Genomic DNA, 268,351 nt, shown 5'->3' on the forward strand with positions numbered 1-268,351 from the left:
TCCCACCGAGTCATTTGTCACCTGTGAGCTGCAGGGTCCCCATTGAACTGCCCCCAATCCTTGTTCATCCCACTTCCAATCCCGCAAGCCCCATGTCCCCGTTGTCTCTGCCCAGAGGGGTCCAGCTGCTTGCAAGGGGTGGAAAGCCTGGGCCAGTGCTGCTGAAGGATGCTCAGTGCCAGCGCAACATCAGGAGCAGGATCAGGCCTGCAATACCTTCGTCTTCCCTCCTCTCAGCACCAAAGTTTTCTCTTGACTTCCACACCGCTCAGCTCTCTTACCAGCCACCTCTCTTATCCCTTAATTTTAGCCATGAGTCTCCTATTCCCATTTGTAAAATACTCTCAGGGAGGTATCTGCCATGAGAGCAGCTCTCACCCCAAGCGCCCCCCAACCCCCCGCATGCCAGGGATGCAGACAGCCCGGACTCCATGGCATTTCAGCATCAGATTTATTATTAATTATTGGTGTCATTATTACACTGCACCTATGAGCCCTGGCCATCTAGCAAAGCTCCACGCAGAATATTAAAATGCTAATTTCCCTCTGAGATGAGAACTTGCTGGTGTCTCTCTGCTCATTTGTTTGCAAATGTCGTTTTCCTGTCGAGGCTGTATTCCCAGCAGGCACGGCAAGGAAACGCTTGCATAAACAGCCCCTGTTTAAGAAACCATGTATCTCACACATTCATGCATTATAGCCCTAACTGGGATTACTGTGACACTATAAGAAAACAATTTCGTTTTGTCTGATGCATTTTTAAGGTCTTATTGTGCCTTCAGAACACCTCGATGCAGCGACAGCTTTAGGATATATGGTGGAGGACGTCATTTTCTTCTGCAAAGCGTGGCTTAGCTGGCTGTAATAAGTTATATTAAGGCGCAGCTCATTTTTGTGCCCCTGTGTATGTCTCCAAATGGCGGGCTGGTGCGTGACTGCTGCAGCTGCCCCGGGTTTTGCCCTGGTATCGGGTTCTCGCTTGGAGAGCAGGCGGCAGCGCGGCTCTTGGCAACAACGGCTGTCCTGGGCCGGGAGCCAGCACCCGCCGGAGTTGATGGGAGCCCTCGCACCGCCACCAAAGGGCTCAGGGGCTGCGCTCCCGGGCAGAGACACCCTCTCTATTTGCACAGGACAGAAAACCCCCTATTTTTAATGACGGCGATTAATAGGGTATGGTTTTTAATGCTAACAACAGGTAGGTGGAGAGGTGGCTCAGGGAAAGCAGAGTAAAAGGCTGCAGCTCTGCAAGCGAAGCAAAGAAGTGCTGTTACTTCTTTCCCCCCCCGCACTGAGTTTCCTTGGAGAGCTGCATGTGAGGTGCCAACCCCCTGAGCATCACCTTCCCTTTTCACTGCCGAAGTACCATCTCTTGAAAACCTCTGAATTCTCTTCTCCTCAGCTGCGTCATTTCCAGCAGTTGATGAAGCATGGGAATTGTTTCAGGCTGCATTTTAAACCAGCATCCAGTGATGTGGCAGAGGGAGCAAAAGAATTTGGTACCAGCAAATGCAAATACGGCAGTTCAGCTTAAAACAAACAAGCAAATGAAACCAGGATCTCCCCCCGCAGGTACTTTTTGTAAGAGCGTGCCATTATTATCCCTCTGTCATTGAGCAAGACTGGCAGCTTTATCTCAAGTTGTGCAATACCCCTAATGCTTAGAACTATTTCAACAGCTCCGAATCGTGGGGGATGCAGAAACACAGCCAGAAAGTAGCTTGGAGAGACAATGGACAGTTTTTACAGCTTTACAGCAAATGTCGCACGCATACGTATTACAGGCCGACTCATGCAAACAGGATCTTCCTTCTTTTTACAGTCGCAGTCCCCATCCCACTTACAAATAGCTGCCTTACATTAAGGCCACGTGTCTGCCTCCAGTTGCTGTTACAAAGCAATTGCAGTGGGGTTTGCCGCTGCCAGATAGCAGCTCTACATGACTGGTAATAATCTCCTCCTCAGGTTAGGGATGCAATCGTGTTTGCAAGTGTTTAAAAGTTAAAAAGAGGCATAGCTAGCACACCTGAGTGAGATGAGAGTCAAACAGACTGGGACAATCTGTGGATAAAAAAATCAAAGTTAAGATGTAGCAAAAAGCATCACCGGTACCTGCTCCTGTAACTCACAGGGCTAAAGAAGTCACTGACGCAGCAGCCAGAGTTGATACCTGGGGACACCTGTCTCCCGGTACCAGAACTACTTCTGGCTTCATTTCTGAGCTGCCCACACATAGCCAGAGCAGGCACACTGCCTGGTTTTGCATGGATGGATGTGCTGGAATGCCACAAACTTCCAGAAAAACTCACCAAAATCTCTGTCCCTCACAAGTGCCACTGCTCACAACCAGGGTCCAGCACTACTCCAGACTGCCCAGCCACAAAACTCAGCCCAATCCAGTCCTAGTGGGGAAAAAAAGGAAAGGAACAGAGAAATAAAAATCAGAACCATGGCCATGGTGGGCAGTGCTGAGGGGTTTATTCTAGCCCAGCTTTTCACAGAGGGGAAAGAAATCCCGAGCAGAGAGAAGCAAGACTGAGCCAACAGCACGACCAGCAGTGCCTGCTGGGGCAGGGGCTGCTTCTTGCTCTCCTGCTGAAGTCCCCCCCATGCTGCCTGGGGGCTGCCCAGTGTCCTCGCTGCCGGCATGATGTTCTGATGAGCTTCCACAGCAAAGGAGGTGAGCATGGCTGCTGCAGGAGGGAAGCCCCAGCAACCAGTGGGGAGCACAGAGCGTCCCAGCTTGGCCACGCCAGTTCCATGGCATGTGGGCAAATCTGCTGCGCCTGCTGATGGTGCTAATGGTGCTTGACCCAGCAGGCTGGGCTCTCGGGGTGCCTTTGCTCTGCACATTAACTTAGTCTCCAACGTTATCTGACAACTCAGATGTGAAGAAGACAAAATACGTGCCCAGTAATCTGGAAAACAGGTTCCCTGTGCAAGCAACAAGGCTCAGGCAAAACACTGCTTGCCTCGGCGGCAGAGATACGGGAGAGGGAGGCACTTGCTGTAAATCACAGCGTTGTTCTTCCTGCACCGGGAACACGTACAGATTCTCTTTGCCTGGTTGCCCGGGCCCCAGACCACAAGAGCACTCTGGTATGTAAATAGATTCAGGCACTGCTGCCCAGAGGCACAAAACTCCCAGCCGGCCAGCCTGAACTCACTGATGTCTGCGACGAAGCGCCCAGCTGCCTGCTCCCCCCTCACCCAGACAGACCTCGCTGCTCTGTCTGCCCCAGCTGGGCAGCTCGGCAGCTTCTTCCCAGCCTGTGGGAGTTCGGACTCGGCTCTGGCGTTGGTCCCAGCATGGGCAAGTGAGGGGATCAACCCCAAAGGCTGCTTCCCTTTGTGGCCTTGCCCCATTGGCCCCACAGCCAACACTTCGCTGTGGGATCATCCTCATCTCGTCCTCCTCCAGCCCCAGGGGAAAGGCACCTGCTTTGGCAAGAAAGTGCCATAGCCTTGAATCCAGCAGAGATTGGGGCTACGAAACTCTGCAGAGGACAGGCTGACCCTGGGGTGGTGGTCACTGCAGGCCCTGTTGGAAGCGGGGAAATGTTGGACACAGAGGCGAGATGTCGGTGTCAGGAGGGACGTGGATGCCAGGCAATGGCAGGTCAGGCATTTCAGGGCTTGGCTTTGCCAGGGCCACATCCCTCTGCAGCCTGGCCAGAGCAATGGAGTTATGGAAACAGGTTGGACGGTAACACAGCCTTCAGCCTCGCCACCTGGAAGCATCATTCTGATGGGCCCCTGGCCCTACCAGAAACACATGGTATCGTCTCTGGCCAGAGCGATACCACCAAGCCACAACAGCTTTCCTTTTCCAGCTCCCTCCTGGGCTCCATCCGTCCCATGGGATTTGCCAGCAGATGGCAGGCAACCCCTGGCAGAGGTCCTGGCCAGCCACACTTGGCTACTGAGCTCCTCGGTTCCATCCAAACAGCAGAAAGGTCTCTTCCCAGTTCTCCTGCCCCTTCCCTGGTCATCCCCACACCTGCGCCCGCGCCAGGTGCAGCACTGAGCCAAACCACCCGGACGCACGGGTGCAGTAACACTCTGTGGGAGTTTGCAGCCCTCAAGAGGTGGACAAAGAAGAGCCGGTGTTCAGCTAAGGCTGCGTGGAGGTGTTTGGTTCCAATACCAGTGGTATGGAGAAGAGAGCCGCGCTCAGCTATCTGATGGTCATTTAGCCCAGAGAAACACTTTTACATTAAAATTCAGAAGAAAGAAAGAGCAGGCCAGATACCACATTCATTGCCTCTGACCCCATGCAGGGTTATCTGTTTGGCTCAATCTTTGATATTAAATTCTCTTTTTGTATTTAAGGGAAAAAAAAGGCCCATTATCAAAGACACAGCATCAACACCAAGGAGCAAACAGACACTGCACTGCAGGCTTCAGATTCGGGGTCCCTGTACCTACTCACCCTGGCTGGGCATTGCTCTCTGCCCAGAACACAGGCAAACAAAAACCACATTTACAAACCCTGTCATAACACCATGGAGGCTGCTGGCAGACAGACTTGCCAAGTACAAAATGGCAACAGCTAGGGACAGACATTTCATTTTCAAGCCTCAAGAAGCTGTTTGCAAAAGCAAAGCGGGATTGCAACAGTTTTGCTCTGAAGCCTCCCAGTGAAACCAGTGACAAGTCTGCTTCGAAAGGCTCTAGGAAAAAAATTGGCTCAGACCTGCACTCAAATTTTTTGCGGATTATGTGACAGAGAACATTTAGCCAAACTCCTGTCGAGAAACGTGAATTTTAACATTTGTATGTAGCTGTCTATTAAGAGGGGAAAACCCACAAAACAAAACCCCTAACTGATAAACAGCACCAGCTTCCTAAAGACCAACTCTCCTGCTGGCAGGGCTGCAAACCCCGGCTTTTCCAGGCTCATCAGGAGCCACGGCCGGTACCGGTGGGACAGTGCTGGCTCCATGGCCATTTCGGCTCAGTTGAGCAGCCCTGGCTCTGCAGGCTGCTGGGCTGGGCACCAGGGCTTCATGGCTCTTCCCCCTCCTCCAGTTTGCAGATACCTTTGCCAGCTGCCAAAGGGCATTGTACGCAGCCCATAAGTTATTCACGCTCTGTAACCTGGGATGTGCAGGGCCTGGGCACTCACAGCCCGAGGTGTTTTCTCACTGCGGTTCTCCCCTTGCAGAAGAACACATAGCAGCTCAGGGGAGTTAAACATCTCTCCCAGGCTTTGGTTAACTAGCACAACCAGTGGGTTTTGCCCTCCCATTGGCACTGCCCGGGGCTGGCTGGCACGTAGGGGGACTGCTGACCACAGCATCCAGCAGCCCGGCCACCTCCGCTCTGTCCGCACATACACAACATGCAGGCTGGCGCGCTCCTGGCACAGCTGGAGGACTGCCCTCCTCTCCAAGCATGGCGGGAGCTACGGCACCACTCTCGAGGGGCCAGCTCTGCCTGCGCAGGCTGTGTGCTACCCCATACCTCTCATCTTCTACACGTTCCCCCAGGGGCTGCACCAGCTCCTCCGAGCCAGGACAGCCGTCACCCCTGCAGCAGTGCCCACTGGGCACTCCTCCTCCAAGCGGAGCTGGGGTTTGGGACATCTACTCTCCTGATGCCTAAACTTGCTGCAGCCCAGCCCTGGGCAGCCCTACACCTTGTCTCCGTGGGATGGTCCTACCCCTTCAGGCTAGCAGTGGCTCAGAAAGATTTCAGGCCCTTTGCTCCCAGGCTCAGGTTGCTTCTGGAGCTTTCAACAACCCTCCTGAGAGGGGGGTTGCACTTTGCGACGAGCAGCTTCACAGAGCAGCTTCTGGTGAACACTGTCATATTGCTGCTGTGAGCCATACCACGAACGTACCTCTTGGCCTGGGTGTGCCCCCAACTGAGGTTGCTGCCTTGGAGTTGTGCTCCCCTAAACACAGCGGTTTGAGATGATAATCCTGTCTTCCGACTCCAAATCCTACTCCCGAGATGCTGCTGCCCGACACAGCCCTGCTCATGTGTAGCTAGATTTAGTTAGACTTTTTGTATTAAACAGGTCAGAACTGACTTATCCCTTTACACTTCATAAAACAACAGGCAAGAAAATTTTAGTCAACGTGTCTCTGGACAGTGTGTGGGAACCATGGGTCTGTGATGACCCCACCACCACTGTGGTCCAACAGCAGTGACTGCTGCAGGCTCACGCTGCCCAGCTATGCAGCAAGGAGAACAAGCACGCTGGTGTTCCAAGAGCCCAGTGGAGGAGTCAAAAAGGGGCTCCTGACCCAGTGCTGGAAAACCTCATGTAAAAAACAGAAGCTGGGAGAAACTCCTGCAGAACGGCACTTGCTCACAGTTCTGTCATAGAATCATTTAGGTTGGAGAAGACCTTTAAGATCGAGTCCAACCGTGAACCTAACACTGCCAAGTCCACCAAGCTGAGACAAAGTCAGCCTAGCCTGTTCCCACCAGGCTCGCTGGGCCTCACATGCACACACACATGCACATGTGGCTGTTAAAGCATGTTCTGGTGACAGAGAAATGTGGGGTGATTCAAAAGAAAATAATGGAGCCACTCCCACCCGCCCGTGTGAATGTGAATCATGTGGGCTCAAACCCCAGTCAGATGCAAATCAATAGATCATAAATGAAATATAAAAGAGCACCCCTTGAGGCCTGGCAGCCTCCCCCACCTCTCTCCCCCTCCCAGGACGTCAGTCCTTTAATGGGCTCTATGGAGGATGTGAACAAACCCTGCCGAATAACCCTGTGCTCATTCCCTGCTAGCACCTGCAAAGGGAAGCAAAAGTGTTCATTTTCAAGGGCTTTCCCAGAATGGTCCAGCTCTTACCCTCTTCTTCTAGAGTGGAAAAGACATTTGGGTCAGTGTAGGTCTTTTGCTGGTAGTCTTCCCCCAAAGCAGTCCCCACCTGGGACTTCAGGGCAGGCAGGTAGGGCTGCAGAGGGAGGAGGCCAAGAAGATGATGCCGGTGGGGTGGTAAGGGTCCCTCCCTGCAGAGCACAAGGGGCAGCCAGGCCCCTCCTTGCTGTTTGAGGCAGCAAGTCATCCTGCAGCCCTACAACACGGTGCCAGAGACTCCCTACTTGCTTCAGCCCCTCTGCTGCCTCTCTTCCCTCAGCGGGACGAGGCTGCTGGCCCAGCGGATGATTTACGGAGGCAGCAGCTTCCTGCTGGCGGAGGGCTTGCACAAACCATGCCTCGCCTAATCTGGAAGGGCCGGCGGGAGCCCTGCACAAGCACGGCATTTGCAGACTTTCTTTTGCCTGCCATGACCAAGGAATCCAAGTTTCTATCATCCCTTTCTGTTTGACTTGTAGGTCAATGAGATGCATTTCCTCATCAAGACTCAAGCAGAAGATCCAGCTTCATGGCAGAACTGGCTGGCTCTCTCCCATGTAGGATTTTTCTTATCTTTCTAGCTTCCTCAGTAGTCTCCCACGAGGCACATGATGCTGCCATCCACAGTGGTATAATACGTAAGAAAATTTGAAGACAATAATCCTGAGAGGGCTCAGGCCACGCTCTGAAATATGTGCTGTAACATTAGATGTCCTGATGGATGAACACCAGAGCTGTCAGCTCCCCAGGATAGCCAGGACCCAGGCAGCATTGGCAGCAGAATATCCTACCCGGCAGTAAAAGCAAAGTGAAACAAACTACCCAAGGGCTCTCTGAATATACTCTTTTTTTTTTTTGATGCATCTACCATTAGCCATAAAATGGTATCCTCAGGTGCAGGCTGCCAGGTGTCTGGAGAAGAGAGTGTTTGTGTAGGACTGGGCAACGCTGAGCCACAGCATGAAGAGGGGCATTTTAGCCAAACCTTACAGCAGCCCTAGCAGGTGAGAACAGAGCGGGGAAGAAAAGATTGGAGAGGAACAGACCTCCCCCAAATCCATCCAAATCCAGTGAACTGCCAGTTACTGTGTGACCCTCCTGTGGGACAGACCTTGAACACAGCAAAACAAGGTCTGGATCTGGGACACTGCGGAGAAGCAGGAGGACACGCTTCAAAAAACTTCCAAAAGTCCTACCCTCACCCATGCACAGGACTCATCAGACCCTCCAAGCAACGTCAGGGCCTAAAACCTGTTGGAAGATGGGTACCACAGACCCACTCCATGGAGGCACACAACCACGGAGCTGTGGCAACTCAGTGCGTCACCTTTTCACAGTCAGGAGTGAGCTGGTCCTCACATGGCACTTTCCACCTCTGCCCCTCCCACCCGGAGGCCCTCAGGAGCGGCGTGCGTGGGGAGGAGAGGCGGCGTGCAACATGCCCGTTGCTGCGCTGGCTGGCACCTCGCTTCTGGCTCCAGTCTTTTTCACGCTTTCAGCTGCTTGTGCTCTAATTTTCAATTGCGATTGGGCTCCCGGGGGTCCAGAGAGTTTTTCTGAAGCACCACAGTGTTTGTAAAGCATCCGAGAAAGCAGACCCCACCGCCAGAGCCTCTCTGTCCCAGATAGGAGAGCAGCACAGCAGCAGCGCTACTCCCTCCCAGCTCGCCCCAGGCACTTCTGGCACTTTCCCGAGACGCCCACTGCCTGCGACGTGTGCTGACAGCTCGCGTAAGGTGGGCCTGTTGCTCCTGGGGGCTGGATAATCTCCCCTCCCATCTCTGCACACGGGCCTCACGGTTGGAGCCACCCCGTGATGGTGTGTTGCATTCACCACCCCTTGCATTCACCACCACAGCTGCAACCCAAGAGGGGACCTCTGCACCAACCCTACAGCTTCCAGACCCTCTCAGAGGACCGACTCACTCAATAGTTTGCAAACATCCACAGTAGCAAACCTCCACATCAGACGGGTGCCATGATCCGTGCAGGGGCTGACAGATCTACCCATGGCACAGATCACCTCCTCTTAGCAGGAGGGATGGTTCTGGCTGGGAGGAGGTGGGTCTGGGTCAGGTAATTGCATTCCTGCCAGCAGCTGTGGGGCTGGGAGCTGGTCCTGCACCCAGCTGAAGGAAGTGGTCATGTTACACAGTAGGGACATTTGGCCCCGAACATCCTAAGCTGCGGTACGTGGTGTAAGCCTGAAACCTGCTCTGTGAATGCTCAGCACTATGCATTTAGTATGCATAGCTATTCTGGCTACACAAGGTATCCTGTTTTCTCACTGCATTTTTGGGAAACGAATTATTCCTTGGCTCCACATTTGGATATGTGCGTGAGAGGAGCAAGACATAGGAAACTTGGTTAGTCTTTTTTTTTTTTTATTATTATTATTATTATTTAGATTTAAGAGGTGACAGATGACTGTCAATGTCAACATGGTTTTATTAGCCATGCTGGCGTAAACAAACTTAGGACGTATCCTAATAATTTAAATGAGCATACTGCTCGAGTTCACCTGTCTGGCAAGATCCTGAAATCCAAAAGCAAAAGCGTGTTTTGTTTTGACATCCACATGTAGCACATCCAGAGACCATCCCTGATCCCACAGAAGTAGGGATCCTTTCCCACTCTCTTCCCCCGTCCCCTCCACAAGTATGCCATGTCGCATGCACTGGAATCTCAGTCCACATGAGGGCAAGACTGAATACTGCTACGGTGCTCTTTTGATTTCATTTTCAAGGTAGTGTATAGACTACCCAGATTCACAGATCAGGGGAATTGCTGGTCTCCCCACAGTCACACGCACAACATCACGAAGGAGCTAGGTAGAATACAAATGGATTACCTCAGCTCTGATACATGAGAAGCTGCAGCGGTAACACGGCCTTGGAATAGCACAACCACTGTATATTAATAAAAGCATGATGCACTACGACTGATATATGAGTTTGGCACGTTAGGTGGGAAAGAACATGCCTGCTTCTGATCTAGCTGGCAGGTCGTTTCTTATGTCCTCCAGCACACACGATCCACTGACAAGTATTTTATAAGATTTACATTAACAAGCCACAGTTGAGCATTTCTCCGCAATGTATGTAAATGTTATCGTGCGAGATTGAGTTCTTAGAGATGAAAGCGTACGGCCACTGTGCAAATATGATACACGTCACAATCTCAGATGACTCAAATACACTTAAACAGCTCTAATATCGCTCTGGATGATAACAGAAGTTACTTCATTCCTGCTTCCCAGAACTGACTGTCTCAAAGTCACAGGAAACTTCCAGCTTTCATCCAGCAGCAGCATGATGTAGAAGCAACTCCTGATAATCCCCATTGGGACATACCCACCAGGGCGTGTTAGTAGATGTCCCCATTGTTTCTTAAATGGGTAGGGATTTCTTTCTATGCTTGTGGGATACTGCAAGCTACAAGAAACTTTCAAACACTTAAACAAAAGCTCCATTATTACCAGGGGGAGTATTTTGAAACCATAAACTATGCAGATTTTCATGCATTTATGGGTGGGTAAGACCAAAGTCTATAAACTTCTTGACATGATTGAGTCAGTCTGATTGCTACATGCAGGGAATTTTGTAAAGGTGACTCACTCCTGTCAGCTTCACTAGGTATACCTTCTACAGTTGGGATGCTATGCTTATGAGATAAACATTTCTCTTTCAAACTCACATGTCTCCCAAGAACTGGTTACTACGCAGTGATATGATCTGCCTGCTTGAATCTCCTCTGCTGCAGCGAAAGGAGGACACCAGCAAGGGAGAAGCCTGATCTCCTTTGGTTCCTCTTTGTTAGCAAGTTAACAGTCTTGAGTTTTACTGCCAAAACCAAACTATTGGAAACTGTCCTTCTTTCTTCTGTACCGCTGCAAGAATGAGTCATACAATTAAAATAGGTTGAAAACAGAAAATCATAACTATAATTTTGCAAACTACTCATTCTACATCATATTAGATAACGGCAAGACCAACAACAGATGTTTTTGAACTGTACAGCCTAGCAATAATAATACGACCTGATGATTTACAATCATCTCATAGCACTATGTCAAACTGGAGGACTACAGGAGCCTTTTGTGGTAAGACTTTAAGCCTTTAATTTTGCAGTTCTCTGGCTCACCTTTCAGCCAAGGAAGTATGTTTTCTTTAAAAGCCGATTGCTTTTCCATAGACCTGTGCGACCTAAGCTTACAGGTTAAAGTTCAGTATCCACTTGTGTAAATTGTCTGCAAGACTCCGAATTGACAACCGTGTCCCTGACCAGGTCAAGCATGCAGAGTTAGAGGTCATCTTTCCAGAGCAGGGCTGTGCCACCTTGCCCAGATAAGGGTAGAAAGTATTTTTAACAATGTAAATGTTAAAAATACACATTTAAATGTATTTAAAAGTTCATCATGTTCTGGAGAACTTCAGACACCTAAACTTGATAGCAGTAAAACTTTGTTACAAAATCAAAAGGCTGCACACTTCCACTCTTTTTTTTTCCTAACATCCCAAGGAATTCCTATTTGTGGATGTAGGGAAGAATCTTACCAATGTAGGCTCAAATGCAGGCCGTAGAAAGGACGTCTGAGCCATACATCATTCAGCAGGACCTGGTCCATAATCAAAACTTTGTCTGCTGATGACAGGTATGAAGAATTCCTTTCTTCAGTGCTTCACATATTGGGGTTTTTATTACTTAAGACACATGATTAGTCTTGTGGGATGGAGAATGCATGCAATGCATTATTGCTGGCTACCATGTCACATCCAAGACTCAGTAACAAACACCTGATTTTTTTTGTTCCTTATTTTAAAAAGTCATATTTAAAAAATAATGCAGATACTCCTTTACTAATTTATTTATAACATTTACTGCTAGTGTAAGCAAAGCAGAACTCCATTCTGACAACGGACTAGGGCAAAGGTAGCCTTTCTGCAATGACTTCAAACACCAGTTGGAGGTTTCACAACTTCCTACTAAACATCATCAAAAGACATTTTAGCCAAAGGAATGTATTGCAGAATATTTCATTCAGCCATGCGTTCAACGTACGCGATGTACACGTAAAAGTTACACACTCTAAGTTCTCTGCCCTCTTCAAGATACTTGGAAGAACACACTACAAAATAATCACAGAAATGGCCTGTTATGATCCATGCAATACACCTGCCAATATGCCGGTATACAAAGCTGGAAAAACTGATGTTATAGCAGTATTCCAAGGCAAGCACATTATATAAAAATTATTAGGTAGGTTGGCATTACTTTCAGACTTCAAATAATAATAATCATTATTTTTTTTAAACACCTACTCTGGATTATCTTGGATATCTGTTATATAACAACTGCGGTACTCCCACAGCAATTTCAGCAGCTCAGCTGTGACTGTACACACATCTTTCATAACCTTCTTAGTGGTTTTAATCTACGTCAAACAATTATTGTTCTAATAAATACTTCTTGCAAATGAAAAAATCATTGTGGTAATCATGCAATAATATTTTTCTACATTACTATAAAAATACCAAAACAAACCAAAGCTGCTGGTTTTTCCGCAATCTTAAACAAGGTCATGAAGTCCTCTGGAACATAAAAAAGCAGTACCTACCTGTTAAAAAAACATTACAGGTAAGCCATCGTTAACCTTTGCTGGCTATTTGAACAACGCTTGCTCAAGTTCCATGTTTAGCCAGATCAAATTGATACTTGGCACCAATATGATGCTTTTTGTGTTCAAACAGCACATGGAAATTACTCTTCACACTACTACTGCATATTGTCCAGTAGTAAAAAACCATGATATTACAGTGATTATTATTTGCATTACAGAGTGCCTGCAAGCACCACTCATCAAGCTACTGTATCAGGACAGAACGATCGTTCCTGTCTCAGGGAGCTTACAACGGGTGTACAGGGAGGTGACAGATGGATGCAGATAGACTGGAAGGTGTAAACACTGGGACACTTTTCATTAGCACAATAGGTACGACTCATAGCACACCAGTAGCTTAAAATATTAAACTCCGTAGACATCAAAGCCAAAGGGTTTTAATGAGGGATGCAGAGGACACCTAGGAGGGAATTTTTCAGAAATTGATGCAACCAGTCTTCAGGAACAATGGGCAAGTGGAAACAAAGCATAAAGAATGTTTATTTGGAAATCTAAAATGGGGAGCGTAGAGGTTGACCTGGTGGGACAATCAGACCAGGAGGTAACTTAGATAACTTCCCATTTGAGTGAGAGGGATGGGGTAACAGCAGGCTTTGGCAGCGATGTGCAAGTGAAGAGAGCAGCTTTACATCTAATGCAACAGCGATGGCAGAGCCAGGGCAGTTAACGCAAAGCAGGAAGCAACAAGTCAAAGCAAGAGACTAATGAACAACCTACCTACTCTGCAACTTTCTGAATGGCTATGAAATGTAAGTTGTCTAGCTGTCAAGGACAGAAAAAGAGATGACACCACAATTCAGATCAGTATGATGAGCCTGGATTAGACTGTAAATTGCATGGCCAGGTAGGAAAAGCAGTGAGAGATGCTGTAGAAGAACGAAGATTGGGACAGAGCCAACATAGGAGGTTTCAAGAAGGACATCCAAGTCAAAGCGGCTGACTAAGCACAATCTTACCGACAAACAGGACAGCAGAAGCAGAAAGGAAACTATGAGGGCTATAGAGCCGGGGATGCTCAGTTGCGTTGAGGCTGAACCAACAGCTCTTTATCCATGAGGTGTCAGATATGCAGACTAAGCTTTTTGGCAAAAGGCTACTTCTATTCTCACCCTTGTGCAAAAGGCAAATCAGAAACCGAAGCCTGTTTCTTAACGTGATTGGTAGTGCAAATAAATCCCAACCATTCTTACCCATGCAACTGTTACAGAGAAGACAGGTGGGATTTTGGAAGAAGTTAACTATCCATCTGTGAAACAACGGTTAGACTGAACAGAAACACACAGGCTAGCAAAGCACACAAAACCCCACTTTGAAAACCCACCAATATGCTCTACCTCGTGCTTTCAATGTTGTCACCTGAAATACTTGAAATCCTCCAAGGTCCGGCAGGAGGAAAAAGTAAGAGGGCATTTAGCTTTAGAATGCAGTAAACCAGCTTTTTTTCAGAAGACACGTCTATAGGATTGTCACGCAAGTAATAATGAATCTCAACAAGCAGCATCGGCGTGGCATGCCAGAATACTTTTAAGCAGAGGGCAAAACCTAAGAGAACCACTCCATCGATTCTGTTTTCCATAAGGCTTCATTCTATTTTGATAGACACACACCCGTGAATATCCTCGTGGGCATTTTAAAAGCTGTAATTTCAACTCTGAGGTTTTGCAAGCTTTGTTTTGTGTGGTGTATGATATCATAAACATCCTGAATATAATTACAACTGCAATTTTGTGGGCTATATTTTCCCTCTTGGTAGCCCAAAGCCAATGCTTACAAAAACTTTTCAGCATGCTTATTTGATTTGAACTTTTTATTATTATTACAAATGTATATTATTTTATTAAAAAATTCACACTGAAGCAAAGTCAATTCCATTTCATTACAACCAAGAATATAAAAGAAATGCAATGAACTCATAGTTTAGTTTTAACAGTCATTTCAAGAGTGACATCAGGACAACTTAAAGGCAGTAAACCCCCAACTCTAGAATGAGAAACAAGTATTTTGCTTTGTGGTTTTGCTAGCCCATTGGCACGGGCACTGCCGAATGTGGCCACCACAGATCTAGAGCGGCAAAGTTTTGTGGCAGCATGAGGCGCATACACAATAATTTCTAATGAAAACTACAAAAATGAAAGATGCGTGCATGAAATTATGAGAAAAAACTGAATAGAGACAGGCACACTTCCACAAATAGTAAACATGGGAAAATACAACTAGAACAATTTGAAAAGTTACTACCTTACATATATAAAAAGTTCTTTAAATTGCTGTTAAAAAGGACATGTTCTGTCCAGATTTTGTGTAATACTTTTTAGTGTCTACACAAGACAAATTTTTAAAAAAATTAAATAGTATTAATTTACTACTAAATATTTAGGAGATAACAGTGCATTAAGGACTTTTTTTCATATAGTAATACACATCGCTCCTGTCTGGCGACATTTTTAGAAGATTACGTATGGCCTTATGTACAATACATTTATTTAATCCTAAAACAATTCTTTGCTTAATGGTGTTAAAGTACCATTCCTGAAGATTATGAAGGGGAACTAAGCTTATTATGTTTATATAAAATATTATACATATTTGAACACTTCTAGCTTCCCGCCACACCTCCCGCTACGAATGCTCTTCCCTCCCCCTCCCCAGATACAGTGTCACAGATACAGTGCAGGACTCACAGCTTTCCCTATATTTTTCCTTCATTGTGCAGTTTGTGCTACATAAACCTCACAAATGCGGACCAGGCTGCTCATCCTATTCATTCCCCACGCGTTTGTTTCCTCTGAGCCACAATGGGAACAGCTGTACTCAGCAGCCCGCTCTCCCACCAGGCGACCAGGATGGAGAAGACAGCTCTGCCGGTGTCACCTGCCACTCTCGGTACCGGTGTGAACCACTTCGGTGAGGGTGTAAAGGTTATGGGCAGAGACAGAGCTGCGAGTACTAATGAAACTGCACAGGCAAAAAATAACATAAAAATGACGTGGTCCTGGCTTCCCACGACACACTGCACAATTCACTTCTGAAAGCGGAGCGTTTTCACCTCATGGGATGACCCCCTGGAAAGCAAGGCTTCTTCCACTATGACTGCCACCCACCCCGGCAACGCGCGTCAAGCTCCCAAGAAAAGGCGAATTATTTTCACCGCCAGGAATGAAGTAGAAGAGTGTGCACTGCCTACATTTCTCAGCAAACATGCTTTTGCTTTTATTCGCTCTCCTCCCAGTTGTGAGTTTGAAGGCAACGGAGGAGGTCAGCTTGGCTTCACGTGTGCACACAAAAGCTAGAGAGGAGCGGCATGTGGTTGCCTATCAGCCCCAACCAAGGCAGAAACGCCAGTTCAGCTTAGAGAGAGGTCATGGCAGTCGCTCTAGAAGCTGGAAGTTCACTCAATTAAAGCACCTTACATTGCTGTGAAGCTTCACACTCTACATACAGATTAATCTACACCATGATTTTGCCTTATTGGCACAAAAGCCCACCTTAATTAACCGTACGGTGACAAGTCTCCCCGCCACCTGCTGACGTTGTATGAATTTTGACGATCAGCTGCAGGTCATAGTAGGGAGAAGAAATGTTAGGTAACTATAATGGAAAAGACAAAAGGATTTTGTCTTGAGAGAACAGAAGGGTAAAAACAACAGGAGGGGACAAAAATTACTCTGCCAAAGGTTAATTTCCAGAAATGTGACACTCAAGTCACAAAAATATAAAATAAATGTTACTTTATGGCATTGGCCAAATTTCCATTAGCTCAAAGGTCCCTCATCCTAACATCAGTAAGAGGTGAGACATTCCACTTAGGGAAAGAATGTAACCCCAGACTCATTGAAATAAAATAAAGGAACAATTAAAATATGTTTTTTCAAACAGGCTACTAGGGTAGATATAATATGTAGCATTTCAAGGGTTACACATCCAAAGTATCCTTTGGGAGATTATTTTTCCCCAGAAATAATTTTTTCCTTCAAATTCCTTCATTTCATTTTCACCACCTTCTTACCCATTTGATGACAAAAGCAGGTTTTAGTTGCTTTTCCAGAGAAGCTGGGTGGTTGTCAAAACCACATGATGGTAGATATGGCCAAAGCAAGCCAACTGCTCACAAAAGGTATGAAAACAACACGTGTTTGAGGAGGAAGGGGGCACTAAAGGTGATTGGGAGATCAAATCCAGTAGAAACATGTATGTGTCTAGCTGTGATGAAAAGCATTCTTCTCAGAGCAAACAGATTTACTCATCTGGCTAGGTCTGATCACAACTTCAGTGTGAACGCGTATGGGTATATACAATTCTTTTGTACGGACACAGGACAGAAGAGAACATGCTGCGGTATAAAAGCCCGTAACATTAACTGTTTACATATAAACTCTTCTCACTTCACCTCTTCTCTGGACACCAGCTGTAGAAGCTCGCTGATGTTACACTGCTAGTAGCTTTCTAAATGCGTTTTTCCAGGTTTTCTGCAACAACAGCCAGCCTTATTTCTGAAGGATGAAGGAAAAACGAAGCTGTCCCAAATTACATGTTGTGTCTCTCCGAATAACTGTGGTTGCAGAAGTTGGACAATAATCCTCTGATTATGCTTCTGAACTCTTATTTACTGGGGATTTTCTGCCAGCTACCCATCCACTTACAGTCCTTAGGCACAATCAAAACATGTTTGCTCTAGGGAAAAAGAAACATTTTAGTGCAATCAAGCGCATCTGGTGTAACTAATCTGGGTTAATCACAGCAATGTGAGGGACACAGAATATGCATTATAAACATGAAAAAGGAACAATTTTCAACATGCTTTTCAAACTGCACAGTAATTTCTCTTAATTATTAATTCTAACATAAAATGATTAAATGCATTTGTTTTTGCAAGTCTTAGTATTTCTGTCACCTTTATATTTAGAAAACTGACTCAGGAATGTGAAAGAAAGCTAAATTTATAGAACCCTCACATACATTAATCAGCTGCTTAACAGAAAAACAAGCCCATCATCCACATCCCTACTGAGACTTAAGGGCAGTAAATACATTTTCCTGACTATTTTGGTGTCCAGCCTGGGAAGACATTGCATTCTTCTGTTCCAACAGATCCTGAAAGCATCTCCTTTTTATGTGACTGTCCTGGTTTCATTTAAAATAATGCTTAATTTAAAACTAGTCAGAGCATGATCACTGTGATTTCAAGAATTCAGTGGGAATGAGTTAAGAAGTATCAGCAATCTTCTGTTTGGAGTTCAGTCCAGTAGCATGAAGCATATTTGTTGCTGCAGAGACTTGAGTGGGTTTTTTTCTTTTTTCCTTTTTCTTTTTTAATTTTATTTATTTTTAAATTTTTTTATTTTTAAGACCTCGCCTGAAAACTAGACTAATAAAAACAGAATAGTAAAATACTCTGGAACAGTAAAATTTTGCTGTTCTTGACATCCATGAGCAAAACAGTAATATCCTGTGAAAATAACATAGTGCTTTAAAAAGGTGCAATATACCTGTATAGCTAAACTGGTTTGCCTTGTATAAAACTAACTATATACAAGCTTGAAAGCCTGGGAGTTCAAGATTTTAAAACTTTAAAATCCCATCAAAGAGATTGAAAAGACAGATTTATGGCAATCACTACAGCATAAGGAAGGTGCACCAGGAATCCTTCAAAATTCCAAAGGTTAAAGAAGTTAAGTGCTGGGTTCAGATCAGAAGGGTTCATTAGAGTAACCACAATGGAGCACATGCAAGGGCAGGGAGGCAGGAAAACTTCACAGGAATCTCCTTTATGGCAATAAAGAGACGGGAGGCAGGGAAGGGGGGGAAGTCTTCAGTGAGTGAAGTTTTCCTTTTGTCATCGTGAATTTTAATTCTGCATCACAGTTTGTATTTTTGGTTCTTCTCTTCGTTATGAACTTCATATTGCTGGAGTCTTCTGGGTTTTAGTCCGTTCCTTTCTGAGTGCAGTCTGTTAGCCCTCTCAGTACCTGTGAGACTGATGAGACTGGTGATACTGGGAGCTCTGCTGAGACGACGTGGAATAGCCCATTGTACTCTGGGACTGAGAAGATCCCTGAATGTTGCTTTGGTAACTCAGGCGTGAGCTGGAGTGCTGCAGGAAAACAGAGTAGGATCAGGGGAATGAAAACCAGCCTGTTAGGACTATGCAGCTCAGGAAACTTTTAACCTCTCTGAAGCTCATTAAAATGTGACTGTTGGAGAAGCTGAGTAAACAGTGTTACTGTTTAAGGTCCCATAAAACAAGTAATCAACCTGATCTGCAATCAGCCTTAACACAGCACACAAAATACACAAGGTCTTGTGGCAGACACCTAGAAGTACAGCATGCACACATCCATTTTTTTGAAGGAAAAATACACAAGACACAAGAGAGAGCAGACTCCATTTCAAAATTCAACTGTTTCTTAAACTTACATCTATCATTATTGTAAATGCTATTAATGCAAAAACAAACTGCTAAGGCCACAAATACCCTTTTCAAGATAGGTAATACTAAATGTTACAGAGAAACAATTTATTCTGTTCCTGAGAAAAAGTCAACCATGACCTAAGAGTTACTCAATTACTCTAAATGAAAAAATGTCTAGTAGGATAAAATAATATAATTTTAGGTGAGCTTTTCAACTTGCTGCCTTATCTAGTGGAAGCAAGGACAACTGCTTAAAGATGGGCATGTGAATGTGCAATAACCTAACATTCATTTTCCTGAATGTGTGTCGTCCCCCGTCCCCCCCCCAATGTTTGGAAAGTTAGCTCAGTGGACCCCAATCTCAGCAAGCCAAATTCATGGATCATTTACAACCTCCAGCCTGCTGAACTTCACCTTTTATTACCATATCCATTCCATGTCCAGAATTAATAACGCAAGCTGCAAAATAACGCAAGCTGCAAAATCACTTTGCATGAAAAGTACTGCTCAATGGATAGGAGACTCTCTAGCAAGGTAAACCCCACCCCAATCCACAAGAAAGGAGAGTCTACAAAAAAACCCCAAAACTATTTGCAGTCAGCAAACAGTTTTTTTTCCAGCCAAGTTAACATGCAGCGTCAGGCAGCCACTCAATAGAGTTCTGTTCACTGTCTAGTTGATGGTTCTACTTGGCTATATCCAAGAGTCATCAGCAAGACTGTGGCCAACAGCAATCGTCTAGGAAAAGTGTTAAGAACCTACATTCTGATTAAATATCAGGATTATGAGTTACAGAAAGCCTCTGGAAAAGTTTGAGTTCTGAATAGAAATCCCATGGAGACAGCGGGTCTGTAAGAATGCCACATCCTCCACAGACTAAGAATCTGCTCAGTGAAGGCAATACCCCAAGTCAGTGGTCTCATCTAACCATTGGAACCCAACCAGGAGAGCTGTGAAAGCCTCCTGACAACTTTTCAGCTAGATGAAGAGCAGGAACCTAACTTTCAGGCAGCGTAAACCACTTCTGCCCTTTGTTTCTGTACATAGCTTTATACCTTTAATTTTACATAAACCGTAAAACATACTAAACCCTAAAAATATCACATTACTTTTTCTGTGTTCTGTCTAATGTAGGAATATGAAGGTTGCTTTCAAAGGTGAGGCACAGTGAGGCTAAAGAGAGAGAGTTAACAGTCCAATCCTGCAGATCTCTGTATCCCAATATAATATCAATATAACTAATAGTTGTACGGAGTAACTTCACTTGTTTGTAAGGGTCAGTTTGGGAGATAACAGCTCAGCACACTGGCTTTGGAAGAGATGTCTCCCAGCAGCATGTACGCTGTTAATAACCAGATTATGCTTGGCCTGCATGGTTAGATTGTTAACAGAGAGTGTCTGAAACCTGGAATTTGTCTCAAAATTCTGAAAGTTTTTGCAACTTCTAACAGAAAAGAAAAAGAATTGTGATAAATGCTATGACTTTATAGGAACTCATTCTGGACGAAAAGCATCAGCTCACCATGCTAAGCAAAACTCCCAAGGTCACATAAGGAATGCTCAGTAAAATTCAACAAGAAATTCGCACTGTCATTTATGGAAGCAACATATATTGAGGTTGGTGAACTACAAAGAGATTTCAACAGAGACTTTAGATCACAAGCTAAATGAAACTCAAAGAAAATCTTCTTTCTGCTTCTGAATAAGACATAATGGAGTAAAATTAATGCCATAAGACTACAAGAATGCATTAACTTGCCCATGCTTATTTTTGTTCCACAGAAGAGAATTTGTTTTTAACGAAGTCAGACTTGGACAAATTGCAGACATTCCTTTCTGGAACAGAAGACAGTCAGCTAGAATTTAAGGGCAGATAGCCAAACACAAGTGTAAAAATGGATAATCAGACCATACAATTTAGCAAGTGACGTAAAGGAAACATACAGATCACCATTTTGATGCCTGTGCTGTTAAAGTTTAGAAGGAAAGAGTCATAGGGGGTAAAAAAAAAAATCTAGCTATCTGAAAAAAATGATAGACTGCTAGCAACTTGTAATGGGGAAGTTTGCCAACAATTCAGAGAGCTGTATAAGGATTCTATAATGGATATCATCAAATGCAGCAGCACACCAGTCCTCAAAATACAGACCAAAACAGGCCAGCCATAAATACCGTGTAGTCAGACAGCTGTAGTGATCTGTCCAGACCTCAAGCCTGTCTGGAACTTTTCAAAAAAGAAACCTAGTTGTCTTTACCCTTAAATTGCCCTCAATGCCTTCATGATCATTTGTCATTAAAAGAGTAAAACAGAAATGGGAGAAAAAAGTCTGGCACTGAGAAATCAATTGTCTGTGGAGAAGGTCTGGAGGACTAAGTGAAGGCAACTCCAGAGCCGGGTTTTTTAAAAACTACTTATTTTAAGTTCAAAGCAGCCTGAAAAGACCATTCTCCAAGGTGGGATCTTCTCAAAGGCGAGTAGCAGACAGAATCCCTAATATCTTTTAAAAGCTACCTTTAATATCTACCTTTTTCTTATTCTGCTTTCAACTCATTACTGTCTCAGCAGGTATAAATTCACAAGTATTGAAGATCCTGGTAAGTTCAATGTTTTCTATATTTAGTGTAAGTCACTTTTTCAGTGGAAAATGTAATTCTAGTAAGCAAAGACAAGTATGCAAATCCAAAAATAAGAAATCCAAAAGCAGTGATACTGCTTCTGCTTATGAATGCTACTGTACTGGAAAACATGAAATCTATTCAACGTTGGTCATGTTAGAAACAATGCGCGTCTTTGTGCCCTACTTCAGCATGAATCATACTGATGAACCAAAACATCATTCCTGTGCTAACATGCATTTTTTCTTTAACGTTAGAAGTAGACTTAGCAAGATACTAGAATAAACTACAGAACCGCTCCATACACGTGATGGTATGAGGTAAAATGAAGCAGGAATCAAACGAGAGCACCTAGTTCTAACTTTGCTTCTCCTTCTCAGGATCTTCTCAGATCTGCTTCTCACACAGGATTTAATATTGCCAAGAGCCGAGTATCCTGAACTTGATCTAACGCAGCATTTACGTGCATGAAATAGTTCCACTGGCTTCAGTCAGATTACTCTCAAACATAAAGTTAAGCATATATTTAAGTGCTTTCCTGGAGTGGACTAGTCCTTAACACTTTATAGGGTGCTACAGATACAACTCATACTGGTATTCTATTGAAAATTACCAACCACAGAACAAAACCTTTTTACTTTAAAACTTTAAACCCACATTTTTATCTAATATATCATAGCGCCTACTCAGGTTACATGAGAAATTCATTAAAACATGACCTGTTCCTGCAGTGGGGAAGGGGGAAAATGACATTTTGGCCCTACAGTATCAGAAGCAGCAAAAATTCAAGAGGTACCTGATAATCTGAAGGCATGACAGGCCCGCCTGAGTTAGCGCCTGAAGGCCCTATGCGTGGTTTCTTGTTTGGAGGCACCTGGTTGAGGCTGGAGTCCTGGCTGTGCTGGAGTCCTGCGCCCGCACCCCCTCCTCCCGCGCCAGCGCCCCCGGCTGTCCCGTTGGTCTGGGTGCTGTTCTGCTGCTGCGGCTGCGGCTGCTGCGGTGCTGCCTGCGGCTGCTGCTGAGGTGCTGTTTGCTGCTGATGTTGATTCTGCTGCTGTTGATTCTAGGGGAAGAAGCGACACAACACGGTCACTTGCTCTGAAGTAGTTTGAGCTTTACAGAGTTGCCAACCCCAGTGCCACCGTGCCTGTGGAGGAGGCGGCAGGCCCGACTGCTCGATGGGAAAACACAGCAAAGCTGCTTGTCGGGAGAAATGCGTCCTCGGTACACTCTTGCACAGTTTGTGGGGGTATCTCATTTCTGGTGATTTTGGTTTTTTTAACAAAGCAAGCTAGACTAAAACTGGGAAGGACAGTCTAGTGCCTCCTACAGCTAGCCAAGCGGTCAGAGAGGAGGATGGAAGGAACCATTCATAAAGCAGTAATCACCTAATGAACTGAATCAAAACCCCAAAATTTCACTAGTGCTCAGTGGCAGACGTGGTGAACCACAGTAAATTATTCTAAGTGCTTCAACAGCCTTGTTCACTCAGAATCAAAACCACTTTTCAAACTTTCAGAAATGACACGTTACAATAACCCGAAGGAGGTTGGCAGCATTACTGCCAGAAAGGTAAGCAAATTGAGACCAGAGGAATGGTATAATTTCTTCCAGGTTGCGAGGAAATTCTGTGGCAGAACCAGAAACGGGTTTCATTACTGTTTTGCTCTCCTGTGCTTTTAAGTACCTTGTAAAGAGTGGTATACTGGGAATACAGTCCAGCATGGTGCACTAGGTATAGGGTCAGAAAATCTTACTGAAATAGCAGAAAAGTGAAAATCGACCAGAGACAAATAGTTGAAGACAAAAGAGGAGGAAACAGCTGAAGGAAGAATCTGGCAAGGGAAGGAGAAGACTAGCAACGGAAGAGAAGCCAGACAATTAAGATGACACTGGGACCTAGCAGGAAGAGAGACAAAGAGAAAAGTGCCACGAAAGGGAGAAAAAAAAAAGTTAAGAGCAGCAAAAGACATTGTACTCTTCTGGCTTCAGAGGGCTACAGAATAAAAGGGTATTAGGGAACTGGAGGGAAGGTTAGAAAACCAGCAGAGTGCAACTCTGTCCTCCATGATTAGACAGTTACAAGGAAAGACCACCCATTTGTCTGCTTTCAAGCACCAGGGATGGCTCCTCCACCAGAGCACTAAAGCACGTAAGAGAATTGCAAAGAAAAGCAATTTCGCTCCTAATGTGAGATATGTCATTTGCTCATCATGGAAAAAACCTACAGTTGTCATGGCTTGAATTAAAAGCCTTACTAGCCTCCTCCCCAATATACTGTGTGGAACATTTCAGGATAGTCTTTTTTTCCTAGAATATCTGCTTACATAATTATCAAAGCTTTAGTATGGCAGCCTTTTATGAAAGCCTCACTTCATTAGTTTCTCAGAAATCATGACAACCAGTTGCCACTAGCAGAAAATTCTTGATGCCCCCAATCACCATTGATTGGCATTCATTGACTGATTCATCGGGGGCATTTCGTTACCTCAGATAAATGACATAAAAGATCTGTATCTATGCCATTCATCACAAGGGTCTCCCAAGACACATTCAGATGAAATTTGCAATGATGTATTCATTTAAGTTTACAAAGAAGCCTTGCGTCTTCAAGGACTTAGAGGTGGCTTGCATTGCCATTTCACATTTAGCAAAACCAGTAATGTATCCTCCTGCTTGTAGTCCTCAAATCCCATCTCAGTCAGATTCTGTTTCCTGGGAGATTTAAATTTCAATAATTTTAAAAGTTAATCAAGCTAGCTTGTAAAAAAAAAAGTTAAGAAGCAATTTATCTTTTCATAATGGTTTGAACTTTGGATGCAAGGGAGGTGGTTGCTACTGTGAGAGCTGAAAAACTGCAGTTTTGTTATGTGTAAACAAATATTGCAGGAACTCTCACAATTAAAGACAACAGTTTGTCATAGGCCCCATGTTTCGCACTTTGTGTACTACCACAAAATTTACCTGACTAGTCTGATCTTGCTCTTCTGTGCAGCTACTACTGCTACTGCCTGGATAGAGACTAAGAGCTACTCTGTCAGACTCTGGCTGGGGTCTAGCTGCACCACCTTAGCGTGCAAAAGCAGCTTACGCCAGCAAAAAAATTGTCCTCAGGTCAGTCTAGTTCATGGTGGTTCCTAAATAAACAAACTTGTAAAAGGTCTACAGTTAGCAACATATTACCACGTGTCACCTCTCAGGCACAAATTACCAAAATGAAATTCCGGTCCTACCTAGAAACGAACCCAGCAGAAACGTGCCTAACAGAATTTGAATGAGAAAAGAATCTTTTTCACTTTGTTTTACAAACACTCATTTTAGCTTTGCTGACTAACAGTTAACCATTTTGAAGAATGGATGTTTATGTTAAAGGTTATTCAATTCAGATGCAAGTTCCAAATAAACAAACACAGAGAACTCCTCTAGGTTTCCAAAGGACTATGCAGATATTTATGGTTTTAAAAACAAACTGGAAACTAACGCTATAAAAAAAAAAAATCCTTTCACTTGCAACAACATCGAAGAAACAAAACATGGCACAGATCCAACTTTCAGACTATCTTTTACCTTCACATTTTCTATACTGTGGGAACACATTCAATGAGTAATGCGTGACTTATATTACCTAAATGGTCTGGAAAAAGTTTAATTTGGAGTGTGCATAAATACGTGACTGTCCCCAACAATCTCAAAGACCATTTATACAATGGCTGTTTTGAATACAAACATGCCATTGTTTCCCCCCCCCAACAGTCCCAGGAAAAAGACAGATATTTACTTTTAAATACACTGAATTAACAAAAGCCAGAGTCATTTTAATTCGTAAGGTTTGTTCTTGTTTTTGAAGCTGTGAGAGTTGAAGCAAAGCTAGTAACTAAATTACATCAAATCAGTATCATGACTTTCATTGTATTTTTGCTTAGGTGTCAACTATCTGGATGCAAAAATCCAGGATGTTACCACTTGTTCTCAGCACAGAAGAATCTACAATATCTGTTCCGAAAACAAAATTTGCTGTCTGAAATGTATTGATAGGCATACTTTTAAACTCAGCTAGATTCTCATGTTATGCAGAAAATCTGAAAACAGAAGATGCATGTAGTCAAATGGTTTCTCCAAAAGATTAACAGTCCTTCTCACGTAGTCCTCAGATAATTACAGTTCAAAGCTGTTTTTTTCACATTTTGCTAGCTATACATTACTGTTGGTGTCTCACTATATATTTTTAAGTGAAAATAACAAGCTGTTTCATACACTATAGCACCATTGTCCAGCCTTCACAGCATGGTGGGACAATCACTGCGGTCACATAGCACAGCTGAGCTACACACACAAAGCAGGTCAGATTATGTTGCAAACACACCAAAATTTACTATGCACACAAACAAGTTCTTGCCCATGTCTATGGGGCTATGGGAAAGAGAGTATTGAGAGCAGACTGTTGCCACCAGAACAGTTCATGCTCCTTATTACTCCTTTGTCTGAGGGCCCTTAAAACACGGTCAGGAAACTGTGTGCAGATGGATGAAATGTTCTGATGTAGTGCCAGAAGCAGGCTGCCACTATTTATTTGAGACCCTGACAGCCATCTACTTTCAAATGGCTGGATGTATGCCAGTCATACAATGGAAATGCCATTCTTTTCACGTGATCACAATGTATTTTCATCATGCAATGCAGGAGGAGGTAGCAAGGTTCTCTTGGAATGATGGCAGCCAAAAGTAGGCTACCGCTGACAGAACAACCCATCCAGCTCATTCTCCACAGGTCAGGGCAAACTGTGCTGGTGATACCACCTGAGACACCCCCAAGTCATCTGATACTTTTAATCTGTCTGGGAAGCAGTTTTAAGAGAGCCTTGCCTGGAAAACACATTTTTGGTTAACTCTTCACGTTTCATTGGTTTTCATTTGGTAGCACCATGACTCTTTCTTATTGCATACTTAAAAGGGGGAGAAAAAAGGGGGGAAAAAAAAAAAAAAAGAGGAGTTTATTATACCTTATCCCCTTTCTCTTCAGGTTCATCTTCATTAAGGAATTCTCTTTTAGGATATGGAATCTGACAGCCAGCAAATACACTGAAACACAGTAAACAGTCAACACTCCACAAAGATGCACATATGACATACATTTATTTACTGCTATATTAAAAACAAGTGAATATAACACAATTTAATTTCCTGTATTTCATGAGTCCTGTTTCCATAAGTGAGCGGCACTGTGAGCATTCAAGATAGAAGTCTGCTTCTGCCAGCAGCTAGGTGCTGATCATAATGTCAGATCTCTTTGCTGTTGGCATGAGGCCATCATTTAGAAATCAGGGCATGGTTGAGCATGCCTGAATGCCAGAACGACCACTTGTTGATCCTGATGGCAAAATGAACAAACAGTGTCAGAGGTTCCACAACACCTAGTTGGAACATGCATGGCTCACTGAATAAAGGGCCTGATCCAAAGGGTGTTAATGTCTTATGAGCCCGCCTTGGCTTACAGCAGGCTTAAATATATTTGCCAATCACAACTGCAGAGTTACTTTCAATTAGCTTCTCAGGTCTTGTTTAGAGAAAAAAAAGATAGCTTTTAAATTCAACTGGCTAATGGGATTTGGAACATTCCTTAATGTTTATGGCAGAGACTTTATCATAATGTTATCCTGTAATCCATGGAGAGCTATAGCTCTACATAGGATAGTATCAGATAAATACTAAATAGAAAATTACTGGTAGATCTTGACCAGTATCAGTTTCTTAGATTTCTGTGCCAGCATTCAGAATACAAACGACGTGACATGATTTTTTAAGTGTGTAAACAGTTCCTAATCTAGCTGCTATGTAGTGTTTGGCTTATCCAAACAGACAAAGAAAAAGAAAGAAAAAAAAACCCCAACTAGTCTCAACTAGACTCCTTTTGCACTCCAGTGGCTGTTCCCTCCTTTTAGTGTTGCCTGCTAGCTGAGGAAGCAGTGAAAGCAAAGGTGGAAGTCTCCCTGCATCCAGCTCCTATGGATCATAATGCTACGAACCACCAGGCTTCTAAAAACTGGGAAGAGAAACTGGAAGAGCAAAGCCTGCCAGTAGGAATTGAAAATATTATTTGGAATTGAATATATAATTTGAATTTTTCATTACCATAAAATATATATAGATATAAAATCTGTACTCTCAAGCCTTCTGAACAAGGGACTTGTGGGATTTTAGGCAGTCATTGATCTCTTCACTTTTCTCTCCTTATACTGTTACCCTGTGCAAGAGGGCATGGGAAGGGGCTATAGGTCAGAGAACTGTCCTAGTCCTAGGCAGAGGCATACTGAAACCAGGCAAAGGAGAACAGGGCTCTGTGAGGCTGCGTAAGGCAGAACAGAACAGGGCGCAGATTAATTCTCTAAATACTGCAATAATATTGTCACACTTGCTTTGGTAGTACGTTCAGAATTACAAAACTAGTGCAGTACCGGGTTATTGTCCACGACCACTCGGTTCTGGCACCAGTAGATACAGACACTTCAGTACTATAAGTTTCTACTGAGCATACCTGAGCTACTACTTCTTGTGGATATAGGTAGATATCCATGAATTTTTCAGCTGTCATGTCATTTCAGGGATTAGCATTTAGCAGAAAGAAGACAGCCCTGAAGAGCACAGAAGAGGGAATACATACTCTGATGTAGGCAGAGGATCCTCTTGAAAGTAGGGGTCCTGCAAAGCCTGCTCTGAGGTAATTCTCTTTGTAGGGTCCATAGTAAGAAGCTTCTGAAGCTGCAAAGCATAACATTAAAAATAGCAAAAAGCTTATCAAACAATCATTTTTCAAACTACGATTTATATGTCTTGGATTGTGGATTGTTAAATTATTTGTGGCTTGTCCAGACAAGCCTAAGTTAGCATTGCTTGTTCAGTAAAGTTCCCAAGAACTAGAATGCACATCCATCAAAGCACTGCAATTGTGAAGCACTTCTCACGGAAGAAATACAGTTAAGTGTATCAGGCAATATTAATTGCTAAGGCTGAACCACTGTGCTAAAGCGACACTAAATTCAGTTATTACAGGTTCATAAAGCATCATTTCTAAATAATGGTGTTTTGTTGTGGCACATGTACAGCTTTTATACTGTTCTGTCCTGCTGACACAACAGGAAAAAAGTGTCAGAAGAGACTGAACATGACCAGGACTCTCCATATCACTTTAGGGACGGAAACAATAAATCTTCATCTCTCGTACTGGTGACATTTCACAGTCAGAACACTCTGCCACTCATGCAGCTCCCAATCCCACTCTATTGGTATTGAAATGAGAAAGAGGAGGAGCAGGCCCTTCCTAGTAACCTTTCTTCCTTGCTAGGAGGAAAGCAGTAATAAATTTATTAGCTAGAATGCGGTTGACTGCAGCAGGCTATAAAAGAGGATTACAATATATTAGTAGTATAAAACAGGAATTATAGGGATACCATACCATTTCTAGTTATTTATCACATTCTGATAAACTCACAGTAGGAAATTTGGGTGCTCAAATTACATCATACAGTATCCTGCTCTCACACAATACTCTCTTAATTCAAGCCAACAGTGAAAATTAATTCCTTCTGCAAAGCACATCTTAGCTCAAACTCTATCTTCCAGGCCTCCAATAAAGTTCCCTGGATATTCAGCAAAAGAATGTGATTTTGGGTGTTTGGGGCTTTTTCTTCCAATAAATCAAAAATCTGTTGCACAATTCTGTATTCTATATATATGGTACAGTAAACAGACTCAGTAAAAGCACTCGTCCTGATCAAGAAAGATGATTCCCTGTATTTCCTTTCTCAATAGTTGTAGTTAACCCTACTTTGTAGATGAGGTCTTATAAAATTCTTTGTACTTTTGCCACTTCCTTTCCACCTCTCCCTATTCCTATACTTTCTGTGCCATGGACCCCAACAGACTGACAACACAACAAAGAGCCATTTGGGCTGTCTCTCCACCTATCAGTTCACTTGCAACCAGCTCCTGAACTGATTCCTGCTGCTTGTCCAGAAATACACCTCAAGATGGTCCTGCATTGCACACACCTGGAGAGTTTGCATGGCACATTTATTTACTGTGTTTTGTGTTGTCAGATAACCCTTAACACCCTATGTTTCCTGCGTATCTTAACAAATCCAACCTCTAATGTGCTGTTGGCTCTCTACACAGTGACCTCACACAATACAACGAATACAGACAACAGTTTTGGTATTCAGCATCTTTATTTCACATCACCACCTCTCCCTATGTGTAAAATTTTTGTTAGTTTTAGTGGCTTGTGACACCATTACAGGTGATGCAAATTTCTTCTCCCCAGTTTCTCCACAGTGACCACTGGGACAAAATATTCATATTCTGTATAAGGCGACTCCTGGTCTTTGGTATCAGATGCGGTCATTGACAGATGAGTACAGGACATCAGCTTCTGCCCCACGGACTCCTTCCTCAGAACTGGTTGCTGCAGTACTACTCAAGAGAAAGCTCCTCCAGCTTTCTGCCATATAGCACCCTCATCACAAGCTGCCTCCAAACATGACCTGTATTCTTTGTCATTCAAAGATAAGGCCAAAGCAGAAGTTCTAAAGATATCTTGGACCTTTTAATGATCTGCTCATTCCCTTAGTAATCCCCCTGCACCTCAAAGAATATAATCAGTTTGCCCATTTCACACACAATATCACTCCAAGTGAGATATCCTGCCTATCAGTGATGCTACAGTGAACCAACTTTCTCTGACAAAGTCTGGTTTTCTGTAGCTTCTGTTGCTCCTAGGAAAGTGAATAAAAAATGGCTGGACACAATTTGCTTTCAGGGTAGCAGCTGCTAACACACTACAGAAAGCCTGTGAGACTGGACTTCATCAACAGTGTCATACTTCTCAGCAACTCTCAAGATTGCTCGCTGTCAGGCTCTACTGGCCTGACACAACAGCTATAAATATTACGCTTGTAAGTTTTCCAGGACAGCAAGAACAGATGCCTCTTCCTGGATGGAAAACATTCTGCTCTTCATGTAGATATTAATATTCAGTGTCAATCAGCAGAGTGGCACAATATCCTCCTCTTTGTCAAGAGTCACTTGCTATCCTGCACTGCTCTACTCGATGCCGTATTTTCTCTATGCACCACACTTTCTGTACTCATAGCACAAAGTCTTGACCAATGAAGGTTACAAAGTAGATGTCTTCAGAGGTCACCTTGCAAGATGGAGGTTACCTCAAAAAAATAACATAACTACCTTGGATATGAACAAAGAGTTTTAGGGAGTCTGCTTCAGAATACATGTACCTCCAAGCTCGTTAGCAGACATATTTCTAATCTCTTGATTTGGGAGAGCAATGCACACCTTTCCTTCAAGATCTGCTGGGTTTTAGGATCTTTCACAAGATAAGGCAGGTACTGAGCCTCTTTGCTGTAGCAGGGCCGTGGCAATTTGGGTATACGGACTTCCTCAGTGCAGCAATGAGGTATCAAGAAGGTTGCCCATCTTCCTGGGCATTCTTATGCAGAGTTCTGGGAGACTGACCTATTTGAGACCAGCCTCCATCTCTGTGGTTGATCACTAAACCACCCTTATTCATCCCTGATTACAAACAGTGAGAAAAATTTCACTAAAAGAACCTACCTTGCTAAGTGAACTGTCTCCTTCACAATGTTCAGAAAGAGCCCTTAGATTTTTGGATATCTCAGTTCTCATTCTCACAATTATATAGGGGAAGACATAGATAGACACCTATCTATTTGTTCAGTCACCTTGTAATAACCTTGTCTCACTACTTCTCCATCATGAAAAGTTCCTTTGTTTTTATATATATATATACACACACACACACATATACATCTATAATACGCCATAGGGTGACAAAATATGTATATACGTTTTGTCACCCTATGGTTAGTTGTGTGTTCTTTAGAGATCTGCTTAATATTTCCCCCTGGAAAAGCAGCCTACCCACCCAAGATGACTCTCAACTTAGTGTTCATAGCTTTGATGAATTAACCATATAAGCTGACAGCAACCCATTTGCTTCTTTGCCTTTCCACCAGGCTTTCTGGTGGCTTCCACCTTTAGTAGGAAAACAGGAAAATTCAGGTACTAACGAAGTCTCTTAAATTGTCATCTTTTCAGTTAGACTCTTCCTCCAGATCATTCCAATGTGTGCCCAGTAAGTTGAGTTTAAGAAATTTTATTTATTTTTTCTTGAAGTCTCACGTTTCTTATGTGAATGCTTCCCTTCCACCCACTTGGGACCAACCCATTCTGTTTCCACAGCTATTTGTGTCATCATCCAACAGCTACTAACAAGTCAAAGAGCAAATCTTTGCCAGGACCTAGAGAGAACACTGCTATGCTGAACCTGTAACTAGTGATGAAAACAAACCACTAGAACTCAAGCTGCACTAACAGCCTCATTACAGAGACTCCCTGTTCACAGCACTAGCAAAGTCACTTTGAACTTTATTCCTAAATTTAGACAGCACTAAGTCATCACAGAGGCATCCAGAAATGATGCCGTATTAGACAGAGCAAGCCTGTATTCACCTACAATGAATGACTCAACTAGGTAACCAGCAAATACATGTTTAGGGATATTGTTTGGAATCACCCAGAGAGCAGAGGTGGACTATTATCAGAAGGAAGAAAAAGAAAAAACAAAAAGAAAATTACTACAGGAAATAATTAAATTTCTCCTTTCCTCTTCCCTTTCTTCACAAAACTCTTTAGCTCTTGAGAGCTCTTTAGCTCTCTGAAACAACACGGAATCAAGGGATATATAATACTCACTATCCTATTTGCGCAGCAGACCTAAGGGTAAGGCTGGGTATACAAGTGCCTTGCAGATCTTAATTAGGTAAGACCTTCAGATCTTCAATACCAGCAGTTTAAGCACACCCTCAGCATGAATGTATATGCTCAAAAATGGCCAGTGAGTGATAAATAGCTTTCTTTAACGTCGGTGTTCATTAGAATGAGATAGAAGAACAGATATTACAGATATTACCATTAGAAATGCATTTCATTCCTATCATCACAATGATTTTCAAGTTATACCTACCAAAAGAAAAACTTTGCTGTCAGGCTTGACTTTGTGTTTCTCCATGTATTTTATGAGGCTACTATTGGCATATCTGAAAAATACAGTTAAACAAAGACACTTCTGAAATAATACAGTATTAAGAATATGGAACTGTACCAAGTGATCACAAAAACATTTACCAGCCCTTAATAAGTAAGCTGTAAAACAGAACTGCTACCAGAAAACGTCAGATATTTATCTAGCAGTTGCACACATAAAGCGTGCTTTTCACTAACAGGAGTAGTATCAACTGTGTACAGATTATTTCCATGGAACATGCAACTTTTATAGTGTATGAATAAGCCGTTTACATGGGCATATGACAGAGAAACTCAACTTGAAGTTTATACTCTAGTTTTCTAAAGCAACTCTGCCACAGAAAGTGTACAGCAGTTCGTAACAGCGCAACAGCTAAGCTATTGTTTCCAGTTGCAATTTGGCAGAACAGTTAGTTTACCATTCTGTCTCCCTCACCCCAACCTGCAGCAAACCATACAGCCCTTACAGTTCCCAAGTTCAAAAATGCCCCAAATATGTATCACCTGTGCCTTGCCTTTAATCTACAAATCCAGAGGTTATCTATAGCCATTTTCAAAAGAAAGAAGCTTTGTGCACAGATAAGCTTCATATCTTGTCTAAAGCCAGCGTAATGAATCCATGGCAGAGCTGGAAACAGAATCCAAAACTCCTGAATCCATGTCCTCTGCCTTACAACAGAGTCTGTGCTGCTCCTTACATGCTCTGATCTATCACCACCACTTGACTAATTTAGCCAAAGCACCAGGAAACACTAAAAGTGGAATATTCTCACATCCCAGATAGGCTTTGCATCACAACCTATTGAACACGTTACCTTCCATAGAAATTTCTGTCCTCTACTTTACTGTCTCCACATATCTGCTGGTCAAAAGGACCAGGGAGGTGCTTCCGTAGCCTTTCTCACACAAAATGAATGAGGTTACCTTGAACAGCTAACACAAGTGGTTTAAGCAAGCTCATTCATCTGTGCCTGCCATAGATTAAATGGCAGTTATAACGACCCCTTCTAGAGAAACGAGGAGACCACTCAGTTGATGCTTTTAACAAGCAGCTGAGGGAGGGAACACCATTCAAGCAAAACAGCTAATTCAAACAGGACAGCTGTCACAGCGTTAGAACCCAAACAGTCCAAAATTGCCTCCCCAAAAAGTCAGAGGAAAGGAGCCAATTTCTGCCTGTTACATTCACTGAACTGTTGTTGCGTTATCATCACTTACGTTGTTCTCCTAAAATCCTTCTGAAGAGTTGGATATTCTGGCATCTTCCTTATGTCTTCCCAATCTTTATCTTTGGTCGGGGGGGGGAAAAGGAGAAGCATTTACAATTCTGAAAGTGTAGGTTAAGTAATACACGAGAAGAAATAACTACAGCAGGTGTTTGACTTTCTGTTTGTTGGCCAATGCTATTGTTCCATAATTGTCAGCATTTCCAAATCCATCAAACTGACAGCTTCTTTGTACCTATACAAACAACTAGTCATTTCCTTTGGGGGGGGGGGGGAAATCAACTCAGTAGCATTACATCTGACGCTTTAATGAAAATAAATTACCTGCAGGGAATCCCATTACACTGAAAATGCGGTCTAGCTGATCGTGATGAAAAGGATTACTTGTTTTGATGTCCTCCTGACGACAGTGAAATATAGGTTCCGAAGTCAATAGTTCAGCAAATATGCAGCCAATTGCCCAAATATCTAAGAAAGAAGGAGGATAATTCATGCAAATTTACTGTATTTCATCACTGTTTTTTGTTTCTGCATAATTTCTCAACAACCTGTATAATCACAGTAAGACAAAATGCCTCACAGTGTAATTACATACAGCACTTTAAAAATAATGCATTAATATAATACATTAAAAAGGGTAAAATCTGGAGATACAGGTTTTTTTCAATCAAAATTAGAGTCTCCAAATTCTGTTTCAAGTTGTACACTGGCAGTCCAGCACTGAACGTATTCACAGTTATGGCAGAAACCTACACAATATTTGCTGACAACATAGCTTAAAGGGCATTCAACTGACCATCAAAACCAAACCATAAATCCCCAATAAAGACACATTGAAATAAAAGTTCTATCACATATTTCAGAACGATTCCAAACAGATAATTGATAACCGAATAAACACTATGAAGGAAAAGAATAATGACTCATATGTTTAGCCAAATAGTGAAAGGTAGTTAAAATGGAGAAACAAGATCCTAATTTTAATCAAGAGTAGAAGAGTGATTACCAAACTTTAAAAAAAAAAAATCCTACTTGACAGCTGACTCCCACTGGAACAATACTGGAACTGTCTCATCTACATCTCATGTACATACAGAAAACAACAGCGTGATATACTGGAGTTTTAATGAAAGAAAATTACAACCTTTATTTCATAAATTTCTCATTAATATGCTTTTCAAAATTAAATCTATTGTGGACAAGAACATTAGTTTCATTTACAGGAGAAGAAATTTCTAGATTACATGTATTCATTCTAGTTACTACTATCACCACCCATCTTAGTGTTCTGTATGACCTGAATGCTTTACTATGCATCTTAAAATGAAAGTGTGAATTTGTCAGTGAGAAGAAGGTTACTAGCAGAAAAGAAATGGATTTGCTACATTGACAAATACGTGTCTGGGATATAACTCTGGAAAAAGATGTTGAGATCAGATGAATAATGAGCATATATTGCTGAATACAAGAGTGTGGAGACTTGCTTAGTAGTTGAGGTTAAACTAGATGGCCCTGGGAAACCTTTTGGATTTTATCAAATTTAATAGCATAAATATAGAAAACAATTTACCCTTAATTTATAGGTCTAAGAAATAAAAAAATTACCTAACTGGAGTTTGGTTTATTAGATTCAGACTAAAGAGAACACCAAGAGAAGTCTTGTTTGTGGCAACTAATCTGAGACTCAAAACCCCACCTGCTGCCAATGGTGCTGTTTGGCCCTGCTGCCTGTGAGACACACGGTCTCTTGAGGAAAGAAAAAAGCACTGCTCTCTTTATGTAGGGAATGAAAAAAGAGCCATCACGCTCTCTTTGCCTAAACAGGTCAGTTCCGTTTCCATCACATTACAGGTATGGAGCTTGGGGTGTCCCAATTTATAAGCCTTTCTCTCTACTTCCTTTACAGGAAAGACTGATAACATTTCATTCAGACTTTACAGTTTCGTCAGGGTATAACTTGCTCTGTGCATTACATCACTTTCTCAGGGTTTTATCTTCCTTTGATTTTCTTCTTAGCCTTATCTGCACGAAAACAAGATCTTTAGCGCTTGAGATTTTACCTGCTCAAGCAGCTAATGCAGCATATTAATCACAACTCCTGCCTGGGTAGCAGGCATAAATTATCTACTCCAGAATGGAAATTACTTACTGTTTGAAGAATAGCATCTTCATTTAACAGTATCTGTTCACTCATTTTTATACTAGATAGCAAATCCTTCTGGAGATGGTTTATCTAGAGGCCAAAGGAGTTGCAACCCTCTTGGTTTTCATGGCTTTCTGCAGTGCTCGCTGTCCATCACATAGTGAGGGAGAGGCTGGGCCACTGCTCATTATTCTATTCATTATTGCTCTATCCAGACTGAGCTTTTCCTTTTAAAGAAAAAAAAAATCTAGTATTCTTGTTGACAGCAAAGCTGAACTGGGAAATCTCCCTGATGTGACACAGCAAACTTCAAAACTCCGTTCTTCCTTCATCAGCTGAACAGTGTGAGAGCAGAGCCACTGTGGCAATGCATTCCCACTTCCTGACTCCGTGATTAATGCAGAGAGCACATTTTAAACCCTTTGAGAATTCAGAAAGACAGATGTTGTACCAACTGGAAGTTACATCTGAATAAACACTGGTAACTCCCAAGCTGGTGTTGTATTTTCTATGGGATGGCATTACTGGACAAGTCAAGCATGAGAATAATTTAGCTCTGATCAGTCATTATAGTCTCTAGTAGTTCATAGTGCTGGGTTTCAACCCTTTAGGTCTCTTGCCAGATACTCTTCAGCTTCAAAGAACTAATGTAAAGTAACCCAAAATACTTAGTACAGAAAACCTGAAGCTTTAATTTCCGTAAGTGAAGATTAAACAGCTGGAAAAGGCCTTATAGCCAAGCAGCTCAAGCAGGTCAGGGTCTTCCTTTCGTGAATCTAACTTTTATGTAACCTGATCTCGAACACATCCTTGGCACATATTGAAACCATTCTCACAGTTCTGCCAAGTTTGGCTAGTCCTTTTTTTTTTTAATAACATTCATAATTTACAGTAATTATTTACCATGCGGCATCTTTCTAGCAGGAACTCCTTGTTAAATTCTGGCAAGTTTAAAAGCTTCATCAATACAAGCAGTCCTAATAGGTGTCTCCTACATTGTTCATATTAGTCAACCAAATACAAACTTCAGCTCTAACTATGGAAAAATGTGTCAATAATTAGCAATTTCCCTATCCAGTGCCATTTCATATGTTTTCAGTTTGTGGTCCCTAAAAAAGATTAATGATTATTACATCCATTCCAAATCAATTCCAAATAAGAAGTACTACCCCTCAGAAGTGGGTGTTTACAGGGGCAAAGCTTAACACACATAAGCAGTATTTTTCAACTACAGCACATTATTAATCTAGTGCACATCTGCCTCTAGCACAAGAGAAACTTCTTGTTATGTTGTATAACAATTTCATTATAAACAAAATTTCTGTTTAAAAGCCACCACCAAAAATAAGAGGCAAACTACAGACAGTTTCCATTTCAACTTGTTATGTACCAGAACCACTGAAAACAGGGCCATATAGGTCCTACAAGGTTGCATCAAATACTAAATGTTTTCCCATCTGATGTCCCAGGAGGATCCTAATAAATATACCAGAGTAATACAACCATTCCTACAAGGACGGTTCTGTTTCCTACACCTTCTTCTACTATCATTAGGTTTCAGGAATGATCTGTGGTAAAAGGGTTTTACTGTTTGTTTTCCTGTTGGTGGGGTGGGTTTTTTGGGGGTTGGTTGGGGTTTTTTTTGCCCTTTGCCCTCTGAGACTTCCACACTCCCCACTTTCCCCAAGTTTACACTGAACCTGAATGCAAGCCAGTTTTGCTCCCTGACTCTGGAAAGTGAATGCCTTGTAGCATACTCCTTTCCCTAGACTCCTCACCGAACAGCTTGCTAAGGTCCCATTCAAACCTATTCACAGTGAAATATCCTTCCACTGTAACAATATTACTCAAGTACTATACAATAATTTTGTAAAAGGAAAAAATAGCCTTTTAAAGATGGTCACTTGTGGTTGGTAAACAGACCCATATATATGCCTGGGTGCACAGATTATTAGAATATTTGTATGGCTGCCCATGCCCCAGTTTTAAAACCTGTGACTAATAGCTTTATAGGTCAGCTACTAAAGCTGAGAAAACCCTGCACGTCCCACTCTAGTGCTGTACCCAAGGAGCACGTACAAAAGGATGCTGACATAGCTGTTTTATTGATAGGGCTGATTAAGCAGACAAATGCTCATATATTCTTTCCTTTCTATGGCACAATAATCTAATTTCTGTATTTGTTCCAATATTTTGGAAACATTCTTTAAGAATATTATGACAATTTAAGACAATAAGACAATTTATTGAGCAATAGCCCCGATTCTCAAAATAAAACATCTTTTCCCATGCATATTAACTACAATGTTTCATCGAAGACAGGACAGAGTCCAAGATGAAATACTTTACGCTTCTTAACTATATCCAAGAAAAGAAATACATAAACAAGCTCTTAGCCTCATATAATTCTTTAATAAAATTCTGTTAAAGTAATTTAAGAATGGGAAAACACCTATTTAGCTGCAACCAGTCTGTGGAATTCATCATTAGTGAGTTTGGTCTAGCAGCTTCAACCAACCTGCGTTTTTTTGTTTTGGTTTGAACACGAAGTCTAGACTCTAGGACACATCTGAATGCTGGTAAAGGAAGCAAACAGTGGATGGACGCCAGAATACTACTTCTCTACATCCACCAAGGGCTAATGCAACAACCAGGGTAACCAAAAGCTAGTTAGCACGGCCTTAGCCCAAACAAGGCAATCCAGGTCACCTATGAAGAGCTACAATGTTTATGTAAGATTCACCAAATCTTTTAAATCATAGAATCATAGGATCATTTCGGTTGGAAGAGACCTTTAAAACCATCGAGTCCAACTGTTAACCTAGCACTGCCAAGTCCACCACTAAACCATGTCCCTAAGTGCCACATCTACACGTCTTTTGAATACCTCCAGGGATGGGGACTCCACCACTTCCCTGGGCAGCCTGCTCCAATGCTTGACAACCCTTTCGGTGAAGAAATTTTTCCTAATATCCAATCTAAACCTCCCCTGGTGCAAATCAAGGCAAGGACAATAAATACACCAACATACTCGAAACCCGAAAGGTGGCCGCACAAGCAAACACGTCTATTTTTTTTCAAATAAATATCAATTGGTCTAATGAAAAGGTAAAATCTCTTTATAAGAAAATCTTGCCTCTCTTATGCACAGCAGCAGATTATAAGCTTATCTGGAATCTTTACACCCAGTGACCTAGGAGCATAGAGACACTATAGAAAAAGAGTTTATTAATTTTTACATTGGATTTAAACACCCAGAAGTTAGATTTAAAATAATAATACACCTTTAAAGGGGAATTTCTCATTTCTTTGTCCCGATAAGGTGACTAGAACATTCCTATGTCTGCTATCACAAACAGACACAAGGGAAAGGTCTTCCCTTTCGTACCTTAAGGTCTCAATTTCTACACGCTTCATGAAACTTTAGTCAGCAAAACAGAAGGTCAAGGAAGAAGTGGTTACTAGCCTTTTAAATTTGACACTTTCTATGAAGAACTGAGAATGGGGTCAAACATTTACATGTGACAGTCTTTTCAAGGGGAAGCAAAAAATCGTGTCAGTGGGCTAAGGGTCAGAAATTTCCTATCACTCATTGGTAAGTTAGGTCTTTAACAAACAGCATCTCAACAGAACTTGACTGAAGAACAGAAGTTTATACTGTAAAGCCACAAAGATGAATGTTCTGCAGACAGAAAAAATACCTCTCAGTAATCTGAAGGACGCTCACAGCCAGCCAAACATGCCTCTGAGAGCAATGTTTTATTTCAAGAGCGTGTAATCTCCTGTGCCATGACGTAGAGTCAAGATAATTCAAAACTTTTAAAGGCAAAACCATATTAATTCCAATCAGTCATGAAATCTGTTATCCTCACACTTTTTTTTTTACCTGTATGCCTCCACCCTAGCCTTTTAAACTAAGCTGTCCTTTTCTCATGTTTGTACTAAGAATTTAATTAATTTCAATTACTACACCTTAAAAATTTTGAAGCATCTTGATTGAAATTCTGAGTTCACTGAAATCAACTGCAATTTTCTACAGGGCTTTAGTAGGCCAGGAATTCTCATTCTCTCTAAACAGAGTTATTTTAGCTTGTCAAAATATTTATTTTTCCACTTAAATTTCTATTCCTCAGTATATCAGCATTAAATGAAGATCCTGAATCATATGATTTCAGCCTTCTGCTGTGCATTAGACACATAATCTAGCTTGCAACATTATACTTAAATTACTGTGGTAAGCTTGACAACACAGGTACAATAGATTTAATACGGGGAGTGGCAATAGGACCAGAGGCCTTAAGTAGTCCTCCCATACAGCAAAAATATGATTCCAAACAAAGACATCCTGTTAAAGAACTTAAATCTTTAATTTACAAAACTTCACATGCAAAAATTTGGAAATTCCAGGTTTATGGTTCTATATGCAACCTTGTATTTTCCTTGTGCAGCCTATGTACTGAAGAACACAGGAATCCTCAAGGCAGGGAAAATGCAGTCTTAACAATTGTACCATAGAGCACGAGAATTAAACTTTTACCAACATTATACCGCTTTTGTAAGAATTTTCAGTGCCTGTCTTCCCAAATACTCTCCACACCCCACACCCCCAAATCCTATATACCACATTTTCATCAGCAATTCTTTAACTCTTCAGTTGTGTCTCCAAGACTACTACTGTGCAAACTACAGAGTAACTACATTAGCTAGCAGTAGAGCAGGCTAACATCCTTGAGAGACAGAATAGAGTAATGGTTTCATGAATGCAGAATAGAGTGATGGTTCCATCTTCTTTCTTCTCTTCTCTCAGTTCTTCCAGAAACTGGGGTGTGCTCCAGCCTCAGGTGATGTCGCTTCAGGGCAGCGAATTAGGTCACTGGGACAAGCGCTGAGTCCTGGCAAGGAAAGTGTGTTACAGCCTTCTTTTCTCTCTAATCCTGAGCCTTCATATGTGTCAAGAGACGGCAGAGGGCTATTATTTTTATGCCAACTCCAGTAACCCCAAGATGTCGTAAAGAACGTACTGCTACTTTTGTTCCAGCAACAGTATTGCTTATACCTCAGAGGGTCCAAGAGGTACTCTGGCAGGCTGCCAAAGCTTTTCACGGAAACAAAAGTAAAAAGAAAAATGTTCTTTCAGTGACAACTCATCAAAAGCACAAGGAATGTAATGGGTGACACAAAAGGCAGCTTTGTAGCCTCAGGGATACTTCCCCCTACCAAATATCAAACAACTGCAGCAAGTAAAGGAAGTATGAAAGCTTCTCACTGCAAAGGCCACAAGTCCCTTTTATATTGCAAAGTATTAGGCAAGTCTAATACAGAAATCGTTACCATTTCTTCCTGTAATGATGAAAGAATTAAGAACAGGCAAGATATGCTGCTGTTTGGTAAAATAGTATTTACAAAGCTTTTCAGGGAACATACACAGCTTTGCATTTTCACTTTAACATATGAAAAAAGTGATAGACAGTATGATCTGATCATAGGACCGGAAAGCCAGGAACTCCTGATTATTAATTATGGTGCTTTATCATTAATTTCCTCCCTCCTCCTCCATTTTTTCCCCCATCTCATTCCATCACTGCAGGTAAGTGTCCAATATACAATCTATATTGTACAAATACCACAGCATATTAGAGAATTGTTGCTATTTTCTGTGCTCTTCTGAACTGTAGCAAATGAGAAGTGAGCAGTACATATTCTCTGAAAGGGAAATACAATTTTTTTTTTTCCAAATTAAATGCAGAATCTTTCAACAAAACAGCTTTTCTGTACACAACGGAGCTCTTTGGAGGTTAACTCCATGCTAAATGAAGAGGGACAGCGAGTTTATAATCTGTTGTGTGCCTCACTTGGCTTGTGTCATTAACTATTACAAGTTTTTACTAGGTCCAACACGTCAACACCTTCAGAGCTAACATAAGGTGAGCAAAAGGCATGCTATCTGGTAGATTAAGTTATAACAAGGAACATGTGTGAAGAATACTTTCCTGGCCTGTTCCAATTCACAAGCCATGACAGTCTTTTCTGGGAGTTATTAAAGCTTTTGATGCCTACTTTATTTCAGTCAACAGAGAGGAATGCACACGAAGAAATCTTGCCTCTTAGCACAGAGGGGTTTATTTGTCCTTCTAAACAGAGTACTTTACAATATCTTAACATTTCTGTTACTAAGGGGTTCAGCCTTACAGCTATTTCTAATAAGGCACTGAGAATATCTCCTACATAATTATAAGCAAATCTCTTGGATAGGCAACGAAATAAACTGCTGTGAAATGTAATTCTGCTGTCAGTCACAGCTATTGCCAAGAAGTCTACTTGTGAAACAACCCCACCTGTCTTGAGAACAAGTCATTCTACTGAATCAGTGCTTTAGTGCTGAAAGCTTTAGTTGATATTGCTGAAATAATTGTGCCTGAAGATCAGACTGATGGATTAGCTAAAAAAAATTCCTCTGCACCAGAAGTATGCACCTTATTATGATAGTAGGTACTTGGGTTTTCAACCAAAACCAACTTTTGTGAGTGAACATTTTAGATATAGTAGTAAATAGAGCACACTAAAAGCCTTCATTACTGCACTAGTTAGCTAGGGTAAAGCGTTTATGGAACCAGGTTTTATAATGGATCACCTTTGGGGTCTTTAAATGGCAACCTCATGTTTCATTTAAGAAAATGAAATCAGCCTTTAGTCCACTGCTTTGTAAAGGAAGCCTTAAAAAATAAAGCCAAATCAAACATCTCTACGATGCAAGTTCAACCATTCACCTGCTCATATATAAAATGAACAATGTATTTGCAGTATATCCCAAAGAATCACAATATATCCCAACTAACACATACAGAATGGAATTAACTATGACAAGAAAGTGGGCAAAATGCATCTCCTAACCTTCTCCAAATGCTGAGTCTTGCTTTCTCATGTCATCATTCGTGTTCCATTTCCATATTAGGATCCATTGTTTGCTCTGGGCTATGACAGACATTGCAAGAAGTCCTCCTGCCTTACTTCACTAAATCTTTTTTTTAACTGAGCTCACAGCGTAGGTTGCTCAGGGAGGTTAGAGAATCAATCCTGCTGCTGCAAAGCTCATCTGCCTGGTAAAGGGCAAAGTCAGTGAGATATTAGGGAAGGAAAAGCTTGCTCATGTAAGAGGCCCTATAGCTATTAACAGTTGGGAAGGACACGAAACTGGTGCTCGCAGGGAAAAACAATCAGAAGGAAAAAGACATGGAACTGAGACTATTACCGTCACGGAGGGTTTTCTGGCCTGCTGACGATTTTTGATGTACATGGGGCTAAGCATAGATGGATTTTTGAAGGCACCTCGTTCGAAGTGGTTTTTAATCACAAAGCTATTACTATAGAGGATATTCTGCCTTCTGAGTATTTTTATGTTATTTTTCCTGCTCTACTATAATCCATGTACAGTTAAATCATAGTAATCATCACGCAATAGCAAATCTGCCAAAATGTTGAATAAAGAGGCAAACACCTGGTTCTTCCCTTCATATGTTTTGCAAGAGGAGAGAATCATGAACATATGAAGAAGTATTGGGTGACCATAAGTGGAAGTTTACAGGTTAATTTACAGAGCAGTCTAAATCAGGACAATCAGCAGATTCTAATTGTGATTGAAGATTCAGTGGTTTTGTTTTCCTTTTCTTTTTTAATGTCCGGAATGTGTATATTTCTCAAGCTAACTGCAGATGCTAAGTGACATCCCAGGTTCTCAGACAAATTAATCCATTCACTGAGTTAATGAAAATAATTCATAACACACTTGTACTGGAGCTCCCTATTATCATTAACTGATTTTATCTTCAGGACAATACCATTAAGTAGCATCCCTACCTTATAGCGTTTCATTATGAAACACCACACAGGATGGATTAAGTGACATGCTGTAAGCTACATACAACACTTGGGACTGAATCATTATTTAAATCCAAGTCTCCTGAGACCCAGTTTACTATTCTAAGAGATCAAACTTTACTGTCTGCCCCACATTAGAGTACCTCCATTGGTTTTACAACAGCAGAGGCAGGTCTGACCCACTGCACTGTTCTCATTCTCCTGAGTATTAAGCTAGTACACGCTCCAACATGCTTCTCAGACTCTTCAGAGTTGACAATGGCTGTCAGCTTTACTAGGTAATTTCCAGACATCAACATATTTGAGAACCAAGAGCAACAGAGCAGTTAGAAGAAGGCAGGAACTAGTATGCTAGATCTCAAAACAGTTAATGTTTTAAAGTGTATAAAAATCCTGTGGACGATACTCCTTGAGCTGCTGTCAGCATCTCAAGTTTCCCAAAATACTAATAAATGTAGTTTTAAAATGTTCTATTTAAGTGACCTAACAATCCTTTTTAAAACCTTAATTTTCTTAGGTGATTGCAGTGATAAGATTGTGGAGTGTAGTAAATGCTTTTTCTTTTTTTTTTTAAAGAAGAAACATGTATAGTATTGTAGAGATCACTGTCAAGCAAGAGGAAAAAACAGCAGTAAATCATCCAGTACCTGCAGTAACTAGATAAGAGAGCAACAATTAATCTTTGGTATTAAAATACTTTGCCTCTCAGTAAAAGCATGAGAACAACTGTGATAATCAAAATGAAGAAAGTTTACCACATGCCAAAATAAGTTTACCACAAAATATCATCTGAATCCAATTACTTCCCATGTCATATAACATTGCCCAGGGCATGAACAAGGCTCCCCTCCTGGTGCAGCCCGAGTTTTTCTTTTCAGGGTGCATAAATGAATATTTTCCAAACTTCTCTACTTTTCTTTTCTAGTTTTCCACAACCCCTTCCCCTCAAAATCTCTAACAAAGAGGAATGTGGATCCCTATGCAGCAAACAGAAGCTGACTGACTATAGATTTGCTTTTTCTTAACTATCTCTCATGGGTATTTAAAAGCAGTCCCCATACTCCCATGGCTCCACAGACCACAGGTGGGGAACCTCCCCTGTGCATTTTTCTTAAGGACTTTTTTCAAAGTCTTCTGCTTGGCCCCATTTGTAACGTCTGGTTTACCGGATTTTCCAGATAGGTCTTATTTTTCCTCCTTCCCCGCAACCCTCCCAGAACAAGAGACCAGAAGAGCTTTAGGCATCAGTCCAAGATTTCCAGAGGCCCCACAGCCTGGCCAGCGTGCCAACAATCTGTGCGCACACAGTAAGGACATCTGATGCACTCGGAACGTGTGGGACTTGCTGCATAGGCAATATGGAACACATATGCACATATTTCCATCCTAAATCCTACATAATACGCCCCAGATACTTCCCTCTCCTTTTTTCCTGCATAAAGTAGAACGGAGTTGTTGAAACTCTAACAGATCCCAGCATTCGTTATAAATTCATTCCCTTTGATACACCTAATATTTTCCTGTGACATTTGCTTTCAAAGGCATTTTGATATCTGCTTATACCTTTCACACATTTCCAGCTTCCATAACCATATGTTAGTCTGGAAATAGAATGAGGTGACTGTGCACTGCCTAAGCTTTAAATTACAGTTTCTCTATACCTAAATCTTGTTCGGGCTGGTAAATGCAGTTGCCACATGGCCATTTCTGACATTCCTGCTGACTTATAATCTAGACAAATGAGGAAACCTAACTGAGCAATAGAGATTTCTCGGGTTCTCAGATTTTTTTTTCCCCCAATAAATAATCCCATCCCTTTTCAGTGCAGGACAGTGTTTTAGCCTTGCTTACGGGGTGGTTGAATGATCACTCTAAAGAACTCTTTTGCCAACAAAATCCAAACCATCTAAAATACTATAAACCATCTGATGCCATTTATCAAATATACTATTTCTTTAATTAAGGCAAGTGGTAAAGAGAGGTAAGATAACATGTTCTTGTTTGATAGCACTGCTAACTGTACAAGCTGCAACTTGATAAAAACAAGTCTTAATTATGCTATTTCCTTGACGTTATGCCACAAGATAGCCCAGAATGAATCACAGTAGACTGCCACATGCTTCCTTAAAAACCTATGATGAAAAAGAGTTCTTACTACTTACTTTACTTACTAAAACTTTCTTTTCTATTTTGATGTTCCCAGAGTGAAAAAAAAAAAAAAAAATCTGATTAATGTCTCCTTTCAAGCTGAAAGCCAGCTTACCTTTTCCTTCATTTTGCCACAGTCATTTCCTTTACTTTCCTTAAAATTATGGGCAGTCTTTGCCCATCAATGAAAGGAGCACTGTACCTTGCCACTTCACTTCAACCTTGTTTCTTTGGTATTTGGAGTATAAAGGCATTTTCTGTTGTGCTGGAGACTTTCCAAAAGTTCAGTAGTTTTATTAACGTTTCCATGATTGCAAGCATTTTACATTTTCACAGTTACTTGGTTTCACCTGAAGCTTGTTCAAGTTACTTTTATTTGCATATTTTACTTCTTTGCTAGAGTATCAGGATCTGATGAACACATGGGAACAGATTCTGCTTTTAAATAATGGTGCTGGAAATGAAGACCAGCTTCCACAGGCTACAATAAATTTAGTACGGAATTATATTGTGGTAACAGAACAGAAAGTGACCTTTGGCTTCTACAGCACCATTTTCCTAATTTGTATTCATCTGGTAAATTAGTTACTTGTAACTATGGTAGCAGATTATATAGGAAACTTTATTAACAAGTAGGGCTTAGATTATAAATGTTCACAGTTCAGGAAACTAAATATTATTCCCCATGAAACCCTAACATGGGCTTTTTACTATCCTTTTAACATACAGAAAGCAAAAGGTATTTCTGTTTTTCAGCAGCAGTATTTTCCTGACTCCTGTATCTCCTTAAAACATGATGTTACATACGTGATGAACAACTACTTGTTCTGCAAGCAAATAAATGAAAAGTAGAATATTTCATTACTACGAAGGAACAAATTAAATAAAGGGGAAAATGTCACTGAAAGACTACCTCTAAAATAATGAAATATGCTTCTATATTGTTTTGTGTAATACATAGTTCTTTCTAAACAGACTGTATTTAGTCCAATTTTTCCCCCAAAGTTAAACCCACAAAATGTAACTAAGATCAGGTCCAGAAAACAAAGACAAAAATCCTGAGTGAGACAAAAGTCAAATTCTAATTTCATTCTTTGATCATGTATGAGAATTATTTACATGCAAGCAAGCATACCTAAAGGCTTTATAACAAGAACAAAAACAAATTGGACACTATAGTAGACAGTGTCCAGGATATTATAAAAACACTGCTAATTAACATTATATGTGAAGCTAAGATAAGAGAGTATTAGATACAGAATACAGAAAATATATTTAGAATAAAATCAAGACTAAGCCAGTAAAATCCTAAGCAATCATCTGAACTATGTAGCAACTATTGGACAATGTTCAGTCTGTTGCAGTAGAGAACTGATGACAATGCATTCCTAGTAAATTCAAACAAAAATATTTCTCACAATGATAAAATTGGAAGAGAATAGACCAAAGCTGGCATGACATTGCTTTTAGCCTGATTTTACTGATATTTACTAATTATACAAAATTATATATTATATAAAAGGCGTAAGAAAATAGCTACAGAAAATAAGCAGCTATACCAAATAGCCTGTCATTTCCTTTTTCATAAATTGCTATATCTAATCACCTTTCTTCTAAATTATTATTTCCAACTGAAGAGCAGTTAAATGAGAATCTTATATAATTTATGAGTTATTACTAAGAGTGATACATTAGGGCTCCTGAGAATTATGTAATATTAAGAGATGTTAAAATTGTATTTCTTGCACAGAGATTCAAGAGAGAGCTTTAAGAGTTGTGTCCTTTGCCAAAAACATTAGCATTCAAGTTAAACTCTCACTAGCATGCTTGGCTCATTAAGATTGCCTTTTTTTAAGTGCACATAATGCTAGAAGCAAAATACAAGTGCGGACTCATAAACTGCATGAACATCGCTGTCATTTTGTAACCCACTTCTTCCCTTTGCCTTAAAGCTGCACACAGTTCACCTCCAGTACCTTTATTCTTTTCTCTTCTCTTCAGTCACATGCTCCTCTAATCCTTCAGTCAGCCGACAAATCTCACCTTGCAACTTTCCTTGTTTTCATTTCCGTATTTTTTACTTTGCTGCCCAAACTGCTTTGAGTGCTCTCAGCACTCACGCTGCACACCAGGTACTACATGACCCATTCACACCCCTCCTGGGGATTCACTGGTGTGGATCTGATACAAGAAATAAAAGCCTCAGAAATAATAAACTACTAGCAAAACCGGATCTTTCTGAAGCATCATCATCCTCTAAAGTTTCAACAGGGACTCCTTGTCTGTGTTTTAGTACAGACTACAGATCCCTCAGGGCAAGAACCAAGTAATTTATGACATAATTAAAAAAACAACGGCATTATACTAATTCATCCTTCAAAGAGATGTCCTGAGATAATGGTACATATCACTCACCTAAATCTGCAAACAATATGCTATCTATCAAAAATAGGTAACTGTCAGTTAAGGTAACTTCCCAGTACCATGCACGCAGGTCACTCAGTAATCTGGTCTACTCACATCTGTGTTTCACAAAATCAACATAGTCAGGGCAGTTTAAGCATCTAATTTACAGGCGGTTAAGGTAATCCTGTTGGTATTTTCTTTAAACACTTCTAGTAACTGTTTTCACCCACAACAGGATGCAGTAAACAGAGACTTTAGAAGTTAGCATCCCAGTTTGCATGGAGGCAGATGCAAAGCAGGCCCTAAGAGTCTGCTTCAGACAACATGGCATTGTGCCACAACCGGGGGGGGGGGGGGGGGGGGGGGGGGGGGGGCACTACAAGGCTCCATCCCCAGCACCCACTGGAGAAGATACCCTGGGAAATCAGAGGCCTCAACCAAGACAGAGCTCCAGAGGGAGGGTGCTGCCACCCAGGACTCAGGCTGCAGGGTGACACTGGCCTCACAGTGGGAGATACAGTCTGGTTGGGGCACTGAGTCACCAACGAAAGGAGCTGTGGGAGGAGGTGAACAGACTCCGCAGCATCACAGAGAATAAACAGGACACGAACAGGGTCACCTCAGGGACCTTGCAAAGGTTTCTGGAGGATGTTGGGGTAAGTTCCTTCATACAGATACTACATGTGTCACCTTTCAGATCTGCTACTCGGAAGAAGGAAGAACTGGTTGGGGATATGATAATCAATGACAACCATAAAACAGTGGAATAGTGAAGGCAAGTAACAGAACACAGGCCCTGGGCTTCAGGAAAAACTGGCTGGATCATCAAGGTCTGAGGATGGTGGTTAATGGTTTATACTCTAACCTGGAGGCTGATTACAAGTGAAGTACCACAGAGGCCTATGAGACCTATCCAACTTAGTATCTTTACCAATGCCAAGGAGGAGGAGCTGGAACACCCCCCCAACAAGTTGTAGATGAAGGAAAACTGGGGAAACAGTTGATACACTTGAGGATAGAGCTGCCATTCAGGGGGAACTAGACAGGCAGGAGGAATGGGCCACAGGAAACTCGTGATATACAACAAGGACAAATACAAAGTCCAGCACTCATGATGGACTAACCCCCTGTGATGGTTCAGGTGGGGGACTGACTGGCTGGAGAACATCTCTGCAGAAAAGGATGTGGGGGTTCCAGTGGACATCAGGCGAAACATGAGCCAGCAGTGTACCCTGGTAAGCGATGAAGACTAACAGCATCAATAGGATGTATTTAGGATGTATTGGCTGTATCAACAGGAGCACAGCCAGTAGATTGAGAGAAGTGATTACTACCCTTTACTTAGCACTTGTTGGACCACATTTGGGCCACTCTGGGGACCTGAATATGAGACAGACTTTGATAACCTGGAGCAAGCTCAGTGGAGAGCCACCAGGATGGTCAGAGGCTGGAGAACCTGCTCTGGGAGAGGAGGCTGAGGGACACAGGCTTGTCCAGATTGAAAAGGAACCTATGAGCAGCCTCCCCAGTACCTACAGAGAGGTGACTGAGACAATGGAGCCAGGCTCTTTACAGTGGTATATGACAGGAGAATGAGAGATTACAGACATAAAATGAAACAGGAAGTTCTGACTAGGTATAAGGAAAAGAATTCTTCACTATGAGGATGATTTAGCACTGGAACAGGTCATTCAGAGAGGGTGTGGAATCTTTGTTCTAAGTGGTTTTCAAGACCTGGCTGGACAAATCCCTCAGCAGCCCGGTCTGAATTCAGAGTGGACTCTGCTTTGAACAGGAGGATGGACGAGAGACCGCCTAAGGTCCCTTTCAACCTGATTGAATCTATCTGCAATTAGTATTTTACTTTGGAGCAGGATTTTGCTTTTGAAATGGATCAGATTGTCCACACCTATGACACTTCAGCCTGCACTGCAGAGTTCTCTCAGAGTACACAAAATAAATTCCTTTGGGATGAAATTAAACCAAAATGTGTGCATCAGCCGCTAATGAGCGGTAGTCCATTGGACCAGGCCAGAGAATGCCCAAAGCACTCCCCTTTCTCCAAAACACGTATAATGTGGATGCTAGATACTCAGTACCATTTTGTTTTACAGATGCACTTCTATTGTGCCACGCTACTTGCTAATGTAGACATTGTCATCTGAAGAGTTATATTTTTCTATTTCAGCAGATGAAAAGGAATGCTAGCATATAAACCCTGACTTTTTGGCTTTTTGATGTTGACAAACTTTTTCCAAGGATAGAAATGCATGTTACCTGCCTGCAAGACTGAATGTATATATCTTCACTAGAGCTGTGCAGAAGTCTTTTTGCCCTTCTTAACAGTTCCTGCGCATACAAAGCAAGATCAACAAAGCAGAGTTTTGCCCAACTCAGGTTCTCCTGCACTGGAGGATTCCAAATGGGAGAGAAGAGCAATAAAGAAATGTGAAGTGCAAGTCCACATCAAAGTCAGGTGACAGTTTATTCATTTTTTAAACTTTTTGCTGTATACGATAGTTTGATAAACAGGAGTTATTTGAAAAAGCCAGACTGTGAGACTTAATTAAAAGTGTTGGTCCACCCAACTGAACATTCAACAGAGATGCTAGTATAACACCATGCTTTGTAACTCTCTGAACAAAGGCCCACATAGCATCTCCAAAAACTTCTGTAACAGGAAAATGCCTGCAACTCCCAAGAAAGCCACCTCTGTACAAATAGGAACGATTTAACCCTGTTAACAGAGGGACACCGTTTCCTTTGCAGTTCTCTTCAACATACAACCTAATCACGCAGACAGGATACCTTCGGTGCATCTCAGTGTTTTTATTCTCTAAACAGCTAGGCACCAAGGCTGATTGTGCTTATTGAACTTAATAAGCGGGAAGGAAGACAAGAGCCTGGCCACCAGCATTTCCTGAACATAGAGCTTCGTAAGTCATCGGGAGTGAATGATCTACAGATTGCACACAGCGCAGGAGACTACACTTCTCCTTATCAAGCCACACACTTCATAGAAGCATCTGGACATGAAGCACCCTAGAGGAACGCCACTTTAACAGTCATAGTTCTTTCCCTTTTGAAGGTTTACAAGATTACAAGATTTCTGAGCCCATATCAGAAAACGGTATAAACCAATGCAAAAAATATTTTTATTTTAAAAACAAACAAAAACAAACAACACATTTAAAATGTCTAACATTAACCTTAACTCATATCGAAAAATAAAAGCACAGTCCTCAAAGTTTCAATCTGGATTAATCTTTTATGGATTGGATCATACTCCATCTGCTGCTACTTCAGGAAAAAAACTAGCTGGTCAGTTGATCATCATATCTACTATAAAGCTACCCTCCTTTACAAAACTTAGAGGTAAACCTCTTTCTTACACAGAACTTACCAATGGCCTTTGTGTAATGTCTGGCTCCAAGTAACAGCTCTGGAGCTCTGTACCAGAACGTCACCACAACTGGATCCAAGTCTGCCAATGGCTTCAAAGGCGAGTTGAACAATCTTGCAAAACCCATATCAGCTGGGGGGGGGGGGTGGGAGGGAAGAAAAGAACATTTAAAATTTTAATACAAATAAATCAGAATTTAACAGTATTGCCAAAAATCAATTATAACAAAAGCTCAAAAACATTAAAACTTACAAATCAAAGTTTCTAAGAAAGCAACAAGTTACTCATAACAATACTGGGCCAAATTTATATAAGGCTAAATTCCATTTACTTCATTTATAAGACTATGAAGGATGACATTTGACTTTTGAGTGTTTTCATCATGGTATTGTAAAACTTTACATAACACAGATGCCTGTTTATTTAAATAGAACTGTAACAGAAACCTGGTTAACTAAAGCCAATAGTAGTAGGTCTCTAATGTATATTTTTTATTTTTATATGTTTACAAAACTGTGATCCCTTGTGACTGCTATATATTTACCCTAAGTGCAAAACCAAAATGACTGCAGTGTAGTTTGTTTTGCACTATTTCTCAAAATATGCCTCCTACTTGATTTGGAAGAACAAACTCCAGAATCAGGAAAAAGTTTTTAACTGGGAATTAATGAAATCAGTGAGTTTACACTGTTACAAAGGTGTATTTTAAATATAAACATTCATTTTATATAATTCAAAAATCCTCTCTAGAAACAACCTTGTAAGTAACATTACTTACAAGTTAAGTTAACATTCACTGGTGATGCCGCACCTCGAATACTGCGTTCAGTTTTGGGCCCCTCACTACAAGAAGGACATTGAGGTACTGGAGCGTGTCCAGAGAAGGGCAACAAGGCTGGTGAGGGGTCTGGAGAACAAGTCTTATGAGGAGCGGCTGAGGGAACTGGGGGTGTTCAGCCTGGAGAAGAGGAGGCTGAGGGGAGACCTCATCGCTCTCTACAACTACCTGAAAGGAGGTTGTAGCGAGGTGGGTGTCGGTCTCTTCTCCCAAGTAACAAGCGATAGGACGAGAGGAAATGGCCTCAAGTTGCGCCAGGGGAGGTTTAGATTGGACATGAGGAAAAATGTCTTTACTGAAAGAGTGGTTAAACATTGGAAGAGGCTGCCCAGGGAAGTGGTTGAGTCACCATCCCTGGAGGTATTTAAAAGACGTGTAGATGCAGCGCTTAGGGACACGGTTTAGTGGGCCTGGTGGTGTTGGGTTGACAGTTGGACTCAATGATCTTAGAGGTCTTTTCTAACCTTAATGATTCTATGATTAAGAAATGCTAGAAGGGAAAGTACAAAATTTAGGTGTATATTCAAAACGACACATTTTAATCCAAGTCTGAAACTTATCTTTTACACAACTTCACCTAAATCTTTCTGCTTTCAGTTATGAAATGCCAAGTATAATTTTCTTGCAGATACCCATACTAATACAAGCCTATGAATCATAGAATCATTAAGGTTGGAAAAGACCTCTAAGATCATCGAGTCCAACCGTCAACCCAACACCACCAGGCCCACTAAACCATGTCCCTAAGTGCCTCATCTACTCGTCTTTTAAATACGTCCAGGGATGGAGACTCAACCACTTCCCTGGGCAGCCTCTTCCAATGTTTAACCACTCTTTCAGTAAAGACATTTTTCCTCATGTCCAATCTAAACCTCCCCTGGTGCAACCTGAGGCCATTTCCTCTCGTCCTATCGCTAGTTACTTGGGAGAAGAGACCGACACCCACCTCGCTACAACCTCCTTTCAGGTAGTTGTAGAGAGCGATGAGGTCTCCCCTCAGCCTCCTCTTCTCCAGGCTAAACAACCCCAGTTCCCTCAGCCGCTCCTCATAAGACTTGTTCTCCAGACCCCTCACCAGCCTCGTTGCCCTTCTCTGGACACACTCCAGCACCTCGACGTCCTTCTTGTAGTGAGGGGCCCAAAACTGAACACAGTATTCGAGGTGCGGCCTCACCAGGGCCGAGGACAGGGGCACAATCACTTCCCTACTCCTGCTGGCCACACTAGTTCTGATACAGGCCAGGATGCCATTGGCCTTCTTGGCCACCTGGGCACGCTGCCGGCTCATGTTCAGCCGGCTGTCAACCAACACCCCCAGGTCCTTTTCCAACAGGCAGCTTTCCAGCCACTCTTCCCCAAGCCTGTAGCGCTGCATGGGGTTGTTGTGGCCGAAGTGCAGGACCTGGCACTTGGCCTTGTTGAATCTCATACAGTTGGCCTTGGCCCATTGATCCAGCCTGTCCAGGTCCCTCTGCAGAGCCTTCCTACCCTCGAGCAGATCAACACTCCCGCCCAACTTGGTGTCGTCTGCAAACTTACTGAGGTTGCACTCGATCCCCTCATCCAGATCATTGATAAAGATATTGAACAAGACAGGCCCCAGTACTGAGCCCTGGGGAACACCGCTCGTGACCGGCAAATCAAAAATGAATCAAAAATGGTTAGCTCAACATTTTCAAATAAAACAAAAGTCAATGAATAGAAAAGAGGTTCCAGTATATTACTATTCTTGACGATTGCCACATGCTTTATTAAAAAAAAAGTTTATATCCACATGACAGGCTTATGATCTGCACAGGTAATTAGATTTTGGATAAAGACCATCACAGTTACACGTTTCCCACCTTGACACCGAATAGCCTTCTGCATAGCAAACCTTTCGACCTCTACAAACATGTGCATTGATGTTATTTATATAAAAACAATTAAGAACAAATACAATTTATAAGTAACAATGTTATACTAACTAATCATAGTAGAAGTCAAAAGAACCCTGGCCATAGCCATTGTTTTATGTGCTTATTACTTTCTTGTCTCTTACAGATGCTTTTATCTCACCAGATGTCCTTGGCAAGCTTTATAAATGTCTAATAATATGTTTGGAATCTCTTAAGCTTGTAAACTCAGTGAATGAGATTTAAAATGAGGGCCTGTGTGAACCTCATGAAGTTTAACAAGGCCAAGTGCAAGGTCCTGCACCTGGGTTGGGGCAACCCCCAGTATCAAGACAGGCTGGGGGATGAAGGGACTGAGAGCAGCCCTGCCGAGAAGGACTTGGGGGTGCTGGTGGGTGAAAAGCTGGACATGAGCCAGCAACGTGCGCTCGCAGCCCAGAAGGCCAATCAGACCCTGGGCTGCATCAAAAGAAGCGTGGCCAGCAGGTCGAGGGAGGGGATTCTGCCCCTCTACTCTGCTCTGGTGAGACCCCACCTGGAGTACTGCGTCCAGCTCTGGAGCCCTCAGCATAAGAAAGACACGGACCTGTTGGAGCAGGTCCAGAGGAGGGCCACAAAAATGATCAGGGGGATGGAACACCTCTCCTCTGAAGAAAGGCTGAGAGAGTTGGGGTTGTTCAGCCTAGAGAAGAGAAGGCTTCGGGGAGACCTCATTGCAGCCTATCAGGACTTAAAGGGGGCTTATAAAAAAGATGGCGGCAAACTTTTTAGCAGGGCCTGTTGCGACAGGACAAGGGGGAATGGCTTTAAACTAAAGGGGGGTAGATTTAGACTAGATATAAGGAAGAAATTCTTTATGCTGAGGGTGGTAAAACACTGGCACAGGTTGCCCAGAGAGGTGGTGGCTGCCCCATCCCTGGAAACATTCCAGGTCAGGTTGGACGGGGCTCTGAGCAACCTGATCTAGTTGAAGATGTCCCTGCCCACGGCAGGGGGTTGGACTAGATGACCTTTAGAGGTCCCTTCCAACCCAAACTATTTTATGATTCTATGAAAATTGAACTAGATGTTGTGCATACATACACTCAAAGAATAATGAAGATTTGTTTCTATCTTAAAAAATTGCATCTTCAGTGTAAGTAGTTCCTTTGCTGTGCAATTAAATTTTCTCAAAATGTTTACCTATTTTGACTCTTCCTCTTTCGGGACCTTCACCCATTACCAGAATGTTTGCTGGTTTCTGGAAAACAAAAAGCAGACTATTTAGTTGACCAGCCTTTGATGATTATCTTCAAGGATAATAAAAATACGTACATTCATTCTATAATGAAAACATTTCTATAAATAAGCTTACAAGTCTAAAATTACCATACCTTTATGTTTTGCTGACATTTACTTTTTATCCCTAGTTACCAACTTCACAATTAGAAAAACAGTAAAGCACTTTGACATTTCACACTAAGAAATGCAATCTTTAATTAAATTTGCATTTCCATTTTTACCAGAATGATCACATTCATTGGCGAGATTTTCTTCTACAGGAAAATTTTATACCAGGCTAACATTTATGCTACACATCAATAATTTGGCAAGAACTACTTTTGCTAGTACAACTTATTGAAAACGATGCCAAATCTTGGTATGCAAATGCACAGATGAGAGTTGCTTTTGTTTTCATCGTATATAACTACATTTGTAGAGCTGTGCTTGTTTTTAGTGTATGAATGATAAAAATCACACTGGCAAAAGCATTTTTTTCCACAAAGTAAGTTGATTTCATGCTATGAGAATTCACTCAAAACGGGAGTATACACAGACATCCACAAGCTTTTGACAGTGTAGACAGCAGCTTTACAAGTAGAACAAAAACTTTATAGGCATTTTATGCCATCTGCAGCTGTTGTAACCAGCCGCTTGTGAACACCATATAAAATCTGCACATGACATCATGGCAATTGTTCTGCAATTAGGATCTAGGTTCCCTCAGACATCAATAGTCATTCCTTGGAAGCCTCTCCCTATTGTGTTAACAGCTGTAAAGAAGTAAACAAGATGGAAAACATTAAGTGATTTGAATGAAGAGATGCATAACAAAGTTTCAAAGCAGAATTTTTGGAAGGTTTATCCGAACATTAATTATATTTAAAATCACTAATGCCTGAAGAGGTCTGCTCAAGCAGGATTTGCTCAAGAATCTGAGAGATGTCCAGAAAGCCAACATCAGAATCTCACTTAATTTCTCAGTTCCTAACACTTGCTACTATTCACCTGAAATGAGACACTCAAACTAGGGTTACTAATTTGGCTCAAAATTGCAAATCCTTAGCTTTTTTGAAAAACCAAACTGGAAAAAAAAAAGCACTACTTCATCTATTCTTTCTCCTTCCCCCCAGGAAGCTGTTCTCCCTTCCCACCTCACCCCCAGTGCTAGACATTGCTTCTTCCCTGGCTCCAGCCACAGCCTCTCTTTCAACCCATCTCCAGATGCCATTGCCTCTTTTACTCCTCCTTTTTTAATCTCAGGATAATTCTCAACACCATCCCTGACTTCTCATTCCCCAATGCATTTTTGGAACCCTTCAAGAGGGAATATGCACTCCCTTCTTGGAGAATGCAATAGCTATTTTAATTGATCTTGAGTAAACACTCACCAGCAAATCTAGAAAAGATAAAGATTAGCTAATATTTAATGATAATGAAATCAACACTTCAAGGCAACTGGTCAAACTCTGGTTTTACATTTATGTATTATCCTGAATTGAATATTCTGGAGAACAGAACAATCCCATTCTGCATATTCAGAAACCAGGCAGCAAGGGAAGCATGCAAGTTCACACTACACTTTACCTCTGTTAGAAATCACATAGCTAAAATTGTCCCAACCTAGACAGCAAAATTCCAGCTTCCTTGTTGGAATTCCTCCCTAAAATCCTGCCTAGCAACCTTGATTGAGAGTTGAGTATGAATCAAAAACACTTCAACAGACCTTTACATTCAGGACTGTATTTTATGCACTATAAAATGCATTTATTTGTCCCGTGAACAGAGATGATAAAAATGCAGTTACTGCACTGATTTCTAGGTTACGTTTTCTTTCTATAGAATTATGTTGTGAGAGATAAACTGTGTAACACCAGGAGATGTACTAAGATAAAATTTAAAATCTAAGCAGATACAACAGGATTATTAAAACATCTCGTATTCATATTTTACCTGTAATATTACAAGACTCTTCAAGCAGCAATTACTTCATAGAAAAAAGTACTATTTCATCTGCTGACATAAACCACAATATTCACAGAATAGTTCAGGTTGGAAAGGACCTCTGGAGATCATCAAGTCCAACTCCCCTGCTCAAAGCAGAGTCAACTACAGCAGATTGCTCAGGCCTGAGTCCAGTTGGGTTTTAAATATCTCCAGGGATGGAGACTCCATGGCCTCTCTGTGAAACCTCTTCCAGCGTTTGACCACCCTCACAGTAGAAAAAGGCTTCTTCGCACAGGGGAGAGAGAGAAGGAAAACAGAGAAGGAATAAAGTGTGAAACAGTTGAAAACTTAGTGTTATTTCCAAAAGAGTAAGTGCTTCTCCTGAGGCACCACCACCAACATGGAGACGACAGGCATTTCATGGATGGCATCGTGATGCCTGCAGGATCCCCACTGATCTGCAGACTGCTGCCTCAGTAACAGCTCGCATTGTGGCAGCTTCCTGCTAGGTGAGAAGTCTTCATTCAAACCTGTTCCTTAAGTCAGAAGGAGAACACACCTGAACTTGCTTCTTATTTCCCACATGAGCAAGTTACTGCTTGGTTATCAGCTACGCAAAAGATAAGAACTTTCCGAGTTCCTCTTGCTAATCAGAGCTGTTCTGGTTAGGAAAGCATTTTCAACTGTATGTACACTGAACCAGTCAAACAGTAACACTAACCTGATAGGACCCATCTTTCTGAGATGAGACAAATGATATCCAGCTCCTGTGTCCATGAATTTTTATTTAATAAAAATAAACAGCTTCAGAGGAGCTTAAAACATAGGTCATGTGTTTTGTGGTTGTTTTATATAATAATGGCTTAAACCCTACAAAGTAAAACTCCTCACCTCCCCAGTCTTCACGATACACAAGTCACACTGAGAGCAACCCAACCCTCATGGAGCAGGGGTGCTTCCTCAGGGCCTTGGCTAAACAAGCAGCACCAGGGCAGGGCAGCAGAACTTCAGGTGCTCAGGTATGGAGGAAAGACTGGGTTATTTCAGAGGGATTAATTTGGCATCAGAGATCCTCAGGAAAGTAGGAAAGGAACGTTTCCATCATGAGGTAAGTGAGAGGACTGCTAAAGGGAATGCAAACAGCTTCTGCTTTTTGGAGAAGGGAGAATGTGTTAGTCTAATCTCTGGATATGTAGGATTTTAAGTATCAAAACATTTACTCTGAGATAGTAACTTAATAGTCTACTATACAATTACAGTCTAGTATAATACAGTTACTGGACAGCTGCAAAAATCAGATTAAAAAGTGGGAATCCGAGAAATTAAAAAGCCCCGTACCTCATATATGCTCGGACTACATGCAAGTTATAAGCACCAGTCTAGTTCCTGAAACAAAACACGAAGGCCCAAGCAGCCTAGAGACCAAAACCTGACACATACTTAGAGTAAATCACGTCTCTTTCAGAGAGGACGGAATTTTATTCAAGGAAGTCCGAGAAGCCCTGCTTAAAATTATTAACTAACTCCTTAGTAAAGGGTGAGGTAACTCAACAACGACTACACTTCTGAGCCAGTTACATCCCAATTAATACCCTCTCTATTTTCCTCAAACTCTCCCCTTGCTGAGAACACAAAACACCAGCTGGGAAGCAAAGCGATGCTGCTGCGTCTCCACCTATCTAGTTGCTATAGAAACAACAGAAACAGTAGGAGTTAGGAGTCTCACATTTAAGATCAGCTGTAAAAATGAACAGAGAAATCCCTGCTGAGAAATGCAGTTGAGTTTTGACTGTCTAAAGAATATTTGCAGAAGAGCAAGGTCAACAGCAACAAACAATTGGAGCAAAAACCTGAAATATCTGCAAAAAGGGATGTAGATGGCAATAATTTAATGGGCTCTTATACAAGTAGTAAGCATGGATAATGTATTTAGTTTTCTACATCAGTGGGAGAATGGGAATAAAGCAATTAACAGATCCTGGTGGGAGAGAAATGAAAATGTTGAGCTAACAAGTATGTTTTCATAAATAATAGAAGTATCATGAATGGGACTCATAAGGACATCCATGTTATCTTAATCAATATGCTTCCTATTTAAATATTTAGACAGTAGATTAGAATAAAGGTTGAAGGAAAAGAAACCATCTATGGTTTTGAAAGACCATAATGGGTCAAAACAGGAACAACAGCCTAACAATAGATGTCAATACTTTAGTTTTAATGGTTATTGTTGTTATCTCCTCAAGTACAGCGGTGACACAATTCTTAAGAGATTTGGTGCAGAATTACATTCCTGTGAGAAAACGTCCATAGGGACATACCACTTTCCATACACCATTCTTTATTGTTTATATCCAAACAAATGTGTTTCCCTTTTGGAATGTATCACTGGACAAAGAATAATCTGAAATTAAGAGGCTTCTATTGTAAAAGATATTGCAAGTCTCTTAGATAAAAGCTCTGCCCATAATTAAAAAAACTGGCTTGTGATGAGGTCTTTTCAAGTCTCAATTATTTAAAAAAGCAATTGTAAACAGCACAGTGTTGATACATAGATGTGCTTCTAATTCACAAACCAAAAAACAAGAGTAGCAGTGATTTCGTCTTCGCTTTTAGCACACTGCTCTACAAACGGCAAAGGTCTTAAATGAGATGACAGCGTTCAACTGCGTGGGCACTGCTCAAAACACCACTGAGCCTTTAAGTCCCAGATTAAGGGGGAGCTGCAGATTGTTCACAGAAGTTTGCAGACAAAGCTTTTGCTCTTCTCATCCATAAGGAAATGTAGGTGCTTTCCTGCCTTAAGTCAATGCTATTCAAACCCAGACGTTGCTTTCAGATCAATATACTGGCATACTGGTACTAACAGTTTTGGTAACAATTGATCTAATTAATGCAGGATTTAAAAAAGAAATGGTTCTAAAAAGATTTTATTATGCACTGCAAACCTCCAAATCATTATCACTTCCTTTCACATTAATTCCATATATTGAAAACCATATAGAAAATTTGTTATCATCACTTCCCTCTCCTTTTTTAGAAAACGGTTTGGTCAACATTTTTCTGATACTGAAGCACTAGACAAAAGTAATACCATATAGAGTAAAATATCTTCACATCTGCTTCTCTTTACAAGCCTTACATACTGTGAACTCATATTAGAGTCAGTGCTCTGATTACACAGCATCACTTTCAACTTGGGATTTTTCAGCTGTTATCCTTAATTTAAAAAAAACCCCAAACCCTATTTTCATTACATTTTTTGCCTAGATTTGTAGATCCATACAATTTTCTTCTACTGTTTCTCTACTTTGTTAAAATGATCGACCTTGCAAAGCAGTATCATTAACAAATCTCATCAATATATTTATCATTTAGTTCAAATCAATAATGTTTCTACAGATATTATCAAATTGACCAAGGCCAAAAATAAAGCTGATTACTACAGCACATGATCTAAAAAGGCAGTAAAATCACAAGGAATGCAAAATGCTTTGAAATAGTACATCATTCAACTGAAATAAAAACTTGTTTAAATCTAGAAAGAAGGGAAAAAAAGCACAGGCAGACACATTAAGTAAATATATGGCAACACAGGAAGCAAAGAGTACCGCAGAAGGCTTTTACAGCTAAATTAAAAAAAAACAAAAATCAGTCCAAAAGGTTTTGCAATAAAAAAAAATCAAAATACAAACAAATGTGGACACGTAAAATTTTACAGTTAAGTGTCACCAGATTGTTATCTTTAAATTCAAAAATGTACTTGATTATCAGAGGAATATCAGTGACAGCAAAAACATTTTCAAATGTATTCATAGCATGTAGGAAACTAAATTTAATGCATATAAACATATTTATTAATATGATAATAATACATGCTTGGTAACAATTATTTTTATCTCCACTCTTGCTTCTTATAAAAATAATTTTAAAATGAAACTTATACAGAACTGATAAAGATATGGAAGTGTGTGCCACTGTGTCCTGGTTTCGGCAGGGAAAGAGTTAATTTTCTTCCTAGTAGCTGGTACAGTGCTGTGTTTTGGATTTAGGATGAGAATAATGTTGATAACACACCGATGTTTTAGTTGTTGCTAGGTAGTGTTTACACTAGTCAAGGACTTTTCAGCTTCCCATGCTCTACCGACTGAGAAGGCTGGAGGTGCACAAGAAGCTGGGAGGGGGCACAGCCAGGACAGCTGACCCAAACTGGCCCAAGGGACATTCCATACCATGTGATGTCATGCTCAGTACCTAAACTGGGGGGACTTAGCTGGGGCAGGGGGGGGAGGGTGACCACTGCTCAGGAACTGGCTGGGCATCGGTCAGTGGGTGGTGAGCAATTGCATTGTGCATCACTTATTTTGTATATTCTTTTATCATCATTATTATTACTATTATTATTTTCCCCTCCTTTTCTGTCCTATTAAACTGTCTTTATCTCAACCCATGAATTTTACTCCCCCCCCCCCCCCCCAATTGTCTCCCCCATCCCACTGGGGGGTGGGGAGTGAGCGAACGGCTGTGTGGTGTTTAGCTGCCTGCCGGGTTAAACCACAACACACTGTTTGAGAGGAAAAAATCTTTTGCATAATTCTGAGATGGAAACTGGATATTCCATCATAAACCACGGTGTCAGATTATGTTAGGGACTTATGTATTTCATAGCTGCTGAACTGATACGGTCAAAATAATCATTAATTCCAGATACCAGAAATTCTAATAGAGAAGTGTAGAATTTACCTCAAGCTCTGGAACTGATGGTAAGTAGCTAGAAGTAGGAACAAACTGTACAGAAGATATCTGAAATATTTCTTTGGAATGCCTTAGATAAAGATTTTGGTTAAACACATTCCTTGCCTGTATCCACTATGTGTTGAGAGGGGAAACGTACTGTTTTCGTATCGAAGCTAGCTATCAAAGAAATCTTTTCATGTTTATACATTCTTATAAAACTCTACGCACAGAAAGCAAAAGAAAGCAGAAATACTAAAACTATGCCTACAGTGCAACCATAGATCTGCACATATTAAAAAAAAAAGTCCCTGAAATAAACTTAAGATTATCTAGCCTACAACAGCAGCAATGATGTGACTACGCAGGCTTCCTTACAGACTCGTTTAAACCAGCCCATGACTCTGGATACTCTACGGAGAACCAGTCAAAATCATACAATGCTTTGGGCTGGACGAGACCTCTGGAGGTCATCTGGTGCTCAAAACAGGGAGGTCACCCTGCTCAAAACAGTGCTAACTTCCAAGATAGAACCAACTCTGAAGCCGCATCAGGTTTCTGAGTGTCATAACCAAGGGAGCTGCAATTCTCCAAGGACGGAGGTTCCTCAGCCTTTCTGGTGGGCAAACCCTTGCACTGCCTGACCACTCTCATGATGAAAAATTGTTTCTCATCCCCTAATCAAAATGTCTCTTGGGGAAATGTGTGTCTGTGACCCTTCCTCCTTCCTCTGCATACCTCTTAAAATGGCTTCATCTTCTGTACAACCTCCCATCAGGCAGTTAAAGTCCATACTGAAAATGCTGCATGCTGCTGAGTGCAGTGGCAGTAAAGGTGATGCATGCAAAGCTATCTCCATCACCCTATTATACTCCCATTACACCTTTGGCTGAACAGTTACATAGCTACACGTTTAACACTGGAAACACATATTTGAGATGACAGAGTCAGCCTAGAAGTCCAGACTCTGGAACATACTCACTACAAATGCATTTTACCATGGGAAAGACTGACCTTCCCCCCCCCCCGCCCCTTCATTTTAACCAAATCACATATAGGCAAACTACCTAGTACATTCTATTCAAGTTGCCATGCCTCCAGTTACTCTCGTATATAACCATCCTTATGATAATGAAATCAGTGGTCAGATAAAGTATTCATTTCTCTGTTTTACTTCATTTTTCACAGGTTGGATGTTCTCTTGAGAGGTAACTAAGCATATACCTCAACTGACATTAATTCTTTAAATTCACCCTGCTCAGCCCTATCCAGGCACTCCCCAAAATGGCCTAAACATCCATGTTCCTTGTAAGAATGCTCTGTTTCAAAATCAATTTGAAACAATTGTTTCTTAGGCAATTGCTAGGAAAGACATTTAATTTATAAACTCAAGGTGTTTGATTGTTGTTGAAACAGGAAAAGACTATTCACCAAACTCTTTTCCCTGGTTAATCAATGGATAATATAGTTGCAGTTATGTCACTGGAAAATGGACTGCAAACACAGGGAATATGAAATAAGAGTAATCACAAGAGGAGAATATAATTCTGGGCTACATAAAAGTTCAGAAATGAAACAATCTTCCTTTCACACACCATTTCTTTCAGGTTTCTTATGGCTGACAGAGCATTAAATTACTGCAAGACAAAAATGAAAACTCCAGACAACTTTGGATGCCGGGCATTGCTTCTATTATAACAATCTTCACAATGTACTAGTGTACCAGTGGTTTCACCCCAATCAATGACAATGCAGTTCAAGTGAGAAAGAAAAGAATGAAAAAACCCTCACATTAGGAGAATGCCAAAACATTTGACACAAATTAAATTTTATGTTGCTATGCAACATTATCCAAAGCATTCTGCTAGTGCTGCAACAGCATATTTGAACTTAAAACGTTACATGCAACCTTGAGAAGGACAAAGAAGGGGGAAGATGGAAACAAAGAGAAAAATATGATCATAAATTATCAATGAAAAATAAAATGTCATAAAGCAAACATTTAAATAATACACTGAATTCACATTGTTCCTGGGATTTTCAACACATTACAGTACATACTCCAGAACAATTCCCACGAAGCTACTCAGCAATCATCTAGGGCCTTGTCTTTAGACCTTGCCTGGGCTCTTTGGGAGCGCCAAGGAGAGCGTGGGACAAGACAGATTGCTTAACCTCTGCTACCCCATTTCTGAGCAGTGCAGATGTGCAGGCCCATCGTGCATGGGAACAGAAGAAAGACTCACCTCAGAAATAATTTGGAAGAATGTTCTGCTTTTTAATATATTACAAAGAGGAAATGGAGAAATAAATTTCCCTCCACAAAAGCACAGTCAAACTCTTCCTCTGTTGGGGCTTCAGGAGACATCCTGAATGCCCCAAGATACTGCCGTCAAGCCAAGTCTATGCATCTCTGCCATCAAGTCCTTATTAGATATTCTTCACACATGATCTTTACTCAGAATAACTACCCAAAGGCAAATAAACTGAGAAGATATTTGCACGTGTGAAACATTACCGACACTACCACTTTCTTCACCTTTTTAAAGGCAAAAGCTAAGAGACAGCAAGTCTGACAGAACACTAACATGAGAAAGCCTATGACTGTACTAACCTTGGGACTAGAATTTGAGAGGAGGGGGAAACAAGATGAGATTCTCACCTGTTCCTGCTGTTGTAACTCTTTGCTTATTTGCATCACTTAGTTTCTGTTACAGCAACGTGAAAATTAGATACCATAATTGCTATATCTGGTAATTCTTTCAGTTGCAGCACTAAATTCCACCATTGCCAAATCCTGGTATTTGTTTTATATGATATTCTGACTACTCTTCCCGGTTTAGTAGGGTTATTAAGACAGGAGGATGAAGCCTCTAGCCAATCAAAGGACAAATTACTGAAAGTGAGACTGCTGACACTGTCATAAAACATTTTGTTAATTGCCTTTCACAAAGTATCTTTGGCAGTAAAACTCCAATACCTCCATTCCCCTGAGAGTCTGGTAGAGTCAAAGTATTAACAAAGCTTTTCTGACTGCAATAAATAATATAGTACCAAATGAATAGATATAAATGTAACCCATTTTCATTACAAACCAGCTTCTGCTTGGATAGCTTAGATTTAATACTTCAACTTAATTCAGTCAAAGTCCTTTAATGGAAATTTCAAAAGAGGAAAAGAATAAGAAAAAGGTAGCGTGGTTATCTAGAGAGGTTACTTCCATGTTGAGTGGGTCTTAAGAGTCCCTTTTTGTCTGCACACGGACATGGGAATATAGCTTAAGGGACTCAGAACTATGGAATACATTTCTTTTATTATTATTTTAGGGTATAAACTTTTGGTAAGATTTAGAAAAGCAATAAAGACATTAACTTTTACAGGATTTTAACAATCAAAGGTTTATGTCTAATACTATTTCATATTGTTTAATTAGCTCTTGTCAGTTTATTACATACATTATTTTGCAGCATTAAGCCACATTATTTATCCACTTTTCATATATGTTCTTTTCCTATGCTTATAATCTCAAGGGAAAAAAAGATGAGGACCCATCTCTCCTCCCCACTTCTTTCATGCTGAGTCTAAAGACTAGAAAATCTAATCCTTATATGATCAATTTAAATGTCTGTTATACTACAGCACCAACTTCTCTTTTGTGTGGAAATAATTTACAATGTAACCCCAATCTTTATATAGTCCTTCTCAGAGTATCTTCTTGAAGCAAGCTCTTGGCTTCAAATATTTGCAGGGGTAAGTTACATGTCACTTTCTCACCATGGTTTGTCCAGCACATCAGTGTTCAGGCTTCAGGAAGAAATTTTATCACCCTAATACAAGCCTTGATGCCTACAGCAATACTAATTGGGATTTAACAGTCCAGTGGACCATAAGGTCTCAGATTCACCATCCAGTTACCACATTCTAGACGACTTACTAACGTACCAGTTGAGGCAGCACAACCTCACATGCAGTGGAAAAAAAGCAACTATGGACTGCAAAGTGCGCAGATGCACAAAGTACCACTGCTCAGCTGACACATTCATTACAAACGAAGTTAAGCAAAGCATACCCTTTAAAATCCATCCTAACAGAAACTCCTTCCCTAGTTTATCACCATCACTCTGTTCGCCCCAGGCCCCAGATAAAATCTCTCTCCATCTCTCAGTCAGTTCACGCTGAAGCTATTCCCTCACTCCTCAGTTTCCTGACTTTGGGGGATCCTCAGGGACCGTTCAGGCTCTGATTTTTAAGAAGCCAAGCACCAGCAGCCAGGTTCTTTAGCAACAGTTATATCTCAAACCCAGTCTTGTATCATAAAGTTAGAGAAAATTGCTTCTTCTAGTTTCCCCTTGGAGGTTGTCCCAAGGTGTCTTCATCTGAACAAGCAGCTATGGAGTTTTAAAAGTATCCAGTAAATGTGGTCTGCCTAGGGCATGCTACAACTGTGGTAACAAATGCTCGATTTAATCTCCACTGTTATTCAGAAGCACAATTGTTTCACAACATTAACCAGAGTTTATAGGAGAGCAGAATCCCCACATCATCTCAAGAGCTGTCCTGCATCACGCAGCCCGCAGCTGCACAACCGTGCCCCTTAAAGCAGGGCTCCCGGGTAGCTGGTGCGCTCTGCCCCTGTGCTGACAGCCTGCTCTTGTGCTCGAGCTGCTCCGTCGTGGCTGGGGCTGCACTGATTCCTTTGGATCCAAAGCCATTAATGAGATTTTACAAGGCAGTGAACCTCACAGGAGACACAGCAAAACATTTTTGGATACACTGCCATACCAGTATGCAATACCAGTATTCAATACTAGACTTCAATATTACGAAGTTAGTAAAAGATCAACACGATATGATGATCCTCTTAAGCCTTTTTAGGTTATTTTCACGTAGAAGAAAAAGTTAGGCAGAGGTAACAGAGGATATATTTAGAGATAGACTCATAAGCTATAATATTTCTACTTGTTTTCTGAAGCCTGAAAGAGATTTACTCATTACCTGCCAGTTTTAGATACTCCCACACACAAATGAGATTAAGAGATATTAAGTAGCACATCTGCATGTGTTTATGTTAATGATAAACTTTATAATGTTTCTCAATACTTGGTATTTTTAATGTATGCACCCTCTGTAAAATTTAGAATAATACTGCATTCCCTTTCTGCTCATTTCATCAGTAAATGCTATGGAACGGAATGTTCAGCCGGCATTCAAATTTTTATGGTATTCCTTCTGTAGTATAAGCTCCAATTTTCACTGCAGCATAAGCCCGGTCTGACAATAAAGGTCTATACAGTCTAGATCTGACTGACGAATTGAAGATCTAATGCTTAAATCAACACTAATTCAGAATGATCAGCATCTCAAAACAATTTTAAACCTTCTCATCAAGACAATTCTTTAGATAAATTAAAGGTCATATGTGCTTAAGCAGATTTTCCAGCAATTCAAAATCATTTTCTAACAGGCCAGGCAGGAACAAGCATAGACCATTTGAATCCAGAAGGTATTTTCATTAACAACCATAAACAACTGAAAGTTACAGATCTAGAATACTGCTATTCCAAACATAGAATCATAGAATCATTAAGGTTGGAAAAGACCTCTAAGATCATCGAGTCCAACCGTCAACCCAACACCACCAGGCCCACTAAACCATGTCCCTAAGCGCCTCATCTACACGTCTTTTAAATACTTCCAGGGATGGGGACTCAACCACTTCCCTGGGCAGCCTCTTCCAATGTTTAACCACTTTTTCGGTAAAGACATTTTTCCTCACGTCCAATCTAAACCTCCCCTGGTGCAACCTGAGGCCATTTCCTCTCGTCCTATCGCTTGTTACTTGGGAGAAGAGACCGACACCCACCTCGCTACAACCTCCTTTCAGGTAGTTGTAGAGAGCGATGAGGTCTCCCCTCAGCCTCCTCTTCTCCAGGCTAAACAACCCCAGTTCCCTCAGCCGCTCCTCAGAAGACTCGTTCTCCAGACCCTTCACCAGCCTCGTTGCCCTTCTCTGGACACGCTCCAGCACCTCGACGTCCTTCCTGTAGTGAGGGGCCCAAAACTGAACACAGTATTCGAGGTGCAGCCTCACCAGCGCCGAGCACAGGGGCACGATCACTTCCCTACTCCTGCTGGCCACACTATTTCTGATACAGGCCAGGATGCCATTGGCCTTCTTGGCCGCCTGGGCACGCTGCCGGCTCATGTTCAGCCGGCTGTCAACCAACACCCCCAGGTCCTTTTCCAACAGGCAGCTTTCCAGCCACTCTTCCCCAAGCCTGTAGCGCTGCATGGGGTTGTTGTGGCCGAAGTGCAGGACCTGGCACTTGGCCTTGTTGAACCTCATACAGTTGGCCTGGGCCCATCGATCCAGCCTGTCCAGGTCCCTCTGCAGAGCCTTCCTACCCTCGAGCAGATCGACACTCCCGCCCAACTTGGTGTCATCTGCAAACTTACTGAGGGTGCACTCGATCCCCTCATCCAGGTCATTAATAAAGATATTGAACAAGACAGGCCCCAGTACTGAGCCCTGGGGAACACCGCTCGTGACCAGCTGCCAACTGGATGTAACTCCATTCACCACAACTCTCCGGGCCCGGCCATCCAGCCAGTTTTTTACCCAGCACAGAGTACACCTGTCTAAGCCGTGAGCCGCCAGCTTCTCTAGGAGAATGCTGTGGGAGACGGTGTCAAAGGCCTTGCTGAAGTCCAGGTAGACCACAGCCACAGCCTTTCCCTCATCCACTAGGCGGGTCACCTGGTCATAGAAGGAGATCAGGTTGGTCAAGCAGGACCTGCCTCTCATGAACCTGTGCTGGCTGGGCCGGATCCCCTGGTTGTCCCGCTCATGCCTTGTGAGCACCCTCAAGATGAACCGCTCCATCATCTTCCCCGGCACCGAGGTCAGGCTGACAGGCCTGTAGTTCCCCAGATCCTCCTTCCGGCCCTTCTTGTAGATGGGCGACACATTGGCAAGCCTCCAGTCGTCCGGGACCTCCCCTGTTAACCAGGATTGCTGATAAATGATGGAGAGTGGCTTGGCGAGCACCTCTGCCAGCTCCCTCAGCACTCTCGGGTGGATCCCATCCGGCCCCATAGACTTGTGAGCGTCCAGGTGGCGTAGCAGGTCATTGAACATGAGTGAACACTGCCCACACAACCACCCAATTCAAGTATTTTGTTGTTTATTTATGTAACCCTTCTCGTACACAAAGGGCAGAATGGGTGAAGTACTGAACAAATGGCTCTTGCTTTGGAAAGCTCAAGTCAGAGAGGCCAGTACAGTAACAGGGCATAGGAGCGAACGCAGAGCAGTGCACGTTGTGTAGGGAAGAAACAGCAACTGCACAGACACAGCTCAGGGGGTTGGTGTCAAGGAGGGAGAGAACTTGGAGAATGGTAACCAGAGAGGTTCTTTCAAGCAAAGACCGACCCATAAAACAGAGAGAGCAGGAGCAAGGGACAGAGACGAGGGAAAGTGTCTGCAGCCACAGGCATAGCTGGTAGAGGCTGGGAAAAGTATATGAGCAATGGGGAAAAAAATCGGCTCAGAATACAGAGACTGAAAACCTGAACTTCGTTCAAGAAAAGAAAAACTATTTAAAGTTAAGATTTAATACGCCAATTAAAAAGTTATGGAGACCACAAATTATCTTTTAAGAGTCTCAAGCATTTATCCCAGTTACTTAACTATCTTGGACTATACATACAGCAGCTAAGTTTTCTTGTCTTGGAAAAGAGAAAAATTTCCGTTTCTCAGATACCATAGTATTTACACAGCTTAATAAATATTGATTTTTCAATAATTTTTTTTAACATAAAGCAGTTTCACTTTGTAGAATAGCATTTGTAATTCGTGTTTTAGTATCAACAGTCACAGCCTAAGACGAGCTGGAAGCAAAGGCTCTAAGTACTGTTACATACCCTGCCATCTTGGGCACAAGAAGTATTTTTCCCTACCCATAACCGCTTCTACAGTTTCCAGGTTTTCACTCAGAAAAACATCACTTCCTTATCCAGAAGAGTCTTTCTTTTTGCAGAATACTTCGCAGCCGTTCATTTCAAACCAGCACCTCCAAAATTTCAAAATAAAGATTCTGCAGATACTGAGGCACAGTATGCTGGACACAACTAAGGAAGATTCGTAACTCCACGACGCTATCGCTTTAGAGCTGTGAACACTGCTCCCTCCTTTCCCTCCATGAATCTTTTACTAGCAACAAGAGAGTGTTTGAGGGTAAAAACTTCACAAGAGTTTAGGCATCCTATTCTTGAACCTAAAAACCCTGGCCACAGAGGTCACAGGGCATTTCGGTGCTAGTGGGAAATGCATGGATCCCTCATACACTTGCTTGAACAACCAAATGCAGTAGGCTTAGTGCTTCTCAACAGCATAAACAAGGTGTGAGATCCCACTTAAAAAATGGTTTATATATACATCCGTTAAACAGTCATGGTTACATTCTTAGTATTTTCTACATGCATTTTCACGTGCAGAGTAACACATCTGGAATAGCCTTAGAAATTCATGCAGCTAGATGAACAAATTAATTGCGCTAAGTGAAAGTGTGAGTTGTCAGCACCTCCGCTAACATGCGGGTAACTGCCACGGGCACACTCTTTATCATGTGGTATCTTGCAGTAAGCACTAAGCAGCTTGCTCCTTTTCATGAAGGAATAAAGGTATCTCTTATTTACCGCAGGATACCGCTGGTAAAAGTGTGCCCACAGGCAGGCAGAGCAGCTAAAGGGTTTTGAGTTCATATTCTCACCTGCACGCACAATAAAGTTGTCTCCATCAAGAAAACATGCTTATACTCTGACCTGCAAGTCTCAGATGAAGAGGTTCCTCAGTTTAGAGACTACGTGTATGGTAACTGAGCTGTAGCAGAGCAGTAGAGAAATCTGTCTAGATATGAGTTTAGCTGTCTGCCCTGATTTCTTACTGTGTTTACAAAGTCAACACAAGATTGAGGCAATGACATTTTGTCAAATTCGTGATTATTCCATTAAGGCTTCCATAATATTTATGGCAGCTTTCCAGCCCTTAACTTCAAAATAAGCCAGGTAAGATAAAGAAGAGAGTTTGTATTGAGCGTATTTGATATAGTGACTTGAAGTGTTCAGAGAAGTTACTACAGTTTATTAAAAGCTGCACAGTAGCTAGTAAAATGTTAATGTTCTGTCCTAAAACTGTATTGATTTTGTGCATGTAAAGAGAAAAAGGTGTTGGAACAAGCAATGAAGGCAACCAGGCCAGAATAATTTATACAAGAAGCAAGTAACTTCTCCATTTCCTTTCTTCAAAAGTGTACAAGAATTCTTTTGGGCAATAAGTACATTATATATATTTATTTTACAATATTTATTGTAACGTACTGCTACAACATGGCATTTCAGATTCTAAAAGTTTGTTTCTGTAGTATATTGCTAGCGTCTTGATTTTTATTTTGCTACCTAATAAAAATGCATCAAAAGACAATTATGTTAACAGATGCTTTCATGAACAAATACATTAGGTATTAGTATTACTTGTTCTCATTAATGCAAACCAAAAAGCAGTTCTTGGCAGGATATAAACAGGTGGTGCTTAAATATTTTAGGCAGCCAACTTAAGACAAGGTGTGGGAGTCTGATTGTTAACCACTTTTGAAGATTAGGCTCTTTCCAAATGACACATGCAGCGCAAAACCAAAAAAATCATTAAGTCATCCTAGAAAAATTTAACCTAACATGTTATCAATTATTTATTAACTTGTTCATGTCTCTGGAGTTATTTGCAATACTTTTATAATAGTTCTATAGTAAGCATCAATACCCCTCTTACCCATTGAATTGAAGTTGCTGCACTGTATCTAATACCATGTGGAAGAGCTAATTAGTTATTGACTTGGAATGCCTACAGCCAGTTTTCAGCACCAACTATTAAAAGGTTTTTCAATCGATCACCAATCAAGGCTGATTCTGGACTGAAGTCTGCGGTTGAAGATTTTCAGACACACACACAAATCCACCGTGCAAAATAACTGCAAGTTAATTAATCATGATATGGGATCAGCTTGACACCTCCAAAAACCCCACAGTCAGTAATACATATACTTCCAATAATATAAATAACACAAACATTTCTGGAAAGTTAATTTTTGGGTTTTCTGGTGTTTTGTTTTTTTAAAGTGTAAGGACAAAAATTTATCTGCTGTTAAAAAAAAAAAAGCCTGCCAAACCTAAAATGGATAAAACCCCTTTTTTATTTTGTAAAGGATTTTCCCAATAATCTCCAAATGCTTTACAAGAATTAGATATAAACTAAGACATGTCAGAACTATAGACTGTAGTAGCTTAAACATACATGACCATGATCACACTATTCATTCTTAAAGCTACTAACCGAAGTTAAAAGCTAGAAGGCATAGGAAAAGAAGATTTGGCACATATAATTTTGAGTGGGGAAACATGGAAAAGCTGTTTTGGGAGACAAAAGCCTTAAGAAAGCCAGTCTCAACATCTTTTCTGAGGCAGAACTACCACAGTAGGGACCATTGTCAACTTCAGAATCTAGAGACCCTTGGGTTTAATGAGTCTATCAAGTTTTTTTAATGAGTATGGTACTTTTAACACGAACTTAAAATAAAGGAGGGTCACTCCACCTGGAATGAGTGAGCTTTTCCCCCGTGTCAGTCAAGGTATGAAACGTAGCGTTCTACCTGTACCAGCCACTGCAGAGCTCAAAGTTGTGAAGGCCAAAGGGAGGAGAAATAATTAAGGTTGTGAAGACAAAGAAAGAGAAGTATTTCAGTAAAGTCAAAGCTGAGTCAAGGTTATATGAGTAATGTTAAAGAAGTGGCAAAAAGCAGATCAACAGATACGGGAATGCGGGCAGAGGAGCAGGAAGTTGGAAGCAAATGAAAGATTTGCGTGAAGAAAGAAAACAGAGAAGAAGAGTTGTGAAGAAGGCTCTACGTGCCGAAAACAAAATCTGAAATAGTTCAGAACTAATTATAATATTTTTCCATTCAACAGTTATGCCCTTTTTAAAAATGAAAGACAACCTGCATAGACATGCAGTGGCTGTGAGATACCGCCAACTCCTGAGAAATGTTGTGATTCATGCCAAAAACATGAACATGTTTAAATGTGGCAGGTCAAGCTGTCCTAATTTTTGTTTGTTTGTTTTAAATTAAACAACTCCAAACACATAGTACACTTTCAAAGAAAGACATGATTGTCCTCGCTACAGCAAATTTGCCCCAGTTTACTAGGAAAAATGTCTATGTTTTTAGTGCTCGAGGTTTATGATTTACCTCACTGTTGATGTTGCCAATAAGTCCTTGGACATTCTCACAAAACATCAAGTGCTTAAAATGCAAATAAACTCCCTGTGGGAAATTTTATTTTCTTTTTTCAAACTGCATAAATAGGCTAGGCGCTCAACTCCTGTTCCTCAAAGCCAGATTATGACTTTTGAAAAGCCTACTGTGCAACAAAATACCTTTGAGAAAACCCCTAGCTTTCAGAACATACCATCAGAGCACTTTCTACTCCCTGTTACTCTGTCCCATGTTTTGTATATGCTAGGCCCATCAGTTGAAATTCTTCTCTGTAGTTACAACATCCATTTTGAAAATAGTCATGTTACAAACTTTGGACCAGGGTGAAAGTCTAGGGAAGATTTATTAGTGGCAATAATAGCTTTAATACAGATTTAATGGCTGTAATGTCCCTCCTATTGAAAATCCAAAAGCTATCAACTCATTCGACAACTTGAAATCTGATATTAATAAGATGAAAAGGGATACTGACACGCACACACCCCCAATTCTGAACACAATTTTTTTGTAAGACTGAAGTGGTTCTTGCATACTAAGGACTAAACTAGAGATGCACTGTAGGAGGACTGTACCCAAAAGGTTGAATTGTTTTATAAGCTCAAGATATGGGTACCAGTCAGAAAAAAAAAACCACCATAAAGTCATTATCATAGTGACATTTTAGTTACCAGCATTCTAATGAAATCATCCTCAGAAACAATGTAAGGCACTTGGAAATTAATGCAGTAGCTGTCCAGTTTGAATGATGGTATGTTAGGCAATTTTATCTCACTGTCATTAAGGAGTGAGATATCAAAGGACTATGCATTTTCTGTAGGATAAAAACATGCAGGTGAGCAGTTACTACAGGGCAACTAATGCAGAGTAAATCCACACCCTAGACTGCCTTGCTGTAACTTGTTCATGTAGCCATACCCTCCACTTTAGTTTAAGTTTTTCAACTAAATTAAATTAAAGCTACCTAAATACTGAAGAAAGGTTCCAAGTCGTGTGCACCAAGAAAAACAGCTGTACAGTTTCAAACATTACTGCCTCTAGCAGTCCACACTGTCTCTCCACTGGAGATAATCACCCAGACAGCAGACAGCTGCAGTGAACGGGCTCCTCTGCCACTGCCCTCCAGCCCACTTTAGCACCTCAGCAGGAATATATATACACCTTTGCCAAGGGCAAAAATTAGTGCCAAGACCGCAGGCTGGGACAGCCGCAGCGGAAAAGCACACTCGCATCACTGGCTGCATGGTACCCAGCATCGCCTCCAGCGCAGCGGAGGGCTGGGAGGTCTGAGACAGCACCACCTCGCACTGGCACAGCTGAATTGAGCACAAATCAGTTTTCAGACCACTCAGAATAGCCACAAAGAATTTTAACACAATTTAGTTAATTTAAAATTTAGTTAATGCAGACATTCCTGAGTGTTCCCATGTACACCACCCCAGAGAGAGAGAAAGAGAGAGATCAGCATATAGTATTTTTCCAATGAAGCAAAAAGAAAAGTTGTAAGTGAGCAGAACTATGGGGATCAGCACTTCAGTAAACTACCGGTTATAAAGTGATATATATCCCTATAGACAGGGATAAAATAAGCATCAAAACTTCCACATTGCAGGAGGAGAAATAGCTTGCAAGTGAGATAAACTAAAAAACAGCTCGATTTGTTTAACATTTTTTCAAACTTAAACACACCACTTGCAATATGCACTCAGGTATTTTTATGTAACATAGAAAAGATGACTTCTAGGTCCCCTAAAAGGTTTGCTGCCACTGCAAGCCCTTCCCATCCCACTACAAAAGCTGGCAAATAAGAACAGCAGCTCTCCACCAGAGCAAGGAGACACGCACAGAGAAATAAGCTTCCAAGTAAATCCTGTGTCCTAACAAACAGCAGCAGTCAGCCAGCCATAGCATATGTATTTGCTGACAGTAAAATTAGTAAGAAGCTACTGCAAAATTAGTATACTATCCAGATAACCAGAATTTCAAGCATACACATTACCCAAAACCTAAATGGGTCTGCAATTCTCTTGGTTTTAACTATCAAGAATTCAAATTAATATTTACTTGATAAGCAATCAGTTTTAGGGCTGAGATTGGAATTCACATCCTGAATTTCAAGAAGCAAAAACAACTTTAACATCCCATTTAAGAGACTCAATTTCAGCTGAGCTGGCAAACAGCTAATCATATTCGCAGTTCAACAGCCACAAAAATAATTTTCATAGCATTAGAAGTCAATATCAGCTCATTAAAATATAACTTACTGGAGTTTGCACTTAATTCATAATTCTTAACAATCATCATCCACAACTGTTACATCAAAAATAACTATATGAAAGGCAAATCAAAGTCAAAATGTACAAGCATGTTTCATGGATTAAAGAAAAATGTAGAACAGAAGACACATTTGTGAAAAGCCCACTCTTTGGCAACAATTACCGCATAAGACAAAAATGGCTTGAGTAGCTGAAATCCCCCATTCCGAGGGGAATTTCAGGAATGCAAAATATTGTCTACAGAATTTTCTTAGACATTAGTTATATTTGAGAACACCAGCTACATAGAACATTATCATGCTAAGTTTTGGGATTTGGGCTCAATATTTAAGCTAGCCAAATAAGCAAGTGTAAACTCTTAGTACCACCTTACTTCATTTTTATTACTGTTTTGATTTTTTCTTTTTTAGGTAAAACTCTTCAACAACAACAAAAACAAAATAAATAGAAGTGGTTAAATAGAAATAAACTAATATAAAACCAACCAAAATTTATATTCAAAGTTTATTACACCAGTAGGAACCAAAGCATCACAGAGGGGGGCTAGCTTGGGGGTGGGAGGGAGGGGTTGTTTGAGAATGCAAAACCATAATCCCAATATAAAAAACATTTTTCAGATGCCATCAGATTACTTAAATAAGATAAAAGACTTTCCACGCTGGTTTTTACTACTTTACAAAGTAGCACAGGAAAGTTACTGAACTCTTGGGGAAGTGCTTCTACAAGCCACTAAAAGGAAACCAGAAGGTAATAGCAAATTGTGCTCTAACACCTCTGAGGCGCTGAACAGCATGGAATGGGGGTCTGTCAAAATGCCTGTCATATATTCACATAGGATTTAGCTTCCAGAGGGCAGGAAAACAACAGAGAAGAGAAAGAACAGTTAAAATAATCCTGTTAGTACAGAGGTTTGGTATACAGAGAACTGTATGTGTTTAAGACTGACTACTTGCACTATGACAAGCCTTTCTTGACTGGCAATCTTCACGGCTTCACTGTTAATAGGTGAAAGAATATTATAAATACTTTTACCAGTGGTCCAGACATGCTGAAGGTTTGTTCCTGTATTTATTAAAATGGCTTGAAAATTTAATTCCAAGGTGGTTTTACTTGTAATTAAAAAAAACCCACAAGTATAAGACTACCATAATCCTCCCTAAAGATGAATTTGAAGACCTAATGCCCAGGTTCTGAGGACCACTTCACATAGTTGGTCACTTCACAGACTGTATTAAGTATTTCCTTCGTTTTCTTTAACTGACATAACTGTGGTATTTGGTCTTACAGCTACAGTAAGGTAGATGATTTCTGAAACATTAGCCAGAAAGCGGAAAGGATGGAGGTTAGAGAAGACAAAGAGGTCCTGAGACAAGCCATCAGTGAAACACCAGCTGATCAATCATTTTCTGCAGCAGAGCCCGTTTCTTTGACAAGGTTCACACATAAAACTGAGGAATCTTTTGTTAATCACTGCAGCTTCCTGGATTGCTGATCAAAGATGCTTAATTTAAAAGCAAGACAATCTGCAACGTTACTGCAACATCTTAGTAGAGCAGTAATAACTACAGTATGCTTGCAAATGAAGCGAAACGCACAAGCGCAAGATGGCAAGCAACATGAAGAACAAATGCAGTGTTCTCATTTTTTTCTTGAATATCATATGTTGTTACATTAGTTGTCTTCACTGATTTTAATGTACTTCTTTTAAGCTTCATTAATTTCTATTAGTCTAAATACGAACATGTCAACAACGTGGTGCCAACCTTTGTAGCCTTATTCAGAAGGGGCAATGAGTCCAAACAGAAATAACCTGACAGACGGACTTGTAGCCAATCCCATTATCCCAAGGGTACTTTCTCCAACAGAAAAAAAAAAGCAGTGAGTCTTTTACAAAAGAAAAACTTTTAAAAGCTTCTTCTAAACTTTGCATTTTTCATTTAGAACGCAAAACCCAGTTTGCTCACTCCAAATGGTCAGCTGCAACAGTAAGCTAAATACATCAAGTATTTACTAGAAACCTTCATACAGCAGATGGTATCTGAATTGGGGCTATTAGAAAAGATGACATTTCCCTTCTGTTTTCTCTGTATCGGGAAAAAAACAAATTAATTCTAGAATTACTTTAATACTTCTGCTTCCTCCTCGCCCTTTTTTCACCTCAGGAAGAGATATGAAGCTCATAGGAGCCATATGTCATCTGTTGACTTTAGCAGCAAAACGCAGCCAGAAGAACATTAAAGCAGTCCCTTTGTCTCTTCTGACTCATCTGAATTTATATCCAGTCAGGGTTTTATGGGCATAAGCTTGTTTCAGAACCTGAGGTAAAACATTTTTCTTCAATTGTAATTATTTTTATTAGTAAAAATTATTCTACAAGCACCTTCTTAATACTCTTGCCACAAACCAAAAGGTATGCATTAGTCAGTCTCGGAAAAATTGCTGTTTCCATGTACTCAATAGACGTAATACTCTGTGCATGTCTTCTTACACCTTTCTAAATCGTGTGAAGATTGCTTTTTACAACTGAAGGAGAAAAGCAAAGTTCTGAGTAATGAGAAATGCACCGTTTTTTAGTAGGTGCCCCTCAATATATGCCTAATATTTAAACAGAAAAGAAAAAAGAAAAGCATATGCTGATAAAACTCAGTTTGCTATTCAGCACGTAAAATTTCTGGTTCATTTATCTATCTAGAAGCACGTATCTATGTAGATACACGTATAAGGACCCACATACTGTTGTTCCTCAGCAGTAAATAAAAAAGTGTATCCTCTCTCTAACCAGATATAAAAGAAGAAAAATGTGTTAACCTTTCAGCTAATAAATTCAAATCACTTTCTAAAGTCATCATGGAGTCTAATCCCTCGAAGTACAGAGGTTTAGCTTGCATTTCCTTTCTTTTGGGAAATCTGCAAGCTGAGTATGATCATCAGTAAGATTCTCTGACACTGTGGAAAGTCCCCTTCACCCCAAAGAGATCATGCAGATGGAATAATAAAGGATTAAGAGGCCCAAACCCATACACAACTAGGGAAGAACATGAGTCGGGAGCGCGTGTCCGTACACATTTGTGCACCCTTCTCATGCGGATGCACACACACACAATGACACAGAACAGTGGGGATTACAATTACAGTGTTTTTAAAAAGTTTAAAGAAACTGGCAGACAGGTTGACTCGTTATTTATTTATAGGAGGCGTGTGCGCGCCCAAATGGGCGAACAGGGCCAAGAAGCTTTTCAAGCCAGTGCAAAATTACTGGCAGGAGGCAGGACCCAACAGCTCTGCATTCCTGCGCAGCAGCTGCTTGTCAAGAGAGGGATGCATAAACCTACATCTAAATTTACTTTTGATTATCAGCACATAAAAATCCTTTTTTAGACTTGTTGGTAAAAGGGGAGTTTCCCACACTCGTCATTTTACATTTTATCTTTCAAACCCACAGTTCGCTTGCTTAGCAAATTGCAAGTGGGACACTTAAAAACCACTTCAGTTCTGCTGCTTTTTAGGTAACTTTTCTAATTATTTATTGGCCTGGAAAATCTTCTTGGGAGGGCACAGTGAGGAAGAGGAGTGAGTAGTTAAATACTATAAACTAGTAATACGAAGCACTGAGAAAGTTCTCATTTCTCAAAGGTTTTTACACGAAAGCAGAAGTAAAAAGTCAGTATCCACTTCACAATTTTAAGAAATTTTCTGGTGCCTTCATACAACACGCAATTTATTTTAATTCTTAGTCTTTGTTAATACTTCCAGCTCATTAGAAGAAGAGTATCAAACCACAAAAAAAAAGTTAACTACATAAACCACACATATTATACTGCTTTCACTCAAAGATTTCATAGCACATAAAGCAGTAAGCTACGAGTTATACCCATAAATAGCTAACAGATTGGGAAACAGAGGCAAAGAGAGGTCAAGTGAGCTGTGTAATGTGGCAGCAAAGTTCCAGAGCAGAGCCCAGGCAGAGGTCCATGTTAAGAGACTGCAGATTTACATACTGGCTAGGGGAGGATTACTATGAGAAAATAATTACTGTTTTTTTTAATTAAACCCTAAACTAAGAGCCAACCAGAAAACTAAAAATCTGAAAACTGTTGGAGCTTTATTGAATTTATTATAATTGAATTACTGAAAATTTACTAAAATGTTGGTATTCTATACTAACATTGTGACAGATAATTTAAAATTCTCATTCCGAATAAATTAATAATAAATATTTATTTTTAAAATTACAAATTATCAGAGTTAGAGGATGAAACACTACATAGTTTAATCATTTCTGAATAGGCTGTGCCTTTGTGGGAGACGGAAATTGCCAATTCCCGCAAAGTCATCTGCCTGGCCCCTTCAGTTTGGGCTTTCCCTTTCTCTTTTACTTCTGACAGGAGAAAACCCACAGTCTCCAGATGGCTACGGCTTCCAGACAACCCTGAGAGAGAAGAACAACTACTGCATTGTCCACTACACACCGCTCCACAAGAGATGTGGAGCTGGAGCACCGGAGAAGACAGCTTGCCCTGAGTGAAATCATGGCCAGCCAGAGCCAGCACCAGTCACCACATGGGCATCTTGTGGCTCTGCTAAAGATTTACCCTTGGAAAGATACAGGGTTTACTATTATTGCAGTAGCTGGATATTCAGGGATATTAATATCCAGGGATAGCTGGATATTAAGAAGCCTGATTCTGGGAGCTCACATGCCTGATCATCCTAAAGACTGTCTATAGACATTCGCTACATAAACAGACACGCGGAGTCAAAATTGTATCAAACCTCAGCTGTCTGCTGTGTCATTCCAACAAAAATGCCCAGATTAGCACTCCATAAATTCTGCAGGTGGCAGAAGTGCACGGACACTCTATAATCCACTCCGGGAAGAAACACAAACTGATTATCTTAAGCACGCAATGAAAATAGCTTCTGCTAATACAGACAGACATAGCGAAGCAAACTACAGAACACATACATGATCTTCTCCTGCTTTAAGAGACAAGGGTATGGTAATAAAAAAGCTGGAGATGGAAAACCAGTGGCAAAGTCTTCGCCACAGTTGGATTCCTCCTCCCTCCCCCCCTTAGTGAAATTAGAGTGAGAAGGTTGATTTGGAGAGAAAGGGTTACACTGAAAAAAGCACACGTGGACATGGAAGCATCACCAGCTTAGCCCACTCGGCAGCCAAAGTGGCAAGGAAAGGCCAGCTCAAGTAAGATTTGGGCCTGACTGGAATAATGGGGTGGGACATCACAAAAACCCTGAGAAAAGCGAATCTTGGCTATCAGCAAGGAAAAATGATGCACGGTGTTGCAGGGCATGTACACAGAGATGGCTGAGACAGAGCTGCAGGAAGACTTGTTGGCTCTTCTTGCTCTCTCCATTAGCTGTGTTTTCTGAAAAAAAAAATCCGTCTTTGCTTCAGTTTCCCACTGAGATTCCTTTTACTTGTTTTTCTTCCCCATCTCCTACTTCTATCCATTATCTCTTAGTAATATAAGCCACAAACTCAATTACTATCTCCACTCTGTTGATGTACGTATCAGCTTCAAAACTCTAAACATTTGCTGTCTTTCTAAGTGACAAAAACAATCCTTAAGTTTTCACTACAACCACCTTTCTTCACCGATACCACCATAAGAGCTGTCCTGCAGTGTATATAAGGACTCTACATCCAGAATTCGCTTCAGGATTTAGTCACTTGGTTGCAGAAATCTGCCACATTACCACCCATTCTCTTCCACAGCAGAAGTAGGAAAAGTACCCTTTCCTTGCAACCGCTGTTCATATTTGCTTTAAATGCCAAAGAAGGTGTATTTATTCTGACATCGTAGACTAAACTGGAGGACCTGAGAAACAGGCTCACTCTGCTTTCTGCCGCTGGCAAAAATATTATTTCAACAACTGTAATTAGATTCTTCAAAAAACACAACTCAAAACACCAAATCTTAGATTTCTTATGTTGAGAAATTTCAGGTGCTCATTTTATTCTTACTGGCCAAAAGCTAGGCACCAACAAATTTACAGGTACCAAAACAGTTAAGGAGAAGGATTACAGATCATATACTTAACACTGACAGCAGAATAGGACAATGTCACTGAAAATGGAAGTCTACCCTTCCCTTATGTCCCATCCTTGTCCACTTGGCTCCCACACATATATCCATCTTGCCTACATATTCACCCTACATAAGCATTTGTGTAATTGCATACTGAACCAGATCAGGGAATGAACTTGCATACAGATCAACCTCTGCTTTGTGAGTCTAATTTTAACTCATGTTAGTTTTCCAATCCTCAGCTTGAAGGGGGAGGAGGAGCACAGTGGAACAGAGAGGAGTAGAGGCAGCACGGCCGCCTTCTGCATCAACAGTAAGTTACACATCCAAACCTGCCCAGGGAACCACCTCATCTAGAATCTACCCTCTGTCTCACTTATACTTTAGACACCTAAATCTTTTTCTAAACAGAATAATACAAATTACAGTGAAAAGGAATTTATTTGAAATCTCTGCAATGTTGAGATTCATGGACACCTTTTGATCCATCAGAACATGTTAACTCTGCCCTCTGTATGTAAATCAAAATCATGAGTCTGAAGGTGTGTCTAATGTCGAGTCTTTTCACTTATATCACTGTTGTTCCATCTACAAGGCTTTTGCTGTAAACTGATCTCTTCAATTTGTAAAACAAGATATGCAGTCAATTTAGACATTCTAAAGCTGCAGAGGGGCAATACCAGAGAAACTGGGAAATTCATAGTCAACAAGTATTTAAAATCATAATAAAAGCACTTTAGGAACTTGGCTCATTTTACAAAGTTAGTTTATACAACTATTGCAATGAGCAAGTTTCTGGTTTCAGAATGCTGAAAGCAACCATTTAACACAATCCTAGGGGCAGGGGGAAGGGGGTGTGTGGGGGAAAGTCTTCATTTCTCTGGTGAGTTTGATTTCTAACATTCGTTTTTCAACCAGGAGTTTTAATAACGTTAAGCAGAATACTAAGTAAATGCTCAAGGACGCAAGTGGAATCTTAAATTAATTCCTCAACATAGTTTCTGCCCACTTAAAACATCTCATAGATAATACCTCCCTCCAGGAAAATATGTCCTATTACAAATAGAAATTGCTTTTACCAAGTTCTAAAGGAAATGGTCTCTGCCTGCTTTTGTCCTTAAGCAACTAACGTCAGCTACAGAAGGGTTATTAGCACAAGAAAAAGTGCCAAAATCTTTTCTGTTGCTAACATGAACATGCACTGTGAACAGTGTATGGAAGATCTCCATTTTCAGACATCTCTGTAAAGTAAGGCCTTTGCTGAACATTCCTGTAGAATCTAAATAATTCACATTTGGGGGAGGAGGGGACAAAGATATTATAACACTGTACTCCACGTGCTGCATCTTCTAACTTGCTACTGACTCAAGGTATGGAGCACAATTTTAGATCTCCTTCAGGTGGACAGCCCACAGTGTATACAGAGCACTTTAAAAACAAAAGCTTAGTACCAAAAGATTCTTGCTCTAATATTTATCTACATTAACTTCTTGTTTATAATGAAATACCCAGCAGCTAGCAGAGCCAGCAATGCCACCTCCTCCTCTCACATATGGCTTTCAGGAGTGCTGCTATGTTGAAAAGGCAAAATTATCATTGCCCAACAACATGCAACCCAACAACAAAATGCCATTCCAAATGGCTTGATAGAACAAATGTATGGATTTTTATAGCATTATGTCAACTCCAAGGTGTATAAACTGACTCAATGCTATCCAAAGAAATCAAAACTCTAATGCTCCTGTCCCATATTCTGTACTGGTTTGAATATTGCAGTAAAGAAAGTTACTGCTGAATATTTTTTAAACTGACAGAAATTCACAGCTTAGCCAGAAAGTGTACCCAATAAGCCACTTTCAGGATAAGAAAACCAGAAACAAAATAACCCCAATATTACAATAAATTAAAGTATACGCTACAGTAAATTATTTTCGTATTTCTAGAAGTACAAGCGTGAGTGTATTTGGTGTTATAATTTGCCTCAGTTTGGGCACTTTCCTAAATTTGGACATGTGTTGGAAGAGTTTAAGATGACTTAAGTCTTGGATCAGAAAAGATTAAAGGCAAACATAGGCTACACTGATTTAGAACCACAACTGAATTTCACCTTTTAAAAAACACTTACTCTTTCATCTAAGAATTTAAAAAGTGCATTTTAATAATAAAATAATCTGATCTAATGGCAGGTGATGCCAGAACGAACTGTTCAGCTTTCTGCCACCATCTCCATCCTCACGCTGCTTCTGCGCCAGCTCCTGCACACATGTAAGCTCCCAATGAGATCCCTCAGGGAGCTAATCCTGCAGAAAACGAGTTCTGCAGGAGAAGAGCGAATACTTTCTGCGGGTTTAACCACCTGAATGAGCTCACCATGAGTCAGGTGAGTGTCACCTGCCAGGCCATTAAAATGGGAGGCAATGCCTACTGGTAGTGAAGAAGGGAACGAGGCTATCTCCTTGTGGCAGTGACTATCCATTACCTCAGCCAAAGGACAGGACATGTATTCTAAGTCTGCAAGTTCACATTGTTCACCAGTTTTATCACTCTGTCATGCTTTTGCTGGCTACTGCTGATCTTAAAAATAACTTAAGAGTAACAATTTTAAGGTATCTAAAAATACAGATCCATTGAGAACCAGGGGTTTTTTTAAAAGCACATTTGGTATTCTAGCTTCTTTAAAAACTCTTTGATTTAAGACAGTAACAAATTAAGATTTAAACAATGTTCTTCAAATACATCCAAGCAAGTACTCTCACAAATACCTAACCTCCCATGTTTCTGTTTTTTTCACTGCAACATTAGTTAAATAAATTCTAAAGGTCACACAGCTCAGGAGAATTTGGCTAATATTATGATAAATATTCTTGGAGAATCTAATTTTTTTTAAAAATAAAAAAAAAAGCAATGAAATAAGCATAACATGACTTTTATGGATGTGACCATCTTTGGTCTACGTCCAAATGCATGCTAAAAATAGTAAGAACAGAGTTATATTAAACCAGGAAAGTACAAGGTGTCTTGATGCAAAACATTGGTTTACATAAAATAGAAAAATATTTTTCCAGCAGATGCAAATTGAAACAGCTAAGAGAAAAACACCAGACAAACTGCTCCCCATCTTAAAAGGACACTGAAGAGTTGGTATTTACGTATTATGCAAGAAACTGATCCCAGTGGAATCATGCCTGAGGTACCATTCTTAGAAGCAAAAATCACAGGTATGAGCATATGAATAAAAATTAGATATACAAAATTTTTTGTTAACTGAGAATTTAAATTGGTTACTAAATGGTTCCATTAACTCCTAATTTCAAGAGCAGACAGGACACATCCAGAATAACATCTTTTTTTCCTTACTGTGTTCGAGATGCAAAATAACCATTTGAAATACCTGAATTCTTCAGAAATCTGCAATGATTTTTGAAAAGGCAAAAGATTCTGAATACACCTTTAAATCACCAGTGTACCAAAGCAATTTTTTAAGTGGTTTCCTTTCACTCACTGAGCTATCCCAGAAGCCATTAGCTTAAATTTATTTGCATACCAAGAACACATTAAGACTTCAGAAATTTCTGTTCTTCTCCCTTCTCAATTATGCCAACATCAATCAAGCACTATCATTCCAGTGCCATAAAATAGTTGTCTTTTTCGTAACAGCAACCATCACCTCTCAAAGTTCCAAGAGAAAAGACAGAGACATTAGGCACCAGCTTTGCTGCAACACATCAACAACAGATAAGACCTGTAAAGTAGCGGCACTAGTCATGCAAAACACCTGGTGCTGCAGGCTGGAAATAGCAACACCGGCAAGAAAATTCTCTAGGGTATTTGTTGTTATTATTCTAGATACCATCTTGTATTTCCTATCAAGATATCAAGTTCATGTATGGCATTTGAGTGTAAATATATTTAATAGTTCCATAAACACAGATGCTTCCCTTAAACATAGCTGAATATAGACTTTTCAGGTGTTCCTTTTCAAGCTGTATCTAATTACATCTCAGCACTCTGTCAAAGCAACAGCTGTCTCCTTAGGAAAGTAATAATTGTAACATGAAAATCAGGGTTGTACTTGCTTCCTGCTTTTGCTCATGGCTACTATTCCAAAAGTGGAAAAAAACCCCCACACAAATATACTAACATCTGGAATTTAACAGAAAAACTGACAATAAATATCAAGGAACAAGGTAAAAAATGATCCATACCAAAACCTGAAACCCTACTTCTGGCCACTCTTATTAGGTATTATGACAAAAATTAAATAGAATTTATTTCAGAAGATGTCTGTGACATCTATTCCGGGCCTGCCTTACGTTTATTCATATCTTTTAAGAAAACATTTGTTCTACATCCAAAAATTAATCCAAGCCCCTATTTACTATTAAAGACTCAAGAACAATCTATGTCTCACAAAACTTAAGTAGCAATTATAAGTTTCTGGACACGCATCCCTATTTTGACCTACTGGGGCAATTACAAAACATAACCAAATAAAAGCAGCGGCTTTATACAGAGATTACACTACATTTCCCACCATACCTACTACTGATGTTACAATAGCATAACTATTAGAACAGATTTGGCATATTAACCATCATGTTGTTTGTCTCATGCCAAAAATTCTAGTTACAATGCAAGTGGCAGCAAGCACTATACCCATGTTAGTGTTCTTTTTGCAACCCATCGTAGTACTTCACTTAAGTATGAGGAGTGGTGGGAAACTTTGAGGGGAACAGGGTAACTAAGACAAGGCAACTGGCTGCCCTTGTAATCTGCAATCAACTTAAAGAGCCACTTCAGGTCATGAGAAATTTCAAGATGACAACTCTTTCATAGTTCTCTTCCCACGGTCAGAAAAAATACCACATGGAAAAGAAATACTCCATGAAAAAACTACTCCTTCACTAGCTTTTATGGTAACTTGCACGTAAGCCAAACAATGTACAAGGGTATCAATCACTTTCCTACTTAAATATCTTTTCAAAGTTGTGCACAAACTTAAAAGAATGTTCAACCAACATATATCAGCTGGCTCATGTACTGTTTTCGGATATTGATATCTGCAATCCTTCTACCGGATCTAGCATCATTGTCTGAGCTCAGATGACTCAGATAAAAACAATGTGAAAACATAGTTTGTTTTCATGTTTAAAGTCTCCATTGGTCTCCTGCAACAATAACAGGAAGAGCTGTACGGATCGATATGCAAGATTACTAATAGGGACTTTTCTTCTCCTACCCAACAACACGCACGTGAAACTTTCTTAACCAGGTAATACATGCAACACTTACCAGATCTCTGTGAAGCACCCAGTTTGCATGGAGGTAATGGATTCCATCGAGGATCTGGTAGAGTAGGGATTTAACCATAGATCTTGGCAACTGCATGGGCTTTTTATTTGCTTTTGAGGCACGGTGAAACTTGATAATATGCTAGAAATAAAACAAGTAGAAACAAGAAGTATGTTAGATAAGTGGAAAGGTTTTTTGTTGTGTTGGGTTTTTTTAAACTATTAACACTAAATAATGGAATGAAATACAAAGTTTGTTGAACTTTGCAATTAAAAGCAATAGTGATGTGCTCACAATTTGAGTTGTTTTTATTCTCTGAGTTGCTTTAAAAAAAACAGCTGTCAAGCTTTTGTTAGTATCTAAAGACTGGCTACTTACCTCCAGTAAAGCGTCTTAGACATTCTCATCCCTCCCTCCTCCCCATTTGGGATCCTTTTATCCTCAGCTGCTGGAGCAGAAGCTTTCAAACCAACAGTATCTACCAGAAAGAGGACCACACTCTATGCTTTCACACCTTCTCTTCTCCTCTCCAAAAACACCCAGGACAGAGTGCTTGCAACTACTTTACTGCTCCCCCCAAATCAGAATCCCAGGTAGAAAGAGATTAAATAAATACTCAAATAAATAGTTAAGGGCGAGTGAACTCCAAAAACCCCACACCAGAACATTAGGGTCAGATCATGTGCAAACATCTAAAAATGGTTATATTCTCACTTCCCAGTTTTAGCTGCATACTTCATTGATGATGACAAGCTAGTGGTTCTTGGATTACAGAAGTCAGTCAGCCCATCAGAGGACAAATACCACTTGAAAACATGGAAAGCAGAAAGGGACCCCACCAGTAGTCAGTTGAAGGAATGAAAAACAGATCATGAAAAGATTGCTGAGAGATCATGAAATATTCATAAACTAATTAATATTTATCGTAAGATCAATGTGGAGATGATGGGTTAGGTTTGGTTTTGCTACCCCATACAAGAAATAAAGCGGGGTGAGGCCCTTCTACCTTTTCAATCCTCAGACAAGGTGGGGCTATGCAAGGCACAAACCCAATCTTAACATACTGCCATTCAGCAAAAAACTAAATCCATTCATTCGGATTAAAAAAAAAATCTCCTTTTTGAAGGCAATTCAGAGAAGCATCTCAAATAACAAAATAGTTTTCCATTATGTGCTTTTTGAAAGACAGAAATAATAAAGGCAGTTTGCATTTTTACTGAAAGCGATTCAAAATGCTAATCTGTAGAGTGACAAGACTACTAATTACCCAATTCTTTAAATAGGATTTCTCTAGTTCAAGATCATCCCCCTCCCCAGGTTAAAGAGGTAGCCAATGGCTGTGCTTTCATTAGACCTCTACTCCCTCCACCACCACCCCCCGCCAAGTTTGTCACTACTGTTCCCAATGAAAACGGTAACAGGTTAATGTTTCCTCATGGTAAATGCTACCTCTGGCTGTCACCAGTACTTTAGCCACTGTCAAATTGTGCTTAGCAAAGGTGTAGACAATATTGTCTAAAGAGAAATAAAAAAAGCAAAAAATTAATCAGAACAAGAGCCTGCTTACTCCCTATCAACAGCAATGTTCCCACTGATCCTTCTACTACTACACATACAACAGTGATGGCTGTATATTAAAAAGCAGTATAAAAGAAATCTACAAGATTATCAGTTTTTAATACACAAATGACAATTAATAAACAAACCAAGCTCTTAGTACCTGATCCTTTAATTGTGCGATCACTCTGAAAACTATAATGGAAAGCCTTAAGGGATCATTTCCTCAGAAAAGTTTTTTCTTGTCATGTCACAAGAAGATTCTGTGTCAAAACTTCAACTGGGAGTCCCTACCTTCCAATACTGCACAATGCTCACCAGACAGTGACCTTCATGTGTAATTACAGTATGATTTATAAAGCAGTAATGATACCATAAACCCCAAAATTAACATCTTTATTAATACACACTATGAAAAAATATAGGAGCAGAGGTCACAACACAGAGACCCATAAACCCAGCTCAGCCCTTTTTTAAGGTGCACATAATCACTAAAAGGAATTTCTATACCCATTTAAAAATTGACTAGTAACAACAACACAAAACATTATTCCTTATAATAAAGGCATATAGAAAATGAAACTGAAAAAGGGACTCATGGGACAGAATGGGACACAACTAACCACGGATGCGTTGAGGAGAAACGCTCTGCCTCTGGCCCTACCACAGCCTCTCTGGTACCTCTTGAGGAAAGGAACATGATGGCACCAGGCTGGTGCCCTCTGGTTTCTGCCCCTGCCCTCCCCTGTGGCTCCCTGGTTCCTTCCAATGGATTGGGAATCCTGCTGAAGGTTTTGTCCTGTGAGAAACTAAAGGACTGAGCAGATACTTAAAGCAACGGAAGAATCTGTTCAGGAACAGGATACTACTTATTAATCAAGCAGCTACCAGTATGCCAGGGCCACCCACTAGATCAGCAAAGCAATGCTTACACCAGGGTAGAGGAGGGGAAGGTTTCCTGCAGCGACTCAAAGCAGCAGCTTCCCTCTTTCTTCCTCTCGTTCCACAGGAACACCTAGGTGAACTTTTGAGGCAGATAACTTGCCCTTACACTGAGCTTTAGGTATGACAAATTACCTCTAAATCAGAGCTAGCACAACTTAAATCAGCACAACACTAAGCTAAGTTACCCAGCCAGACTTGCCAGCTGAGGCTTACCACCACACTTACCACAGCTGGCTCACGCTCCAGAAGACGACAGAGCTTGTTCTTATCTGCCTCTGAAATACCACTTAGACACATCCTAAATCATCTTGCTCTGATGTTGGTTTGTCCCAGTCAGAAAGGCTAAGAAAGCACACTCCTTTCTTGAAGGAGTTCTTGAATTGCAGAACTAACTTAAAACTGATAGTTTTGCTTTAAGCAAGCAATATCACCATTAGATAAAATTCAATTTCCTACAAAAGCAAATAAAAATTATTGTTGCCAACTTATTCCACAGAAGTTTATATTCATCAAATTGCAAACTTCACCCCATCGCAGTTTAGACTGGAGAACTGAACAAAAATTAAACTAAAAACATACTGCAGGGCCAAACAGTACAGGGAACTGAAAAGCTGAATTTGCCCCACACCACTGGAATGAATCCATAGTGCTTCTGCCCAAGTCCTACTCTCAAGAGTTTTGTAAAAAAAGTAGTTCATCCAATTTCTTGTATGCAACTAGCCATATGAAGAAAGACCAACACATATAACCAACATTAAACAGCCATTTTAATGGCAGCATCCACCTAACAGACAGAAGGGCAAATAGGTGCCATTACTGAACAGCATCTCTTCTACTGGAGGCAGCAGGCCCAAGCTTTTTCTTATTTCTTTATATTTTCAGAAATATATCTATATGGCCCTACCACTGTTGTGGGAAAATATTCCTCAAATTAAAAAACTAAATAAATAAATAAATAGCATCAAAACAGAAATAAATGAATGGTCATAATTTGACAAAAGTTTTGGCGATCAGGCAGATCAGGTGTACAGTAAGCTCCAAAGGAAAGGATGCCATATCAGCACAACTACGCTAAAGGAATTTTTTTAACTGGAGCAATTCTGCTGACTTCAGCTATGGCAGGGAGATGTACTCTTTCTGTGTAAAAACACTTAAAATTTAATAGTTTAAATCCAAAACCTCAGGTGTAGAAATGGCTGCAGGTGCCAGCACAAACTAGAATGTTCTTTATACATAATTGCACTATGCAAGTGGATGAGGCATTCTCTACTAGCTTCACTTCCTGAATAGTCCCAAAGTGCAGCCTCAAGTACAGCATATAACAGCCATAATCTTAGACCTAATAAAGGTATGGAATAATTTACAGGAATTATAGGAATTGTAACCTGCATTTCCCATTCCCCAGATGACTGCCGTAACCGCTAGGCTTCAAAACCACACTCCTCCTTTCTCTCATTCAATAAATCTTTTTGCAGAATAGCACAGCATCAAGACTGTCCCGTGAGTTAGGAGTATAGATTTGAACCCTGACAGGTACGAAGGACATTCTGCTTCTCCCTCTGGGAACCAGAAGGTGTGTTTGGACATTGCAGCTTCTAACCTTTAGGTATGCTCAAGTTCTTTGCTGAGTCTTACCCCTAATGGATAACCATTAAGAACAAAACGTGAGGACTTCCACAATCCAGTCAAGTCAGAAAGGCATGTTTGTAGCAAGAAGACAAGCAGACAGAGGGTCAAACAGCTTCGGCATTCTCCAAGTCTTTTTTCACTGTCAATCCCTAAAGAGAACTTAATTCCCATATTCTGACAGACCACCTGGCTACAAAAGCTGGAAAATACCCAGACACAGTCAGCAAAAGTTTAGGGAAGCCTTAATTGTTGGTGCGCACTGTACCAGTCGCATGCTACAGAACAGAAACCCATCCCCAATGTTATCCAGCCGTAATTTCATTTTAATTAGTTCATTAGAACACTGTAGATGCAAGCTCCCCTTCTGATATATCTAATACACTTCAAAATGAAAGAAAAATGCTTGTCATACAAGGTAAATGAAACTTCAAGCAATATTCAAGTCTATTCAGCACAAGTAGCCAAGTCGCTTTCCCTTTCCGTGCAACTGAATTTTCAGATTCCCAGATCTTAAAAACATGCTGCCACTGATTGGATTTGATAAACATTGTGAGCCAATTAGGTATTCACTTTTGAAAATAAACATAATGTAAAACATTTCTATTGCTTTTACATATTTTGTGTTAAATTTAACCAAGGCATCAACTTTGTGGCAGTGGCTTTAAGTCTGTATTCTAAATTAAATTAATACCCCATTGACCAACGTTAAAGAATAACTTTATTAACATGCTAGAAAAGTAATGAAGCTTCCAGAGGCTTGCTATGATGTTCTGTTTGCAACCTCTGGAATTATTGGTTTTATTTACTAACTGTGTATTCCCAATTTTTTACTTCAAAAAACATAGTAAAATTGAGGGGAAGAACGGATGAACCGGCTTATTTCAACAGGACCATTTTAGCTTTAGCAAAGCCAAGACCATATAGACGATAATAAACAAGTGAAACAGAGCTAAGCATTCCAAAAGAAAATACAGTGATGACTCATGAAACAGTATTCAATCTAATAGTTTGTCTGCCCTCTATGTTACCTAATGTGCTGAAATTGGTTTGAAAATTGGCTGATGAGAAACTATGTACATTTTCTAAATCCTCCACCATAAACAAAGTAAACATAATGCATGGCAACATAGAGCAAACTCATTTAGTTTGTTCCATGAAAACCTCTAGAATTTACCCAGCAGTTAAATAAGCATTCAAAAAGATCCTAATTTTAGCCTGCTTCCAAGGAAATCAAGCTGATGCAAACATACTCTCTCTATGTTTGTGTCATCCCATTCCCAATTCTGAGAATTGCTGTTCAGTGTGACAGAGGTTAAAATAAACAAACAAGTCAGACCTGGAAAGTTTTCATGGAAGTAAGAAGCCAGCTAAAGGAGAGATTTTATGCATGTCTGACTAAATGAAGTTACAGTGTGAGCTCTCACCTTAACTGACATGAGAGGATCCATAGACCTCAAGATACAACCCCCTCGAAAGCCTGACTTTTTGAGTTCTACTGCTTAAGGCAATGCTTGTTTCAAAGTTACATGCATCTCCATCAAACTGAAATGCAATCATGTCAACACAGATGCCTCTCCCTGCTGAAGTAAATTGTCTGTTTGCTCCCACACTTTAGCAAAAACCCTTCTTTCTATCCAATTCCTAATCCAACCTTTGAGAATAAAACAGAATTATGTCAATGGGCCAGTAAAAAGTAAAATTACATTTTCATACTAAAGAGATGGAAGCTTGGATACACATTAAATCTGTGCCAAGGTCAAGAGGAAGATTCAGATTATATGGATTCAAGTCTCATTTTAATCATAAAATGATTTCCACCTTCTCTCTTCAGCAATCAATACCCAAACAAAGGTGACAAATATTCTTGAGTGTTAAATGCAAAGCACTTAAAAGGCTATGGAAGAATAAATCAAAATCTAAAGGTGGTATAAAAACTAAATGTGCATTGTTCGCACAATTCTCAAAACGAGGAAGCAAAGATAGACCCAACTAACCTGAGTAACATGTTTGCTGTTCCAAAAATAAATCAGCTTCATAAGCGTATACTTAGGACTCATTTCAGACACTAACATTTTAGACACTGAAAAAAATTTTGTCAAGGGTATACCACAAGTAAAATAAAATAAAAACAAAAGTGGGTAAAAGTAGTTCTACAGCAATAACTTAAGTTTCCAATTTTGGGACCATTACAGCAATCAACACATAACAGTCCTTCAAAAGGGGGGGGGGGGAATATGCCTCAACAGCCTCCCTCTAAATGACGCCAGTACACTGCCATCATCACATATCTTCTTTAGAATGTCATTAACCAAACTGTCTAATGAAAAAAAAAAAAAACCATTTCCGAGTGACAAGAGGTCAACGTTTTAAGTAACAGTGAAAGGAACTTTAATACACTAACTTTTGCTAAAGGTAACTTGCTTTTAATACCTAAGCTTTGAAGCACAGAGCAAACAGATTCAGTATCATTTTCCCAGGTTCTGCTGGGGTCTGTCTTGTTCTTCTAGATCTTTCAGACCTAAATATGTCAAAATAACTCTATATGATAATAAAAAACATCAGAATTCAACTACCCTTTCAGTATATATCTGACACACCCAGTATTCACGCCACTCTGTTCACGTTAATTCTTCACACACTTTATGCTTTTGCACCCTTGCCTCCGTCTTGGAGGTCTGCTCCTACCTGTTGTCTCCTCCAATTCTCACACTTCATGGCACAGAAAACAAACCCACAAACTACCGTCAAATCCCTACAACTCTGGCAGAAAAAGCAAGTTTTGTGATGTGACAAGTGCATTCTCAGAACAGACAGCTATCAAGAAGGAATGGCGCTGCTCTCTGCAAGAAATCCAACCATCACTTTAGTGTCAAAAAGACACCATCCATTATATTTGGATGGGATAAATCATGCCGTAAAGACTTTCTGTAACAATGGCTGACAATAAAAAATTGTAAATTTAAAAGCAATCAAAACCTATGCCAGCCCACTCCCTTCCGCCCCAACAAATCTTACGTTCTTCTGCCAGCTAGCAGAATGCTGTATTGGTAAATATGCACACAACAGAGAATACTGCACAAAGAATCACCTAGTGGAGCAGGACTGAATTAAAACAAACACACACACTACTACAGAAAATTAAAAGAGAAAAATAGAACTGCTGCACTGAGAAAAGTATTTTCATGTATATAAAAATATTTGTGATCATCAATATTTGATGATTAAGAGCTAAACTGAAGCCTAGTGGAAGAAAGAATTATAACTGATTACACCATATTCGAGGAAGACTTTAAAACTCAGATCTATTAGAAAACATTCGTGTGATTAAACAAACATGCAGGTTTATGGCACAAATCAGTATGCAACACCCTCACAATTTCATTTAGCATATAAAAACATTATTCAAAATGTCATTAGCTGAAACTAAGTATATTTATTTGTATATTGAGAAAGTCAGCTAGTGTTACAAAATTCACATGTAGGAAGAGTATTTTCTCCTTTCCATTATTTGATGATTATTTTTAGGTACACACGACTATGCTTATAATCTCTATCCTACATTTTTAAAAAGAAGAATATATACATAACAAGTATTTCATATAATACAAAGCCAGTCTGTCCATATATTTTTATTATCATCAACAACAATTTCAAGATTAATTTTACTCCAAGTTTCTCAGTGGTATTTGCTGCTAAGCAGTTAGTTGTTAGAGATCACTGGAATCTAATAATAAGAGAGAAACGTTCAACCAAACCTAAATAATACCCAGATCGTGGTTTAACTGGTCTTGGATAGTGAATGTATCATCACATTCAGTATTATCAAATCATAGTTAATAATTTATTTAATCACTTATTAAGAACCAACAATGTTTTTTATGGCTATAAAACACATTCAGCACATTTTACTGTGATAAAAATGTCACTGTTTTTCAGAATGAGATTAAAAAAAATTCAGAAGCTTCTGATTTAAGTTACAACATAGATTTCCAGAAAAGGGGACCTTAAAGCTTTGAAGTTACACACACATATTAAATGAGTCTGAGAATTAACTCTGTACCATAGCTAGAAAAGTAGATACCCTATCAATTTAGAATATTAAAATGTTACAAAAATGTTGCTTAGAATCAAAAATCCTATTGAAAAATATGGAGACTATGGAATTGAAGACATTGAATGCGTGCTTATCTGCAGTACTAAAAACAAAAACGTGTGCTTTAGAAAATATCTCCAGTACTAAAAAGCTGATGCTGTAAAAGTATAGGTGAGTAACCGGGAACAAAAGAAAAGCTCTAAGTATTATAACTTCTGCAATGGCTAAAAGTAACTACACTGACAACAAATAGAATTCACCTCCAGAGCCGATCTCATTTGCATCAAACTTTTCTTAAAGTCCAATTAAGTAATCATCATGCATTTAACGTATTTAATATAAATTTGAATAATGCCTTAAAGCGCATGAGCTTTACATAGGAAGTTCTGGACAGCAGTATACAACTTAAGTAAAATAAGAACATACATGAAAGTTGAATAGGAAAATAAGTTATTCCTTACTGATAAACCGGCAAAAAATTATGCATTTAAAAAAACCTTTTTTCTTTTTTAAGGTCAAAAACGAACATAGCAGAAAAATACACATATCAGTTGGAGGAACTGCACTTTTTCTTGGAAAGATTTCATCCATGCATACTTTGTAAGACTATGAAGTTCTAACTGTGTACTGGAAAAGGTAACTTAAAAATAGTATCAGTTCCACTCACGGACTTAAGATAACTCAGCTACGTGTTAACTGAATTACATTTTTTTTTATTTCAACATAAATTAATCAAGGCAGGAAACCTGGATACAATTTGGATTAAAAGCATCCAAGACCTTAGGAGGAGACATAGAAAAAGGAATGTCCCTCACAAGAGAAGGAACAGGAGATGGTTCTGTGGCTATGAACATCTGAAGCTGAAAGTTTCAGACAATTGCAATATAAAGGTGTGAGACTGAAGCAAGTTACCAGGAGTTAAGAAAGGATGTGGCTTATAATGTGGTATGAGATACTCAATGGCATCTGTGGACATACCCATTTTTAACCTTGCGTCAGATGCTCCTTTTACACTGAGGTACAAGCTAAGGAATCTTGCATTTACTTCGTAGTATGAGCATATATATAAGCAGTGATGACGGTGTAGACAATACACTATAAATTAACATATGTGGCACATCCAACAGCCTAAGAACTTTACCAGTTGACAGAGACTAATAGCCAAGAAAAATGATAAGGAAATCATTTGTGGATTCCACTAAGAATTTTGGTAATTAAAGCAAACAAGAGTTATAAATCAATTGGTCAAAAGAATTGCTGTATTCTTAGACATTTTTTATTGTAATCTCATGAATGGCTTTGCACCGTTTTGTATAACATAACTTCAGAGGTGATGAAGGAAAAATCTTTGATAGGCTTAGTTATTAAACAGGAATATGTTTGTAGGCAAGGACAACATAATAAGCCTTCACCAATACTTGTCAAAAGTAGTTCAAATTAGCATAGCTTTCTTCATCCCTTGGTAATGGCATCAACAGAAGTTACAGCAAATTATAAAGTATTCTGCTATCTATACTCAAATTACAGATTTGACCAGTCTAAATCCTTGGGAATTAAATGCAAAGTAAAAAAAAGTTCTTACTCACCATAAAAGAACTTTTTAATAAGCTTAATTGGCACCATCACTTTTCCTCATTAGAACAGGACAATTTTTTTTCAACATTACAAAATGAACAAAATAAGATAGCATCTAATATAGTTTTATTCATCTCTTGCCAAATGTTTCCCGTACAGAAGCCGAAAATTTAATGATTTTAATTAATCTGATGTTTGTAAGTGATGAGTGTTTACTCTTCTCATTGAAGCCAATAGGAGTTACTAAGGCTGGGCAGCTTTGAACAGAAGGACGATTCCCATACTTACAGACAAATTTCAGTAACTCACTCTAAGCTTCCTACATTTGAAACCATTGGTCTCTGGGAATCTACATCATTCTAGTGACAGCACATCTACAATTCCCAAACTTAAATCCTTCTAAACTGATACCCACAATGAAGAGACTTATTTTGGTTTTACGTAGTGCTGGGGGAGCACATGGTGCTAAGCAATAACAAAATGTGCCAGTCCCCTACTACTATCTCTACCCCAAAGAGCTGAAAGGGCACAAGCTGTAAAGCACAGGAAATGCAAAACACAACACAACACAGACAGAATGACAAGTGGTTGTTATTACTGAAATGCGTTACAAAGTAAGTGGATTTTCAGGAGTTTTTTGAAGGAGGATAGTGAAGGATCTTTACGTACGTTAATTGGGAGACTGTTCCATGTGTAGGAGGCAGCGTGGAAAAAGACACAAAGTTGGGAGTGAGCAAAAGAGACAAAAGGGGAATTAAGAGCGATGCTTGGGAAGTGCTGACGGTAAAGCAAATGAGGAACAAGGTTAAGCCAGAACCAAGAGTGCCTTGAACATGGCTAACTTTATGCAAGGGAGGAAAAAGAATTCCTGGCAAAGGCTTAAGAAGCAAGGAAACATGGGCAATTATACAGGAAAGGAGAAATGATTCGTGTAGCATGTCCCATAGAAAAAAAAAGCGAGAGAGTTAGGAAGTGGGAGACCAGTTCACATCAAATAACTAGTGTAACAAACATTTTGGTCTCAAATAATAGAAAAGAATTAACTTCACTGAGATTATGACCAATACCCAGCCAGATGTCCGGAGTGGTAAGAACATTAGACTGCAGTGATTCTTTATCTAAAGCTGTCAAATCATGTGGAAAATCACCATGTAGTGTAAAAACCACATGCCCAAAATAAATTCAAATGGAAAAGGTTAGAAAAAAGATGTTTTAAACATGCCATTCAATGTAGCAGTAAAATGTGTTTGTTGTGGTTGTTCTACAAAATGAGTAAACTCAATTGATGCACAAATAAATTCTGTCCATACAGGGTTTTAGCTGCTGCATTCCTATTCATCATCACTGTCACCAGTTGAGAGAAATACACGAACTCTCAGTGTACACTGAACTTTGATGAAGAAAACTTTTAAAATACAAAGCTGCTACCCCACAAGAGAAATCAAATTAAATATTTTTTAAGCATATGAAGGGGAATGAATTACCATGACTTTACTTGTTCTGAGCCAGAAATATCTTTTTGTATGGTCTAAGTTTACTTTCCTTCCAGATTATAATTTTGTGTCTTGAGAGCCAAGTTTCATCCCTGGAAACTTTCAAGGTCAGGTTGGACGGGGCTCCCACAGCAGGGGGATTGGACTAAATGACCTTTAGAGGTCCCTTCCAACCCAAACTATTCTATGATTCTATGAAGTACAAAAAAAATTGAGCAAGTTGTCACTAACATTAGTAATAGCAACTTCTATATTACTGAAGCCTTAAAAAGTAATATTGGAATTAATATTACCACTTCCTTTCCTTGCCAGTATTTTCAAAGGAATTACAAACATATTGATTACTCTAAGTGTTTGATATCTTTTGGGTTTAAACACAAATCCAGGTCCAAGCAACTCACATCTTATCAATAGGTGTGGAGCTTGAATACTTGTATCTGAGTTCAACTCATGATGTCATTGATGTCCACCTCTACAATAATTAAATCAAATCATATCATATTTTGCTGGAAACTTAAAAACAGACATCTAAGTCTCTACTCCTCTTCCACATAGTGACAGTCCATCAGTAGGTCCAATTCGCAGTGCTTACTTTTTTTTTCTAATTTTCTTTCCACTCATACTGTTACAAATTCACTGTTTAGAATGAGATGATTGAATGTTGGTCACTTCCACTATATCTCAGTGAGAGGACTCAGTAAAGCAGTCCCTCTCCTTTTTTGGGGGGTGTGTGTGTGTAAAACTGCAGGAAAAAGAAAATAGTAAATACATTTCCAAACTCTATTTTAGAAGGTCTCAATTTCTTTAACTCCAGTTAAAGCTTGTAGGAAAATTCTTTTAGCTTCAAAATGAAATCTGACTTTAAAAAATTCTACATAGCCTTTTGCAGGTTTTAAGGTGTACAAAGAACAGGATGTTAGTTAGACCCTTAATTTAGGGTCAAGAAGGTCAAGAAGGGTTAAGATCAAGAAATTTATGCATCTCTGCACTATATGAAGGCACACCACACACACTTCAGTTTGAACAAGCTCATATTACACTACCTCAAACACTCAGGAAAATCTGTACTTACCCACAAATCGTGTTCAGCATAATCAAACAGCAGCCAAACCTTTCTGTCACTGTGAGAAAGGAAAACCTTCTGCAATGCAATCACGTTAGGGTGCTTCAACTCTCGTAAAAGCTGCAGAGAAACAGAGAAGCTCTTGTTACTTCTGTGCTTGTTAAGAAAAGCAAACACAACAACAAAAAAAACCAAAACAGGTCTTAGCAAATAGCAAACAAGTAACCCTAAAACAGGCGCTAGAAGAAGAGACGCCACTGATTCAACACGTTATCTTCAAAATGCTAAAATCGGGATATACACAGCCTCCGTGGCATGGGATGCTGTTCTGCAAGCACAGCTGACCACCACTAGCTACCTTTCTCTCTGTCCCACACAGCACACAGCTGCCCACCCTACCTATTTATCCCACTCACCTTAAGCTTCTATCTTAAAGGATGTTATCACACACAAACGTAACTGTTCTCTTATCAAAGGTGAACATCAGGATTTAAGGATGCCAGAACGAGGCTTGTGCAGCTGGTCCAATTCTTTGTGTGGACAACACAGTTCTTGATCACCACACAATTATTGCATTACCAATAATCTTCTTTCGCACTGGATTCCTGCCTCACTTGCCTGGAAGTCCACGGGGTTGTTGTTCTCAGAACATAAGGGTGTTTTCAAAGAAAAGTTTATCAAAACCATTTTTCTAATGGTTGTTTCAACAACTATCCTGCAATCCAGAAATAAACCCAAGTTTATTTACTGCTTGCCAGAAAGAAAACTAGGTCTCATGACTAATTAGACAGCACATTAAAGCAGGCACCGCTGCTGAAGTCACCCTTTTGCCAGATTAAATCTGTCCTCAGGAGGAGTTGGGAAGTGGTACTCCCAAAAATATAATTTCCAAGGAATCACTTTTTTTTTTTCCTCCATACTGCAGTCACAAGAATGACTGATCACTTCTGTTTTACCCGAAAATTGCTTGCATCTGCAACACTAGTATATAAATTTCCAAGAATCAATTTATAATGGCAAAATAGTAAATGGAGTAGGTTCCAAGGCACATTTGAGAGAAATGAATCTTCCCTATTTTCACCTTACAGAAAAAGACACGAGATGTTTATTTTAGGGGGAAAAAAGAATAAGGAAAAGGATTTAATTTTAAATTATATTATCCTTTGGCTATACAGATATCTGTATAGACAAGAAATCTTCTAAAGAATATTGCAACTGATCAAATCTACTCCAGTCTTCCAGCAAATGAAATTATTTAAATGCTTTTTCTACCATGCAGGAAGTGTTTTCTTCTTTTTGTTTCTTCCTCTCCCTAACACTAAGCATTTCTAGCTGTAAAAGAAAGAAATTCCTCCCTAATGAACTGATCAATAGTCATGCCCAGGTATCACTTACAAGACACAGTAAAAATCATTTTGTCACTTAACACATAGTTTATAATTCTGCAAGTTGTTACTAACGAAACCCTAGAGATTAAAATAATCTCTTCAACATGCATCAAGAGATGTTGCTGTATACCTTGTCTTTATTAATATTAAAACCTATTTTCCAGTAGGCATCTGATGTGATGCCTCTGCCTTTTTTCTTTTCTTTTTTAATAAAGAGTTCTTTTCATTTTAGGATAATTTTTAAACTAGGGGGAGAAAAAAAACATTATAGTAGGCACAATTTTTTTTAATTGCTATTAGATTTTTCTTAAACATACTGTTGGCAGCAATAGCAATATAAAATAATTCCAAACAAGTTAATAGAAATATTATGTAGAGCATAAGAATAGAAAGAATGCCTGAAGTGTTGTGCCTTAACAGAAAGGTGCTATACGAAAACGAGACAGGAACGTGGATATTCTGCAGCTCTCAAACACCACTGCTCATGCCAGTCCACACAGAGAAACTGTACGTAGCAGTGGTCGCCATCCACCAGAACAGCCTGATTAATAAATGAAACCAGAAACCTCTCCTTTTCACACAAGTCATGAAAAAGGATACTTTTAATATGAAAGAAAGTGGTAAATTTCTTATCCAAAACAACGACATATGCTCATTTACAATAAGTTATTTCTAATGCATTGTTCTCCTCTCTTGAGGCAACTTAGATGACACAACAAGCATCCATATGCAAACCCAGCATTTTTCACAGGACAGAATCACACTATTGCTGGTATAATCTTAAACACTGGTTTTTGTTTAAAAAAAAAAAAAAAGGCAAGAACATGAGGAAGAAACCATTATGTTAGCTTTATACTACACGTGTTGAGTTTCTAACAGAGAATGGCTGTATCTGACCCGAAGCTGAAGAATAGAGCACTCTAAGGCCAACAGTCTCTGCAAAAAATTTCTGAGGCTGTATTTTTCAGCTCCTGGGTGACTGTTACAGTTGCAGCCATAAGCCATGGCAAGAGCTCCCATCAAACTGACAAAGTCTGTTTACGCCGGTTACAGACGCGCTCTCTACCCACCTGCTTCTCAAGTCTGTTCTGCTCGGAAAACCTAGCCATTTTTCTAAACCACGTTGTAAATGAACATGTTAAAAGCAACAAAGTTATTTTTAAAGTTGCAAACTAGACTGAGAACCTGTCAAATTATCTTGTTCCATCCAACAGCGTGTAACAGAAAATACTGGTAAGTTATTATTAAGAATATTTAAATAAGCTTTTGTGTTATCTATTCTGTGCTCCAACAGATGAACACATTTCTTAATTAAGGAGGAAGACAACTCAATTTTTTTGTTATTCTCATTTGTCTATCTTAAGTGAACGCTTTGCAGTTACCATGGATAGTCATTTTACAACTGCTTTTGTAGTTTTAGCAAATAACAGATCTTTATACCTTCTTCTTCTATGGAGCCACAACCCTAACATAGCAGCAGGCCAGAAGGAATTTCATGTAGAATAGAAAGCTTCAAGTGGAAAGAAGTGGCACACATCCAAACCAGCATGGTTTTGAAGGCTTTGTCGCATTCCGGCCATCAAGACTACCGGTGCCGCAGCAGCGGGTGCTTCAGCAGCGGGAGCCAGACCAAGGAAATGTTGGCTCTCAAGTCCAACGCACTGGGTCAAGAACAGGAGCTCTGCTCTAGCTACACTGGGCTTGCAACAGTGCTAGACAACAATTAGACAAGATCAAAAACTATAGCTTAGGGTACAAGTGACTAGCTTGAGTCATGAACAGAAATGTTGGTCAGATTTATGTCTAAAAATAATCCCCTCTAGAGGCGGACTACAGCAGAAGAGTGGGTGACCACAGGGACCAAACCGATGTTTGCTCACAGGTGCAAAAAGAGCAGAGATAAGGAGAATCATTCAAAAAGCACTGGAAAGACGTGATCAGAAAGGAACATAGGGCAGAACCAAATACACAGCTATTGAAATCAAGATACAGCAAATTTCAGACAAGTGTTTCAAAGACAAGTATTGATCTAAGATTTAGCTAAAAAGAAATCAGAGACTTCGGAAACGGTATTTTCATTAAAGCAGACAGGTGGAAGCCAATAATGTGAAAACATGGGAACATATTTAAAGCTACTTGCACCACAGTTATATCAACTACCTACCCTAACAACTTTTATGTTTGACTAGAATCTTGTCAATATTTAACTTCTACACCAACCACCTAACTGTATTGTCATTAATTTTTGTCTAAATGGCTTCAAAATTATGTATTGCTTTAAAGGATGCCAAAGATAGCACCTAGTTCTTCAGCTAACCCTAATCTTGAAAACAAAGACCTAACTCACCTCATGTTAGATTTACCACTTTTGCTTTTCTGCCAGCTTCTGCTGCGAAGGGCTGGGCGTTCCTATTGCCTTTGTGCAGGCTGACTTCAAATTCTTTGAGTAAGGGAGCAGAACAACTCCTTTTTAAATATGTTGTCTAAATAGGAGATATAGGGCAGAAGGGGAAAAAAAAAAGAGAGCGAGTCCTAAGACTACATTTAGGTAAGACTTTAGCCTAGTCTAATGGCTTACCTTGCAGTTTTGCCTTTCCACTACTCACTTTATTAACTGTCACGTGCCACATACGTCTAACAGTTAAGTCATGCACCTTTTTCTGAAATGGCTGTATGTCTGTTCATCACCATAAACACGCTTCACAAATGTGCATTTTAGCCATACCCAGAATCCCAAGGACAACTTCAAAGACACGGTAAATCATTGCCTACAGCTTTTCTTCACCACAGATTGCCATATAAACTTTAAACATACAAAATAGATGAATGAAACATAATACCAATACTATTTTTCTTAGGTCTTGTGCAGAAGTAAATCAGTTTGGAGACTTGGTTAATTCACGTCTAAAGCTAGAAGAAGAAATTAATATATAGTCCTAGTAACTGGAAGATTCCAGTGTACCTGACAACCTTTTATTGCAAGATAACAACCTGAACGTAAAAAGGATCTGCAACTACCAGAAATTATTATTAAGTGAACACAGCATCATATTTTAATAGTACTTTAGCTTATTGTTCCTCTAAAATTTAAGTTCCATCATACCCAACTTGCAGTAAAATGCTAACAAAAACCTGTCTCTCAGATGAGTTACAGTACATTTCTTTCTTGGTAACAGCATACAAAGCAGTTTAGGCAGAAAGTCATTGAAAAGGACATCATTCTGAACTGTCAACATCTGTGCAACTTTGACTCTCCTATACAATGGCTTTCTTGTCTTTCTTGTAAACAGATTTTTTTTAATTCTTCTTCTGGTCAAGAGAATTGTACAAGCATCTTTGCTCATCACAGTTCTTAGCTGATACCACGGTTTCAGATTTTAAAATGCTGCATTTGGATAGCCCAAATAGCATGAAACAGCCTGTAGGATTCCAGGCAGCTCCACAGTATATGCAGAATTGCTAGTAATTTCTTCTGCTGTCTGACGAGTAAGTTCTCTCACGAGGGACACTGAGCATTTCACTCACAAGTGAATGTCTCTTATAGCAGGGGAGGGGTGGAGGTCATGATGGGAAAGTTTCTGATGCCTGAGAAAAAGTTAAGTTGGCAACAGAATTGGTATAGAAGCTTGGAAGCATTGGAAATATAAAGTGTCTGCAGTCAAGCTGAGTTAAGACTTCGCATGGAAAGTCAAAATAAACAGAAAAGATTGTCTAGCCAGAGAAGGAGCACAAGAGAGTGTGCAAGCACAAGAATAAGAAAGTAAAAGTGGGATATCATATAGTTTAAAGACAAAAATATAGATCTAAAATATTTTACCTCAGGTCATGCTATGATACTGACCATGGGCAGAAAGAACACACACATAAAGGAAATGCCTCACATTTAAGAAAGTGAAAATTAGCACAAGTCAGATACAAGCAGAACTCAGAGGCGGCATCATATGATTAGCAAATACAGGACATACCTTTATAAAGGGGACAGGGAAAGGAGATAAGGCATTTGCAGACCTGTTAATCCAAGAACAGTATCATGCAAAGCATGCAAAAAACATTTTGAAACCATGAGTATAAAGAAAAATGTATTAAAAAACTACCCTGATTTTCTTCTCTGAAAACTGATTTTCTACATAAGCAGATGATCTGTGTTCAAATTTCAACTTTATAAGAGCGTTAAGTACTTCATCCGATGGGAAAGATGAGTGGAAGAAGTTTGAGGTGAGCAAGAAACTACCTAAAAAGGCAGCTGCTGATGGAAAGCATTTCAAGGTAAAGTAGTTCTATATATTAACTATTTGGAGAGTTACCAAAGAATAGGTATTGTAATTATTAATAAAACCCATCTTAGCATCAAAATCATGAGTGTGAATGAAATTATCTGATTAAAAAAAGGTGGCGTTCTCAATGAAGAAAAGAAGTGTGATGATACATCACCTTTTATGATACTTATTCTATGACTGAATAAACAAAGGGTAACAGAAGTGGGATGAAATAAACAGCACAAAATCTGAATCCATGAACTTAGAAACTAACCAAGAATTTCTACTACCAACTGAGAAGTGCAAGTGACAAAAAGATAGAACTGGATTACTATAAAACAACAAAGAAAATTAGGAGGGTAAATCTGATACCAGATATACCCAGTTGAGGCATTTACAGGAGCAAAAGGGATGTATTGATATCAATACATAAAAGGCTTCTGTGATATATTTTCAAAATACTATACATGATTTTCTTTACCTGTGCTCAAACGCCTCCCCCTCCACACACACACAGAAAGATTAACTCACCCTGACAGAGGCAAAGGATGATCAAAGGAGCAATCTATCCCTCAACAGGGAAGAAAAAGCTTGCTCAATTACTGTAACTAATCAAATATTGAAAGGAAATAAGATTGAGATCCACTAAAATATAAAGGTGTGAGCACCAAAGATGAGAGACAGAATTATGCTAAATGGCAATCATGGTTCAAAACCAAATAGATAAAACTGATAACAGATATATTTACGCTGCAAGATGGCATCTCGTGAACAGGAAGGTTCAGGAATAGCTTTCAGTAGCAGGGAAAACAGCATCTCTCATCTGCAGCTTGATCATCATTGGAAAAAAAATTACTTGATGAATTTGATATAACAGTCAGCCACTAGATTCAGTGATGTAATGTCTATGTAGTATGTGCTTTTATAGAAGTCTTCATGAAAGGTGAGTTTGGTGAGGTTTTATTGATCATCTCCAACAGATGAAAAAGATCATGTGTACTGATTGATAGCCAGCTCCTACAGTAACTTGGTTTAAACTCTTTGAACTTAGCCTACAAATTGTCTGTCACCATATACTGCAAGTAACTTTTACGTGAAGTAGACTAGCAATGAGGAAGTCTCTTGCTCTTTTGAGGTATAGAAAGTTCTGCCGTTTTCCCCCCAAAGAAAAAGACAACTTCTGTGAGACAGAAGGAGACTTATGCTGTTACTAATGTAAACAACATGATCAATTACGAAGACGTTTAGCACATTTAAAAATAGTCAGACAGTACATTCCTCAAGGAAATAACTCTTGCACAGAAACACTTTTTCACCACAAGATGAATAATGCTTTCTAGCTACCACCTACAAAAGCAGGGCGAGGACAGACACTTTCAACTTGCTGTGAAGGAAACCTAAGAAAAATTAGAGAAAACAGGAAGACAAACACTGCTCTCACTACACACTGATAAATCTTGCAGTAAACATGTATTTCTCTGTCAGCGATGACAAAACCCATAATCATCTTCAGAAATTTATTCTGAGGCCAATCTCATCCTATCTTTCACGTAGTTTACTCCGGTCTTTTGATCTACATAGTTAAACTGATCCGGAACAACCCTGGTAGTTTCTTTGATGGAAATGCACTCTAATGCATTTAACCATTTTCAAGGTTAAATGCATGCAACCAAAACCTTTAACTGGCAGAGATGTGGATCAGAAGAAGTCATAGGAAAGGCCAAAGCACGAGCCTGATTGCTCATAAAAGCAATTGTATGGTGTAGAATTTTAAAGCTGCCTCTTTTGTGATGAATATATTCAAAGCCTCTAGGGTCACTGAAGTTGGTTTTAAATTGAAACCGGGGTTTTCAAAGGAACGTAAAGATCATCATTTTACTCCTTCAGAAGCTCTTTAAAAATTTCAACTTATTTAGATGTTATTAATCAAGACTAAATCCTCTCCTCTGTGTTATTAGTGTTATCCTTTCCACATAGACCGTCTGATGCCTATTATCATATTGAGCTCATGCTGCAGCTTTTCCCTCAGGGAGGTATATATGGGCCTCTCAAAATAGAAAATAAAAAGAGGCAGCTATTAATTTTATTAAACTTGTAAGAACAATCCTTTGCTAACTGTGCTACAGGTCTCAAAGTTATCAGGAAGAAGAAAAGAGAGGGAAACTGAAACAGCATACCACATAAACTACTCAAAATTCATCTTTGTTTAGTGATCCATCTCGAATTTGGGATTTCCCAATTTGGATTCCCTTTTCTAGTTGGAGAAATTCCACTTACAGAGTTACTGCGTAACTGAAGTAAAAAAAAAAAGTCTTTATCTAGTAATAGCTTCAAACTGAGCAGGTATGGAGGGTTCGTTTATCAGTCCTTCCAGCTGTAAACTGTCTGTGGCTGGCACATGTATAAGAGGTCTCAAAAAGATGTAGGCAGCATAAAAATGGACGTGGATACATATGTAGCAAAAAGAAACTGTCCAAAGAACCCAAGAAGAAAGGTAAAAGCTTAAGCTCTGCTTCAGAGAGGATATGTTCTTTGAATACTGGTCTGGTCAAGCCCTGTCCTTGGACAGCCTTTGGCATGCAAAACCAAGTAAGGGAGGCAGGCTGAAATGCCCAAAATTAACAACTGCCGTTCTTGCATGAACTGCCAGAAGCGCTGCCTCAGTCTACAAGGCCCGCTCCAAATTAAAATTAACAAGCTAAAATATTTTAAAGCATGAGTCCAAGCAGACTGTCATCTTCCCTCTAATTATCCTATACAAGCACCCAATTTTCATCAGTTTTATCCCAAGCAGTCCTTCATATTGAAACATCCCTCCAAGTCTGCTCTACACATCCTTCAAACCTTTTCCTTTCTTCACACTTCCATCTCTCTAAAGCATACAGCCCCCAAACTGTAAGGGCTCCAAACTCCCACAAGAGAAAGATAAAGTACGTTTTAAAAAATAAGTAAAAAGACGCTGAACAGAATCTAGCCAGTAAATTGCCAAATGTCAGGACAGGAAGAGGACAAAAACCTGCCCCACCCTCCTCCTATGACAAGGATTAAGAAAGTATTTATTCTATAAATATTTTCATTTCCGGAGCTGAAAATGGTCTGGCATTGCTAAATAACATTATTATTCTGAAACAAAAGCTTGGCAAAAGACTTTTCATAAGTATTACATTTTAACTAAAATAAAGGAATAGAAACTAGGATAACCGCATTTTTAATTCTTGAGGTTCCCAGCAAAAAAAACTTAAGTAACTTCAGCATTTTTCTTGAAGAACATAGGCAGAAATATAAGTGTAATGATTCTTTCCATTTCTTAGTTACCAATATGGTATACCATGGCATAGGCTTTTAAATAGAAAGAAAGAACTATTGTAAAATTACTTCCAAAACAAGAAAATTGTTAAGTTTTAATACAACTATATAAGGAAACATCGACGTTAAGATCATACAATATCAACTTAGCTCCAGTGCACACAGTAAATATATCATTTATTTTCATATCTTTTCTATAAAATACATCTGAATTATTGAATTTCTGCATCTTCCTAAAGGAAACCTTGTTTCCTTTAGGACAATCAAATTCTATGCTCTCTTCTGTTAAGGCAGCTCTGTAGTCAAATTTGGTCAGTCTGACAGATTTAACAATAACTGTTTTCCTCCCAATTGAAAGGTATAGAGAAGTTTAAGCTCTGTCTCTCTCAACAGAGATTTTTCTCCTTATTTGTCCTACAATAAAGTAAAAGAACATTCATCCACTCAGATAACACCAACAACTAAATTTAAAACATCTATAGAAAGTAACCTGCTAAAAAGCAATATGGAATGTTCGTCATTTTTGAAGATTTTAAGATACCCCGAATTCACTTTTCAGTTGACTAGAAAAGGAATTTCTGCTGTTACTGAGAAGATAAAGGAATGTCACTTTCAATTTCCCATCAAACTAACAAAGACTCTTAAACCAAAAGCTATATTAGAACAGTCTTTACAATGGGGCAGGGGACGACAACACACCACTTCGCTAATATATCTTTAAATATATCTTTAAAATTCAGAAGTCACATAATTCCACAAACCTACACATTCAGTCTGGGTTTTTAAACTGCAACTAGTTTTCCCTTGCAATGCTTATTCTAACATTTCTGCACTTTTCTGATTTCCTGGCAACCAGTTACCACCTTGCTCTTCTTGCACTGTATCTCACAGAGAATTAAACAGTGACGGCAACTGATGTTTTCCAAAACCCTTGTAGAAGGGCAATAACAAGACTAGGCATCAATTCTCATCAATCGTCCATTTTTCAAAGTAGGTTTTCCTCTCAAAAAGACTTCAGAAAGATAAATGTTATATGAACCAGAGTAAGAGGAATAGTGTTTTAGCAAAGGAATGGCCAAAAAGTGTGTTTTTCAAACCTCAACATAATTAATTATGGCACCATAGTGATGCATCTCTCAAGAGATAATAAATTTTTAACATGCAAAAGATTGGGCAGTGATTGCAATGCTACCCCCAAAAGAATTCCCATAGAAAATATTTTTACAACCTATTTCTCCCTTTATTCCTAAAGTTTACTTATTATCTCCTCTACCTAACTGACTTCTTGATTAATGTTCTTATTATTAAATCAAATTTTCATTTTTGTGATACTCTTCCATTTTCCACAGTTTATACATTACCAACTACACAACACAAATTATAATACAAGTTATCTGACAGTTACCATGAAAATAAAATCTAGATCTTGCAAAAACTTCCATCCAACAACTTCTTGTACCTTACTAGTGATAATGAGCAGGCTCCCAACTTGGTAAATACATCTACTGCACTCAGAGAAAAGTGCAACTCTGTGCCTCTGCTTTTCATCCTGAAGTTCGCCACCATATGATATGAAAATTTCCTGGGTTTGCTTCTATATAGACCCAGAGCACGTCAAGCATGACAATGCTGAGCTGCTCGACACCCCTCTTGCACCTATGCCCAAGATCCAAAATCTCTGCCAAAACCACCTGTAAAATTCAATCTGTGAGGGGTTCTCTCAGATGATATGTAATATGTAATAGATTCGGGTCTGTAACAAACTGGCTGGGAGACTGCCAGCATCTCCTCTTAACCTGACAGCTCAATAACCAAAGCACTCCCACCAAGTGGCAAATCTGGCTTCAGTCTTCGCTGCTGCTCTGACCTGATGAATGGAAGGGGCACAGTGCCTGAAAGGACACAGCTCAAGCACATAAGACTTCATGACAATATTCCAAGTAAATAGAGGTGACTCCCTGCACCTTAAAGGAAGGTATCCCAGCCCTGGAAAGAACCAAGAAATGTTGCATACATCATGTAACTTAAATCCTACACAGCTTCTCAAGTGTGCGTGCTGAATGTTACAAATCCAACTCCAGAATTTAACTCTACCCCTGCTTTGGAAAGGAGTTGGTATATTATTCAAGGTCGAAGAATACGCTGCTGCTAGTACTGTCACATCCAAGACCTCAACTTGCATACAATTATTTTTCAGATACAAAAATACACAGGAATATAAATCAAGTGTTATAATTAGGCAGCAGTCTAACAATAATTTAGAATCTCCAATAGCATATTAAAAAGGTACTCATCCCATAATATAAAGTATTAATCCAACACTCTCCTGCGATTCAAAACTGTTTGAAAAAAAATCTATGATGGCTTAACTTTGCATCTACTGGTTTCATGATAGATCAGGTATCAGCTATCCTGCAGTCAGCATAAAGCCAATGCTCTGAGAAACCGAAAAGAAATTTGATTTAATGTGCCTATGCCCCAGTCTGTATCAAACACTGATGGCTGATTCACCAACACAACAGCAACCTCCCCTCAGGATACAATTCTGTTAGGTCCTGTTTCCATGATGCTTAATCATAGAAATAGTGGATTTTTCAGGAAGGAATAATATAATCTTGAACATTGCACTAAGTTTTCAGTGACATTAATACGTGGCAGAAATTGTATGTATTCTCGTATTTCAGGATCAAAAGAAAAAGTTACCTTCTTACAGTTAAAGAGCGAGAAAAAGAAGAAAAAAAACCACACTAATGATTATTCTTCATATGTACTCATTCTGCTTACTCCAGACTGGGAGGCAGGAGTTTAGATATATAATTTATAGTTCAAGTCTTCTTTACATGGAAAATTAAATCAAATCAGAGGTGTGAATTCAAAACACATTAAGCACATTAAACCTCTGTTCCTTATGGGAATCAAGTTAAAGCTGCTTTAGTTCTGAATGACAGCATCCATTAAAGTTTGATATACTTCAGCTGATCTGCTTTAATGTCTCACCTCCAGTTAAACAAGCTAATAGGCAATCCTACAGTTGCAAGTATAAATTGAGTCTAATACCAGCTCCAAGTGAAAAACGTGCCTGCAGACTGGAGGAAAGAATGTATTCTTTGGTTCTTAACTTCCTTCCATTAACTTGGGTCTGTTTAAAATAGCAAAAGTTTTGCACATAGTTTTACAATCAGGTTTCTTGTATACTGTTTCAGGATACCCTTTCAGAGCTTTTACCCAAGAATTATAGAGGTAATTAGTCTGTTGACAGTTATTTGCAACAAATTCAGCATTTCACTCTGGAAGCACAAGGCTAGATCATTCTTAGTGTTTATTAACACAATTACCCATTAAATTTGTTCTGCTTTTGCTCATAGGTTTTCACTTTTTACCCAAATTTTCTGCAATCTTTTTAGCCACACGTTAGACAAACCTCATGTGTGAAGCAAGCTAAAACAAGATGTTCATTGGCGGTCTCCCAAGTCATTAAACGCCTACCACGAGATTCCTCTCATACTCTCAGGATCAGACTGCAGCTGGATAAAAAAAAAAGTCAGTTCGTAATCTAAAGCCTGCTATTTCCTCATTCTTCAATTAAATATGAAAAATTCTTCAATGAGGCAATGAATGCAGCAAAACCAGTATTTCCCCCAATAAGGACTGATACAGTTCAGGAAGGCTCAAAAGGTGGCTTAATGTAATTCACAAAATTTAGTGAGCAAAAAGATGCAAATATAAAAAAAGGTATAGTAAATATGCTCTTATGGCAACCCATAAGGATTCAGAACAGCATCAGTTTTGTAAGAGAGGTTTTGAAACAACAGTAGGTAATAAGATGAAGAAACTAGTAACTAGTAGAAACTAGTAACTCATTAATATTTACTACCACGAGAGGTTAGGCATGTGGCGTTCTGCATTTAATCTTCCACTGAATATAATCTTTCTCTAAAGTAACTTTTACTGCAAGCAAATGGGCACTGAACTGACTTTTTGCCCAAGGCAGCAAAAGCCATGTGGCCCTGAAAACAACATACCATGAACACTCACATTAGACTTTCTTCCTGAGAACTGAGTGCAGATACTGTCCCAGATATTATGCAGAAATAAGTAACTGGAAGTCACTCTTAAGACCTACAACAGAACTCTTCCAGACCTGGTATATTTCATTAAGCATGCAATTAGTGGTAGCAAACATTTTTATAATCCTAACCAAAATGACAAAGTTCATTTATGTGCATCTTCCTTCTAGAATAACAACTTCAGACTGCCTGGAGAAAAAGAAATACATCTGTCAGAAGTTAGGAAAGTTTCTTACACAATTATGCCATCACCCACTACTAAGAGTCCCCAAGACTACAGCAAGCCTCCTGCATGTTTGTAGCTCCTAACTTTGCCAAACTAATTGTTTGGGCTGAGATTTTCCAGTTTGGGCACTAATGAACATCCGATTGTTCACATAAACCATTTAGCCATTTACAAGAACACCACTGAGTACAAAACATGTAATACATATATGTTCCTACTCAAAGAAGTAAGAGCTGCTGTACTTGATTCAGACTCAAGAATCATTTTAAGTCTGCTTACTATCCTGCCCCTGATGTAGCTGAGGCAAACGCCAAGGAGAAGAACACGTAAAGCAGCACATAGACAAGCACAAGCCTTTCATGGTATGCGCAGTCTGCTTCCAGCAAGCCACCATATCAGGGACTTGAAAAACAGTTTAAATCAAGGCCCTTCTCTGGTTTTGTGCATTTGCTCGATTAGCCCCCAACCGCATTCCTCCTCCCCAACATAGTCCTATCCCCAGTCTCTACCAGATGAGGAGCTGCGTTTCAAAATTAAGTTGTACTGGGGAGAGACTGGCTATCCTCCTTCAGTTGTCCTAGTTCTTCTGTTCCGATAAACACTGAATAGCAATTCCCTGATTAACTTTTCCAGGTAAGTCTGTGGTTTTAGACCTCCCACATCTTCCTTCAGCTTCCCCCCCTTCCAACCCACAGATTTCCCAGTCTATCTTGTCTCTCTTCATACAGAAGTAGTTTTGTATCACCAACTTTCCTGACTCCTCTTCTCTTTACTTTTTCTAGTGCTACTGTATCCTTTGAGGTGGAAAGGGATCAGGATGGCATATAGACATATATAGACATATAGACACTCAACATCTGAACGCACCATGGATTTATGAGGTTGACCAAGTCTGGTTTGTTCTTAGGTCTTGACTTCAGTAATTCACTTTAAAGTCATTCTAGTGACTTTGAATTTGCCTTTTTGACTGCTCCTTAACTTGGAGCTGTTTCCAGAAGAATAGTGATGAAAATTCAAAGATTCTCCCCCTACCCTCAACCTGCACCAGAGTAAGGCTCAGGAAGACATCGCTGTCTGTAAATAGCTAGGGTTTCTCTCCCATTTCCACTACATTAAAATTCAATGCTGATAGACACAACATAATTTTATCACACAAGCTACACAGTATTATGAGATATTTTGCACTTCTGCACAGGTTAGCAAAGAAACAAAGCCAGCCTAAGCAATTTTGTATCATCAAACTGTCATCTGATGCTTCACTTTGCTTTGGGGAAAAAAAATTTATTTGCACATACTCTGTAGAAATGGACGTACAAGACCTTTAGAGCTGTTAAGTGAGGTGCATTGGAGACAACTCCAGTACCAGAACAAAGGAGAAAGTTTCCCCCATTTTTCTCCTGCTTAATTCAGTCCCTGAGGAGAAGGCTGACTTCTTCTGGGGCAAGGGACATGAAACTCACTCCAGAAAGAGGAGAGGTAGGAAGAAGGTGAAGGAAGAATCAGTCAGGAGAACCACCCCAGGGAGAAGGAAACCAGTGTGGCAGCCAGCAGGAGGAGAGGGACACCAGCATGGCAGTCAGCAGGAGGAGAGGGACACAGGCTGCAGCTTACCAGCTGCTCTGCTCAGCAACACCAGGAGCAGGAAGAACGGCAGAGCTGGAATCAGCAGTGAGGAGACACATGAGACCTTGGAGAAGGACACTAGAAAAAAGAGACTGGACCAGGGGAGAAGATACATGGGTGAAAGAAAGAAGGGATTACATCGGGGGCCCAACTTAAATGCCTCTATGCAAACACACGTAGCATGGGGAACAAACAAGAGGAGTTAGAGACGTGCGCACGCCTGCAGGGCTATGAGCTTATTGGCATCATGGAGATGTGGTGGGATGGCTCCTGTGATCGAAGTGTTGGGATAGAGGGATACAGGCTCTTTAGGAAGGACAGGCAGGGGAGACAAGGAGGGGGTGTCGCCCTCTATGTCAATGACCAGTTGGAGTGCATGGAGCTCCTCCTGGGGGTGGATGGGGAGCTGACCAAGAGCTTGTAGGTCAGGATTAAAGGAAGGGCAGGGACAGGTGACATTACAGTGAGGGTCTGGTACAGGCCACCTGACCAGGAAGACTGAGTGGATGAGGCCCTCTGTAGACAGACAGGAGCAGCCTCACACCCACAAGCCCTGGTCCTCATGGGGGACTTCAACCACCCCAATATCTGTTGGAGGGACAACACGGCAGGGCATAAGCAATCCGAGAGGTTCCTGGAATGCGTCGATGATAACTTCCTTCTCCAAGTGGTAGAGGAGCCAACAAGGAGAGGGGCTATGCTGGACCTTGTTCTCACCAACAAGGAGGGGCTGGTGGGGAATGTGAAGCTCAAGGGCAGCCTGGGCTGCAGTGACCACAAAATGGTGGAGTTCAAGGTCCTTAGGGCACTGAGGAGGGCGCACAGCAAGCTCACTACCCTGGCCTTCAGGAGAGCAGACTTTGGCCTCTTCAGGGATCTGCTTGGTAGAGTGCCATGGGACAAAGCCCTGGAGGGAAGAGGGGCCCAGGAAAGCTGGGTAATATTCAAGGATCACCTCCTCCAAGCTCCGGAGCGATGCATCCCAACAAAGAGGAAGTCAGGCAAAAACACCAGGAGGCCTGCATGGATGAACAAGGAGCTCCTGGACAAACTCAAACACAAAGAGGAAGCCTACAGAGGGTGGAAGCAAGGACAGGTAGCCTGGGAGGAACACAGAGAAGTTGTCCGAGCAGCTAGGGATCAGGTTAGGAAAGCGAAAGCCCTGATAGAATTAAATCTGGCCAGGGACATCAAGGGCAACAAGAAAACCTTCTATAGGTACGTTGGGGATAAAAGGAAGACTAGGGAAAATGTGGACCCTTTCCGGAACAAAATGGGAGATCTGGTTACCTGGGACATGGAGAAAGCGGAGGTACTCAATGACTTTTTTGCCTCGATCTTCACTGGCAAGTGCTCGAGCCTCACTGTCCAAGCCGCAGAAGGCAAAGGTGGGGACTGGGAGAATGAAGAGCCACCCACTGTGGGAGAACATCAGATGCGAGACCATCTAAGGCACCTGAAGGTGCACAGGTCCATGGGACCCAATGAGATCCACCCATGGGTCCTGAAGGAGCTGGCGGATGAAGTTGCTAAGCCACTATCCATCGTATTTGAGAAGTTGTGTCAGTCTGGTGAAGTTCCCACTGACTGGAAAAGGGGAAACATAACCCCCATTTTTAAAACGGGAAAAAAGGAAGACCCAGGGAACTACAGGCCAGTCAGTCTCACGTCTGCGCCTGGGAAGATCATGGAACGGATCCTCCTGGAAGCTATGCTAAGGCACATGGAGGACAGGGAGGTGATTCGAGACAACCAGCATGACTTCACCAAGGGCAAGTCCTGCCTGACTAACCTAGTGGCCTTCTGTGATGGAGTGACTACATCAGTGGACACGGGAAGGGCTACACATGTAGTCTATCTGGATTTCTGTAAGGCCTTTGACACAGTCCCCCACAACATCCTTCTCTCTAAACTGGAGAGGTATGGATTTGATGGGTGGACTGTCCAGTGGGCAAGGAATTGGTTGGATGGTCACATCCAGAGAGTAGTGGTCAATGTCTTAATGTCCAGATGGAGACTGGTGACGAGTGGTGTCCTGCAGGGGTCCATATTGGGACCGGTACTGTTTTATATCTTCATCAATGACACAGACAGTGGGATTGAGTGCACCCTCAGCAAGTTTGCAGATGACACCAAGCTGAGTGGTGCAGTTGACATGCCAGAGGGACAGGATGCCATCCAGAGGGACCTGGACAAGCTTGAGAAGCAGGCCCGTGTGAACCTCATGAGGTTCAACAAGGCCAAGTGCAAGGTCCTGCACCTGGGTTGGGGCAACCCCCAGTATCAAGACAGGCTGGGGGATGTAGAGATTGAGAGCAGCCCTGCCAAGAAGGACTTGGGGGTACTGATGGGTGAAAAGCTGGACATGAGCCAGCAATGTGCGCTTGCAGCCCAGAAGGCCAATCAGACCCTGGGCTGCATCAAAAGAAGCGTGGCCAGCAGGTCGAGGGAGGGGATTCTGTCCCTCTACTCTGCTCTGGTGAGACCCCACCTGGAGTACTGCGTCCAGCTCTGGAGCCCTCAGCACAAGAAAGACACGGACCTGTTGGAGCAGGTCCAGAGGAGGGCCACAAAAATGATCAGGGGGATGGAACCCCTCTCCTCTGAAGAAAGGCTGAGAGAGTTGGGGTTGTTCAGCCTAGAGAAGAGAAGGCTTCGGGGAGACCTCATTGCAGCCTATCAGTACTTAAAGGGGGCTTATAAAAAAGATGGCGGCAAAGTTTTTAGCAGGGCCTGTTGTGACAGGATAAGGGGGAATGGCTTTAAACTAAAGGGGGGTAGATTTAGACTAGATATAAGGAAGAAATTCTTTATGCTGAGGGTGGTGAAACACTGGCACAGGTTGCCCCAAGAGGTGGTGGATGCCCCATCCCTGGAAACATTCCAGGTCAGGTTGGACGGGGCTCTGAGCAACCTGATCTAGTTGAAGATGTCCCTGCCCACGGCAGGGGGGTTGGACTAGATGACCTTTAAAGGTCCCTTCCAACCCAAACTATTTTATGATTCTATGAATAGTAAATCAGTGGTGAAGAATTGGACTGAGTGTGGAAACAGAAGGGAAGGGAAAAAAAAGTAGGTGACACTAGCAAACCTGAAGAGGGAAAAAAATGGCATTGGTGAGGCAAGGAGTGGGAAATGGGACAAAGAGTATGAAAAGGAATAAATTAGGTAGGAAAAAAGACTGAGGCAAAAAGACCAGAGGAAGGGAAAGCAAAGGGCAAATATAGAAAACGTCAAGGGGGGAGACACACACAAAAAAGCATCCAACACAGCAAACGCCACTCCTAACCTTCGCACAAAGTCCTGAGCCCCACCAACCCTCTGGCAAACATGCCCTCCTCCTTTCTTCTTTTAAGCATTAGTTCCCATGAAAGTGAGGTTACTTAAGACGGCAAGCTAATGTCTGTGTTGTGAGCAGAAGGTCAGAAAGAAGAAGAGAAAATGAGGCATAAGAGAATAGAGGCATTGCACTGAAATGAAGGGGCATAAGGAAGAAGCTTCTATTTCCAGGACAGAAAATGGAAAAACATATAGTACCTGTCAAATTTTTTTTCCTTTCAGCACGACCTTCAGGAATAAAGTCAGTTGGATTTGTATGAAAAGGGAATACAGAAAAAAAGGAGAGCTCAAAGAGTATGTCAAGGGTGGTGAAAAGAACCTGGGACTGACGATATGTAATACAATTAAACTGTAAAAACGGAGAAAACACTCGTGAAAGCAGGTGAAAAATCTGCAGAAGTTGATTGTAAGATTTTATTATAAGCACTCTAGTGTACAAAAGAAACAGCACAAGTAGTAAGTATTGCTGCCGACAGACCCTGTGATAGAATAGGAAAACACAAGGAGAATCAAAGATATATCAACAGAAGAAAAGCAAGCAAGAACAAGAGGATATGAGAAGTCAGGAATACTTATACACCAGATATCATAAGGAAGTGTGAGCAACAGAATACGAAGGATACTATACAAAGAAGAAATATGACAAAGAAAAAGGTTTAGAATAGGAATTAGAGACAACAGCATTTGAAAAGGACAATAAGAGAGCAGCTCTGCTGATGAACACAAACATTTAAGTAGTAATGCCCCTGACCGAAGAGGCAAACACAAGCTGATGCATACAGCTAAGCAACCAGATGCATCATCTGCATTAAATTACAGAGGATGAATGCAGAAGAGTTCACAGAAAGAGAGACAGGAGCCAGAGTCAGAATGACAAGCAAAAGATTAGAAGTTACATGCAAGTAGCCTGGTAAAGAGGACTAAAAAAACCTACAAATAATATTTTTTTCCTACTCAGACCACAAATGTTTTACAATGGTTATTGAAATAACTGAATGTAGTAAGACATTTTGTCCCAATCAACATATCACTACTATACAATAGGATAACTCAGCCAAATAATCTAAGAAGTGCAACATGCACTTTGTTTTCATTCATTATGACATTTTCCACAGTTAGATAAAAATCAAAACCACACGTCCTTTATTGGAGCCGATAAAAAGAGTAGGTCAAGGATTCTTCCTTTATCCTATTATTGCCAAGACAGAAAACATGTTTTTGCAATGCCCTACCTAAAAAACATAGAATAGACCTTTCACATTTGGCAAAAAGCATGGAAAAGTTCAGGCAAGAGGCCAGACGTTTTGTTAAAATGCATAATTGTATGGCTTAGCTTTGCAGAGGACCCACAAACAGTGCCTTCTCTTCTTACTTAATACGCAGCATCAGATTTTACCCCCAAAGGTATAAAAACTTATTTACATACACACACACACACACACCCCCCCCCGAGTCTTTTATAAAAAAGACAAGAGCACATCCTATGCTGTAAAGACTACAATAATCTCCCCGGAAGACAAAGCTATATCCATAAGCACAATAAATACTTTAATTCATACATGAAGTTACTTTAGCACAACCTTTCATAAAAGTAAGGCACACTGCTGATGAGTGCTGCAGTGAGAGAACTCGTGCACTCCTTGTTCCACGCTGTCTCTTTCAGCTCTCCTCTTTCTTGCCACTGTCACCACCTGCTCATCCCACCACACATGTGCTGTGTTCCCACCTAAGCAGCACATAGCAGGGTTTCATGTATATACACGTCTATATGGCTTTCCTTTTGCCCCAGCTGTTTATGGCACAGTCCCTATCCCAGTAGCTGTGCCTGGATTTTGCCACAGGAAAAAAAAAAATCTCAGAACAGATTTACATGACTTAGGCCCCTCAGTCTCTTATTCCACTGTGAGCATCCTTTTACCCCACTGCCTTCAGATTTTTAGGTATTTTAAATGAATAAAATAAATTAATGTGATATGACACAGATTCGATGGAGCAACAGAACTCAACGATCATGAAAGAGACATTACAAATACCAAATAAAAAGACTGAATGATATTGAAGAAAATACAATGATAAATGGAAGTGTGAAAAGACACACTGACAAGTGCTATTTTATAAATCACAAATATGTTTCAAAAACCTCATTCAGGAAAAGCCATGCAAGGAAGATTCTTTCCTTTAAATTTTCTTTACTATTCATAGCATATGAATTGGACTGTATGCAGCAACAGAGCAATTAGTTTAAATACTGCCAATATTCTCACTGGTGATAATTGGTCGCTTCTTGCAAGAACATCTGTTCCATCTTTCTTAAGAAATGAAGTACAGACCCTGTTACCTAGACAACAGAATCCTTCTGAGCATCACGCACAATAAAAGGGCAATATCAACCTAAGTCATACTTTTTCTCCCCACCGCTCCCTTATCACTGTTAATGCAACCGAATGCCGTGACTTTTTAACATTAAGCCCGTATTTATCAGATCACATAAACTGAGGCCCACTTCCACATACAGTAAAAGTAACAGCTGTGTTACTGTCCTCTGGCCAAGCAACAGTCACTTCGAGGCTTTGTATCCAGCCAGTTTCCACCACCATGACTGCCAAGTTGTCAAGCTGAAAATGCTGCAGCTTATGAGTACTCTGAGAGCAAGTCCTATCAAATCTAGAAATCTCAGCTCAGTCCCCTTGAATGTGGTCCAGAAAGAGTCACCTTCACCGCCGTGCCCCTGGATTACTGGAGATACTCAAGTGCTACGGGGACTCATCCCATACTGGCACTCACTAGTGCCCTCCAGCCAAATTAAGGAGAGTAGCAGCAGATTAACCTTCAGAAGATGCCTTTTGTTGCCTTGGCAAACTCACCACAGTTTTATAAATGTTGATGAAATATCAACAACAATGAAGTGCACCAGATGACAAATTCCTCCGCATGCTTTAGTTGGATGGATGGATTTTTTTTTTCCTGTGTGCATGTGATGGAGGACCAATGAACACGGAAGCTCAAATGATGTGTGACACGTAAGGATTAAGCACTCAGAAAGCAAGAGAGCTCACTGGCACAGAACAAGCTGCAAAACAATCATCACCACTCAACTATCACCCTAAATTCATCTCACTTCATCTTCCTTCTGACAACACCCTAAACTACTTTCCCTCCTCCTTCACCTTCTTCCCTTCTTCTTGGCTGCAAGAAGAGCAGCGCTGTCTATCATCAAATGCATATGCTGTAGCTGTCCCTGTTGGGGGAGGAAACTTCTGTAGGAGAACCCATGTAGCTTTTATGCATTTGGTTTTGCACATGCAATAGCAATCATGTCCTGGGTATGTACTTAAAGCTTCAAGTTAGTCAGTCAGTACAAGTCAATAGCGCTACAAAATGCCAAGCAGGAAAATGAGAAAAGGCTATTAAATAAAAATATAAGCAATCAGTTCACCACAGACCACACAAGAGAACTGAACACTTTAGGACTTCATTAATACAAACATGATTGGTATTTTCATGGGAATGCTCTGACAAGTTTTATTTCCACATATTTCCACTAGTATGCAGAACAACACAGAAATAGTTATATGAACATCTGATAAGCAAGTAGATGGCATTTTGAGCATTAACTAGAGTAACCAGGAGTATTAAGTTTAACCATAGAAGATAAGCGTGTTTTTTTTGTTTTGCAGATTCTGCATTTTTAGAGGGGACTTCAAGGCCACTTAATTTGATAAGACAGAAATGGAATGGTTTAAAGGAAGGCTTCTATAGCAGCACCTTATACAGCAGTGTTTCATAGGAGAAAGATAACATTTAAAATAATCCCAGTGGGATAGGAATATAGATCTGTTTTTCAGGCCCATCTGTGTTAAAAAAACCCCACGAGTTCTAGAATTACTGAAGACAGAAAATAAGAGCTTGAAAATGGTCTGGATTTGAGATACCCAGAAGAAGGAAAAATGAAATAATCCGTCTGGCCTCAGAATGAAAATCTGAACAATGGAGATAGCTGAAAATTATTAAAACTTAAAATCACAGTAGAATCCCTTATTTAGACTACAAGGCTTCGAGCAAGTTCAGTGAATTTCAGATGTGGAACAGTACAAAAGACATTTTATAGTGGTAAAATATTTTTTAGGCCTCAAGTATAATAAATACTTAGAGTAGAATGTAAAGCTGCAAGGATCACCCATCCTCAGAAAATAAAACAGACTAGATAAAACCTAGGCAAGAACAAAATCACCAATACATAACAAAAATAACATGTCAAAAAAGAAAGAACAATTATTAGTCTGAAGTACAGAGATACTAAGGCAGATGAGGATACTGAACAAACCTTGGAGTTTGGTCAGAGAGAGATCATTAATCACAGTAATAAGAAGCTTTTTTAGAAGCTTAGAGAGGTCAAACCAAAATGGATCCAAGACAGAGCTAGTGGACAGGAAACCACTGTATTGCTTCTAAATATTAAAGGCCTCTGGAGATAAAGGGAGAAGAAAGCAAGGAAAATAGTACAAAAGGCAACTGAGGTAAAAAAGAAACTAGAGTAATCTAATAAGCAAGGAAAAATATGGAAAGACAATGAGAGTTGAGAAACAAACTCTGCAGGGGCCATGGGATGGGATAAGTTCATTAGCACAGAAAGAAAAGGCAGAGGCTTCCTCAAATGTCTTCAAGAACTGGCAGCAGAACTCATACTTCATAATTGTCTATAATCAAAATTATTCTACTGATAGCTTCTTTCAATACGCTGTTCACATATTCAAAAAACTGATGACTTTTTCCAATAGTGTAGCCTGTCAGGACTACCCTAACTTCAGTACCTCAGCTGGCTGCATATGAAAAAGCTCAAGGTCAAGTATACTGAGCATATGCATATACCCACAATTTAGTACATGCACTACATACAGGCAACAGGCAGGTTGAAGGAAGCATCCCAACACTGCTAATGAGATAGAAAGAGCATCATGCTCATCCTTCCTACAAGGCAGGAGCATTTTGCCAGTCAGATGGCCAAATGGAGCAGAGAACAAAACTATGATGCTCACACCTTTCTTTTCAAAATGCAAACTAAGCAAATTCTACATAGTAAACTTCACACTGTAAGCCTGTGGACAAGATGCTTCACAGAATAAAAGACATCCAGGCTACCCATTTAGTGACTATTGTACTGTTAACTACAGTTTGGAAACAGGAAAGCCTCCCTGTTCCTCAAAATCCCCATACAATAATGTATCAAGTCTTCATAAAGACAAGAAAAATCTCAGTAAGTACAATGGAAGCTGTATTTAAACAGAGCTATTTTTCAGCTTACCACAAAAACAGACACAGAGGTTCACAAGAAAACAAACACCCCACTGAAACTTTTAACATAATGAAATTCAATGAAGTGAATAAAGTTTTAGTAGAAGGTATCATGACATCTTGCCTTCAATAACAAAGCTGACTACAATTTACATACAAAAACCTGCAGAGTAAAATACCACTGTAGACTAAAAACACTATCCACTTAGCTATACACAGGGCTGAAACCAATGCCAAACGATGTATTGAAAAAAGCAACTTTTTTAACATTTGATCAAGCCCTAAAGATTTTTCCACTGATGTTCCATTTTCAATCCAGCCATCTCCATTCTGTATTAATTTATCCAGTTTCGGCACTACTAATAACGTTTTATTTCTGCCTCACAGACTCAGTGGGCACACAGAAGCCTCAGACAGCTTGCGGGTCAGGATCAGCAGAGAGACCAGTAAGGATGATATTGTGTTGGAGTACATTACAGTACCATCTGATAAGGATGGGGAATCAGATGAAGTCTTCTCTACAACTCATAGAAGTCTCTGAACCACAAACCCCAGTTCTTACATGAGACCTTAACCTCCCTGACATCCACTGGAAGGGCAACACAGCAGGGCATAAGCAACCCAGGTAATTTCTGGAGGACATCAGGGACAAATTCTTGATACACATACCAGATGGGCCAACAATGGTAGCACACAGCTGTTCTCAAACAATGAAGAAATGGTTGGAGATGTGACAATCAAAGGCAGCTTTGGCTATAGCAACCATCAACTAGTACAGTTCAAGATTCTGAGTGAAGAAGGCAAGTAGCAGAGCGCAGACCTGGAGCTTCAGGAGAACAGACTTCAGCTTATTGAAGGAACTGGTAGGTGGCCATGGGAAGCAGCTCTGAAGAGCAAAGGAGCTCAGGAAAGCTGGCAGGTCTACTCAAAAATACAAGTATCAGGGGACCGGCTCGGCTAAGCAGATTGTCAGAGCTCCAATGCAAGGGCAGCATACAGAGGGGTGCAAACAGGGACAGGCTACATAGGAGGAGTTTAGAAACATTGCCCAGGCATGTAGGGATGCTGTCAGGAAAGCCAAAGCTCACCTAGAATTGACACTTGCAAAGAATGTTGAGGGCAACAAGAAGAGCTTCTGCTACTACGTTAGTTGTGAAAGGCTGAACAAGAAAATCTAAGCCTGTTGCTGAATGAAGTGGGCAATTTAGTAACAGTATCTGAAGATAGATTCTTTTTAAGTTGGGACTTCTATCATCTTAAAACCCATGCCATCACCCCTCAGTCTGAGGCATCAAAAACAGTCACATGTAATGTTAAATTAGAGAAAGGCACATTCTAGAGTTATGTAAAGTCAATATACCATTCAAACGATTTTACAACTCCACACAGAACAAACTGAAAACATGCATAAACTAATTTTACTTGACTACGGGGAAAGTACAAATGGAGGAACATAAGGAAAACACGTAATGAGAAAGAGAGAATGAGAAACAGAAGAGAAAAATAAAGGTTTATGACACAAATTCAGAAAAGAACCCAAAATTTACAAAACATTCCAACTGAAGCTTTAAAGCATATGTTCATGCATGCACACACATACACACCATCTTGCAGGGAGTATTTAAAAATGTCTTTCCTGCTTTATCTGCAACTCTGTTCTTCTTTATCTAAATGATAAAGTAGCTCTTTGCTTTCAGTGCACTGCTGCCTACAGCTTAACCTGAAGAGGCTTGGCTTTGCTTTTTTGTTTATTTCTGTTGAAGACACTGTCAATTGGTTTTGCATGTGTGTGTTCTGAGAACATTCAGGATCTGAAGTGAACAGCAAATTCAAAGTGAAAACAACTGAGCCTGAACAGCACTGAACACCCATTTTCACCAGTCAGCTTTGCTGGGAATTTGGATTATATCCTAACTGATGCTGACTACCAAAATTTTTAGAGAAGCTTCTTCAGCTCACACAGTGTTAGAACAGGGTAGAAGCTTTCTTTTTAACATACATACCATAGATTTGTTGATATTGTTCTCCTGCTTTGAGCACAGAGACACAACTTCAAGAAGAGGAAAGTAACTTCTGTGTGGAAAAAAAAAGTTTCAAATACTGTAGTTAGAAAGTAATGGTGTAATAAAAGCAGTTTCCCTTTTCCCTTCTCCTCTGCGTGCTCTTTTTTTTGTTGTTAATCTGCTGAAGGAGGTGGCTGTAGTTAGACAACGGAGCTGACTAGCTGCTTCAGATGATGTTCTACTTTTGTTACAATTACTTGACAAAAAAATTATACCTCAAGCTGTGAAACTTATTTTCATAAACATTACAGTGCATTTATGGGCCAATAAGAAAAAAGTCAGCTTAATTGATTAAAACAAAAATCTTTTTATTCAACAGATTTACTACCTGTGTATTTTATTATTTAATTGTTCTTTCAGATACAATAAAATTAAAAAAAGACAAAAATAGTCCACAGAACCCTTTTAAAGAATAACCAAAGCAGGAATTTAAGTATTCCTTTACACAAAAAGCATTTAAATTACACAGATTATACAAGATTAGGCCATGTAACGCAGCAAGCTCTTATTCTTCCTATGACATGCAAAACATGAGTTGTCATGTAGCTGAACCAAAAAACTCCTTCCAGCTGATTCATACTTATAAAAATCACGATGCACAGATACTTCTAGCCAACACGTCTTAACTCTCTAATAAAAATCCCTTCAAACTGTTTTTTTTTTTAAACTTATACTTATTTCACTACCTCCAGCTATTGAAAGAGGGAGTGGAGTTTCAAAGTTTCCACAAACACAAATCTAACAGTCTTTTCTAATTAGGTAGTAGAGAATTTATGGGAAGATTTTACATTGCCAAATATTCTACACATTTATATTATCTTGGCAAGGGAAAAGAAGTTCTGACATTCAAAAGGAATCTCCTACAGCAAATGTACTCAGGGACACAGACTTTTTTTTTTTTTTTTAAAGTCGTGTTTTACCTAACCTTGCCTTAAACAAAGCCAGGGACCAAGGTTTAGAAACCTATTTCTCTACATAACAGTAAATACTGCAAGCTGCTGTGATAATCAAGGTCAAGGAAAGGGTCAATATAGCCAAAAGCAAAGGACTTGTACCTATCTTGAAATTCTATGTAACTGTACTTGAAAAGAGTCGATGGCATTACAAATCTTCAAAGTGATTCATTAATACTGAAAAGTTATCATTATTCCTGTACAGCTGATCTTTTCTACATTCTTAAGAGATGCAGAGACAGGTCAAACAGTTTATAAGGCCAGCCTAGTCCACAGTCTCAAATTGAGTAGCTTCACGTTTAGTTCATTTGACTAAGCTGTTTCTAACCAGGGATGTGAGAGCAGCTTGTAAGTGACATGCAGCACCTGACAGAAGTAAAAGCAAGTAAGCTTTACCAGCTCTACCAGCAAGGCATGACATGTCCCCTTGCCATGCTGCCAGCAGCACTGCTGAGAAGCACACGGCAAAGGCACAAAGTGCTTCAAGACGGAGACAGTAAGTCTAGCTGGACCTCCCTGGCTCAGCTTCAGCACCACACCACCACAGACCCCCCAAAGCCAAGAGGAGGGAGACGCAGCCCCAGAAGAGCTGCCTACGTGCAATGGAAGGCCACGAACAGCAGGGATACGGAAAAGAACATAAGTACAGTGAGACACAGCCTTGCTCAAGAGAGCTGACAAACACAAAAAGGTTACAAAAGCCTATCGTTTAACCTGCAAGGCTTCTAAAACCTTGCCCATCCTCAGAAACTGAAGATGCCAAAATATTTATACCCTCTAACACTTTGTAACATACGTTGCATCAATAGGCAAAAGGCCTGAGAATAATTTGTGCATGCTAAATTGTTCGAATGAGCTTTCAGTAACTCATTTAACATTACAGTCTGAATTATTTTAGCCCGTACCCATAAATGCAAGAACGAACACAAAGGCCAACTAATGCTCCCACAAGTGTCCCACAGTGTACTGGCAATGTTTCAAGGTCTCCCAGAAGGAGCAGCCTCCAGCAGCTTCACTAACAACTAGCACACACAGGCACAGGATGTGGCAACTAACATGGTTACGCATCCCAGACCCAACATTCACACAGGGCAAAACTGCAGCAATTCAGGGCACTCTTAAGCAAAGCTAGGAGAGAAATGCTGCTGCTTTGTGGCCCTACTCCTCCCATTTAAATCATCTGTAACAGCCTAGTGTAATTCTTTTTCCCCCATAGAAAAAAAAGCTACTGAGCTATAAAAAAAAAACTGATATAGAAAAATCCAATGAAGTTTAGAATTAAGATCGCTATTTACAGAGAAGATGGCTAGAGTAGGTCATTTAACCTTGGAAGAAGGGAAGCTCTTGGTGTTAGGGGTAGGGAGAAAAGCTGGAAAGGACCAGGAGTTGACAGAAGAGCCTCCTAGGACCTAACTCAAGTCACTGGTTCACATGAAACCTTTAGTAGTAGTCATCTTTGTCTACAGGCTGTGCTTTAGAGGTAAAAAATGATCTCATAAAAAGATATTCTTAAACTGTCCTCTTTTGGGTTAAGAAGAATTTCAGAGCAAGACTGTATTCACTGCAGTACAAGTGACTGTTACAAATACTTTGTTGGTTTCCAGGACATTTTTACTACTATATTTAATATACTTACATGGAACCATCTCAGTAAGAGAACAACCAGAATACACTAAAAACATCAACTGTTTTTCAGAGGAAAACTGACCTTATTTTTCATTTGTCATTGATTTTTTTTTTCTTTTAAATATGTGCAACTCATACCAGGGAACTGTTATAAGTACTAGATTATATGTGTGTTTTGGTGACAAACAGACCCAAAAAATAAATTTGGGAATAAAGCTCAGACCCTTCAAAAATTTTCCAAGAACTTTGCGTAAGATACCTTATTTCAGTGACCAGTCAGGAATCTCGGAAGAGCAACTCAGGATACAAGAGGGACTTGCATCTTTTATTGGAACTTATCAAACTAATGTTTCTTCATTGTATTTCACTGCCAAGTAGTGTATAATCATACTATTTTATTAGCACAAAATGCTTATCTGCTTATTAGAAATAAGTCTGAAAGACATGGTTCTATTTCTACTAAATGGACAGAAATACTAGAAGATTGTTTTACAAAATCACAGAATCTTTCAGGTTGGAAGGGACCTCTTGAGATCTAACGCAACCTTCCTGCTCAAGCAAGGTCAGGTAGAGCAGACTGCCCACAACTGTGTCCAGCAGACTGGACACTTCACAATCTCTCTGGGTAACCTGTTCCAGTGCTCGGTCAACCTCACAGTAAAGAAGTGTCTTTTCATATTCAGATGGCATTTCATGTATTTTAACGTGTGCCCGTTGCCTCGTCTTGTCACTGGGCACCACTGAGAAGAGTCTGGTTCCCACTTCTTCATTCCCTCCCATCAGGTGTTTACATACCTTGATAAGATCCCCCAAGCCTTCTCTTCTCCAGGCTAAACAGTGTCAGCTCTCAACCTTTCCTCGTATGTCAGATGCTCCAGTCCCTTAATCATCTTTATGGCCCTGCACTGGGCTCACTCCAGTTGCTCCACGTCTCTCTTGTACTAGGGAGCCCAGGACTGGACACAGAACTCCAGGTGTGGCCTCAGCAGTGCTGAATTAGAGGGGAAGGATCACCTCACTTGACTTGCTGGCAATGCTCTGCCTAATGCAGCCCAGGATGTTGTTGACTGTCTTTGCCCTGAGGGTACATTCCTGGCCTGTGGTCAGCTTGCTGTCCACCAGGGCCCCCAGGGCCTTCTCTGCAGACTTGTTTCCCAGCCAGTCAGCTCCCAGCATGTACTGGTGCCTGGAGTTATTCCACCCCAGATGCAGGACTTTGCATTTCCCTTTGTTGAACTTCATGAGATTCCTCTCAGCCCATTTTTCCAGCCTGTTGAGGTCCCTCTAAACGGCAGCACAACCATCTGCTGTATCAGCCACTTCTCACAGTTTTGTGCCAGCTGCAAACTTGCTGAGGATGGACTCTGTCCCAGCGTCCAGTTCACTAATGAAGATATTGAACGGTATCAGCCCCAGTATCAACCCCTGGGGTACACCACTAGTGACTTGTCTCCAGCTGGACTTAGCACACTGATCACAATCCTCTGGGCCCAACTGTTCAGCCAGTTTTCAGTCCACCTCACTTTCCACTTACCTAACCTGTACTTTGTTAGCTTGTCTATGAGGGTGTTATGGGAGACAGTATCAAAAGCCTTACTAAAGTCACAATAAACAGCACCCACAGCATTCACCTCATTCACCAAGCCAGTCATCTCATTGTAGAAGGCTATCAGGTTGGTTAAAGACGAATTCCCCTTCATAAATCCATGCTGACTACTACCAATCACCTTCTCGTCCTTCATGTGTTTGGAAATGGTTTCCAGGAGGATTTTCTTCATCACTCTCCCAGGGACTGAGGTGAGGCTGACCAATCTGTAGTTCCCCGATCCTCCTTCTTGGAAACAGGAGTGACATTTGCTATCTTCCATTCCTCAGGAACCTCTCCCAGTCACCATGATCTTTCAAAGATAATTAAGAGTGGTCTCATAATGACATCAGGCAGCTCCCTCAGCATTTGTAGGTGCAACCCATCAGGCACCACAGACTTTTATGTCCAGTTTGTTTAAGTGCTCCCTAACCTGGTCCTCCTCCACCAAAGGTAAGCCTTCCTTGCTCGACTTTCCCTCTGGTCTCAAGCATGAGATTCCTGAAGGCTGGTCTTACCAGTGAAGACTGAGGCAAAAAAGTTAGAGTACCTTGGCCTTTTCCATGTGATTTGTTCCCATTCAGCAGCAGTCTTATGTTTTCCTTAGTCATCCTTTTGCTGTTTAGGTACTTGTAGAATCCTTTCTTGTTGCCCTTCAGGTCCCTTGCCAGACTCAACTCTAGGCCAGCCTTGGCTTTCCTAACCCCTATCGTTGCAAGATCAAACAGCAACTCTATACTCTTCCCGTGTTACCAATCCCTGCTTCTACCTCATATATGCTTCCGTTTTATGTCTGAGTTCAATAAGGAGCTCCTTGTTCATCCACGCAGGCCTCCTGCTGTCCTTGCTTGCTTTGCTACTTGTTGGGATGGAACTTTGTTGGATCCTTGAATATCAATGAGCTCTCCTGGATGCCTCTTTTCTCCAGGGCTCTCTCTCACAGGATTCTTCCAAGCAGATATCTGAAGAGGTTGAAGTCTGCTGTCCTAAAGTCCAGGGTTGTAATCCTGCTTTTTAATCCTCCACTGAGGATCCTAAACTGCACCATCTCAGCTAAATAAGCCAATAACAATAATTATATTGTAGCTCCCAAAGTTGTTCAAGACCAATTTTTCTGAGGATTTCCAGATTAACCTCTACTACCATTCAGCCTTTGGTTTCTGCAATTCCTCATGTGAAAAGCAACAGACAACCACAAATTTTGGAAGTGACTTAGCCACTAAAAAAACTTCCAATGGAGATAGCTACAAACAGTTTGGGGTCCAGCAGCATAAGCCTAATATCCACTGTCCAAATCAGTCACCGAATTAATCTCTTTCTCTGAATAAAAAAAAAATGAAATTGAAGCAAAGAGTTTTCTGCTTTCTCCTACCCTCCTTTTATTAATACTCGCAATGAGACTGTACTTTTCTTACACCGTTAGCAAACCTTATCTATCACAAACAATTGCACTGAAGTTCTTCCACGCTCAGGGACAGGCTACGTATCCAGGCTACGTATCCAGATATTTTGAAAGTAGCCACTGAAGGGCACTGATTAAGAAAAGGCTTACATTTTTCTCTTCTCTGAATTAGTTTTTCCCAAAATCCACAATTAGAATTTTATAGTCTCTTCGCTGTGGAAAGCAAAATACTTGAAGTAACCAGCATAATCCTCTCACAGGAAGTAAAAAGCCTTTTGGACAAGAAATCTCAGATAAAGCTGTATTGAATCAGCACCCTGGTGCTTTTTTTGATAAACAAATACAAAATTCCATTACCATTAGCTGTTTGCAGACTTTTGAAGTTATACCCATTGATTCTTAACAGGTGATGGCCAAGATACTTCACAGGAAAAAAAAACCCTAACAAATAATACCCCTCTGGTCTGTTTCTTCTGTCTCCACCTGTCATTCTAAGAAAGTTACTTAGATAAGGTAACAAGCAAGAAGCAAAACACAAAGGCAGCAGAATTGAATAAAATCTTCCTTTCCCCCCAAAAGTACTTGTTACCTTTTCAGCATAATGAAGAAAAACTTTTCCAAAAACATGCATCAGATTATTTATAAATCCAGTTTATTATCCTTGTCTATCTCCACACTTGATTACGTTCAACTCTTCAGTTTCCTTCTTCCAAATCAAAGGATACAGGAAAGTTCCTCCTGCATCAAGAAATTTATATCCTTGCCCTAATACACAGTAGCATAATCATACGCTCTTCTGCTGCGCAGGCTTCCAACGTTATCTTTAAATTACCCTGCAATGAATATGCGCCGATGTCCCACCTCTGAATGGAAAGGAACAATTTTCTTAAGGCCTTAATGTCTAAAAAAGTATTTTATTTCTCTTCCATCTTCTACAATGCAAACTAAATTAACAAATTCCTAGAACCATTTTGTCTATAAATAGCTCTAAGAATTCAGGAATATTTTTTTTGCCCACATTACAAGAACAATTAGAAATCCCACCCTGATGTTCAAGCAATAATTAAAACATTTCATCCATCACTGGTTCAAAAATAAGCTAATACAAGTCTTGAGCTGTCACATTAGTTAACTAAATAATCACGTAAAAATGAGAACTCTATTTCATTACTCATTCATATTTTCCAGCTCTACTCTTCAAAAATGCTGTTGCTTAATAAGCCCAGCAATAATCTGCCTCGTAACAAGAACACAGAAATAGCTGGCATTTCAGTTATCTTCAGAATAGACTCAAGTTACAGGGCAGAAATTAGCTTTTTCTCCCCCCCCCCAATTCTTTAACATATAAGAATCCCCTCTAGTATTTTCTTATTCAATACAACAGAATTGGCTAAAATACTGATTCCTTCAGCAGGTACCACCCTACAGTTGAAAGAAAGTAATCATCACTTGCCCCAGGAACCACTGCCTATATGATGTTTTCACTGACATAAGCCTTCTTCCATGAAAAGCTCATATTAATAGTGGTAAAAGAGGTTTTATGTTTTTCAAAGCCCTAAGCAAAGACAGACCAACTTGATCTGTAACGTCAGAAGAGAGGAGTAGTCCACCTTTTCTCTCAGGAAAAGTTAGCCACATCTTATTCTGAGTGTCTAGGCAATACTACACACAAAATGGTCTTGAACTGCAAAACTGAATGCCTTTTAGTTCAGCAATATATTTCTTGAGCATCTTCAGGTTACAGAGTTATTAAAATATTCTGAACACACAGAGAACCAAGTACACTGGTGCTTCTTCCGTGTTCTCAGCTTCCACAGAATATGGGTGGAGTTTGGGATTTTGGGGTTGGGGGACATTGGTTGCTTTTTGGTTTGTCTGGGGTTTTTTTAAGACGTCAAAAAGAACTACCCATGATATTTTAACGTGGCCTCTTTCCAGGCTGATAATCTTTATTTAATCAGTGAACATTACCTTCTTTGTTACCTATCTAAGCCTTTAAATACAAGATTAAATATTAATGCATTAATTGTAAGTCTGATTCTCTCTGCGGAAAATGCACTTCATTCTGCTTGTTTCTGTATGACAAAAAGTTCATATTTCTTTTTCAACTATTTCACTTTTACCTTTTCCACATTTCTAATATTTGACTAACCTGAAATTTCACTGAGGCAAACAGTGATTTGCTACATTATCTCAGGTTATAGAGTTTTACAATAAAGTCTAGAGAAGAGTAAAATATAATTCGAGGAAGAATTACAGGAAGAACCATTGAGAGGATTTAAGCAACTTTACACAGTAGCTGTGAAATTTCCCAGGCTGTACTGAGCTTTGCACAAAGCTTCATCAATTAAAAAAAAAAAAAAAAAATCAAGACTGAAATGGTGATGTGTCATCAGTGGGAAAAAAAAAATAATTTGACACACTCTACTTCCTCATGATGTTGTGCCCAGGTATGACAGAATCAGCTCCATACCACAGTGCTATCACGACAACGGGAAAGTCTCCTTTGGACTATTCCACACATCTCCACAGTAGTACAATTTAAACCAAACAAGAATCAAACAAACAAATTCACTGCTGTCAAAACAGACTTTATAGTAACAAGAATATAATCTAGTACTGACATTAAAAGAGGACTTCTTATTTCCTCCAACGGCAGAAATACAAGCAAAAAGGTCACAGGGTAGATTCTGTGTGAAGGGACCGACAGCAGTGCAGCCACCTCTCAAATCCACGAGCGACCTTGACCTTATAGTGACAAGCACTTTAAAAGGATAGTAGTTTTATCTGCTAAGTCTCTTCACGCAGAATTACCACGGGCACTACACTAAACACAATACAGTGGTTTGTTCAGTTCATAAACGTCATGAGTTTCTAATGCTTCACATTGCATTGCACACTTGATTGCTATATTTCAATGCAACACTACTAGATCATACAGAGTTTTAGGCACAAATCCTATCACACATTTCAACAGCCCTCAGCATAGTGACAGCATTCAATCAAGGTAAATATTTAATCAAGCAAGCGCACTACTTCTGCAATGCAAGAAATTCTTGCATTACAGAGTTTTACTCACTATCCAGCACTTTGACAGTAATGCACATTTTCAGTCATAAAACAAACGTTTAAAGATCAAAATCTATCTTCACATACAAACACCTAATTCTTACCAACTTTGAAAGAATGATATGTACACACATATGTATGGGCACTACTGTGCTCAGAAGTGTGCAGTTTCTGAATCCATTTTTTCCTAAGATACAAGTAATAAAAATACAATTAAAGCTGCTTATTTTGCTATGAAATTACTCTGTACTTAGCAAAGCAAATAAAGAACGAGGAGAACAAATTGTTCTCAGGTGCTAAAGAAGAGTAAGCTACCATTCGTCTGAAACAAAATACATTATTAGCAAGTGGACTTACAATGACAGTTGTAATCTTTCAGAACCTTTATCCTCCGAGTCATTTTAAAAACATCCAGTTTTAAAATAAATCTTCATTAAAAGGATTCATGTATATTTCCCTCTCAAAACTTAAAAGCAGATAAAACAAAACTATACTAGAAAGAGGCATTACCATTACCTAGCAAGAACATCTCTTTCCACTCAAAAAAAAAAGTATTATTTAGAAAGCATTTTAAGAAAATCTTATGTTTGAATAACTTTCATGCTTGCATACTTTAAGGAAAACATTTAGATAAACTTTGTGTTACTGAATTAAGAGAAAATAAAATATCTTATCTGTTGAATAATAGTGTCAGTAAAAATACTTTCGTTTATGTACACTTACTGCAATCTCTCTACAGGCCGACATGGATATCCCTGTACCTTCAATCTGCTTCAGTGCATACTCCTTTTCATCTTTTCTGTACACAAAAAAAAAGAGAGGAATATTTTTAGCTCTGACTTATATTACACCAATCAATACAAGTATAATGGTTTATTTTAATTTAGTACGGATTACAAAGCCAAAAAGCCAATCTGTTTTTATGCATAAATTACACTTAGATATTAAAAGTAGGTTTCCTTCTCACACAGACTTAAATTCCAAACCCCCGCGTAAAGAAACTTTGTTAACCTATATCCATTTCTCTCTGAAACCATATAGATAACTGCAAATACATCTACAGAGAATTTTGGAGGACACTTTTCCTGAAATTCCAGGATACTGTCTACTACCGTGAAAAAGCAGTACAGTTGTATTGTACCCCATGCCTGGAAAACTCTCCTGGAAATACCTAGGAACCACAAGGATCTCACTTGATTTTACGAGCCGCTATCAATTCACTTTTACTTCTGAAATACTATTATGTTTTAAACTAATTATACTTATTGAAAGAACATGAATTTCACCAGGCAAGTTTGTGTTTGCCAGAGCACGAGCACAGAACTCTCTTTGAGTGCTGGCTACTGGCAGAACCCTACACGGTATACGAAACTCTGTGCTCTGAAGTACAAAGCCGAAACACAGATTATCCTTTTAAATAATCACAGTTTAAAGTGATTTAGAGGGAAAACCAACAGAACAAGAAAATGAAGTAGCATCTCAAAGCCCTTGCAATACAACACAACCAGCTTACTGCCTATGGTAAGGTTTTACAGGATTCAGCTGTCATCGATAGATGTTGATAAGCACCGATACCCACAGTGCTGATGTACTTCTGCAGACTCACCAGTTACAATTCAACAACCCACTAACCCCCATCTAAATTCCCTATGGCATTTCTAGTAGACTTCAGTTTCCCCTTCATCCAGTCCCAAACCGTTTTGTTTTGCTATGCTGAAAAATCAACTTGCACTAGTTTCAGCCTCTCTTACTTTTAGAGGTCTGCGTCCTGCCCAGCTCCAGCCTCTTTGCCATCCCCATCGCTGAAATTCACGGGATGAGAAGTGGCTGAGTGAAGGAATGTGGGGAGGGGATGAGATTGACCAGAAATTATAACTGCCTACACGTATTAGTAACTACAGGTGATCATTTTTCTCAGTAATTTTCAGTAGCAGTTAAACCCACAATGCATATCTATAGTTAACATTGTGCTTGGCTTCCATTTCACACTAGGTTTTTTGAAGCAAAAATATGACAAGAAAAATTCCAGATGTATTCTGACTACACATGAAAATTCAGTACACTGCAAGTTTTGCAAAAAGTAAATCCACCTTTGAAGTAGGAGTCACTCAGCAGCTGCTCCAACTGCGAAACCTGAGTTCTGGTGCTGCACCTTAGCTCAGAAATGTTTGAGAGAGGAATAACAACTAAGCACTTACGTGAAATCTTTGGAAATATTTGAAAAGATATTCCCTCCAAATTAAAAAACAGATAAATTCAGTTGTAATGGAATTACAATCTGCTTTATTTCAAGCAGGGTGTTTCCGTGTGTTTGGGATTTGGTGCAACACTGATCTCTAAGGAAGCAAGACCAAGCATGTTAGGCTACAGGCTTGAAGGGCCTCTTTCTCCAGATAGATTTGGAGTAACGGAAGATCCTTCTGCAGCTGAAACTAAAGGAATGGGTTACTTTGAGGTGACCTAAACGATTTTGGAACTGCCAAAGAGAGAAATACATTCTTGTTCTGCACAGATTTTCCATAGAGAAATGGGAAGGACAGCGACTTACAACATGCCTTGCAACTACCCCCAAAATATTCACCCATTCAGATACTTACACACAAATCTTAACAACTAACACATATGACAAAGGAACGTAAGATTGGACCCTCCTCTTCTAAAACAAACTTTTATTCCTCTATGGTAATTAAAATGAAATAGCCTCATATCACAGTATTTTAAACATGTAACTAAACATGTAACTTCTGACTCTGGTTTTTTTTTGGGGGGGGGAACACCCAAAACTTTTCAAGGGCAAAAGAAAGCCTAAGAAGTTACCATTACTAAAATTAGACAAAAAACTGCATTAACAGCTCGTAAGAGCTGCTCGCCAAGCACACTTTCACGAGTAACTTCAGAAGTGGACGTGTCTGCTTCCTAAGCAGAAGGATTCACCAGGATCTACTGACATGATAATTCAGATTCCTTCTTTGCTCCCCACTGAGCAGCCCTTTATTTTCCTGAATTAGTCATTTATAAGAACTTGGCTCAAGACACAGATGCAGAACCAAGAAATGTGTAACTTTACAGGTAAATAAGCTTATATCTTACCTTACAAAAATTGCTTTTGATTTCATTAGTTAGTCCAAATTTTAAAGAGTAAATAATAAATGCCCATCCCCTCTCATACACGGTTCTGCTATCTATGCAGAAGATTTAGGTAAACTGCAAAGTATTAACTCCATAACTCAGATCGCTTACTGAGACTGTGAAGGCAAAATTATACTGTCCGCAGAACCAAAACCAACTCCGGACATTTAAAATTGGTCATAGCTTTTAAACTATGGTTGTGTTTAAACTACACAGTACAGAATAATCCCATGCAGACCTATCAGCTTGAATCCAAAACAATGTAGTCACTACAGCACTCTTTTGGCACGTCTCCTTAACCGGGCATAACACTTCACTGATACAGCTACCCTTGAACTAGTTCTACAGATGCAAGCATTCCATTCAGTTACTCAGACCTTCACAGACTCAAGGTCTCTGCAGAGACCGGGCATGCCGTTTGGCACACACCGCCTTCAACAGCATTGCTTAACACCACTGCCACTGTGAGTCTGTCACCACTTAACAGCCAGCCACTCTACGCAGGATTTTAAGATACAAATGAGAAATGATGAAAGGTGTCTAAAAAAAAAAAATAAACGACCCAACAACTTAAGCTATTGTATAGCATGTGGGAAAAGAAGGCAATCTTACTGAGCTGCAAACAACGTAACTTCTAGGACATTGGGTTTTGTGAACATTGAGCAAAAATGGGGATAATGAAATACTTACCTACAATAAATGGGTATCAAGAACTCCAAAGATACCGTATTCTAGATCTCACAAAATGTTTTTTTACCAACAGCTTCAGAATCATCAACATAGCCTCCTTTAAATTCATAAATATCATTTACTTGCTCTGGCAGAAATGCAAGTCTATATGAATACTTTTCCAAAGTTAACTGTTCTTATTATGCAAACATAACAGCTGTTTAAAGCACTTTCCACAAGATCTCCACCAACTGGTATTTTAACTAGCAATATTTCCCATTTAATAGTAACCTCAAGATAATTTGAGAAATAAAAGAAATGTATTTAAAACTTCAATACCAAGTCAGCCAATGCAATCTGATGAAATACACAATTCTGGTTACTCAATAAAATGGTATTAAATGGCCAAAGAAAAAAAAATAGGTACTTTATTAGCTATTTCCCCACTTGTAAGAATTCAATAAATAATGTCAAATGTTGTGTGTGATAGGTAAGAATACTGTTCAACTCCCTAAAGACCTATGCTCTTACAAAACACTTGAGGCAGGGGGAGGTATTGCTACTTCATGTTGAATATACAGAAAAACTCCAGTGAACTTTGAACACATTTCAAGAACTTGTACAGAATTATACAACAGGAAAGTTTTCATAAATCCTTTCCTGACAAATCCTGTATCAGTACATTTTCACTAGAGAGCAGAGCAAGTGTGATTAAGTTTAAAAACCAAACTCGAACAACAACAAACTACACAGCTCTGGTATGAGGCAAAAGGCACCCATGCTAGGGCGGGCCAAGCAGAAGCAAGGTCTTTGCCCATAATCATTTCCATCTGGTCCACAGAAATACCGGCTTGGGAGCAGGCCAACTAAGTTGAAGGTCCTGCTGTGCAGGGGTTTGTCTGACAGCAGGGAGCAAGCGGCATAGACCAAGGTTTAATCAAGCAGGTTCTATTAAACGGCCACCCCAGGCTAACGGTGGCAATGTGCTCACTGAATCTGAGCAAAAAACATAGCAAAACATAACTGAAAAGGAACTCTATTTTTTAAGAGGGTGTGACTCAACAATTCTTATTAAAGCTTTTCAAAATTGATGCAGAAGAATTTGCCTGATAAAACAGGTACGAGGTCACACCTCCATGAGGTTTCTCCACCCTCCAAGTTCCCTTACCCAAAACTCGGGGCAAAGACTAAAACAAACATTGTTTCTACTTCCAGAAGCTTTACAATTCATGCTATTTTTAACAGGGATTAACTTTTTACAGAAATGGAACTGATGAGATACCCCTCAAAACTTCCTGATTTGGTATTTTAGATATCCATAGGCAGCATCCAAACACAAGGCTCCTCACATCTACCAGTAATAATTCAGAACATCTCTCAAAAATCCATACCAGTGTAAGGCCATAACCTGGTCTTTGAGCTTAAGCTTTTCTCCCTCACCAATAAATATCCCATTCTGCAAGTCCTTAAGATTAATGTTAACATTTTAATTTGTACAGTGCAAAGGAAAATTCTGTCTTCTTTCCCCATAAAACCGTACTCAGCTGGCTTATGTCCAGTTACAGTATTCAATGCAGAAAATACATGATTACTACTTCTCTGGGTAACACTTTCAGTTTCCATTTTCCAAATGCTTTGGAAAGAACAAAAAGTACCAAATTTACTTTAGAAGGGTGCAGTTCAGAAGACTTAGAATAATTAAAACATTTCAAAGGAGTTAAACTGTCTTAATTATTGCAATTGTACTTCAGAGTGCTCCCACCATATGAAAAACTACTTTACAAACAAGCCAATGGAAAACTAGAAGCAACTTGCCCAAGATGATAAGAAAAAAAATAGGAGGATTTGAAAATAGTGCATGGTTCAAACTATTGTTTTATCCCTATTAGTCATTTTTTTTACTTTTAATGGTGGTCCTTCTTGAATTCACATAATTTAACATACATCCCAACTTCAGAATTAATTATCCACATCAAGGAACTGGTTTGAAAGACTTCAATCACACTGAAGCTACAACTGTGGCTATCACATCAATTAATACAGATATTAACATTACAGTGTATACTAATAACAACTTTCTTAAATTAAGTGCACAATACAATAAATAAAAATAAAGTGCACATTTTCTTAAACAAATCAAGTGCATCATAAAAACACTCCAAGACCTATCTAGAAAAACCTAATAGAAAACAACAACAATTCACCCTTGTAAGCAACACTAATAGAATGTAAACATTTGTGACTTTGTAGGACAAAGCCTGGGAACACTATGGAGCTCAGTGTCCTTCAAACACAGTACTGCCCAGAACGCGACATTCATACAGATATCTTGCTACGCTCTCATCACTGTTTAATTGCTGCCATACAGCAAAAAGTCAGTCACTCAGCAGGAGATCACCAACAAGAGCGACAAACTTTTTTTTTCCCCCTAAGATAAGGCAAAACCATGACACTGAAGTGCACCTAGAAGTTAACTGAAAAGCCCTCTGTGGTATCTGGAACATGGCAGCAAAGCCACTAAATCGATCACATTCAGCACTGGTTACCTTATGCGAACTGCTCACAGATTTAACTCTATACATAGCACATGTCCATAAGCCTTTACAAAGGTAATAGTACCAGTAAAAGTGTCTATGACTGACCGGAAAAAGGGACCTAATCCTTCCCAAAAAGCGATGAGCTCTTATGCTTTAGTGTTTTTCATGCATATAGAAATAGCCACTAACCCAAAAGAATTACAAGATCAAAAAAATCCATACATGGTGGCACTAGGGTACATGTTCTTCAACAGACTAGGAAAGTAATTCTCTTTTATCATTATCCTCAAACCATATCAAGCCTTATCCAGTCAGCAGCTCAGCCAGCTCCTTTTCATCCACACGGCAACCAGCCACAAGTGACAGAAGCTGGGAATCTACAGGTTGATCTTAATTTACTTCTAGAGAACAGTATACATGCTGAATTTCAATGCATATGTATTAGTTCATTTTGAGAGCTACCTAAGAAAATCAAAATGTGAAACAGTAAGGATAGCAAGCAGAAATTTAAAAGAAATCTATGACCACATCAGTGCTTTAAAAGGTCTTTCTTCACCTTCAAGGGCAGCTGTCTGCTGCTCTGCTAAAAAACTTCACAGCAGCTACAGGTTGTTCCTACAGCCCAGTCCCAGACAAGTTCAATACGACATGGATACCTGAGTTACGTTTGGCTGGTTTTGGCCATGAAAAGAATGGATGAAACCAGCAGACTTTTACCTCATTCTGCTACGGTGAGAAGTTTACCATTTCAGTAATGTCTGCGGACTGTGTAGCTGGCCTGCCTGCTGATGCATCCCTCAGAGGTTTGGTGGGAACCTTCTCCGTGTTGCAAACAGAAGAGCACACGTATGTACAGCACAGGAAAGGACTTCTTATACTGAAAGAGCAGACATGTATGTCACCTCATCTGCTCGAACCTGGGCCTGGACTTTCCTCTTAGTGGCAGGGTGGGAAGCCAACCTCCCCAGCAGGCAATGATTATACAATCTTTAAAAGTTGAGCTTGCATCTTGTCTGGAACAACATCTAAAAGTAAACTTGGCTAGTGGGAGCAAGGCAACAAACATACTCCAAACAGGACAGTCTTTACTATGCAATATAAAAAGAGCTAGAGTGAAAAGAGAATCTCCAAGGCTGATCCAGGTACACACAAGGAAAACACTTGTCAGAATGGAAACAAATGCTACACTTTATACTGCATTTCTGAATCTTTTGTCTCACAAAGTCCTTATAATCTCAATTTTCAAAAAGGGGCCCGAATGCTACACAACTCATTGGTGTCACTGCCTCTCTGCTAGGTCTCCCTCCAAACATCCCAGACGATGCCAGCTACCCCAGCATACACAGACAGTAACACCAGAAGGCAGCACTTCTCTTTATCTCCTGCCACCCCCAAGACTTGAAGTCCATACATGAAGCCCTTCTAGAATCTATGAACACAGCAGAAATAAAAGGCAGAAGTTGTCATTTTAGATGTTACTCTTCTCAAAAATGTAACAATACCAAATTGCTGAACACTACGCATAGTTTATTACTCCATTTTCCGATAATTTTATAGACTTGCCAATGTCAGGTACTTGCATAAATGCATGCCCAAAAGAAGGCTAACTCAGGACTCATAAGATAATCTGTGAATTTTTAACACAGTGATTTTTTTTGTTTGGTTAGTTTAAAAAAAAACTTCCAAAAAAAAGAACTTTTTTATTTTGTTTGTTGAAATCAGCATTCTAAAATGAAGTCTATGTTAAACGTTTATAAATTGGCAGAGACATTCAAATACAGAGCAACTGATTACAACAATTAGCCTTTTTTTAAAATTATCTGACTTTCATTACATACATTATGGGAAACACGCAGAACAGTTACACAGAGCTTAACCTGCTGGAAAATCTGGCACCTTCCAGCCATATAAAAGAGATCATATTAAAAGCACCACTGGCATTAGATTATGAACAGACACTCAGTGTTACCACAGTACCCTATTAGAAATTGAACTATACCCAGATTTTGCTCTATTATCTATAGAATATCCCCAGATGTACCTCTGAAAACCACTGTTGATATGGCTACCCTTCTGTTTGTTTATTCCTGTGTAAACCAGTCTATGAACTCAGGAGGAAATGTGCGTGTTAAAGAACAAGGCGAGTTCTTAAAGTGATGCTAAGCTACTTGCCATTAAACAGAATACCCTTATATTGTGTGCTTCCACAGTGTCTCACAAAAGGTGCTAAATACCTACTAAAAAACCCCCCAATCTTCACATACCGTATGTGATGTGTTCTTTATGTATGAGATGACAGCTGATTAAAAAGACAAACCAGAAAATCTTATCAGTGCTCTGATTCACTATGTTATTAAAAAAAACCCCCTCCTTTACCCAGCTATAATTTCATTAGACTAGGAGTGGGGAGTAGAGGTCTCTTAATATCAACATAAGGAGATTGGAACTATTCCAGCACCATTACACATAGCCTAACCATACCCTCTTCCTTTTTTTCCAGTAGTTTCTAATTCAGAAAATTAAAAGCAAATCTTTGTAGCATAGATAACTTCTAACTGTTAACAACAGTTTCAGACTTTTTCACAGTCACAACCACGGACAGATTTTTAAGATCTCTGTAATAACAGACCGTAGGAAATCTTACTAACTTTAATCTTATTAAAACTTAGCCTTTACACTCTAATAACAAAACTTTGTCTTTGTAAGGAAAGAGAGCACAACTTCAGTCACTGCCACCCTCACTCCAAATCTATTGATGAAGATTCAGAGACCTCAACCAGCTACAGGGTTGTTGCCATTGCTAAAATTAGACCAGCTCCAAAATATCTTGAGTGACTGGGAACTGTGAATTTCATATGAGTAGGTGTATTTTATAACAGATTGGCATAAGCAGACTTGACAGTCTGTTTATAAAGGTAAAAACTGAAGCATTCACATTAAACCTTGAAAGCTGTAAAATTATTCTGCTGCTCCAGGTAATTTCTTCCAGCATTTGTTATATTAAAGCAGGGGACGGAGATTTACCTGATCTTATTTCTTTATAGACAGGCTTGATTACAGATAATGAACAGATTTAGGAAATACCTCCCTTCCAGAAAGGATACTCCATGTGAGGATTTGTTACCTTAAAATAAGGAACAGCAGCAGCAAGGAGAAAAATACTTCTGAAATAAAGAGGAAACAAGCTTTTATTTATCTGTGATTTATTTACCAAGGCCACAGACACAGGGTCCTTTAGACTATGCCAAAAAAGAATCTGCCGTTTGTTTCATAAAATCATTTATAAGAAGAATGTTTGTGACTAACTATAAATGTCAAGAGCATTAGCTGTCTGGTTTTCAGTAATTTTATAAGTATAGGTCCAAAAGCCATAATGTAAAAACATACTATAACTACACAGTCCAGCTTAATGTGCATCACATCTCTTTCTCTGTAGTGCTAAATCTGGCTAAATACTACAAATTTGATAAGTGGAAAATTACTATTAAAAAAACAAATATTAGGAAGCCTGTATTTCTTTTGAGTCTCTTTGGTGAGAACCTCAGTTTGAAACACCAAATGCAGATTTTTTTTCTAAACCATTATAATGCATTACGTTCACCTATAGCAGAAGAAAAAAAAAATATTGACTCAATGTAAGACCTATCAGAAGGACAATGGCCTAAAACCTGCAGTTATTTAGTTTTCCTTTCCTAGCTCATGACACAATCAAATGCTTCCTCTCAAGCATATAGAAAGCCCAGATTTATCAGAGGTATCTGATGCACAACAGAGCACATTTATTATAGTTGAAAAGTCGCCGAGTAGAAAAAGATACCCTCAGGAGAAGGTGTAAGGACCAGAACGAAATTCTACAAAGTCACCATAGGGTCCAATTTCATTTATTCTGAAATGGAAAAAAAAATCGTTATTGCTAATGGAGCATCTACATCTTTCCCCTCACTTCAACATCAGGCAATTCGGATTTCACAAAGTTACAGATGTCTTTATTCCAACCACTAAGAGTCTTGCTACTTCCCAATAGCTACTTCCCAGCACTGGTGAGGCCGCACCTCGAATACTGTGTTCAGTTTTGGGCCCCTCACTACAAGAAGGACGTCGAGGTGCTGGAGCGTGTCCAGAGAAGGGCAACGAGGCTGGTGAGGGGTCTGGAGAACGAGTCTGATGAGGAGCGGCTGAGGGAACTGGGGTTGTTTAGCCTGGAGAAAAGGAGGCTGAGGGGAGACCTCATCGCTCTCTACAACTACCTGAAAGGAGGTTGTAGCGAGGTGGGTGTCGGTCTCTTCTCCCAAGTAACAAGTGATAGGATGAGAGGAAATGGCCTCAAGTTGTGCCAGGGGAAGTTTAGATTGGACGTGAGGAAAAATGTCTTTACCGAAAGAGTGGTGAAACATTGGAAGAGGCTGCCCAGGGAAGTGGTTGAGTCCCCATCCCTGGAAGTATTTAAAAGGCGTGTAGATGAGGCGCTTAGGGACATGGTTTAGTGGGCATGGTGGTGTCGGGTTGACAGTTGGACTCAATGATCTTAGAGGTCTTTTCCAACCTTAATGATTCTATGATTCAATAAGGAACAAGGTCTTTAGTCAGCAATCATCATATCTGTCCCCAGGGAACCCAAGTCACATTCTGCCTCCTTTGAACTTTAACTGCACATCCCATAGTGAAAACAGGCTTCTCTTGCGCTCTTTCTGTAGCTTAAGAGCATCATTTGGATAAAGTTTTACACTGACATTTTTTTCCCACCACTGAACTCATGCTAAAGGTAGAATAAATGGCACTTAACTTGTAACGGTCTTTTGGTTGAACTGAAGGTCAAATTAAATTTGGTAATTTGTCTGCCTCTGTTTCTCATTTGCATGACAGAGCATGACAGAATTGGGCAAAGGAACAACTGGTTATCCTATAGAATGACTAGTTTTCATCAAAAGGTATGAAAATAAAGCTAACTTTGAAGTCTACAACATCCTTGAGAACATGGCAACAACTCATACAGGAACTCTGTTTCAGGAACAGACATATTCAAAGACACAGGCTGAAACCCACTGTCAACTGCACTAACGATAATGAATCAAAGCAATGAATCAAAGCAACGAACATGGCATTTCTGAATAAGCAAGGTGACAAATCTTAGCATGAATCTGTGGTAATCCATGGAAGTATTAATACAGGTGAGAATTTTCTCTAAACACCTTTGAATTCAGAGAAATCATGAGCCATAAGATAAGAAGCATTTCTCTCAAAAGAATCTACCTAGGAGTCAAGCAGATAATCTCATGCTGCTAGAATTTCATGCATGAGTGGCGTTTGTATCATCAGATCTCTTCAGGCACTCAGACCCCACGACATACCAAAGAGGTGGGAGAGTCAAGGACAACTGCAGTCAGAGCAGAGTCCCAACATTACCTATGTGAATGCCTCCAAGTGCTCTAGTGAAGATGGGAAAAGAAAGGAGGGACAGAAGAGACAGAAAACCTTCTGGCCACTTAAAAAGGATTGACTCTTCCTGCAATTAATGCATGAGGAAACCAGATACATTGCTTCAAAATGACAGAAGTGTCCTGCTTTACCTCTAGATGTAGTTTCCATTCCAGAAGATCTAGCTTCTGCCTCCAAGTCCATTGCCTATAACATTTATTTTCACTTGACTGTAAAAAGAAATCAATAGCATCTTCTACTTAAGTCAGCAGGGAATGAACAAAAAAATAATCATACTGCACGTGAGGCTGAGTTTATGGGAACTCACGTTTAAAGCCATACTGTCTGAGACTCTCCCCAGTTCGTATCTGTGCTCCTATTTAGCCCAGAACCCTTATCCTTAAGTGAGCGACCTGACACTCCCAGCACGCACAGGAAGCTATAGCTGTTGCTTTGCCTATTGGAAAACCTGACCTCAGCGTGGTTTTATCTACAAGACGAATGAACCTAAAATTTTTCAGAAAACAGACGACAACTGAGGGAGAAACAAGCAGTTATGCAGTGGACTCATCTGAAAATACTTATTTAAAAACTGCTAATCCCAGAAAAGACAGAAGCAAACATGAATAATGCCCTTCAGAGATCCACTATTCCAGTAATCTCAGCTCCTCCAATCTTTCTCACTACAAGAAAAGGCAGTTCTATTTTCCAATTAAAAAAAAAACAAAACAAAACCCAAAAAACAAACACCCCCCCCCCCCAAAAAAAACAACCGACACTTATAGACACCAATTTTGCAAAGGTCAGTTAACACCATCTCTACAACATTTCTTAGACAGCCTTATCAGACACACTAATATTTCATAAATTCTAAAAAAAAAAAAAATACTGCTAAACCAAAGAATTGTGCTCCCACAGAAAAGTTTAAGAACATATTAATAAGAAATTCAGATACAGAAGTTAAGTATCAGTTGATTTAAAGACTATCACAGGATTTTGTTAATAACAACTAATTTTGATTTAAAAGGTTTCTGTGCTTTTTTTCTTCCCAAATCTGTTGAGATGGCTGAAGTTCACAAGAGGTATAATAATTTCTAATATCATCACGACTAGCATTTTTATCTGTCAGTCATCTAACTTATAGTCAAGTGATCCATGTAAACCAAGTCCCCAGAGCTGGGAGGTCTTTTATAAACCTAAATTATTTACATACATGACACTCATAAGTCAAGTCAAAACAGTAAAGTTTTTGTATTTGCTACACAAGTAGAAATTGTTCTTCATTTCCTAAAGTCACATCCCAAGCTAGCCAATTTATTTTAAAAGCAGTTATCCTGGACCAGTTTCAGCATTCCTTCAGGCAAACACGCTGTTATTGAAACAAATAAATCTTTTTAAGTTCTAATACTTTGTTTCAGTAAGAGAGACTAAAAAAAAAAAAAAAAAAAAAAAAGCAGCCTGCGTCAGTTCTCAAATGCCAGCAAAGCTCAAGAAACAACATATCTTTGGAAGCACAATGTAAGAGCTGCCAATCACTTCCGCTAATGACCCCTTCCTTGATCACACATGTGGACTGTATCATCTCCTGAACCATACGTTAAGCAGCAGTGAGTGCATGCAAATAGTATCTTATTTTACAACATAGAACTCAGCAGTTAAAAATAGAGAAAGACTTGGGTTAGAATGCATCTATGCAAATCATGAGCTTGATTAAGGCCACAGAAGATGCAAACACACCCTTTCAGTAGGTATTTTCAAAAGATACGGGAAAATTTAATGTTACTAATAAATCTCTAGTGAAATTTGGTTAGAACATTCCACAGAAATCCTGGTTACTTGTGCAAATGCATCTGTAGTGTTCTGAATCACGGCAGTTTCTGGGGCTTGGGGTTTTTTGTTGTTGTTTTGTTTTTAAATCATGCACCTTGAAAGTAAATTTTACAACGCTTCTACCTACAATACAACAGATTAGATTGGATGACCCAGAAATACACCAATATATTAAATTTCTGTCAATTAGTTCACATGAGAAGTATTTAGCTTCTGACCTAGCCCCTGTTCTACCTTGCTTTGCACCCTCTTACCAAGCAGGGGGCAGAAAGGACTCTCTTCTTCCCCCCTCAAGCTCTTACTTCTTTTTCCTGCAGCACTATTGGAAAACTCTTAATCCCCTCACTCTGTAACAGGAAACTTCTTATCATCTTCATCTCTTTTAAAAAAACCACCACTAAATCTTGAGAGGTTTGCCTTCACAGCTTATTATGGGCTAATTTACGCACGAGTCTTCCTCTGCAAGCTTGCCAAAAATCTTCATCTGTTTCTCTCTCAAACGTAACCTCTTCTATGTCTCATCACCCGCACTCATGTCCTTTCTTCCTCAAGCTCCTACCACCACCACACCTTTGTGCTTACCATAGTAGCAGACGAAAGACCAGCTGATGCTATTTGCCTTCTGAAAGGCTATGGGCTGTACAGCTCATTTCTGCACTTGTTTTCAGGGAGAGTAACAGAAGAAAGGACAAAACGGCCATGGGAGAGACCATATGCAAGAGCCTGTGGGAAGCGCTAAAAATTACTCATCACCACTTGCACTGTCCTCTTGGGCAGCAAGCAGAGCCACTGCACAGTTGCACTAGCAGCTCTCAGTAAGGCACAGTTATGAAATACTAAAGATCTCTTCCTAGATTGGGGGGTTTTATTAGAATGCCTTGCAGGCAACTAGTTAGACAGGTTTGGTTTAGTTCTGCTGCTCCTTCTCACACGTTAAGAGCACTCAGTGGTAACAAGTTTTTTCAGGATTCACAGGTAAATCTAGTATTTAGGTTTACTTAGCTATTGAGAGATTATAGCAAGGCATGAAGACTTTCAGCCATTCTACCTTCCTCAAGATAATAAGTTTCACCAAGAAAAAAAACCTATGAAAGTGAGGAGCTTTTCAGATACCATCATTGGTAGAGATTTTGCTGCAGAGAATGGTAATTGTTCAGGATCAAATACATTGCTTTCTGACTTGGGTCAATATTTGTGATTTAGCCTGTCACAGGATTACATTAGTAAACAGCAACTACAGCTGAAAACTCAAATTACTTACATTCAAGACGATGTCAAATAGAGGAGATAGAGATGTAAATACACAAATTATTGTAACTATCAAATATCTTACAAGTGCATACTTGCATTGGTACGTAACACTTCAGTTTCACATTCAATAGAGCATAATCCTTGCCACATCAATGAGTTGCCTCTCTCGACAGTAAATGTAACTGCAGTACACATGTACCCATCCCCCTGTGATTTTACTGCCAACACGTTCATTTGTAGCATTTAGTCAACTTGAGTGCAAGTTTCATTTCCTGACACAGACACACTCATGCTATGCGACTTCAGCAATTTAAGTTCTGCAGAATAACAATATGGGGAGAACAGTACACAAAGTATTGTGATGCAAATACTGATTTAAGAGAATAAGCAGGTTACCTTTGCCTCTTCTACACTTAGTTTTCTGCCACCACAGTGGTAGTGGATCTCAGCCATAAGTGTGACCAGATGCAACCTCTGAACAACATAACGATATTAGCAGAAACCCCAACCACAGCCAGCGACCCCAGGAGAAAGCCTGTTTTTCCAATAGAGCCATGCCTCACAGCACGCTATTTTTTTCTCTCTTAATATCTTTCCACTTCTGCTTCAAACAAATAAGATTCATCAAATAGAAAAACATAAAACAAACAAAAGGTTACATGGCCAGGACCACAGCCAGTATTCCTAGGTTAGATCATATACTTGCCTTGGCTACGTGCTTCTCCTTCCTTTCTCTTCCCATGCCCTTCCCCTAACTTTCACTAGACTCTTGTGTGGACTTGAATGCTGTAAGCACATCAGATCCACGTTAAGAACTTTACATTAATGCTTCTGCACACCAATATCAGTCCAAGGAGGAAAACAGACTCCTCTTTAGTTACAAGCTTACAGTACTCAAAAATGGGGGGGGGGAAACAATTTCATTTGTCTCCCCCCTCCTATACCTGTACTTTACAGTGATGTTTTTGGACTTGCATCACTGTTGCCCAATTTCCAAAAGAGAATTCCATATTTGGCAGCGAAGGTGAAGCCTGTTTTATACCAATTCTCTTGTTTGAAAGTTACAGATACATTAACAAGAAGGTAATCTGACAAGTTACAAATAGTCACTTTTTTTTTTTAAAAAAGTGTATTACTATATTAGCATATAAACCTACATGCTTCATTCAGCTGATACATTGTACAGTACAGGGCAGTGCCAAACCTTTTATACTTGCCAAAGGATAACATGGCAGGAGGGTCTGCTAGAGGCAGCGCCTGCTAACGAGCAGGCAGCGAGCCTGGGAGCTGCCCAGGGTACAACTCCTGGCCCTTCTGCTGCCATCATCTTAAAAGCTGATCACTCTGTATTTCTGTCATTCCCTCCATAACAAGATTAAAAAGCACATACCTGCTTTTTAAAAGGTGTTTTGAAACACACAGATTAAAAATATTATCTACATAGTTACTTGGAAAGAAAAAAAAACTGTTTGTAATTTTATTTTAATAACCTGTGTTGCCCAAACCCAGGTAGTGAGTAAAAGAAAAATAACATAGCCATAGCGTGAGAGAAAGCAGCCAGCTCAACTGTTTGTTTAAAGATAAGCAGAAGCAGCAATAACTAGAAAGGTTTTATTCACATGAAGATTTCAGCTTTTGGAAGTGTTACATCTGCTGTCACTGCTAAAGAACGAAGAACAGAGTGGCCTATTTTCTACTTGACTTGTGCATCCCATTATTCCTTGCACGCTCCTGACTAACCAACAGCAGTATCTTTTCAGCTTGCTGACTCGTCCAAACAGCCTCCTGCAGGTGAGCTGACATCCTGGTGAAGGAACAGAATATTTTGTAGTGGCCTGGACTGATAGACTGACCTTTCCCAAGAGAGGGAAATAATTCAGGCATATACAACAAACAAAGAGAATTTCCAACCCTTCATCCTAAAAATTGCCTCCCATGTGATAAGGAGATAGATGAAGTGAAACAACTAAGCACAACACCGTGGCTTAAACTGTGATCAAAGAAGCGGCAAGGAACGTAACAAAGAGAGGTGAGGCATGAAACTAAATGACACTTTCCTAACCGTGACTGGAAAAATTGCATTGTTTAACTGGACAAATTTGAACAAGTGTCCAAAAAAATGTTAGCGAAAGTCAACATGATGTTTTGAGGTAGTACACACACACAAAAATCGTAACAGATTTTCCAGCCAACTGAATTGCAATCATGAGGCTTTTATCACTATTTGCCCTCTCAAAGCCACTGGTCCAGTTTTTGTGTACACAGAAAAAAAACATTAGGCAGCTTATATAAAGACTCCTATTTTCTAGCCCTTCTGGACTACAAAGATATTAATGAAAGTTTTGTAAACCCAGGTGCCTAATTTAGCTAAATGCATAATGCAGGTAATACCGCTAGACCTCATCAGAGCACACAAACACTACTAAAGTAAATGGAAGCTGTAGGTGCTCAGCATCTTTAAAAACATGCTCGTGCAGTACATGCAAATGTCACACCAACATTGTTCAAACCTGACTGCCTATTTAAAAAAAAAAAAGAAAGAAATATCTTTTAGCTTTCACAGAAATCAATCAGCTCACTAGAAACATGCCCAAATGATATTCCACTCTAGGCTGAAAAAGCCAACTAAGCTGTTACTTTGTTGAAAAACTGCTTTTATGCCCAAGCCATTCACGGAGATCTAAGCAATGGAACCACTTTTTTTACAAGCATTTTATCGAAGAGCTTGCCAAGGTCCATGTAAACACATTTTACTATTTCGTAAAGTTTATATGCCAAGTTTTTGAAACATGAAGTGACAGGCTCTCAGTGGAATTTCTGCAGAGCTACAACGTTCTTATTGCCCTCAGCCTCCCGAGGCTATAAATTGACTATAAGAAGCAAGTAGCCAGAATCTTTTGCCTTTATACAGGAATGCCTTGCAAATTTGAAATACTGAAACAGCCTCTATGATCCGCCAAAGAAGAATTCCTTTACACGAGGCTCAAAATCCCCCAGTGATCAGCGCACTATAAATATGCATCACTGCTGGGTTTCTGTTGCCAGCGCTGGAAAAAGTTTCTCTCCATCATTAAGGGCCCCTTAAAGTTAAGAACTAATGCTAAATATCCTCCACCCCGCAGAGATATTTTAGCTAGATATTTTCATAAGGAAATCACCTTATCTTAATGATTTAGGCTGTTTTCTATTTCTTTTTTTCCTAACTTGTTCACATGTTACTTTCACCCACGGTCCTGAAGTTACACAAGAGCAACTGAGAGTGAACTCACCAATGCCATAAAACAGAAAACCAAAAAAAGGGAGAATAACCCAGTTTCCAAGCTTCATGAAGTGAAACCTCTGAGTACATAGTACAGTTGTGTTTGTGCCATATTATATTGCGCTTCAATCCAACTGCCTACTGAAACTTTGCACTTCCTTTTACCAGTTAGTTTTTTTACGGCTCAAGGTCTCCCTTTGATTATTCCCAGCTCTGACACATTAACTATCTTTTTATCATGTTTACTTTTGCTTTACTACCCATTTGCCTTTATATTATTATCATAGGGATTTTGAAGACATGTCCTTTATGGTGCTTTGTAGCATCAATGTAATTCTTGAAATGGCTTTCCACTGCCAATGACGGAAATGAAACAAGTAAGTTAGAAACAGACATCAAATTTCATTTTTTTCATAAAACTGTAAACTCAAAGCTCTGCCTCTTTTATGCTGTTCTTACAAGCAATAGTTTTAGGATTACTATATCAAAGAACCGTAAAAAAACACTTAACCAGCATTTTGGGTCTTTTTACTACTGCTTCCTCTCATATCTATAAAAAATATATAAATAAATAAAAACTTTAAAAACAAACAAAAAAACCCCTACTACTAAACCCACAAATATTAGAAGAGCTCAGTGGCAGCTGTTATACCCAGAAAGGCTTTAACATTTCCTTTTCAAGTTAGCTATGCTCTAGTATTCTTCAGGTTGCAGAGCAAGCTAGTCAGAATCAGAGCTCATTTCCCAGCGTTTAATCCTCCACCTGAATTAGTGTGCTACCTTTCAGTTATTAATCACTTTCATACTAAGCTCTTAACTCAGAGCTTAAATTTTCAAGACACACATGAATGCAATTTACTCCCACAGAAAAATCCCTGGACTTCTCTATTAATCTAAAGCAGCAGTGTTCTATTAACCACTTCCAGAACTTTATTTTTAAAAATTGCCATTTTTCCATATTCAGTCTTTTCTTTTTCAAAGTTTCAGTTACCGATAATGGAAGGCTATTACTCTTTAGCTTTCTGATAGAAAGGCATCGCCTCCGATTTGCAAGTGTATTTTATCAAACTTTACAGTATGCTTCGAACACTTCTACAAATGCAGACCGTGTTTGTGCAGTATTCACACGCCACAGTGAAAAAGTGCTTAATGGCTCTTCTGAAAGAAAAGGGTCGTATTCGGAACCTGCACCTGCATGAGAGCCTTACTCAGGCCTCAGGAGTGCTCCTCTTCAACAACCGCCCGCCAGCCGAGCAATCCCAAATTGCAGTCCGAGGTCCCCATTGCTCTCTTAACCACAGTACAGTGAAAATGGCATCCACGGGACACCTATCCCATGGTGCCAGCTGTCTTTTCCCCAGGGAAAAGAAGGAAGCCCTGCTTAGCCAACATATGCGGGCTTAATGGCTAAATGACCTCTCTGGATCCAGCCAGCAGCCAGCATTTGAGGACAGGGATGGGTATCGTGCTCTCGCATGGGAAACGGGGCCGATGGAGACACACCTCCCACACACCTGTGCGTAGCTACTGACAGAAGCTGCCAGCTCTGCCTGCAAGGAACCTCCCAGAGACGCCGCCAAGCCAAGCCTGCCCGGCTCTGGGTTCAGCAGGGGGGCTGGGGCTCGGGCCAGACCAGGGACCAACACGCTCCCCGGGGGTTTCCCGGGCGGCTCGGGCGCATCGGCCTGAACGGGAGAACCCGGGGCGGGGCGGTCGGTAGCTAGGTGCTCCTCGCATCAAACTTGCTCGTTTTCCAGTCCCCTGCAAGTTCTCGGAGCAGAATGCCAAAGCACGAACGCACTCACACAAAAGATGAAAGCGATGACGTGAAACCCGGTATGAAACCCAAAGGCGATCCCAACGGCACTGCCTGCTGACACAGCCCCCCCCCCGCCCGCTGCGCCGGCGGCGGGGGGGGGGGGGCAGAGCGGGACGCGCCACCGGGACCTCGGCCACCACCGCCGGCGGCGGAGCGCTGCCGCGTCCCACGGACGCCAGGACGAAGGGCACGCGCCGGGGACCGCGACAGCAGGGCGGCGGGCGCAGCCACGGGGCAGGGGCGGGCGGACGGCATCGCCTTCCCCTCACGCGACGCCAGGGCTCGGCGGGCAGCCGGGCACCGACCCGCGGTCGCACACGCACCGCTCCGCAGGGCCGCGGGCCGCCTCCGCCGCAGGGCCGGGGCACCGGGGCCCGCTCCCGGCGCGGGGCGGGGGCTGCCCGGACGGGCTCCGCGCTCCGGCCCCCGCGCGCTGCCAGAAACTTTCCGGGGAGGGGAGGGCGCCGGCGCGGGGGGGGGGAGGGGGGCCCCGCCGGCCGTTGGCGGCGCGGCCCGGCGGCGCGGCGCGGCCCTTACCCGTCCTTGCGGCGGGCCTTGTAGACGTGCCCGTAGGTGCCTCTGCCCACTTTGCAGCCCTCGTACTCGAACAGGTCCTCCACCCGCTCGCGCTCGGCCGCCAGCTTCGACTTGAACTCGTAGTCCATGTCTCGCCCATGGGCGGGGAGGGACGGGCAGGGGACGCGGCGGCCGGATCAGCACCCCCGGCTGGCGGAGCCCCCTCCCGGCGCCGCCATTTCCGGGGCTCGGCGGGGGCGGCGGGCGGATGGGGGGCGGGGGGGCGGTTTGTTTTTGTTTTGGTTTGGGGCTTTTTGGCGGGGGGAGGGGGTGCGCTCCGCCGCCACCCGCTTCAACTGGGCTCCTCGCGGCGCGGCGCGGGGGATGCCGGGAGTCGTAGTGCAGCTGCGGGCGCCGGCCCCGGCGCCGCGGGCGGGACGCAGTGGCGGCAGGACTACAACTCCCGGCATGCCCCGGGCCGCCCCGGCCAGTCGGCGTCGGCGCACTTGGCTCCCCGGAGACACCGAGCGTTTCAGCGGCCGCTGGGAACTTGCTGACTCTTCACATTGCGGGGCAGAGGCGGGAGCGGCGAGCGCAGCTGGGCTCGGCGCCTACTCCCTGGGAGAGCGCACGCCCCGCCTCCGCCCGCCGCCGCGCCTCGCCTCGCAGCGCGCCCCGGGCTGCGGGGCGCTGAATAGTGCGGCAACTTGTTTATCTCTCGAGCTGCCACTCAAGGCCTGGCTCCGCCGCCGCGCTGGATGCCGCCCTCTGATTGGCCGGTGTCGCCCCGCCCCCCGCGGTGGCTCGGCCGCGGGTCCCCGACGCCGGCCCCGGCCGGCTGCGGGCGCGGGTGAGGTTTCGCAGCCGCCCCGCCCGACGCCGGCAGAGGCGCGGGCTGAGCCGGGCCCGGCCCGGCCCGGGGGCTGTTTCGAGGTAGCGGCCCGAGCCCGGTGGGGTTGCGGCATTGGGGAAGAGCCCCTGCTCGCCTGAAGGGCGGGGGCGCGGCCCCGGGAGCGGCGGTTGTCGCCGCTCGGCCCGGTGACAAGCGGGGCGCGGCAGCGGCCGTTGGGCCGCGTCCCGCGCCGGCAGCGCTCGAGCCCCGGGCCCGCCCGAAGCAAAACGGCTCGTCAGCGGAACGGAGGCCCCGGCCCCGGCCCGGTCGCGGGTGTGCCGGTCCGGCGGGGCCGCGGTGCGGGCCCGCGCCCGTTTGGGGCCGAACAGGGAGCAGGCGGAGGAATGGAAGGCTGGAGTAGGCGGAGGGTCCCTGCGCGGCGTCACCTTTGTGTCGCTGCGGTTCGGTGTAGGAAACGCGACTTCTCAGAAAATGGCTAGGTATAGCCAGAGGCTGCTGAATAACCTCATTGTTCACACTAAGGATCACAGGGGCAGATGACAGCGTTTGCATTCAAATACTGACCCGGGCTTACCGCTTTTGATTCGATAAAGCATAGAGGTTTTTAGACAAACACGATGCTAGTTTCAGATTTCATGCTGAGTATTTTGACATAGAAATATTTAGGCCTTTTAAAATTATGTCTCGGTCTCTCTTATTGAGGGATTTCTTTGTGAAAAACATCACTTTCTGCAAGAGTAATTGCATTATGGAAACACCACGCAGAGCTAACCAAATATTAAGGATATATCCTGTCATCCAAGCAGGTAATAATCCCTGCCTTGTGTACTCAACCTTAGTTTATAACAGTCAGCAACAAGTGAACAAAACAGAATTAAATTAGAGAAGGGAAGAGTGAAAACGGAGGCTGTCCATATACGGAAACCATCTCAGTTCATCACCTGCCCAGCCAGCATTAGTTACCGAAATGGAAAGTTTTTCCACTGCCTAACACACACTGGATGGGAGGGATAGACGAGCTGATGAGAAGCTGTCGTTGCTGACAAAGCAAAGGGAGGGGTCAGCTGCACTATAAGGTAAGGTATTATATATGATTAGTAGTGCATAGCTAAGTCATGAAGTGCTAACCAGAAGTTTGTTTCTCAAGCAATGGCAGAAGGAGTGTAACCATTTTGAAGTGATTATTTCTTCCAGAAGGCAGTAGATGATTCAGAATTTCCCTTGTGCCAGGTAGCTAACAACCGAAATCTTCAGAAAACTTCATCGCTCCTTTACCAAAGTAATATTTTCCAGAGAACTACAAGTGCTTTTCTCTGCGGTCGCAGATACGGATCTTTCTGAACAAGGCCCAATCATGAGCTGGCAAATTTCCTAAACACAGGAGAGAGAGGACCATTGATCTTTCAGTGTCAACATTAAAGACATTTGCTAAAATTAGAGCTAACCATTTAAATTTTGCAAAGCGTTCATATCTTTAGTCACCTAGTAATCAAAGCCAACACTGAGAAGAAAGGGACACAGACTTAAAAAGACAAGCATGTAGCTGTAGAAGGTTACGCTACCCAGACGTATTCATCCAATCTTAAAGTCACTAGGAATAAGGACTACCTTGCTGTTGGTAATAAACTCTACAAGTAGTTCCTGTTGCCCTCTTTGACCAAAAAAATAGCTGTTACTGCCCATTTTCATCACTAAAGCTTTTGTTTTCTACTCTTTCAATTCCACCATGTAATGACAAGACTGTCTTTTACTATAGTTCATTGTATGTCTGCAGCCCTGGTGAGAGAGGGCTAACGGCACCCCCTGTTATGGAAGCTCAGCTACATTGGCCACTTGTAAGCCAAGGCAGCTTAATTCCCCTCTGCCCTATGCTGTACCCAGCTCCCTAGTGTTGCAAATGGCCATTTTATTCTTTCTTCCATAAACTGATCGTGCTTCACCAGCAAACGTTTTGGCCCTCGCTGCTGCTACTGGGAGGCTGTCTGAGAGAAACCTCTCTAACAGCTGGAAGCCTTCTTAAAATTTCAGACCTACATTTCCCTGTGACCAGTCGACATCCATCTTTTCTTCCTGTGCAAATACTGTCCTGAAGTAGCCTTTCCCGCTCTCCTGTGTATATCCCCTGCCAAAAGTATTTATAGACGGCAATCTCATCCCCACACAGCCTTTATTTTGCAGGACTAAACAAGCCATGCTCCTTCTCATCCCCCTCGTGAGCCCCTCCACTGGAAGCTGGACTGGTACAAAGCTGATTATGGAAAACGCAGAATGTGATCAGTGCCCCAGTTCCTCCTCTCATGACACAGCCCTGCTTCTAGTTTCTGAATCCTTACGTTGGCCATTAAAAGCAGAGAATCAACTAAGCAGCTCCAAGTGTAGGCCAGCTCAGAGGCTGGTAAGAATGAGGCTGCCTTCTCGTTTGAAGCAAAAGTTTTATCGATTCATGGTTAAAAGATGGAAATGGGCACATTCATCTTTTCTTGAGGTTGGAGATGGCAGGATGGCATGGCAGGATTCCACTTCAAGTTCATAAAGATGGAGAAAATTGTTTATGTGGGCACAGGCTGTCAGGCCTGCTGGAGAACAGCTGCCTGGCATCTTCTCTCCAGGTGGTTCCCGGAGGAGGAGCAGCGGCAGGCAGCCATTTACAGAGCAGAGATGAATCTTTGAGCAGCAGCAAATGGGCCAAGAGAAAGACGCAGAACAGCACCGTGACATTTCCATTGCTCTTCCATGTTAGTAGTATGGTTTTGATACCAGTGATACATATTTAATAGCATTCACATTTTTTAAAAGTGTTTTATTAATTGCATTATTCACTTCTAGTCAGATGAGAAATGACTGTAACATTTTTAATGTGTAATGCCCTATCATTTTTTAATTGTGCTGATGCAGAAAGTCTGAGTAGCCCCACCAAAGAAAATAGAAAATGACAGGCTTGCAGATTGCAAGCATGATTTTTTTCAGCCTGCCAGCCTAACTGAAGATGCCGGGTTGTCGCTCGTTAGAATCACCATTTCTTCCAAATCTCAAGTTGCTGCGGTTAAATAGTGCCCAGACTGTTGGAAAGGAAAGGTATTTCAAGCAAGACTGAAAATTAAGGAATTGAATATTCTCACCAGTTCTCTAAGCAGTTCTCCAAGACAGATAAGACATGAATTTCTAATGTAAAAAGGAAGAATTTGGTCTTTAACCCTTCAACCTCAAGAAAGTGACACACACAGACCATTTTTCTTCTTTGCAGATTGCCTTGTGCGTAAAATACACTGTTTTATTTTCTTTCCAGCTTGTCTTAACTTCATTCCCTGGCTTGGTAAGTTGTATTGTCTGTCATAGGCAATCTCTTACAGTTTTCTCTTCATGTATTAGTGAGACCAAAAAATATGTGGTGGGGTTTTTTTAATTTTTCTAGGCTGCATCTGGAAGTAGTTGCACTTTTTCTTAACTTACTCTCTTTGTAAGCTTTTACTTGTTAATCCAGTGCGAAATTTTGGATTCTTAGGGATCAAGACAGCATTTTTCCAGTAGATCTTGAGTGGGGCATTAATAAACATGTACAAAAAGTGTTTACTTACGTCAATCATATTTAAGCTGATGTTGCTTCACTTAAGAGTGGAAGGATGCATGTCAGAAGTCTGAGGAATAAGAGTAGGGAAAATTCAGAACAAGTAGAGGGCTCACATGAACTGTATTATCGTCTTTACAGAAGCAGAGAAAAACTAATAGTTCTATTCCAAAAAATGTAGAAATATACTTGGGATTTTTAAACATATTAGTGCGAGAGTGTGAAGAGCCTAATGAAAAGTGGGACAGCATGTCAGAGGATTTCTAATAGGGATAGATTAGAAAGTCTTCAACTGGCTGCAAGTTCATACGTTATCATTCGCAGTAAAACTCTGAATTTTGGAATCTTTTATGTCAATTAACTTCTAAACACCTATAATAAAAGTATTAACCTTATTTTATAGGTTATAGAAAATAAAGTACATAACTAAGGGGCTCTATCAAGATTTTACAGTAAATCTAGAGAGTAAATCTAGTAAATGCTAGGAACGGAAGATGGGAGTCCTGACTTCTGCTCTCATGATATAATTATTTGGCTAGCTCTGTTTTTTTTTATTTCATTTTTATAGTACCATAATCCAAATAGTACTAAAATAGAAACCTTGTGCTGCTTTTCTTGAGTATAATCCAAGAACCTCGTCTCAAAATAGGCTGTACTGCTTTTCACCATGTTTTTTTCCTGAGAAAAAGAAAACCCTCACAAAATCACAAAAGCTATTCCCTACCTTCTCTTTACAGACTGGCAAGATTGAACAGTTACCTGACAAAAACAAGGGAATTCAGCGTTCAGCAACTGAAAAACAGTGGGAGAAAGCAAAGTAAAAGTGAAATAATTCTGCATTGCAGTGTGCCACAGTTCATCATTGTGCAACTACGACTCAACCTTGTCGCTGATCAACTAATGTAACCAGGTGTATATCTTTCTTAGCATATCCCTGTGAATTGTGAAGGAAGATGCGTGAGCTTATTTCATTTGGGGTACAGCATGCAGTACAGCAGACTTGCTTCAGTTTGTCAGAAAAAAACCCCAAAAAGCCAGAAGATACTATTAACTAATGCCATTGTGTTCACATTTGAGAATCAGCATGATAGCTGGTTTAGAGGGCCAGCCAATACCTCCAAAGCAGAGATTTAGAGAAAGCCTTGAATTCTAAAAACATAGAAGTTGTCCATAATTATGGAGAAAGCATAAACTCTAATTCTGAATATAGCAGCCCAAAATTTCATACTTTGGAGCTGCACAGGCGGTGTAACTGGGTTTCCTTGGCTTTGTTGGTATACATGGTTTCAGTCTACCTGCATTGTTGGCATCCTCATTCCAGCACCACCATATTCCACCTACTCTGTTTCCTTGCCCGTCATCAAAGTTTTCAGAAGCTAAAATAATTCTAAACTTCCCTGTAGAATCCACTGATCTTTTTCTGTGAACTGGGAAAGACAGTAGCATGAATTGTAACCCAACATGGTGGTGTTGGGTCGACGGTTGGACTCGATGACCTTAGAGGTCTTTTCCAACCTCAATGATTCTATGATTCTATGTAATGAAAAAGGAAAGATGTTTCTTTAATTATCCTTGAAGCTTATAAAGGAGAATACAGCAAAACTGCACTGTCTGATACCTTTCTGAAGTTAAATCCATTCCCACAGAAGAAACAGAACTGTGCTAAACAGATAACAGCAGAACTTGATATGGTTCAGGTTATGTTTTCAACTTTTTCCATTGGATATAATAAGTTTTATACCACTGCACTGGCAGAATCCATCCTAAAGACAAGCTATGGCTATAGAACAGTATTCATGACAAGTCTATAGAACATATGTAATTTATATATATAGAACTATTATACTTTAGTGTTGCTTCTAGCCAAATAGACTGTGATGCCCTATTACAAGCGTTTTCAACAGCAAATGTTCAAAAGGGCTTTAATAAATCGTCTTTGGATAGGAGACATAGGACAAGAAAACTTCAGTTGTACCAAGTGAGATTTATATATAGGAAAACCTTTGAGTGATAAAGACAGTTATATAATGAAATTGTCTGGAGATACTGTGTAATCATTAGACTAAGAATCATAGATATTTTTAAGAAAAGGTTAGATAAACCTCTGTCAGAAATTTTGTAGGTAAGGTAGAATTAACACGATGAGGAGAGTAGCTAGAAATTAGATTCCTTGTTTTTCTTTCCAGCCCTATTTTTCTATGACTCTTATTCTGTATGACATAAGAAGGAGCCTCATTTCATGGACTAACCAGTTAAAAGACAAAAACCAAAAGACAGAAGTAAACCATGACTTGTCGTGACAGAAGGGTTATCCCACAAGGATTCGTACTTAAAGCTGAGCTGTTCACAGTTCATAAGTGAACTGGGAAAAGGAATGAATGATGATGTGACAACATTTGAAGGACATATCTAATAATTCAGATCTAAAGCTGATAGAAAAGTACCGCAAAAGGCTTCCACGACACTGTGTGAGTAGTGGTAGCTGAAAAGGAGTGTTCCGAAGTGCAGTGTAATGCACATGGGGATAAAAACATACAGAGATGATGATGAACTCTAAAAGCTAGTATCAGTCAGGAAAAGTCTTGAAGTCACTGTGAGTAGTCCTCTGAACAAAGGTTCAGTGCTTAGAAGTGGTTAATAGGACAAGAAAGGAGAACTTTTTTAGGAGAAGGATAAGAAAACAAAGCATAAAACACACTTACATAGTACTGCATATAACTATGGTGCACTACTTGCGTATTGCTTTCAGTTCTAGTTACCCCATCTCGAAATCCATATAGTAGGATTACGGTAACGTTCAGGCTTGGATAACCAAAACTCAGAAACATGAAATGGCAAAATGATGGGATACAAATACAGTAGCAACTACTAAACACAAAATATTGCCTCTGTCTTAGCAAGTCTGCAGGACTCAGATTACGGGAAGCTGGGAGGGCATACAAAAGGGATTATTGCTATCTGCTTGCCCTTTTCTTATACTCTTTCATTGTGTACTAGATGAGAAGCTGAGGTCATCTGAAGCATGCAGAATCAAGTGTTAGTTTGTCATGTCACTGTTCGTGCAAAACACTCTTGTAACTCATCTTGTGATCCTATGAGGAGAGGCTAAATACATTTGGATTTGTTAGCTGGGAAAATAAATTATTAGGGGGGTGATAAATGATAAAAAATAAATTGATCCAAAACACATACTTAATTAATACTGTGTCATTTGTGGCTGTTATGTACCATGGTCCAGAGGAAACTTCCAGCTCAGGAATTCACTACAACACAGTTTGTTAGAAGCTGAGAAGATGTACTAACAAAAGAAATGAGCGATCCAAGAGCTGAATCCCTCCTGCCTGTGAATGATTTTGAGCTTTGTGAAACTATGGTGGAATTGTATTTAGGAAAACCTAAGAAGAACTCGTATGCTGAGAGCCTCGATATGTTACTGAAGTTCTGGTTTTCTTATTTCCACTCGAATTTTATTATTTCCTAACTCCATCCGTGCCTCAGTGGCAAAATCCTAAATTATCTAGATTCCAGAACTGTATTTACAGCCAAATAGGAAATGACAGCATCGGCTGCTGGCTCACTACGCTGAAGAAGTTGAGCAACTCTGAATTTTAAAAGAAAGCCAGATGGTCTAATGAGAGCAGGAACCAGGAGTTCCATTGTCCTGCATGGTTCTATTTCTTTTGGGACCAGGTTTTCTATCTGTGATAAAAGGCAGAGTATTTCCCCATCTTTAGGAAAACTTACGGATTAAAGTATTACTAAACCTATCAGTTAGCTTTACTAGCTATGTCCATCGACCAGTAAGGAATTTGCAGTCAGCCAAATTTCGGTCAGCCTGAAAAAAAGAACTGACTAAAATCTTTTTATACTTCAGGCTATGATCTTGCTACTACCACTCAAAAAAAGATTATCCTGAGACAAATACCTATTGTTAATGCTATATACAGGAAAGACTAAGAACTGACTGTTGAAGCAAAAGTACTTTTTAAACCCTTGCCACCAGACCTCAGAAATTTTGTCAATCAAGTCAACGGTGCTTCTGGCTGGATAAAGTATCAAGGAGAAGATGACTATGACTTTGGCCTCACAGAAGATGCAGAAACAAGAGCTGATGCAAGGGAAGTATGGGGATGATGCATCCATAGACAATCACTAGCTGCTCTTACTACAGAACGTGAATGCCCTTGCTGCTGAGTAAGACTTCTTATCACTAGCTTCTGTGTTATCCTCACTCCAATTTTACACATAGACTTTCAGCAAAATGAAGGCAATCACAAGTATTAAATTAATGCACCTAAGCTGAAGTATTTTCAACTGCCGTATTAATCTTTCTTTGAAGGATAAAGTGCCCTTGATTCCCTGGAGCCTCTGATAGTGTAATGTGTCTGGTTGGGATAGGGTTAATTTTCTTCATAGCAGCCCGTGTTTTAGATCTGTGACCAAAACAGTCTTGATAACACACCAGTGTTTGAGTTATTGCTAAGCAGTGCTTGCACAGCATCAAGGCCTTCTCTGTTTCTCACTTTGCCCCCGCAGTGAGTAGGCCGACACGAGCTGACCAAAGAGATACTGCACGCAGTATAACACCATGCTTAGTGATAAAACTAGGGGGGAGTTTTTGCAAAGTTGCCATTGCTTGCAGACTGGCTGGGCATCAGTCTGCTGGTGGGAGGTGGTGAGTGAGTGCCTTTCCATCACTTGTTTCTTTTTCTTTTTTTTTCTTTCCTTGACTTACGAAATTGTCTTTATCTTGACCCATGCATTTTTCTCGCTTTTGCCCTTTCGATTTTCTCCCCCATCCCACTTTCGGGGGAGTAAGTGAGCAGCTGGGTGGGTGTTTAGCTGCTGGCCAGGGTCAACCCACCACCCATAGGAAAGCTCTGAGGAAGGAACGAGAAGGAAGCAGGATGCATCTTACTAGGCTCATTACTTTGCCATGGCTCTCATCTTCTACTCCATACGTGGAAACTACCAAATCCCTATTGTTAGGACTGGGTGGAAAAAGTCACAGTTCATTTTCTCTTTCCCATCTACTGGTGTGAGCAAGAAGGCAGTATGGATCTCAGAAGGATTAACAAACCGGTAACAGTTCCTGTTCTGTGAACCAACCAAACAAAATGTGCTGCTTCTTCCAACCTCTAATGCAGGCATAGGCAACCTATAGCTCTTAAACCACATGAAGCTTGTGTGTGGCTTCTGCAAGAGCTACACCATATGACAGATAGCAGGCAGTGCAAGTGAGGAAGTTCCTGCGCATTCTGTATGCCCAGCTGTCAGAAAAAGCAAACAAACTGAAGCCAAAATTACCCTGTCACCTTGGACCCAGCTCTACAGCAGAATGCTTACCAACAGCCTATAACGTCATTTTACAGAGTTTGCCCTCTCCTTAGCGTGATGAGATGTCACATGAACTTGAGCTTTCATCTCTCATCTTCCTCAATCTGAAACTGTTGTGTTTGATTCTGCACAGCCACAGTCTGATACCATGACAGACAAACCAAAATCTTCCTCTGACTGAAGTTTTCTTACCATTGGGTAAATGTGTGGCAAAACAGGCTCCTCCGCTAACCCTGTGACTTCTGAGGAACTGTAGGAATTTGGATTCTACAGGTCCGTGAGCTTTTCATGACTGTCTGAAAGCAAAAAACATGGAAAGGTTTTTTTGTTTGTTTGTTATCTCAGAGTAAGGAGATTTACATTTTAGGGAGTGAAATTCATACACTCTTTAAATCAAATGGAGCTTCAATAGCAACTTAATGGAGCCATGTTTACCCCAGAGTCTGTTCCAAACCTCATTGTTACCATTGGAAAAGCTTCATCATATGTGTTTCAGTTCTTGTGTCTATAAAGTAGGGACAATAATATTTAGACATCCTTAATAGGACTAGCTCAAATCTAATTGGTAACTTTGGACCCTCTGAGTATTAACCATTATTTTACTGTTATTACTTTATTATTGCAAAATGATAGTTGCTAGTGCAAACAAAACTTTCTTCATATAACCTATTGAGTCCATCACTTGCAATTGATTCTTCGGTATAAGACAAAACACAAGGAGCTGTAACTTGTAGCATGCTTGTTATAGAAGCAAGCATGCTTGAAATAGAAATAATTGTGATATCAATGGTAACAGAAACAATAGCAGTAGACTAGCATCGGGTTACCAAATCATTCTCAGTAGTGAAACCCTGAATACTGTATGTAGTGAACTGGATGCTTATGGCAAAGAAGATAAACCAATATAAAGAAAATTTGTTTAAATGGTGACCGTTGTGCTGGTTATACTAAGAATCCATTTTGGGTGCCGAGCTCACTTTAGCCTGTTTAATTTTGATGTGTTGCTTTTGACTCAAGTCATTCCCAGGTAGAGATCAAGTTGTGCTGTTAAGAAGCAGCAGAAATGAAGCCCTGGCTTCTTTGGATCCATGTCCCATTCTTCGTCCTTTCCCGGAGTCCACAGCTCGGGCTCCCTACCCATCATCAATCTTCCCTTCCCCCAGTGTCCACAGCTCCCTCCTCCTGCCTCCCAGCTACCAGCTGGGTGAGAACCAAGGGGATGTGGCTGCTTTTGAGCTAGGCATGTGCTGGCTGCCAGCAAATTAAACATAATAAATAACCTTTGAGCTTGGGCAACAACCTTTCAGTTACGGTAATAATTTGAAAGAAGTAGCCTTTCCTTTACTGAGCTGTTACGTTTCATGAAACTTGGAGGAATTTCATAGCCTGAAGTTTTCTATTTCTGCGTCAAATGTAACTGAAATGAACTTGTGGGCTCAAAAGTTATTAGAGAGGGTCTGACAAGATTGGTAGGCAAACAGCGTTATCACCTAAGCTCTGTTTCCTGAGGCTTATAGTCACAGAGAAATACCCTTTGATGATATAATAGATACAATTCCCAGTAGTTTATAAATAAGGTTTGAGAAAGTCTGGGCAATATGCAAAATATTGGTCTCAGGAGTTTCCATACCATTTACAACATTCAAGGGAGATCTCCAAAGCCATTTAGTCACATCACAGCAGAAAAACTACAGTTGTTTTCATTTATCAGGATTAATACAGAAATTAGTAGAGACCGGGATTGCATTTCAGGAGTCAGAACATGAGTCTGTTAAATGTCTCTGCTCCAGCAGTTAGGCATCATTTCCCAAACATAAAATTGTAGTTTGTTGTCAGAACCTAGGGGGGTTTATTTGTAAATTAAAAAGAAAAAAGAAAAAAAAGAAAAGAAGTAGTCATAGGTCCATACTATACAAGCCTACTGAATGAAGGATTTTCACTGCCTTTAGGACTTCCTGCATATGAAAGATCTTCTACTTGAACATCCACAGATGAGAATCATATGCTGTGTATGTATGCGTGTATTTTCTGCCTTTATTAAATGCATTCTTTTTTACATTTCCAACATCCTAGACTGTATCCGACTTAAATTCAGATACAAAAAGAAGTGGTTTTGGCACAGTGCAAGTAATATGATACCTGTTCTAAAGTCTGATAAAATTGCATGCTTTCTTTTGTGTGTAATCTCTTTTCCTTGATATCACTTAAGTATTGATACCACATGTCATCCTTATCCCTCCCAGAACACATTAAAAGTTGGGGCAGGGGCGAAGCCAAACATCAAATTCACCTTGATGTGACTTTGATGGAAAGAAGACAAAGACATGAGCTGAACTTAGTGGCATTACGAATCAATTTATTTCTGTCTGTCAATAATTCAGATTTCATTGAAAGTATGTCAAGTCACTGAAATGGTAGAAAAAGCCATCTAGTGTCAAAATGATGTTTAAGAAGAACTTAATGCCTGAAAGCAATCTGGTGGTTATACCCGTCCTGGATGAACTGAAAATAGAGGAGTAAACCTGGTAAATTACTGATGAGCAAACAATATATAGTGATTATAGCTCATATTGGTCAGGTAGCAGGGCACGTAATACACTTTCACAGAGGAAGGAGGTAATAGAGAAGTTCTGCACATCTATATGAGAAACAACATTGAAAATAAAGATAAAAGATGGAGGAAAGCCCCAGAATATGGGGAGTTTGATTTCCCAGCTCAGTCTAGTCATGCATAAAAAGCAGATCTAAGTGCTGTGCCGTGACCACTGCAGAGCTTTCAGCAGGCCAAATCCTGTAAAATCCCCTTCAGGAGCTCTTTCCTACATACAGAAGCTATATGGACTAATTCAAGCGATATTAACTAAACAAGTTCAATTTTTGCGTGCGGTTTCTCTTATATTGACTTAAAACTATTTTTATCTGTTTGTTTTATGACTATACATTTCGACCATAAGCACAAATTAAGTTTGCAAACAGTTGCTCCATTCAGAGTCGTTACTACTCCTCAGCCCTTCATCACTGACCTTTTGCAAAAGGCCATTTCCACCCACAGTTCTGCCAGCCTGCTCCAAAACGGGTCCCTCGGTGCCAGTGGGGCTGGTGAACAACCTCCAGTGAAGTGTCCAAGGGGTGAGCCAAGGAGCACCTACACGATTCCTGCCACTGACAGATGTGGGTGCAGTAACCTGCTGCTGGATGATGACAAGCAACGAGATGTCGTATCTTCACCTGTTCCAACTATGTTGGGAAGGAAACGGCAGTCTGCTGCCTTGCCGATGGCTAAACCGGTATAAACAGATCTAAACCACGCTAAAACCTTGACTGCACGCAGCCTTGGGTACTGTACTTGCTATATTGATTTGGAAATCAATACTGCTAACCTGGTAACCCCCTTGTGCAAACATATTTATAGCATTCTAAAGTTTTTTTTTCACTGATGTGATAGTCCTATAAATTTATCTCTAATACAGTAAGTTATTTTATCATCATCTACAGCAGGAAGTTGTGTTGCATCCCGGGCCAATACATAAGCACAAAAGAAGATGAGTATCTTCTCTTATCTTTATCTACATCTTTTATTTATCTACCATCTCACAAGACCGTTTTAATTTTATCTAATTATACTGTAATGTAAAATAGTGCCATTTTTAAGTAGTTCTAGAAAGTCTTTATTAGCCTAATGCAGCAAAAGGAACACCAAGAAAACTACTGAGCAGGGCCAAATGAAGCTGCAACATGGCTGGGAGGGACGGGCTGTAAGTTACTAGGTTGTTCCCGTGCTATGTGGCATGGAGTGTGCCACACTGAGGGGTGCTAATAGCCCCCAGCTGTAGCCAGGTCTCCTGAATGCCCTTTTGTGGCATTCGAAAGGATACAACTTGAAACCAAGTGAAACAGCAGAATAAATTAGTAACTTCTGACATTAAAATCCTTCGATCCCAACATTGTATTTATTATACAATATATTTCTAAGTGATGCTCCTTATTTAAAAAATATCTTCCTTGAGAAACCTACCCAAAGTCATTATCATATGCAAATATATATTGAATGCGTAAATACATAACATATAAAATTATTATATTTTTCTAATCATAAGATTGCATTAACAGGGGTAAGGCTGCTTACCTGCTTTGATTCTCCTATCTGTACATTCACTTTGTGGGTGCTTTATAGCAGTATTGCATGTTATCAGTTTTATAACTGGTGAATTATTGCCTGAAGTGTAACCTTCAGGTGCAGTGTAGGACCATGCCTTCTGCGTGTTTACATACCATCATAAGGGTCTGCTCTTCCCTTTCAGTTCGCCTGAATCACGAAGTCCTCAGAACTTACCATCCTGCTGAGCGGAGTGAGTTGTAAAGCTATATACACGCACAACAGACCTGGAGAACCAATACTTGCAGGTAAGTAATGCATATTTAAGCACTTGCCAACGCCTGTGGCCACATGGTGGGCAAGTAATCCCATACAGTGGCTGTCAGCCACCCAAGCCCCTAATAGAGTAAAAACTGAATGATAGTCTTCCCAAAGGCAGCGTCAGAGATTTCAGAAGTGGCTTAATACTTAGTAAAAGCTCCACCTAGGCACTCTACATGTCTTAGGAATGCAAATATTTTGCAGCACTCTGATCCTGGTAGGAGGTTCCTTCTTTGTAATCTTATAACAAATCCAAATCCAATCATTTTATCCTGTGGGACAATTTCTGCATGAAAATAGCAAACTCGGATATCTTTCTTAGTCAGAGGATTTGAAGCTTAAGTCATTCTGAAAGCTCCACTGTAATTAATATAAAAAAAGAAAGAGCCTGCTAATATAAAAAATAGCAAGACCAGCATATGCAGGCAAGAAGCTTAATTTCTTGATTTAAATAATTTAGATACAGCATTAAAAAATGTTAGATGAGACATAAGAAAGATCGTACGTTAAGACATGAATCTATCTACTTTTTCTAGCCAAAGTTCAGTTTACTGGAATAAAAAACATTTTGAGAGACAGGTACCAAAAAGAGGTGGCAGGAGCTGATATCCTGATAATGATGGTATATTGTGTAAGGGTATCCCAGAGTAGAGGCAAATTCTGGGACTGCACGCTGACAGCCATAATAATTATTTAATCCTGCTGGAGTTAATGGGATTAGCGCTACCCTTCCCTGTTTTTCCTTTAGAATAACCTTGCGTAACAGAGAGAGTTTGACGGAAAACATACATGTCTTCCCAGCTCAGGAATCAGAAACCCACGAGAAGGACCCTGAAGACAAACTACCCCTGGAGCAAAAAACTAGTGCTTCCTGTTAGAAGTCAGGACACAAAGAAAACTTGACGTACACCCTGTCTCGGAAAAGGTTTGACAAAACATGACTCCATACCGTTCAGCAGCTCAAAACAACTGGATCATTTGGTACTCTGGGTGGGTAGGCTGCAGTAGATCCCATTGTCGCAGCACTTCCTTGCATAGTAGAGGCCACCTTGCACCATCATCCTTGTTGATAGAAAATAAGGGAGTGCTATATCCCTTTTTTTCAAAACAGATGATCTCAACTCCTGGCACAGAGCATTTGACTGCATTTCTCACTGCCCTGAGTTCAAGTAGATCAACGTGTGGCTGTGCTGTACCAGGGACCGCAGACCCTGAGCCTTCACATTATCTCAGCGAGATGCCTATCTGCTACTGCTACTGCATTTATGCAGAAAATGCGGGAACGCTCAGCAGCTGGCCCAAGGTGTGTCCCTGACAGATGTAAATACCTTGTAGCCATTTGCATGAAGTTTCACATACTGTGTTAAATCAGTACAGGGAGCAACGTGCCCCAAAAGAGCTAAACAGACCCAATGCTCAGAGCACCAAATTTGTGCAAAAGCTTTGCCATTCCTTGAAAGAAGTCCTGTTGGAGGTAGGGTTTGAGAGGAAGATAGTCTGTCATTTAACTGACAGACTTAAGGTGTTGTATGGGAGCCAGTTGTGACTTCCAGAAATTTAGCATGAAATCCAGAGAGTAAGGAATATGTTGTCTCTATTGATTTTTGAACCAATGTAGCACCTAAGCTGTGTGTAGGCGTTATTTTTAGAATGGTTTCAACCCTTGTATAGTCCCCCTATTATCGGTTGTAATTACATGGCAAAATTAACCACTTTAGTCTCGTACTAAGAATGCTACTTTTGTATTATGTTTATTACATTATCTTATATAATGATAATAATCATACATACTCTTGCTTTTTTTATACTGGTGTTTTCCATTAAATGCACTTGTGTCATTTAAAAAAATCAATAGCTGCATTATCTTCAGATTGCCTCATGTATTGTGGTACTGTAAGAAACTAGGTGTTGGAAATAAAATGTTAAGCCACCCAAAGCCACTGCAGTTAATCATATTTAACACCTGACTAAACCGGGTTCACCCAGAGCTTTTGGTAGGATTGGGAATAAACAATCCTGCTCAAGTAATTCTGTTGTATTACGTGAGAGCCCATTAATAGCTGCAGTTTCTATTAAAGTTGGATGTAATTCTAGAAGTCAAAGGCACTGTTCAAGTTTAGGAATATTTTGTACCTCTCATTCCTCTGGTACAGCAGGTCTTGGAAGGGCCTACCATTTATCTTTGTATGACCTACAGACAGACTGACTATTGGTCATAAATATATTTGCTTTTAATTAATATATCATCATGAGAAGCATATGAGAGGAGACTGCAGAGAGTACGCTCTGCTGGTCGACCTGCATAGTGATGCCATAGCACTGAGCTGCTTTTTATTTCTTCTCTTGAACCTGTAATGAAAATGTACATACCCTACCACAATTAAAGAGTTACTTTTGTCATATTTATCCATATTTCCACTGCCAAACTGATGTGAAAACTCAGCTTTTGTGTCACCTGAATACCATAATTCCCCCAAACAACTCACACTTGAAATGGAACAAAAGACCCACCTCTGAAGAGCAAGCGGAGAGCAGAGTGTTAAGGCAGGGCAGGCATCAGTGTGGAGAGCTAGGGGTTCTTTGAAACAGGGTGGGATTAGAGAGAGGTTCCCAAAGAGTCAAGATGAGTACAGCAAGGAAAAGGGACAGGAGCTCAAGGATGTCCTACTGCATTTTACTCTAAAAGGTATGCTTTTTCCTTTGTGGCAATGCTTGAACTTGACTTTTTTCTCTTAAAAGGAACAGCGTTTTCTTTTCTTCTGTGGCTTAGCATAACAAAGGAACAGGCTTTTAATGGTGGCTTTCTTTTCTTTGGCTTTCAGACAAGGGAAAAATTCTGATTTCCTCAGAATATATATTTTACCCATAGAAAAATGGCCCTTTTATCCTCCTGGATCCTTTTTGATCCCTCCACGTAATTTTCTTAGGTTCCCATGCTTTTCCTATCTTCACTCTGAAGATCTGCCCTTGGATCTTCCCAGTATATATGGTTGGGAACCTGCAACTGTGTGTACCTGGGCCTTTGTCACTGCTGGGGGCATTATGGTGGTCATAACCACTGCTTCCTGTACTAAGTTTAACACTGACAGCGCTGTTCCAGTGCTCATACGTTAAGATCCCCTGTATCAGTTCCCCCTTTCACAGGACTCACAGGCAATCCCCAGCAATTTAGCATCCCTGCAGCAATGCCTTTACCCAAAGCAAGCTGTCTGGAAGGAGATGGACCTTCCTGCAGGGGAAGAAGTCTCAGGAATTTCCAAATTCCTTCTCCTTCCTGTTACTGAGCAAATCTAACAATCTCTCCTTTGACAGAGGGTCCTAGAAAAACACAGCCTCCATAATTGCTGAGGGACTGATGCAGATTAAGAGGAAAAATGGGTTAAACAAGGGATAATACACTTCCAGAGCCTCTCTATTCCACAGAGAATGCTGACCAGGGGCATACACAGTAGAGGGACAACGTCCTGGGGAGATCACAGGAAAAATCCTGTTGCTGAAAAACAATATGCTTCAGGAAAAACAGAAAGGCAGATAGGTGCATCTGTTATCAATCAGCTCTTTAGACAACAAGTTTAGGAGTCGTGGAGCAAAAGAAACAAGCCTTCCCTCGGGCTCAAATTACTCCTTGGAATTTCTCAAATGTCCATGGCTGCAGAGGTGTAATTCCTGGTCTGCCCTGCGAACAGCAGCTATTGCCAACCTCTTTACCAGCTTGACAACCCAGACAGGGAAACCGGCAACAATTTGACTACCTGTACAGAAACCATATTGGCTAGCTAAGGAAAGACACACCTTAGCAGTACATTAACAGGTTTAGCCCATTAATCTAACAAAACAACAGTGTGTTGATAAATTCCTGATCACATACGTACTCATTCATTGATTTTTGTTTGTTTGCTTTCAATAAGCATATTTAAATTACAAAATTAACTTCCTGCAAAGTTGTCTATAGTACCAATTCAGCTTTTCTCCCTGAGAATGTAAAACTGCAGAGTACATTACCACTACACTGACTGCTTATATACTAATGTTAAAAGCAATCAAACCCCAGCAGTTTCCTTAGCATAAGAATGGGTTTGCTTTGTAATGACAATGCTGACTGAATAGCAAAAGTTTCTGTAAGAACACTTGCATTTAAAGCTTGAGCACATGTCCTTGTACAACACCCTAGTCCTTGGGGCCCTCAGCTCTGGCTCCCAGCTCCCTCCTCATTCCTAGCTGCCCCAGGTACCCATGCACCTCGTCTCTAACTCCAGGCAGCCCAATCTGCCTTGCCCTTTATTTGTCCTTCCTGACTTAGTGCATGCAATGTGGTTCCTGCCACTCGCCACTCTGGCACCACGCTCCCCTGGCAGTTCTTGCAAGGAGAGCGGGTCCTGGAGTGATGAACTCCTGGGAAGGGGGAGAGAGGGGGAGGGAACCTCAGGGAGAACATTCTGGTCATATAGAGAGTGCATCCACGTTAGTATTTTGGTTTGGAAGATCTTTTGTTCTGCAGATCCATTCCTAGAAGCGTGCATTGTGATCATGTGTGCGGCAGCAAGAGGAGGACCCTCCGGAAGTACCCTGCATCAGTGCTGTACGTTCTCTTTGCTTCCAAAGTGTGTTCTTGTGCTCCTGGATATTTCCAAACCCTCCCTCAGCCTCTGGACTCTGACCTCAAACCGAGGAGAATTCAGTAATGAATGTAGTTAATTTGAAACTGATTATTGTTTCTAAGGTCAATAATGGGAAAACTGACTACCAGCAAACAGCCCTCCTGAGAACACAACTCTATGGGGATCTAATGTTTCCCTTAACCAAACAATGCCATAGTAACTAACCTGATGTTTGCCTACTCAACCTGCCAATCTACTGCCGTGCTTTCCCTACTGCTGAAAGCAGGCCTCACAAAACCTGAACTAAAAGTATGCAACAGTTACAACAGCATGCTTATTTCACTCAGACTAGGCTTAATAGGATGTGTTACTTGTGAATTTTAAGTAAATCATCCAAATTCACCCTGCATTTGCTGAAACAAATGTTGAATCTCTTCTTTTTGGTTTCTGCATTTGGGAAGCAAAGGCTTCTTTCACTTTCTTTCACTATCCACGCTTCAATAGAAAACAGTCAGAGAAAAATGTTTCCTGTAAGTATTGCGTATCTTCTTTGATCAGCCAAGGTTTACATCATGGACAAATAAGCCCATTTGTATTCAGAGGATGCAGACTCAGGATGCGACCAACCTATTTCCCTACCACAACCTCGTCATCCTCCGCTTCAGATTCCTCTGTTCCCCAGGCACCACCCTGATTCATCATCTCAAGAAAGTAGGAGATGCTTGATGATCTTGCAGACCTGCATGACAACTGTTTTCACTGTGGATTTTCCAGCCCAATTGATTGCCCACTATCTGGCAAGCAGGCTAGCGTTGCTAACTTCTCGAGCATGAATGCTATTTGCTTATCTGTCATCAGAGTGGCTCTCTGGTGTCTCTTTGATGAAGGCCAGGGCCAGTACCTCTTCGGCATACAATTTCATTTATGCGGTTTTCTTCACTCTGAATTTTCTTCATCCACTGCTAGTCACCCAAAACCTGCAACACACAATTTCACCTTCTGGTGTGTTTGTTTAGGCCCCGAAACATTATCCCATAGCGTGAGGTTATTTTTTCCTCCTCCCCAAAATGTCAGCATTCTTGTCCCATCACTAATCACCATTTTAGAAGGACTTGCTTAAGTTCCACATATATGAAAGGTATGCAAACCAGAAACGTAAGGTACATTACCTTTTACAGATCTCATGCTGATGGCAGAGAGAAAGTGGCAAAGTATGGATTTTTATTAAAAAAAAAAAAGAAAAACTGTCTTTTAGAAAACACTGTGCAATGGAGAATTGTGGGAAACTGATTCTAGTATCCTGACAGTGGAAAAATTCTGCACAGAGCAGTGCAGTGCAAGTTAGCACAGGGAGACCTCCTCACATTCTGGCGTGGCTCCACCTAGTACAACCACACTTGGTGAAGCTGGGTTGTGTCAGGCTGAGTAGCTACATATGAATGTACTCTGATGTTGCAGTGTCAGCTGTTGCAGGCTGACAGCATACTTTTTCATGTAGTCATAACCTTGGGATTGTCAGTTACTCTGCTTTGACTTGAAGTCTAGAGAACTAGCTCAGATGCAGACATCAGTACTGCAGACATCTAAAGATAGGTAACAAATTCTGGTGCTGATGCTGTAAAGATTGAAGACAGATGCTCTCGGATCAATGTTCAGCAGGGATCTTTGTTGCCTTTCTTTAAAATTTTTCTGAGAAACTTATTAATATTTTCTCTCCAGTAAAGATGCATCAATCTTTCAATCCCTGAAACAGAAAGGCATGCTTTTACGCAGCCGTTTCATGCAGCATTCATGCAAAATTCTTGGCAGTTTAAATAAATTATATTAATAAAATAAATTATTCCATAGATTATAATTTATTATAACATAGTTTGTAGTGTTCCTGAAAATGTGTAATAAAACTGTTGCTGTTGCTGCACAGGCAGTTCAGTTCTCTGTTCTCTCTTCCCAGGCTGGCCATATAGTTTCACTGCCACCCTTATGCCTACTCTTCCAGTAGAACAAGTAGACCCTTTGGAGTACCTGGAAAATTTAATGAATCCTTGTCTAAAATAGGTCGGGTGATTCATGCCCTAAACCTACCTGTTCTTCTACATTGACCACCAAGGGAAGCCCTGGGTGCCACAGCTTAGTTATCAACACCTGCATTACGTATGTAAAAGTTAAGTGAGATTCATTTCTCTGGTGGTGTCTGTAATTGCTTCAGACATTTCATAGCAAAAAGGAAACATATGACACCTTCAAAGAGCTCAAATACATGTTTTTTGAAAGGCAAGAAAGGACTTAAAGTTCTTTGACCAAAGGAAAATACTGATCAGCCTTTTCACGAATCTTTTTGCCACGGAGTGATTAACGTCTTAAAACTGTCCACAAAGTAAAAGCACACAGACACAGTTGAGAAGAATACACCAACAGGGAAAGGTGCAGAGGTCGGGAGCAGATAATCTGAGGTAGAGGAAATAGGCAGAACCTGGACAGAACTTACTGAGGGTCTATATAAATAACATTTTCGAGTTTTCTGTGTAAAATTTAGTATGGAAGGTTTCTTAAACTGAAATATATCCTGTTCTAGGCTAGAAAATTAAACTGAGAAAACAGTAAAACTTCATCAGTCCAGTAGTAGTCATGTCAAATGACATAGTGTTAGCATGATGAATTACATTATTTTCCTGACATAAACAGACCTGGATACAAAGAAAGATAAATAAATTCTTAGATCACCTGTCTAAATCTTGCCATTTCCCTTATGAAACTAGAGATTGAAGAGATTGTCTGAATTAACTTCTTGCTCTAAATCACAGAAAAGAAATCTAAAGTAATGTTTGTACATGATGCTTTACAATTCGAAGAACTAATTTGAAGTTATTAACCTCTTGTACCCCAACTGTGTCGGGTGACTATGAATCAAGAAAATCTGTACTGTCTCCTACCATTGTTTATGTATGTCACTCTTACTACAAGGAACAAGTTTCCTTGTTGGGGGCAAGTTTAGATATAAAGTACCCAGATCAGAAGAGTTCTTCAGATGAAAAGCCTTGAACGCCTTGCTGAAATACAAATTAAAGAGACCAGAGAGGTGGTAGGTGGGAGGATAAAAGAGATTTTTTTTTAAATGTTCAATTGAGTTATGTTATACGTTGCAAGTACTAAGTTAAAAAAAAAATCAAATTATTATGATTAAACTGACCATATTGCTTAAGATGTGCCTTTTTTCACAACCAGGCAGCATATATTCAGAGTATATTATATGTGCATATAATTGCACACAGAATGAAATCACTAGTAAGAGATACTCTGTTGATGAAATGACAAAAAAGCTCCTGCACTTCCAGTTAATAGTAAGTGTATAAAAGTTCAATGTGTCTTCTACCACAATTGGCCTAGCTGGTGCGCAAATGCAAAGCTGCAATCAAAGACAGTTGTGCAATTTAGACCTTAGCCAGTATTTTGAAAACATAGAGGGAGGGGTAGTATTAAACTACTAAAGAAATATTTATGAAAAGTAAGGGCACAAAGTACTCTCTGGTTTAATTGAGGAGTACTGATCCATGGCCAAAAAAAAAGGAGTGCAGTCATGAAAAACTAGTATTTTTTGCCAGCACCCTGTTGGACTTTATGATCAGCTCCACTTATGTACAACTCTATGTAAAAGCTTTGCCTTCCAGTCTCCAAAACAGCTAGATTACTTTTTTGTATAATCCAAAAATATGCCCTCTGTCACGATTTATCCTAGAGCAACTTTCAGAAATGAGTCACGACCTTTGTTTAAAGGTTTTATTTTTGAAATGCTGACACAAGCTTAGCTGTAGCATTGTCAACACAGAATGCTACTACAGAGAGACTTAAATGACGCTGTCACGTAGAGTAGAATAAATTATTTCAATTGTAAACCAGCTAATTATACATTAAATCTGGTATCTACTCCTCTTTGTTATAAGAAAGCTTTTTCCTGCTATGGATGAAATATAGCAGTGTGCATAAAGCCACATAAAGAGCCATTTTGTTTTTATCGTATCAGTAGCGCTCAGTGTCTTATTTTAAGATTTGTATTTCTATTCATGTGATAGCCTCGTGTTTTCTTTTGGCTTCAGTTTCAGTTTTAAAATTTTGAATGTACACATTGACAAATACCCCAGAGGTCAAATCCCAATTTATTAAAGTCTGAAATCTCATTATTTTTTAACAAATCTCATTAGTTTAAGACCTAACTGGTGATTTTTTATGCTTAGGCTTATTAAAATTGATAATAATATAACCAATGTAAATCCCTTCTTTATATAAATGAGCAATTAGAAACAATGTAAGCAATTACAAGCTATATAAATATTTTTTCATTACTTTTGTGATAAATGTGATGAAATTTTCCCTGCAGAAGGTTGATTGTAAATCAATCACAATCAGATGTCTCTGCAGAAACGACCAGTATAAAAAGGAGACAGCCTGGCTTTCCTCAATCAAGTCAACTTTAATAAAGATCTCTTATGTGTTCATTTAGTGTTTAACTACAGTACATGCCAATGCAATGAAATAATTTAACTAAAATATCTAATTTTTTGTGATGTTTCTCTGTTCTCTCACCATGGGCAGACGGAGGGGAGAGGGTAGAGCACATACAACCTGAATTCCTATTGTAAAAATAAGCAGAATAAAATTTTGTTTTGACAAAAAAATCATAAATAAGAACAAAGGGCGCAGTTCATTTTCCTCCCTGGAACCCCTCTCTGAAGGTCAGTTCTGATTATCCCGTATCCCGGTGACAGATGACAATAGCTAATACTGTAAATTACCTTTTCTTCCTCTCAAAGGAGCTACGAGGAATCTGCCTTTCTCATTCTGTTACGCATACTAATACTTCTGTACATGAATAGCTTCATAGATTTGTGTACCTCTATTGACTTCAAATCAGTTTAAAAGTTAAATGTGTAAATGTTTGCAGGAGCAAGGCCTTTGTTTGCATATTGACTTCCTTTACACTGGACTAAAATGAGCGATATGACCAGGGGCGTTTGGAGATTGTGGAAGGGGAGAAAGTATGAGGGTTGCTTATATATGTGTAAGATTTCTATTGACTGACAGCTTTGTTTTCAAGTGCCACAGGAAGACTGGGGTCATAAGGAAAGCCATCGGTTTGCCTCATTTAGTAAGGCAATCTTGGATGTTTTTAGGATCAGAAACGGTAATTTTCTCGCTTTGTACTAGTGACTGCAAATAAACATTGCTTCAAAGAAACAACTGATGCCATAGGGCAGAATAAGGGAAGTTTAAATGAGTCTTATCATTTTCAGGAACACAACTGCAAAACATCTCAAGCAGCAGTTTCCAAGTACTTTTTAATTATCCAAATGTAGGGATTGACACAAGTTTTTAGAACACTGAAAAAATAACATCAGTAAGAAAAAAGCAGAATTACCCAATTCTCTTTCTGCAGTCCCTCTTTGAAGATCACCTGTAACTGGTTTAGAATATGGTTGAATAATATCACATATTTAGTAAATTAGGTACAAATAGAAAGTGAAGTAGAAGGTAACTACAACTGAGCTAAAAGCATTTATAAGTAATCTTCATAGATAAAGACAAAACATTTATGTTGTAATCCTTACATTGTGAATTACATTCATTATTGCATTCAGTGCATTCTATTAATCAAATGCATATGAAAAAGTGTACAGCCATGATAGTCATTGCCTAACAAAGAGGAGTTGACACTTATGACAGAAGAGGGCTACAACAGATATAAAACAATTTGGTTAGGTCAAAATTGATTTGGGGAAAGATTTTAAGAGCTTCTACTCCAAAAGTAAACAATATTCTCAATTGCAAAAGGACAACCTTCGATAAACAAGGGAACTTACTTGTGAAGTCAGGGACTGAGGAATTCAAATATTGAGGGTAATATAATTATTTAAAGTGAAAAGGATAAAAGTATGTGGACTTTGTGTCTCAAGAAAGCGGGGAAAATTATACTGAAGGGCTTCAGAGCTAGCTGAATAAATAACCACAAGCAAAAACCAAAACATTTACAAAATGGCAAAGAGGATTAAGCACAAAGGAAATGTTATCTGAGAGATCAACAAAAGGAAGGACAAAGTGAGAATTGCCAAAAGTCAAGCTGAGTTAGACTTCCAAAAAGATATGAAAAGCAAACAACAAAAAAGATTCTTCATCCCCATAAACAAAAGACAATAAAGGACTGTAGTGCTCTGAAGTATGAAATGGAGAGAGATGGAAGATAATCTTGGCAAAAGATAAATTGTACTTCACTGTTGATCTGAAACAAACACTTTGCCTCGGTTTTTAACGAGTCAAATGACTGATCATGGGAGCAAAGACAGTTTAGATAATGGCAGGAGTGTGTGGAAAAGCATCGTTCAGAACAAAGGTAGAACAGAACTCAAGAAAATGAATGCAGCCTGTTGAAGAGACTGCATCTTCTCCACCCCATTCCTAGGAATGGAACTAGCACGGGAACTCATGGGTCTACTGCCAGGTAAATGGAGAGGAGCAAATTTCACAGCTATCACCAAAAAGGTGGTTAATTCCAGCAGTGGTTTTTTTATAGCCCATCACCATGACAGCCAGGCCTGCAGAACACACGTAAACAAACAGCAATTACAATTTAGGCCAAAATTGAAATTCCTAGCCTTTTTATTTCATTCACCTTTTCCAAATGTAATTGAGTGATTATTCTATTTGCCAAATATTTGCTGCTGGATATGTAAGCTAAACTTTGAGAAGCTTCGGTAATTTCATGTTTTTAATAAGACATAATATACACTGTCCAAGTATTAAATGTATGCTACTTCTACTATTATGAATTAACGTATACAGAATTTTACAAGACTTACTTAATTGTCAAAACTTTTTTTTTTTTGTCAGCAATTGTCATTTGTCAGGAGGTAAACTGCATGGCAGTACTACGCTTACAACTATCAGTCAAATCTGAACTAACTGCAGAGGAAACCATAATGGCATCCTGAAAAGGATTTCACAGAAGGACAATTCTTTGTATTTACTTTCTTCTATTTGCTGGTTGTAGACAATAAATTCATTTATTCAGTAGGAAATAACCATATGAGGTGCTTGCAATCACTACTTTGAGCTAAAAATAGCTCGAGTTACTGAAAGATCATTGCCGCTTGTTACTATAATGACACAATTTAGAATTTCTATCATGTAGAAGAACAGCCCAGATTTGCTGAGAAATTCTGTTCCATGACTTTTGACTCTCTGAATTGTGAAGTTGGCTGCGGTTGCTGTCCTCTCCAAAAGCAGAAATCTGAGAAGTGGGGCAAGTAAATCAGAATGGTAATGAAGGAGCAGGCCCAGGTTGGCAATATTAGAGATGAGTGCTTTTGTTTTTAAAAGACGGGAAAAAATGCCTCGAAAGTCATGCATTCCCTGTGCCTACACCGGCTCTGTAGCAACTTGCTTTTCTGTTCTTTTTGTAGCAACCATCAAAACAATTGAGGAAGAGAGCAAAAGTGCTCCTCCTCACAGCACACTACAGTTTTTGCTTCTCACGGTCACATACCAGGGTAGCATAGAATTAGCGTAACATAACCTTTACATAAATATTAACAATGAATGTTCTCCTTCACAAAGAGCGAGCACGATTCTTTGCTGCCCGTTGGGTGGAGGGCTGGTAAAGGCGGCTTTATTCCATATTTGAATCTTCATTTTTCTTGGCAATGCCTCTCATATAAGTTGGCAGCTCTAAATTACTTTGCTGCCACAGCCCCCTATGGATCATTGCAGCTGCTCAAAATAGCTGTTCAAAGTGAGGAAACCTCTACACAAGGAGTATTCCCTAGGGAGAAGTTTCAAGAACTCTACAGCCCCTTTGTGCTACTGGGAAAGTGTAAAGAGACTGGATAAGAATACAGAATTCACCATTGTCCTTTCTGTACAATAAAACATTCATACTTTCTCATCTTTCTTTCTGGACTTGATTATTTGTTGACACCAAGCTTGCCCTATTCAAGAATATGGGTAAGAGCAAAGATTGCTTCACGTTAACTCTGTGAGCTCTGGGTTCTGCAGCTGGTTTAGCAATGAGAATGGGGAGCAGCTTTGGCACCATACAGGCTTGCATCCTGTTTCCGACTGTCCCAAAGCTCTGACTGTTGGGCTTGGTTACACACCTAACATAAAAAAATGCAAAACGGAGTTGATACAGTTACAACAGTTTTTTACTACATACAATTACAATTACTACATCCTCCTGCGCAAAGGGTACCTGGCCAGTTACAGCCTGTTGTGCCAGCAGATTACTACAAAGGAACCAGATCATAAACAATTTTTGGCCTTGTGTCTCACAATCATATAACGATATCTGAGCCTTCCTGTCTTCCTGAGCCTTCCTTCCTCCAGATTCAAGTGTTTGGCTAATGTTATTAAATCAATTTTAAAACTGCTCTAGCTAAATTAGTGCAACCCCTTTGAATGGGCATTTTCAAACCTGCTAGTCCTTCAGCTCCTGTTCTGCCCTTTATCTCTGGGTAATCTCAGTTGTAAACATGAATTCAGTGACCATCTTTCCAACAATGACTCACAGAACCTCCCTCTAATCCACAACAATCTCCTTCTGTCCTTCCTGAAACCACAGCCTTTCTCTCAGACAATACTTTGTTGATGTCTAGTTGTCAGTCAAGTTCAAAAAAGAGCTTTCAGTGTTTCCCTCCTTTCTCTCCTCCACCTGTTTTGTGTGTATCTTTCAGCAATCCAGCCTCTCATGAAGGAAGGCCTGCAGCCTTCAGCGTTAATATAAACGTCTTTTTAGGTGTTCATACCCCTGCTCTCTGGCTTCAAATATACTACATCACCCTGCTACTTTTCTATCACATCAGACAAAGTACTTGTCTTTGTTTTCAAGTTCTTTTGCTGTTTCATCTTACTCAGCGTTGAAATCATTTCCCTCCTCATGTCCCGTGGTGATACTGGGCTGTATTGTCCCTTGTTAGACTTTCAAACAGGTACTTCACACCGTTTCGTAGGTTATCCTTCACACTGAGGAGCTTCCTAGAAATAAAAAAGAATTGACTTCATTTTTTTTAATTTTGTCCTCCTCTGCAGTGTCTTAGAAACATTTTTATGGGCAATTGGTGTGCCTTAAAACCAAGAGACAACAGTCACAGCTAGTGGGTTAGGCCCACTCAGACTAGTGTCTGGTAGCAAGTGAGAAGACATTGAAGTCCTGAATTGGAAGAGTAAGAGAAAGCACTACTTGAAGGGGGCAGACAAGAGCACAGTCAGGCTTCAGGAAATGCTGAAGTTTGCGTGCACGTGGTCCAAGACATGCGGTGAGACCACTCTACAGTCAAAGATCAGGAAGTCAGAGATTCCATGCAAGACAGGATCAAAGACAAGAAAAAGACACATCTGGCTGAAGCAATGCCACACAGATCACTTGCAAACAGAAAGTAGGATTGAGTACCTGACTGAAAACCAGGGACTAATGTTAAACTAACAGGAGACAGGACTAGGTACTCGTATTACGGATCCAGAAACAAGGATGGGGGGGCTAGTATTAAAAATAAACAGGGAATATGGCTGGACAGAGTCCACAAACTCTCAGCTGTAGTTTCATAAGCACCTTAAGCTGATAAAACCTATCATGGCTTCTGAAACAAGCGGTCCTGCACTCCCCATCCATAATTTCTTGTGCACGCCCAAGCACAACCTCTTATTTATACCAACAGCAAGCGTTTATGTAGCTGGGATGTGAAGCAGCTTGGGAAACCAATGCAAATTAAAGCTGATCACGATTAAAAACTATTAACCATGATTAAAACTAAGTAGTTAGCATTAAACCTGATGCAGTCCACTGCTAGCCATGAAGTGCTTGTACCGGCACCAAGGAGGCAGAACGCAGGCAGAAATAAACGGTTGAGAAAGGAAGACCTTCTTTTTATGGTAGTAACAACTTACACAAAGTTAATAAAAACCAGTGAAACCACAGCACTGGAGAACATGTTTCTCTGCCAGCTATAAGGCTGTGTTAAGGGTGCATACAGTGGTGACTAGCCACCTAGGGAGTGATTCACATCCAGCTGCCTTGGGAATGACTCACTGACTCAGTGAGTCACTCCTCCGCTGGTGGACAGAACCCACTGCCTATTACGTTGCCCGATACAATCTCACTGTCTCTTAGTAGGGACTCATTCATCTGTCCTCGGCCATCTGCTGCTGCTTGTCCCATGCTTTATACTGTAAGCTCATTGGGGCAGTATTTTCTGTTCTTCGTTTGTTTGGTAGTGAGGGTTTCCTTGGACTATAAAGTATTGCAATACTGGACTATAAGGTATTATAATATTAATGAAAAATGTTTTAAACGACCATAAAGCTGTCTTGTTTGCAACAATCTATTCTAAAAATGAAAAAAAAAAAAAAAATTGCAAGTAGGCAGATAACTTACACATGCACATGCACTCACTCCTCCCCAATAGACGCTTTTTCTCTGGTGTGGCACGTACAGCTGCACATGCCCTCCCCAGTCACTTGCTCCTTCTGCCACACACACGCGTGTAAGTAACTTCTTCTTGGTCACACACGCGCAGCTCCTCGAAGGGACGCGGGGAGCGAGAATTACGTGTGAACGCTCAGTTAAGCCTTCTCTTCGCTAGCTAGTAACGTACGTTAAGAAAGCGCAGAGGGAAAGAAGCGTTAGGTGCAGAGGGAGTACTGCAGCTTCGGCCCGGGAAGAGGCTTTATTCTCGGGCTTGCTCCTTGCTATGCGCATACTTGTTTCGGGGTTTGCTCCCCCGTCGTCTCTCGGCCATGTTCAGCCCTGCTCCCCCTCGCAGCCCCCCGATCACTGCCGACCGTAGGCCGCGCTTCCCCCTCACCCCCGAGGGCAGGGCGGCGCGGCGCGGCGCGGCCCGACCCCGGCGCGGCCGCCACACCGCGGCCCCGGGCGCTGCCCCGGCGCCGCCGCCCGCTCTCCCCGCTCCCGCTCCCTGCGGGCGGGCGGGCTGCAGTGGGTGGGGCCAGAGGAACCGGCATATGCCTTGACAGGCGTCAGCACCCTCCTATGGAAAGCGGGGAAGGGCGGGCCCGAGCGGCGGCGGCCCAATGGCAAGCGCGATCCTACGTGATGCGGTTACCTGCGAGGTATAAAAGCAGCTGCGTGCGCGCCAGCCCCTCGCTTACACAGTATGGCCGGCGACATTAGCTAGCGCTCGCTCAACGCTCTTCTCTGTAACAGGGGAACACACGGACTACAAGGAACCGAACCGAACCGCATCGCCTGCCCGCCCGCACCCCCGCTCGGACTGTAACCCTCTCACACACGCTCACGCCGCATTCGCCGCCGCGCACTCCGGGTGGTTTTCGCTGGTTAAAAAAAAAAACCTTCCTCCTTCTTCTTATTCCTCTTTTTTTTTTTTTTTTAAATTAATATTAAAAAAATCCCCTCGAAGGTGAAACCCGCCCGGGACGGACTGGGACCCGGCGGCGGCAGCGCGGCCCGTGCAGCAGCAAACGGTAGCGGCCGGGGGCGGTAGTTTGGTTGTCGTTAATTTCTGTGGTTGTTGGTTGCCGAGTTGTCTCACCATGAAGGAGAACGGTGCACACTTCTTCGAAGGGACCGAGAAGCTGTTGGAGGTGTGGTTCGCCCGGCAGCAGCCCGCGCAGCAGGAGCCGCACCAGAGCAAGGGGTCCGGCGATCTTCGCACCATACCCAGGTCCGTTAACGGCCGGGGTGGGATTGGGGGGGGGGGGGCGGCAGTTGGGGGCGCTGTCCTTAACAGCCGGGGGGCGGGAGGGGCGGTGAATGGCCGGCGCACGCGGGGCCCGGGTGTGGTGGCGGCGGTGCGGAGCTGGGTGGGGAGGCGGCGGGCGAGAGGAGCGGGGTGGGGGTTGGGGGGGGCAATGGCCGCGCGCGGGCTGGCGGCAGCGCTGACGGGAGGCTGGTTCCGGGGTGGCTCGGGAGAGCCGTTGGTGGCAACGGCCGCGCGCGCGCGCGGCGGGCTCGGCCCCTGCGCGGCCGCCGAGCTGTCGGCTTCCTTCCCCTTCCCTTGGTGACAGCCCCGGCTTCTCCCGTCTGCCGGCGCAGCCGCGGGAGGGCAGGGGGTGACCTTCCGCTGCCCTCCAGAGACCCCCCCCTCAAGGCCGTGGCGCCGGCCCGCGGGGGCAGGGAGCCTCCCCTCGTCCCGGCCGGGGCGGCGGCGGCGGGGGGGGGGGGGGAGGTGGCAGTGCCGGGGACGGCGCGGAAGCCATTCCGTGCCGCCACCTCGTGCAGCCCCGTGCGGTCCCTGCTGGCAACATGTGGCGGCGGGGAGAGGAGAGCCGGGCGTGTGCCGCGCCGGCCGGGAGTGCCTGTGGGGGGAGGCGGATGGTGGAGTGTCGCAGTGCTGCTGGCGGCCGGGGGCTTGGCAGCGGCGCCCACTCCTCTGCACCAAGCCCCCGCGCACGTTGCGGCTCCCGGCAGCTGTCTGGTAGTGGCTGGCCCCACTCGCAATGAGAGCCGTGGAAGTCTTTTTACGGCGGGGCTTCTTGCTCCCGCCGGCTTCGGGATGGGAAGGCTCCGAAAAATCCCTGCCCGTTGAGACCGGCTGTGCTGGGATAGGAATCTCGTTCATGGAAGCTGGAAAGAGAGAGGGGAGATCCCTCTTGCTGTTGCGACGAGGATTGACGGTTCCCTCACATGGCCAGTTTCGCAGCCGCCGCCGACACTGCGTAGCTGGACAGGTTCATACAGCGGCTCTCACGGAGGGAAGCAGGCGGTACACGGGAACCCTTCCCGTGTGTCCCTGTGGCGTGGTAGGCACCGGAGTGAGGCAGGCAGCGGCGGGGGGGGGGGGGGGATGTCCCCCCCTTCTCCAGAAGTGTGGCTGGAGCCACGATTTACACGTGAGTTTCTTGGCTCCGCTCCCAGATCGCGCTGCCTCTTTTTTTCCCCCATTGACAAGTTCAGGCCAATGAGAGCTGGGCGCCGCGAAGGGGTGGGCCCGCGCCTGTCACCCAATGGGCATTTGAAGAATGTGCTGGCGCTTCTTTCACTGCCACCCAGGGAGGGAGGAAGAAAGGCCCGAGGCCCACACAGCTTCTTGTGTACACGTGTTTCGAACTCGGCCCTCTCTGGGAGGGGGCAGCTCTTTCCTCCTGTGGCTGAGGTATGCCTGCTCGGCCTTTGTTAGCACAGTAGCCGATGGCCACCTGCCGGCGCACAGGTCATCGTTGAAACCATGCTGGGCAGGGCAGGCGCGATATGTCTTTACTGTAGCTTGCCAGTACAGTATTTCATAGGGGGCGGTCTGGAAAGACTGGAATACCTAGACTTCTGACCTGCAATAATCAGAGGTCCAACCATAGATCTGCAGAAAATGATGTTCTGGCGCAAGTGTCCTGGAAGTGTCAGAAAATGGGAGCTGCAAGCTTGAAGTACAAAGCAAATCTGCTTATGTATGCTAGCATGGACCCAGAACTATGTACGGGTTTGTAGGAAGGACAAGATTGGTATGTAGATGTAATCAGCTGATATAGCTGAAAAAAGCAGGCTTGTCTTAAGCATACAGGGCAAATCTGAAGGTTATACTTATATCAGTAGTTTACTGTCAGTATGGTAAACTGTTCAACTTTCCAGGTTCAGATGGTAGCTGGAGGATCTGGTGTTTTCAGTGTATCCAGATCTGCTTGTGTATATCAGTTATCCAGTGGATTCTTTGGTCAGGGAGCTTGAGAAAGGGAGCTTGGAGAGCTTGTCATGATGTATTGAATGTTTGGAATATGGTAATGATGGTAGGGTCTCCATACAAAGGCATACTTAGTATATGCTATTTGTCTTTTCCTTTGTTTTGGTATTTCTCAGCAAATTTCCTGTGTGGATATATTGGTAGAGTTAGCTATCTAAAGATCTGAATTGCCAGTAGGCAGATAACTGCCTTTCCTGAAATAATAGCCCATGTTGTGTGTGTGTATATATGTGTGTGTGTATATACACCACTAGCTCATGGGTAGTGGAAGCTTCATTTCTGCAATGCCAGAAGCACTGCAGAATACATGTTTAGCTGTGACCTGTTGGTGTAATGAGGTAGTTTGCTCGTGTAACTTTCTGACTTCTGAAGATATTTAGACCTTTTCGAGTAATGTGCTTAACATGGAAATCATCAGATGTGGTTATACAGTTCTTTGAGATTTAGTGGTGTAGCAGATACCACAAGGTAACAACTTGTATAGTTAATGTCCAGGCAATCCTGGAAGACTATCGCAAATCCTAGCTGAAATGTGTGCAGATGATCTGAGTTCTGTAGGCACTTCAGGATTCCTGTTGTGTTTGACTTTAAATGTGAAAGATTCCAAAAGTACTCATTTGACTTTGTGTTAATACGCTGGTGTTGGAATACACAGATCTAGTTTAGAGATGGCATTCTGCAAATGGTTTCCTCACTGACACATTCATGCTGTCTGGTGTTCTGTTTGTCAGCTCAGGCTCACATTTACAAAACTGCAAACTTAACTTTTAAAACTGCTCAATGGCATTTAATGTAATTGCAAGGCAGGTACTGTGTCAGTTCTTTGTATGGTTTAGATAGGGCTGTAAAGTTTTAATAGAGTAGATACAAACTGTTAACTGTTGAACATGTGGTCTTTAACACAGTTTCAGAGCTGTGAGCAAGCTTTGAAGGCCTCTGTGTTAATTGGCTCTTAATACAAGATGTTAATTGAAGCTGTGTACTTTTTTGGTAGGAAGCTGTGACATGTCTGAAAATCGCTGTCAACCTGTGTCCAGGAGTAATTACCAGTGATATCGTGTTGCTAGCATGAAATGAAGTTTTACAAATGTTCTCTTTTAGAAAATTGTCAGAATTAAATTATTTACTACAGTTGATAGATGCAAATGAAAAAATTCTGACTGCAATATATCCCACTATGCTAATTCTGTAAAGGCAATTGAATAAGCTAGTTTATGTTGAACAGAACTTGAAATCAAAGCTGAAACTGTAGAACAATAGCTAAATTAGAATCAAGTTGCAAACCAGTTGAGCTTGCCTTTTGTATTGTAATACCTGCTTTGTAGTGAAATGTGAGCCATTCATCTACTGAATGACTAAGCTGGTGTTCAAAGCTAAAAATTTCCATGTTGCATGTGCTTGCTAGGGATTAGATATTTTAAAGTCTTTGCTGGATATCACCAGCAAAAAAAGGAAAAAAGTTCAAGAACTGATGCAATTAAGAAATTTTTCATTTTTTCCTCCTATGGGCAAGCCTGCTTTCTAGAGAAGAGTTTGGATAGGTGTAAAGTATTTCAGAAAAGGTCTATACTTATTGTTTTAATACATTCAGTAAAGGTCCTAACTAAAAACTTAAAAGTATTGAACATGGGCTTTACTTTGCTGTTAAGATTTGCGGGGGGTGGTGGGGTGGTGGTGTTCATTTGCTAATCGGTTCTGCGAAAAGGTCTTGTGGTTGAAGTAGTGGCAAGCATCTGAAGATGCCTACCCTACTCATTCAAAAGTGGAATGAAGTTAACATTTTTGTGGTCTTGAAATAATTTGCTTTAGTGCTTGTTCTCACTATGCTTTGCAAAGCATGTTTTTTAAAAATAGCCTTAAACTATGTATAAAAGGAGGGTTTGCTGAAAACGTGATGAACATGCTGCGAGCCCTGGAATTCCGTGGTGACCGAGTAGTGCATTCACTGTCCCCACAGTAAAATTTTATTCCCCACAGCTGTTTATTCCTTCAGATGATGTGCAACTATGCATTTCCTATCTGTGGCTTACGATCTTGAATGTACGGAAGTTTGAAACCATCGGTTAATGATGCAAGTATTAAGAGTCCATATCTCAAGCATTCAACCCTGAAGAATACTCTGAGATTAAGCTTTTGTTCATGGACCTTTAATATGCTTCCTATTTGTCTGTATTATGTGGACACACAAGAAACGAGGAAAAACAGTGCAGTGGTGAGCAATAGGGAGTGACGCTGATACGAGATTCTCATCCTGTGCTACATGAAAACTTCTAAGCACCAATACAGTCAAGCATCTGAGTCCTGTGAATACTTGCTTTTGTACTGCATCCTATAGCCTGAGTCAACTCATTGCTGCAGTGCCGCTGCACCTCTACACACTCTCCCAGTCCTTAGGACCATAGCAGTGTTACTTGCCTGTTTTCTCAAACAGTGAAGGTATGAGGAGGCTGGGCCATAAGCCCTATTCTACTTACTCCTGCAGTGCTTTGGAACAAAACAGTGTAGAGCTACTGCGTGAAGACTGGGAAGAAGGCAGGGTAGGCAGGATTGTGCCAGGATAAAGGCTTCTTGTCATTGTGTACTTGCTGAGCTTTTTTTATGTGGAGATGAAAGGTAATCTGGAGAACTTTATGTAAGAATTCAGTCTTCCCCTCATCAAAATTGATACTCAAACTAGATTTTGGCAAACAAGTTCAAAATTACAGGTAAAATATGTTTGCTTGTAACTCTCAATTATAATTAAAGAATGGTTTCACACAAAGGAAACAAGCCCTTTTACACTCACTACTACTACTGATTATGATACTGCTTGTGGGAAGTTAAGACTTATGTTGAAGGCTTTTTGATATTTTTGTACCTTGCCACTGAAACTGCTAAAGAATTTGGTTAAGTCACTTTCTGTCAAAGATCTGGTCCCTTAGTGAGATGCCATAGAGCATCCTATTAAAATACGAAGCTACTGGTATATTCCTAAAAGGGCTTTCCTGATGGCTGTTTACTCAGCCAGGAGAACAGGAAGATTTGAGGCTTATGGTAGATACTTGCTGCCTTACAGCATGTTCCTTCTGGAGAAGGTTACTCTCAAACTTGCCCTGAATTCACATACATCCATCTGCAGAAAAATACATCAGCTGCTAGAGGTGCTTTAAAAAGCTTGGGATTTTTGTGTAGTTGGTCTGTACTGTATCTACCTGTTTCAGGATGCTTGAAACTAATGTTGCAACTCTGCTGACATTGATACTTAGCCAGCTTCCATGCTCCTTGCCTACTGCTCCTCTGCATGGGCAGTTTAGACAAGGCATTGAGTTTCACTGTTCTGCATCATGGTATTGATAGGAATTTGCCTACTTAACTGTAGCCTGCTAATGAGGTAACTGATAGATCTATTGGCTCCTAAAAATACTTAGTAGGTAACAGGTGGGGGAATAAAAGGTTGCTCTGCAGTTGAATGCTTGATTTTAAAACAAGGTCTTGCAGTAAAGTACAAGATGAAAATACTTATTTCTTTGATTACTACAGACTTGTCAGCTCTTCTGTTTGAATGAAAAGCTATGCAAGAGTATGTATACAGCTTAAGCTGTCTTTAGGAGTTTCATAGGATTTATTTCCTAAGAATTCCTGCACTACTGCAAAACAACTTTTCCTCCCATTGCTGTCTGGGCTGTGTTAGCAAGGTACTGTTACTGGGGTGGTGGGATGGTATACTTGTGGAGGCTGTTATTTGCTGATAGGAACAAGTTCTTGAGGTAGTTGTTTATCTCTAAATTGCTGTCATCCCCTTCCCAGTTGGCCTGAAACAGCAGTATTGTGCTACTGTCTCATATGCTCGACTCCTGTGTTAAGAACCTGTTTTACCCCTGAAGGTAAAGGCTTGGAATAGGCCAATAACTTGCATTCAAAAGAATGGTTTTATCTGGCAAGGAAAACTTGATTCATAGCTTATTCATGCTTTATTTCTCAGAAGTATGAAATAAAGGAGCAAACATGATGGTTTGGAACTTGGTTGAGAGGGACTGTTGACTATTCATTTCATTACATGCTTTAGGCATACTTCCTAAAAATAAATCAAAATAATTCTCAGTTCTGATAGGTTTTCCATACTGGCATAGCTGGGTGGCAGTTTGAATGGAAGTTATTTGCACTCTGGTAACAAGTCTGTGCTGATAAGGTGCTAAATATTGCAACACAGGTATAGGACTAGATTGCTAAACTTTTTTTTCCTTTTGGCGTGTTCTGCTAGTCAAGTATAGAACAAATAGCTTTCTACCATTCAAGCGTGGACAGTTTTTCACACAAGTAGATGTATTCCACTTTCATTTGGCATTCTCGGAGCATGTGCAACCATTTAAGATGCATGGTACTTGCCTATTGGAGAAACTATTTTGACTTTCAGTAGGTGTCAGTTATTTGAAATTTCAGGAACAGGATCTTGCAGCTTTGGAATGAAGTGGTGTCCTGGTTGCAGCTGGGATAGAGTTAATTTCCTTCCTAGTAGCTGGTACAGTGCTGTGTTTTGGATTCAGTATGAGAACAATGTTGATAACACACTGATGTTTTAGGTGTTGCTCAGTAGTGCTTACGCTAGTCAAGGGTTTTTCAGCTTCCCATGCTCTACTGACTGAGAAGGCTGGAGGTGCACAAGAAGCTGGGAGGGGGCACAGCCAGGACAGCTGACCCAAACTGGCCAAAGGGACATTCCATACCATGTGATGTCATGCTCAGTACATAAACTGGGGGAAAGCTGGCTGGGGGGGGGCTGCTGCTCAGGGACTGGCTGGGCATCAGTCGGTGGGTGGTGAGCAATTGCATCATGCATCACTTGCTTGGTATATTCTTCTATTATTATTATTATATTTTATTTCAATTATTAAACTGTTCTTATCTCAACCCATGAGTTTTCTCATTTTCACTCTTCCGATTCTCTCCCCCATCCCACTGGGGTGGGAGGGTGGGGTGGAGAGTGAGCAAGTGGCTGTGTGGTGCTCAATTGCCAGCTGAGGTTAACCATGACAAGTGGGTAGTAAGCCTACATAACAGTGAGGAGTTGGTCTCAAATGCATTTTCAGTTTGGAGTTCCAGTGGATGCAGGTCTGCTACAGAACTTAGCTACCAATGATTGTCATGCATCATATTCTAGTATGCTTGGCTTGAGTATAGGGAAGGAGTCTCCAAAGCATTTGGAGTTGTCCTGATACCTGGCTGTGAGAAATAATTTAGGAAATAGTAATGCAATCCACATACTTGCCATTGAAGGGGGAATTTGGAAGAGCAGAAGCCCATGATAGTGCTTCATTGAGAATTAGTCTCTTTGGTTTCCCTTTTTTGGTTTCCCTTTTTCAGTTGGAGGCTTTGCTTCCCAGTTAAAAGTTCACTCAGTTATGAAATAGGAAGTAATGTTCTCAAGTATTTCACAGTTACTAACTTGGAGAATTTTTACTTGACAAAATGGGATTAGCTGCAATACATGTACTGATAACCATTGAAATACTATTTTTAAGGTGGATTTTTTGTTTCCACTTTAAGTGGGGGTGGACATTGCTTGTCTCTAGCTAGTAATGCTTAAATAATTACACAGATTAAAGAAAAGGAAGAAATGCAAGAGTTAGACTTCTAGTGAACTCGGTTGACTTGGTACAAAGTAGTCCCAGATGTTCTTCCTTAGCTCTGCTTTAAACAATGGAAAATGTCAAATCCTAAGGTCATCTTGTTCAAATAGGTTACATTGAGCTCAAATCCAGCATGTTAGTGACTTTTCTGTAGTTTTCTGTGTTTAACTTCAAAATGCATACAGGTGCAGGCCAGTATCTCTGCAAAACTTCTCCCTAATGTGGCCAAGTCTTGTCCTGGGAGCTGCAACCCTTTGTTAATCTATTTTATGTATGCTTCTGGATCAAGCCCGACATCTTGTATGTTTCTCAACTTGTAGGCTTTCTTCCTTAATGCTACTCTAATCAGATCAAATGATGAACTTCCCTTTTATTCCTGTAAAGGCTGAACGTGTGAACATTTCGCATATGCTTAACTATGGTTTCTGTAGTGGAAGAGTGAAGAACTGAGCAAAGTTTTAATATGCAAAGGTCTTGTGCAACTGCAGATTTCAGCCACAGTACCTAAATACCAACTGTAGTACTAATGAGCATAACTAGGGACTTCCTTTGCATGGTAGGCTTTGGACTTAACGTGCAATATTGTATTGTTGGTAATATGCTGTACTGATCCTTCATTGTTGGACTACTTGAACACCAAAATTGTTCCATCTTCCCCTACTACTACATGATTGAAACTTAAATGAGCCATTTTCCTGAAATGTCAGCACTGAATTGCACTGCAGTGATACTTGAAGAAAATTATCATTTGTCTACATAAAGCTAAGGTTTTGACTGTCTGACCAGGTAAGAAGCTTGTGAAGGCTGACATATGCTCTTGCAAAGCCTGAGATAGTTACATACACATTAATACTTAGACAAGTACAAAATTATATTTGGAGTAATGTACAAATGGGGTTACTGCAGCTCAGCATCAGGCAGTGTAAGGGAACTGTGCCTCAGCTTTCATAAATGCTATGTCAGACACTGAGTGTTTCTTCAGTGGCAGATAAAATACTGTCAGTAGTGGTGCTGGAATGATTTGAACAGTTACTCCACCATACCAAACCAAAGTGACATGTTATCTAGTTCAGTTTACAGGAAGAGTATAATAGGATGTTAGAGAGAAGGTACTAAGGCTGGCAAATTTACACAGGTGTGCTGTAGCGTCCAGAGAAAACTAAATCCTTCAGTCCTCTTCTCAGCAAAATAGCCTGATTGTCTAGGAGCATTTAAAAAATAGGTATAATATAAACTGTTTCACTCTTTGCATTTACCAAGTTTTTCAAAGATGAGCAGACACTTGCATTTTCATACATACTTAAGTATCAGGAACAGAGCTAAGCCCAGTCAATGACATAAGCGTAGAGCTGAATAAATGTGTGGGACTTTATCTGAGCATTAAAAAGAAGCTGGTTTTTTTTATTGACATGCAGATTTGAGTGGTCTGTGCTGTCATGTCTGTAGTTGCAGAAGAGTATTTCATCCAGGTTCACTAACTGGGGTGGTAGGGAAAATCTCACTTTGATTTTAAGTATCCAGTAGTATCACTGAGCTCAAACTTGTTCAGATACGCCCTTAATTATGAGGGATCTTAAGATGCATAGTATGTTGTTCTGGTTGACTCCTGTATAAATATACTGGTTTAGTGCAATATACACTTTAAAAGCAAAAATCCTCAAGTATTGTTAGTAAAGGTACAGAATTCAGTTTCAGGATGCATTCTCGAGGGAGAAATTAAGGCATTTATTTACTGGGGTGTTTAGAGAAGCAAAGAATATCTGGATATTTTTTAGTTATATGTACAGCAGAATCTAAAACTTCAGCTTTGCAAACTGACCAGTTCTAAGGGGAAAGATTGGTGGCTGCTGGAGGAACTCTGCTGATAGAATTAACAGTGAATGCTCTGTCCTGAAGTAAAACTATAGAGCTTTTGCAGTGTCAATAAAGGGAGAGAGGTCTGACTCCTAAGGAAGGATTAGGCTGACAGTTATATGGGCAGCTGAGCCAATCTAATAGCTTGCTTGGTGATGAAAAAAATGGCACTTCTGTGCTCCCAGCTGCAAAGGGCCCTGTAGTTGTTCCAGCTCTGCTGATGGGCAGCTTAGTTTTATGCTGGGTTAGTAAATTTCTTGGTTCATGACAGGTCTGAGCACAAGAGCCAGCACAAACCTGCAGGTGGAATATGTTGTGGGAAGGGGGGGATGGGAGAAGTAGGGCAGCCAGCAGTCCTGTAGCTTCGCAACTTCAGGAAGCTGTATCTGTTCCTGTCTGCTTTATAGCAAATTTGACTATATTGGATTCTACTAATCTAGTGTAGACACAAGACTGAAGTGATGACCAAAGTAGTTTTTTGCAAGTCTGTCACTTCCCATGAGTACTTGGAAGTCTTTGGACTTAATTTGAGCCCTTTGATTTTTTAAGTTTCTTAATAAAATTCCTTGTAGAATGAGTAATGACAGTAAAGAATGGAAATATTAAAACTTCTACCACTATACTAAAATTTAGCACTGTAGCTTCAACTTGCACTATGTGAAAATAGTTCAGTTTATTTTCTTGTAGGTGTAATATTGCAAACTATTTGCTATAAGTCTTCTATATCTTCTAGAGGTAGAAGCAATTCTATGATCCTGATTCCTCAAAGAGGAATTCAGGTCATCGAGATGTATTAGTTTTTAGGGCTGGTTTTCAATTAAATTATGAACTTGACTCTAAGCTGGACAAATAAAATATGTTAAAGTTAACTTGCTAGTTTATAACTCTATTAGTTGCCAGTGACTACTGTGATTGAAGTATATGGAGATTCATCCTAAAGCATACCTTAAGTTATAACAATTTTATCTTAGTATGTGTGGGATGCAGGACTTCAGGTTATCCTGACTTGCCTAGTTAGAAGCTTGGGGTTGCTGTTTGACAATTGTCCTCGTGCAGCAGATTACACTAATGGATCCTGAGGAATCATAGAATAGTTTGGGTTGGAAGGGACCTTTAAGGGTCATCTAGTCCAACCCCCCTGCCATGGGCAGGGACATTTTCAACTAGATCAGGTTGCTCGGAGCCCTGTCCAACCTGACCTGGAATGTTTCCAGGGATGGGGCATCCACCACCTCTCTGGGCAACCTGTGCCAGTGTTTCACCACCCTCAGCATAAAGAATTTCTTCCTTATATCTAGTCTAAATCTACCCTCTTTTGGTTTAAAACCATAACCTCTAGTCCTGTTGCAACAGGCCCTGCTAAAAAGTCTGTCCCCATCTTTCTTATAAGCCCTCTTTAAGTGCTGGAAGGCTGCAATAAGGTCTCCCCGAAGCCTTTTCTTCTCTAGGCTGAACAACCCCAACTCTCTCAGCCTTTCTGCATAGGAGAGGGGTTCCATCCCCCTGATCATTTTTGTGGCCCTCCTCTGGACCCGCTCCAACAGGTCCATGTCTTGTGCTGAGGGCTCCAGAGCTGGATGCAATACTCCAGGTGGGGTCTCACCAGAGCAGAGTAGAGGGGCAGAATCCCCTCCCTCGACCTGCTGGCCACGCTTCTTTTGATGCAGCCCAGGATATGATTGGCCTTCTGGGCTGTGAGTGCACATTGCTGGCTCATGTCCAGCTTTTCACCCACCAGCACCCCCAAGTCCTTCTCAGCAGGGCTGCTCTCAATCCCTTCATCCCCCAGCCTGTCTTGATACTGGGGGTTGCCCCGACCCAGGTGCAGGACCTTGCACTTGGCCTTGTTGAACCTCATGAGGTTCACACGGGCCCACTTCTCCAGCTTGTCCAGGTCCTTCTGGATGGCATCCTGTCCCTCTGGCGTGTCAGCTGCACCACTCAGCTTGGTGTCATCTGCAAACTTGCTGAGGGTGCACTCGATCCCACTGTCTGTGACATTGATGAAGATATTAAACAGTACCGGTCCCAATATGGACCCCTGTGGGATGCCGCTCATCACCAATCTCCATCTGGACATTGAGCCATTGACCACTACCCTCTGGATGCGACCATCCAACCAATTCCTTGCCCACTGCACAGTCCACCCATCAAATCCGTATCTCTCCAATTTAGAGAGAAGGATGTTGTGCGGGACCATGTCCATGTATCCAACAGATGTCGGGGTGGTTGAAGTCCCTCATGAGGACCAGGGCTTGTGGGTGTGAGGCTGCTCCTATCTGTCTACAGAGGGCCTCATCCACTCTGTCTTCCTGGTCAGGTGGCCTGTACCAGACCCTCACTGTAATGTCACCTGCCCTGCCCTCCCTTTAATCCTGACCCATAAGCTCTTGGTCAGCTCCCCATCCACCCCCAGGAGGAGCTCCATGCACTCCAGCTGGTCATTAGCCCTCAAATAGAGGATGACACCTCCTCCTTGTCTCCCCTGCCTGTCCTTCTAAAAGAGCCTGTATTCTTCCATTCCAACACTCCAGTCACAGGAGCCATCCCACCATGTCTCTGTGATGCCAATAAGGTCGTAGCCCTGCAGGCGTGCGCATGTCTCTAACTCCTCTTGTTTGTTCCCCATGCTATGTGTGTTTGCACAGAGACATTTAAGTTGGGTCCCTGATGAAGCTGTCTCACTGGCTGGAGTTCTTTTGTGCTGCTCTTCAGGCGCTCTCCTGCTTGACCTGTGATCCTTCTCCAGGCTCTGGGCATCTATTGCTGGCCCTGGCATCAAACTGGTAGGAGTGGGATGGATTGAGGTTCCCCTCCCCTGGCAACTTCAGTTTAAAGCCTTCTTCACCAGCTTGGCAAGCCTATGACCAAAGATGCTCTTCCCCTGCTCTGGCAGATGGACCCCATCAGCCCCTAGTAGACCAGGTTTCTCAAAGCGAGCCCCATGGTCTAAGTAGCCGAACCCCTGGCTGTGGCACCAGTCCTGTAACCATTTGTTGACTTGCCAGATTCGACTGACCCTTTCAAACCCCTTCCCTTTGTCTGGGAGGATTGATGAAAAACTGCCTGTGCTTCAGAGTCCCTTACTGCTGCTCCCAGGGCTCTGTTGTCCTTCTTGATAGTCCTCAGACCGCTCCTGGCTGTGTCACTGGTGCCCATGTGAAACAGCAGCAGTGGAAAATAGTCAGTGGACTGTACGAGGCTTTGTAGCCTCTCAGTGACATCCCTGATACGAGCCCCCGGTAAGCAGCCCACCTCTCTAGAAAGTGGGTCATGTTGGCAGATGGGTGCCTCCACACCTCTCAGAAGAGTCGCCCACTACTGTCACCCGTCGCCTTTTCTTAGTTGCGCAGGTTGTTATACAGGGGGCAGATCAGGCTGCCTTAGCTCCAGCGTCTCTCCTGATGTGATGGGTCTTTATATACTTAGCCATTCTTTGAGAGCTAAGAATATTACTGGATATTACTGTATTGTGATAGACAGTTCCTATATAAAAAGTCCTTGCCTTTCATGCTCTCAGATTCAGCAGCTCAAGACAAGAGCTATAGTCTTGTTTGGGCTATAGTTTTTACCCAGGGTTCCAGAAAGCTTCAGTTTGTTTAACCTGTTGCTTGTGCTCTTTAATTTCTTCACAGGATTGAGTGGGACAAACTTCTGGAGAATGTGCATTGTTTGATCATAAGTGTGACAAAAACTGACAAGCAGGAAGCTTATGTACTCAGGTAAGTCACTAGCTTATTCTTCTAGTCTCCAAGAGGTAAAAAAGTTAAAGCTGTCATACAGGCTGTACTTGGCTGAGAATCCAGTCTTGGGTTAAGATCCTGCTGCTCATGACTACAACTTGCAGGGGTCTGCTAATCATACTGTCATGCTTCTGTTCAGTAGCAGGAATGTCGTCATAGTTATCAGTGTTTGTCTTTTTTCTTTAACTAAAAGGATTAAGGACAGAGCTGTGGTGGTTCTGCACCTGATCATTGAATTTTGTCCAGGGATAAGTAAGTCTCCCCAGTTAAGAGGTTTAGGATTACTTCAGCAGAATAGTGCATCTAAGTGTCACTTTGAGATCAGCAAAAACTGTATCAGTAGATCAGCTTTAACTCCAGATATGCAATCAAGTGGAACAACTCTTGCAGCTAAGCTAAGGACATCTGTAAAAATGTAGCTTTCCTGAAATCTTGGGATTTGTCTTGTGCAGCAGTTAGTTGTAAGGACACTACTTTTGCCATGTGTTTTTCATCTTGCAAAATACTCTCATGCTTTTTCTACGTGAACTTTACAGACACATTGACATTTGCTGTTTTACTTCAGATTACAAAAACTGAAGCTTTTGTACTCTGAAAGACTGCCTTGAGGGCAAGGTTGGGCTAAGAGCAAGCTAGTCAAAGAAACTCTGCTGAAGTCTTGTTTCCTCAAGCTTCATATATTTAAAACAAAATTCTGAAAAGAATGTAACTAGTTACAATGGTATTCTGGATGAAGTATAACCTTTACTTTGCATTCTTAAACAGGATTCCAAACTGAGTTAGTTATTTAAGCTAGACTCAGTCCCATTGTTCAGTTACTTGGTGAGAAGATAATTGTTCTACATGTTTAAGTGTTCTGGATGTACTATCAATGCTAATCTCCAGGTTCAGTGGGACTGTAGTTAAGTGTCTGACTTACAGTTTATGTATAGTTAACTTCTGTATCTTGTGCCTATACTCTCATTATGAGACTTCCTGTTCCTGTGGACAGGTGCTGATTTACCACTTTCCAGTAGTCAGCTTTCCTAGAAGATGCAGCCAGACAACTTATTAAATTCTGTTAAGGCTTTTGCCTTTTTTGAGCTGACTTTCCCATAGGCTGTATTTCAGCTGAGAAAGATTTCAAGTTTGACCCCGTTCTGTGTCTGGGTTAAGAAATTAAATTGCATGTCTCTGTGTACCCACTTCACAGCATGTTTGTATTTCTCCAATAGATTGAGGATATGTAATGCATGTAGCACCTCTTTTTCCTGTTGTGTGGTAGCTGTGTAATACCACGCTTGCAGCAGGTATTTGTTTTGGGAAATCATAACAGCTCTCAAATGTTAGCTAAAATCTATTGGTTTGATCCATTTGCCAAGCATGTTTATGTACCATATGCTGAATGTTCACTTACAGTAATGCATTTGGTTGGGATAAGAACTGAGATCTAACCATTCTCTTCTGGCTTGTTTTATATAGAGCATTTAATAAATTTTTAACACTTTTTTTTTACAGTGAGAGTAGCATGTTTGTCTCCAAGAGACGTTTCATTTTGAAGACGTGTGGTACCACCCTCTTACTGCAAGCACTGGTTCCCCTGTTGGAGCTTGCTAGGGAGTACAGTGGGTTTGACTCAATTCAGGTAAGGTGCCAAAAATGCTGCATCTTCCTTAGAATGTACAAAAAGCTTTTTACTAATATTTCAAATTCACTGATTTTATTATATATTCTGAAACTTCCGTTGCCATTTAAGTATGCTTCCCAAAATGGGAAGATTGTAATATAAGATTGCTTGTTCTGCTGTAGGATTTAGCCTTCTATTTTCCTCTTGAAGGATGTGAACTTACAAATGCTATTGTGCTGAGTTAAGGTCACTTAAGGGTGAAAGGCTTCCATGCCCATGTTGTCAGCGCTGAAGTCACTGATGTTTTCTTGTGGAAAACAAATTTGGAAGTAAGATGTCTCCTGTAACTTACAAATTAAGCTAGGAAAAACCATATGCCTCTGTGTTTTGACAATGAAAACTTAGGTCCTGTGAAAGCTTATAGTAAATGCTTGCATTTTTCTAGATTTAGATTCAAGGTGGATGGATATATTCAGTATCTGAGATGTACCTTTATTTTTTCAGAGCTTCTTTTATTCACGTAAGAATTTCATGAAGCCTTCCCACCAGGAGTACCCACATAGGAATTTCCAGGAAGAAGTAGAGTTTCTTAACGAAATTTTCCCAAGTAAGTTCATGAAACTTCAGCCAAGTTGCAAAGCTTGTGTGAAGCGTTGCTGTGAAGTGAGAATTGACAAGCAGCGCAATACGTACAGGCTGCCAGGCCATTCATTCAGCCGTGCTTGCAGTTCTGTAGCCAGCACAAGCTTCGGCTGCATAAAAATCAAAAGCTCTAAATACTTTCTGAATTTCTGACACTAACTTGCTGAGATCAAAACTTAAATCATACTAAGCTTGACACTTAGCACCTTGTCTTAACTGAGGTCGTCTTCAGACTTCCAAATAGTGTAATAATTCAGTCTGCAGAATCCAGCTCTCACTAACCATAAAAGCCTTGTTAAAAAGGTAGAAGAGTAATTTAAGGTAACGAATACACTGAAGAAAAATGTAAGGTTTTCTCAGAAAAGTCACTGCACTAAAGATTGAATTCAAACACTTAAAATCTACAACCTACAAGAATAACCTTGAATTTTAACTACTGGCAGAAAAGTTTTTTGAAGGAACACAGAAGCTGTAGTACTTATCTGAGTTATTTGAAAATAAATGCTAACCATAAAGCCATTAAATAGATGCTTAAGAGTACTAGGGTTTCTGTTGGTGTGTAGCTAAAGCTGTAATCTGAATTTCCTGCTAGTAGGCTCTGAACTGGGGTGTCCAGCCCACCTTCTGAGGGAGCCTGTTTTTCTGATTATTGGCTTTATGTTCCTGAAGTTAAACGCCTGCTTATTTGATACAGATGCTGACTGTATCAGTGAAACCCCTCTTAGTGTTCTGTGAAAGACTTCTACTGTCTTTAAATATGAAATGAAGTCAATCTTTTACATAAAGGATCAGCTGTGGTACATTAACTGGAGACTTTTTGTCTTGTCAGATGGAGCAGCTTATTGCATGGGGCGTATGAATTCTGATTGCTGGTATGTATGTGAAGACTTTGAAATCTTTGGGGCTTACAGTAAAACTTAACTTGGTGCTGCTGATATTTATTACATAAGTGATTTGTATTTTATATAGGTACCTGTACACCCTGGATTTCCCAGAGAGTCGGATATCCAATCAGCCTGATCAGACACTGGAAATTCTGATGAGTGAGCTTGACCCAGTAGTTATGGACCAGTTCTACATGAAAGATGGTGTTACTGCAAATGATGTCACTCGTGTATGTTTGCCTGAAAACTAAGCATTTTTGGGAATGGTGGAAATTGGGCAACAAAATGCTTCACTTACCACTTAATACAAGGCTTATTTTTTTGGTAGGAAAGAGCTCATAGAAAATGTCAGGTTAATGTTTTTGGGGTAAAATGGATTTAACTCTAGGATGTTTTTGGGAATAAAACTTCACATTTTCAGTGCCTCTGCTTTAATCTATTGAAAGGAGCAATTTGCAGTGCTTTGGGTGATTGGAAGCTTATCCTCTGAAAAATGGAGGAATAGGAATAAAACAACAATTGAGTAACTTCCACTGAAGGATGGAGATTACAAGGAGTAAGACTTAGATGGAGCATAATGAATGCCAAGGGAATCTAGGTATCAAAATTAAGGTTAAATCATGGAGCCATTTGGATAGCTGGGGGGGCGGGCATGGATTTAAAGTCCAAGCATAACTTGACGATTTGCCTCCTTTCCTCCTTTTTCCAAATGGGAAAACCCTGTGACGTGAACAAGTTTCTCTGACAAGTACATTGACTTCATCTGGTTTTCCATCTTAGGCGTTGATTCTCATCCTGTATTTGCTATTGAGATTTGGCTGTATCTCGAGTACTGTGTGGGAAATCCAAGTGCTTGGGATTGCACTTCATTCTAGAGTATAAAGAAGTATGTTCTCACTCCAGAGTAAATGTAAACAGCCTTCACTTTGTGGATACTGGTTGAACAGGAGCTCCATTTCCATTTTAGTTGCAGAAGCAATTATGTATTAGGTGTCTAAGCTGTCCCCTTGTCTTTGAGGTATGCAGCTTGGTTCTGTAAGAGGCTAAGGATCTGATAACTTGCATGCAACTTGGCACTCGGTCACTTGATAAGTGACAGGATGCAAAGCAAGTTCATCTACAGTGGTACAAATTATCAGACTGACTTGTTACTGGGAGAATTCTGGTGTCCTGTCCCCTAAATTGGTGTTTGTTCTGCCTTTGAGTTAAATCTAAACAAGTATAAGGATGTGTGATGATAAACTGAGTGGTGTAATTTTAACTTCTATTTCAGATGAGTGGAATTCGTGACCTGATACCAGGTTCTGTTATTGATGCTACAATGTTCAATCCTTGTGGGTATTCAATGAATGGGATGAAATCAGATGTAAGTTTTACACTTACTCATAATTAATGTTACAATAAGTAGTAATTATTTGGCAGTAATAATATTTTTTTTTCAGGGAACTTACTGGACTATTCACATCACTCCAGAACCAGAGTTCTCTTACGTTAGTTTTGAAACAAACATAAGTCAGACCTCTTATGATGACCTGATTAGAAAAGTTGTAGAGGTTTTCAAGCCAGGAAAATTTGTGACAACCCTCTTTGTTAATCAGGTGAGTTTTCTTGCATTGGCTTGTCAGCCCCTGAAATGCATATAGACACAAACAAAGCAAGGCTAGAGATTTTTTACTAGGGCATTAGTAGTTTCTAGTTTGCCTCTGTTTGGTAGTTTCTTTGGAAAGTAAAAATACTCTTCAGTATTGCTTTGGCATGCACTAAATCTGATCTCCAGAAAACTTAAGAAACACTAAGGTAAGGCAGCCCAGTCTCAGTATTCTAATGACTTCCTGTGCAGTTCTGTAGAGGCATAATTTCTTGCTTTGGTATTTTTCTGGACTTGGCTGCAGCTGTCAGTTGTAGAAGCGCTGCTGTTAATGGTGATGCTGCCAGTTAAGGATTCATAGAAAAAAGCAGTACCATACATAGGTAGCAGAATCGCTGCTTGGGGTTGAAACTTCTGCAGCACTGTCAGGCATGGGTTTGGAGCATGTTGGTAACAGTATTACGAGAACCACACAAAATATGTATTGTGCTAGTCCATCTTTAAATGCTAAGCTTAAAGTAAACTTCACTTTTTTGTTTTCTAGAGCTCTAAGTGTCGTACAGTGTTTTCTTCTGCCCAGAAGATTGAAGGGTTTAAACGTCTTGATCACCAGATTGCCCAATTCAGTGATTATAATTTTGTTTTTACCAGTTTTACAAAGAATCGCCAGCAACAGCACAGTTGATTAAGAATGAAGAAAAAGCGCAAAAAGAAATCCCATATAGAAGGTGGTGGTTGCTTTCTAGTTAATGATTCAGGGGGCCATGCTTTCCACTCCCACCACCTTGTAGTTGTGGAAAGCCCTAGGTGTAATCATAGTATAACCATTTTGAATTGTATGCATTATTATATCAAGGAGTTAGATATCTTGCATGAATGCTCTCTTCTGTGTTTAGGTACTCTATGCCACTCTTGCTGTGAAATTGAAGTGCATGTAGAAAAATCTTACTGTATGAAACTTTACAACACTTGTAAAAATGATTCAGGTAGAATTACACACAGTATAGTTTTTCTCCAGGTATCACCAAAAATTCCCCACAGACAAGGCTTTCGTCCTCATTAGACTTTAGCCTCAACCTACTCACTGGGGACAGTTCTCTGTTAAATTGTCACTCTTTTTTTATCTATTTTGTGATTTCAGTCTAAAACAGTTTTCGACAAACTTATGATTTCTAATGAAACTGATTCCTCATTAACACTTTCATGTTTGGAGAAAGTTCTTAAAACAGTTACGAATTGTTTTGCTACTGCAGGTGGTTGATTTATTTTTAAATCTGACTTTTCATGCTCTACTCAAGCTTATAGGAATTGGCTCAGCTATACTGTAGCACTGGGCTAATGCATTGGTCTTTCACCTTTACAGACTTGGGTATTGGTACTAATGCAGGTTAAATTTCATCTTACCTTAATGCTCATTTATCTGTCCGCATGCCCAAGCTGTCACACTGCTACACAATGGCAGAATTTGAAGAAGGTCCAAGACTTGATAGGGGAAGAGCTGAGTCAGGATGCAAGTGCTTTGGCATAGCTGTGTGACAGCTTTGCAAAGTGCAAGTTCATATTGGCACCAGACATTTTCTTTCCTAATCACCAGTTATGTCAGACAAAGAAGCTGGTGCTCTTGAGCGCTGGCAGGTAGATCTAGTGAAGGAGTGGAATTTGCTGGGCTGGGTGTGTTGATTGGTTTGAATTATTCTCAGTAAAACCTGTGACCTACCACTTCTAACTGTAAAGAGTGCTTCTAAACTGGTCCAGTGTCACTCTGTTTTGTTGTTCCAAGAAAAGCTAATGCCTCTGTCTTGTGACAGTCCTGTGACATTGTTGTGCATGTGACTTATGTTGTATTTGAGTGTTGTGACTTCATCTGTTTTTTCCTCCTAATTACTAAGGTGGTTCCTCTTACTGTGACTTGAGGGCATTAAGTGAAGGCATAGAACAAGAACTGTCTGGGACACCTGGACAGAAGTGAAGTAGAATGCTATTCATAGAACATGAATAAGTGTGTAATTCAAAGTCACTTTAATGGGTATTGACTAAAATGCAGGCTTTAAAGAGCTGGCACACTTTCAGCTGTGTTTGCAAATACTGGGATTTTAACAGCTGAGGGACCAGCATGTTAACTACGAAATTGAGATTATTTTTTTTCCCCCCCTCTCGTCCTTGCAATGTTTTGACTCTGGTTTGACGCAATGGTTTTTTGTTCCCTCTGTATTTATAAATGAAGCACTTTTTCAGTGCTTCTAAACTAAAGTCTGCTTGGTTAGAAATCAAGTGGTTGGAACACTTCAATTTTTTTTTTTAATTTTAAGCATATTGTTGATGTTCTTTACCAATGTTATCAATTACATGCTGTAAATGGCAGTAATGCTTTTTGGTGTTAATATTGAGGACCAATATTTCAGTGGGTGTTTTTTTTGTTCTTAAACATTGTCCCAACTGACCTGACATTTGTTGGCTTGAGGTCCTTTAAGTAGACTGAAGATCCCTTTTCAAGTAATACTGAAATACATGTTTTACAAATAGAAGCATAAGCCTCGGCTATAAAAATGAAAGCTGTTGAATGGATTATTGAACTATGTAGGGTGATCAGGATGGGGGGGAGTATGGTGTTTATAACTTCTGTGGTGTTAGACTTTGATCATTTAAAAATATCTGTACCACAACTTAATGCTTCAATAAAAGTTCGCTTAAATTGTTTGTAGTGATGATCCAGCAATTCTACCCTTCACACTCTTCATGCTTTCTGGTACCGAATGGTTTAATTCTGAAATAGATTTATGTGTTTCTCGTCCTAAATTACTTTAAATTTACTTTGCCCTTGTAGGGGATGCATCTCAACTGTTAACATGTTAGTCACTTAAAATGAGACAGCCTGTCAAAGGAAGCCAGATGAAAATGTTATGCTGTTCTTGAGGCTAAAGATGTTTGTCTGAATGAACACACAAAGATTTGAGGTTTGCTGTCTTCATATAACCTGTATTTTTTCCTCAGCATTAAATATTTAAAATATTCCTCTGAGTTAAGACAACGCCTGGTTCGGCTGGTCTTAAGTAACAAACTCTGGCATACATTTATGGTACTTAAGCTTAGACTGACTTTGAGAATTCAAGGTGAAGTTTGTCTCTTAAGATAGAAGTAGGCATGTACCCCATCTGGATAGTAAACTGTAGACCAGAAGCTAGTGGCTAGGAATGTCAGTGCTAAGCAGATGCAATCAACGTGACTGAAACTTCCTCGATTCCATGTGAGCAGTCCTACAGGAATAGCAGCTGCTGTCTAACCATACCTGCAAAGCTCTGACAGTGCCGATAGCCCCCAACGTCACCTAAGTAGGGAAAACTTGTGTTAGTGTTGAAGGCCTAATACCTTTAAATCGTTCGTGTCTGAATACAGGTTTCATGAGTCACCCAGAACCTATTCTGTGATGCTAGACTTCTCTAACTGTGCTTTGGATATTAAATAGCAACTTCTCCTAGTTATTTCAAGTACTTCACACTGTTGAAAATACCCAACTAAGTCTTCTGAGAAGAAGAAATTCCAGCTTACAGCATCAAGCGATCCTGTCTAACGCTCTCAGCTATGACAAGTTAGCAGTAACCTACCTCTGAAGAACTGTTTTCTAGACTGACCTTCACAAAACTGAAGATTCATCTTAATTTTTTTCTGTTTTAATTCACTTTGCCTGAAATTTTACAAGAAACCTGCAAACTACTTGTCACCTTCACATTTTTCACCTCAATAGTACTATATCCTTTACGCTAGCCCTTCTCTCTTGTAAATTATGCTGATAACTGACATGAGAATATGGTATCTACATAATCCTGTCTGTTATAGCAACACAAATGCAAAGCTTGCTGTAGTCATTAGCTGTGTTAGATGTTTGTATTTCTCATAAATCAATGGAGGAAGCGGAACTGGCTCCAAGTTCATGTGTCCACTTAATTTCTGTGAATAAATCAATGGAATAACCACTGTAAAGGGGTGGGGAGAGCTTTCTGTAGATCACTTTACTCACTTCCCCCACCAGTGGGATGGGGGGGAGAATTGGGGGGGGAAAAAAAGTAAAATTCGTGGGTTGAGATAAAGACAGTTTAATAGGACACAAAAGGAAGGGAAAATAATAATGATAATATAGAAAATAAGTGATGCACGATGCAATTGCTCACCACCTGCCAGCTGATGCCCAGCCAGTCCTTGAGCAGTGGTCACTGCCCCCCCAGCCAGCTTTCCCCCGGTTTATGTACTGAGCATGACGTCCCATGGTATGGAATGTCCCTTTGGCCAGTTTGGGTCAGCTGTCCTGGCTGTGCCCCCTCCCAGCTTCTTGTGCACCTCCAGCCTTCTCAGTCGGTAGAGCGTGGGAAGCTGAAAAATCCTTGGCTAGTGTAAGCATCACCTAGCAACAACTAAAACATCGGTGTGCTATCAACTTTGTTCCCATCCTAAATCCAAAACACAGCACTGTACCAGCTACTAGGAAGGAAATTAACTCTATCCCTGCTGAAACCAGGACAGGAATGAAGATAATACTGGTTGTTGCGAAGCTGGAGGGTCTCATCTCAGACTCTGGGGGGGCGGAGGGGGATGGGCAGTCTGCAGATGGCACGATTAGTCCAGGCAAGAGGACAAGGCGGTTCCGTGTGTCAGGTCACCCCAATGTAACTTCAACAGGGTGGAAATGGAGGTGCTGGCACCAATGCTGGTGTCAAGCCATTTGCACAGGCATTAAAAGCCACCAGGTTTCAGTCCTAGGCCTTTACTGTAATACGTTGATGCCAAAGAGGTGAATCTGCTCTAGTACTTGGATCCGAGTGCAGAGTAATTCTAGGAAGCGGTACTGGCTGCCAGTCTGGCTGCTGCTTTGGTGGTGCAGGATTACGTGTTGGCAGAGGAATGCTGAAGCTTCCCAGCTGGGATGGTGTAAACTCAGGTTTCCCTAGTGATAGTTCTAAAAGCAATGCCACCAATACCTAAAGGCACAAGGCTTGGAAACGATGCTGAGGATGTGCTCCAGAAGCGTGGAGTTCTCCCAAGCTGTACAGCCAAAGCTACGTTAGAGGTGGAAAAAACTGCTTCCAAACACGTTAGGTACAGTCTGAAGCCTGCTGAAGTGTTAAAGGGGAGCTTGTGGCTGAAGCCCAGAAAGAACAGGATAGTTCAGTGCTGACCTGTTAAGCTCCCACGTGACCACAGTAATGACAATTCAGTAGAAAAGTTAATGAACAACTGAGGAACTGCTCTGACTCAGCCAGATGGAGCTAAGCAAACACGAGTCACATGTGAAGGAATGCAGAGAATCACCTGCATGTTCTTAAATACTCTAAAGTAAAAAATACTCCAATTTGGAATGCTCGCACAGCCACACTGTGAATGTAGCTACAGAGAAGCACTTGGAAGAGAACGCTGTCATTAGAAAGCTGCTGAGACAGGCATTTCCTGACAGTTTGTTCCATTTGACTTTCAATTGCATGTTTAGCTTCAGGTTAAGTTACACTTGCGCTTTTTCATCCCGCTTCATTTCGTACTGTGGAATTGCTGGTGGTGCAGCCCATGGGTATTCTGCGTGTTAGTTACAGTTCAGGCAGGCCTCTGCTGTTTGGGGGAGGTTGGATTAGGGTAAAAATTGCTTATAACATTTGCTGTTAGTATACTTCATGGTCACAAAGAAGCACTGCTGGAAATGGTTTAGCCAAATTTCAAGTTAACTGTTCAATTTTCTTCTATTGTTATCCGCTGTACTTACAATACCAGAGCTGCCGTTACATTTAATTAAAAAAAAAAAATGAAGCAGGCCCTTAGAGAGTCTCGCTTCTGCAGCTGCCCGAGAGCCGTATCTTGATACGATTTTTACATTCTCTGTAACATGCTTAGTTCTACCTTTGGCAACTGCTATAGATTTTAAATATATGTATGCAAGTATAATATGTAAAGTCACGTTTAGCAGCAAATTCAGACACATGAATACAATAATCTCAGCGTTTTCCATTCCTGGATTAGCCAGAACATGAAACCACATTTTTGCTGTTACGTAGTTCCTAATGTTACCTAACCCCTAACTTTAAATTATGTAATTTATAGCATTCCTGTTATTTTCCCCACATACCCTTTTGTAGGTTATATTGATCATCTCAGTCCACCGTTCTAAATTTGTCCTAAAATACTAAGATTTCAAAATGACACGCAATGCATCTGCCCATCTGAAGACATGCACTGGAACTACTGCTTTTTAAGTCTGGAATGAGTAAGCGTCCCAGTGCAAGGTTCCCGGTGCTCAAACAAACCCAGGAAAAAACCCAACAGTTAGCCCTGAGAGAAGTCAAACCGGATCCTTAGTGACCTTTCCGGACACGCTAAGCAGGGAGCAACGTGTTCTGTGACCGATACCCATTCATTTAGCAACTCGTAGGCTTCTACAGTCTTAAAGGCAACCCAAGATACAAAAAGTGCGACTTTTTCTTTCTCTCCTCCTCCCCTGCTATCCACTGAATTTTGTTTTGCTTGCTCTTAAAAAAGCTTAATTTAGTTGCAGTAAACAGGAGTCCAGGTACAACTGTCAGATGATCTGCAATATGTAACCTAATAGTGGCTGACTTGCAATGATGTTTAATTTTTCATCAGCAATATTTGAAGATTTATATACCTAGAAAACAAAAAATCATTGGTTTTATGATACGCAAAGTATTTGACCTGAGAAAGCCTAAATTAGAGATCTGATTTTCAAAATATTCCCGCGCTACCCATTTTGCTCGATTAACTGTTACATGCAATTTAATGGACTCGAGTATCGCCTGTTAAACATATTTTGCGTAAATACATAGTTGCCGGCACATCAATTACTGTAAACTCATAAGCAGCAGCATGGGTTAGTTAAGATAATCTTTTTACTAGGCTAGAGAGACGATTACTCCGATGCAAAACCATAAGGCATACGCATGACAGACAAACCACACCCACAGACTTACGCGCATATCTACGCTTTCTAATTTTCTGCACCCATTTGAGCAGAAACAAAGGCTGATCGAACGGGCTGCTCAAGATGAGCTCCATAGCGCTGGACCTTCTTTTGAAGGTCTCACTGGCCCAAAACGGGTCTGTTCTTGAAGGTGAGTTACGAAAGCAGCTACCTCCTGTTCATAGCTTCTTAAATGGCTCGCTCAAAGTAACGCTTTCATTGTGGATACAGTGCTTGATCTCAGTGATCCAGTTTATAATACTCGATTTAGACGCCGCCAGTTAAAAACTGCAAGTTGCCCGAGGTGCTGGTAGCCTACTTACAAAACATGCCTACTATAAAAACAAGACACGGCAGACTTCAGAGACTCTGAAATAAATTCAGATTCCAGAAGCTGCGTGGAAAAAGTATCCAAACATCAGGAAAATACTGCTTCTGTCAATTCGCTGTTCAGTTTCCGACACTCTTGAGAACAAGCATGTGGAGGTGGAAACACTGTGATACTCCTTCCAAACCCCTTTTATAACAGATAATTAAATATCAGTTCATTCCATGATCAGAACTTGCAGGCATCTATGTGTAAGCTTCATGAAGCAAACCCTGTTCTCTCTTTTCAACAAATACACTACTGAATATTAAAACTGAAAAAAAATTTAAACAGGTATTTTGTAAAAAAACCCTTTTTTTGAACAGTTGAATTTAGAGTCTTAAGTAGCTCGGAGTACCCTATGAAATTGTGCACTCATTTAACTCCCGGCTTATACTGCTATTGATTAAAGGGGAAGGGATGGGGCACCGAGTGGTGAACTGTAACGAGTATTTGCTCTTGTAAATTCAATCCCAGGGAACTCAATGGAATGACTTACATGGGAGCATGTTCTGTAACGGAATTGCAACTCAGCGCTACAGCCCGCGAGAACATCTTTCAAATTTCACATCGGTGTCAAAAGTAATGCTGCATTTTGAGTAAGATGATCCTTAGCAACCGTAACTCAGAAATGCAAGGGGACTTTAAAACAAACTTCCCTAAAAATAAACATAGCTTTTTGACTTTGAGAGTGAGTAAACTGATAGCATTATTGTTCAATCTATTTGGCCGCTTAAATGTCTGTTGAGCCACTGACACAACTAAGTTACAGTTACACAGACTGCATAGCTGTTATGCAATTGCATATTTCATCTTTCTGAGAACATTTTTTTTTTTATTCAGTTATAAGTGTGTTCTTATTTCATAATTAAAAGGAAATTATTGTGCAAATGGATCACTATAGGATCGCTGCTTTATAGCTGCAGATACGTTGATGCGTGCCTGTGCATTAGGAAGGTGCGAAGTTCTGGTTTGAGTTTGTAAAGTAGCCACAGAAGTGGAAGTTCTGACTCCACTGGTTTAACTCCCATCTGTTAAATTTCATTGTCTTACTTCATGGGCAAAAGTAAGGCTTTGGTACTTGTTTTACACTGTTAAAAATGCTGTACCAACCAAGCCGTAAAAAGACAAGAGAAAGCCAGCATAGGATTGAGCAGAGTTGTTAGTTGCTCTAACAAGCAACTAACAAGAGTTAGTTGCTCTAACAAGCAAGAGTTGCTCTAACAAGCCCTCTAAAAAGCAGGGCTACATTCTCTCCTCTTTTCTGTGTTCAGTCCTACTGTGGACAAGAGTTACACAGATGTAACGGAACAAGACAAAATGTTCCAAGTCCATTTTTCTTGCTCATAAACTCAGAGCAATACGGTGTCTTTTCATCACCTGCTTCTTCCAGAAGAGGCACTGGCCTCTGTGCCTGCCAGAGGTTATTCTTTAAAACGCACCGTGTGACAGCTCCATCAACGCACCAGCCACTGTAGCTTTACAGCCATCTCCAGTCCCTAAATTTGGACTTGTTTCTTTCAAAGAGGAACTTACTGTGTATCTGTCAGCTTCACTAGACTCATCTTTAACAGCACATGATCTTAAGGGTTAGGAAATGTTTAGCCAAATGCAAGGTCCGATTTCCAATTACAAAGTTAGAATCCGGGCTATAAAAAGGCAGATAAAACTGGACCATACTTAACGACAAGATTCCTTCTTAGCTGCTCTGATGTCCTGCAGCCAGAATCCCTAACAGCCTAGACAGCAGTAACATTCATTTTCCACACTATTTCAGGATGAAACTTAAAACTAACCAGAGGGCCTAAGCCCTTGAGGGCTATTCTCTAATGGTAGCCCCCTCCAAACTCACTGTCTTCTCTTTGTTAAAGATGTCTCTCTCCTGTTTTTATTTCATGATGCCATTCTAAAGCGCAGAGAGGGCTTGCTGCATGGTCTGAGAGGAGAGGGAAGAATGTGTTTTTACTCAGTTATTAAAGCATTTCAATTACTGTTACAATATCTTGCAAGGCACGTATCATAAGGAGTACTCATTGTATGTTCATTTGATTAGACTTTGAGGTGTGTGTTCTTTATATGCTGCGTATTGCCTAAACCCACGTTATTAGCTAGGTTATAGATAGGACGCTCTGTCCAAACCATCTCTCTCGTAGCCCAAATTTGGCAGTTTTAAGGGTTCTTACAGACATGTATTTTACAGACACATTCAGATAGTGCAGAAGCTGGGGTGTTTCTTATTTGAAGATCTAACATTCTATCATTTCTAATTGTCTAATTTTATTTAGAGTGAAAACCTGATATAAACCAAAAAGTGTCGGTAGAGTTGCTGATTTAAATAAAGACCTAATTTATTTATTCCCCCAAACTGTTGTGAAATATAATACTGGGGGGGGGGGGGGACACACGACACACGACCCCGGAAGAATAAGATAAGAAAATGACTCATTCATGTTACAGAAGGTATATTTTACCTAGTGTGCTGTAGTGAAAGCCGGTGTATGTAAGAACAAGACAAAGCTACAAAGGCTTCAGGGTATAACTGCCGAAGCTACAGTCCCTAGAACTGAAGGATACTGAGCATGAAGCTGACAGGGCTAGTGAAAACAGTAAAGCAAACAAACAGCCGTCATTGTAATTGTCTGTACACTTCTATGGTTGATATTAGTTTTAATGTTAGTACTTAATTTGTTCAGCTGTGCTTTCACTGTTTTTAGGCAGATAATCAACTGTAAATTCATAGTTTTTAATATTCCAGTTTTAAGCTTCGTAAAAAGTTTATTTGCGGCTGTACTCTGTTGCTAAGTGCCGTGACATGGAAAAGCTGAACAATTCATATTTGTGCTTTTCAACTCTTCCATTTAATGTGCTGCTACATAATAAGAAGATATGTTTTCTGATTACCTGCTCTCTTAACATGGTTATCTCCCAAATACTTCATTCCTGAAATATTTAAACTATGCAGACCACCCAGACGGCTCAGCAGACAAGAAGTTACAAACCAGTGATTTTCTCTTCAACTCCTCATGTTGCTATGTCAAGTGGTAGGTAAGAAATGAATCAGCTACTGGAAAAAGCTATCTATTTTTATTTTTCATAAAGAAAATACTACAGAGACAGATAGAAATCACATGTTTAAACCAGCTTTCATAAAACTGTCCTAACTCCTTTTTAAAGAATTGTAATCCTAGTTATTCATACTAAATTTGGGCGACGGCCATCTCATTGAGCCATTTCTCAGTTTCTTACAGTAATAAAGCTTGACTATAGGACTTTAGTGTAAAAGCTGACCTATAGATTACATTTGTTTCCTGATCTTATAGATCTCAATCAAGCAAAGGCAGAAGAGCACTTCATCTTAAATAACATAAATATACTTCTTTATATGCTAGTATTATTTTTAAGCATAGCACTTTATTATACATTTGGTTAAAATTTGTGGAAACCTACGTATAATTACAACCACTGCTTGTCCAGGCCAAGAGTTCTCAAAATATGTCATTGTCTAAAGTAAACACGTATACGAATCTGTTCAGAAATCAGAAGGGTGTAAGTGGAGGGTACTGCTTGGTGTGAGTCTGTCTGTATTTGTGTGCACATGTGTGTGTTGGAGAGAAGAACTAACGCAGGAAAATCTACAGAAGGAACAGAGAGCCAGCCTCAGTCACAGAAGGGCTAATGATACGACTCTTAAAAGAAAAGCATATTGATAAAACTATTAGGTTGAGTGCTAACTGAGAAAGAGTGGAAGCTCTGAGCAAGGTAAGTCTCCGCTTGATTCCTTCTGTGTTCAGAGAAGCAGGACTCTGTATACTGGTTTTTGCAATATTGTATACAAAACCCTGGGGAATCGGAAAGATTTGGGAAAAGAATTAAATCACAAAAAACCAGATGGTTACAGAAACAGGTGGTCAGTTCATACTGAATCTCTCAAAATATTCTATTTTTTCAGTTTATGTGATGGTGACTCAAGAAATTAATACAATCTCTGTATTCCACATGTAATACATGGTTTAGATACAAAATAAATATACACCTGTATATATTTATATATAAATATGCAAACTATAAACAAACACACAAAATATAAACAAGTCTAGAGTATCATTTTTGTAACATTTCAAGGTTGGTTTTTTTTGAATCTTTAATTTTCAAGATTGTTCAAGACTCTGAAGGCACTCTAAATTCTTTTGATCACTCTATCTGCAAAGCTAACCAAATTGCCCTGTAGCAATAGAGCCTGGGCTCTGAGACAGTCTGATGTGAAGTTTCTGTTATTCCAGGAATCATACGTCCTGTACAATTTCTTAATGGACCTCTACCCTTCTGCAGAAAGATATGTTTTCATGCATCCTGGGATGGAATGGGAAGATTTGAAGTTAGGCCTTTTTGCAGGTGCTGGATCGTTCCTTCCACCACCACGGGGACCCTACAGGGATCTGAGGAACGGTTGCTTGCGTGCTGATGAGAATACGAGTATGACGTGCGTCTCCCCCTTAAAGAATATGCCGAGTGCAGCCAAGCTGCTGAGGAACAACACAGCACCAAGCACAAGTACAAGTTGCCGTACAATCCAAAAGAGACATGCAGGATTTTGCTGTACTGATAAGCATCCTGAAATACAATTAAACCTGACATCATCTGAAACCACCCAGGAAAACAGACAACTGCCTGTTTAAACTCTTTAAGGACCAGATGGGAATGAGACGCGACCTAGAGGTCTTCATCTTGACACTTGGACTTCTAGTGAGTCAGTAGGACTGCCTGCAGGAACGGAAGTCCTTACTCTTTTCATGATCTTATAAACCAGTCATACAGTATGGAAATAAGGATATCCTACTTCACTTGACAGAAGCACCAGTGGCAACCAGAATGTTAGAAAATGTGGCAACATGCAGGGGGCTGAATGAAACGATCCTTCATTAGTAATGACCCTGACTCCCCAATATAATGAGGATCCTTTTGATAAGACAGTCTTAAGGCTACATAAGAATAAATATATGTATTCTAAATTAGGTCAAGAGATCTGAACTACTCACCCTGTTCTGAGTAACCAAAATGACATTGATTAAAGTCACCAGCCTAAAGATGTAAAGGTTGAATCTTTTTTGAAGTTTTTTGCTGTCTCCAGTAGTGAGACAGGTCACCGTAGTATCTCTTGTTTCAGTGCTGTACTAGGATTAGTTTTATAGTTTCTAAAATTCTTGAGAACAGTTCCTGAAAAAAAAGGATGCAGTTGGGGAATTCCAGAGAAGCAGTAAAGCCGACTAAATGAATCATTTACTGCTGGTCACTGTGCGTATCTGCTAATACAGGAGGAAGAGGTCGTTGGAATAGCATAGAAGGCGGCAAAAGAGAAAATTATTTGTTGCTTCTAGCCACAAATTCAGGGCTGTTACCTGCTAATTCTGAGCTGATTAGAGAAACTGAAGTAAAAGAGAGATGTTGGCAGTGACCGCTGCTCTTGCTAGCAATGCCAGAACTGGCCATTCTGCAGCTCTTGCCAAACACACAATCCCTCGCCCAGACCAGTCCAAAGCTGGACTGGTATCAGCAGAATCTTTCCATCTGGATTGCTCCCAAAATGAGGATGACAGAAGGGTATTTGTAATGCTTGTAATGCTTTGCCTTGCCTTTTCTGGTTTCCAGAACAGTGATGGCTGAATGAGCTTAAAGAAACTGAGATGGTGCCAGTTACCCATCATTACGTGTTTTAACACACTGAATATATGGGAGAGAAAGTCTAAGGTGCTACATCGTGGCTTCTACAATGGGAAAAACTTTTCTGCTTCCAAGTGGCTGGGCGTGCTTGCATGCACAGTGGAACTGTACTATATTATAGAACCATTACTTAAAGACAGAATGTCTTGGGGTTTGCCATAATGTCTTTTTAAAAACCTTCCCCTTAAAAAATAAAGTATTTTGGTATCTTAAAATTGGTACCTGGTGTTTTTCATAAGAACATATGTATCTAAATGCCAATAAAAACTTCTATTTATTAAAACAGAAATCTCTTACTTTTTGCAGGGGAATCCTGAGCCCATGACAGTTGATAATAATGATGGACCTTACAGCTAAGATGTTCAAGTCTGACGTTTGGAATGTCATGTTCAATCCTTTAGGGAGGATAAAGCAATAATATCAGATCAAAACACAGATAGGACAGTTTAAACTTATAGGCATCTTCTCCTCATCTCCTATAATTCTGTTGCTCAATTGCAGTGTGAAGGCCCTGGCAGATAAAGCAGTACTTAATAGCAATCTTTTTTTTAAAACTCACGTAACGCATGTTCAGATGAATGTACTTTAGCATCAGTCACCATTCAATGAATGATATTTTATTCAGTATAAACTACTCAGAATGCAAGAACTGCAATAAAAAGTTATGAAATTAGTTACAAAAGAAGGTATCAGAAGCTCACCCACAGGGGACCCAGTACAAATACAACACATGCCTGTAAGAACAGAAACGGGAAAAGAAAGTCCTCAATTATATGTAGAGAGTATAATATACGTGTGTTGCTGCTGACTGTAAAAGATGATCCTAAATGTAAACAACATGCTTTCAGAATCTCCGAGAGAGCAAATAAAGAGAGCTAAAAAGGCCAAGGCCAACAGAATTCAATATTCTCCATTTTTATTACAGACCTGTGTAGAGTGGCTCAAATCTATCCACCATTCAGAAATCCACAAGAGAAGGTATAAATTCTCTTCTCAGAGCAGATCTCTACAGCAAGAAAAAAATCAAATCAGCAGTAAGTACTGCTGAGGCATTTTCAGACAGCTAATAACTCCCTCCAGAGCTGCCTAGGTCCAATTTGGAATCTGAGCTGACAATTGTATCTCCCTCTCTCAATTGCTTGCTGGGAAAAAACAGCTAGGCTTCCCTGCAAATCTAAGCAATAAAGGATGGTAAGGTCTTTAAGCCTTAAGGCTAAAAGATCTTTGGTTTTTAAAAACATTGGTCATCTGCTTTTCTAGGGGGGAAAATAAAATCTTCAAAATTACTCTTTTTAAAAAGGAATCTGCTCTGGTATAGTTTCGAAATCAAAAGTGTACATTCCTAAATATTGAAAATATCATGAGCTTACTGTAAACTAAATGAGGCAATTGTCAGCATTGACTTTTTTTTTTAACAAAGGCAAAAATCTCATTGGCAGCAGCTATAGAAATATAGGGAAATTCTCTCAAAGTTCATCTCCTGACCTGCATTTCTGACTAGCTTACAAACAGACACAGTCACGTCTTTGCTCTATTCACGCTTTGAGCCAGCTGGACATAAGACCAGCTTCTTTCCAGAAATCATGTGGCCACATTAGCACAGTTCTGAGCCCAAGCTAATATATCCTGCCTCACAGCCAGCGTTATTAACTCAGGCTCAGCAACGCACGAATCCCAGCTACACAGCTGCTACGCTGGAGCTGGCTCCCAGCTGGCGGGTTCAGGGCACAGGCAGAGTGAACGCGTCGCTGTCCGCACCCATCCGTGTAGATATACCCTCAAATGACCCTAGGCATTGTGTGCTGTAACAAAAGCTATTTTTAAGAATCGGTTCTCCAAATAATTGCGCTTTAATTACATAATGCAAACCACATTGGAAATGAAGCAACAAGATCTTACAGGATATGGTAGTGTAAGTGTTTGTGTCAACATAGCCACAACAGTGTGGCACCTGAGCATGTCTGTGAACCAACTTAAAAAAACTGAACAGACCCATTAACTTGCTTTATTTTTAATTTTTTTTCATTATTATTGAAAATACATACAAAAATTTACATCTTGTCCTGTAGCAGGAAACTGATCCTCTATAGAATGCTTCTACATTGCCATCTAATACTTGTGACCATGTCATTTCCACTGTTGCGTCTGAAGCATTGCTCTCCTCTTAAAGCAGCAAAACATGTAAAACGTTTAAAAAGATCCAACTGTCATGGGAAAGATTATCGTGTCGCATTAGTTGCCTTGCTTTCCAAACACATTATCTATCAAACAATGAGGCGAATCAGGAAAGTAAGAACTACTGAAAGAATGTGGTCAACCATGACAATTTCCTTCCTTCAGCTTTTTGCTTGGCATTTCTGAACAGTATTCCTCAAGCAGTGGAAACGGCAAGTGTGCTTTGCTATAGATTCAGGTCCTTCTTCCCCATTCATTACCCTCCCTTCCTCCTGAAAACAGAGGCAAGACATGCTGACAGTGGGTCAGTGCACTGGCTTTGCATCAGACCAAGCCAACACAACTCCTCAAAATGACTTTTCCAATAGCTTTAAAGGCTTAAAAGTCATTCACAACAGTACTTTTCACAGTCTTCCTACACAGAATTCCTAAAGAGATCAATAACAGCCTTTACAGGTACTGATGCCTTCATGAGTAAAAGCAGGAATTGTAAGCATACCAAATGTCATGGTATGTTAACTGACAATGGGATCTTCACAGGGATTTCCACCTCTCATTCTGTCATTCGCCGTGATTTATCTGCTATGTTATATTCCTCTGCTTCTGTACAAGAGACAGTTGCGTTAAATAGCAGGAATGAAAAATGAAGTTACTAAACAGAATTTAGGGTTCATCTTTTGGGTCCAGCTAGCTCAGTATGCTGTCTGCAGCAGTAGCCGCCTAGTGAAGAACACAAGTACATACAGTGTACTCCCAACTCAGCTCAGCCCAGTTGATGTCCTCAGCCTGATATGATTTGCCCATTTTATAATCCCCAGTGGGTCCCTCTTTCGAGTACTTGTCCAGTCTCCCATTGAGTTAATGTAAATTTTTGCCTTTACAAGCTTTGGAAAGGAATCTAACGGGTTGACTACCTGTTTGGTTTGTCATTCTGAACCAAATATTTAAGAGCCCAAAACAGCCACACACTGAGCTAGATCAAAGATCCGCCCAGCCAGTACCCTTGTCGCCTAAATCAGCCCATAGTGAATGCCTGGAAAAGAGCAGAAGAACAGGCAGGACTAGCATGCAAAGGTATTTCACCTTGTAAATCTCCTCAGTCTTCAGCAATATTTGGCTCAGGAGTTCCTTAGCCAGAGAATGGCTGCAGTTCACCTGCCATTTTACCATCCAATCATTCATGTGCTAATCTTCACAGCAGGCTTTCATTTTTACAACCCTGAAAACACAGTATTATCATCCGACTTCAGTACCTCACTTTCCATTGCCTTTTTTTTTTAAATAAATCATTTAGGAATATGTTTAACACTACACATTTCCATGGAACTCCACTAATGATCTCCATTTTGAAAACAGACCATTTACTCCTGCCCTTTGTTTCCCACCTTTTAACCATTCATCAGTCCATAAGAACAGCTTCTTATTCCTTGGCAGTTTAGTTTCTTTTAAGAACCAACAGATCTTCATTTTGGTGCGAGACCATCAACTGCAAGTACATCAAGATCACTATTTCAGAATGGCTCTTCCATAAAAACAGTTTGAAGCGGATCATGCACAATGGTGATCAAGAATCAAGTCCAGAGTTAGTTTCTATCCTGTAGGTTCCCTAAAATATATGGCACCAAGAATTTTAGTCTCACGATTCCAAACAATATGACATTTACCTAGAATACTCAAGAGTACTTAGACAATCTTTTTTTTTTGTTTTCTGCTTTTACAGTGTCTGATTTTCCTTATCAGAAAGTGATTGCCACCATCTAGATACTACAGTCCTAACAAGATGCGTTTGCTATTTAGAATTCGTCTAAGTTGTATATTACTTGTTTTTAAAGGTATATTTTAACTCTTATTTGACTCAACATCCTTTAGCAGTGCAAAAGGCTGTTTTCACCTTCCCTACACAATTTATATACTGGTATTACAGTGTTTCAGTGTTTATCCTCCTTCCCTCAAATGTCTCAAATACATGCACAGTATTGCACTATCCCAACTTAAACTAGCTATTCTTACTCTCCTTTTCTGGATTTGGGGTTTTTGGTGTTTATGGAGCAACAGATTTTTAGTATGTATAGAGATGCACACACAGATAACTGAGTCACTGCATCCTTCTGTTGGCTGTACAACTGGACTTACTTGTTCGACTACTCTTCACTATTTCCTACCTCACTTTTGTCAGTTCTGTCCTGTTCTTTGAAGATACAGAATGCATCTATGATTTCACCCACGTAGTATGAACTAACATTGAAAAAGCAACATTGTACTAATATTGCAGCAAGAAAAACAAATTCATATAGCATTTACCCTCAGGCTTCAGCAATATGATTCTTACTTTTTATACTGGGTGAGAAACACTTTCTGTAGGTCAGTGGGCATACCTACAAAAGCACTAAACTACCAGGAATTCCAAACTGCTGCCAAGTTACACCTCAGTAAAAGCCTACTGATGCTTCTGATGCAGATTGACTAATAAGTATTTTTTATTTCCTGCACTGCAAACCACTTTGGCAGTTCTTGAGGTGTGTAAAAAATGTTTTTAACAGCATTTCACTAACAAGCAAAGCAGTGTTCATGTACAAGGAAAACAAAACACAATTCAATAAAAATATTTCACTTTAATAAAAAGTAAGCCCTGGGAGCATTGATCAAAATCAGTAAATAAATATGAAACAGAAATAACCTTCTGCTTTTACATAATTGTATGCAAAAAAAAGGTTCCAAGTGCCTTTTATATCAGCCTGTTTTAAGCATACTTTAAACAAGTACAGACAGGCCAGCTGAGATTAAATAAGAGCATGGCCCTGAAAAATAATGAGTATTCCCAGTGACCTTTGAAGTCAAGGGCATTCAACTGCTTTCAGCCCAACAGGCGTAAGAATTTACATCTTGGTATCTCAAATTACTGATGCCAAATAAGCTGAGGTCATCTAAAAGATTCCAAACATTAACATTTCATAAATTAGCAAGTCAATTCTATAGATAGACATCCTCTTCTGATCCAGCTGGATAACAAGTGAACATCATTTACTCCCTATTTGTTACCACCTGCTTCGGAAGATTATCACCTGCTGAGTTGAACTGGGAAGGATCCCAGTTTTAGGAATCCATGCAGGACACTGCAGCAGTTCTCAGCTCTGCCACACCACTCTCCTCCTGCCCCATCACTCACAGACGCGAAGACGCATTCCTCCCATGTGTGGATACAGCACCAAGTGCCCTCAGAATGTTCCCACTGCTCTTCCCCTGTATGCTCCAGGACATGACACTGTCGGGAGACAACTCCTCACTGGAAGGAAGGAGGAGTTGAAGCTCTGACCAACCTGATAACCTTCTACAATTAAATGACTGACTTGGAGAGCAGTGGATATTGTCTACTGTGACTTAAGTAAGGCTTTAGACAAGCTGTTGAAGTATGGGCTGGATGAGCAGACAGCATGGTGGATTGAAATCTGGCTGAATGACTGGGCCCAGAGCATGGTGATCACTGACACAAAGTCTAGTTGGAGGCCAGTAACTAGTGGTGTACCCCAGGGGTCAATACTGGGTCCAATCCTGTTTAATGTCTTCATTAATGATCTGGATGATGGGGCAGAGTGTGCCCTCAGCAAGTTCACTGATGACACAAAAGTGGGAGGAGTGGCTAGCAGGCCAGAGGGTCATGCTGCCATCCAGAGGGACCTAGACAGGCTGGAGAAATGGCCTGACAGGAACCTCATACAGTTCAACAAGGGGAAGTGCAAAGTTCTGCATCTGGGGCGGAATAACCCCAGGCATGAATACATGAAGGGGGCTGCCTAGCTGGAAAGCAGCTTTGCAGAAAAGGACCTTGGGTTCCTGGTGGACAGCAAGCTGACAATGAGCCCACAATTAGCCCTCACAGCAAAGAGGGCTAATGGTAGCCTGGGCTGCATTTGGAGGAGTGTTGCCAGCAGGTCAAAGGACATGATCCTTCCCCTCTACTCAGCACTGGTGAGGCCACACCTGGAGTGCTGAGTTCAGTTCTGAGCTCCCCAGTACAATAGAGATATGGACGTGCTGGAGAGAGTCCAGTGAAGGGCCATGAAGACGGTTAAGGGACCGGAGCATCTGACATATGAGGAAAGGTTGAGAGCTGGGACCGTTCAGCCTAGAGAAGAGAAGGCTTAGGGGGATCTTATCAATGTATATAAATACCTGAAGGGAGGGTGCAAAGAGGATGGAGCCAGGCTCTTCTCAGTGGTGCCCAGTGACAGAACCAGAGGCAATGAGCACAAACTGAAACACAGATGGTTCCTTCTGAACATCAGGAAACACTTTTTCACTGTGAGGGTGACCGAGCACTGGCATGTGTTGCCCAGAGAGCTTGTGGAGTCTCCATCCTTGGAGATATTCAAAACCCAGCTGGTCATGGTCCTGGGTAACCATCTCTAGGTGTCCCTGCTTGAGCAGGGGCGTTGGAGCAGATGACCTCCAGAGGTCCCTTCCAGCCTCAACCATTCTGTAATCTCACAAGCTATTACTTGGTTTAAAAAATTTAAATGTGTGGTTTAAGATGAACTACCAGATTAGGAGTGATATCTTCCTGTTGTTCAGCAGTGGCAGAAGCTGGAGGCAGTAGCATGTTCAGCTGAAACAGCTGGGCCCAGAAGATGACACTTTCCAATGCTGAGCACACCAGCTTTAGCTCAAAGCCAACTAGTCCAGTAAGACAAAGAACAGCTCAGTGAAATCCACTATCTCAGCTGCTGAATGGGTATATAGCATGGATCTTCAAAAAAGTTTTTAAGGGGCTACATAGGGAACAAGTTAATAATATCTGTCCAGAAGCAGAACTTGGGAGGCTAAGATATGCATGGTTTCTCAGTTATTTTTTTAAAAATTGTAAGAACAATTTCTCCTAAGTTTCTCCTGCTCTTAACTCCTCTCATCTGCTACCTCAGCCCAGGAAGCAAGAGAGAAGAAGAACACTCCCCTGTGCTTCCTCTCCCGTACAGGACAGCATGCTCTGGGGGAATGGCAGAAGTGGTGCTGTTTGCACTGTATGCACACATAAGGCAGGCATAAGAGGGTTCTCAGTAAGAAACACCCACCCTCACCTGCCTCCTCTTTACCTCCGATTCCCCAGCCCTTCCGAGCTCAATTCCCCTTTCACAGCTGAGATGCAATAGGTGGTAGGATGCTCTCACATGCTGCTTCTCAACTTTCCCTGCTCCTACCATGACAGACCTTGCTCTGAGCATCTGTAGAAATGAAATGGAAGAGACTGGGGAAGCAGAGGCCAGGTAACGAGCATCTGGGCAGACTAACTGCCTTGGATAACAACTGGGTCTATGACACCTAGGCTGGCATGAAGCCTCCAGACTCCTGAGCACAGAACTCAGGGAACGTCTAACCCCTTCTTTAATCTCCTACTATGCTGGCATCTGATTCTAGCTGCTGAAAGTAAAGCAGAAGCCCAGCAAGCTACTGTAGGATCACCTGTGCCCGAGTCTCCCTCCCAGCCCCTCTTCTCCCTCCTCTTACTGTGCTTTTACTATGCTCATTCCAAGACAACTGGAGTGAGACCATCTAGACTAAGATCTGGTGGAATAGAAAGGTGTCCTTCACTCAACTTCTTCCTTCCCTCCCTCCTACTGTACCGCATCTTATTCCATAGTCTTAGACTAGACACAGTAAATAGAATAAGCACTGTGGAAATAAAGCACCCCTTACTTTACCCTACTGTTCTCTGACTGTGCTTTGTCTAATAGGGTTGCTAGGATTTCCTTACATGATCTTTAAGGAGCTTTTTGAAAAGACAAAGGCACAGATGCAAAGGAATCCAGCAGGTCTTTTTTTTTTTTTTGGCGACATTGATGAGCTGATTTGGCTGGCAAATTCCTAACTGAAGAGGCTCAGCAACGTAGCTGCAGGCAAATGGAGATCATCCTCTGTAATACTAACAGCAAATTACCTTTGTCCTGGGGCTGATTTACCTTCTGTAACCCTGGCTAGAGCCAGAAATACACACTAGTCTCTTACAAGCTTTCTTCTGCATCTCTCTGTACCTTACAACATTGTATTATTACATTTAGCCATTTCACATGGTAACATTTTACTGAGGAGTCTCTTCCAATATTCACAGACAATCACCTTTTGTCACATCATCGATTTTAGTTACACTTCCAATTTAAAATAAGCCTAGAAACTACAACACTCTTCTTCTGAAGCAGTCAATTCAGCAAATAGTACAGATACATAGGCTACAGATGTAGCGTGTGTGTATACACGCACATGTATGATCTATTATAATTTCAAAATACTAAATTCTATGTTTTTTCACTATGTAATACAAAAGTTTTTCAACCAGAAGCACTCGCAATCTAAACAGACAGAAAAAAACTCAAGAACTTAAACAAAGACTCTATCTTACCCTGTGTTTTTACAAAACATTTAACCTTTTACTTAGATAGACTAGTGCCAGGGCCTCACAAAGAAGGTAAGTGTTCAGGAGGGAATGGAGAAAGGGCGATTGCCTTCTGCAAAGGGATTGAGAAGGAATTCCAAGCATGAAGATAAAAATCACAAGAAAATGGAAAAATGAGACAAAGTAGAAAGCCAGAATTTATTACGTGTTTCAGTGAACTTTATCTGATTTCCTGTAATGTACCTTAACTGCAATAATGTTTATTTGCTAAAATAGATAGTCCAAGTCTCTAATCCATGAACTTCCACAACTCAAATTTGCAAACTGCAGGCCCAAAATAAAATATGCATTAACATGCTTAAATTGCAGTGAACCCACTGAAACTAGTGTATACATATTACGTGCGTAGATCTCAAACACGATCATTTATTTAAAATTTACCATTTGGTTGTCACTGACTCAAACTGACCTAAGTGCCACCTAGGTACTTGCCTCTGGCAGCATGTACACATAAATCTGTTCAAGCACTGACAGGATCGTTAGCTGAGGCCTCAGAAACTCAAAACCTGGATCCTCAAAACATGTATTTCCATATTTATCTCATCAAGCAGTTCAACCTCCCTGGCAGCCTCTGAGGACAGTCTCTTTTAAGAGATAAGTTGTTGAAATACTCTTGCCAGGATATGATAGACCAAGGCAAACCACTAATGCCCATGGCACATTTAGCCTGACAATGAGGTAGTCTTTTTTAAAATACATTTGGCACTAATGCACCAAAAATTTCCCATCATCCAACTGCACGCCCTGACTCCTGATAAGTAGGAGACTGAGATGACCCCAGACACTACATGACACTTAGGCTGGTATAAAAGCAAACAAATGTACTGGCTCCTTCATCAGCAGTTCATGCCAGTCTATGATTTACACAGGCTGATCTGGCACACATTTATGTTCTTGTAAGGGCTTTCTGTAGTTTTAGTTAAGTCACTTAACCTCCTCCCATCTATAAAAAGAGAATGATGGTATTAATGTTAACGTTACAGAAGCACAGTCAGTTCTGACAATTTTTAAATATATATTCAGAATAGAGAGTTTATTCTGCTTTATTCAGGCAGAACTTTGTTAAGAAAAATTTTATCTAAAGACAGGAAGACCTGGTGCAAAAATGTAATTGCCAAATACAGCGATTTAATAAATAGAAACCAGTAGTTAAGAACTATTAAAAAACTGGGTTTACTACACATGTACTCATATTATACAGCATAAGATCAACTAGCTAAAGTTACCAACATTTACATACAGCTTTAAAAGTTAGAAGCTCATTAAAAACATCTATCAGAAACATTGAACAAGCTCTCTAAGCATAATTTTATCTATCTCCTTCTAGTGGCAGAACATGAAATCAAATACTCAAAACTTATTTTTGTTATTTTCTAAAACCCTTAAATACAGCAGCCTACACTAAGCAAAAGATACAAACTATTATTTTAAAATATCTGATAATAAACACTTGTAATATACCAAACATCTGTTCCACAGCTATTATCCCCTGCAGTCAAAATTCAAGGCTTTGCAATTTGCCTGACTAAAAGGTAACATGCCCCAGCATCTTTTTCTGTATTTAGAACTAATCCAAATGTATAGGCTGTTCTTACCATAGCAGTACGCAATGTTCTAAAACAAGCTCTAAGAAAAGAATAATTAAAAACATGAAGCTTAACAGAAAATGACATGAAGCCTAATGCTGGCTTCCCAAAGAAAAACCCTGCTAAACTTACTTGATATGTTTAAAATCAGTGATTTTTCTAGGAAAAGGAGAAACACATTATGTCCAGAAACATATCTGGACATTGTTAAACACTTGATACGGTGCTACGCTGACATTTATGTTTATGTTATATAAGATGGAGGTTAAGTAGAGGCTGGAAGAAAATCTACAGTGAACTCCCTTGGGACCAGTTTTTATTTAACATTTTAATTAATGACTTTGACACAATGAGTATGAAGACACTTTTGGCACAAAATCAGAAACATAACATACAGAAGGAAAACAAGGGAGAATTACATTACAAAAAACAATACGAGACTGAGGATTATGGAGTGCAATGTCCTCCACTTAATAAAGAAATAAATTAACACGTTATGTCAAAAATCCTTCTCAGATGGAAATCAGACAGGAGCGTATTCGAACCTGACAAGGTAACCAGAAAGCATCAGGCACAGGCCGTGAAAATAGCAAATACAATTTAACCATGCACAAAGCAAAACATTTCCCTTTCTTCCACTGAAGAAGGGTCTGGCAAGATTTAATCTGCAATGGTGCATACAAGGCTAGCACATGAGAAGGGAGATGACTGGAACAGGTGCAGAGACGGGCTCTTAGGATGAAGAGGGAAACCAGGACTGTCTAGCAGGAATGATGCGCCTTGTTCAACCTGGAAAACGAGGACTGAGCAAGAGGTGTGACTCCACTCTGGCCAACTGCTCGATCTGTGGAAAACCTCGGAGGTGTAAAGCTTCGGGGAGACGAAGCCCGTTTGAAAGAGCTGCTCAGGCCCTGGAAGGCGCTCCCTGACCCAGCCGCCCCGCCCCAGCCTAGCCCCCAGGGCCGCCACTCCTCCTTTCCCTCACCCCCTTGCCGCTGCCCGTCCCTCCTCCCGCTCCCACAGCCCCGCATCTTACCCCCGACACGCACCCCGGCCTCGGGCTCCTCCCTGGCCGAGCTTCACCCTCTTCCCCAGCGCCCTGCGCACCGCCGCGCACCCCGGCCCCGCCGCCCCGCCGCCCGGGGGCCGCTCCTCAGGTCCCACCGCTTAACGGTCGCTCAGGCACGCGCCTCACTCCCGCCTCCTGCTGGGGGCGGGTGGCGCGAGCAGCAGCTCGCGGGCGGGGGCGGGGCCGCCGCTGCCGTTGGCGCCGTTTCCAGCCGCCGCCCCAGGGAGAAGGGAGAAGCCGCGCGGGCGGGCGGGAGGCGGGACCGGTCGGCCTCTAAGATGGCGGCGCCGCGCCCACGTGGTGCGCGCTGAGGCGGGGGGGGGGGGGGGAAGCGGGGCGTTCACCGGCGACATGGCGGCGGCAGAGGGCATGGAGGAAGGCGAGAGGAAAGATGAAGCGGAGGAAGACGAGGTGGAGGTTGGTGGATGCCGACATCGGGACGTGCTCCCTGGGCGTTCATCTTCCTCGGAGCAACATTAGGGGAAGGGACGCGGACCGGCCGGGCCGGCCCCCCTCGGGGCGTGTCCCGCCTGTGGGCCTGGCCCTCTCTCCCCCCACCGGCGCTGAGCGGGCCGGGACAGGCTGTCTGCCGGGTGACAGCGAAGGGCCCTGCGCCTGCCCTCCTGTGGGCTGCCAGGGCCAAGCACCTGCGCCGGGGCCCCAGTGGGGGAGGGGGTGGCCTTTCTCCTCTCGCCGTATCTCTGCAAGGCCTCCCCCGATCCCCGGGAGCCGCTGCCTGCGGTCCGCCGTCGTGCCGCTGCTTGCAGGAGGGGCGGCGGGGCAGGTCGGACGCGTGAGGAGAGCCGGGTGCGGGGGCCGCCATGGCCGCCCCCGCGCTGGCGGTGGGGTCGGGCACAGAGCAAGCGCGTTTCCCTGGGCCTGTCGGGTTTCTCTGCCCCCGCAGCGGTCGTGTACCGAAAGCTGTATCGTTTTAGCTGTTTTACTTCAGGTTTTCTGGAAAACGGCGTTGTCAGAAAGCACTCGTCCGGTTTCAATTGCTTCCTACCCCCATAACATCCGAAAATACGAACTATTACTCCGCTATTATTATGTGTATTTGTGTGTGCTTAGTAGATGGTGATTCTTGAAAACTCTTCCTTGAGAAAGATTTTTCAAGGTGGCTATTTTTTTGTTTTGTTTTTGTATTTTCCTCACTGAAAATTGTAAGGAATTGCAAACAGGGATTTCAAAGCAATATGTTATAAAGAGTTAAAAGTAACTATTTCAAGCAACACATTGCTTAACTTCTCGCTATGGTGTCTTATTTAGGTAGGTATTAAAACTTTGAAAAATGTATTTTGGAATATGTAACTGGTCATTTGCTATAATTCATAAATCATTTACCCATATCGATTCTCATTTTTTAAGGGTGAAAAAAGAACTCCCTAGCTAGGAAGAAAAGGCCAGGGAATTCAGGTGTGAAACAGGTGTCTGATGGAGTAGTGGGTCACTGCATTTCCCTGGGTATTGCAGTATCTGTCCGCCATTTTCTCTAGACAAAATGCAGAATAAGTCAGATTTGTGGTCTGTTTATTCCGAAGGTCTGGGTCTTTGTATGCTGTTCTTTTTGTTTTGGGTTGTTTTTGGGGGGACTTTTTTTTTTCTCCTGAGTTCAGCTATATCAATTATAGATTTACATTATAAACCTATCTTGTAGGAGCAACTGGTCATGGTGGAACTATCGGGAATTATTGATTCAGACTTCTTAGAAAAATGTGAAAACAAATGCAAGATTTTGGTGAGTGATTACAGCACAATAGGAAAGGGGTAAGTCAGTATGCATGTGAACAAGGGACTGAGGCTGTTTCTAAATTCCTTCAAGTCAATAACATTTAGATCAAATCTTTGATAGAGAATTATGTGCACTGTCTTGGCCGTATTTGGCTGCATGTTGTGGGCTCTCTCTATTTCAGAAATGGCTTATGATACTATGTAAATATAAGGAAATATTTTCAGAAGTATTTATGAGCTAGGACCATTATCTCCTCTGAATTCAAGCTCTAAGTTTTGGGGTTTTTTTAAATGATGTATTTTACACATTCAAAAAAAAATAGTTAAGCACGCTTCTTCAAATAACTTGAATACAGCTGATAGATAAAGCCAAAGTCTTTCTGAATTGCACTATATTTACAATGGGTTTTTTTGCAGATACTGCCTGGCAAGTTCAAGTGTTGTAAATGTAAAGGATAACTGGGTATTAAGCATTTGGTAAACAGTTTTGGATGTTGTTTGCTTCACTGTGAGGTTATTGTAAGAGCCTGGCTTACCAGTCCTTTTGAGTTGTTTAATCACTTTCTCTGTATATGAAAAATTTTATTTGCCCTTCAAAACCTACGTGGACTGTGAGAGCTGTATAGATAGTACGAGTACTATTGATTTGCAAATACTTTCTGAAACTAGACCTTTATTACAGACTGAAGAGATGGAAGAGAACATCTCGGAGTATGCCACCGTTCAGAATATATGTGAGGTGGTAAAGTCAATTCTGAAAATATTAAATGTAGAAATACAATCAAAATTCATAAATTATCCATCACTGGATGGATATGCTTTTATAAGCAGATTTGCTTCCTGGATCTGAGCTAAGTCGATTGAAATGTATTACACAGATGATTCATTACTGGTGGCTGAATAGTTACATATTCTTCAATAGTGTTAACGGGATTCTTTTAAATTTTGTGCTTTGAGATTCTCTTGTAGTGTTTCTAGAAAAATTTTTAAGTATCTATACTGTATCCTACTCGTATCCAAATCTGCCTGCGCTCACTCCACAGAGTAAGCATTCCTTGAGATTTTTCGTAACGGACAACTGTTGTTAAAAATCCAATAAAAGATTCTGCTTTGTGTTATTCTGTTTAGCAAGTTTTCTGTGATGCTGGTCACGTAAGGGGAAGACAGTCTCCATTTCTGCATAGTCCAAAAAGGAATGCCAAAGAAATAAAGTTTTGAATATTAAAAACCTTAATGCTGTTGCCTAGTACTGATGTGTTTTTTTTTAAATTAATTTCCTGTAGTAAAAAAACCAAAAATGTGCTATATGTTAGCTTAATGCTATTGATGTTCTCAACCTATGCAGCAGAAAGAGAATCCCAGAGCTTAAATCTTGCTGATCTTAGATAGTTATGTTTTTTAAAAGTACAAGAGGAAAATTGCACAAATTCCTATTAACCTGTGTGATATTCTGTATTTTAAACAATTTACCACATAGTGCCTCATCTTCAAAACTTTTAGCATGTGCTTATCTTCATGTCCTGAATAACATTGATGTCCACAATGTACTATTAAAAGACATTTTGCCTTAATTAGTATATTCTGTTCAGGCGTTAATTTTTATCAAAATACAGTTTAGAGGTACATCTTATGTTAAGAATAATGGGATCCTGGCCTGTGTATTTGGAAAAGCTCTGCTGTAGAGGAAGGGAATGAGCTGATAGAACTGCTGCCTTACTCTCCCACTCCTTGTTTACAAAAATAAAATTAAATAACAACAGTTTCCAACTCCTTCACAATGTAGACATGCAGTAATCACAGAAGCTTCTGTGACCCTGCAATTGCACTTCCAGTGGTGGTGTAATGCTTTATGCCAGACTACTTCACCTTGTGTATTTTCCAAAGACTTTTGAAAGTTACTCCACTTTACAGAACTTGTATTAATTGGAACTTAGAAAATAACATCTTTTTTCATGCAAATAAGTATATTTTTATTTGTTAATTTAAAATGGAGGTTAAATTAATTTCCTAGAAGAAATAACAGCACTTTAAATTTATTTACTGTAACCTAAATAGACCATTGGCTGCAGTTTGATCTAAATGTCTTTGATCCTTTTTAACATACTAAAGCATTTTCTATACCAGTACAGCATTGGTGGTTTTGTTGTGATTGCTAGAACAATATTATCTGGTATATTCTCTGTATTCAATACACTTAAAGTAACATGTATGATGATAGACTGAAAAATTGTCATTACATTTTATTTTTTTTAACAGTACACTGCTTCTACAGTAAGATTGGCTAAACCCTTTGTAACAGTTGTTATCACTGCTTAACTAAGCCTCCTACAAAAACAGAAAGAAAAATCCTTCTCCCCCCGCCCCTGATGTTTAACGTTGCAGAAGACCTCAGGGTCAATTGTAATAACTAAAATTACTTTTATTACATTTTTTTGAAAACTAATAAATATTAATTTAATTGCATGTCTTGCCATTCTTTCAGGAGTCTGCTAGCTTCTGTAAAATCATATCCTCTGCAGAACTCTCTTAACCAGTTCCATAAATCCTGTTTTAAATATGTACTTTTCTTCATATGAAGCTGACAGTTTGAGAAAGCTTTACAGTCTGGAATCCACTCCTTTTCTCTAATACCAAAAGAAACTTTTTATTTCACGTTTACCATGTTATGGAATACTTATTTTACTGCTATTACCTTATGTTGGGTTTGGTTTTTTTTTTTTAAACTATTTATCTTTTCAAGGAATTGATGTAACTTGGATTCTGCTATATCTGTCTTCTCTGGTCTTATAGCAAGAAATTTGCCTGGGCTAATAGAGACCTGACATCTGTGCAATTTTGTCCCTCTTTTTGTAGGGAATAGAGTCAGAGAGGCCCATTTTACAAGTGGACAGATATGTATTTGCAGGAGAATATGAAGGTAGGAAAAATGATGTGGATACGGTCTCTCCTTTTTCATGTGACCCGAAGAATTTTCTTAACGTCAGTTAATTGCACTGCGAAGGGAGAACGTGGTCCTGTGAGGTGCTGAAGTTCTGGGTGGTGTTTGTATAACACCATACAGAGCAGCACCAGTCTGAGTTCACTGCTAAATTAGTCATGCATCCATGTTACTTACTGGAAAGTATGCCTGGAAGCTAACTCTGGGGTGGACCAGCTGGTGTTTCTGTAGGGAAAAATGGGGACATAAAATGCTTCAAAGTAAGTGCTTGTTGACTCCTGTATAAGCAGGACTGACGTGTTGTGCAATCTGTAGTTCTCCCATTTGCCTTACGGTGACAACATTGGTCTGGAAGAAAATGATCTGGAATCCTTCCTTGTAGTGACTTTCAATGACCGTGATATTCCTGTCTGTTCCTGAGCTGGCAGTGTGGTTACCAGCGCTGGGCCTTTGCAAGGGGCTGGAAGTGAGAACATTCCCAGAGCTGTGCCAGTGAGTGCAGTATTTACAGCTGATATAAATTAGTCTCTAAGACTTTCTCGCTTTGTTTTCCATAGATACCTTGGGAACCTGTGTGGTTTTTGAAGAAAACACAGAGCATGGTAATTGGGATTTGATGTCCTGTTCGTTGTGGTAGCCTGGGAGGTTAAAAATATTTACGTTGTTCCAGTTGATAGTGGAATTCACTATAATGATGGGGGTTTGGGTATTGTTTTTTCTCCTCTCTCCATAGTAGATGCAGAAGGCAACCAAAAAGTACAGCTGAAATACAAGTGCCACACAATGAAGAAGTTGAACATGACACGGACACTTTTGACAGAAAAGAAGGAAGGAGAAGAGAATGTTGGTTAGTGCCTCTGTTCTTATGCATAGGGACATGGATGGATTATGCTTAGGAGTGTCAGCCTTGATTAAGTGTTTGATTCACGAGCATGCAGGAAGTTAGAGGAACTTTCTTCTTTAGGCATCAAATGTGTATATTTAAGTACAAAACCAAACACACACACAAAAAAAGATTCCTTCTGATCAGTGCTGCCTCCAGAAGTGGCTGGTAGGAGATTCCTACAGAAGAGTGTAAGAGCAGGGCAAACATAAGCTGATGTTCCCTGGTATGTTTTTCTGTCGTCTAAAAGTTTCGGCACTAGTCCTGAAATCAGAGGTACTGTTTAGTAGTTCTTCACTGATTTTTTTTTTTAATTTTTTTTTTTTTTTACTTCCATCAACCTTTCTAATGACTTTTTGAGTCACTGTAATTGTTGAAAATCTATAATATCCTTAGTAAGAAGTTCCATGTTGTATGTACTACAACTGAATTATTCTTACTGGATTTACAGTTAACTGTAAATGAATTTAACTTACTTGCAAAGGCATACCTAGGACACCATTCATACTGATTTTCATTCTGTAGGCAGAACTCAGTGCTTGTATGTTTGCTGTATTTCAGTGGTGTTTTTTCATATGGAAGTTAGTACTTTTACCTAGTCAGATATTGAGTATCCTACTATATATAGTAGTATTCATTAGCAGTATCCTATTGCTTTTAGTTGCTTTTTTTCACTCAAGTCAGTGTTACTGCTTCATATTTTAAGAATATGTAGCCATTTTACATTAAATATGGGCAGTCAGCTGGACATTGGTCATAGGAGCTATAACATGAAATGTCATCTAGAATCTAACCAAACATCAGCATTCTTATCAACACCATGTAGAATTTCTTCTCTCCATATAATTAAGAAGGTAATACTAAACAGAAGCTATTATTTTTGAAGTACAGTAGACTAGAGAATATGTTGCTTAATACAAAGGCCTATTTTGTTCTGGACGAGCAATAATGATGATACCTGCTGAAAAACACTTTGTTTCTGTACCCTGACAGAAGTTAATGTTGTGCATATAAAGTAACTACAACATGTTGTGAATCGGCAATTTGTACTGCCTAGGAATCTAAGGGGGAGAGGAATCCCAGTTCTATCTGGAGTCTGTTCAGTATGTGTTGTAAGAGCTTGATATACTTGAGTTCAGGAGATGACACAAATTCTTACGCTATCTCTGATGTCATTCCCTATCATATTACCAGGTGTTCTAAGATTTAGGTGAACAAACGTTTTATTCTCTCTATTGCATTTGTAAAATATTTTCTCAGAATTTTGAATTATATTTAAGTAATTTTAAGAGTCTAGGGGTGGTGTCTGACACCTAAACGCAACAGGAACTGCCATACTGGATTGGACCAAAAGTGTTTTAGTCCTGTGTTGTATTTCTGACTATGGACAGCAGTAAGTGGGTACGTGGAAAGTAGCAGGAGGGGGACAGATACATGAGTAATCCTTTCTTTTGGCTATCCTTCCGGTGTTCAGCAGTTCATGAATATCCTGACAAGAGTTTTCATCTGGACTACTATGCCTTTAGTCCATAAAGGCTCTGTCATCTTCACTTGCTTTTTGAACCTGTCTATGCTTTTGACTTCTACCACTTTTTATGGCAGGTAGTTTTCAAATCACATTTCTGTTGTATGGAAAAAGTACAACTTTACTGTGGGTTTTCTTGATTGTTTGTTTGCTTTTGTGGTTGTTACAAATGTATGAGCTGGTGCTTCCAATGAGTGCGAGTTACTTCATTTGTTATCAGAATTAGGAGATAAGTCAATCCCTACTTGTTTTCCCAGTACAGCCTTATAAGCATCTGACCCTTCTGAGCTCTCCTCCAAGAAGAATTCTAGTCTCTGTTACTTTTTGTTGCCTTTTTTTTGTGGGTTTTTTTGTTGTTGTTTGTTTGTTTGTTTGTTTTAAAGTCTCTTCCCATGTAGAGCTAACTTTTCTTTCACCAATTCTTGTTTCTCTTTTCTGGCTTTACAGTATGGGTTGAGCAGAACACAGTACTCCTGACATGGACGTAGCATAGTTTTGTATCTTGACATTCCTGCTTTTCATTTACTTTCCTAATGATTTTATCTCCATTGTGGCTGCTCTTCAGAGACCAAGTTGGTGACGTCACTGAACCACACACAATGCCTCCAGTATCTGGATAAAAACCTGTAGCTATGTGTCTTGGTTAAGTTGATTTAGCGTATGCATGTTGCTGTTAATTTATCAACAGCTAAGTTTCTCTTAATTTCAAGCTGGTCTTTCTTTATCAAATGCCTTTCTGTTATTCATAGCCTTATTTTTCAACGAAAATTAATGGTTTAAGCCCCATGGTGAGACTCCCCACAAAAATTAGTGTTGGTCCAAATTCTTGAAAGACATCTTTCTATCCTAAGTGGTTCTTTTACTTAAATGTTGGTCAGGCTCAGCCTTAATAACAGTGAACTTAAACTAAGAAAAAATTGCTGTTAACTCTTAACTCCTTTTGTCACTAATACCAATTTTCCTTCTTTTGCATCAGGTGGCGTGGAGTGGTTACAGATCAAGGACAGAGATTTTTCCTACAGCAGGCCTAATACGATTTGCAGCTTTCTGCGTGAAAAAGAAGATTCTGAGGAGTCAGCTCAGGCCCAAGACAAATTGACTGAAGAGTCAGAGGGAGAGGTGGGTGGTGGAGGAAATTCTGGCATGAATTGTGATCTGGAGAAGCAGCACAGCTTGGAGGTAGATGCCTCTATTCCTCTGCCTGACAGCCCTGCTTCTAGGGCAGAGGATTCTCCTGGAAGCGTTGCCTTAGACAATGCCGCTCCATGATACCAGCTCTGATCTTTTCAGGGTTTCTTCGTGGAATTAATGGGCCAACTTTTAAATGCCAACTGTTATAGGCTGTGACATGATTTCCAACTTATCTGAGCAATTAATAGTGGGAAAACGGACATTGTGTTCTTGTGCATTGCTTTTATATTTGGATTATAGTGGGGAGGGCTTAAGTGTTTTTTAAAAATGTTGATTGGAAATGTGTGTATCCCTACCTCAAAACTGAAGAAGAGGAAATGGTTACATAATTAAAGAAACCTTACCTTAGAAAAATGTTGCTGTATTGCACAGTCTGGAACACTTTGTAAAAAGAAAAAAGAAAATAGTTTAAAATAAATTTCAAGTATTTTTCAAGTATATCTTCACCTTGTGTGTCACATTCAGCCGCACACTGTGTTTGTTCTTTTACTGCAGTTATTGAAAGAAAAATTTAAGTAAGTGTGGCTTTTATTACTTGTTTGATTACTCATCAAATTGCTTAGCTTGGATTTTCTCTAGTGTCCTTTGTCCCCTTGGCGGATCTTAGAAATCCTTCATGTGGGAAGGGACTTCAGGAGGTCTCTCATCCAGCTTCCTACTTAAAATAGGGTCAGCACTGAATTCAGGCCAAGTTGCTCAGGGCTTTGTCCAGTCAAGTCTTGAAGAACACCGTGGACTAGTCAGCAACTGAAATCTAGGTCTTAATGAGGCATCTGTCATGCTTCCTTCCCCCATTTTGTATATAATATAATGTATGTTATACAAAAGGAAGTCTTCCACTCTACTCCCCCCAGTAACTTCTTGGCTCTGATCTTCTCTGGCATTTTTCAGAAGGTTTTTATGCCTAAGGTCCTGTAACCATGCATCAGTGGTTCCCAAACTGATCCCTGTGACTGTATTGTGGCCCCTAGCTGCTCTGTGGGTTGATATTACATACTGCTACATCATTTATATTGTTACATAGTATTTCATATAAAAGTTGAGTATGTGGTGCATTCATGATAATTTTTTTAAAAGCACAGCATTTTTTTAAACATAAAACACTTTCTTCCTGACCTTTCTTCCTTCCTACCTTTCTCTGCCTCCCTCAAAATAGTTTAATTGCAACAATGCTGTGAGGATGGGAACGCCTTATTCATTCCAGCATAATTATGTAATCCTTTAATTAGTAATGATCAAAGAGAAGTTCACAGCACAGGATCAGTAAAGATAAGTCATCAGAACAGTGCAACAGTTTCAAACCATCAATCCCACTATTCAGTTTTTCTGTGTAGAAGCAAGTTGAATCATGGGGGAAGGGGAGGCAGAGAGAGGAAGGTGAGGAAGAAGAGGGAACATGTTCTGTACGCCTCCAGCCTGGGTACGGATCTTTCACGTGGTAGTGCCTGCACTTTAGGTTTCAGGGAGACCGCTCAGCCTTCCCTCTGGATTTAACTGCAGTCGTAGAAGTTTAAAAGCATTCTTCAAACTTGATTTGTGTGGTGCTGATCGACAGAGGATAATTATAACTGGAATAACGATCTTGGGAATATTGTGAACTGGTGTAATGTAAGTTCTTGTCTGCAGTGTGGAGCGTTTGCAGTGCTGGGCTGCACTTGCTGACAGCTGGGCCTCCTGCTAGAGATGGGGCGTGCCGTAGATAAAAAGCGCTCGCTATCGTAGCTTCTGCCGCTGAGAACAGAGAGGTGCTTCCAAGAGTTTATTCTCTGTCAGTGTGCGAACGTAGCAACCCTCTCTACATCTGTCACTACGTACGTGTAAATTTTTTTTATCATGTGCAAGGAGTATTCTAGCAGAATTGGTTTCTGACCTTTTTCAGCCTTTTCTTTCAGTAGTGTACTGAAGCTGTTTCTCTGTTCTAGTTTATCTGGGAATCAGGGTTTTTTTTTTTTTAACATTTTATGTTAATTTTAATATTTATGTATATCATAAACTCTGAGTACCTTCCTAGGAATGTTTTTTAGATTTTAAATGTTATTTATAATGCTCAAACTTTTGTTTCTATTATTATTAGCCCTGACTTCTGCAACCACGCTCGCTCTTTACCCATCTTTCCCCCCTTCCTCCCAGAAAGCAGGTGCTAAGAGTCCACTGCTGCTGATAGCAAATTCTTCAGCTATACTGATTTCGCCCAAAGAAGCCCAACAAGTTGGTTATTTCAAGTACAGTTCAAAATTGGTGTGTGCGTGTGTGGAGTAAAAAGGGTATTGGGTAAGTATAATAGCTGAACATAGGATTACTACCGTAATCATCCTTGCCTGGCTATCATATGTCGTTTGTGTCCTTGTGCCTAGACACTAGAGCATCCCAGTAGTTCCTTGCCATGTCTGGTACTCAGCACTTTTTCTTTGCACATTGTGACAGTTACCAGTGTCATGATGTTCAGACTGCTGATAAAATAAGCGTTCATTTTCAGTGTTAGCACTTAAAAAAAAGATTTCAAAAAAACTTTGGAAAAGATGCAGAGACAAGTGAGCTTACAACAGCAGAGTGCAGCACGTGAAGTGTTTAGCTTACAGGAAGGCTGGGAGATGGGTGTGTTCCGAATTAGACGTAGGCAGGCAGGGGATGATTTTTCTGCTTTAGGTCTTCGGATTGTGATGGGTAGTTTGGCTTTCTTGTACCTTCAGTTTTCAAGTCGCAATCAAACGACTCTTCTTTAGAGAGGTTGTAGAAAAGCTCTTTGTCGAGTTAAAATCAAAGGCAGTATGTCAAATATCCAAGATCTATTAAATCAACTTTTGGCATTTCATACTATTTTATATACTCTACAATGTGTAAATCTCTCAGAAGAGAGAAAACAGAAATATATTTCTTGTCCTGTGGAGACACAGGGTAGCCAAACCAATATCCAGGGCTGAAACTGGAAGGGGATATAAGTAAACAAAAGTTGGACAGACGTTCGTGACCAGGCTGCTAATTCTATTCTGTTCCGTTCCAAACACCAGCCCGAGGAGCAAATGCAACAACCTGAACAAATTGAACAACTCTGACTGAAGGCCTGCGGGCTTTGAAATAACCGGAAGCTTTTTAGATTAAGAGTAGATACCAGTTTAAAAGTGATGCTACCACATTGGGGATTTTAGGCAGAAATAGATCTTTGGCATTTGGTTTCTGTTGCGTATAAGGTCATGTTCTCCTGTCACAATAGTTGCATCGGTCTTTCCAAGTAAGTAAATTTTGGGGGAAGTTAGGCTTAAAATGGCATGCTTTAGCTGCACAGCTTTAATGTGGTTCCTACCGCACCAGGGATGAGAGGAGGGTAAGCAAAAAGGCCAGGAACAAGTTGATCGGCTACTGCATCATTACTTGTGTGTTAATTAATTTGCACCTATTACTTCGTGGGCACTCGTCATTTAAGTACGGGAAAGCAGCATGTAACTCAAATACTAAAGGTGCAGGAGCAGGGCAACGCCCGCTGCGTGTCCCTAAGCGGGAAGAGTTGTTTTAAACGCCAGAGAGGTGCGCCATGCGGCCCCTACCTGACGCGCACCGGGGCGGTGCCCGGCTGGGAAGGGACGCCGGTCTCTCAGGTGGAGGCACTCCCGCGCGCGCCCCTTGGGGGGGGGGGGCTGGCTCCGCGCATGCTCACTGCCCGAACCCGAGCTCTTTGTGGCGCTCGCCTCGCCCTCGCCTCCTTCCCGCGGCGGATGTGACGTATCGGATGGCGTTGGCTGACGGCGGCGCGGCGCGCACGTGAGGCGGCTCGGCAGCGATGGATGCGCTGGACCGGGTGGTGTGAGTGTGGCGGGGGGGGGGGGGGGGGCGACGGTCACCCCCCGTCCCGGCCTGTGAGGGCTCCGGCCTCGTGGGGCGGCGCCCCGATCACCGCGGAGTGGCCGGTACCGGGCGGGGCGGGCTGCGCGGCTTCCCCGGGCGCTGGGAAGCGCGAGCGGGCCCTGCGGGGAGCCCGAGGAGCGGGCGGCTGTGGGGCGTGGGCGGCGGCGGTCTGGGGAGGGTTGCAAGGGGGGAGGCCGGCGGAGAGAAAAGGCCTACGGAAAACGAGCGGGAAGGAGGGAAACGGGGCGCTGCCGTCTCTTTCTTGGTGGCCCTCGCTCAGTTGGTAACTTAAAGGGACCGTGGTGACCAGCTGGTGCTGAATTTATGTATTTCTGTACGCTTGAAAGAGCTATCTTCATCTATAGTTGGAAGTACCTGTGTGTGTACCTCTGTGCCCCTGCTAAGGCTGGTGTACTTCACCTAAATAATGCACGGTACTGCTCTCTGCTTCGTACCGCCAGATGCGCCGTACCTGAGCTTTTCTTCTGGATGCCATCGGTGGTCTCTGAGGAACTTCGTTTTCTTCTCATATGCGAGTCTCTGACTTGGGGAGGGAGCTGGTGTGAGGGAAGCTTTCAGCCTGTCAGTAGTCTGTGGGAATTCTGATATAACTTAAGCTCTAAATTAGCAGAAACTGAAAAGCCCAAGACTGTAAAATCACTTTTGCTGGCTTGGGGGGACAGAGAGGAAGAGGAGTGGCAGTCAAACACGTTCATCTGAGACCGGGCTTCTAGCACTGATTGTAATTCTGTGGGTTGGGATTAGTTTGAGTCGCTGAAACAAGTTACTTGAACACAGCCTGTTCCAATTCTTGTTTTGTTTTACTGTTTTCTGCGGTGTCGGGTGTTGTTACTAATATTAAGTTTTTAACTGTTAATTTATTGTTACAGAAAGCCTAAAACTAAGAGAGCAAAAAGATTTCTTGAGAAGAGAGAACCCAAACTTAAAGAAAATACAAAAAATGCTATGCTCATAAAAGGAGGAAATGCGAACTTAACAGTGACTGAAGTGCTTAAAGACATTGTAAGTCGCTGGACATACGTATGCAACCTTTAATTGTACTACCTTTTGTGCTATGCCAAGGGTACCTTCCTTTCTCTTTTTCTTACAGTTTGCATATTGTCTGCCACAAGATCGATTATTTTCATACTCTCTCTGTTCCCCAAATTTCAGATTGACTGGTATTCCAAAGGTGTTATTATGTACCCCTCGAAAGAGATTTTTTTTTTTTTCCCCCTATTTCCTCTTTGCCATAAGTTTTGAGCTTATTCTCTTCATTATTATTTTTTTCCATGGTTGTCTGGTATATAAGGTGAAGTGTTGCAAGTCCATTTGAAAACAAGAGAATTATGTACGGAATTGGATCATGGATCATGGATCACACAGCTGAAGTCATATCCCAGAATCCTGTAAACTGCTTGTGTGTATTGATATGGAGCTTTCAGCCTCTCCCAAAACTTAAAATTACAATCCTGTCTCCTAACTCTATACCTGAAAATATTGTAGCTGTTCCTACACTCTTTTCTCTCTTTGCTTTGTCATTTTCTTACCATCTTATGCCGATGATAATGAGGTGGTTGTTCACCCCCTGGTTTTCCTCATGCCACTAGAAGCAGAGATTCCATTACGTGGCTTTGATTTCAGCTGTTTCTCAGTTACTTTGTTGTTTCTTGGTTTCTAGAAATAAGTCCTTCTGCAATTGATTTGGAACCAAGATTAGTACTACTAACTTGAAGAGTATTATTGCAAGCAGACCTTTTGAAGTGACTTCTTTTCTAGACTGACTTGCACAAACAATTACTCTATTTCACATGATTGTGTAAGCTGTAGGGTTTTAGAAAAAGCAATGCTGCGTACTTGAATGTATTAGAGATAACACGTGTTTAACTGTCTTTTGCAGTATGCTGTGAAGAAGCCTTTTGCTGTACTGTATAAAAAGTAAGTGGTCTCACTTTGACACCTTTGAGTCTTCTGATGAGACAGCATTTGGTAATTTCAAAGCATGAATAGAGATGCTGGCTGGCATGAGGGCTTGAACAATGGAAAGGGTTGCAGAAGGTGTCTGAGATTCATCATACGTTTCAGTGGACTGGAAACAAGCTACACGTGATCAGTGTTGGTGCTGAGCCCAGCTCTGTGCCAAGTGTTACAGAGCAGGATTCAGCAAACTTGAACAGTTGGCTTCTCTGACTCTCATCTGTGCAAACAGCTAGCGAGGTTCTGTGTCCAGTGGGTAGGCTGGAGTTCTTATATCCGAATTCTTATAAATTTGAGTTACAGATTATAATGATAGATACGTCTTGCTAAAAATGGGAACCTAGTATCTGTATGGATGTAGTGCAGAGACATTAATTGTAACAGCTAAATTTAACATTGGATGAACAAGTGAAGGCAGTTGCTTATGAAGTGTCACTGGCGGTGGTCTGGAAGTCAGGCCCCAGGAGACAGGAAACATGGAGGAAAGTACTTAAAATGGCAATTGTGGCACTAAGGAACTCCTGGCAGTATTAATATGGCTTATGATTTGAACTAAAACTGAACCTCTACTGCTGGAGTTTCTAGTAGAATGCAGAATTTGAATGTTACCAGAGAACTAATTAGAAGTGCTTATCTGGGCCTGTTCTTTTTTCAATCTTTTTTTTTTCCCCCCTTTCTTTTTCCTCCTCTCAGGAAAAATATTACTAGGCCTTTTGAGGATCAAACATCATTGGTAAGTATAAACCACGTCTTCTCTTGTGACGTTTTACAGCCTTGAAGTCATGAAGAACTTTGTTGGAGGATAATTTACTATTACTCTGTGAGGAACTAGATGAGAAACAAAGTTTACAGGGAGTTTGGATAAGTTGAAGGTAGGGCTATGTCTAGATTTATGGCGTCGGTAGGCATATTTTTCCTCTGGCTGCCAGACAACTGTTATGTTGTGAGGACTTTGTCTTTACCTTAAATGCATGTTTCTGTAAACAGACAGGCAAATGCAGGAGTCTGTAACGCTATTATAAGTAACAGTGCTTGATATGAAAGGAAGAATAAAGTGTTTTATTTTGGTTTTCTAAAAGTCAGTCCTCTAAAGTGCCATAGCTTATGAACAACTTGTTTTCAATTTGGTGAATTCATAGGTTAAAATAGTTAAATGTCGGGGTCATAGCTTTCTGTGAGTTCCTCGTGTTTGAATAGAGGAAGAAAGCCCAGCAGAGTACCACAGGCAAACACATGCATCAGCTGTGCAAGTGTGAGATGGTCGCTGGGAGTTCTGTTCCCACATGCAGTCAAGAACTGTCAGAAAAATGCGCAATTTCAGTTAAATATGTGTATTTGGCCTGCAAAGAGGTTGCAAAAGTGGCTCTTCAGAGGCTTGGAGGGTACTTTGGAAGGGTGTGTGTGTTTGGAAATACATTTGGTGATATGCCCCCGTCTGGATTTGGTGTTGATTCAGTGCTTTAAGGTCAAGATTATTTATGAGCAGGAAGGCAAAAAATAGAGGGGCTAATCCTAAGATTACATCTCACACTTTTGCACTTCAGTCGAAGCATTACTTTAACTGCTGAAATATGTCTGTCATAAAAGGAATATATGTATTTCCTTCAACAAAATGAGAGAAAGGAGATAGTGATGTACAGCTGTGGTTTTACAATAAAGACAAAAATTAATTATCCCAAAATAAGTTGTTTGGTTCCCAGTGATCATGATTTGGTAATGTTTGCTCTGTGCCACTGCTGACTCACATAGGGAGATAAGGGTCAGTTTTCCAACGCGTGAGGCAGTTGTTGAAATAACTAACTGAAAATGCACACTGAAGTTGGGAATTTGGGGGTGCTGTATTAAGTAAATCCGTGTGTGAAGAAAAAAAAAAAATTCATGTGTACACACCAGGCACAAACGCACTTTCTTGTCTGAAGGTGATTGTGAAAATAAAGGGGAAACTTATCTAAGGAATTCTCCATAAATAAAAAGGGAGAGGAGGGGAGAGATAGCTAAGGATCCTTAATGATCATTAAAAATGATTAATCATTAATGATTAAAAAAGTGAAGGCAGCCAATAGTGAGTGCTAGAGGAGTTGCTGAAGTTGTATTGGACAGTGGAGTTAAAGCATTTTTAATGTGTTAGGAACAAAAAATCATTGTGGTTGCAGCATAGATACACCAAGGTATCTATGCTGCAGTGTGCCCAGGCGGCCAAGAAGGCCAATGGCTTCCTGGCCTGTATCAGAAATAGTGTGGCCAGCAGGAGTAGGGAAGTGATCGTGCCCCTGTACTCGGCACTGGTGAGGCCGCACCTCCAATACTGTGTTCAGTTTTGGGCCCCTCACTACAAGAAGGACGTCGAGGTGCTGGAGCGTGTCCAGAGAAGGGCAACGAGGCTGGTGAGGGGTCTGGAGAACAAGTCTTATGAGGAGCGGCTGAGGGAACTGGGGTTGTTCAGCCTGGAAAAAAGGAGGCTGAGGGGAGACCTCATCGCTCTCTACAACTCCCTGAAAGGAGGTTGTAGCGAGGTGGGTGTTGGTCTTTTCTCCGAAGTAACAAGCAATAGGACGAGAGGAAATGGCCTCAAGTTGCGCCAGGGGAGGTTTAGATTGGATGTAAGGAAAAATTTCTTTACTGAAAGAGTGGTGAAACATTGGAACAGGCTGCCCAGGGAAGTGGTGGAGTCCCCATCCCTGGAGGTATTTAAAAGACGTGTAGATGAGGCGCTTAGGGACATGGTTTAGTGGGCATGGTGGTGTTGGGTTGACGGTTGGACTCGATGATCTTAGAGGTCTTTTCCAACCTCAATGATTCTATGATTCTATGATTCTAAGGTAGAAAGTTACTTAATCTGCATTAAATCTGATGCTGAGATGTTGTAGTATGTGCTTCTGTTCTGTTCTTGGCAAGAAGCGCAGTAATGCAGCCGTCCCTAAAATATCGTCAGTGGAATGGCAAACTTAGTGTAGGCAGTGAGGAAAGATTTGCAGCATTATTTGCTGAAACTAAACCTCTTGAAATCCCATAGCTGGATGACTTGGTTTCACAGTCATATAGGAACTAGCTGATTATTAGCTGACCACTGGTTTAAACTTCTGATAATTTCTGGGAAAACATGGCAGCTAAAATCATTCTGATATTTTAAAAGGGGGTCCTTCAGGGAACTTTAATTCTTGTAACCTCAAAACAATAGGGTTGGGTCATTGAGAACAGTGTCAACAAATAATCAGAGCCTAGAAAGATATGGAAAGTGAAATCAAGTTAGTTTGGGTTTTTTTGGTTACAGGCATCTTTTTAAAAGAGCAATTTTGCAATGTATGGGATGTCGCAGTATATGCTGAACACTTTTGAGGCATTTGAGTTTGTTGCATCTTTTTAATAAAATATCATACAGCTGTTTGACAATTTACATATATCAACACGCAGTGATTAACAGAGCTGTATGAGCAAGTGTTTCAAGGGTATGGTTCTGTTCTTGATCTGTCTACAGTCAGTACTTTTCAGGGACCTGGTGGCAGAGCTCAGTGCTGAGCTGTGTGACTTGTACGTGCAATTAATCCAACCTAGGATTGCTCCTGGGGGTGTCTCTCCTGACCTCCCAGAAGGGCAGAGCTGCGACGTCCTCTCTGAGCTGCTGCTGTTGCAGGGGTGGGAGGAGATGCAGTGGCTTTTTCTGCTTCATAACTGCTAAGTGTAGGTGTAGAAACTCTGGTACTTCTGGGAAGTACTGGATAAATAGCGTGTGTGTATATCTGGGAACTATGGTTGATACACAGAAAGAGGGGCTGTCTTGAGAAGCAGCAGTGCAGAAAAAGGCTTTGGAGTTGGACGTCCTCAGAAATAATTGCTTTAATGTTGGCTCTGGACATAATACCATGATAGGTTCTCTATCTACTCCACCTGGAGAAAAGATCTTCTCTATGATAGTCACCACTGGCTTGGTTTTAAGTAGCATCTTGTTCTTAAATAATAAATTGACATGAAGTTGCTCTGTAGTAGGACTCTCGTGCCCAAGTGTGAGAACATTAGATATTTGCAGATGTTCCCAGGCTTGCTGTGGAGGGAATTAACTGATTGTTAAGAAGCTGTTAGGCAAAGCTAATATGCTGCATGAAGCTTAGCTGGGTAACTAAAATGAGGCATTACAACTGCAGCCAACTTGCAAATACTTACTCTTCAGGCAAGGAGAAGTGGTTGAAGGTATCTTATGTAAAAACAAATAATGAGGAATTATGAAAAAGGGCATTACAGATAAAAACGACAAGAAAAAATTACCTGGCTTGATCTTTAAGACTGCAATGGGAAATAAAAAAAGGAAACGAATTGTTATTTGAACCTTGAATCCAGCTGTCAATTTTAGCTTATGTGGACCTGGACGTGCTCAAAACTCTTCTGTTAAGTGCAGTTGCTCTTCTAGTTAAGCAGCTCCTAAACTCACGTGTTTGTGACGTATACCTTCACCAAATATTTTAAACACTACAAACTGGAACTCATGAGTTTTGTTCTTTTCCTCAATTGTAGGAATTTTTTTCCAAGAAATCAGATTGTTCTTTGTTTCTGTTTGGCTCTCATAACAAGAAGCGGCCTAACAACCTGATAATAGGTAATATGTCTCACTTGGGTTTTTATTTGGATGAAAGGACTAGTTTTCAATGAATATTTAAATAGCTGGATTTTCTTTTTTTACTTTCACAGGTCGCATGTTTGACTATCACGTCCTAGACATGATTGAGCTAGGCATTGAGAAGTTTGTATCCCTAAAAGATGTCAAGGTAAGGAATTGCTAATTCGGTATTTCAGTGACATCTACTGGTGGATTTTTTTGGTGCATTGGCTTTTTCTGTGCTTTGAAGGACAGGATTTGTTTACAAAAGCGTTTCATGCCGTATGTGACGATTGCTAATTTGTGTACCCCAGAATGTTGAGGTTTTTTATGCTCTGCTTTTTATTTTATTTTGGTTGTTTTGAGCAAGCTTGCAACTTTCTTTGCAAATTCTTTTTTTAGACTTGGTTTATTCCTTATGTTTTCCTTTTTAATTAGTTACATTTACAAAATTCCTTAGTCAGGTTCTGCTCATGGTAGGTTCCTATATAAACTGGTGTAGGCTTTGAAAACTGGAATCCCTCTTCTCAAATTATAGCTAAAGGGGGTCACTCTGCTGACTGAGATGATTCTGAAACTTTCTTTAGCTTTCAGTAGCACGTAAATGCCAGTTTTCAGGGAACCATACTTAATTCAGATGGGGAGCTAACATCTTGATTATTTAAACCCAGAGAATATTCACCTGTGTTAGGCTCATTTTGGCAAGACTAAAACATATTTCATATGTGTGTACTTTTGTATCAAGCAGTTCATACACTGCACAAATAAGGAATTTTTATGGTCTTTATTCTCATCACAGTGTATAAATTGGCAGGACAGTCTAGAGGGATAGTGAAGAAATTATGGTTTATAAAGGTGAATCTTCCCCTTGAAGTCGTCAGATTGTAGTGTGTATCTTCATAACACTGTTTATAGCAGGGAAGTTGTAGTTAAGTAAATGTATTTGTTGGCCAGAATTTTAATTCGGTGATTGACTAAACTATTCTTTTAGCCTTTTTCATGTACTCTCCAGTGTCAGAAGTACAATAGACTTGTCTGCCTCTAATTTTAGGGTTTTTATTAGTAGTTGCAGTCAAATTCACTCGTTTTCACCGAAAGGTGTTATCTTATACATTTTATAGTGAAGAATCTCTCTTTTTTAATCCAGCACAAAGAATAACACAATTCACCCTTTTAAAAACAAAGTCCTTCCATACGCATACAGTGTTGTTCAATGAAAAAAAATGTGTCTATTCTGTCCATATTGATCACAGGTCACAACAACTTTTCATTCAATGTTGAATGGCTAACCACCTATTAAGGCAATAATATGTTCCCTGACACGGCCTGAATTTTTATTCTGTTTTAAAATTCTTATTCCGCAGAACAGTAAATGTCCTGAAGGAACAAAACCTATGTTGATATTTGCTGGTGACATGTTTGATGTAAATGAAGAATACAGAAGACTGAAGAGCCTTCTTATTGGTCAGTATTTTGATTATTTGAGCAGTAGGATTGCATAAATCTGTAGTAATATGATCTGTTGGGAAATGTTGGTTTGTCAATAAACATTTGCTTATGTTCAGCACAGAAAGAAAACAAGAACAGGCACTTGTAAGTTTCATGTCACGTGAAATTAAAGTTAACTAATCATCATGACTTTTAGAGGGGGGGGGAAAGACTAGCCTCAAAGACTCTGAAGTTGAAACTTGGTGTTCACTAAAATTCATTACTTGGATTGTGGGAAAATTCTGGCATTTTTCAAAAAGTCTTTACCTTGTAATTGTACTGGATCGTCACTTTTCTAACCAAACAATGTTTTTGAAGCATCTAATTTGAAATCAGTGGATTAAGTTCAGAAAGTGGGATATTTTTGCTTACAAAAAAGTCAGATCAGTATAATTGAGCTTGTGTTTTTATAATGAAAGCATTTTCTGTTGGAATTTTGACCAATTCTAACAAAAGTGCCATTGATTAGAGTACTTGGAAAGAACATGTGCAGTAAAAATCAGCTGTAGAGAATAGCTGTGTCATAATTTCAAGGCAGGCTTGGAGCTTAGTAAACAAACTGGCACAAAGTTTTTTACTATCTCAAGGTTGGAGGCTCTGGAAGATAAAGCACATTGTGGGTTTTTTCTGGGGAACTACAAAAACGGATTATACTTCTCTTAGGGTAGCTTTTTGGGACATAGAAGTCATATGGTATTGTATCTCTTGACACTTAAAAAATGTGTCTTGCTTGGTAGAACTAGATCTAGTAAGTAGGGCGGTGTGTTTTTTCTTTTTAATAGGTTTCCTAAAAGTAGATTACCTTTTTTTTTTTTTTTTTTTTTTTTTTTTAGCTGTGGTAAAATACTGAAACTGGCCCAATAAGAACAGTCTTGTTCTTTCAGTTCCATTCTTGGGTTGTACCAATTCATAATCTTACAGCTTTGCAAGACCTCCCTTTCATATAAAATAAATATTGGTTGGGCTCTTTTTTTTTCTAGGCAAACAGATACATGATTGCTCTTTAGAAACAGACCTTAAAAATGAGATTTTTTTCCCCTTAGTATTATAATCCCTTAAAGCAAGATGTTTCATCTGGAATGAGACTGAAAAGGGAGCAGGAGAGGAGAAAATTTGCATCCTCTCAATGCAGCTGACTGGTTCTTGGGGATAGATGAAAGACTAGTAACTGTGCTTATAAACCTTTGAAGGTGGGTGAATATTGAATACGAAGATAAGCGAGTTTTAATACTGCACGTTTGTGTCACTCTGAATATTTACACTGCAGGAAGCAGGTGCATTATTTTCTGAAGTGTATCTTGTTCAGGCATCTGCACAATGTTGGTGATTGGCATCCAGGTGTGCTCATGCACCCCATGATCAAATAGCTTGATAGCTTAAATGGAAGACATGCACCGTTAGATAGTTGCCAAATAACTAACTAGTCTTTCCTATCCTATTTCTTTTGGTGTTCGTCTGTCCTTTCTCCTCTCCTATTTATTTGCCTTTAATGACTCTGCAGTCAAATGTACTCAAATGGACACCCAGTCTTTCTTCTTGAATGTACTCCAGGTCTTAATGTTCTGCTGACTTCTATGAAATACCTAGATGCAAAACAATAGACAAAGGAAAAGGTTAAGGAGTGTAAAGGCTTGAAGGTATCACTAACCAATTAAAATCGTTTGGGTAATAATTTGACCTGCTTCAAAACTGCCCTTAACTGGTAGGGAAGAACTGATTCTTTCTGTTCCTGCAAAAGATAGTGCTTTTAAGCTGCCACTCTATTGCTAAGAAAGATAGAGAAATGTCTTTATAAAAACAGCAAATATTTTGTTACTACAGCAGTATTCTTGGGATCCCAGAGGGAATATTAGATGGCTAACAGCTTCTTGTTGCCAAAGCAATGTGATGCTAGTGATGCTGGTGAACAACCAAGCTTTCATTGGCTTTTGTGGTATCAAAAGGGTTTATGTATGTTCGGAATATCATCTTACAGCAGTTCCTTGGTAAAATTAAAGGCAAGGGTGAATTGTTGTCTTCATGGTAATCAAACCCTATAGTCCGCTTAGATTGTGAAGTGGAAGAAGTTATTTGGGAGAAATAAATGGCAGCTGCATTTTTCTTTAGAGACCTGGAAGACAAAGACATCCCATTCTTTCTCTTTTGGTTTTCATTGCCTACTGATGTGGTAGTGTAGGAATTAATTTACGATGTAAGTCCTTGGAATGCAGTTCATGAAATTCTAATAACTCTTTATGCTTGTATTTATAAAATGTTTCCTCTTTTACAACACTGCCTGCTTGCTAGTTCTTTTATTGCACACCCATTTCATCTTAAAAATGGCTAGGCGCTACGTGACCTGCTTACACACTTTCTAAAATGTTGGTTTTCAGGAGACCTCTACAATTTTAGATTGACCATCAGCTTGTTCTTCATACCGCCTTCCTCACACAGACTTTTCTGAGTGTCTCAAAAGATTTGCGGGTTCCTTCTGGCTAGGAAAGGGGATGGCTGGGAAATGCCTGGGATAGAGTTTGAACTCTGCTAATGCTAACCATAGCTACATAGGTTACAGTGTTACCAGCTTTTGAATATGCATTGATACAAAAAGAAGTCTATAGACTTGTGCTCCAAAATAATTTAGGAATTTAATCTGGAAATTGAAAGGTCCTGTGAAGCTCTCTGCAGGACAAAGTAAATTAGAAGTTCTGGAAACATGTTGAGGACAAGGGGAAGAAAGAACGACAAATGGAAAGAAAGGAGAAAGCAAGTCTCTAGTCCAACCAAAGCAGGAGTTGTAAATTAAGAGTACATTAAAAAAACTTCAACTCTCTGGGTGTACTGAAGTGTAAGGTTTCTGCAGATGTTTAGCATTGCCAGGAAACAGAAATTCCTGGCCACCTGCATTTGTTGGAAGAGATCATCCTGTGGGTAAAAAGATGTATGATACCACAGGAAAATACGAAAGGGAGATGGATGTTGCCAATAAAACCACTGTAAATGTAAGCTTGTGTACCCGCAGAGAACTAGTCGAAGGGAAAATATATGCCAGAAGCGAACAAAATATTTTATTTGCAACTTTTCCTCTAACTGCAAGCTCAACCCACAAGAGGAGGAGAGAGAGTATTTAATTGACCAAGGAAACTTCCTGGCTAGACTCCAGCTGGTATCTGCCAGCAAGACTTTGTTTTGGATGTCACTCCAGTGCTGATACTCTTGAAAAAGGTAGTGGAGGAAAAGACAACTACTCAAGGGATCTGAAAATGGGACAGAAAACGGAAAAGACTGATGTGTTTTGCATCTGTTAGCAGTTCTCCTATGTTTCAGCATTGCCCTGTCATATTTATTAGCACACCTTGTTCCCTCAGTCAAGGTCACATTCCTTCTCCACCCTCTGCATATGTTGGACAGATTGCTGTGCTTATTGCAAGCTCTCTGATTGTACAGTATTTTTTTTTTATAGCCTGATATAAGAACCTCACTAGAGACGGCTCATTTTGTATTTAACCTGTATTTTAGTGTTCTCTTTGCAAACTAAGCAAGTATTTTAAGTGTCTTATTTTTATAGTTATGTGTTGCTTATTAAATAGAGAAAACATTAATTGTAATGATGAATACCGCTTTACCTAAAGGACAGAAGTGCTTTGTTGCAGGGGAGGTATGAAAGAAATGATAACCTAAACTTTTTCCCTAAGTCAGTGAGAGAAAATGTAGGTAAGAGTAGACAAGATACAGTTTCGATCTGTTTTGTACTGGTTTTGATCATTCTTTCTACTCATCCAAATCTGGCTCTGATTAAGAATCTTAAGTATCAGTTTGTTGTATGATGTCTTTAAACAGATACCTGAACTAATGGCTTCTCTGTATTCATCTGTGTTTAGCCGAGCGTGAACTGGCCTAAACACAAAATAAGATACATTTCATTTTTCTGACTTTAAAGCTGAACATTAAGAAGAATAGACAATGCAATTATCCCAATTAGCTTAATAAAACTAAGTTACTGCTCTGAAAGTATATTTGCTCTTCTCCATGCACTTATTTTTAGGTAGTGTGTATATTGCTACCCAGTTATCTCTGGGACGTCACTGTGTTCCTGTCAGGATTTCTACACGTTTGGTTTCACCAGCGCGGGAGCTTACACCTGTAATGTTAGGTTTCTCTCCCGTGTTTTGGCAGGGCTGCAGTTCTAAGTAGCGGCTATTGTGTGAGATTCCCATTAAACATATGGATTCAGCTTGTCTAGCTCCATCCCATGTATAGCCTTGCTTAGTTAGATGCAATAAAAATATCTATATAGGCAAGGAGTTCACATCAGTGATGTGATGCGGGTCCCTTATGAAATAAACCGATTTGTTATACTGTCCTGGTTTCAGCTGGGGTAGAGTTAATTTCCTTCCTAGTAGCTGGTACAGTGCCGTGTTTTGGATTTAGCATGAGAATAATGTGGTAACACACCGATGTTTTAGTTGTTGCTAAGCAGTGTTTATACTAAGTCGAGGACTTTTCAGCTTCCCATGCTCTGCCAGCGAGGAGGTGCACAAGAAGCTGGGGGGGGCACAGCCAGGACAGCTGACCCAAACTGGCCAAAGGGGTATTCCATACCATGTGATGTCATGCTCAGTACATCAACTGGGGGGAGTTGGGTGGGGGGCGGCGATCGCTGCTTTGGGACTGACTGGGTGTCAGTTGGCACGTAGTGAGCGGTTGCATCGCTTGTTTTTGCTGGGTTTTGTTCCTCTCTCTCTTTTGTTGTTTTCCTTTTCTTCATCATCATCATCATCATCATCATCATTATTATTATTATGATTTCAATTATTAAACTGTTCTTATCTCAACCCACGAGTTTTCTTACTTTTGCCCTTCCGATTCTCTCCCCCATGCCACCCGGGGGGGAGAGGGTGAGCGAGCGGCTCTGTGGTGCTTGGTTGCTGACTGGGGTTAAACCATGACACATAGTCATCTGTTGGTTTGGTTTTCAGCCGAGAAACCTGGCATTTATTCTTTTTAAATATTCTTTCAGATTTCTTCAGAGGTCCTAGTGTGCCCAGTATTCGTCTGGCTGGTTTAGAGTATGTTTTGCATTTCACAGCTGTAGAGGGGAAGATTTACATGCGAAGCTATAAGTGAGTATGTGTTTTACCTATTTGTTTGCTTTTTGGTACACTTGTCAACTTTTCCCCAAATTTAGCCCGTAGTTGTGTAATTGAACCGGCTTGAGCAATAGTTTGCTGCATTTAAAACATGTAATGCGTAGAGGTGTTCCAGCATAACACAGAGTAACTTGTACAGCAGAAGGAAAACGCTTAAGCCCTAAACGTGCTGCTTCCTTCCTCGTTGAGCTCCCCCTTCTAGCTAGGAGGATTGCTCTTTGGTATGGTTGGATTAGTAAGGTGGTGTGAGTTAACTTGGTGAATTCAAAGTACAGTCTTGGACTTCAGAGATTTAGTCCGTTCTCAGGCTGATTTCTAGGACTCTCCTCACTTAGGTGTTTGTCAGAGAACGACAGGTGGTAGGCTGCAGCCAGTCATACACAAGGGAAGACAGGAGCAGGCAGGACAAGACAATCTTTCTTGCTGCATGTTCACCCTCACAGTTCATGGCCTTGCCTTAGCAGGCTGTGAGCATTCATAGCTTGTGTTCCATGCGATTTTGATTTCTCTTATAACAAAATCACTTTTATCAGTCTCATTCTTCAAAACAAACACACACAAAACTTTCTTGGTTAGTGCTCAGATTATTTTGCCGCAAACAATAGTAAATATTTTTCATGTCTATTAATACCCAGGGCACTATTTTGAATTTGAGGAGTGATACGGCTTTCGGGGTATAGTAAAAACAAAAAGTTACCTTAGCCGGGTTATATTTTGGGTGTGTTCAAATTGTGATGGAACAGATTTAATATATTGCAAAGTGTTACTGCCAGACGTCTTTCTCAATAATAGAGTTAGCAGTAGCAATTGTTTTTAATAGTCTTCTGAACTACAGGATTGAACCTGCCCTTTAGGAGGACGGATAAATCTTTATCACAGAGGACAATGTTGGTTTTACTTGTTTTTCCCTTCTAGGGTGCTTCTGAAGAAATCTGGCTGTAAAATACCAAGAATTGAACTGGAAGAGATGGGACCTTCATTAGATCTGGTTATGAGGAGGACACATTTAGCTTCAGATGACCTTTATAAGCTGTCTTTAAAACAACCAAAAGCCCTGAAGGTACGTACCTTGGAAAGTATATTACTTCCAGATCTATATGTGAAGAAGAGCAAAAGCTGAAGTATTAATTATTGTATAATCGATCAAAGCTTACTTTTATATAGGCCAACTGATATTTCTGGGGCCATAGCACTTTTGTGGTGATCAGCTGGCATACAAACTCTCCTCTGGTAGCACATAAGAGCAGAACAAATCTTAATCGCTAAGCTCCAAACAATGTATGCGGCCTTGCTTTTAGGCACTTGATTTGGTAGTTTAATTACTGGTGAACATGGTGATGGTAAGGCCAGATATCTGGCTTCTCACTGGAGCTCCTGGCACTCTCTACTCAGAAATACTAATGTTTGTCTTCCCTTACAGCCTAAGAAGAAAAAGAATATCTCCCATGATGTGTTCGGTACAACTTATGGGCGAATCCACATGCAGAAGCAAGATCTTGGTAAACTGCAGACACGAAAAATGAAAGGGTTAAAAAAGAGGCCAGCAGAGAAGTCAGCTGAAGATGGTGGGGTTAGTCCCAAAAAGTCAAAATCAGCTTGATAGTCTGGAACAGCTTTGAAAACTCTTTGTACCTTCAAATTTAGTATGTATATTGTAATATAAATGTGTCAGACATAAAAGATTCAGCTGCTGTTAGCTTTAGTTTTATAAAAAAAATCTTTTTAATGATTTGTCATTTTAAAGGGAACATGGGGGTATTGAGCTTTAACATGGAACTTGGTTATTTAAAATACAAAATGTGATAAAACTTGCTTAGTTTTCCGAAGCTGAGTATTTATTATCTTGGTGTTAGCAAACATATGCTAGTCAAGCAGGTGACTCATTTCCCGAACAGTTTTATGGCTATTATGTTGGGAACCCTCGATCAGTCAACTCCTCTTATAAATTCTGCGCCGGACCAGAGTAATGTATATGCATAACATACACAGCACAACTTCTCTGTTCGTTTATTGTTTATGTATTTCAGGTTTTGCACAACTCAATAAACTAGAAACCATTTTCTAAAGTGTGAACTCACATGTCTGATGCCAGACTGTTTTTAACTATTGCACCAAGCCCTACTTTAATCGCTCCAGATTCTGCAAGTGTAAGGTGTTTTTACTGTGTTCATCACCATGGCAGCAAAGTGCCTGATGTTTGCTTTAGGCATAAATGAAACCTTTACAGTTTGAATTTCAATCATTGCTGCTTGATTTGTGCCCAGAATTGAAGTATGTGAAGCAACTTTGAAAGGTACAAGTCGTCTCTTCTTACCCTGCTTTCCTCCTAAGTTTGTGCTCATGAGTTAGTGAAGACTCAATTAAAGGCTTGGGTAAAGGGGATGAGCACCTTAGTGGGACTTTGGTGTGGTGTTCTATGTTTTGGAACATACTGAAAAAACCCTGCTTTTTTTCTTCTGCTTGTCTGTTTGGAAGCTATTACTCTGCCCTTGAGCATAATTATGATAAAAGTGTACACGCTTTATCAACACAGCAAGCTTGCTCATCCTAGTTACGTTTTTATCTTTTCTTGTTAGTTTTCTCAGTGTAATCAGCTGAAGTGTCACATTAGAAACAGGTGGTTTGTTATTTTTGCTTGTCTTCTGCATCCTGAATTGGAAGCAGTTGGGCAGCTTTGCTCTCCTTATGTGAGAGCTGAGCCGTAACTGTGGCTGTGCAAATGCCACACATGATGTTCTTGCTGTGCTGGTTTGATAAAACTTGTAGTGTGAAAAAGAAAGGGCTTTAAGTTTGGGATCTTTTTGAGGGCACAAACATATTTATCTTCAATGTATTACCTGATTTTTTTTTTTTTTTAATCATTACACAAAATAAATTGCATGGCTCTCTCTAAATCCTTTTCTCTGATCTATAACCGTGTGTTTGAGAAACTGATAATTCCATAAGCTATTTCAAATTTGTATTTCCCACCATACCTTTCTGAAATACAAATCACTACACTTTTGACTGAAAGCCGTGTTTGGTAATAGCTGTAGAAGAATTGTACTAACGGGCATGCTGTCTTTTGCGAACTTACAGTCAAACTTATAGTTGTAAAAGACTAGAAGTCATATTTTCCTAATTTGGAAGCTAATTTTGGTGGTTAATGTGGTGTTTAAAAACTGAATTTTGTAGAAGTAATGTAGACCCTCTAACATCCTGTTACATCTTAATGCTAAAAGTGAGACAGTTATTCGATAGTAGTCCTCAGAGATAAGCTGTTGCATCCTGGCATTGGTTTTGTCTAATGCTGCTGCTGGGTTTGCTCTTCATATGAAGAAGCGTCTTGGAGAGGTGAGGGCTACTACACCTGCTGACGACTCGGTCTTTAGCCCCTGCGGTTAGCGCAGCTTCCGAGAGATGCAAAATCCTCGAGCACAGGAAATTGGTCAAGGGGGAGAACCCCAGTGCATTTATTCACCCTTTGCAGGGTCTTTTGTCTCTGCTGACTTGAAGTGGAACCTGAAGTGCCTGATGTCCCACAGCTGTGGCTGTTTGTGCAAATACCCTTTTATTCTTACTGTTTGTACTTGTGAAATACAGCCACGTGGTGGACAAAATGCACTGGATATGCGAGGCAAGGAGGTAAATTCACCTGGATATAGTGTAAGGATATTTAGGCTATGCTTTTTCATACTGATCATTTTAAAGTTGTGTTGTTAGCAAGTACTAAAATTTGTTCAATTTCTAATAAACACTTTGTACTACTCAAAGTGGTGCCATTTTGGTGCAAACTCTGAGTGGGAAGTGGAAATGCTGTCTTGTTTTGTTCTCATGGCAGAAATGAACCACTCTGATCTCTGTATGACAAGATAGGATGAAGCCAAATTAGCAACTGAGTTCACCCTATTTCTTTCAGAGGAGTTTCAACCTTGCCATGAAGCATTGATTAAGCCAAGACTGATGGCTATTGTCATTTCAGATGTACGGCATGTACAACTGCACCTCTGCATGGTAGGCAATTGCTACATTTTGAGTATCTGATTTAACTCAAGGTGAATGGAGATAGGAGGGCTAAATATAACCTTTCTAGTGGCATGTTCTTATCTCTCACAGTGTTTTAAAGTGTGAGGAAATTTGTCAGGTGCTGCAACGTAGCTGTGTGCATGGGGAACAGTACATGCGGTGCTCAAAGGACAGCTGATGAAAGGGCCTTGCCTTGCCTCAATTGCCCCTTGCTTCCAGAGTTCACCAGGCTCTGAAAACACGTAAACGTGGCCCCAGGGTCTGTGCGGCACAGGCAAGGTATAACTGGCATGCTCACCCCTTTCCTTTGGCTTGTCATCTTCTTGCCTCCCAATGCACTGGAGATAGCTTTATTTATGGGTTGAGCACAGTAATAAATTTGGTTTCAAGAAAATCCCTGTGGGCACAGCGTGGCTCCGGAGGCTGTACCTGTGTGGTAAAACAGAGTTACAAATCAGCAGTCAAGCCCATGCTGTCTTTAGTCTAGCTGGCAGGATGGTAACGTCAGGGAGGGTACGATTTGTGCCTTCTGTGGACCCTCGGTTTGTATGCTGATGTTGCCCAGCTGTGCTGCTGGCATCTTCATTGCTACTGTCACCTAGGCTACTGTCACAGATGACTAATGATATACATAGAATTTATATTCTCCCTGCACTATAAACTCTTCTTAAGTGTGGTGTGATTAGGAAAGGAGGAAGAGAGGTAGATATTGTTGAGTGGCACAATGTGCTAGGTTCTTGGGATTCCCACATTTTGGGGAATCAGTCCTGGGCACGTACAGTCACAGCCTTAGCTCTGTGCTAGTATAATGTGACAGACGGAGCGCTGAGGGGACTGAGTGGTGTGTGTTTGAAAAGAGCATATGAACTCCTTTCCATTTCCTGGATTTTGTGGGTTTGAGTTTATGGTTCCTTAGCAACCTTATTTGTTTTCACTAAGTGCTTTCTGGATTTGACTGTGAGGGTTTCCCTCCCCCACTGGCTTGGTTGCAGCTGGGGAGGGTTAGCGAAGAGCATGAAGGCAGGACAGTTAAACATCGCAGATATACCAGATATTGCACTGACTGCTGCATCCCCCAGCCAGGGGAAAAAAGGCTGACCGTTGCTTATTCCATATGCTATCAAATGTAAGGGAGGTAAGGAGGCTAGAGCAGAACTGTGTTAGAGACGTTTTCAATATTAAAGAGAGGGAAGTGGAAAATGTTAGCTGTGCATAATATATATAACATAGCCATACATAATACATATTAACGTGTATTACATGTGGTGCAGATAGTTCTCCCCTGTCTCCAGCGCAATTTATCTCTTCCTTTTGGACTTTGCTAAAGTGCCTCTAGCAGTGCTGACACATCACAGATGCAATCCAAAGACACAGCTGAGAAATAGGTTAGCTGTATCAGAAGTCAGGTTTCCTAAAAACATACAAGGAAAAGAGACATGAGGCTCCTGAATGTGAAGCCTGTGTAGGAGGCATTTATGAAGAAGATGGTGAGGAGGAGCTGGAAAAGACATTTGGGGGGGTTGGGGGGGTTCTGAGGGACCTACCTGAGAAGTTCGGGAATTATTATCTTGGAAATCATGGTGGGCAGGAGGGACCGAAGTGCTGGGTGAGCAAAGAAATAGAGATGGTCATTGGGAGAGGAAAACTTGTAGGTAATCTGGGATTAAGCCCTATCCTAAATAACATGGGAACCATCTACTCAGAGCAATCAGTGAACGCAGTAGACATACGCTGATCGAGAAAGTTCTAAGGCGTCTGTTTCTCATTCGTTCTTGTTTTCTTTAACTTTCAGTCATATCCTGTCTACTTGATCTTTTTTTTTCCCCTGCTTCTCTAAGATAAGCACAAAGTCATTCAGGGGAAGAAGAGGTAAAGTTTTCAGCAGAACTTAACAGAAAGCATGTGTGGTTAATGACATTCCCCCAAATTCTCTTTATGTTCCCTCTTTCCCCCTTGATAATCCCATAATTCTTCCTGTGATGCAACACACCACCTGTAAAAATCTGCATTTCTCACTCCGTTCATGATACTGAAGTACGCCCATTTGGGCCCTAACTGTCTTCTGTTTTGATTGCTGCAATTTTCTCCTCTTGACTTCCTTCACTCTCACAACCTCCAGACCAAACCAGGCACAGCTGCAGTGACCCATTTCCTACTGTTTGTCCAGATCATCTCTTCGTGCTGGCAAGAAGGTGAGTTTCTTGTCTTTTATTGCTCATGGTGAGTGTTACATTAATCTCTTCTTTCCGCTCTGCTAGTGGTCACAATACTGGTCTCCCTCATCTTTCTCAGTTATCTTCTGTACTCCGCACTGACCATTATTGGCTTAATTCCCTGTTCAGTTGATCACTGTAACAATCAAGGCACTTACTGAAAGCATCTGGGCAAACCGAAACAAGGAATCAAGAGCCACGTTCAGCGTCAGGAAACTCCAAAGCCAGAGGTGAGGAGCCAGAATCAAAAGAGGGGATGGGATGAAGAGCTGTCCTGTCAACCACAGGATTAGGCGTGTCAGTCAGGCAGGGAAATCTGCAGGAAAGGTCTAACCAGGCCCATTTCTCCAGTTGTTACCAAAGTGGGAGAATGGGAGCAAGAGCGTTGACCCGTTGGTACCAGTGGAAGGGATGCCAGGCTTTGCTCAGCAAACTTGGAAAGAGATCCTTGGTTGATTATCCCCTGCCAGGGGGTTATATACATTTGCCTTGTCCTACATTGCCTGCAAAGATCTGAGTGATGCACAATAAACTGGATTTTTTACGTATACAGTGCTGCAATGCAAAGTAAGATGAATTTAAAAATCTATCTTTATCTCCCTCTTTCCTAACATTAATGTGTACTCCATGGAGAAGGCAGTGCTCAGCACACATGTAGTGAAGGGGCCTTCACTTAGGACTGAGCCCTGTGTGATCAATTCTAAAGCTATTTTAGGTGCTGGCGTTATTTCTCCCCTTTTTAAATTTGCAAATTAAACCATTGATTGCTGCTGCTGGCCTCTAGGCAGCAGAATTACTGACGCTGCTTTATGCTCTGGAATTATTGCTGCAACAGCGACTAGCTACGTTAGCCATAGATAGGCACGCTGGGGCCTAATATCAGCGGTTGCCAAAAGATAGTTTAAAGCCTCTTCCCTCCCTGCTTGTTTTTCAGATAAAGGCGTATTCCTTGTACTAAGTCAGGGTTTCTGTTTTCCTAATCCGAAAAAGTCCACAAGTAGTTATGTCTTTTCAGTTTTTGTTGCAAGTTGCTAACATTTCTCCAGTGGAAATTGAGCTCCTTGGCTTAGAAGTTGCTCCCTCCTCTGGGGGAAGGTGAGGAAGGGAATGCAGAAGTGAGGGGGAAGAAAGGATTCGGGCGTTCTCTCTCCTGGTGTGTCACGCTCTTGCATGTGACAGAAACTAGTCCCAGTGCGACAAAGAAATGTAAGGTATTTAGCAGTATAAATTCACACCAAACATCTCTAAGCAAAGCTGAGCTCTCCTGGTTCTCATGAGCAAACAGCTGTTTGGCATGCATCACTGCCAGAAGATGGGCAGTCACATCTGCTGTATCAGGAAGTTTGTATTGGGATGGTTTGCCACAAAAAGTGCGATGCAGAACTTGCATTCACCTCCCATCACAGCCATTTAATTGAAAACAGATTATTATGAAGAATTAGTGAGACCCTCCAAAGTGCACATACAGCATGCCAATAAACAGTAATAAGCTTTTAATTCGTAAGAGGTGATAGATTTCAGCTCCTGTTGGCTTACTTTGCACGTGGGAATAATTCCTTGCTCGTTAGGATTACTTGAATGAAATATTAGGCAGGCTTTATTTTTTTTATGTCATGAAAAGTCTGTAGGCGCCTTTTTTGTTTTTCTTCTTTCTTCTCTGAACATACCTGAGATACCTAACGGCTTCTAGGATATTGTAGCACAGAAAGGCAAACAGCTGTTCAACTCAAGTGCACTCTGTAGTTGGTGAGCGAGGGGTTTGTGTTTGTGTTTGTGTTCCAGGTGCTCGTCACTTCAAGACTCACTTGAAGAAAGATTCAAAGACCTGATAACTGCTGAGCATTTCCTTCTCGCTTTCCTTCCAGAGAGAGAGGGACACCCACCCTTCCTGCCATTAGCCTCCTCCAGTTTCTCAAAGGCAGCAGGTCATACATAATGATATTTCTTTAAAAAAAAAACAACAAAAACACAAAGCCAGCACTTTATGGATAACACCATGTGGGGAGTTCAGCAGCAGTGCTGATGTAAGGAGTTATAAAGGTGCAGCTGTTTGTGGGACTGGCGGCCAGATCAGGGAATTAAACTGGCTTTAAAAGGCGGGCGGGGTGTGTGTGAAAGGGGTGGCTCTTTGTTCTGAAGCTAGATCAGTTCCCCGATCTGGCTCACAGCACAGCTGGGTGGTGCACTGCGGCACTGGGGAGGAAGCAAAAGGCTGGGAGCGGGATGGGAGACGTGAGGGAACTCCTGCCCCTTGTACTGCTGCTTAAGTAATATCTGTAAGATGGTGCCCAAGTTTGAGAATTACTGTGGTTCTGAGTCTGTTCTTAAGGAAACCAATGGGTTTTGGGACCTACATTTGCCAGTAAGCTTCATCACAACTTTCCCTGTGAAGATGATCACTTTTAACACCACTTTACAGATGTGACAGCGAAGATCAACTGACTTTTTCAGAAGGGATTTGCTTTAGGAACAAAGGTAAAATGTGAAAGTTGTGAGTTCCCTGTCCATGTGGTCTCTGTTGGTGGCTTTCCTGTACCTTCCTGTGGCCGGAGTCTGTGCTGTGGTGGAGCGGAGCAGCTGTCAACAGCGCTTGGCCAGAAAGAAGTTGACCTAGGTGGAACCACGCACAATTTGTGATTTTCCTTGCAAAGAAAACCCCTCAGAAATTTTGAGGTTTATCAACAAAGACCAACACCACCCAGCCCTGGTCAGTAGTAAGAGACACACTAGTTCATCTGTGTGCCTTTTAGCAAAACACAAGCAAATCTCTTCAGATTGGTTTTAAGGCAACCTTCAAAATAATATTCAGGAAACTTCTCCTTTCCATCGGGAGTAACCTTCTGACAAAACTCCTTACGTGGCTTCTGTTTTAGCTGGAAGGATTTTCTCCCTATGAATATTTTTCAACATACTTCTTTTCCCTCTGATGCTATGGAGCTATGGCGAGGAGTAAGACTTCTTGAGCTGCGTTGAACGCTTTTGTTTAATGAACTTGAATAAAAGATTGAGTTGTGCTTGTTCTAGTCTGAGCATGATCAGAAATACTGCATGGTGGTATGTTATGTTTGGAAAGCTAACACTGCATCTTAGCACAAACCTCAAATCTTTTGAAGACAGATTTAGTTATTTTCTCCAGTTATGAAAAATATTTTAAATTTAATTTAAATGCCATTAGATCTGTGTTGCTGTTTTGAGGAGGTAATAGCTGATTAGGTTCTCAGTTACTTTTCTTTGAATTCCTGGAAGGAAATCCATTCTGTGGCTTACGTGGTAAAGTGACCGAAGAGTTTAAGTGCATATAGACAAAGCTGTCCCTGTTCAGGAAAAAGTATAGTAAAAGGAATATTATGAAAAAGTGAAAGGTGAAATGCTTTTTCAGCATGTGGGCTGCACAGGACACGACAAATCTCTACCCTAAAGATGGTCTCATGCACGAGATCCTGTCAAAGGTAAATCTTGTTCCTTTTAGAGACTCATGCTTGTGGCAGGAGATTTATGCTACCTGACTGGTATGCCTGGAGGAAAAGATGTATTAAATGCTAGCAGAGAAGAAGGAAAAAACTTGTCAAAATTTGTGGTTTATTAAAATGGTGCCAGCATTTGGTCAGAGCCAGCTACGCTAGACTTGTAATGGATTCTGGGAGCTGAGTTTACAGGAAAGTTTTGTTGTTCTATTAAAAAGTAGAACAGGATGAACTTTTCAACCTAGTAGGTAAAGAGTTAGTTTCCATGGGCCTAACTCTGTCAGCAAAACAAATGAGTGTTAAGAAAGAACAGGCAAACTATTAAGACATGGCATTAGCAGAGGTGTTTTCTTACAGCAAAAGCCAGATGACTGAAATCAGAAACTTTCTGGTCTTCTAAGTCACCTCTTGGACATTGAACTAGACATCTGACTTGGAAGATAGGAAAAGGAGAGATAAGAACTTATATGATACTTATTCATATCTGCAAAAACAATTTTGAAACCTGTATGACGAGTGTTTTTTGCAGGGGAGAAAGAATAATCGGTTATAAAATGAAAGTTGGAGCAAGATCTTTAAGACCTTTTCCCATATATCACACAGAGAAAGCTGCCCCCTCCCCCCACCCCCCATAGCTGCATGGGTCTCCGTAAGTGCGTTGCAGTATAAAGTGACGTATCATTCCTACCTAAGGATTGTGAATCATGTTCCATTTGTAAAAGGTCTTAGGCCCCATTGAAACCTACTAAAAAAAAAAACCAAACCACAACTTCCCAACTTTATATTTACTTGACAGTCTGTTTTATAGCAGACTTGTTGGAGAGGTTTGCTTTAAATCTTACTCTATTCTTACCCAAATAACAGTCCAGCCTTCAAGCAGAACAAGTTTTGAATGCTTACAATTATTTATTTATTGTAGGACGGTAATACCCAGGTTCCTCCGAGAAGGATCCCAGAACCCTGTTGTGTTAGGCATAGTAAAACCCACAGTTTTTAAAGAAAAAGTCCTCACCAAGATACTGAAGTAGCGCATGGCTCTTCAGAGACTGAACATGGCTTTTCTGCATTGCGGTAGCTTCTCCTTAAAAAACAAAAAACAAGGTGCCTTAAGATCTTATGCTTCGAGGGCTTCTGTTTACTTGCAATCACATATTGCAGGAGAGTGTTGAACACAGTCTGCCCTGGAGAACCCTGCTTCTTATTGCTGCTGAGTAAAATTCAAGAGAAACCCTTAATGAGAACAAGCATTCCTGTTTCTTTGTTTAGAGAATCGTTATTCCTCTTTTGTATTTTGTGCTTGCCAAGAAGTACTTGTGTGATTAAAGTGGGTTTGTTGTTTTAGATTGATAGTTCAGGTGTGGGATACAAGAATTGCTGGATCCAGCTTCCATGGACCAGAAAATCTAAGTGAGCTCACTGCCTCTCTAGCTTCCTGCTGAGGGAGGGATCTTAGTCGGATCACTAAGGATTAGCAGTTGTATGAATAAAGGTATCTACGAGATGAATGTTTGTAAGTGACACGAACCTGCCTTTTCCAGACAAACGCCCTGGCGTTTCATAGTCAGTCTATGACGAGGAACGAGCTGTTACGAAAATGGAATTTCTGGGAATTGCAACATCTGCAAACCTTGTGTTGTTCCAAATCAGAATGAAAAGACAAAACTTCCCATTGAATGAAAACTCTGGGGATAGGAGAAAGTTGATTTGTGACCACGGAAACATTTCATACCTATATCAGCATATCATCATGCTGATAATGCAAACATCAATGCTAACATTTTGTAAGTTGAAGAAAAAGAAATTCAGTTAATTGGAAGCACACTGCTTTACTTTGACATTTTTCCTTCTACCCATTTCAAATTTTCACCCATGTCACAAGACCAAAAGAACAACCATGCTCAATTAACATCAAGAGTTCTTTTCGTCTGTGACTTTTCGGAAGGTAAGACTCACCACCCCTTACCTGCTGGATGGGTTGTCCATGTGATTTCCCCAAACATGGGAAAATAAACTGCAACATCTGTGGTAGCAGGGAACTGCATTTGTGCTTCACTCTGGAAGTTTAAAATGAGTATAAGTGTCCTGGCCCAGCTCCTTTGGGAAAGAGCATGAGAATGGGGAGAAGCTCAACAGAGCTTTATTTCAATACCTCCCCCGTTGTTTCCTAGTATAAGGATACCTGCAGTTTACGAAGTTCTTGAGCTGGAGATAATCTCCAGTTTGTTGTGTTTTGTTATTACTGCATCTTTCTCTCGTGACTTTTCCTAGCGGTTTGTTAAGTACATCATTTTGGCATCTTAAACACTTTGTATTAATTAGTTCCATAATTCAGTTTTGTTGAGTGAAATAGTAATTATTGGGTTAAACTTGAGGCCTGATATTCTTGGGTCTCCCTGAGGTCTTTTATTTGAGAGTTAGCAGATAAACACTTCCCTTCACCTGTTTCATGCCAGTCATGATTTTACGGGCCTCAGTTTCCTTACTGATTTCTTTCTGAGGATGAAGAGTCCCGATCAATTGAAATGCTTTTCATGTAGAAGCTGTATCATATTGCTAATTTGTCCTCTTCGCACTTTTCTAGTTCTGTTATATCCTTTCTGAGAACAGGATTGTATGTAGTATCAAAGGTATTGTTGCATGACTAATTCTGACGTGGGCAACGCTTTCTTTTTGATTTTCTCTTCTTAATACTGATTAATGTTCTACATGCCTGTTAGATATTATTGTTTGGGGAGCTGCTGCTGCCAGACAAGGAGCCAAAGTAAGTCCGAGATCTCTCTTCTCTAATGAACTTTCTAATGATAATAACATACTAGAGACCATTATTTTATGTACCTAGGGAAGGTTTTTTTCACATTTATGTTTCTCAGTATTGAATTTAACCTGCTATTTTGCTTCCCAGTTACTGGCTATATTCAAATTCTTCCACAGCTTGTAGTTTGATAACACGATGATATGACAAAGTTTGCTGATGATGTTGGATAAGCTGGTGTTGTAAAGATGAGTGCCCCCCGCAAAGATATCCAGAAGACTCTTCTGAGAAGGTCATTTTAATGCCAGTCAAATTAATTTCAGTGTTGGTATGTGCAAGTGGTGAACAAACGTGACATCAGCTTAAAAAAAAGATGTGTTCTGAGCTAACCATGGCTATTTGGGAATGAGACCTTGCGATTATATTAGAGACTGAAGAAGTCACTCTGATACAGTCAAAAAAGCAAATCAAATGTTAAGAATTAGTATGGGAGGCGGAAAATGAAATAGAGTACAAACATTTGCTGTTGTATAAACTCAAAGTGTGCCCATACCCTGACTGCTGTGTGCAGTTCAGCTATCTCTGTCCCCCACCTTGAAAAGAGCTATAACAGAACTAGTTCTAGAGATTTGGATAGACTAGAAAGCTGGGCAATTGCCAACCGCATGAAATTTAACAAGAGCAAGTGCTGGATTCTCCACTTTGGACAGGGTGATCCTGGTTATACATACAAATTGGGGGACAAGAGGCTGGAGAGCAGCCCCGCGGAAAGAGATGGGGGGGGGGTGGGTTAATGGCAAGTTGAATATGAGTCAACAGTGTGCCCTGGCAGCCAAAAGGGCCAACTGTGTCCTGGGGTGCATCAAGCACAGCATACCTAGCCGGTCGAGGGAGGTGATTGTCCCACTCTACACTGCAGTGGTGTGGCCCCACCTCGAGTACTGTGTGCAGTTTTGGGCACCTCAGTGTAAGAAGGACATCAAACTACTACAGTGCGTCCAGAGGAGGGCGACCAAGATGGTGAAAGGTCTCGAGGGCAAGACTTAACGAGGAGCAGCTGAGGTCACTTGGTTTGTTCAGTTTGGAGAAGGCTGAGGGGTGACCTCATCACAGTCTACAACTTCCTCACGGGGGGCAGCAGAGGTGGAAGTGCTGATCTCCTCTCTCTGGTGGCCAGCAATAGGACACGAGGAAATGGAATGAAGCTGCATCAGGGGAAGTTCAGACTGGACATTAAGAAAAGGTTCTTCACTGAGAGGGTGGTCAGTCACTGGAACAGACTCCCCAGGGAAGTGGTCACGGCCCCAAGCCTGTCAGAGTTCAAGGAGTGCCTGGACGACGCTCTTAGTCATATGGTTTAGTGTTAGGTAGTCCTGCGAGGAGCAGGGAGTTGGACTCGATGATCCTTATGGGTCCCTTCCAACTTGACATATTCTATGATTCTATGATTCTAGTTCAGAGGAGGGCAAAGGTGATCAAAAGATATGGAATGGCTTCTACAGGAAGAATAACTGAATCGGCTTTTCTGCCTGGGAAAGATATAACTGAAAGGGAATATAGCGAAGATATATGAATTCATGGATGATAAGGAGATGGTTAATAGAAAAAGGTTGTTCTTATATGGGAAGAGACAGTTAATTTGGGACTATCCAATGAAGCTTACAGGAAATAGGTGGCACATAAAAGGATGCGTTTTTTTCACATGTGCAGTTAAGCTATGGAACTCCCACCAGAAAATACTGAGTGATAGAACAAGCCCATTTATCATAATTCCACGAAGGTCGGGGAATACTAAGAGGAAGCTACTGCTTTACTTCTTTACCAACCACCTGTGAAGTGGGATGGTCTGCACCCTCATGAAGCTCATGGATGACACTGAATTGGAGAAAGCAGTCAATCTACTGGAGGGCAGGATGGATTATTCCTCCAGCTTATCAAGTTCCTTCTGAATGGCCAACAAAAACCTCATGGAGTTCAATAAAGGTAAATGCAAAATCCTGCGTCTGGGTTGTCATAACCTCATGTACCAGTGCAGGCTGGGGATACACAGGATAAAAAATAGCTTTGCAGAGAGGTGCTGGTGGGCAACCAGCTGAATAGGCATCTGCAGTTTCTCTTGCAGCAATGAAGACTAACCACATACTGGACTGTATTAGCAAGAGCATGAACAGCAGATTGAGGGAAGTGATTATTCCTCTGTATTTGACACTTATGGGGCCATGTCTGGTGTATTGTGTTTGGTTTCGGCCACCCCAGAGCAAAAGGGACATTTACAAACTGGAGAGGGTCCAGGGAGGGTCACCAAGATTGTCAGGACACTGGAGAACGTACTGCACGAGCAGAGGCTGAGAGGGCTGGGTTTGTTCAGCCTGCAGATGAGAAGACTAAGAGGGGGCTCTAATTCCTGTTTTCTACCACCCAATGGGTAGTTATCAGAGAAGAAGTATTCAAATAAACCTACCCTGCATCTGCGTTTCCCAGACTTGTCATGCCTTTCCACCTCCTGTGTCTTACCCAGGTTGACTTTAGAGAGGTAGAGTTGTTCTGAGCAGGCAGAGCAGGAGAAATCAAGCAGCTGGGGCAGATGTGAGGGCCTGCACTGAGGACTGGGGGCAAGAGGTGTGCCCTATGGGCTGGGGCTTCTTGGGGTAGGAAGGTTGGGGATGGGAAGGAGTGTGAGAGTAGGGAAAAAGGAGGAAGTCTTGGGAAGAAAGAAATTAGGGAAGGATGGGGAAAAAAGATGGAAAATGTTAGGGGTTCTGAATTGAAATGATGAGGAGAAGTGGTTTGACTCTGAGAGTTGGGGCGGGTTGTGAAATGAGTTTGGAGACAGAAGGGCTTGGGAGATAAGAAGTCACAGCTGGGAAAAAGCAAGTGAGAGGGGAGAGTCAGGGGATGAGCATGCTGTGCTACACAGGATTTTGGGTGACAATGGGCAGGTATTACTGTGGTGCCTCCCTGCTGCCTCTAACCAGCTCTGATCTGGGGACAGAAATTAGCAGAAACCTGGCCTTCCTCTCCCAGCAGCAAGGGTTTTGTCTCCCCTACATTGTCTTTTTGTCACTCAAAAGTATAAAACCTAAAGTTTAATTTTTAGATGAGAAGATAACAATAATTTTGCTGGCTATCTATTTTTAAATCAACACCTCAACTAATCATAGCAATGTCATGGATCCCCCAAACTTAACTCCTCCTCTACAGTTTTTCTCCTCCTTTTCCAGTGTGAGACAGGGAAGTATGCGCACGCTTCTGTCCCAGTGTGCAGACTCAGCTGCCGGTTGCACTGTCCAACACCCAGGTTGCACTGTCTCCTTTGCTCAAATCCATTTCCAAATTTAGCCAGACAGATGAAGAAATAAATTGTGGACAAAGACCATTCCCGGCTTGGCCGGCAGATGGCAATTACTGCTCTTCAAGAGATCCTTAGGCGGCCTTTAAAGCTTACAGAAACAGGAGTTTACAGTAGATGAGTCTCCGTGATATTATATTGAGTGTAA

At 40.9% G+C, this 268,351-nt stretch overlaps 4 protein-coding genes and 1 long non-coding RNA gene across 9 annotated transcripts; 3 read left to right on the forward strand and 2 right to left on the reverse strand.

The window, feature by feature from the left end:
* Positions 1-14,297: 14,297 nt before the first annotated feature.
* Positions 14,298-154,677, reverse strand: CDK19 (cyclin dependent kinase 19). Its single transcript, XM_076333420.1, has 13 exons — positions 154,459-154,677; positions 134,736-134,811; positions 99,827-99,937; positions 87,463-87,603; positions 55,762-55,819; positions 51,847-51,978; positions 34,196-34,339; positions 33,864-33,933; positions 32,587-32,659; positions 28,189-28,286; positions 26,531-26,609; positions 22,328-22,594; positions 14,298-18,597 (listed from the first exon to the last, which is right to left on the reverse strand). Exons 1-13 carry the CDS (start codon positions 154,584-154,586, stop codon positions 18,466-18,468), a joined length of 1,509 nt encoding a protein of 502 aa, XP_076189535.1. The 5' UTR covers positions 154,587-154,677; the 3' UTR covers positions 14,298-18,465.
* Positions 154,678-184,366: 29,689 nt separating this feature from the next.
* On the forward strand, positions 184,367-205,518 carry AMD1 (adenosylmethionine decarboxylase 1). Of its 2 annotated transcripts, none has more exons than XM_076333421.1 (9): positions 184,367-184,888; positions 197,994-198,080; positions 199,599-199,725; positions 200,212-200,314; positions 201,179-201,221; positions 201,319-201,463; positions 202,507-202,599; positions 202,676-202,831; positions 203,366-205,518. In XM_076333421.1, the coding sequence occupies exons 1-9, from the start codon at positions 184,758-184,760 to the stop codon at positions 203,504-203,506; spliced, it is 1,026 nt and encodes a 341-aa protein (XP_076189536.1). In that variant the 5' UTR covers positions 184,367-184,757; the 3' UTR covers positions 203,507-205,518. The 2 variants fall into 2 exon arrangements, with proteins under 2 accessions (XP_076189536.1, XP_076189537.1); XM_076333422.1 differs by lacking the exon at positions 184,367-184,888 and adding an exon at positions 197,018-197,144.
* Positions 205,519-227,458: 21,940 nt separating this feature from the next.
* On the forward strand, positions 227,459-235,838 carry GTF3C6 (general transcription factor IIIC subunit 6). Of its 3 annotated transcripts, XM_076333428.1 has the most exons (7): positions 227,934-228,399; positions 228,788-228,868; positions 229,544-229,600; positions 231,715-231,778; positions 232,357-232,401; positions 232,533-232,646; positions 235,184-235,838. In XM_076333428.1, exons 2-7 carry the CDS (start codon positions 228,800-228,802, stop codon positions 235,474-235,476), a joined length of 642 nt encoding a protein of 213 aa, XP_076189543.1. In that variant the 5' UTR covers positions 227,934-228,399; positions 228,788-228,799; the 3' UTR covers positions 235,477-235,838. The 3 variants fall into 3 exon arrangements, with proteins under 3 accessions (XP_076189541.1, XP_076189542.1, XP_076189543.1); XM_076333426.1 differs by lacking the exons at positions 227,934-228,399; positions 229,544-229,600 and adding an exon at positions 227,459-227,547; XM_076333427.1 differs by lacking the exons at positions 227,934-228,399; positions 229,544-229,600 and adding an exon at positions 227,459-227,547 and having other exon boundaries at positions 232,536-232,646.
* A 3,250-nt stretch (positions 235,839-239,088) lies between these two features.
* RPF2 (ribosome production factor 2 homolog) lies at positions 239,089-254,497 on the forward strand. Of its 2 annotated transcripts, none has more exons than XM_076333423.1 (10): positions 239,089-239,196; positions 240,129-240,261; positions 241,139-241,176; positions 241,909-241,948; positions 245,722-245,803; positions 245,896-245,972; positions 247,168-247,267; positions 252,291-252,393; positions 253,336-253,480; positions 253,841-254,497. In XM_076333423.1, the coding sequence occupies exons 1-10, from the start codon at positions 239,174-239,176 to the stop codon at positions 254,018-254,020; spliced, it is 921 nt and encodes a 306-aa protein (XP_076189538.1). In that variant the 5' UTR covers positions 239,089-239,173; the 3' UTR covers positions 254,021-254,497. The 2 variants fall into 2 exon arrangements, with proteins under 2 accessions (XP_076189538.1, XP_076189540.1); XM_076333425.1 differs by lacking the exon at positions 239,089-239,196 and adding an exon at positions 239,216-239,300.
* On the reverse strand, positions 248,127-264,131 carry LOC143158031 (uncharacterized). The gene is made up of 3 exons (XR_012994895.1): positions 264,066-264,131; positions 256,724-256,854; positions 248,127-248,874 (listed from the first exon to the last, which is right to left on the reverse strand). It is a non-coding gene; the product is annotated as an uncharacterized LOC143158031 (long non-coding RNA).
* Between the last annotated feature and the right edge of the window lie 4,220 nt (positions 264,132-268,351).

This window comes from Aptenodytes patagonicus, chromosome 3, assembly GCF_965638725.1.
Source record: "Aptenodytes patagonicus chromosome 3, bAptPat1.pri.cur, whole genome shotgun sequence".
NCBI classification, from domain to species: domain Eukaryota; kingdom Metazoa; phylum Chordata; class Aves; order Sphenisciformes; family Spheniscidae; genus Aptenodytes; species Aptenodytes patagonicus.

What these genes read in the sequence shown, in the direction of transcription:
- CDK19 (XM_076333420.1), bottom strand. Translation starts at nt 154,586, where the DNA reads ATGGACTACGAGTTCAAGTCGAAGCTGGCGGCCGAGCGCGAGCGGGTG. An exon ending in AAGGCCCGCCGCAAGGACGG is followed by an intron (nt 134,812 to 154,458) that starts GTAAGGGCCGCG and finishes TTTTGTGTACAG; the next exon opens with AAAAGATGAAAAGGAGTATG. An exon ending in ACAGCAAAGTTTTTCTTTTG is followed by an intron (nt 28,287 to 32,586) that starts GTAGGTATAACT and finishes TATGCTTTGCAG; the next exon opens with CTTCAGAAGCTTCTTACTAT.
- AMD1 (XM_076333421.1), top strand. Translation starts at nt 184,758, where the DNA reads ATGAAGGAGAACGGTGCACACTTCTTCGAAGGGACCGAGAAGCTGTTG. An exon ending in GATCTTCGCACCATACCCAG is followed by an intron (nt 184,889 to 197,993) that starts GTCCGTTAACGG and finishes ATTTCTTCACAG; the next exon opens with GATTGAGTGGGACAAACTTC. An exon ending in CTGCAAATGATGTCACTCGT is followed by an intron (nt 201,464 to 202,506) that starts GTATGTTTGCCT and finishes CTTCTATTTCAG; the next exon opens with ATGAGTGGAATTCGTGACCT.
- GTF3C6 (XM_076333426.1), top strand. Translation starts at nt 227,482, where the DNA reads ATGGCGGCGGCAGAGGGCATGGAGGAAGGCGAGAGGAAAGATGAAGCG. An exon ending in CGGAGGAAGACGAGGTGGAG is followed by an intron (nt 227,548 to 228,787) that starts GTTGGTGGATGC and finishes CCTATCTTGTAG; the next exon opens with GAGCAACTGGTCATGGTGGA. An exon ending in AAAACAAATGCAAGATTTTG is followed by an intron (nt 228,869 to 231,714) that starts GTGAGTGATTAC and finishes CTCTTTTTGTAG; the next exon opens with GGAATAGAGTCAGAGAGGCC.
- RPF2 (XM_076333423.1), top strand. Translation starts at nt 239,174, where the DNA reads ATGGATGCGCTGGACCGGGTGGT. An exon ending in GCCTAACAACCTGATAATAG is followed by an intron (nt 245,804 to 245,895) that starts GTAATATGTCTC and finishes TTACTTTCACAG; the next exon opens with GTCGCATGTTTGACTATCAC. An exon ending in ACTGAAGAGCCTTCTTATTG is followed by an intron (nt 247,268 to 252,290) that starts GTCAGTATTTTG and finishes ATATTCTTTCAG; the next exon opens with ATTTCTTCAGAGGTCCTAGT.